The sequence below is a fragment of the Salmo salar genome, chromosome 02 (genome assembly GCF_965601325.2).
Source record: "Salmo salar chromosome 02, fSalSal1, whole genome shotgun sequence".
Classification (NCBI taxonomy): Eukaryota; Metazoa; Chordata; class Actinopteri; order Salmoniformes; family Salmonidae; genus Salmo; species Salmo salar.
Window position 1 is genome coordinate 74,660,001 of NC_138292.1, and position 267,500 is coordinate 74,927,500.

The 267,500-nt window shown below is 44.7% G+C and overlaps 16 protein-coding genes, 1 long non-coding RNA gene and 1 other non-coding gene across 29 annotated transcripts in view; 5 read left to right on the forward strand and 13 right to left on the reverse strand.

The window, feature by feature from the left end:
- LOC106592100 (mitochondrial adenyl nucleotide antiporter SLC25A23) overlaps nt 1-17,948 on the reverse strand; it is a 34,925-nt gene extending 16,977 nt beyond the window's left edge. The window contains exon 1 of the mRNA XM_045709573.2: nt 16,928-17,948. Within this exon, the coding sequence (XP_045565529.1) occupies nt 16,928-17,125 (198 nt within the window). The 5' untranslated portion in view covers nt 17,126-17,948. The remainder of the gene's footprint in view (nt 1-16,927) is intronic.
- Nucleotides 17,949-22,442: 4,494 nt separating this feature from the next.
- LOC106592003 (regulator of G-protein signaling 4) lies at nt 22,443-26,039 on the forward strand. Its single transcript, XM_014183302.3, has 5 exons — nt 22,443-22,605; nt 23,646-23,714; nt 24,059-24,111; nt 24,515-24,678; nt 24,943-26,039. The coding sequence occupies exons 1-5, from the start codon at nt 22,562-22,564 to the stop codon at nt 25,108-25,110; spliced, it is 498 nt and encodes a 165-aa protein (XP_014038777.1). The 5' UTR covers nt 22,443-22,561; the 3' UTR covers nt 25,111-26,039.
- A 237-nt stretch (nt 26,040-26,276) lies between these two features.
- c02h19orf53 (chromosome 02 C19orf53 homolog) lies at nt 26,277-29,093 on the reverse strand. Its single transcript, XM_014183303.3, has 3 exons — nt 28,963-29,093; nt 28,123-28,178; nt 26,277-27,020 (listed from the first exon to the last, which is right to left on the reverse strand). Exons 1-3 carry the CDS (start codon nt 29,042-29,044, stop codon nt 26,856-26,858), a joined length of 303 nt encoding a protein of 100 aa, XP_014038778.1. The 5' UTR covers nt 29,045-29,093; the 3' UTR covers nt 26,277-26,855.
- A 235-nt stretch (nt 29,094-29,328) lies between these two features.
- mri1 (methylthioribose-1-phosphate isomerase 1) lies at nt 29,329-47,322 on the reverse strand. The gene is made up of 6 exons (XM_045709585.2): nt 46,999-47,322; nt 43,901-44,124; nt 42,348-42,517; nt 36,270-36,446; nt 35,884-36,108; nt 29,329-34,337 (listed from the first exon to the last, which is right to left on the reverse strand). The coding sequence occupies exons 1-6, from the start codon at nt 47,128-47,130 to the stop codon at nt 34,204-34,206; spliced, it is 1,062 nt and encodes a 353-aa protein (XP_045565541.1). The 5' UTR covers nt 47,131-47,322; the 3' UTR covers nt 29,329-34,203.
- Nucleotides 47,323-48,979: 1,657 nt separating this feature from the next.
- On the reverse strand, nt 48,980-112,392 carry LOC106592420 (coiled-coil and C2 domain-containing protein 1A). 6 transcript variants are annotated; one of them, XR_014381999.1, is made up of 28 exons: nt 112,216-112,392; nt 111,682-111,771; nt 111,429-111,552; nt 111,074-111,180; nt 110,698-110,925; nt 110,097-110,415; nt 109,842-109,951; nt 101,875-101,947; nt 84,377-84,466; nt 84,057-84,184; nt 83,681-83,753; nt 82,952-83,079; nt 82,717-82,816; nt 82,293-82,465; nt 79,214-79,327; nt 76,935-76,993; nt 74,689-74,805; nt 71,629-71,702; nt 70,794-70,852; nt 70,259-70,410; nt 66,153-66,243; nt 65,803-65,958; nt 64,618-64,755; nt 64,331-64,457; nt 63,343-63,419; nt 63,179-63,226; nt 53,639-57,253; nt 48,980-53,606 (listed from the first exon to the last, which is right to left on the reverse strand). XR_014381999.1 is itself a non-coding variant. In XM_045709625.2 (27 exons), the coding sequence occupies exons 2-27, from the start codon at nt 111,736-111,738 to the stop codon at nt 57,221-57,223; spliced, it is 2,955 nt and encodes a 984-aa protein (XP_045565581.1). In that variant the 5' UTR covers nt 111,739-111,771; nt 112,216-112,392; the 3' UTR covers nt 48,980-57,220. The 6 variants fall into 6 exon arrangements, 1 of the variants encoding a protein (XP_045565581.1); XR_014382005.1 differs by having other exon boundaries at nt 48,980-52,279; nt 52,855-57,253; XR_014382003.1 differs by having other exon boundaries at nt 48,980-52,534; nt 52,783-57,253.
- An 18-nt stretch (nt 112,393-112,410) lies between these two features.
- LOC106592176 (uncharacterized) lies at nt 112,411-126,449 on the forward strand. 3 transcript variants are annotated; one of them, XR_014382009.1, is made up of 8 exons: nt 112,411-112,665; nt 112,894-112,936; nt 113,610-113,728; nt 113,829-115,820; nt 115,903-116,015; nt 121,154-121,240; nt 125,676-125,865; nt 125,903-126,449. XR_014382009.1 is itself a non-coding variant. In XM_045709627.2 (7 exons), the coding sequence occupies exons 2-7, from the start codon at nt 112,909-112,911 to the stop codon at nt 125,782-125,784; spliced, it is 2,451 nt and encodes an 816-aa protein (XP_045565583.1). In that variant the 5' UTR covers nt 112,412-112,665; nt 112,894-112,908; the 3' UTR covers nt 125,785-126,445. The 3 variants fall into 3 exon arrangements, 1 of the variants encoding a protein (XP_045565583.1); XR_014382008.1 differs by having other exon boundaries at nt 112,412-112,665; nt 113,826-115,820; nt 125,903-126,444; XM_045709627.2 differs by having other exon boundaries at nt 112,412-112,665; nt 113,826-115,820; nt 125,676-126,445.
- A 5,308-nt stretch (nt 126,450-131,757) lies between these two features.
- Nucleotides 131,758-133,001, reverse strand: LOC106592322 (nanos homolog 3-like). Its single transcript, XM_014183662.2, has one exon. The coding sequence runs from the start codon at nt 132,895-132,897 to the stop codon at nt 132,223-132,225; it is 675 nt and encodes a 224-aa protein (XP_014039137.1). The 5' UTR covers nt 132,898-133,001; the 3' UTR covers nt 131,758-132,222.
- A 3,630-nt stretch (nt 133,002-136,631) lies between these two features.
- Nucleotides 136,632-139,129, reverse strand: LOC106592331 (nanos homolog 3-like). The gene has a single exon (XM_014183670.3). It carries the CDS (start codon nt 138,873-138,875, stop codon nt 138,228-138,230), a length of 648 nt encoding a protein of 215 aa, XP_014039145.3. The 5' UTR covers nt 138,876-139,129; the 3' UTR covers nt 136,632-138,227.
- A 2,804-nt stretch (nt 139,130-141,933) lies between these two features.
- On the reverse strand, nt 141,934-143,618 carry LOC106592701 (nanos homolog 3). Its single transcript, XM_014184031.3, has one exon. The coding sequence runs from the start codon at nt 143,450-143,452 to the stop codon at nt 142,829-142,831; it is 624 nt and encodes a 207-aa protein (XP_014039506.1). The 5' UTR covers nt 143,453-143,618; the 3' UTR covers nt 141,934-142,828.
- Nucleotides 143,619-164,238: 20,620 nt separating this feature from the next.
- LOC145862557 (histone-arginine methyltransferase CARM1) lies at nt 164,239-180,495 on the reverse strand. 2 transcript variants are annotated; one of them, XM_082967016.1, is made up of 16 exons: nt 180,267-180,495; nt 179,271-179,396; nt 179,073-179,179; nt 178,876-178,980; nt 178,666-178,776; nt 177,022-177,199; nt 172,842-172,932; nt 172,466-172,547; nt 170,260-170,345; nt 169,453-169,542; nt 167,988-168,125; nt 167,658-167,747; nt 167,060-167,157; nt 166,893-166,976; nt 166,277-166,345; nt 164,239-166,049 (listed from the first exon to the last, which is right to left on the reverse strand). In XM_082967016.1, the coding sequence occupies exons 1-16, from the start codon at nt 180,406-180,408 to the stop codon at nt 165,910-165,912; spliced, it is 1,737 nt and encodes a 578-aa protein (XP_082823142.1). In that variant the 5' UTR covers nt 180,409-180,495; the 3' UTR covers nt 164,239-165,909. The 2 variants fall into 2 exon arrangements, with proteins under 2 accessions (XP_082823142.1, XP_082823143.1); XM_082967017.1 differs by lacking the exon at nt 166,277-166,345 and having other exon boundaries at nt 180,267-180,494.
- A 3,758-nt stretch (nt 180,496-184,253) lies between these two features.
- On the reverse strand, nt 184,254-192,460 carry LOC145862559 (guanine nucleotide-binding protein G(I)/G(S)/G(O) subunit gamma-5). 3 transcript variants are annotated; one of them, XR_014382012.1, is made up of 3 exons: nt 192,175-192,460; nt 187,124-187,369; nt 184,254-185,732 (listed from the first exon to the last, which is right to left on the reverse strand). XR_014382012.1 is itself a non-coding variant. In XM_082967028.1 (3 exons), the coding sequence occupies exons 1-2, from the start codon at nt 192,262-192,264 to the stop codon at nt 187,244-187,246; spliced, it is 216 nt and encodes a 71-aa protein (XP_082823154.1). In that variant the 5' UTR covers nt 192,265-192,451; the 3' UTR covers nt 184,254-185,729; nt 187,243. The 3 variants fall into 3 exon arrangements, 2 of the variants coding, with proteins under 2 accessions (XP_082823154.1, XP_082823152.1); XM_082967028.1 differs by having other exon boundaries at nt 184,254-185,729; nt 187,243-187,369; nt 192,175-192,451; XM_082967026.1 differs by having other exon boundaries at nt 187,243-187,369; nt 192,175-192,429.
- On the reverse strand, nt 190,283-190,358 carry trnae-uuc (transfer RNA glutamic acid (anticodon UUC)). The gene has a single exon. It is a non-coding gene; the product is annotated as a tRNA-Glu (tRNA).
- A 2,913-nt stretch (nt 192,461-195,373) lies between the features above and the next one.
- Nucleotides 195,374-206,787, reverse strand: LOC106564269 (NLR family CARD domain-containing protein 3). Its single transcript, XM_082967021.1, has 9 exons — nt 203,755-206,787; nt 200,645-203,059; nt 200,500-200,549; nt 200,345-200,396; nt 198,485-200,249; nt 198,023-198,364; nt 197,724-197,876; nt 197,247-197,293; nt 195,374-196,814 (listed from the first exon to the last, which is right to left on the reverse strand). Exons 2-9 carry the CDS (start codon nt 200,787-200,789, stop codon nt 196,276-196,278), a joined length of 3,093 nt encoding a protein of 1,030 aa, XP_082823147.1. The 5' UTR covers nt 200,790-203,059; nt 203,755-206,787; the 3' UTR covers nt 195,374-196,275.
- A 12,672-nt stretch (nt 206,788-219,459) lies between these two features.
- Nucleotides 219,460-220,869, reverse strand: LOC145864223 (pancreatic secretory granule membrane major glycoprotein GP2). Its single transcript, XM_082969469.1, has 4 exons — nt 220,636-220,869; nt 220,253-220,412; nt 219,629-219,704; nt 219,460-219,479 (listed from the first exon to the last, which is right to left on the reverse strand). The coding sequence occupies exons 1-4, from the start codon at nt 220,833-220,835 to the stop codon at nt 219,460-219,462; spliced, it is 456 nt and encodes a 151-aa protein (XP_082825595.1). The 5' UTR covers nt 220,836-220,869.
- A 1,683-nt stretch (nt 220,870-222,552) lies between these two features.
- On the reverse strand, nt 222,553-224,033 carry LOC145864341 (uromodulin). Its single transcript, XM_082970029.1, has 2 exons — nt 223,297-224,033; nt 222,553-222,999 (listed from the first exon to the last, which is right to left on the reverse strand). The coding sequence occupies exons 1-2, from the start codon at nt 223,553-223,555 to the stop codon at nt 222,851-222,853; spliced, it is 408 nt and encodes a 135-aa protein (XP_082826155.1). The 5' UTR covers nt 223,556-224,033; the 3' UTR covers nt 222,553-222,850.
- Nucleotides 224,034-237,475: 13,442 nt separating this feature from the next.
- LOC145864342 (uncharacterized) lies at nt 237,476-245,215 on the forward strand. Its single transcript, XR_014382908.1, has 3 exons — nt 237,476-237,799; nt 237,934-238,029; nt 245,103-245,215. It is a non-coding gene; the product is annotated as an uncharacterized LOC145864342 (long non-coding RNA).
- Nucleotides 245,216-247,657: 2,442 nt separating this feature from the next.
- LOC123737957 (uncharacterized) lies at nt 247,658-252,467 on the forward strand. Its single transcript, XM_082969470.1, has 6 exons — nt 247,658-247,915; nt 248,200-248,523; nt 249,011-249,175; nt 249,580-249,627; nt 251,582-251,733; nt 252,243-252,467. Exons 1-6 carry the CDS (start codon nt 247,876-247,878, stop codon nt 252,465-252,467), a joined length of 954 nt encoding a protein of 317 aa, XP_082825596.1. The 5' UTR covers nt 247,658-247,875.
- A 14,982-nt stretch (nt 252,468-267,449) lies between these two features.
- Nucleotides 267,450-267,500, forward strand: part of LOC106606799 (uncharacterized) — a 102,962-nt gene continuing 102,911 nt past the window's right edge. The window contains exon 1 of one of the 2 annotated variants that reach the window (XM_045709645.2): nt 267,450-267,500. This exon is cut by the window's right edge and continues 566 nt beyond it. The gene's annotated coding sequence lies outside the window, so the exon portion shown is untranslated. The other variant, XM_045709642.2, reaches the window with a different exon arrangement.

A 267,500-nucleotide genomic window follows, 5' to 3' on the forward strand; every position in this document is an offset into this window, starting at 1 on the left:
TAAAGAGAAACACCACAACATTACATAAAGAGAAACACCACAACACTACATAAAGAGAAACACCACAACACTACATAAAGAGAAACACCACAACACTACATAAAGAGAAACACCACAACACTACATAAAGAGAAACACCACAACATTACATAAAGAGAGACACCACAACATTACATAAAGAGAAACACCACAACACTACATAAAGAGAGACACCACAACATTACATAAAGAGAAACACCACAACATTACATAAAGAGAAACACCACAACATTACATAAAGAGAAACACCACAACACTACATAAAGAGAAACACCACAACATTACATAAAGAGAAACACCACAACATTACATAAAGAGAAACACCACAACACTACATAAAGAGAGATACCACAACATTACATAAAGAGAAACACCACAACATTACATAAAGAGAAACACCACAACACTACATAAAGAGAGATACCACAACACTACATAAAGAGAAACACCACAACATTACATAAAGAGAAACACCACAACATTACATAAAGAGAAACACCACAACACTACATAAAGAGAGACACCACAACATTACATAAAGAGAGACACCACAACATTACATAAAGAGAGACACCACAACATTACATAAAGAGAAACACCACAACACTACATAAAGAGAGACACCACAACACTACATAAAGAGAGACACCACTAGATAAAGAGAAACACCACAACATTACATAAAGAGAAACACCACAACACTACATAACGAGAGACACCACAACACTACATAAAGAGAGACACCACTACATAAAGAGAAACACCACAACACTACATAAAGAGAAACACCACAACATTACATAAAGAGAAACACCACAACACTACATAAAGAGAGACACCACAACACTACATAAAGAGAGACACCACTACATAAAGAGAAACACCACAACACTACATAAAGAGAAACACCACAACATTACATAAAGAGAAACACCACAACACTACATAAAGAGAGACACCACAACATTACATAAAGAGACACCACTACATAAAGAGAGACACCACAACACTACATAAAGAGAGACACCACTACATAAAGAGAAACACCACAACACTACATAAAGAGAGACACCACTACATAAAGAGAGACACCACAACACTACATAAAGAGAGACACCACTACATAAAGAGAGACACCACAACACTACATAAAGAGAGACACCACTACATAAAGAGAGACACCACAACATTACATAAAGAGAGACACCACAACATTACATAAAGAGAAACACCACAACACTACATAAAGAGATACACCATAACACTACATAAAGAGAGACACCACTACATAAAGAGAGACACCACTACATAAAGAGAGACAACACAACACTACATAAAGAGAGACACCACAACATTACATAAAGAGAAACACCACAACATTACATAAAGAGAGACACCACAACACTACATAAAGAGAAACACCACAACATTACATAAAGAGAGACACCACAACATTACATAAAGAGAAACACCACAACACTACATAAAGAGAAACACCACAACATTACATAAAGAGAAACACCACAACACCACATAAAGAGATACACCACAACATTACATAAAGAGAAACACCACAACATTACATAAAGAGAGACACCACAACATTACATAAAGAGAAACACCACAACATTACATAAAGAGAAACACCACAACATTACATAAAGAGAAACACCACAACACCACATAAAGAGATACACCACAACACAACATAAAGAGAGACACCACAACATTACATAAAGAGAAACACCACAACACTACATAAAGAGAAACACCACAACATTACATAAAGAGAAACACCACAACATTACATAAAGAGAGACACCACAACATTACATAAAGAGAAACACCACAACACTACATAAAAGAGATACACCACAACACTACATAAAGAGAGACACCACAACACTACATAAAGAGAAACACCACAACATTACATAAAGAGAAACACCACAACACTACATAAAGAGAGACACCACAACATTACATAAAGAGAGACACCACAACATTACATAAAGAGAAACACCACAACACTACATAAAGAGAGACACCACAACACTACATAAAGAGAGACACCACTAGATAAAGAGAAACACCACAACATTACATAAAGAGAAACACCACAACACTACATAAAGAGAGACACCACAACACTACATAAAGAGAGACACCACTACATAAAGAGAAACACCACAACACTACATAAAGAGATACACCACAACACTACATAAAGAGAGACACCACAACATTACATAAAGAGAGACACCACAACATTACATAAAGAGAAACACCACAACACTACATAAAGAGAGACACCACAACACTACATAAAGAGAGACACCACTAGATAAAGAGAAACACCACAACGATTACATAAAGAGAAACACCACAACACTACATAAAGAGAGACACCACAACACTACATAAAGAGAGACACCACTACATAAAGAGAAACACCACAACACTACATAAAGAGAAACACCACAACACTTACATAAAGAGAAACACCACAACACTACATAAAGGGAGACACCACTACATAAAGAGAAACACCACAACACTACATAAAGAGAGACACCACAACACTACATAAAGAGAGACACCACTAGATAAAGAGAAACACCACAACATTACATAAAGAGAAGACACCACAACACTACATAAAGAGAGACACCACAACACTACATAAAGAGAGACACCACTACATAAAGAGAAACACCACAACACTACATAAAGAGAAACACCACAACATTACATAAAGAGAAACACCACAACACTACATAAAGAGAGACACCAAACTACATAAAGAGAAACACCACAACACATACATAAAGAGAGACACCCACTACATAGAAAGAAAGACACCACAACACTACATAAAGAGAGACACCACTACATAAAGAGAGACACCACAACACTACATAAAGAGAGACACCACTACATAAAGAGAGACACCACAACATTACATAAAGAGAGACACCACAACATTACATAAAGAGAAACACCACAACACTACATAAAGAGATACACCATAACACTACATAAAGAGAGACACCACTACATAAAGAGAGACACCACTACATAAAGAGAGACAACACAACACTACATAAAGAGAGACACCACAACATTACATAAAGAGAAACACCACAACATTACATAAAGAGAGACACCACAACACTACATAAAGAGAAACACCACAACATTACATAAAGAGAGACACCACAACATTACATAAAGAGAAACACCACAACACTACATAAAGAGAAACACCACAACATTACATAAAGAGAAACACCACAACACCACATAAAGAGATACACCACAACATTACATAAAGAGAGACACCACAACATTACATAAAGAGAAACACCACAACATTACATAAAGAGAAACACCACAACATTACATAAAGAGAAACACCACAACACCACATAAAGAGATACACCACAACATTACATAAAGAGAAACACCACAACACTACATAAAGAGAGATACCACAACATTACATAAAGAGAAACACCACAACATTACATAAAGAGAAACACCACAACATTACATAAAGAGAGACACCACAACATTACATAAAGAGAGACACCTCAACACTACATAAAGAGAAACACCACAACATTACATAAAGAGAAACACCACAACATTACATAAAGAGAGACACCACAACATTACATAAAGAGAGATACCACTACATAAAGAGAAACACCACAACACTACATAAAGAGAAACACCACAACATTACATAACGAGAGACACCACAACATTACATAAAGAGAAACACCACAACATTACATAAAGAGAGACACCACAACATTACATAAAGAGAGACACCACTACATAAAGAGAAACACCACAACACTACATAAAGAGAGACACCACTACATAAAGAGAGACACCACAACATTACATAAAGAGATACACCATAACACTACATAAAGAGAGACACCACTACATAAAGAGAAACACCACTACATAAAGAGAGACACCACAACACTACATAAAGAGAAACACCACAACACTACATAAAGAGAAACACCACAACACTACATAAAGAGAGACACCACTACATAAAGAGAGACACCACAATACTACATAAAGAGAGACACCACTACATAAAGAGAAACACCACTACATAAAGAGAGACACCACAACACTACATAAAGAGAAACACCACAACACTACATAAAGAGAGACACCACAACATTACATAAAGAGAAACACCACAACACTACATAAAGAGAAACACCACAACATTACATAAAGAGAGACACCACAACATTACATAAAGAGAGACACCACAACATTACATAAAGAGAAACACCACAACACTACATAAAGAGAGACACCACAACACTACATAAAGAGAGACACCACTAGATAAAGAGAAACACCACAACATTACATAAAGAGAAACACCACAACACTACATAAAGAGAGACACCACAACACTACATAAAGAGAGACACCACTACATAAAGAGAAACACCACAACACTACATAAAGAGATACACCACAACACTACATAAAGAGAGATACCACAACACTACATAAAGAGAAACACCACAACATTACATAAAGAGAAACACCACAACACTACATAAAGAGAGACACCACAACATTACATAAAGAGAGACACCACAACATTACATAAAGAGAGACACCACAACATTACATAAAGAGAGACACCACAACATTACATAAAGAGAAACACCACAACACTACATAAAGAGAGACACCACAACATTACATAAAGAGAAACACCACAACACTACATAAAGAGAAACACCACAACATTACATAAAGAGAAACACCACAACATTACATAAAGAGAGACACCACAACACTACATAAACAGAAACACCACAACATTACATAAAGAGAAACACCACAACATTACATAAAGAGAAACACCACAACATTACATAAAGAGAAACACCACAACACTACATAAAGAGAAACACCACAACACTACATAAAGAGAAACACCACAACACTACATAAAGAGAAACACCACAACACTACATAAAGAGAAACACCACAACATTACATAAAGAGAGACACCACAACATTACATAAAGAGAAACACCACAACACTACATAAAGAGAGACACCACAACATTACATAAAGAGAAACACCACAACATTACATAAAGAGAAACACCACAACATTACATAAAGAGAAACACCACAACACTACATAAAGAGAAACACCACAACATTACATAAAGAGAAACACCACAACATTACATAAAGAGAAACACCACAACACTACATAAAGAGAGATACCACAACATTACATAAAGAGAAACACCACAACATTACATAAAGAGAAACACCACAACATTACATAAAGAGAAACACCACAACACTACATAAAGAGAAACACCACAACATTACATAAAGAGAAACACCACAACATTACATAAAGAGAAACACCACAACACTACATAAAGAGAGATACCACAACACTACATAAAGAGAAACACCACAACATTACATAAAGAGAAACACCACAACATTACATAAAGAGAAACACCACAACATTACATAAAGAGAGACACCACAACATTACATAAAGAGAAACACCACAACATTACATAAAGAGAAACACCACAACACTACATAAAGAGAAACACCACAACATTACATAAAGAGAAACACCACAACATTACATAAAGAGAGACACCACAACACTACATAAACAGAAACACCACAACATTACATAAAGAGAAACACCACAACATTACATAAAGAGAAACACCACAACATTACATAAAGAGAAACACCACAACACTACATAAAGAGAAACACCACAACACTACATAAAGAGAAACACCACAACACTACATAAAGAGAAACACCACAACACTACATAAAGAGAAACACCACAACATTACATAAAGAGAGACACCACAACATTACATAAAGAGAAACACCACAACACTACATAAAGAGAGACACCACAACATTACATAAAGAGAAACACCACAACATTACATAAAGAGAAACACCACAACATTACATAAAGAGAAACACCACAACACTACATAAAGAGAAACACCACAACATTACATAAAGAGAAACACCACAACATTACATAAAGAGAAACACCACAACACTACATAAAGAGAGATACCACAACATTACATAAAGAGAAACACCACAACATTACATAAAGAGAAACACCACAACATTACATAAAGAGAAACACCACAACACTACATAAAGAGAAACACCACAACATTACATAAAGAGAAACACCACAACATTACATAAAGAGAAACACCACAACACTACATAAAGAGAGATACCACAACACTACATAAAGAGAAACACCACAACATTACATAAAGAGAAACACCACAACATTACATAAAGAGAAACACCACAACATTACATAAAGAGAGACACCACAACATTACATAAAGAGAGACACCACAACATTACATAAAGAGAGACACCACAACATTACATAAAGAGAAACACCACAACACTACATAAAGAGAGACACCACAACACTACATAAAGAGAGACACCACTAGATAAAGAGAAACACCACAACATTACATAAAGAGAAACACCACAACACTACATAAAGAGAGACACCACAACACTACATAAAGAGAGACACCACTACATAAAGAGAAACACCACAACACTACATAAAGAGAAACACCACAACATTACATAAAGAGAAACACCACAACACTACATAAAGAGAGACACCACAACACTACATAAAGAGAGACACCACTACATAAAGAGAAACACCACAACACTACATAAAGAGAAACACCACAACATTACATAAAGAGAAACACCACAACACTACATAAAGAGAGACACCACAACATTACATAAAGAGACACCACTACATAAAGAGAGACACCACAACACTACATAAAGAGAGACACCACTACATAAAGAGAAACACCACAACACTACATAAAGAGAGACACCACTACATAAAGAGAGACACCACAACACTACATAAAGAGAGACACCACTACATAAAGAGAGACACCACAACACTACATAAAGAGAGACACCACTACATAAAGAGAGACACCACAACATTACATAAAGAGAGACACCACAACATTACATAAAGAGAAACACCACAACACTACATAAAGAGATACACCATAACACTACATAAAGAGAGACACCACTACATAAAGAGAGACACCACTACATAAAGAGAGACAACACAACACTACATAAAGAGAGACACCACAACATTACATAAAGAGAAACACCACAACATTACATAAAGAGAGACACCACAACACTACATAAAGAGAAACACCACAACATTACATAAAGAGAGACACCACAACATTACATAAAGAGAAACACCACAACACTACATAAAGAGAAACACCACAACATTACATAAAGAGAAACACCACAACACCACATAAAGAGATACACCACAACATTACATAAAGAGAAACACCACAACATTACATAAAGAGAGACACCACAACATTACATAAAGAGAAACACCACAACATTACATAAAGAGAAACACCACAACATTACATAAAGAGAAACACCACAACACCACATAAAGAGATACACCACAACACTACATAAAGAGAGACACCACAACATTACATAAAGAGAAACACCACAACACTACATAAAGAGAAACACCACAACATTACATAAAGAGAAACACCACAACATTACATAAAGAGAGACACCACAACATTACATAAAGAGAAACACCACAACACTACATAAAGAGATACACCACAACACTACATAAAGAGAGACACCACAACACTACATAAAGAGAAACACCACAACATTACATAAAGAGAAACACCACAACACTACATAAAGAGAGACACCACAACATTACATAAAGAGAGACACCACAACATTACATAAAGAGAAACACCACAACACTACATAAAGAGAGACACCACAACACTACATAAAGAGAGACACCACTAGATAAAGAGAAACACCACAACATTACATAAAGAGAAACACCACAACACTACATAAAGAGAGACACCACAACACTACATAAAGAGAGACACCACTACATAAAGAGAAACACCACAACACTACATAAAGAGATACACCACAACACTACATAAAGAGAGACACCACAACATTACATAAAGAGAGACACCACAACATTACATAAAGAGAAACACCACAACACTACATAAAGAGAGACACCACAACACTACATAAAGAGAGACACCACTAGATAAAGAGAAACACCACAACATTACATAAAGAGAAACACCACAACACTACATAAAGAGAGACACCACAACACTACATAAAGAGAGACACCACTACATAAAGAGAAACACCACAACACTACATAAAGAGAAACACCACAACATTACATAAAGAGAAACACCACAACACTACATAAAGGGAGACACCACTACATAAAGAGAAACACCACAACACTACATAAAGAGAGACACCACAACACTACATAAAGAGAGACACCACTAGATAAAGAGAAACACCACAACATTACATAAAGAGAAACACCACAACACTACATAAAGAGAGACACCACAACACTACATAAAGAGAGACACCACTACATAAAGAGAAACACCACAACACTACATAAAGAGAAACACCACAACATTACATAAAGAGAAACACCACAACACTACATAAAGAGAGACACCACTACATAAAGAGAAACACCACAACACTACATAAAGAGAGACACCACTACATAAAGAAAGACACCACAACACTACATAAAGAGAGACACCACTACATAAAGAGAGACACCACAACACTACATAAAGAGAGACACCACTACATAAAGAGAGACACCACAACATTACATAAAGAGAGACACCACAACATTACATAAAGAGAAACACCACAACACTACATAAAGAGATACACCATAACACTACATAAAGAGAGACACCACTACATAAAGAGAGACACCACTACATAAAGAGAGACAACACAACACTACATAAAGAGAGACACCACAACATTACATAAAGAGAAACACCACAACATTACATAAAGAGAGACACCACAACACTACATAAAGAGAAACACCACAACATTACATAAAGAGAGACACCACAACATTACATAAAGAGAAACACCACAACACTACATAAAGAGAAACACCACAACATTACATAAAGAGAAACACCACAACACCACATAAAGAGATACACCACAACATTACATAAAGAGAAACACCACAACATTACATAAAGAGAAACACCACAACATTACATAAAGAGAGACACCACAACATTACATAAAGAGAAACACCACAACATTACATAAAGAGAAACACCACAACATTACATAAAGAGAAACACCACAACACCACATAAAGAGATACACCACAACATTACATAAAGAGAAACACCACAACACTACATAAAGAGAGATACCACAACATTACATAAAGAGAAACACCACAACATTACATAAAGAGAAACACCACAACATTACATAAAGAGAGACACCACAACATTACATAAAGAGAGACACCTCAACACTACATAAAGAGAAACACCACAACATTACATAAAGAGAAACACCACAACATTACATAAAGAGAGACACCACAACATTACATAAAGAGAGATACCACTACATAAAGAGAAACACCACAACACTACATAAAGAGAAACACCACAACATTACATAACGAGAGACACCACAACATTACATAAAGAGAAACACCACAACATTACATAAAGAGAGACACCACAACATTACATAAAGAGAGACACCACTACATAAAGAGAAACACCACAACACTACATAAAGAGAGACACCACTACATAAAGAGAGACACCACAACATTACATAAAGAGAGACACCATAACACTACATAAAGAGAGACACCACTACATAAAGAGAAACACCACTACATAAAGAGAGACACCACAACACTACATAAAGAGAAACACCACAACACTACATAAAGAGAAACACCACAACACTACATAAAGAGAGACACCACTACATAAAGAGAGACACCACAATACTACATAAAGAGAGACACCACTACATAAAGAGAAACACCACTACATAAAGAGAGACACCACAACACTACATAAAGAGAAACACCACAACACTACATAAAGAGAGACACCACAACATTACATAAAGAGAAACACCACAACACTACATAAAGAGAAACACCACAACATTACATAAAGAGAGACACCACAACATTACATAAAGAGAGACACCACAACATTACATAAAGAGAAACACCACAACACTACATAAAGAGAGACACCACAACACTACATAAAGAGAGACACCACTAGATAAAGAGAAACACCACAACATTACATAAAGAGAAACACCACAACACTACATAAAGAGAGACACCACAACACTACATAAAGAGAGACACCACTACATAAAGAGAAACACCACAACACTACATAAAGAGATACACCACAACACTACATAAAGAGAGATACCACAACACTACATAAAGAGAAACACCACAACATTACATAAAGAGAAACACCACAACACTACATAAAGAGAGACACCACAACATTACATAAAGAGAGACACCACAACATTACATAAAGAGAAACACCACAACACTACATAAAGAGAGACACCACAACACTACATAAAGAGAGACACCACTAGATAAAGAGAAACACCACAACATTACATAAAGAGAAACACCACAACACTACATAAAGAGAGACACCACAACACTACATAAAGAGAGAGACCACTACATAAAGAGAAACACCACAACACTACATAAAGAGAAACACCACAACATTACATAAAGAGAAACACCACAACACTACATAAAGAGAGACACCACTACATAAAGAGAAACACCACAACACTACATAAAGAGAGACACCACAACACTACATAAAGAGAGACACCACTAGATAAAGAGAAACACCACAACATTACATAAAGAGAAACACCACAACACTACATAAAGAGAGACACCACAACACTACATAAAGAGAGACACCACTACATAAAGAGAAACACCACAACACTACATAAAGAGAAACACCACAACATTACATAAAGAGAAACACCACAACACTACATAAAGAGAGACACCACTACATAAAGAGAAACACCACAACACTACATAAAGAGAGACACCACTACATAAAGAAAGACACCACAACACTACATAAAGAGAGACACCACTACATAAAGAGAGACACCACAACACTACATAAAGAGAGACACCACTACATAAAGAGAGACACCACAACATTACATAAAGAGAGACACCACAACATTACATAAAGAGAAACACCACAACACTACATAAAGAGATACACCATAACACTACATAAAGAGAGACACCACTACATAAAGAGAGACACCACTACATAAAGAGAGACAACACAACACTACATAAAGAGAGACACCACAACATTACATAAAGAGAAACACCACAACATTACATAAAGAGAGACACCACAACACTACATAAAGAGAAACACCACAACATTACATAAAGAGAGACACCACAACATTACATAAAGAGAAACACCACAACACTACATAAAGAGAAACACCACAACATTACATAAAGAGAAATACCACAACACCACATAAAGAGATACACCACAACATTACATAAAGAGAAACACCACAACATTACATAAAGAGAAACACCACAACATTACATAAAGAGAAACACCACAACATTACATAAAGAGAGACACCACAACATTACATAAAGAGAAACACCACAACATTACATAAAGAGAAACACCACAACATTACATAAAGAGAAACACCACAACACCACATAAAGAGATACACCACAACACTACATAAAGAGAGACACCACAACATTACATAAAGAGAAACACCACAACACTACATAAAGAGAGATACCACAACATTACATAAAGAGAAACACCACAACATTACATAAAGAGAAACACCACAACATTACATAAAGAGAGACACCACAACATTACATAAAGAGAGACACCTCAACACTACATAAAGAGAAACACCACAACATTACATAAAGAGAAACACCACAACATTACATAAAGAGAGACACCACAACATTACATAAAGAGAGATACCACTACATAAAGAGAAACACCACAACACTACATAAAGAGAAACACCACAACATTACATAACGAGAGACACCACAACATTACATAAAGAGAAACACCACAACATTACATAAAGAGAGACACCACAACATTACATAAAGAGAGACACCACTACATAAAGAGAAACACCACAACACTACATAAAGAGAGACACCACTACATAAAGAGAGACACCACAACATTACATAAAGAGATACACCATAACACTACATAAAGAGAGACACCACTACATAAAGAGAAACACCACTACATAAAGAGAGACACCACAACACTACATAAAGAGAAACACCACAACACTACATAAAGAGAAACACCACAACACTACATAAAGAGAGACACCACTACATAAAGAGAGACACCACAATACTACATAAAGAGAGACACCACTACATAAAGAGAAACACCACTACATAAAGAGAGACACCACAACACTACATAAAGAGAAACACCACAACACTACATAAAGAGAGACACCACAACATTACATAAAGAGAAACACCCCAACACTACATAAAGAGAAACACCACAACATTACATAAAGAGAAACACCACAACATTACATAAAGAGAAACACCACAACACTACATAAAGAGAAACACCACAACACTACATAAAGAGAGACACCACTACATAAAGAGAGACACCACAACACTACATAAAGAGAGACACCACTACATAAAGAGAGACACCACAACACTACATAAAGAGAGACACCACAACATTACATAAAGAGAAACACCATAACACTACATAAAGAGAGACACCACAACACTACATAAAGAGAGACACCACTACATAAAGAGAGACAACACAACACTACATAAAGAGAGACACCACTACATAAAGAGAGACAACACAACACTACATAAAGAGAGACACCACAACACTACATATAGAGAGACACCACAACACTACATAAAGAGAGACACCACAACACTACATAAAGAGAGACAACACAACACTACATAAAGAGAGACACCACTACATAAAGAGAGACACCACTACATCTAGAGAGACACCACAACACTACATAAAGAGAGATACCACAACACCACATAAAGAGATACACCACAACACTACATAAAGAGAGACACCACAACACTACATATAGAGAGACACCACAACACTACATAAAGAGAGACACCACTACATAAAGAGAGACAACACTACATAAAGAGAGACAACACTACATAAAGATAGACACCACTACATAAAGAGAGACAACACTACATAAAGAGAGACACCACTACATAAAGAGAGACACCACTACATAAAGAGAGACACCACTACAAAAAGAGAGACACCACTACATAAAGAGAGACACCACACCAACACATAAAGAGAGACACCACTACATAAAGAGAGACACCACTACATAAAGAGAGACAACACTACAAAAAGAGAGACACCACTACATAAAGAGAAACACCACTACATAAAGAGAGACACCACTACATAAAGAGAGACACCACTACATAAAGAGAGACACCACTACATAAAGAGAGACACCACTACATAAAGAGAGACACCACTACAAAAAGAGAGACACCACTACATAAAGAGAGACACCACTACATAAAGAGAGACAACACTACATAAAGAGAAACACCACTACATAAAGAGAGACACCACTACATAAAGAGAGACACCACTACAAAAAGAGAGACACCACTACATAAAGAGAGACACCACTACATAAAGAGAGACACCACTACATAAAGAGAGACACCACTACATAAAGAGAGACAACACTACATAAAGAGAGACACCACTACATAAAGAGAGACACCACTACAAAAAGAGAGACACCACTACATAAAGAGAGACACCACTACATAAAGAGAGACACCACTACATAAAGAGAGACACCACTACATAAAGAGAGACACCACTACATAAAGAGAGACCTAAGACAACATATGCAGTACAGTAGTAGGGCAGGCCTATACTGTCTGTGTCCCAAATGGAACCCTATATTACCTATGTATAAGGAATAAGGTTCTATTTGGGACACAGTCTTTACTGTGAGCAGTGTTTAACTTGGGCAGGAGCTTACTGGAGCTGAGGACCGGCATCTCAGGCTTTTATACTGCTTGAGTTCATGCACTTCTCTTACCTATAATAGCCTATATACAAATATATTAGCTGAGAAATATAGTGGAGTTCCTGCATCTACTAAACTAACGTGGACTTTAAAAAAAAAGTCATACCAAGGATAATTTTGCTACTTGATTTCGAATTTTAAGACCCCTTGTGGTATCAAAATAATATATATTTTTTTTTGTTGTTGATGAAACATACAAACACATTGAGGAGGTTACCTATCTATCTTCATATAGCCTGCTGGTCTCAGGAGGTTACCTATCTATCTTCATATAGCCTGGTGGTCTCAGGAGGTTACCTATCTATCTTCATATAGCCTGGTGGTCCCAGGAGGTTACCTATCTATCTTCATATAGCCTGGTGGTCCCAGGAGGTTACCTATCTATCTTCATATAGCCTGGTGGTCTCAGGAGGTTACCTATTTATCTTCATATAGCCTGCTGGTCTCAGGAGGTTACCTATCTATCTTCATATAGCCTGGTGGTCTCAGGAGGTTACCTATCTATCTTCATATAGCCTGGTGGTCTCAGGAGGTTACCTATCTATCTTCATATAACCTGGTGGTCCCAGGAGGTTACCTATTTATCTTCATATAGCCTGGTGGTCTCAGGAGGTTACCTATCTATCTTCATATAGCCTGGTGGTCTCAGGAGGTTACCTATCTATCTTCATATAGGCTGGTGGTCCCAGGAGGTTACCTATCTATCTTCATATAGCCTGGTGGTCTCAGGAGGTTACCTATCTATCTTCATATAGCCTGGTGGTCTCAGGAGGTTACCTATCTATCTTCATATAGCCTGGTGGTCCCAGGAGGTTACCTATCTATCTTCATATAGCCTGGTGGTCCCAGGAGGTTACCTATCTATCTTCATATAACCTGGTGGTCCCAGGAGGTTACCTATCTATCTTCATATAGCCTGGTGGTCCCAGGAGGTTACCTATCTATCTTCATATAGCCTGGTGGTCCCAGGAGGTTACCTATCTATCTTCATATAGCCTGGTGGTCCCAGGAGGTTACCTATCTATCTTCATATAACCTGGTGGTCCCAGGAGGTTACCTATCTATCTTCATATAGCCTTGTGGTCTCAGGAGGTTACCTATCTATCTTCATATAGCCTGGTGGTCCCAGGAGGTTACCTATCTATCTTCATATAACCTGGTGGTCCCAGGAGGTTACCTATCTATCTTCATATAGCCTTGTGGTCTCAGGAGGTTACCTATCTATCTTCATATAGCCTGGTGGTCTCAGGAGGTTACCTATCTATCTTCATATAGCCTGGTGGTCCCAGGAGGTTACCTATCTATCTTCATATGGCCTGGTGGTCTCAGGAGGTTACCTATCTATCTTCTTATAGCCTGGTGGTCCCAGGAGGTTACCTATCTATCTTCATATAGCCTGGTGGTCCCAGGAGGTTACCTATCTATCTTCATATAGCCTGGTGGTCTCAGGAGGTTACCTATTTATCTTCATATAGCCTGGTGGTCCCAGGAGGTTACCTATCTATCTTCATATAGCCTGGTGGTCCCAGATGTGTTAGTGCTTTTGCCAGCTCCATTGCTGTCCTTGTCAAGACATGTTTGGCATGATAGCACAAACTGACTGGCACTCAGGCTACCTTCGTATAGCTTAAACCAGGGATGGGCAACTGCAGTCCCCGGGGCCCTGATTGGTGTCAAATGTTTGCCCCCAGCCCCAGCTAACACACCTGACTCCAATAATAATGTAATCATCAAATCAAGCTTTATTTGTCAGATGCGCCGAATACAACAAATGTAGACCTTACCGTGAAATGTTTACTTATTAACCAACAGTGCAGTTCAAGAAGAGTTACGAAAATATTTACCAAATAAACTAAAGTAAAAAAGAATAAAAAGTAACACAATAACATAACAATAACGGTACCGAGTCAGTATGCAGGGGTACGGTACCGAGTCAGTATGCAGGGGTATGGTACCGAGTCAGTATGCAGGGGTACGGTACCGAGTCAGTATGCAGGGGTACAGATCATGATCTTCAGTTTAAATTGTCATTAGTTTAACCAGATGTGTTTGCTAGGGATGGGGGAATGGTGTGACACCACTCAGCCCCAGAGGACTGGAGTTGCCCACCCCTGGTCTATACTGTGGAATTCACCACCCTGTTCTTGTCTGAACCTAATACAGTCAAATACATATCCAATCTACCCACAGCACAGACTACTGTCTGACCTGTAGAGGAGTCTAATAGAGTAGAATAGAACAGAGTAGGATAGAACAGAGTAGGATAGAACAGAGTAGGATAGAACAGAGTAGAATAGAACAGAGTAGGATAGAACAGAGTAGGATAGAACAGAGTAGAATAGAACAGAGTAGAATAGAACAGAGTAGGATAGAACAGAGTAGAATAGAACAGAGTAGGATAGAACATGTAAGAGGTGAAAAAAGTATGGGCGATGCAGATACACGGGGGAATCCTCATCAGTGACATCACACACACACACACACACACACACACACACAACATGCAACTAGTGGCTGGTGATGGCTAGGGGGAACCCCACCGTGTGAGTTTAGGCTATAGCCAAACGTTTCACGTAAAGAACGTAATTCGTGATCATCATCAAGGTATACAGAATGACAGCCGAGTTGCTGCCCGGGCTCGTTGGCTGCTTACCCGGTCCACCGCGCGGCGGGAGAGCCCACGTTTCGCCAACCCCACCCGGAGCTCGTGGATATCGATGACTCCATCACTGTTCAAGTCCAGTTCGTCGAACAGTTCCACCCATTGCTTCTCCCTCTCCGGGTCGACATCCTCCTGGCAGCGGGCCTGAGTCCTCCAGCCCCGGGGGATCCGAGCCCCCGGCTGACCCATGCGTGGTGACGGTTGGCTGCGTCGGTTAGATCCCGGTGGAATAGCCTATAGAGTCATCGACGTCCGGATGTCCAAATCAGGATAGATGTTTTGTTGTTGTAATATTCAGGCTACTCAGTCAGTCAGTAAATCTCTCGGGAGAAGGACATAAACAGATGTGCAGATTAAAAACAATCAAACGGTGGACCTCACGACGCGCTCCCATTCGCGGTCATGCTATACATCATCTCAGTTTTAACATCCGTTTTTATTCCGTAATTGGTTGTAAATAGTTATTTATTTATCCGCAAAGAAACCAGGAAGCGACGGTAACCTAACATAGTAGTAAAGACAGAAAGCCCTTCCCTTTTTCGGTGCTTTAGAACGGAGCGTGGCAAACTGCCAGAACCGAAACCTTAATCAAATTCAGTGTCAAATTCATCTCGGTAACGGATATGCCTGAGACGTTCAAAGATTAGGCCTGTACATGTCGTCCTCTTGTTTTTTTGGGACGCACCGCACACCAACCCCGGGGGTTTGTAATGCACCGTTCTGACGTTATGATCCGTCCGAATGTGACAGCAAATGCGCACTTTGCAGCGTTGCAAATAGTTGGTCTGTGTCGGGTCGCAGTCATGCGAAGAAGATATTATCTAGACCAAAGCTGCTAATGTATCCTTGCTTCACGTCAGAAACCGTCGCCGTGTCGCCGTCGCGTCAACTGAGAAAGTGAAGCGTCGAAGGAATGTGTTGTCTTGAGTCTGCGCCGTAGCCTAGCCCTCTGTAGACTACCAGGGACAAGCATTTAGTTCAGTCCCCACACACAAACACCCAAGGTGAATTGAAAAACACTGTTGAAACGGTCTCGTAGTCAATGGTGGGACTCGCTCTCATAATACAATCCTGAAATCTCGTAGTAAGAGTTCTTGTGTCTATGACAGTTGGTTGACATTGTACATTTCTATACCACATGTTGTAGAAGTATATTATGTTTTATTTCAGTACATTATGAATCACTCTGTGTTGGACTGATGCCAGGAATGGCCCTTGATAAACCATGTTTGCAACAATAACATGGTCCTGTGTTGCAGTGACACTCACAGATATGGGTGCACACACACACTCAGATAAAGTCAAGTGGCCTTCTCAAATAAATGTCCACACACACACACAACCATTTGGCTTATCAACTACTCACACCTGTTACAACTAGTCACAACTAGTCACACCTGTTACAACAACACACCTGTTACAACAACTCACACCTGTTACAACTAGTCACACCTGTTACAACTACTCACACCTATTACAACTAGTCACACCTGTTACAACTAGTCACACCTGTTACAACTACTCACACCTATTACAACTAGTCACACCTGTTACAACTACTCACACCTGTTACAACTACTCACACCTATTACAACTAGTCACACCTGTTACAACTAGTCACACCTGTTACAACTACTCACACCTGTTACAACAACTCACACCTGTTACAACTACTCACACCTGTTACAACTAGTCACACCTGTTACAACTACTCACACCTGTTACAACTAGTCACACCTGTTACAACTAGTCACACCTGTTACAACTAGTCACACCTGTTACAACTACTCACACCTGTTACAACTAGTCACACCTGTTACAACTAGTCACACCTGTTACAACTACTCACACCTGTTACAACTAGTCACACCTGTTACAACTACTCACACCTGTTACAACTAGTCACACCTGTTACAACTAGTCACACCTGTTACAACTAGTCACACCTGTTACAACTACTCACACCTGTTACAACTAGTCACACCTGTTACAACTACTCACACCTGTTACAACTACTCACACCTGTTACAACTAGTCACACCTGTTACAACTACTCACACCTGTTACAACTAGTCACACCTGTTACAACTACTCACACCTGTTACAACTAGTCACACCTGTTACAACTACTCACACCTGTTACAACTAGTCACACCTGTTACAACTACTCACACCTGTTACAACTAGTCACACCTGTTACAACTACTCACACCTGTTACAACTAGTCACACCTGTTACAACTACTCACACCTGTTACAACTACTCACACCTGTTACAACTAGTCACACCTGTTACAACTACTCACACCTGTTACAACTAGTCACACCTGTTACAACTAGTCACACCTGTTACAACTACTCACACCTGTTACAACTAGTCACACCTGTTACAACTAGTCACACCTGTTACAACTAGTCACACCTGTTACAACTAGTCACACCTGTTACAACTACTCACACCTGTTACAACTAGTCACACCTGTTACAACTACTCACACCTGTTACAACTAGTCACACCTGTTACAACTACTCACACCTGTTACAACTAGTCACACCTGTTACAACTACTCACACCTGTTACAACATCACACCTGTTACAACTATCACACCTGTTACAACTAGTCACACCTGTTACAACTACTCACACCTGTTACAACTACTCACACCTGTTACAACTAGTCACACCTGTTACAACTAGTCACACCTGTTACAACTAGTCACACCTGTTACAACTAGTCACACCTGTTACAACTACTCACACCTGTTACAACTAGTCACACCTGTTACAACTACTCACACCTGTTACAACTAGTCACACCTGTTACAACTACTCACACCTGTTACAACTAGTCACACCTGTTACAACTACTCACACCTGTTACAACTAGTCACACCTGTTACAACTACTCACACCTGTTACAACTAGTCACACCTGTTACAACACTCACACCTGTTACAACTACTCACACCTGTTACAACTAGTCACACCTGTTACAACTACTCACACCTGTTACAACTAGTCACACCTGTTACAACTACTCACACCTGTTACAACTAGTCACACCTGTTACAACTAGTCACACCTGTTACAACTACTCACACCTGTTACAACTAGTCACACCTGTTACAACTACTCACACCTGTTACAACTAGTCACACCTGTTACAACTACTCACACCTGTTACAACTAGTCACACCTGTTACAACTACTCACACCTGTTACAACTACGTCACACCTGTTACAACTACTCACACCTGTTACAACTAGTCACACCTGTTACAACTACTCACACCTGTTACAACTAGTCACACCTGTTACAACTAGTCACACCTGTTACAACTACTCACACCTGTTACAACTACTCACACCTGTTACAACTAGTCACACCTGTTACAACTACTCACACCTGTTACAACTAGTCACACCTGTTACAACTACGTCACACCTGTTACAACTACTCACACCTGTTACAACTACTCACACCTGTTACAACTAGTCACACCTGTTACAACTACTCACACCTGTTACAACTAGTCACACCTGTTACAACTACTCACACCTGTTACAACTAGTCACACCTGTTACAACTAGTCACACCTGTTACAACTAGTCACACCTGTTACAACTAGTCACACCTGTTACAACTACTCACACCTGTTACAACTAGTCACACCTGTTACAACTACTCACACCTGTTACAACTACTCACACCTGTTACAACTAGTCACACCTGTTACAACTACTCACACCTGTTACAACTAGTCACACCTGTTACAACTACTCACACCTGTTACAACTAGTCACACCTGTTACAACTACTCACACCTGTTACAACTAGTCACACCTGTTACAACTACTCACACCTGTTACAACTAGTCACACCTGTTACAACTAGTCACACCTGTTACAACTAGTCACACCTGTTACAACTACTCACACCTGTTACAACTAGTCACACCTGTTACAACTACTCACACCTGTTACAACTAGTCACACCTGTTACAACTAGTCACACCTGTTACAACTACTCACACCTGTTACAACTAGTCACACCTGTTACAACTAGTCACACCTGTTACAACTACGTCACACCTGTTACAACTACTCACACCTGTTACAACTAGTCACACCTGTTACAACTACTCACACCTGTTACAACTAGTCACACCTGTCACACCTGTTACAACTAGTCACACCTGTTACAACTACTCACACCTGTTACAACTAGTCACACCTGTTACAACTACTCACACCTGTTACAACTAGTCACACCTGTTACAACTACTCACACCTGTTACAACTAGTCACACCTGTTACAACTACTCACACCTGTTACAACTAGTCACACCTGTTACAACTAGTCACACCTGTTACAACTACTCACACCTGTTACAACTAGTCACACCTGTTACAACTACTCACACCTGTTACAACTAGTCACACCTGTTACAACTACTCACACCTGTTACAACTAGTCACACCTGTTACAACTACTCACACCTGTTACAACTACTCACACCTGTTACAACTAGTCACACCTGTTACAACTACTCACACCTGTTACAACTACTCACACCTGTTACAACTAGTCACACCTGGCATTCTCTCTCTCTCTCTCTCTCTCTCTCTTTTTCTGTCTCTTTCTTTCTCTCTCTTGTTTTCACACACATATGTTATGCTCTATCCTCATGGGGACCTGAAATGTATTTCCATTCAAAATCAAATTTTCCCTAACCCAAAACCCTAAACCTAACTCCTAACCCCTAACCCCTTACCCTAATTCTAACCCTAACCCCTAACCCAAAACCCTAAACCCTTATCCTAATCTCCCTAACCCGTAACCCAAAACCTAACCCTACCCCACTAACCCCTTACCCTAATTGTAACCCTAACCCCTAAACTTAAAATAGCCTTTGTCATCATGGGGAAATGGGAAATCTCCCCACAAACCAAGCCGCACGTACGCACACACGCCACACACACACACACACACACACACACACACACACACACACACACACACACACACACACACACACACACACACACACACACACACACACACACACACACACACACACACACACACACACACACACACACACACACTTTCCATAGTTGGAGTGGTGAGGTCAGTGTATCACCTGTTTGTCTGTCATCACCCCTCTCTCTGGTGAATGGGCTTTTCCCATCACACTGATTGGTTGGCTGAGAAGTGAGAACACACATGCTGACAGACTGGCCATTCGATCTCTGACACACACACACTGTCTCCTGATTACCTCATTGTGTGTGCTGGCCCGTCTTTCTTTTCCCGGTGCTAACGGTTCCGGTACATTAACGACCAGGTGTTGTCGGAGCACACGTACAGCTCCTCTCTTACATTACCCTCCATCTCTCCCCCATCCCTCCATCTCTCCCCCATCCATCCACCCTCCTCCTTCATTCTGTTCTCTGATGTGTGGTAGATTAACATGTGTGATAAGCAGGTATATTAAAGGGACTGATACACTGTAGGGAGTTAGTTTGTGCACAGACACAGAACAGGAAGGAGCACACATCAGAATACAACAGCTGGTTTCACATTTTTTGTTTGTTTCATTCATTTCCTTCCCACGTTCTAAAATGTGTAAAGGACTGTCCTCCCTTCCCTCGTCATGCTTGGAGAAGTGAGTATGGAAGTATGTAGTACTGTATGTAGTGTGTAGTATGGATTGTGTAGTGTGTAGTATGTATTGTGTAGTGTGTAGTATGTATGGTGTATTGTGTAGTGTGTATTGTGTAGTGTGTAGTATGTATTGTGTAGTATGTATTTTGTATTGTGTAGTGTGCATTGTGTAGTGTGTATTGTGTAGTGTGTAGTATGTAGTATGTATTGTGTAGTGTGTAGTATGGATTGTGTAGTGTATAGTATGTATTGTGTAGTATGTAGTATATATTGTGTATTGTGTAGTATGTAGTGTCTAGTGTGTAGTATGTATTGTGTAGTATGTATTGTGTATTGTGTAGTGTGTAGTATGGATTGTGTAGTATGTAGTATGTAGTATGTAAAGTGTAGCATGTAGTATTTATTGTGTAGTGTGTAGTATGTATTGTGTAGTGTGTAGTATGGATTGTGTAGTATGTATTGTGTTGTATGTAGTATGTATTGTGTAGTATGTATTGTGTAGTATGTAGTATGTATTGTGTATTGTGTAGTATGTGAGGATGCATCATAGTTTCTAAAGAGAGACCGGTGTGTTTTGTCTTAGCAGAAGGTTGATGTGATTGTCAAAGCAGAAGGTTGATGTGATTGTCTTAGCAGAAGGTTGATGTGATTGTCGAAGCAGAAGGTTGATGTGATTGTCGAAGCAGAAGGTTGATGTGATTGTCGAAGCAGAAGGTTGATGTGATTGTCGAAGCAGAAGGTTGATGTGATTGTCGAAGCAGAAGGTTGATGTGATTGTCAAATCAGAAGGTTGATGTGATTGTCGAAGCAGAAGGTTGATGTGATTGTCAAATCAGAAGGTTGATGTAATTGTCGAAGCAGAAGGTTGATGTGATTGTTGAAGCAGAAGGTTGATGTAATTGTCAAATCAGAAGGTTGATGTGATTAGACCTCTAGATATAGAGCACAAACTAAATGTGCGTGTGTGTGTGTGTGTGTGTGTGTGTGTGTGTGTGTGTGTGTGTGTGTGTGTGTGTGTGTGTGAGTGTGTGTATGTTCCAGAGCAAAGGGGATGCGGGTGAAGTTGAGTCACCTGGCTGACAAACAGGAGTGGACACATCACAAACACAGGTAACCTGTCTGTCTGTCTGTCTGTCTGTCTGTCTGTCTGTCTGTCTGTCTGTCTGTCTGTCTGTCTGTCTGTCTGTCTGTCTGTCTGTCTGTCTGTCTGTCTGTCTGTCTGTCTGTCTGTCTGTCTGTCTGTCTGTCTGTCTGTCTGTCTGTCTGTCTGTCTGTCTGTCTGTCTGTCTGTCTGTCTGTCTGTCTGTCTACCATTCTACACCAGTGAGCTACTGCAGTCTTGAGTCACGTCAGGAACTGTGGGTTGTTTAACTGACAAAAAAAGTGATACTTTTCATCAGAGCTTCTCCCTAATCTCTATCTTTCTCTCCATAACCTCATGCCTCTTCTAAAAGGGTCCATGAGGACAGGACTCTTCAGGATCTGGAGTCTCTACTCAACAGCAAGAGTAAGATCTAGTCCATCTCTTCTCTCTCTCCCTCTTCTTTGTCCCTCTCTCTCTTCTATCACTCTTCTCTTTTCCTTTCTTCTATCTCTCTTCCTTTTCTCTCCCGCTCTCATCTCTTTCTCACTATTTCTTCTCTCTTCTCTCTCCTTCTTTTCACTCCCTCTCTCTCTTCTTCTCTCTCTCTCTCTCCCTCCCTATCACTTTCTCCTTCTTCTCTCTCCCCCCCTCTCTGCCTCTTCTCGCTTTCTCTCCCTCACTCCCCACTCATCTTTCCCTCTTTTTCTTTTCTCTCTCCAGCTCTCCTTCTCTTCTCTATCCTCTCTCTCTCTAATTACACTGATACGTTTCCGTGGCAATGTATAGTTTGACTTGTTGAAATCCCCCCTCCTCCTCCTCCTCCCAGTTGGCCAGAAAGCTTTCCTCTGGTTCCTGCAGTCTGAATTCAGTGAGGAGAACCTGCAGTTCTGGTTGGCCTGTGAGGAGTACAGGGTTACCCCCCCATGGCAGCAGGGGGCCAAGGCCCAGTCTATGTACTGCCAGTACATCAACCCTGGTTCACCACAGGAGGTAGGTGGAGTGTTTTGTAGATGCTGTCTAAATGTATATACATTTTACAGACACTGTATAACTGTTGTGTGTAGGTTGTATAGACATTGCTTGAATGTTGTAGAAGTAAGCCTTGTCTGAGCCAGAACAGTCCAGAGGGGCAAGAGCCCCCCATTTCTCATATTTCTGTAGCTTAAGGAAGCTTGATGTAAAGTACACCCCCTGGACAGGATGCTAGTGAACGTTGTACAGGCGTTGTCTGAACATTGTGTGTGTTGTTGCCAGGTGAACCTGGATGCTGAGACAAGGGAGGCTCTACTGAGAGTGATGGAGGAGCCTGCAGGCGACACATTCCACGAGGCCCAACAACACGTGTACCACCTGATGGCCAAAGACTCTTATCCTCGCTTCCTGCGCTCCCCACACTGCCTGGAGTCCCTTAGGGTTCCTTAGATATTCCACAGCGCCACCTGCTGCCCCGGTGGACCACACAACATAATAACAAGCTGTGTTTTATAACTACATTAGAATTGATATCATTTATATTTATACTCAAGTCTTAGTTGACACTCATATGTGAGTTGTAAGATGTTTGTGTTTATCATAAATATGGTATAACTATGGTATATGTCCATGTAGCTCTTAATCAAGTGTTTTGACAGGAAATGAGATCATGAGTATTCTAGTCAAATCGGTCACATACACATATTTATCAGATGTTATTGGTCCATACACATATTTAGCAGATGTTATTGGTCACATACACATATTTATCAGATGTTATTGGTCCATACACATATTTAGCAGATGTTATTGGTCCATACACATATTTAGCAGATGTTATTGGTCACATATTTAGCAGATGTTATTGGTCCATACACATATTTAGCAGATGTTATTGGTCACATACACATATTTAGCAGATGTTATTGGTCACATATTTAGCAGATGTTATTGGTCCATACACATATTTAGCAGATGTTATTGGTCCATACACATATTTAGCAGATGTTATTGGTCCATACACATGTTTAGCAGATGTTATTGCGGGTGTAGAGAAAGGCTTGTGTTCCTAGCTCCAACAGTGTGGTAGTATCTAACAATTCACTGAGTAACTAGTCTTACTAGATGCTCTTATGTAGAGGGAGTTATAACCGTGTTACTATTAGCAACGTGTATGTGCCCAGGATTACGTGTATGTGCAGAGTTCATTGGATCGCATGCTGAAGTAGGTTAGGGCTGTACATTTCCACTAACTTTCCAGAAATCCTGCTGGGAAGATTCCCTGTCATTTGAATGGAGCTCCTCCGATCTTTCCTGTCTTCTCTCTACTGTTCTCCATCTGTCCAATAAAACCAGCAAAAACACAGCTGAAAAAGCAAGGCGTTACCTGAGCAGCATGTGCCTGACTGAGGTAAATACACACCTGGTGGAATTTCACACTGAGCGCAAAGCATCATGGGAGTGTAGACATAGTGTGGGAGGAGAAAGAGAGACCTGCACTAAACAGCAGCTCTGAGGTAAAGAGGAAAGTGTATGCACACAAAACACCTGACGCAGCCATACACAGGTCTGGATAGGCCTACACACACCCATACAAGACAAAAGAACTCTGTTAGTTACATAACGTCCACAGCTTTTTATTCACGCCCTTTGCATTGGAATACAGTATATGGGAGAAACGTGTGTCTCAGTTCTGAAGACAGTGCAACACATGACAAGAATCACACCAAAAAAAATACTCGATGGCCCCTTCAACATACATGACAGAGATCACAAATGTAGACCGTTGACTACCTAGGGTGCATCTCAATATTCTTCTGTGGCATCCTCACGTCCCTCGTCTCCTTTCCTTGAACCCTCGAGGCGATAGCAAGCAGCCAAGTCTACCAGTAAACTCACCAAAACGGACTACTATAGCGCCATCTATTGGAGGCTTGGATATTACACTCCTCAGCCGTCAATAGAGGTATATGACTTCATGTCAGTCCATTCAGCCTAGCAGCAGTGCCAAACACATTGTATGCGTTCCAAATGCCGCCCTACTCACTATACAGTGCACTACTTTAGACAGAGCCCTATGGGCCCCTGTTCAAAAAGTATAACACTATATAGGGAATAGGGCGCCATTTGGGAGACATAATGATCTTCTATCTAGCACAGCGAAACCAGTCAGAGCAGACAGAATAACAGAGTGTTTATTTGGAGGTGCTGGGTGCAGGGTGGTTGGGATGGTTGTTTCCTTTAGAAGGGGTTGGTTTCACCTCCGCTCCCTTCACAACACTCAGCCTCTTGTGGAGTTTAGTACTGGCTCGGTGAGTCACCTCTTCCTCTATCTTGTTCCTGATCGCCACCTCCAGGCCCTGGGGGGGAACAGCAGGGGACATGGGATTAGGGTACGGCCACACAGATACATTCATATATGACGTACATCATTGCCTAAAGAAAAGCATTCCTCACCTCGGGACATTTCAACGGGGGACTATCCAGGAAAATAAAGAAAAATAAGCACGCCACGTCTAAATAAATACATCTGCATTGATCTCCATTTTTGTCCGTCAAAGTACAACTCACATCTACTTTCTCGGATGAGTTGCACGCGCAATAAGATGGACAATTTCTGGGTTCTGTCAGGGTCCAGGTTCTCTGAGAGGATTCCCTCTGCAGACAGTGCTGACTGTAGTGCGTGTTGCCTCAGATGGTATGTCCCACAGAGACAGACAGACCGTAGTGGATTCTCCTCAGATGGTATGTCCCACAGAGACAGACAGACCGTAGTGGATTCTCCTCAGATGGTATGTCCCACAGAGACAGACAGACCGTAGTGGATTCTCCTCAGATGGTATGTCCCACAGAGACAGACAGACCGTAGTGGATTCTCCTCAGATGGTATGTCCCACAGAGACAGACAGACTGTAGTGGATTCTCCTCAGATGGTATGTCCCACAGTCAGACAGACCGGAGTGGATTCTCTAACCTTCCCCAAAGTGTTCCCATCATGGAGTTGACTTTAAAAGCATAGAGTTGGTGTAGGCAGTGGTTGGAGGGCGTTTCCACCGTCCCCCCCGAGGAGAGACGGGTGCAGATTCAGGATGTAGCCAGCTGGAACTAGTAGAAGTGCTCCTAAACCCAGGAGAGGGCTGAGACGAGAACACCATGGGAAACGGTGACCACCTCCATTTCACCCGTTTACCTTTTATGAGCTTTACACGCCAAACACACAAAAACCATATGGAAAATCTTCATTATCAAAAGGCATCTTAAATGACTGTTTTACGTGTGAATTTGATTTTATAATCTTGAAGTCCATTCACAACCAGTATGCGAGTGGATCTTGGAAGTAAGGTGAAATGAGCGGTCACTTCCCCATCGTATACAAGTGGTAGCCCCCAGCCTGAACAGATTTTAAACCCTCTCATTATTCTGTAACGGACAGTATGGGCTGTCCGATAGCTGCTGTCTTACCTTCTTCAACTGCTGTTGCTGTACCACTTTAACCTTCTTTGGTGCAATCGTCCTCCCTGTGAAACAAGTGAGGGTGAGATTTGGAGCCAACAATAAAACTTCGGTGTAGATATTTATTAACCCCTTTACAAAAACACACTGTGGTTAAAGGGGCCAGCAATAACAAAGCCAACACCCTGCCTCTGTTTTGGTAAATGGTTGAGGGATGGTTCTGATGGGTTGAACAATGCTCATCATGAGGCATTTATAAAAGTTATATTCTTCAAGAATCGATGGCTATAACCTTACTTTAAAAGTCAAACAATGTACGTAGCTATTGCAGATTGTACCCTTCAGCCAAACGGATTCGTAACAAGTACTGTAGAAGTTTTAAGCAAAGTTTCCATTGGGAACAGCCCATAAGGGAAGCAAGGAGGTTAACTAGCTGGCAAGGGAATAGAAGGCCAGGCACTGTGTAATCTTTGTGTGACTGATAATGCTATTACAAATCTCCCTATAAATAGCTATAAGCTGCCCTACAGCTCTCCTTCACAAGTTGGCAGCAGGGCAAGTAAGTAGGCCTAAACATTGACAATTTTCGAATGTGTCTTGTTATGCACATGCAACGGTATGCGATGCAATTCAAATGATTGTGCTATGATGAGTTGCATTTGAGGGGGCGCCCGCACCCTTGATAGTCTAGTTCCCACGCTGTTTTTCAATAGAAACTGTCTCCTCACTGAACCGTGTTTGAGCCAGCATGTCCGCTGCCACACGTCGCAAATACTTTTTGAGTATATATACGAAGTCCAGGCGAAATCGCTAGAATACAAGACATCAACCATATCACACTGTACGTACCTCCTTTTCTGGGCCCTTTCTTTTTTTGAGGTTTCTTGGCTCCACCGGGCTGCGCTTTGAACTTCTGTTTACCTTGCGCCATCTTGCCTCGAAGCCGTTTTCACCGTATTGTTCCAGACCGGATGCAAATGGACGTTACAACATGGCATTCTGGGATACTGGAGGACTGAGGTGCGGAAAATACGAAAATAAAGTCTCTGGAAGATATTTTGAACTGAATCAATAAAATGTTTGAATTGTGACACTTTAGATAAATGACTTATTTAACATGTACCTTGATATGAAATGAATGTATACATTAGATAGGCTATCATTGTATGTACTAAGAAAAGTCCCACGACCTAAAATATACAACACAGACAGCTGTAATGTTTTTGTTCACTCTTTATTGTACTGTCGTGAAAGAGAAATCTCTTCTTAATTCAGGTATGCAGTTTACAGCATTATATTCATATACATATAAAAAAACATCAATTTTTGAACTATTTCCACATGATACAAAACTAAACCCCAGTTATGAATATAAACAATAACATAACTACACGTAGAAAGAGGCCTTCTAATCGACTACACCCCCACCCACACTAATATCACCAGCCATGCTTCCTATTGGCTTATTCACAAACACCCTGTCATCAGGACATTCTCCCATTGGTTGAAATCTCAGAGGGAGGAGAAGGGACGATAGCATTGCATTTGGCACTTAATTTGGCATCTTCCTCTCCCAAGACAAGACTCATTAGGCCATGTCCCGAAGTATCTACCCTTGCATACTACTTAGTATGAAGCAATTCTGCCCGTGCATACTAGTTAGTATGCTAGTGTGGTTATTGGGGACAGAGAATAAGAGGGAGGACAGATGGTTTCCTACAAGTACACTGGAGATTTACTGCATCTTAAGATACTGAGGGTAAAGAGAGTAGGAGATATTTTACACTATTCAATATGGTGCCCCCCTTCTAGATCTAGTATGTGTTCAAATGTAACCTTATTCCCTATATAGTGCACTACTTCTGACCAGAACCCTATAGGGCCCAGGTTAAAAGTAGTGCACTACAAAGGAAATAGGGTGCCATTTGGGACGCATCCCTGAGCCCGCTAAATAAACAGATAACCTTTGGGTGACTAACTGGCAGCTAATTCCAATTAAACATAGTCTATCCTGACATTTTATCAGTGTGTGTGTGTGTGTGTGGATAGAGGCCTCCTCGACCACGCGCACTCAGTGTAGTCTAATTAACAACAGTTTTATCACTAAGAATCACGATAATAACAAAACAACTGATCACAGCCAAGAGTAGCCTGGGTACCAGTCTGTCCGTGCCATCATTCCACTCTTTGTTATGCCAAACAATGCCCCGGAGTACAAGGGGTGAAATGTTAACACAGAACAGCATCTGGTTTCCAGTCAACAACAAAAAATGTCTTCATGATGAGACAAACGGATTCTCGTACCCTTTTAAAAAACGTTTTCAACGTAACAATCTACGGATGGCGACAAAGTTGCTACATTGTTCTCGACCGTTTAAAACTCTCCCCTCTGATTTCTTCCAGTTCAGTTTCTCAAAATAAAAGACAAAGGAAGGAACCCAAAAACACAACAGTGGTGTTTGATCCTAGACCCTTGTGTGATTTGACAGCCAACAGCATCGTTGTGAGAGGAAGGGAGAGAGAGGGGTCAGTTTGACAGGGAGAGGTTGGGGATGGAGGGGTCTCTGTTCTACTGCGATTCTAGAATGTGGAACAGTTATGACGCCACAGATTCTAGAATTCAAAATAATGTATTCTTTTTTGACAGGAAAGTTCTAGATAAGAATGCCTGGTATGGACCAGAAACGGTCCAAGGGACGAGGAGGAGGTGTGTTTAGAGATCAGAGGTTTCTGAATGAGGGATGATGGACTAGTATAGTGGATGTGGGGGTGTGCTTCACCTTTGACCTTTCAGACTTGCCTGACAACTCAAACTACTGTACATTTTCCCCTGCTCTATGTTGGCTACATACTTCAGTCAGACTGCCATCGTTGAAGTCGTTTGGATCATCTCTAACCAATCAGAGTATCAAAGCCAATGATGAATTTTCAAAATGTCGCTTTTCTCGCTCAGGCCCAACCAATCGGTTTGTGGGACCAATCAGAATGGTTAGAATGTGTTTGCATTCTAGAAATCGTCCGGGGGGGGGTACTCAGATCCAGTCTCATTGCGGAGAAGAAACTAATGTCTGTGGGCGTGGCCTAGCGTTTCATTAGAGTAAGGAGTTTGGGTAGCCAGGCAACTTTCAGACCTCCTCTTGCATTGTTTTTTGGGGGGGGGGGGGGGGGGGGTTGAAGGGCTACGTTCCTCCCTGTTAGCCTGCTGTCCTGGGACCTGTCTCAAATAACAACCTATTATTCCCTCTATTGTGCACTACTTACGACCAAAGCTCTGGTCAAAAGCAGTGCTCCATATAGGTAATAGGATGCTATTCGGGATGCACGCCTGTCCTGTCCCATCGTGTGTGTGTGTGTGTGTGAGCGGTGGTGCTGGTGGTGTAAGGCATTGAGCAGTGCAGGCCCCTGTGACATTCAGTACATCATAGAAATACAATCTTTAGAACAAACATCACCATTCCACATTCCGTTCAATTGTTGAGGGAGATGAGGGGAAAAGGTTTTATTTTGCTTTGTTGTCCAGGCCTAATCACATGGAGATTGGTGTTGAGTCTATATATAGTGTTTCTGTGTATTCCGTGTAGTTTGATATGGTACACAGTAGGACGGTGGTTTTTAAACCTCTCCTCAGGGACCCAGGCCCACAGCTAGCTCACCTGATTCACCTTGTCAACTAATTATCAAGCCCTCCACCAGGTGAATCAGGCGACCCAGAATTGTGAAAGGTCTGAGGAGAGGTTTGCTAACCCTGGGAGTAGGGGACGATACGGTCCAGATTGGAACAGCGAGGAACAGACATTATGTGAGGTATAGGGAGGTAGCCACAAGTTATACGCATAGGCTGGCTAAAGAGGTTTCTATTGATAATGTAATATCAATTTGATTTGATTGTTTTGGTTTGAATAGTTCTAATTTCAGTTGCTTTGGTAATGGCTGTGTCTCAAATGATCCCCTATTCCCTATATAGTGTACTACTTTTGGCACAGAGCCCCCTATTCCTTATGTAGTGCTCTACTTTTGGCTAGAGCCGATGGGCTGTAGTCAAATAGGGTACTATATAGGGAATAAGGTGCTATTTGAGACTCACCCAATGTATTTTCAGCAATCAAGTGTCATCGTGGGCTATCAATTTTCTTAAACTCACATTTGTATAAAAAAACTTTTCCAGAGAAAACTACATGTTAATATATCATATTTTGACTGGGTATAACTGTTCCATTTTTCCTTCCAAACGTTGTTTGGAGAACTCTGAATTTGATTAGGGTGTAATTCAGTTCTTCTGAAGGAGAGTGGGTAGTTCTGCAGGTGTGTTCCCTACTTGTATGGTCCTACTTATTGACAAGTCACGCAGCAGCACTGACATCTCACCTTCAGCACCACAAAGTGCTCAAACAACTTCGAATAGACAAATGTGTTCACTAGTAAGAACCCTGGGAGGGAAAACACACAGGCCAATGTTCTCTTCCTGGTTGAACAGGTTTTGTTTTTCAAACAGAGGTCAGAATTTTTGTCACGCTACTCATTAACCAATCATTGTTACTGGTCTGATTTAAGGGCGGAGTCAAGCTGAGCGTTGATTGTCACTGCAGAAGCGAATTTTGTAGGGGGGAGAGAGAGAAGGAGCACAAGAGCTTCACACAGCGACAGGGATGTAGATCACTGGACAAGAGATGAACACAGGAGAGACCAGAGAGAGAGGAGAGACCAGAGAGAGGGAGGGACAGGAGATGAACACAGGAGAGACCAGAGAGAGGGAGGGACAGGAGATGAACACAGGAGAGACCAGAGAGAGAGGAGAGACCAGAGAGAGGGAGGGACAGGAGATGAACACAGGAGAGACCAGAGAGAGGGAGGGACAGGAGATGAACACAGGAGAGACCAGAGAGAGGAGGAGAGACCAGAGAGAGGAGGAGAGACCAGAGAGAGGAGGAGAGACCAGAGAGAGGAGGAGAGACCAGAGAGAAGAGGAGAGACCAGAGAGAGGAGAGAGACCAGAGAGAGGAGGAGAGACCAGAGAGAGGAGGAGAGACCAGAGAGAGGAGGAGAGACCAGAGAGAGGAGGAGAGACCAGAGAGAGGAGGAGAGACCAGAGAGAAGAGGAGAGACCAGAGAGAGGAGAGACCAGAGAGAGGAGAGACCAGAGAGAGGAGGAGAGACCAGAGAGAGGAGGAGAGACCAGAGAGAGGAGGAGAGACCAGAGAGAGGAGGAGAGACCAGAGAGAGGAGGAGAGACCAGAGAGAGGAGGAGAGACCAGAGAGAGGAGGAGAGACCAGAGAGAGGAGGAGAGACCAGAGAGAGGAGAGACCAGAGAGAGGAGAGACCAGAGAGAGGAGAGACCAGAGAGAGGAGAGACCAGAGAGAAGAGGAGAGACCAGAGAGAAGAGGAGAGACCAGAGAGAGGAGGAGAGACCAGAGAGAAGAGGAGAGACCAGAGAGAGGAGGAGAGACCAGAGAGGAGGAGAGACCAGAGAGGAGGAGAGACCAGAGAGAGGAGGAGAGACCAGAGAGAGGAGGAGAGACCAGAGAGAGGAGGAGAGACCAGAGAGAGGAGGAGAGACCAGAGAGAGGAGGAGAGACCAGAGAGAGGAGGAGAGACCAGAGAGAGGAGGAGAGACCAGAGAGAGGAGGAGAGACCAGAGAGAGGAGAGACCAGAGAGAGGAGAGACCAGAGAGAGGAGAGACCAGAGAGAGGAGAGACCAGAGAGAGGAGGAGAGACCAGAGAGAGGAGGAGAGACCAGAGAGAGGAGGAGAGACCAGAGAGAGGAGGAGAGACCAGAGAGAGGAGGAGAGACCAGAGAGAGGAGGAGAGACCAGAGAGAGGAGGAGAGACCAGAGAGAGGAGAGACCAGAGAGAGGGAGGGACGGGAGTGGGAGGGGGTTGGATGTGTGTGTCTGAGTTCCTGCATAATGTGTGTGTGAGACTGTAAAACATGTGAGTTTGTATAACACTGACTCTGTGTATGTGAATGTAACAAAACTGGACTTCCACCTGATCTGTGTGTGTGAGGACGTATAAGTCATATGAGAGAGTGAGAGCAGGAGTATTAAGGTGCAGTAGCGCACGGCGGCCAGCGGGTGGTGATAGTGCCGTCTACAGGGCAGTGAGACGGCCGGTGAGTGCTGCCTGCAGCTCCGAGGGCAGAAACACCCCCAGCTCTGTGATGATGCCCCCAGTTATCAGCTGGTGGGGGGTCACGTCAAACGCCGGGTTCCACACATCAATACCTGGAGAGGGAGAGAGGGGGGGGAGGAGGGTAGACAACGGAGGGAGAGAGGGGGGAGGAGGGTAGACAACAGAGGGAGAGAGGGGGGGAGGAGGGTAGACAACAGAGGGAGAGAGGGGGGGGAGGAGGGTAGACAACAGAGGGAGAGAGGGGGGAGGAGGGTAGACAACAGAGGGAGAGAGGGGGGAGGAGGGTAGACAAGAGGGAGAGAGAGGGGGGAGGAGGGTAGACAACAGAGGGAGAGAGGGGGGAGGAGGGTAGACAACAGAGGGAGAGAGGGGGGAGGAGGGTAGACAACAGAGGGAGAGAGGGGGGGGGAGGAGGGTAGACAACAGAGGGAGAGAGGGGGGGGAGGAGGGTAGACAACAGAGGGAGAGAGGGGGGGGAGGAGGGTAGACAACAGAGGGAGAGAGGGGGGGGAGGAGGGTAGACAACAGAGGGAGAGAGGGGGGAGGAGGGTAGACAACAGAGGGAGAGAGGGGGGAGGAGGGTAGACAAGAGGGAGAGAGAGGGGGGAGGAGGGTAGACAACAGAGGGAGAGAGGGGGGAGGAGGGTAGACAACAGAGGGAGAGAGGGGGGTATAGAGAGGTAGAGAGACGGGGGGAAGGGACAGAGAGAAAGATAAATTAGGGGGTGGGGGGTTAGGGGGCGAGAGATTTGAGAGAGTGAGACGGTAGAGAGCGACGGAGGAAGAGGGGGAGAAAGAAGGGAAGGTGAATAAGGGAGGGAAGAGGAGGAGAGGGAAGAGGAGGAGAGAGAGGGAAGAGGAGGGGAGGGAGGAGGAGGAGAGAGAGAGCAGGAAATCCCCAGGGAACAGCGTCTCAATTACAGGAGTTGATAATATAATTACTGTGATGTCACAGAGCCCCTCTTCTAGTTCTTTAATTAGAGACACGTGTCACAAGTCAATCAGCTCCGGAACATTCTCCAGAGAATACACTGTACTGTACTGTCTGTCTGTCTGTCTGTCTGTCTGTCTACCAGGGACTATACTGTTATACTGCTCTCCCCAGCTCTATCACTCTCTTTCTCCCACTCTCTGTCCATCACCACCTAGCTTCTCCACACCTCATTAACTCACGGTCTGTCGTCTGTCATCAAATACACACCCACCCAACTCCACCCCTACACACACCCAACTCCACCCCTACACACACCCCCACCCACCCACCCACCCACCCAACTCCACCCCTACACACACCCCCACCCACCCAACTCCACCCCTACACACACACACCCAACTCCACCCCTACACACACACACCCAACTCCACCCCTACACACACACACCCAACTCCACCCCTACACACACACACCCAACTCCACCCCTACACACACACACCCAACTCCACCCCTACACACACACACACCCAACTCCACCCCTACACACACACACCCAACTCCACCCCTACACACACACACACCCAACTCCACCCCTACACACACAGACCCATCTCCACCCCTACACACACACACCCAACTCCACCCCTACACACACACACACACACACACACACACACACACACCCCCCCCCCCCCCACTCGTACCCGGGGCAGCTATGGGAACTCCGTTGATGCTGGTGAGTTCCTCGGCGGGGCGCTCCTCGATGACAATGTGCCGGCCGCTCTCCAGACTCAGGTCACATGACGTGCTGGGCGCCGCCACGTAGAATGGGATCCCATGGTGCTTTGCGGCGATGGCCAGCTGGTATGTGCCGATTTTGTTGGCCGTGTCGCCGTTAGCAACCACCCTGTCCGCCCCTACGACAACAGCTGAGACAGGGAGAGAGAGATAAATAACAGTATAGTGATAAGAGATGGATAGAACGTCAAACCAGACCAGTTATTGGAGGAGGAAGAAGAGAGGAAGAAGAGAGAGGAAAGACAGGAAGAGAAGGAAACAAAAGTCAGACAGGCAGTGAGACTGGGTATACCTGTGATGCTCTTCTCTCTCATGGTGAGTGCAGCCATGCTGTCGGTGATGAGAGTAGCAGGGAACCCTTCAGCCACGGCCTCATAGGCTGTCAGTCTGGCCCCTTGGTTATAGGGTCTGGTCTCTGTACAATACATCCGCTTCAGTCTGCCTAGAGCATGGAGGGAACGCACCACACCTGGAGATACACACACACACTGGTTATAGACTAGTACTAGAGCACAGAGACACACTGGTTATAGACTAGTACTAGAGCACAGAGACACACTGGTTATAGACTAGTACTAGAGCACAGAGACACACTGGTTATAGACTAGTACTAGAGCACAGAGACACACTGGTTATAGACTAGTACTAGAGCACAGAGACACACTGGTTATAGACTAGTACTAGAGCACAGAGACACACTGGTTATAGACTAGTACTAGAGCACAGAGACACACTGGTTATAGACTAGTACTAGAGCACGGGAGACACACTGGTTATAGACTAGTACTAGAGCACAGAGACACACTGGTTATAGACTAGTACTAGAGCACAGAGACACATTGGTTATAGACTAGTACTAGAGCACAGAGACACACTGGTTATAGACTAGTACTAGAGCACAGAGACACTGGTTATAGACTAGTACTAGAGCACAGAGACACACTGGTTATAGACTAGTACTAGAGCACAGAGACACTGGTTATAGACTAGTACTAGAGCACAGAGACACAGTGGTTATAGACTAGTACTAGAGCACAGAGACACACTGGTTATAGACTAGTACTAGAGCACAGAGACACACTGGTTATAGACTAGTACTAGAGCACAGAGACACACTGGTTATAGACTAGTACTAGAGCACAGAGACACACTGGTTATAGACTAGTACTAGAGCACGGAGACACACTGGTTATAGACTAGTACTAGAGCACGGAGACACACTGGTTATAGACTAGTACTAGAGCACGGAGACACACTGGTTATAGACTAGTACTAGAGCACAGAGACACACTGGTTATAGACTAGTACTAGAGCACAGAGACACACTGGTTATAGACTAGTACTAGAGCACAGAGACACACTGGTTATAGACTAGTACTAGAGCACAGAGACACACTGGTTATAGACTAGTACTAGAGCACAGAGACACTGGTTATAGACTAGTACTAGAGCACAGAGACACAGTGGTTATAGACTAGTACTAGAGCACAGAGACACAGTGGTTATAGACTAGTACTAGAGCACAGAGACACACTGGTTATAGTCTAGTACTAGAGCACAGAGACACACTGGTTATAGACTAGTACTAGAGCACAGAGACACACTGGTTATAGACTAGTACTAGAGCACAGAGACACACTGGTTATAGACTAGTACTAGAGCACGGAGACACACTGGTTATAGACTAGTACTAGAGCACAGAGACACACTGGTTATAGACTAGTACTAGAGCACGGAGACACACTGGTTATAGACTAGTACTAGAGCACAGAGACACAGTGGTTATAGACTAGTACTAGAGCACAGAGACACAGTGGTTATAGACTAGTACTAGAGCACAGAGACACACTGGTTATAGACTAGTACTAGAGCACAGAGACACAGTGGTTATAGACTAGTACTAGAGCACAGAGACACACTGGTTATAGACTAGTACTAGAGCACAGAGACACTGGTTATAGTCTAGTACTAGAGCACAGAGACACACTGGTTATAGACTAGTACTAGAGCACAGAGACACACTGGTTATAGACTAGTACTAGAGCACAGAGACACACTGGTTATAGACTAGTACTAGAGCACAGAGACACATTGGTTATAGACTAGTACTAGAGCACAGAGACACACTGGTTATAGACTAGTACTAGAGCACAGAGACACTGGTTATAGACTAGTACTAGAGCACAGAGACACACTGGTTATAGACTAGTACTAGAGCACAGAGACACAGGTTATAGACTAGTACTAGAGCACAGAGACACAGTGGTTATAGACTAGTACTAGAGCACAGAGACACACTGGTTATAGACTAGTACTAGAGCACAGAGACACACTGGTTATAGACTAGTACTAGAGCACAGAGACACACTGGTTATAGACTAGTACTAGAGCACAGAGACACACTGGTTATAGACTAGTACTAGAGCACGGAGACACACTGGTTATAGACTAGTACTAGAGCACGGAGACACACTGGTTATAGACTAGTACTAGAGCACGGAGACACACTGGTTATAGACTAGTACTAGAGCACAGAGACACACTGGTTATAGACTAGTACTAGAGCACAGAGACACACTGGTTATAGACTAGTACTAGAGCACAGAGACACACTGGTTATAGACTAGTACTAGAGCACAGAGACACACTGGTTATAGACTAGTACTAGAGCACAGAGACACACTGGTTATAGACTAGTACTAGAGCACAGAGACACACTGGTTATAGACTAGTACTAGAGCACAGAGACACACTGGTTATAGACTAGTACTAGAGCACAGAGACACACTGGTTATAGACTAGTACTAGAGCACAGAGACACACTGGTTATAGACTAGTACTAGAGCACGGAGACACACTGGTTATAGACTAGTACTAGAGCACGGAGACACACTGGTTATAGACTAGTACTAGAGCACAGAGACACACTGGTTATAGACTAGTACTAGAGCACAGAGACACACTGGTTATAGACTAGTACTAGAGCACAGAGACACACTGGTTATAGACTAGTACTAGAGCACAGAGACACACTGGTTATAGACTAGTACTAGAGCACAGAGACACAGTGGTTATAGACTAGTACTAGAGCACAGAGACACACTGGTTATAGACTAGTACTAGAGCACAGAGACACACTGGTTATAGACTAGTACTAGAGCACAGAGACACACTGGTTATAGACTAGTACTAGAGCACAGAGACACACTGGTTATAGACTAGTACTAGAGCACAGAGACACTGGTTATAGACTAGTACTAGAGCACAGAGACACAGTGGTTATAGACTAGTACTAGAGCACAGAGACACAGTGGTTATAGACTAGTACTAGAGCACAGAGACACACTGGTTATAGACTAGTACTAGAGCACAGAGACACACTGGTTATAGTCTAGTACTAGAGCACAGAGACACACTGGTTATAGACTAGTACTAGAGCACAGAGACACACTGGTTATAGACTAGTACTAGAGCATGGAGACACACTGGTTATAGACTAGTACTAGAGCACAGAGACACACTGGTTATAGACTAGTACTAGAGCACAGAGACACTGGTTATAGACTAGTACTAGAGCACAGAGACACACTGGTTATAGACTAGTACTAGAGCACAGAGACACAGTGGTTATAGACTAGTACTAGAGCACAGAGACACTGGTTATAGACTAGTACTAGAGCACAGAGACACACTGGTTATAGACTAGTACTAGAGCACAGAGACACACTGGTTATAGACTAGTACTAGAGCACAGAGACACACTGGTTATAGACTAGTACTAGAGCACAGAGACACACTGGTTATAGACTAGTACTAGAGCACAGAGACACTGGTTATAGACTAGTACTAGAGCACAGAGACACACTGGTTATAGACTAGTACTAGAGCACAGAGACACACTGGTTATAGACTAGTACTAGAGCACAGAGACACACTGGTTATAGTCTAGTACTAGAGCACAGAGACACACTGGTTATAGACTAGTACTAGAGCACAGAGACACACTGGTTATAGACTAGTACTAGAGCACAGAGACACACTGGTTATAGACTAGTACTAGAGCACGGAGACACACTGGTTATAGACTAGTACTAGAGCACAGAGACACACTGGTTATAGACTAGTACTAGAGCACGGAGACACACTGGTTATAGACTAGTACTAGAGCACAGAGACACAGTGGTTATAGACTAGTACTAGAGCACAGAGACACAGTGGTTATAGACTAGTACTAGAGCACAGAGACACACTGGTTATAGACTAGTACTAGAGCACAGAGACACAGTGGTTATAGACTAGTACTAGAGCACAGAGACACACTGGTTATAGACTAGTACTAGAGCACAGAGACACTGGTTATAGTCTAGTACTAGAGCACAGAGACACACTGGTTATAGACTAGTACTAGAGCACAGAGACACACTGGTTATAGACTAGTACTAGAGCACAGAGACACACTGGTTATAGACTAGTACTAGAGCACAGAGACACACTGGTTATAGACTAGTACTAGAGCACAGAGACACACTGGTTATAGACTAGTACTAGAGCACAGAGACACTGGTTATAGACTAGTACTAGAGCACGGAGACACACTGGTTATAGACTAGTACTAGAGCACAGAGACACTGGTTATAGACTAGTACTAGAGCACAGAGACACTGGTTATAGACTAGTACTAGAGCACAGAGACACACTGGTTATAGACTAGTACTAGAGCACGGAGACACACTGGTTATAGACTAGTACTAGAGCACAGAGACACACTGGTTATAGACTAGTACTAGAGCACAGAGACACACTGGTTATAGACTAGTACTAGAGCACGGAGACACACTGTTATAGACTAGTACTAGAGCACAGAGACACAGTGGTAGACACACTGGTTATAGACTAGTACTAGAGCACAGAGACACACTGGTTATAGACTAGTACTAGAGCACAGAGACACACTGGTTATAGACTAGTACTAGAGCACAGAGACACACTGGTTATAGACTAGTACTAGAGCACAGAGACACAGTGGTAGACACACTGGTTATAGACTAGTACTAGAGCACAGAGACACACTGGTTATAGACTAGTACTAGAGCACGGAGACACACTGGTTATAGACTAGTACTAGAGCACAGAGACACACTGGTTATAGACTAGTACTAGAGCACGGAGACACACTGGTTATAGACTAGTACTAGAGCACAGAGACACAGTGGTTATAGACTAGTACTAGAGCACAGAGACACAGTGGTTATAGACTAGTACTAGAGCACAGAGACACACTGGTTATAGACTAGTACTAGAGCACAGAGACACAGTGGTTATAGACTAGTACTAGAGCACAGAGACACACTGGTTATAGACTAGTACTAGAGCACAGAGACACTGGTTATAGTCTAGTACTAGAGCACAGAGACACACTGGTTATAGACTAGTACTAGAGCACAGAGACACACTGGTTATAGACTAGTACTAGAGCACAGAGACACACTGGTTATAGACTAGTACTAGAGCACAGAGACACACTGGTTATAGACTAGTACTAGAGCACAGAGACACACTGGTTATAGACTAGTACTAGAGCACAGAGACACTGGTTATAGACTAGTACTAGAGCACGGAGACACACTGGTTATAGACTAGTACTAGAGCACAGAGACACTGGTTATAGACTAGTACTAGAGCACAGAGACACTGGTTATAGACTAGTACTAGAGCACAGAGACACACTGGTTATAGACTAGTACTAGAGCACGGAGACACACTGGTTATAGACTAGTACTAGAGCACAGAGACACACTGGTTATAGACTAGTACTAGAGCACAGAGACACACTGGTTATAGACTAGTACTAGAGCACGGAGACACACTGGTTATAGACTAGTACTAGAGCACAGAGACACAGTGGTAGACACACTGGTTATAGACTAGTACTAGAGCACAGAGACACACTGGTTATAGACTAGTACTAGAGCACAGAGACACACTGGTTATAGACTAGTACTAGAGCACGGAGACACACTGGTTATAGACTAGTACTAGAGCACAGAGACACAGTGGTAGACACACTGGTTATAGACTAGTACTAGAGCACGGAGACACACTGGTTATAGACTAGTACTAGAGCACAGAGACACAGTGGTAGACACACTGGTTATAGACTAGTACTAGAGCATGGAGACACACTGGTTATAGACTAGTACTAGAGCACAGAGACACACTGGTTATAGACTAGTACTAGAGCACGGAGACACACTGGTTATAGACTAGTACTAGAGCACAGAGACACAGTGGTTATAGACTAGTACTAGAGCACAGAGACACACTGGTTATAGACTAGTACTAGAGCATGGAGACTCTCTGTCTGTCTTACCCAGTGCAGTGCCGTATCCTGCCGTGGCCAGTGACCCTGTGTTGCAGTGAGTTAAGATAGTGACAGAGTCTCGGGGAACACCAGACAGGATGTGTTGAGCTCCGTAGTTACCGATCTTCTTGTTGTCATTGACATCACGCTCCAGCATCTCCTCGATCCAGCCAATCACACTGCAGGATGGGCGGGGATTAGAAGAGAGGGAGTGTGTCTGTCAAAGCAGTTTTCACTATCATCTTCCCTTTAACTTCTGATCTACTCTTTAGTTTAGTCCACTTTCATGTTCTCTCACTGTCTCTGGTCTCCCTCTCTCTCTCTCCCACTCTCTGGTCTCCTTCCCTCTCTCTCCCTCTCTGGTCTCCCTCTCTCTCTCTCTCCCTCCCGTCTCCCTTCCTCCCTCTGGTCTCCCTCCCTCCCTCTCTCTCTCTCTACACCCATCTCTCTCTCTCTCTCTCTCTCCCTACACCCATCTCTCTCTCTCTCTCTCTCCCTACACCCATCTCTCTCTCTCTCTCTCCCTACACCCATCTCTCTCTCTCCTCTCCCTACACCCATCTCTCTCTCTCTCTCCCTACACCCATCTCTCTCTCTCTCTCCCTACACCCATCTCTCTCTCTCTCTCTCTCTCCCTACACCCATCTCTCTCTCTCTCTCCCTACACCCATCTCTCTCTCTCTCTCCCTACACCCATCTCTCTCTCTCTCACCCTACACCCATCTCTCCCTCTCTCTCTCTCTCTCCCTACACCCATCTCTCTCTCTCTCTCTCCCTACACCCATCTCTCCCTCTCTCTCTCTCTCTCCCTACACCCATCTCTCTCTCTCTCCCTACATCTCTCTCTCTCTCTCTCTCCTCTCTACCCATCTCTCTCTCTCTCTCTCCCTACACCCATCTCTCTCTCCCACCCTACACCCATCTCTCTCTCTCTCTCCCTACACCCATCTCTCTCTCTCTCTCTCCCTACACCCATCTCTCTCTCTCTCTCGCTCTCCATACACCCATCCCTCCCTCTCTCTCTCTCTACACCCATCCCTCCCTCTCTCTCCCCCTACACCCATCTCTCTCTCTCTCCCTACACCCATCCCTCTCTCCCTCCCTCTCTCTCCCGACATCCATCCCTCCCTCCCTCCATCCCTCTCTCTCTCTCTCTCCCTACATCCATCCCTCCCTCTCTCTCTCTCTCTCTCTCTCTCTCCCTACATCCATCCCTCCGTCCCTCTCTCTCCCTACATCCATCCCTCCGTCCCTCTCTCTCCCTACATCCATCCCTCCTTCCCTCCCTCTCTGTCTACATCCATCCCTCCTTCCCTCCCTCTCTGTCTACATCCATCCCTCCTTCCCTCCCTCTCTGTCTACATCCATCCCTCCCTCCATCCCTCCCTCTCTGTCTACATCCATCCCTCCCTCCCTCTCTGTCTACATCCATCCCTCCCTCCATCCCTCCCTCTCTGTCTACATCCATCCCTCCCTCCCTCTCTGTCTACATCCATCCCTCCCTCCATCCCTCCCTCTCTGTCTACATCCATCCCTCCCTCCATCCCTCTCTCTCTCCATACCTCTCTGTGAGTTGTTCTGGGTTTTTCTCCATGCTCTCGTTCTCGGCAAACTCCATCAGTTCCCGGGCGGCCCGGCCCATATTGACGGCCGTGGGTCTTGCCGAAGTCAGGTGACACAGAGACTCCCGGATGAAGGTCACGGGGTCGTTGCCCCCGGCACCTGCGCGCAGCTCCACTGCCAGGCTCAGACAGCCTACGATGGCGATGGCAGGAGCCCCCCGCACCTGGAGGGATGGAGAAGGAATGGAGGGATGGAGAAGGAATGGAGGGATGGAGAAGGAATGGAGGGATGGAGAAGGAATAGAGGGGGGAAAGGAATAGAGGGGGGAAAGGAATGGAGAGGGAGAAGGAATGGAGGGGGAGAAGGAATGGAAGGATGGAGAAGGAATGGAGGGGGGAAAGGAATGGAAGGATGGAGAAGGAATGGAGAGGGAGAAGGAATGGAGGGAGAGAAGGCATGGAGGGAGAGAAGGCATGGAGGGAGAGAAGGAATGGAGGGGGAGAAGGAATGGAGGGGGAGAAGGAATGGAGGGGGAGAAGGAATGGAGGGGGAGAAGGAATGGAGGGGGAGAAGGCATGGAGGGAGAGAAGGCATGGAGGGAGAGAAGGCATGGAGGGAGAGAAGGAATGGAGGGGGAGAAGGAATGGAGGGGGAGAAGGAATGGAGGGGGAGAAGGAATGGAGGGGGAGAAGGAATGGAGGGGGAGAAGGAATGGAGGGGGAGAAGGAATGGAGGGATGGAGAAGGAATGGAGGGATGGAGAAGGAATGGAGGGATGGAGAAGGAATGGAGGGATGGAGAAGGAATGGCGGGATGGAGAAGGAATGGAGGGATGGAGAAGGAATAGAGGGGGGGAAGGAATGGAGGGGGAGAAGGAATGGAGGGGGAGAAGGAATGGAGGGGGAGAAGGAATGGAAGGATGGAGAAGGAATGGAGGGGGGAAAGGAATGGAAGGATGGAGAAGGAATGGAGAGGGAGAAGGAATGGAGGGAGAGAAGGCATGGAGGGAGAGAAGGAATGGAGGGGGAGAAGGAATGGAGGGGGAGAAGGAATGGAGGGGGAGAAGGAATGGAGGGGGAGAAGGAATGGAGGGATGGAGAAGGAATGGAGGGATGGAGAAGGAATGGAGGGATGGAGAAGGAATGGAGGGATGGAGAAGGAATGGAGGGATGGAGAAGGAATGGCGGGATGGAGAAGGAATGGAGGGATGGAGAAGGAATGGAGGGATGGAGAAGGAATGGAGGGATGGAGAAGGAATGGAGGGATGGAGAAGGAATGGAGGGATGGAGAAGGAATGGTGGGATGGAGAAGGAATGGAGGGGGGAAAGGAATAGAGGGGGGAAAGGAATGGAGAGGGAGAAGGAATGGAGGGGGAGAAGGAATGGAAGGATGGAGAAGGAATGGAGGGGGAGAAGGAATGGAGGGGGAGAAGGAATGGAGGGGGAACCAGACATCATGTTGGAATTGAGCCTTTGAACATTTCTTGTAATCCTCCAGGTAAACCAGAGGGGGAGGACCTGTGTGTCTATCAAACTCTCTCATTGGTCTTTATCATACACCTGTCTCCTCCCATCTCTCCTGGCCTGCTGGAACCCCCACACTCCTCTAGAACTCTCCTGTCCAGAAGACCTTGTCTTGCAGTTAGCTGGATGACTGAAACTATGCAGTATGCAGGCAATACCAGACAGGACCGTATGCAAGCAATACCAGACAGGACCGTATGCAGGCAATACCAGACAGGACCGTATGCAGGCAATACCAGACAGGACCGTATGCAGGCAATACCAGACAGGACCGTATGCAGGCAATACCAGACAGGACCGTACGCAGGCAATACCAGACAGGACCGTACGCAGGCAATACCAGACAGGACCGTACGCAGGCAATACCAGACAGGACCGTACGCAGGCAATACCAGACAGGACCGTACGCAGGCAATACCAGACAGGACCGTACACACACACCAACCCTCTAACGACCTGCCAACACAAAGCAGGGGATAGTCAGGACACACAGACAGCAGGACAGTGAGTGGTGGTGTATGACGTCACCAGTGTGTGAGATCAGCGGCAGCTCGGTATCATCCATCCCCAGGGACACTACTATTACTATCACCATGACGACATCATACTGTTTAAGAGGCATTCCATCACAGGTCTGAAGCTCAGATGTATTGTATCTCAGTGTGTGTGTGTGTGTGTGTGTGTGTGTGTGTGTGTGTGTGTGTGTGTGTGTGTGTGTGAGAGAGAGAGAGAGACAAAGAGGGAGATGAAGAGAGTGTCTGTATCAATGGAAGGAGGTTTATTATGAAGAATAAAAAGTAAAGAGAAGCAGTCTGTTTGACGATCAACAAAACACCTCTCCCCATCAGAACCGCTCTGATAAAAGCCGTCGCCAAACACTAATAAAGAGTCAACAAGCCGCAGAACACCGACTGCAGGCGCGAACAAAACCCCGGGAATCGGTCATTAATAATGCATAGACAATCTTTACCGTGAGAGCAAGAGAAAGGGAGCGAGGGGGGGTGGGCGTTTTCATGGTTGGGTGCGGATACCTGGCACCGTGGTTTTGTCGGTGGCACGGGTTAACGTTAAACGGTATATAAATAATTGGGACCATTGTCGCTTAGGATCACGTTAAATTGACAAACCGGGCCGGTGGCTGGTAAAAACGAACGAGTGACACACTGTGTGTGTGATCCAACCCCGACCGTCCACACCGGGGCCGCTATTCCATGCAATACGGCGCTGCGGACGGTAGTAATCGGTGGAAATAGCAGGGACCGTCAAAACACACAGGCCCTGGACATCAACAAAGAGCCTATCACAGGCCACAAGCCCTTCGCCCCATGCACAACACCGTCCAGATATGCGCTGTGACAGAACCGAGAGCAGGGTGCCCAGATCACACTAAATATACACCCTGTTTGACACAAAGACACCCGCAGCCAGCATAGCTACACACTGTGGTGGAAACACTGCTAGTTAGAAACCCACACCCACACACACACACACGGGGAGGTGACACGTAGTAAGGGTGGAATAAGGGTAAGGGTGGAAACGAAAGAGGGAGAAGACAGAGTGAGTGATATTTCTTGCCTTCATGGACTTGATCGCTTCATAGCCGTCCTGCACTGTGCGGACCTCGTCGAACACAGTCTCCTGCGGTAGGAGCAGCTGGTTAAGAATCTGCAGAGACCCGGCCCGGTAACGGATCGCCTCGAGCGTCATGACCCGCGAACGAGATGGATCGGATGGCACAACACACACACACACTCCTCCCGGTTGCCGTTTCGAATCGTCGTGGGTTGGTAGAGGATAAAAGTGCTGGAAAATGAATATTAACTGTCTGGGGAAAAAGAGAGGGGGAGCTCAGAAAACCTCTGTCTGACACACATACGGAACCACGTGCTTTCCCCGGCAGGAAACCGACCCTGCCTTTCCCAGCTCTGTCCACGCCCACCTCTCGCGCTCTTTTTCGGCGGTGACAGGCCTTCACTCTTCTCCTCCTCTTCTCCCCCTCTTCTCTCTGCCCTCCGTGTTGTTTGTAGAAATGTAGCGTTCAGATCAATTGTATTAGCGTAACTGGAGGAGTTGAGCCGGTGCTCTTTCTTACCTTACAACAATTTTTTTTTTTTTTTTTTTGTCATTTAGCAGACACTCTTATCCAGAGCGACTTACAGTAGTGAATGCATACATTTCATAATTTTTTTCCCCGTACTGGTCCCCCGTGAGAATCAAACCCACAACTCTGGCGTTGCAAACACCATGCTCTACCAACTGAGCCACACGGGGGTTTAGGAGAACGAAGGAACAAATACTGAAGCCATTGTCTATAGTCCTCTCTCTGCAGCTATAGAGCTACACGGATTATTCTGTACACACTAGACTAGCGCTATAGTGTCTGAGCTATATACAACATCATAAACCTCTCTGTATAGACTGTACTATAGTCATCTCTGGAGCTATAGACTGTACTATAGTCATCTCTGGAGCTATAGACTGTACTATAGTCCTCACTGTATAGACTGTACTATAGTCCTCTCTGTATAGACTGTACTATAGTCATCTCTGGAGCTATAGACTGTACTATAGTCATCTCTGGAGCTATAGACTGTACTATAGTCCTCACTGTATAGACTGTACTATAGTCCTCTCTTTATAGACTGTACTATAGTCCTCTGTATAGACCGTACTATACTCCTCTGTATAGATAGTCATCACTGTATAGACTGTACTATAGTCCTCTCTGTATAGACTGTACTATAATCCTCTCTGTATAGACTGTACTATAGTCCTCTTTGTATAGACTGTACTATAGTCCTCTCTGTATAGACTGTACTATAGTCCTCTCAGCAGCTATAGACTGTACTATAGACCTCTCTGCAGCTAGACTGTACTATAGTCATCTCTGTATAGACTGTACTATAGTCCTCTGTATAGACTGTACTATAGTCATCTCTGTAGACTGTACTATAATTCTCTCTGCAGCTATAGACTGTACTATAGTCCTCTGTATAGACTGTACTATAGTCCTCTCTGTATAGACTATACTATAATCCTCTCTATATAGACTGTACTATAGTCCTCTTTGTATAGACTGTACTATAGTCCTCTTTGTATAGACTGTACTATAGTCCTCACTGTATTGACTGTACTATAGTCCTCTCTGTATAGATTGTACTATACTCCTCTGTTTAGATAGTCCTCACTGTATAGACTGTACTATAGTCCTCACTGTATAGACTGTACTATAGTCCTCACTGTATAGACTGTACTATAGTCCTCCCTGGAGCGCTATACTGATTTATAGACTTTAGTCTATAGAATGTACTATAGAGACTTGACTAGCTGTATACTGAGCTATATACTATAGTCAGTCTAGAGAGATGATGTAAACAATACTGGTGTCTGGAGATGTCATCTGGAACCACCACTGGTATTTCAACTCACTCACTCACTCACTCACTCACTCACTCACTCACTCACTCACTCACTCACTCACTCACTCACTCACTCACTCACTCACTCACTCACTCACTCACTCACTCACTCAAATTAAACAAACACAATATACAGGTTTAATTCATTCTGATATTTTAATCCAACCATGATTCCCCTCCCAAGACATTTGACAACATCATTATAATGCCAGTTAATAGTTCATTATCCATCACCTTTGCACACACACACTTTCTTCGTTTAAAAATAGAGCCATAGTCAATGCTGTATATATAATATATTAACAGGTCTATACTGACTGATTGCCAACAATGGGTACATTTTTTTTAACATAAAAAAAAAAAAAAAAAAAAAACAGTGCTGATCTAGGATCAGTTTAGCCACCAGGACTGGGCCTGTATCCACAAAGCTTCTCAGAGCAGCAGTGCTGATCTAGGATCAGTTTAGCCACCAGGACTGGGCCTGTATCCACAAAGCTTCTCAGAGCAGCAGTGCTGATCTAGGATCAGTTTAGCCACCAGGACTGGGCCTGTATCCACAAAGCTTCTCAGAGCAGCAGTGCTGATCTAGGATCAGTTTAGCCCCCAGGACTGGGGGACTGGGCCTGTATCCACAAAGCTTCTCAGAGCAGCAGTGCTGATCTAGGATCAGTTTAGCCTCCAGGACTGGGGGACTGGGCCTGTATCCACAAAGCTTCTCAGAGCAGCAGTGCTGATCTAGGATCAGTTTAGCCTCCAGGACTGGGGGACTGGGCCTGTATCCACAAAGCTTCTCAGAGCAGCAGTGCTGATCTAGGATCAGTTTAGCCTCCAGGACTGGGGGACTGGGCCTGTATCCACAAAGCTTCTCAGAGTAGATCTAGTATGGAGTGATGTCATAATGTAGGATCAGTTTAGCCTTTTAGCTCATAATGAATCAGATTATATGGACAGGTTGTGACCTGATCCTGGATCAGCACTCCAACTCAGATGCTGTGGATATGGGGACAGATCCCACTACAGTAGGCTACTAAACTACTGTTGTAGTGTATAGAGAGAGAGAGACTGATAGAGGGTAGAGGAGGAGACCTCAGGGTGTCTGGGTCTATAGAGGGGTAGAGGAGGAGACCTTAGGGTGTCTGGGTTTATAGAGGGGTAGAGGAGGAGACCTCAGGGTGTCTGGGTTTATAGAGGGGTAGAGGAGGAGACCTCAGGGTGTCTGGGTTTATAGAGGGGTAGAGGAGGAGACCTTAGTGTGTCTGGGTCTATAGAGGGGTAGAGGAGGAGACCTCAGTGTATCTGGGTTTATAGAGGAGGAGACCTCAGGGTGTCTGGGTTTATAGAGGGGAAGAGGAGGAGACCTTAGTGTATCTGGGTTTATAGAGGAGGAGACCTCAGGGTGTCTGGGTTTATAGAGGGGTAGAGGAGGAGACCTCAGGGTGTCTGGATTTATAGAGGAGGAGACCTCAGGGTGTCTGGGTCTATAGAGGGGTAGAGGAGGAGACCTCAGGGTGTCTGGGTCTATAGAGGGGTAGAGGAGGAGATCTCAGGGTGTCTGGGTTTATAGAGGGGTAGAGGAGGAGACCTCAGGGTCTCTAGGTTTATAGAGGGGTAGAGGAGGAGACCTCAGGGTGTCTGGGTCTATAGAGGAGGAGACCTCAGGGTGTCTGGGTTTATAGAGGGGTAGAGGAGGAGACCTCAGGGTGTCTGGGTCTATAGAGGAGGAGACCTCAGGGTGTCTGGGTTTATAGAGGGGTAGAGGAGGAGACCTCAGGGTGTCTGGGTCTATAGAGGAGGAGACCTCAGGGTGTCTGGGTTTATAGAGGGGTAGAGGAGGAGACCTTAGTGTATCTGGGTTTATAGAGGAGGAGACCTCAGGGTGTCTGGGTTTATAGAGGGGTAGAGGAGGAGACCTTAGTGTGTCTGGGTCTATAGAGGGGTAGAGGAGGAGACCTTAGGGTGTCTGGGTTTATAGAGGGGTAGAGGAGGAGACCTCAGGGTGTCTGGGTTTATAGAGGGGTAGAGGAGGAGACCTCAGGGTGTCTGGGTCTATAGAGGGGTAGAGGAGGAGACCTTAGTGTGTCTGGGTTTATAGAGGGGTAGAGGAGGAGACCTCAGGGTGTCTGGGTTTATAGAGGAGGAGACCTCAGGGTGTCTGGGTTTATAGAGGGGTAGAGGAGGAGACCTCAGGGTGTCTGGGTTTATAGAGGGGTAGAGGAGGAGACCTCAGGGTGTCTGGGTTTATAGAGGGGTAGAGGAGGAGACCTTAGTGTGTCTGGGTCTATAGAGGGGTAGAGGAGGAGACCTCAGTGTATCTGGGTTTATAGAGGAGGAGACCTCAGGGTGTCTGGGTTTATAGAGGGGTAGAGGAGGAGACCTTAGTGTATCTGGGTTTATAGAGGAGGAGACCTCAGGGTGTCTGGGTTTATAGAGGGGTAGAGGAGGAGACCTCAGGGTGTCTGGGTTTATAGAGGAGGAGACCTCAGGGTGTCTGGGTCTATAGAGGGTAGAGGAGGAGATCTCAGGGTGTCTGGGTTTATAGAGGGGTAGAGGAGGAGACCTCAGGGTCTCTGGGTTTATAGAGGAGGAGACCTCAGGGTGTCTGGGTTTATAGAGGGGTAGAGGAGGAGACCTCAGGGTGTCTGGGTCTATAGAGGAGGAGACCTCAGGGTGTCTGGGTTTATAGAGGGGTAGAGGAGGAGACCTCAGGGTGTCTGGGTCTATAGAGGAGGAGACCTCAGGGTGTCTGGGTTTATAGAGGGGTAGAGGAGGAGACCTCAGGGTGTCTGGGTCTATAGAGGAGGAGACCTCAGGGTGTCTGGGTTTATAGAGGGGTAGAGGAGGAGACCTTAGTGTATCTGGGTTTATAGAGGAGGAGACCTCAGGGTGTCTGGGTTTATAGAGGGGTAGAGGAGGAGACCTTAGTGTGTCTGGGTCTATAGAGGGGTAGAGGAGGAGACCTTAGTGTGTCTGGGTCTATAGAGGGGTAGAGGAGGAGACCTCAGGGTGTCTGGGTCTCTAGAGGGGTAGAGGAGGAGACCTCAGGGTGTCTGGGTCTCTAGAGGGGTAGAGGAGGAGACCTCAGGGTGTCTGGGTCTCTAGAGGGGTAGAAGAGGAGACCTCAGGGTGTCTGGGTCTCTAGAGGGGTAGACGAGGAGACCTCAGGGTGTCTGGGTCTCTAGAGGGGTAGAGGAGGAGACCTCAGGGTGTCTGGGTCTATAGAGGGGTAGAGGAGGAGACCTCAGGGTGTCTGGGTTTATAGAGGGGTAGAGGAGGAGACCTCAGGGTGTCTGGGTCTCTAGAGGGGTAGAGGAGGAGACCTCAGGGTGTCTGGGTTTATAGAGGGGTAGAGGAGGAGACCTCAGGGTGTCTGGGTTTATAGAGGGGTAGAGGAGGAGACCTTAGTGTGTCTGGGTCTATAGAGGGGTAGAGGAGGAGACCTCAGTGTATCTGGGTTTATAGAGGAGGAGACCTCAGGGTGTCTGGGTTTATAGAGGGGTAGAGGAGGAGACCTTAGTGTATCTGGGTTTATAGAGGAGGAGACCTCAGGGTGTCTGGGTTTATAGAGGGGTAGAGGAGGAGACCTCAGGGTGTCTGGGTTTATAGAGGAGGAGACCTCAGGGTGTCTGGGTCTATAGAGGGTAGAGGAGGAGATCTCAGGGTGTCTGGGTTTATAGAGGGGTAGAGGAGGAGACCTCAGGGTCTCTGGGTTTATAGAGGAAGAGACCTCAGGGTGTCTGGGTTTATAGAGGGGTAGAGGAGGAGACCTCAGGGTGTCTGGGTCTATAGAGGAGGAGACCTCAGGGTGTCTGGGTTTATAGAGGGGTAGAGGAGGAGACCTCAGGGTGTCTGGGTCTATAGAGGAGGAGACCTCAGGGTGTCTGGGTTTATAGAGGGGTAGAGGAGGAGACCTCAGGGTGTCTGGGTCTATAGAGGAGGAGACCTCAGGGTGTCTGGGTTTATAGAGGGGTAGAGGAGGAGACCTTAGTGTATCTGGGTTTATAGAGGAGGAGACCTCAGGGTGTCTGGGTTTATAGAGGGGTAGAGGAGGAGACCTCAGGGTGTCTGGGTCTCTAGAGGGGTAGAGGAGGAGACCTCAGGGTGTCTGGGTTTATAGAGGGGTAGAGGAGGAGACCTTAGTGTATCTGGGTTTATAGAGGAGGAGACCTCAGGGTGTCTGGGTCTATAGAGGGGTAGAGGAGGAGACCTCAGGGTGTCTGGGTCTATAGAGGGGTAGAAGAGGAGACCTCAGGGTGTCTGGGTCTCTAGAGGGGTAGAGGAGGAGACCTCAGGGTGTCTGGGTCTCTAGAGGGGTAGAAGAGGAGACCTCAGGGTGTCTGGGTCTCTAGAGGGGTAGAGGAGGAGACCTCAGGGTGTCTGGGTCTATAGAGGGGTAGAAGAGGAGACCTCAGGGTGTCTGGGTCTCTAGAGGGGTAGAGGAGGAGACCTCAGGGTGTCTGGGTCTCTAGAGGGGTAGAGGAGGAGACCTCAGGGTGTCTGGGTCTATAGAGGGGTAGAAGAGGAGACCTCAGGGTGTCTGGGTCTCTAGAGGGGTAGAGGAGGAGACCTCAGGGTGTCTGGGTCTCTAGAGGGGTAGAGGAGGAGACCTCAGGGTGTCTGGGTCTCTAGAGGGGTAGAAGAGGAGACCTCAGGGTGTCTGGGTCTCTAGAGGGGTAGAGGAGGAGACCTCAGGGTGTCTGGGTCTATAGAGGGGTAGACGAGGAGACCTCAGGGTGTCTGGGTCTCTAGAGGGGTAGAGGAGGAGACCTCAGGGTCTCTGGGTTTATAGAGGAAGAGACCTCAGGGTGTCTGGGTCTATAGAGGGGTAGAGGAGGAGACCTCAGGGTGTCTCGGTTTATAGAGGGGTAGAGGAGGAGACCTCAGGGTGTCTGGGTCTATAGAGGGGTAGAGGAGGAGACCTCCTTTCTCTACCCAAAATCTGAGAAAAGGGGCTGACCTCAACACTATAGGCAGCTGTGGTCCCCGGCCCGCCATGACCTAACCACACTCACTAAACAAACAGTGTCCCCTCTGACAAGCTCTGTCTGTCTGCCCATCTGTCCCTCTCTCTGCCTGTCTGTCCCTCTCTCTGCCTGTCTGTCTGTCTGTCTGTCTGTCTCTCTCTCTGCCGGTCTGTGGAAGTCAGTAAGCAGTAAAGCGCACATTTCCTGCCCATCACATTCGGAATGAGGAACAGGAAGTGCACTGAAGCCTCTTCTTCTCGTTCTTAGAGGATCACTGTAGGATTTGGGGCCGACATCAGGCCAGCTTGGACACGGATTAAGTCCCATACTGTATCTGCCGCTGGGGACTGACTGGGGGGGATTACACACCAAACTAACTGCACATGGGTCGCATCCCAAATGGAACACTATAGTGCACTAGATAGGGAACAGGGTGTCATTTGGAATACAACCCATGACTTTCTGCCATCCAATCTGACCCAGAAACCACACAAAGGCCTCTCTTGAAACCACAATTAAGCCTCTGTTCTGTACCCTCTCAGCCCCCATCACCCTGACTGAAGTCTGTTCTGTACCCTCCCAGCCCCCATCACCCTGACTGAAGTCTGTTCTGTACCCTCTCAGCCCCCATCACCCTGACTGAAGTCTGTTCTGTACCCTCCCAGCCCCCATCACCCTGACTGAAGTCTGTTCTGTACCCTCCCAGCCCCCATCACCCTGACTGAAGTCTGTTCTGTACCCTCTCAGCCCCCATCACCCTGACTGAAGTCTGTTCTGTACCCTCTCAGCCCCCATCACCCTGACTGAAGTCTGTTCTGTACCCTCTCAGCCCCCATCACCCTGACTGAAGTCTGTTCTGTACCCTCTCAGCCCCCATCACCCTGACTGAAGTCTGTTCTGTACCCTCCCAGCCCCCATCACCCTGACTGAAGTCTGTTCTGTACCCTCCCAGCCCCCATCACCCTGACTGAAGTCTGTTCTGTACCCTCTCAGCCCCCATCACCCTGACTGAAGTCTGTTCTGTACCCTCCCAGCCCCCATCACCCTGACTGAAGTCTGTTCTGTACCCTCCCAGCCCCCATCACCCTGACTGAAGTCTGTTCTGTACCCTCTCAGCCCCCATCACCCTGACTGAAGTCTGTTCTGTACCCTCTCTGCCCCCATCACCCTGAATGAAGTCTGTTCTGTACCCTCCCAGCCCCCATCACCCTGAATGAAGTCTGTTCTGTACCCTCTCAGCCCCCATCACCCTGACTGAAGTCTGTTCTGTACCCTCTCTGCCCCCATCACCCTGAATGAAGTCTGTTCTGTACCCTCCCAGCCCCCATCACCCTGAATGAAGTCTGTTCTGTACCCTCCCAGCCCCCATCACCCTGACTGAAGTCTGTTCTGTACCCTCTCAGCCCCCATCACCCTGAATGAAGTCTGTTCTGTACCCTCCCAGCCCCCATCACCCTGACTGAAGTCTGTTCTGTACCCTCTCAGCCCCCATCACCCTGACTGAAGTCTGTTCTGTACCCTCTCAGCCCCCATCACCCTGACTGAAGCCTGTTCTGTACCCTCCCAGCCCCCATCACCCTGACTGAAGTCTGTTCTGTACCCTCTCAGCCCCCATCACCCTGACTGAAGTCTGTTCTGTACCCTCTCTGCCCCCATCACCCTGAATGAAGTCTGTTCTGTACCCTCCCAGCCCCCATCACCCTGACTGAAGTCTGTTCTGTACCCTCTCTGCCCCCATCACCCTGAATGAAGTCTGTTCTGTACCCTCCCAGCCCCCATCACCCTGAATGAAGTCTGTTCTGTACCCTCCCAGCCCCCATCACCCTGAATGAAGTCTGTTCTGTACCCTCTCAGCCCCCATCACCCTGACTGAAGTCTGTTCTGTACCCTCCCAGCCCCCATCACCCTGACTGAAGTCTGTTCTGTACCCTCCCAGCCCCCATCACCCTGACTGAAGTCTGTTCTGTACCCTCCCAGCCCCCATCACCCTGACTGAAGTCTGTTCTGTACCCTCCCAGCCCCCATCACCCTGACTGAAGTCTGTTCTGTACCCTCCCAGCCCCCATCACCCTGACTGAAGTCTGTTCTGTACCCTCCCAGCCCCCATCACCCTGACTGAAGTCTCTGACAGTCCCAGGCTCATTATGTCATCAATGAAGTTTGATGACATCATAATTGGATGTAGCCCTTTGTAGAACATTCCAACTGATGACATCACAACCAGATGAAGCGATCCTTTGTTAAACATTCTGGTCGCGTCTCTCTGCTCAGACGTCACATGCATCAACCACTGGTTGCACGCCACGTCATCAACTGTGCACCAGATTGCTTTAACATGTGATGTGGTTAGCTGATATGTAAAATGCCTATCCAGGCGTTGTAAGATCTGGCGTCAGCAACGTCTGGACAGAGGAACACACCCTCTAACTGATGACATCACAATGTGGTGATGACGCAATCCTTTGAACATTCTAACTGATAATGTCATAGTGACATGACGCGGGCCTAATTGATGACATCACAATAGGCTAAATATCGTCCTATAAGAAGGGTCCTTTTAAACGGGCTCCCAGACTCCGTACCATAGAATAACAATGAATAGAGAACCTATATCCCAATTCAAAGATAATCCAGTGGGTTTTACAGCTATAGGTCTGTTCTACACGAATTCTAACCCTGTCCTCTTCAATTTAACCCCTGGGGTACCTCCTCTCCGCACTTCCCTGAATGAGGCGTCTCCATGGTGACACCAGTGTTAGCTAATCCCTCATTATGGGATGTAGTTCCCGTTTCCGTGTAGTTCCCATATCACACGGCACCAAACGGGTCAGATTACAGTAATCTGGGAATAGTGGAGCAGACAGATTAGATTAAGCTCATTAACATCGCATGCACACACACACAATGTGGAGACCAGGAGTTACACACACCACTCTCTGAACAGAGAGAAAGAGAGAGAGCCCTTGTAGGACTTTAAAGAATATAGTGAAGGCGGCAGGGTTTTGGTAATAATTGGTAGTGTTTTTGTTTTCAAGTGCAAATAAGCCTTTCTCTGTCCTGCCCTGCATTCTGTCTTCATGTCACTATCAATCTCACAGGATCCCATTCTGCTGTGTATCTCAAATGGTGCCCTATTCCCTATAATGTCCCTATGGGCCCTGGTCTAAAGTAGTGTACTATATAGGGAATAGGGTGCCATTTGGGAGGCAGGCCTGTTATTATTCAAACTGGTTCTTCTTCCTAACTGATTGAATTAATGACAATAGAAAGTAAAGAACAGAGTAAAAGGGAGAGCATTAGTGGAGGAGGCAGAGAGGAACAGAGGAGTGGCATTAAGATGTTGAAGGTGATTGGTTGTGTGTGTCAGTAACATAACAGTACTCCAGCCAACTCTCTAGTCCCTCTGTCCTCTTCTTTTCAGACCAGGCGTTTCCTCTTGAGAGATTCCAACTGACGAATGGAGAGAGAGAGAGAGAGAGAGAGAGAGAGAGAGAGAGGAGGAAAAAAAATTGATGGAGAGAGAGAGGAGAAGGGGAGTGAGAAGAGACGGGAGAGAAGGAGTGGAGATGAGAGGGAGAGAGAGGGAGGGAAGGCGTGGAGGTGAGGGAGGAAAGGAAAGGAGTGGAGGTGAGGGAGGAAAGGAGTGGAGATGAGGGAGGATAGGAAAGGAGTGGAGGTGAGGGAGGATAGGAAAGGAAAGGAGTGGAGGTGAGGGAGGAAAGGAGTGGAGGTGAGGGAGGAAAGGAGTGGAGGTGAGGGAGGAAAGGAGTGGAGATGAGGGAGGATAGGAAAGGAGTGGAGGTGAGGGAGGATAGGAAAGGAGTGGAGGTGAGGGAGGATAGGAAAGGAAAGGAGTGGAGGTGAGGGAGGAAAGGAGTGGAGGTGAGGGAGGAAAGGAGTGGAGGTGAGGGAGGAAAGGAGAGGAGGAGAGGGAGGAAAGGAGAGGAGGTGAGGGAGGAAAGGAGAGGAGGTGAGGGAGGAAAGGGAGGACAGGAGAGGAGGTGAGGGAGGAAAGGAGAGGAGGTGAGGGAGGAAAGGAGAGGAGGTGAGGGAGGAAAGGAGAGGAGGTGAGGGAGGAAAGGAGTGGAAGATAGGAATGGAGGTGAGGGAGGAAAGGAGTGGAGGATAGGAATGGAGGTGAGGGAGGAAAGGAGTGGAGGATAGGAATGGAGGTGAGGGAGGAAAGGAGTGGAGGATAGGAATGGAGGTGAGGGAGGAAAGGAGTGGAGATGAGGGAAGGAGTGGAGATGGGGAGAGAGGAGGGCAAGAGGTAGGTGTCAGATACAATTCAAACTAAATGATATTACACATCACATAGTGCTCTTATACATGATGTGGTCCGATGAATACAGCCTGTTTAAAACAGGCAGTCCAGTTCTGATCTTTCGACACTAATTGGTCTTTTTTGTATTTTTATTTTGACCAGTCAGATCAGATCTTTTGCTAATAATTGGTCAAAAGATCAGAGTTGGGCTGCCTGTGTAAACTCAGACATGGAGTCATATATACACTCATATGTACAGATTATTAGGTATATCCATCTAGTACCAGGTCAGACCCCCCTTTGCCTCCAGAACAGCCTAAATTCTTTGGGGCATGGAATCGTTGCTAACGTGTGTCAGGAAAACATTCCCCACACCATTACACCACCGCCCCCAGTCTGTACCGTTGACACCAGGCAGAATGGGGCCATGGACTCATGCTGCTTACGCCAAATCCTGACGCAACAGGAATCTGGATTCGTTTTTCCACTCCTCAGTGTTGGTGATGGCCTGCCCACTGGAGTCACTTCTTCTTGTTTATAGCTGATAGGAGTGGAACCCGGTGTGGTCGTCTGCTGTAATAGCCAATCCGGGACAAGGAGGGGCGAGTTGTGTGTTCTGAGATGGCCTTCTGCACACCACTGTTGTACTGCTCCGTTATTTGCCTGTTTGTGGGCCGCCTGTTAGCTTGCGCCAGTCTTCCGTTTTCGACCCACAGGACTGCCGCTGACTGGATGCTGTTTGTTTGTCTCATCATTCTCTGTAAACCCTAGACACTGTCGTGTGTGAAAAGCCCAGGAGGGCGGCCGTTTCTGAGGTACTGGATCCGGCGTACCTGGCACCAACGATCATACCACGCTCAGAGTCTCTTAGGTCACTTGTCTTGGCCATTTTAACGTTCAATGGAACAGTAACTGAATGCCTCGATGCCTGTCTGCCTGCTTTATATAGCAAGCCCTGGACACGTGACTCACTGTCTGTAGGAGCTAACCATGTCGGTGTACGAGGTGGTGTACCTAACACTGTCTGTAGGAGCTAACCATGTCGGTGTACGAGGTGGTCTACCTAACACTGTCTGTAGGAGCTAACCATGATGGTGTACGAGGTGGTGTACCTAACACTGTCTGTAGGTGCTAACCATGTCGGTGTACGAGGTGGTGTACCTAACACTGTCTGTAGGAGCTAACCATGTCGGTGTACGAGGTGGTCTACCTAACACTGTCTGTAGGAGCTAACCATGTCGGTGTACGAGGTGGTGTACCTAACACTGTCTGTAGGAGCTAACCATGTCGGTGTACGAGGTGGTGTACCTAACACTGTCTGTAGGAGCTAACCATGTCGGTGTACGAGGTGGTCTACCTAACACTGTCTGTAGGAGCTAACCATGTCGGTGTACGAGGTGGTGTACCTAACACTGTCTGTAGGAGCTAACCATGTCGGTGTACGAGGTGGTGTACCTAACACTGTCTGTAGGAGCTAACCATGTCGGTGTACGAGGTGGTGTACCTAACACTGTCTGTAGGAGCTAACCATGTCGGTGTACGAGGTGGTGTACCTAACACTGTCTGTAGGAGCTAACCATGTCGGTGTACGAGGTGGTCTACCTAACACTGTCTGTAGGAGCTAACCATGTCGGTGTACGAGGTGGTGTACCTAACACTGTCTGTAGGAGCTAACCATGTCGGTGTACGAGGTGGTGTACCTAACACTGTCTGTAGGAGCTAACCATGTCGGTGTACGAGGTGGTGTACCTAACACTGTCTGTAGGAGCTAACCATGTCGGTGTACGAGGTGGTGTACCTAACACTGTCTGTAGGAGCTAACCATGTCGGTGTACGAGGTGGTGTACCTAACACTGTCTGTAGGAGCTAACCATGTCGGTGTACGAGGTGGTGTACCTAACACTGTCTGTAGGAGCTAACCATGTCGGTGTACGAGGTGGTGTACCTAACACTGTCTGTAGGAGCTAACCATGTCGGTGTACGAGGTGGTGTACCTAACACTGTCTGTAGGAGCTAACCATGTCGGTGTACGAGGTGGTGTACCTAACACTGTCTGTAGGAGCTAACCATGTCGGTGTACGAGGTGGTGTACCTAACACTGTCTGTAGAAGCTAACCATGTCGGTGTACGAGGTGGTCTACCTAACACTGTCTGTAGGAGCTAACCATGTCGGTGTACGAGGTGGTCTACCTAACACTGTCTGTAGGAGCTAACCATGTCGGTGTACGAGGTGGTGTACCTAACACTGTCTGTAGGAGCTAACCATGTCGGTGTACGAGGTGGTGTACCTAACACTGTCTGTAGGAGCTAACCATGTCGGTGTACGAGGTGGTGTACCTAACACTGTCTGTAGGAGCTAACCATGTCGGTGTACGAGGTGGTGTACCTAACACTGTCTGTAGGAGCTAACCATGTCGGTGTACGAGGTGGTGTACCTAACACTGTCTGTAGGAGCTAACCATGTCGGTGTACGAGGTGGTCTACCTAACACTGTCTGTAGGAGCTAACCATGTCGGTGTACGAGGTGGTCTACCTAACACTGTCTGTAGGAGCTAACCATGTCGGTGTACGAGGTGGTGTACCTAACACTGTCTGTAGGAGCTAACCATGTCGGTGTACGAGGTGGTGTACCTAACACTGTCTGTAGGAGCTAACCATGTCGGTGTACGAGGTGGTCTACCTAACACTGTCTGTAGGAGCTAACCATGTCGGTGTACGAGGTGGTGTACCTAACACTGTCTGTAGGAGCTAACCATGTCGGTGTACGAGGTGGTGTACCTAACACTGTCTGTAGGAGCTAACCATGTCGGTGTACGAGGTGGTGTACCTAACACTGTCTGTAGGAGCTAACCATGTCGGTGTACGAGGTGGTGTACCTAACACTGTCTGTAGGAGCTAACCATGTCGGTGTACGAGGTGGTGTACCTAACACTGTCTGTAGGAGCTAACCATGTCGGTGTACGAGGTGGTGTACCTAACACTGTCTGTAGGAGCTAACCATGTCGGTGTACGAGGTGGTCTACCTAACACTGTCTGTAGGAGCTAACCATGTCGGTGTACGAGGTGGTCTACCTAACACTGTCTGTAGGAGCTAACCATGTCGGTGTACGAGGTGGTGTACCTAACACTGTCTGTAGGAGCTAACCATGTCGGTGTACGAGGTGGTCTACCTAACACTGTCTGTAGGAGCTAACCATGTCGGTGTACGAGGTGGTCTACCTAACACTGTCTGTAGGAGCTAACCATGTCGGTGTACGAGGTGGTGTACCTAACACTGTCTGTAGGAGCTAACCATGTCGGTGTACGAGGTGGTGTACCTAACACTGTCTGTAGGAGCTAACCATGTCGGTGTACGAGGTGGTGTACCTAACACTGTCTGTAGGAGCTAACCATGTCGGTGTACGAGGTGGTGTACCTAACACTGTCTGTAGGAGCTAACCATGTCGGTGTACGAGGTGGTCTACCTAACACTGTCTGTAGGAGCTAACCATGTCGGTGTACGAGGTGGTCTACCTAACACTGTCTGTAGGAGCTAACCATGTCGGTGTACGAGGTGGTCTACCTAACACTGTCTGTAGGAGCTAACCATGTCGGTGTACGAGGTGGTGTACCTAACACTGTCTGTAGGAGCTAACCATGTCGGTGTACGAGGTGGTGTACCTAACACTGTCTGTAGGAGCTAACCATGTCGGTGTACGAGGTGGTGTACCTAACACTGTCTGTAGGAGCTAACCATGTCGGTGTACGAGGTGGTGTACCTAACACTGTCTGTAGGAGCTAACCATGTCGGTGTACGAGGTGGTGTACCTAACACTGTCTGTAGGAGCTAACCATGTCGGTGTACGAGGTGGTCTACCTAACACTGTCTGTAGGAGCTAACCATGTCGGTGTACGAGGTGGTCTACCTAACACTGTCTGTAGGAGCTAACCATGTCGGTGTACGAGGTGGTCTACCTAACACTGTCTGTAGGAGCTAACCATGTCGGTGTACGAGGTGGTGTACCTAACACTGTCTGTAGGAGCTAACCATGTCGGTGTACGAGGTGGTCTACCTAACACTGTCTGTAGGAGCTAACCATGTCGGTGTACGAGGTGGTGTACCTAACACTGTCTGTAGGAGCTAACCATGTCGGTGTACGAGGTGGTGTACCTAACACTGTCTGTAGGAGCTAACCATGTCGGTGTACGAGGTGGTGTACCTAACACTGTCTGTAGGAGCTAACCATGTCGGTGTACGAGGTGGTGTACCTAACACTGTCTGTAGGAGCTAACCATGTCGGTGTACGAGGTGGTGTACCTAACACTGTCTGTAGGAGCTAACCATGTCGGTGTACGAGGTGGTGTACCTAACACTGTCTGTAGGAGCTAACCATGTCGGTGTACGAGGTGGTCTACCTAACACTGTCTGTAGGAGCTAACCATGTCGGTGTACGAGGTGGTGTACCTAACACTGTCTGTAGGAGCTAACCATGTCGGTGTACGAGGTGGTGTACCTAACACTGTCTGTAGGAGCTAACCATGTCGGTGTACGAGGTGGTGTACCTAACACTGTCTGTAGGAGCTAACCATGTCGGTGTACGAGGTGGTGTACCTAACACTGTCTGTAGGAGCTAACCATGTCGGTGTACGAGGTGGTGTACCTAACACTGTCTGTAGGAGCTAACCATGTCGGTGTACGAGGTGGTGTACCTAACACTGTCTGTAGGAGCTAACCATGTCGGTGTACGAGGTGGTGTACCTAACACTGTCTGTAGGAGCTAACCATGTCGGTGTACGAGGTGGTGTACCTAACACTGTCTGTAGGAGCTAACCATGTCGGTGTACGAGGTGGTGTACCTAACACTGTCTGTAGGAGCTAACCATGTCGGTGTACGAGGTGGTGTACCTAACACTGTCTGTAGGAGCTAACCATGTCGGTGTACGAGGTGGTCTACCTAACACTGTCTGTAGGAGCTAACCATGTCGGTGTACGAGGTGGTCTACCTAACACTGTCTGTAGGAGCTAACCATGTCGGTGTACGAGGTGGTGTACCTAACACTGTCTGTAGGAGCTAACCATGTCGGTGTACGAGGTGGTGTACCTAACACTGTCTGTATATAACAGTGTTTACCTCAGTCTCCACCATCTTCAGCCGTCCTAGAGCGTCCTTAGCAGCATCCTGAATAGGCAGAGGGGCAGACACGTTACACACAAACATGCACACACACAGACAAAACATGCGATAACACAAACACACACTCTTTGGCACACAAACAACCCTGACCCTTTGCTCACCCTGTTGCCTTGGCTGGAAAACTTCTTCACTGACTCAGCAAGTCCCTGGGCGAAACGCTGCAAAATATTCTCATACTCTACAGAGAGACGAGAGAGAGAGAGAGATGGATGGAGAGAGACAGAGAGAGATGGATGGATGTGGAGAGAGAGAGAGAGAGAGAGAGAGAGAGAGAGAGAGAGAGAGAGAGAGAGAGAGAGAGAGAGAGAGAGAGAGAGAGAGAGAGAGAGAGAGAGAAATGGATGGATGGAGGGAGGGAGGGAGGGAAATATACAGATGAGTGTGTTGGTGTTCATATTTCTCTGTGTATGAATATGCTTCTGTATTGTGTCACCTGACAGTAGAGTAGCTGTCCTTTCTCCCACTGCAGCCTGTGTGTGTGTGTGTGTGTGTGTGTGTGTGTTACCTGACAGTAGTGTAGGGGAGCCTCTCTCTAGCTGGGCTTTCTGCCACTGCAGCCTGTGTGTGTGTGTGTGTGTTACCTGACAGTAGTGTAGGGGAGCCTCTCTCTAGCTGGGCTTTCTGCCACTGCAGCGTGTGTGTGTGTGTGTGTGTGTGTGTTACCTGACAGTAGTGTAGGGGAGCCTCTCTCTAGCTGGGCTTTCTGCCACTGCAGCCTATGTGTGTGTGTGTGTGTGTGTGTGTGTGTGTGTTACCTGACAGTAGTGTAGGGGAGCCTCTCTCTAGCTGGGCTTTCTGCCACTGCAGCCTGTGTGTGTGTGTGTGTGTGTGTGTGTGTGTGTGTTACCTGACAGTAGTGTAGGGGAGCCTCTCTCTAGCTGGGCTTTCTGCCACTGCAGCCTATGTGTGTGTGTGTGTGTGTGTGTGTGTGTGTGTGTGTGTGTGTGTGTGTGTGTGTGTGTGTGTGTGTGTGTTACCTGACAGTAGTGTAGGGGAGCCTCTCTCTAGCTGGGCTTTCTGCCACTGCAGCCTGTGTGTGTGTGTGTGTGTGTGTGTGTGTGTGTGTGTGTGTGTGTGTGTGTGTGTTACCTGACAGTAGTGTAGGGGAGCCTCTCTCTAGCTGGGCTTTCTGCCACTGCAGCCTGTGTGTGACCTCCTTGTGTTGCTGTACCAGGTCAGACGGAGGATCCCGCCTACTCTTCCTGTAATCACCAATCTGACGGACACACAGGGGGATTGACATCATCTTAGACCAATCACAGCATAGATTGGCTTACCTCCAATTGTCAACAGATCCAGATGAAACGTTCCCATGGAGACGAGGAGAGGAAAATGAAAGGAAGATAGATAAAGAAGTAGAGAGAATGAAAACACACCTGTCTCTCCAGTCTCTCCTTATCGTAGTGCAGTAGACTGAAACTGTGGAGTTTATACTGGGGAGGAGAGTGGCTGGACTGGTTAGACTCCTTGTTCCTCCCATTGTCACTCTTTGGTTTGGAGCGAGGAGAGGGGGCCTGGGGGGAGAGAGAGACTTCAGTTAGACTGGTATTAATATAACATGTTAACTGACAGAGACTTCAGTTAGACTGGTATTAATATAACATGTTAACTCTGACAGAGACTTCAGTTAGACTGGTATTAATATAACATGTTAACTCTGACAGAGACTTCAGTTAGACTGGTATTAATATAACATGTTAACTCTGACAGAGACTTCAGTTAGACTGGTATTAATATAACATGTTAACTCTGACAGAGACTTCAGTTAGACTGGTATTAATATAACATGTTAACTCTGACAGAGACTTCAGTTAGACTGGTATTAATATAACATGTTAACTCTGACAGAGACTTCAGTTAGACTGGTATTAATATAACATGTTAACTCTGACAGAGACTTCAGTTAGACTGGTATTAATATAACATGTTAACTGACAGAGACTTCAGTTAGACTGGTATTAATATAACATGTTAACTGACAGAGACTTCAGTTAGACTGGTATTAATATAGCATGTTAACTCTGACAGAGACTTCAGTTAGACTGGTATTAATATAACATGTTAACTCTGACAGAGACTTCAGTTAGACTGGTATTAGACTTCAGTTAGACTGGTATTAATATAACATGTTAACTCTGACAGGAGACTTCAGTTAGACTGGTATTAATATAACATGTTAACTGACAGAGACTTCAGTTAGACTGGTATTAATATAACATGTTAACTCTGACAGAGACTTCAGTTAGACTGGTATTAATATAACATGTTAACTGACAGAGACTTCAGTTAGACTGGTATTAATATAACATGTTAACTCTGACAGAGACTTCAGTTAGACTGGTATTAATATAACATGTTAACTCTGACAGAGACTTCAGTTAGACTGGTATTAATATAACATGTTAACTGACAGAGACTTCAGTTAGACTGGTATTAATATAACATGTTAACTCTGACAGAGACTTCAGTTAGACTGGTATTAATATAACATGTTAACTCTGACAGAGACTATACCCCTACTAGTCCTATACACTCCAAAAGGTAGGTCTCTCTCTCCTTACCTGTCGTTCTCTCTCTCTGTCGGGGGTGGTGATTGGTACAGGGTCTAGGACCAGCCATTTCTCTGTGGTGATCTGAAGCTGTGCTCCTCCCAGCGGCTCCCGAATCTTTACCCTCACCTCCAGCTTACCCCCCGTAGCCTTACGACCATCCAACACCTAGCACAACAACACAGTTAGAGAGAGAGAGAGAGACAGCGACAGAGGGGGGGAGAAAGAGAGAAAGAGAGAGAGATAGGCAGGCAGGCAGACAGAGAGATATATGAGCATGTCTAAGTGAAAACATGTGCGTATCTGTGTGTGTGTACAGTATCTGTGTGTGTGTGTCTGTGTGTTAAAATGTGTGTGTTTACCTCTATAATCTGTCTGATGTCACATTGGTTCTCCAGTGAGTCCAGCTTCAGCTGAGCATTCCCCAACACTCTGTCCCCCTTGAACAGACCCCTACACACACACACACACACACACACAAACATTAAAATCCCCAAAGGTCTATTGATGCACCGGTGCGTCAAACTAAGTGACATAATAATAAAATCCCCATCATAATCTGTCAGTTGAAGCTAGAGAGATCTATGTTCAATTTAATAATAAAATCCCCATCATAATCTGTCAGTTGAAGCTAGAGAGATCTATGTTCTATTTAATAATAAAATCCCCATCATAATCTGTCAGTTGAAGCTAGAGAGATCTATGTTCTATTTAATAATAAAATCCTCATGATAATCTGTCAGTTGAAGCTAGAGAGATCTATGTTCGATTTAATAATAAAATCCCCATCATAATCTGTCAGTTGAAGCTAGAGAGATCTATGTTCTATTTAATTGGATGCGTCTCAATCCACCAATGGCGGCCTTTCGAATCTGTGGTGGGCGGTGGCCGAGCTACAGTGGTGTTTGGCAGCAGGGGCGGCAGGTAGCCTAGTGGTTAACTCTGGAGCGTTGGACTAGTAACCGGAAGGTCGCAAGATCGAATCCCCGAGCTGACAATGTAAAAATCTGTCGTTCTGCCCCTGAACAAGGCAGTTAACCCACTGTTCCTAGGCCGTCATTGAAAATAAGAATTTGTTCAACTGACTTGCCTAGTTAAATAAAGGTCAAATAAATAAATAAAATTGTAAGACCATGAGACATCCCGAAAAATCAGTCTTCTCACAAAAAACGTCTGTAGCATCCAAACGGTTTGGCCTACAAACTAACATGACCCCTCTAGGGAATGATGAGACTAACGAACGCGACTGCTCTTCGACCCCCAGTGTCACACAACTCATCTGAATGTAACCCGTACCGGAAGTATGGAGGTAGTTTAGATATAACATTACACACACTACCGTTCAAAAGTTTGGGGTCATTTAGACATTTCCTTGTTTTTGAAAGAAAAGGATATATTCTGTCCATTAAAATAACATCAGAAATACAGTGTAGACATTGTTAATGTTGTAAATGACTGTTGTAGCTGGAAACGGTTGATTTTTAATGGAATATCTACATAGGCGTACAGTCTTGAGTTTATTTTATTTTTACAGGGACAGTGCACATTAATCAACGTTTCAGTAAAAGTGCCGGTTTTAGCCAGCCGGCTAATTTTCAACCGCAGTCCCTGGGCAGGTTATTAAAAACAATTACAATATAGACAATCATTGAACAGTGAGCACACGCAAAGTAACATAGGACAAGCAAGACATAGCATACAGACAGAGCAACATAGGACAAGCAAGATGTAGCATACAGACAGAGCAACATGGAACAAAAAGCAACAAGACAAAATCCATAAAAACAACAAAGTGTTTCCACACCTCACAAGCTACAGACAACAGACAACATGGAAAGTGGCAATACACAGCTAGTGATTATGTTCACAAGTCTGATTGACCTTTAGCCATGTCTTCATGCATTTTGTGAAAGTGTGATATGTGGTGCAGTTATTTTCATTTTCATATCCATTTTATAAGTCGCTCTGGATAAGAGCGTCTGCTAAATGACTTAAATGTAAATGTAAATGTTATGTGTGTCTGATGGCAGTGTATTCCAGACATGGGACGCTCTCACAGAGAAAGCGGATTTACTAAAGGTGCTTTTCCTTAAGGGAACTATACAGTCACCTCTCATGGCAGACCTTGTGGATCTGCTGCCATATGTTTGGGTTTTCTGTTTTACAAAAATACTGAGTGGAGGGGGAGCTAGGCCATTTAGGATCTTGAATACAAGACATGCGTTGGTGTATTGCACAAGATTTTCCCAACTCAGGAGCTCATGCTTTCTGAGGATGTAACAGTGATGATGGCTATTGGGCTTCCTATCGAGCACTTTGAGAGCCTGTTTGTAGACAGACTGAATAGGTTTTAATGTTGTATAGCAAGCTTGGGTCCAACTAGTCAAGCAGTATGTTAAGTGGGGGAGTATCATCGATTTGAAGTACAGTCTTGCTACCTCTGTGGTCAAACAATTTCGTATAAATCGGAAATTAGCGAGGTTGAATTTGGTTATTTGAATGACCTTTTTCACCTGCTTTTTAAAAGAGAGGTTGGAATCAAGTATGATGCCGTGGAACTTAGGTACAGAGGCCCATTATCAGCAACCATCACTCCTGTGTTCCAATGGCATGTTGTGTTAGCTAATCCAAGTTTATCATTTTAAAAGGCTAATTGATCATTAGAAAACCCTTTTGTAATTATGTTAACACAGCTGAAAACTGTTGTTCTGATTAAAGAAGCAATACAACTGGCCTTCTTTAGACTAGTTGAGTATCTGGAGCGTCAGCATTTGTGGGTTCAATTACAGGCTCAAAATGGCTAGAAACAAAGAACTTTCTTTTGAAACGCGTCAGTCTATTCTTGTTCTGAGAAATGAAGGCTATTCCATGCGACAAATTGCCAAGAAACTGAACATCTCATACAGCGCTGTGTACTACTCCCTTCACAGAACAGCGCAAACTGGCTCTAACGAGAATAGAAAGAGGAGTGGGAGGCCCCGGTGCACAACTGAGCAAGAGGACAAGTACATTAGTGTGTGTAGTTTGAGAAACAGACGCCTCACAAGTCCTCAACTGGCAGCTTCATTAAATAGTACCCACAAAACACCAGTCTCAATGTCAACAGTGTAGAGGTGATTCCGGAATAGTGGCCTTCTAGGCAGAGTTGCAAGGAAAAGGCATATCTCAGACTTGCCAATAAAAAGAAAATATTAAGATGGGCAAAAGAACACAGACACTGGACAGAGGAGTGGCCAGCACAGTCACCGGATCTCAACCCTATTGAGCTGTTGTGGGAGCAGCTTGACTGTATGATACGTAAGAAGTGCCCATCAAGCCAATCCAACTTGTGGGAGGTGCTTCAGGAAGCATCTCTTCAGATTACATCAACAAATTGACAACAAACTAGAATGCCAAAGGTCTGCAAGGCTGTAATTGCTGCAAATGGTGGATTCTTTGACGAAAGCAAAGTTTGAAGGACACAATTATTATTATTGTTTATGGCCTGTGACAGTTGGAATGTAGGAGACAGATACAGATACAGGGACAGACAGACAGAAGGGACCAGGTGGGATCCATAACCTCACCAACAGGTATGTGACAGACAGACAGACAGACAGACGGACGGGACCAGGTGGGATCCATAACCTCCTCACCAACAGGTATGTGTGGTCCAGTGTCTGTAGTGTTAAACCACTAGACCAGACTCACCCACATGATGTTTCTGTGTTAATATTCTATGTTACTTCAATCTGCATGTATTAACCAGGTCTGGTGTATTTCTGTGTTAATATTCTATGTTACTTCAATCTGCATGTATTAACCAGGTCTGGTGTATTTCTGTGTTAATATTCTATGTTACTTCAATCTGCATGTATTAACCAGGTCTGGTGTATTTCTGTGTAATATTCTATGTTACTTCAATCTGCATGTATTAACCAGGTCTGGTGTATTCTGTGTTAATATTCTATGTTACTACAATCTGCATGTATTAACCAGGTCTGGTGTATTTCTGTGTTAATATTCTATGTTACTTCAATCTGCATGTATTAACCAGGTCTGGTGTATTTCTGTGTTAATATTCTATGTTACTTCAATCTGCATGTATTAACCAGGTCTGGTGTATTTCTGTGTTAATATTCTATGTTACTTCAATCTGCATGTATTAACCAGGTCTGGTGTATTTCTGTGTTAATATTCTATGTTACTTCAATCTGCATGTATTAACCAGGTCTGGTGTATTTCTGTGTTAATATTCTATGTTACTTCAATCTGCATGTATTAACCAGGTCTGGTGTATTTCTGTGTTAATATTCTATGTTACTTCAATCTGCATGTATTAACCAGGTCTGGTGTATTTCTGTGTTCATATTCTATGTTACTACAATCTGCATGTATTAACCAGGTCTGGTGTATTTCTGTGTTAATATTCTATGTTACTACAATCTGCATGTATTAACCAGGTCTGGTGTATTTCTGTGGATCTCACCCCTTGTGGATGATGTCAAACTTGATGCCTTTGGCCTGGATGACCCTCTTGAAGCCTCTGTGTTGACGGTTGATGTTCAGGTTAAACTGCTCTTTAAACTCTGGACTGTTGCTGTTCTTCACTGTACTGGTCTTATCCCTCTGGGCCTCCTCCTGCACACACACACACACACACACACACATCAAAGACAGAGAGAGAATATTTGAGTGGATCTAAGTGGAAATGTATGTATACGTGTATGCCTGTGTGTGTGTATGCCTGTGTGTGTGTGTGTGCCTGTGTGTGCCTGTGTGTGCCTGTGTGTGCCTGTGTGTGTGTGTGTGTGTGCCTGTGTGTGCCTGTGTGTGTGTGTGTGTGTATATGTGTATGCCTGTGTGTGTCTATGTGTATGCCTGTGTGTGTGTGTGTGTGTCTATGTGTATGCCTGTGTGTGTGTGTGTGTCTATGTGTATGCCTGTGTGTGTGTGTGTGTATGCCTGTGTGTGTGTGCCTGTGTGTGCCTGTGTGTGTGCCTGTGTGTGAGAGTGAGTCTTACCGCACTAGGAAAAGGAAACTCAAAGCGCACACTGGTGTCCAGATCACTGGCAGAGACTCCTGAGAAGAGGGATGAGAAGAGAGGGGTGAGAATCAAATCAAAGTATATTTATTTATTTGTCACGTGCGCCGAATACAACAGGTGTAGACCTTAGTGAAATGCTTACTTACAGGCTCTGTAAGAGAGAGAGGGATCAGGAGAGAGAGGGATGAGGAGAGAGAGGGATGAGGAGAGAGAGGTCAGAAGAGAGGGGTGAGGAGAGAGAGGGATGAGGAGAGAGAGGGATGAGGAGAGAGGGGTCAGAAGAGGGGTGAGAAGAGAGGGGTGAGGAGAGAGAGGGATGAGGAGAGAGAGGGATGAGGAGAGAGAGGGATGAGGAGAGAGGGGTCAGAAGAGGGGTGAGAAGAGAGGGGTCAGGAGAGAGGGGTCAGAAGAAAGGAATGAGAAGAGAGGGGTCAGGAGAGAGGGGTCAGAAGAGAGGGGTGAGGAGAGAGAGGGATGAGGAGAGAGAGGGATGAGGAGAGAGGGGTCAGAAGAGAGGGGTGAGAAGAGAGGGGTCAGGAGAGAGGGGTCAGAAGAAAGGAATGAGGAGAGAGAGGGATGAGGAGAGAGAGGGATGAGGAAAGAGGGGTGAGAAGAGAGGGGTGAGAAGAGAGGGGTCAGGAGAGAGGGGTCAGAAGAAAGGAATGAGGAGAGAGGGGTCAGGAGAGAGGGGTCAGGAGAGAGGGGTCAGAAGAGAGGGGTCAAGAGAGAGGGGTCAAGAGAGAGGGGTCAAGAGAGAGGGGTCAGTAGAGAGGGGTCAGTAGAGAGGCATATAAAGTTCATAACAACACACCTGAGGGAGCAGGCAGATTAATGCCCTTCACGATGTACAGCGTCATCTCATTGGCTGTCAGGTCAGGATACATTCTACAACAGACAGAGAAGACTGATTACTTTCCTCCTGCTTTGTATATATGTGTATAAGAGATTTATTTGTCTATGAATGTTAATTGTATGGCATTGTGGTATTAATATGGTAGTAACAGTATAGTACTTGACAGTGTTGAAGGTCCTCAGTGTGATATTAATATGGTAGTAACAGTATAGTACTTGACAGTGTTGAAGGGCCTCAGTGTGATATTAATATGGTAGTAACAGTATAGTACTTGACAGTGTTGAAGGGCCTCAGTGTGATATTCAATATGCGTAGTAACAGTATAGTACTTGACAGTGTTGAAGGGCCTCAATGTGGTATTAATATGTTAGTAACAGTATAGTACTTGACAGTGTTGAAGGTCCTCAGTGTGATATTAATATGTTAGTAACAGTATAGTACTTGACAGGGTTGAAGGTCCTCAGTGTGATATTAATATGGTAGTAACAGTATAGTACTTGACAGTGTTGAAGGTCCTCAGTGTGATATTAATATGGTAGTAACAGTGTAGTACTTGACAGTGTTGAAGGTCCTCTCCTCAGTGTGGTATTAATATGTTAGTAACAGTATAGTACTTGACAGTGTTGAAGGGCCTCAGTGTGATATTAATATGTTAGTAACAGTATAGTACTTGACAGTGTTGAAGGTCCTCAGTGTGATATTAATATGGTAGTAACAGTGTAGTACTTGACAGTGTTGAAGGTCCTCTCCTCAGTGTGGTATTAATATGTTAGTAACAGTATAGTACTTGACAGGGTTGAAGGTCCTCAGTATTGATATTAATATGGTAGTAACAGTATAGTACTTGACAGTGTTGAAGGTCCTCAGTGTGATATTAATATGGTAGTAACAGTGTAGTACTTGACAGTGTTGAAGGTCCTCTCCTCAGTGTGATATTAATATGTTAGTAACAGTATAGTACTTGATTGTGTTGAAGGTCCTCAGTGTGATATTAATATGTTAGTAACAGTATAGTACTTGACAGTGTTGAAGGTCCTCTCCTCAGTGTGATATTAATATGTTAGTAACAGTATAGTACTTGATTGTGTTGAAGGTCCTCAGTGTGATATTAATATGTTAGTAACAGTATAGTACTTGATCGTGTTGAAGGTCCTCAGTGTGATATTAATATGTTAGTAACAGTATAGTACTTGACAGTGTTGAAGGTCCTCAGTGTGATATTAATATGGTAGTAACAGTATAGTACTTGACAGTGTTGAAGGGCCTCAGTGTGATATTAATATGGTAGTAACAGTATAGTACTTGACAGTGTTGAAGGGCCTCAGTGTGATATTATTATGGTAGTAACAGTATAGTACTTGACAGTGTTGAAGGGCCTCAGTGTGGTATTAATATGTTAGTAACAGTATAGTACTTGACAGTGTTGAAGGGCCTCAGTGTGGTATTAATATGTTAGTAACAGTATAGTACTTGACAGTGTTGAAGGGCCTCAGTGTGATATTAATATGTTAGTAACAGTATAGTACTTGACAGGGTTGAAGGTCCTCAGTGTGATATTAATATGGTAGTAACAGTATAGTACTTGACAGTGTTGAAGGTCCTCAGTGTGATATTAATATGGTAGTAACAGTGTAGTACTTGACAGTGTTGAAGGTCCTCTCCTCAGTGTGGTATTAATATGTTAGTAACAGTATAGTACTTGACAGTGTTGAAGGGCCTCAGTGTGATATTAATATGTTAGTAACAGTATAGTACTTGACAGTGTTGAAGGGCCTCAGTGTGATATTAATATGTTAGTAACAGTATAGTACTTGACAGTGTTGAAGGTCCTCAGTGTGATATTAATATGGTAGTAACAGTGTAGTACTTGACAGTGTTGAAGGTCCTCTCCTCAGTGTGGTATTAATATGTTAGTAACAGTATAGTACTTGACAGTGTTGAAGGGCCTCAGTGTGATATTAATATGTTAGTAACAGTATAGTACTTGACAGTGTTGAAGGGCCTCAGTGTGATATTAATATGTTAGTAACAGTATAGTACTTGACAGTGTTGAAGGTCCTCAGTGTGATATTAATATGTTAGTAACAGTATAGTACTTGACAGTGTTGAAGGTCCTCTCCTCAGTGTGGTATTAATATGGTAGTAACAGTATAGTACTTGACAGTGTTGAAGGTCCTCAGTGTGATATTAATATGGTAGTAACAGTATAGTACTTGACAGTGTTGAAGGTCCTCAGTAGGTCCTCTCCTCAGTGTGGTATTAATATGGTAGTAACAGTATAGTACTTGACAGTGTTGAAGGTCCTCAGTGTGATATTAATATGGTAGTAACAGTATAGTACTTGACAGTGTTGAAGGTCCTCAGTGTGATATTAATATGGTAGTAACCGTATAGTACTTGACAGTGTTGAAGGTCCTCTCCTCAGTGTGGTATTAATATGGTAGTAACAGTATAGTACTTGACAGTGTTGAAGGTCCTCAGTGTGATATTAATATGGTAGTAACAGTATAGTACTTGACAGTGTTGAAGGTCCTCAGTGTGGTATTAATATGGTAGTAACAGTATAGTACTTGACAGTGTTGAAGGTCCTCAGTGTGATATTAATATGGTAGTAACAGTATAGTACTTGACAGTGTTGAAGGTCCTCAGTGTGGTATTAATATGGTAGTAACAGTATAGTACTTGACAGTGTTGAAGGTCCTCAGTGTGATATTAATATGGTAGTAACAGTATAGTACTTGACAGTGTTGAAGGTCCTCAGTGTGGTATTAATATGGTAGTAACAGTATAGTACTTGACAGTGTTGAAGGTCCTCAGTGTGATATTAATATGGTAGTAACAGTATAGTACTTGACAGTGTTGAAGGTCCTCAGTGTGGTATTAATATGGTAGTAACAGTATAGTACCTGACAGTGTTGAAGGTCCTCAGTGTGATATTAATATGGTAGTAACAGTATAGTACTTGACAGTGTTGATGGTCCTCAGTGTGGTATTAATATGGTAGTAACAGTATAGTACTTGACAGTGTTGAAGGTCCTCTCCTCAGTGTGGTATTTGGGGACAGGCTGGCCCTTGGCATGGGCCATCTTCAGCACCTCAATGTTCTGCATACACTCCTCTGCCAGCTTCTCAAACCTGACAACAGCAACACACACGCACATTACACACACACGCACACACGCCAAATGGGGGTAGATGTTGTCATTGGCGGGGTTGAATGTCTGTTTGACCAGCCACGTTGGCAGTTGGTCACACAGAGTATTTGGGAACTGTTTTTTTTATCCAAAACCCACATGTAGAAGTTAGTGGAATTTACAAGGCTGCTGACATGTGACTTTGTCCTCGTGTTTCTTGGCCAGTTACATCGTTATGTTCACACGCTAGGTTGTTTTTCAATGTCTGTTTGAGTTTGCAGCAACTGTCCGCTGCTAGGAAGACGTCGCAGTCTGAGATTTTTTTTCGTCACAGACAAGCAAGTGCCCCGGTAACCATGGTAACGGCCCGTCCCTTAAAGGGCCAGCTGACCATTTTTGTCTCGCCTAATGATTGTGCTTGATTGAGCATGGATCACTCCAAAAAACTTATTCATCAGCTTTCTTGTCACTTTCTTATCATTAAAACACTCAAATAGTTTAAATTGTTGTCCTAGATTTATTTGTGTTCTTCTACATTACTACTTAGAAGCAGATCATGTACTCCTTGTAAAACACATCAGTGTAGAGCCCTGAACTACAATATTAAATAAGTCCTATGACTCAGCATTTTGTGGCAGGTTCATTTGGAGAACTGTTTATCTGTTTTTACTATAGCATCTAAATTATTTATTTTAGCATACATTGGTTAAAAGACGCAGGTTACAAAAATGGAATTAAGCAATATACCGCATTACTTCTTACTAGTGATTAATTTCTTGTTTTAGAAACATTACAAAACATGCTCATCCGTTACTATCTTTGGGGTATAATTATGGCAGAACAAATATTATGGCTGATAAAAAATCTGAGTGGCTGGTGGAACAAAAAGTTACATTTCCCACCCTGATTCACACGGTACACACACACACACAGTGAAGATGGCATTTCCTTAAATTCAATGCATCTTCACTTATATTTGTTAAATGTGTTTTACAGTAGTTGGGCCTAATTATTGTGTGTCTCTTTAAAAGAATGTTTCTGAACAGTGTGGGAGGAACGAGGTAGACCCATACATACTGTGTGGGAGGAACGAGGTAGACCTATACATACTGTGAGGGAGGAACGAGGTAGACCTATACATACTGTGTGGGAGGAACGAGGTAGACTTATACATACTGTGTGGGAGGAACGAGGTAGACCTATACATACTGTGAGGGAGGAACGAGGTAGACCTATACATACTGTGAGGGAGGAACGAGGTAGATCTATACATACTGTGAGGGAGGAACGAGGTAGATCTATACATACTGTGAGGGAGGAACGAGGTAGATCTATACATACTCTGAGGGAGGAACGAGGTTAATCTATACATACTGTGTGGGAGTAACGAGGTAGATCTATACATACTGTGAGGGAGGAACGAGGTAGTTCTATACATACTGTGAGGGAGGAACGAGGTAGATCTATACATACTGTGAGGGAGGAACGAGGTAGATCTATACATACTGTGAGGGAGGAACGAGGTAGATCTATACATACTGTGAGGGAGGAACGAGGTAGATCTATACATACTGTGAGGGAGGAACGAGGTAGATCTATACATACTGTGTGGGAGGAACGAGGTAGATCTATACATACTGTGAGGGAGGAACAAGGTAGATCTATGCATACTGTGAGGGAGGAACGAGGTAGATCTATACATACTGTGAGGGAGGAACGAGGTAGATCTATACATACTGTGAGGGAGGAACGAGGTAGATCTATAGATACTGTGTGGGAGGAACGAGGTGGATCTATACATACTGTGAGGGAGGAACGAGGTAGATCTATAGATACTGTGTGGGAGTAACGAGGTAGATAATACATACTGTGTGGGAGGAGCGAGGTAGATCTATACATACTGTGAGGGAGGAACGAGGTAGATCTATACATACTGTGAGGTGTGCAGGTCCTGGTTGTTTTAATGACCTTTCAACACGGTCTGTATTTGAACCTCTTTCTAAACACATCTGATTTATAATAAATATGTACTGAACTGACTTATCAGTCCGGTAATTCTTTGAACCTCTTGATGTACTCGGTGTACTAACGTACGCTCGTGCACACTCACACACAATTGTTGCCACTAACCTGGAGGTCTCGGGCACACTTCCCATGTGAGTGAACTGCTGGGAGTAACCCAGACATTTCTGTAGAGAGAAACAGATCATGTGTTATTAATGTACTATCAACATGTTAAGAGTCTATTATAACGTGTTGTACTGACACACACACATATATACATATATATATACACACACACACATATATACACACACACACACACACACACACACACACACACACACACACATATACATACATACACAGTACCAGTCAAAAGTTTTGGACACACCTACTCATTCCAGGTTTTTTCTTTATTTGTATTATTTTCTACATTGTAGAATAATAGTGAAGACATCAAAACTATGAAATACAACATATGGAATCATGCAGTAACCAAAAAAGTGTTAAACAAATCAAAATATATTTTTTATATGATGACAGCTTGGAATGAGTAGCTGTCCAAACTTTTGACTGGTACTGTACATGTATGTATGTATGTATGTATGTATGTATGTATGTATGTATGTATGTATGTATGCATGTATGTATGCATGTATAAGGGTTCAATGAGGCATTTATTGTTGGTGAAGTGCTATATAAATATATTGTTTTAAATATATGCCGTTTAATAACTTGTCATAAGAGTTGTAATAACCTGGTGCTGCTGTCGGAGGAGCTCCATGTTAATGAATTAAATCATGTCTTATAAATATGCAGTAAGAGTTGTCATAAGAGTTGTAATAACCTGGTGCTGCTGTCAGAGGAGCTCCATGTTAACCTGTTGGGGGTAGGGGGCAGTATTGACACGGCCGGATAAAAAACGTACCCGATTTAATCTGGTTACTACTCCTGCCCAGTAACTAGAATATGCATATAATTATTGGCTTTGGATAGAAAACACCCTAAAGTTTCTAAAACTGTTTGAATGGTGTCTGTGAGTATAACAGAACTCATATGGCAGGCAAAAACCTGAGAAGATTCCTTACAGGAAGTGGCCCTCTCTGACAAGATCTTGTTCTTCTTGTCTCTGTTTATTGAAGACTGAGGATCTTTGCTGTAACGTGACACTTCCTACGGCTCCCATAGGCTCTCAGAGCCCGGGAAAAAGCTGAATGATAACGAGGCAGCCCCAGGCTGAAACACATTTGCGCTTTTGGCAAGTGGCCGATCAGAGGACAATGGGCTTAGGCGCGTGCACGAGTCGACCCCATGCTTTATTTTCTTTCGTCTTTTTACCTAAACGCAGATTCCCGGTCGGAATATTATCGCTTTTTTACGAGAAAAATGGCATAAAAATTGATTTTAAACAGCGGTTGACATGCTTCGAAGTACGGTAATGGAATATTTAGACATTTTTTGTCACGAAATGCGTCGTGCTCGTCACCCTTCTTTACCCTTTCGGATAGTGTCTTGAACGCACGAACAAAACGCTGCTGTTTGGATATAACTATGGATTATTTGGGACCAAACCAACATTTGTTATTGAAGTAGAAGTCCTGGGAGTGCATTCTGACGAAGAACACCAAAGGTAATAACATTTTTCTTATAGTAAATCTGACTTTGGTGAGTGCTAAACTTGCTGGGTGTCTAAATAGCTAGCCCTGTGATGCCGGGCTATCTACTGAGAATATTGCAAAATGTGCTTTCACCGAAAAGCTATTTTAAAATCGGACATATCGAGTGCATAGAGGAGTTCTGTATCTATAATTCTTAAAATAATTGTTATGCTTTTTGTGAACGTTTATCGTGAGTAATTTAGTAAATTTTTTGTAAATTCACCGGAAGTTTGCGGGGGGTATGCTAGTTCTGAACGTCACATGCTAATGTAAAAAGCTGGTTTTTGATATAAATATGAACTTGATTGAACAAAACATGCATGTATTGTATAACATAATGTCCTAGGTGTGTCATCTGATGAAGATCATCAAAAGGTTAGTGCTGCATTTAGCTGTCTTCTGGGTTTTTGTGACATTATATGCTAGCTTGAAAAATGGGTGTCTGATTATTTCTGGCTGGGTACTCTGCTGACATAATCTAATGTTTTGCTTTCGTTGTGAAGCCTTTTTGAAATCGGACAGTGTGGTTAGATTAACGAGAGTCTTGTCTTTAAAATGGTGTAAAATAGTCATATGTTTGAGAAATTGAAGTAATAGCATTTCTAAGGTATTTGAATAACGCGCCACAGGATTCCACTGGCTGTTACGTAGGTGGGACGATTTCGTCCCGCCGACCCTAGAGAGGTTAATGAGTTAAATCATGTCTTATAAATATGCAGTAAGAGTTGTCATAAGAGTTGTAATAACCTGGTGCTGCTGTCGGAGGAGCTCCATGAGGCTGCTGTATTGCTCTGAGGAGCGAGGAGAGGAACGAGTCCGAGCCAGAGAGTAGTCCTCCTCACTGACTGGAGCACTGGGGACCTGTGGGAGAAAACAGAAAAAGGGGGATACCTAGTCAGTTGTACAACAGAACGCTTTCAACCAAAAATGTGCCTTCCGTATTTAACCCCTCTGAATCAGAGAGGAGATGGGGAGATGAGAGGGGAGGGGGGAGAGGAGACAGGGGAGAGGGGGAGAGAGAGACGGATGGATAAATCAATGAGAGAGACAGGAAGAGAGGATGAGGAGTGAGAGAGGAGGAGAGAGTAAGGAGGGGGAGAGAAAGAGATGGAGGAAGATGAATGTGTGTGTGTGGCGGGGGGGTAAGTGTGTGTGAAATTGTTAATGTCAAGGGATGACTTTAACACCGACACAAATAGAGAGGTAAAGAGAAAGAGAGAGGTGTGTAGTAGAGGAGAGGAAAATGAAGTGGAAATAGAGAGGTAAAGAGAAAGAGAGAGGTGTGTAGTAGAGGAGAGGAAAATGAAGTGGAAATAGAGAGGTAAAGAGAAAGAAAGAGGTGTGAAAAGTCAACAGCAGGAGATTATATATAGAGCACACACACACACACACACACACACACACACACACACACACACACACACACACACACACACACACACACACACACACACACACACACACACACGCACACGCACACACACACGCACACAGGTGTCTTGGTCTCCCCCTGTCCTCTCCATCTGTTCCTGGCTCCTCTCCTGCAGTCTCAATGTTCCTTCCCTCCCTCCCTCCCTCCCTCCCTCCCTCCCTCCTTAACCTTGAAACACACAGTCCTCCTCGTGTTGCAAAATTAAAAACTTTCCCCAAAATTCTGGTTGAAGATTTCCTGCTTTATTATTCCCTGCAGATTCCTGGATTTCTGGAAAAGCTGTGAATTTGTGAAAAGTAACCCTCCACCAGCCCAAACACACACCTTGGTGATGTCTACAGGTAACCCTCCACCAGCCCAAACACACACCTTGGTGATGTCTACAGGTAACCCTCCACCAGCCCAAACACACACCTTGGTGATGTCTACAGGTAACCCTCCACCAGCCCAAACACACACCGTGGTGATGTCTACAGGTAACCCTCCACCAGCCCAAACACACACCGTGGTGATGTCTACAGGTAACCCTCCACCAGCCCAAACACACACCTTGGTGATGTCTACAGGTAACCCTCCACCAGCCCAAACACACACCTTGGTGATGTCTACAGGTAACCCTCCACCAGCCCAAACACACACCTTGGTGATGTCTACAGGTAACCCTCCACCAGCCCAAACACACACCGTGGTGATGTCTACAGGTAACCCTCCACCAGCCCAAACACACACCTTGGTGATGTCTACAGGTAACCCTCCACCAGCCCAAACACACACCGTGGTGATGTCTACAGGTAACCCTCCACCAGCCCAAACACACACCGTGGTGATGTCTACAGGTAACCCTCCACCAGCCCAAACACACACCGTGGTGATGTCTACAGGTAACCCTCCACCAGCCCAAACACACACCGTGGTGATGTCTACAGGTAACCCTCCACCAGCCCAAACACACACCGTGGTGATGTCTACAGGTAACCCTCCACCAGCCCAAACACACACCGTGGTGATGTCTACAGGTAACCCTCCACCAGCCCAAACACACACCTTGGTGATGTCTACAGGTAACCCTCCACCAGCCCAAACACACACCGTGGTGATGTCTACAGGTAACCCTCCACCAGCCCAAACACACACCTTGGTGATGTCTACAGGTAACCCTCCACCAGCCCAAACACACACCTTGGTGATGTCTACAGGTAACCCTCCACCAGCCCAAACACACACCTTGGTGATGTCTACAGGTAACCCTCCACCAGCCCAAACACACACCTTGGTGATGTCTACAGGTAACCCTCCACCAGCCCAAACACACACCTTGGTGATGTCTACAGGTAACCCTCCACCAGCCCAAACACACACCTTGGTGATGTCTACAGGTAACCCTCCACCAGCCCAAACACACACCGTGGTGATGTCTACAGGTAACCCTCCACCAGCCCAAACACACACCTTGGTGATGTCTACAGGTAACCCTCCACCAGCCCAAACACACACCGTGGTGATGTCTACAGGTAACCCTCCACCAGCCCAAACACACACCGTGGTGATGTCTACAGGTAACCCTCCACCAGCCCAAACACACACCTTGGTGATGTCTACAGGTAACCCTCCACCAGCCCAAACACACACCTTGGTGATGTCTACAGGTAACCCTCCACCAGCCCAAACACACACCTTGGTGATGTCTACAGGTAACCCTCCACCAGCCCAAACACACACCTTGGTGATGTCTACAGGTAACCCTCCACCAGCCCAAACACACACCTTGGTGATGTCTACAGGTAACCCTCCACCAGCCCAAACACACACCGTGGTGATGTCTACAGGTAACCCTCCACCAGCCCAAACACACACCTTGGTGATGTCTACAGGTAACCCTCCACCAGCCCAAACACACACCGTGGTGATGTCTACAGGTAACCCTCCACCAGCCCAAACACACACCGTGGTGATGTCTACAGGTAACCCTCCACCAGCCCAAACACACACCTTGGTGATGTCTACAGGTAACCCTCCACCAGCCCAAACACACACCTTGGTGATGTCTACAGGTAACCCTCCACCAGCCCAAACACACACCTTGGTGATGTCTACAGGTAACCCTCCACCAGCCCAAACACACACCGTGGTGATGTCTACAGGTAACCCTCCACCAGCCCAAACACACACCTTGGTGATGTCTACAGGTAACCCTCCACCAGCCCAAACACACACCTTGGTGATGTCTACAGGTAACCCTCCACCAGCCCAAACACACACCTTGGTGATGTCTACAGGTAACCCTCCACCAGCCCAAACACACACCTTGGTGATGTCTACAGGTAACCCTCCACCAGCCCAAACACACACCTTGGTGATGTCTACAGGTAACCCTCCACCAGCCCAAACACACACCTTGGTGATGTCTACAGGCAGACCTCCCTTGGTGGCGCTGATCATCTGGTCCAGTCCTTTAGCGTGTCGGAGATGGACCGCCGCTCCCTGCATGTCCTTCATCTGTTTGGAACGCAGCGCCGCCCGGACGAAGGCCTGCCGTCGCAGCAACAGGAAGTCCAACTGCTGCTGGGCTGCACCACAGGAAGGGACGTCACAGGGGGGAGGGAGGGAGGGAGTCAGGATGTGGATGTATGTGTGAGTGTGGGGGAGGGGGAGAGGGAAATGTGTGTGTGTGTAGGGAGACATCAGAGTGGCTAATGTAGAGGTGTCAATGGGAGAATGAATTTGTTCATGTCAAGGGATGAATTTAACACGTCTATGAATATGTGCACACACACGTACCGACACACTGACATACAAACTGACACCAACATACACACACCTTTAAGCCCCAGTCTGGAGCCCTGTGTTGTGTTGCCTCCAGAACCTGGTGTGGGAGGGGTCGGGGCTTTGCCTTTCTGGACTGGAGCTCCCACTGCAGGCTGGAGGGGGGGGGGGAAGAGTTAAGTGAACGGAAGTTAAATATTGTAAACATGAACATAGTATCCATATTTTCCCACTTTCCAGAACAATCTCATGACATTACGTGTGTCAGGGTCATAGGTCATGGTGGTTACCTTGGCCAATTTCCCTGGTCCGTCCTCGTCCTCTGCGTCTGCGTCCTGATTGGCTAGTTTCATGGCCGTCTCCAGGACGCCCATGAAGTTCTGCTGGCTGCTCTCTGAGCCCTGCAGCGGAGGACAGCCTGGGCCACAACAACACAGTACATGGTAAACACAGAGAACAAAAAACACGCTACGGCGTACACGCTAAAAACACGCTACGGCGTACACGCTAAAAACACGCTACGGCATACACGCTAAAAACACGCTACGGGGTACATGCTAAAAACACGCTACGAAATACACGCTAAAAACATGCTACGAAATACATGCTAAAAACATGCTACAGAGTACATGCTAAAAACATGCTACAGAGTACATGCTAAAAACATGCTACGGAGTACATGCAAAAAAACATGCTACGGAGTACATGCAAAAAAACATGCTACGGCGTACACGCTAAAAACACGCTAATAAAACATGACGCTTGCAAGGGCCAGCCTGAGAGTAACAAAGTATATCAATTAAAAAATCTCATACAATGAATCCATCATATAAACAAACACGGTACAGACTGAACACACACTGCGCTCAAACACCTATTATAGAGGTCATGTGTGGCTCAGTGGGTAGAGCACGGCACCTGCAACGCCTGGGTTGTGGGTTGGATTCCCACGGGGAATAAGAGCATCTGCTTAATGACAGAAATGTACGTGATAAAAGCTGCAGCTAAATGCAGGTTACCTGGTGGTACAGGAAGATCAGCCAGGTTGACTGGTCGTCCAGCCTTATGAGACTTGATGGCATCCTGGTATTGCTGTTACACACACACACACACACACACACACACACACACACACACACACTAGTACGATATATCCGAGCAGGTATACATTACAGTGTGTGTGTGAGACGTTTCTGCTGTCAAAAGCATGGAACTTTTGGAGTTCTTTCTCATTCTTGTGTGTGTGTGTGTGTGTGTGTGTGCATGCGTGAACCACCAGTCATTTCTTTGATGTGTGTGTGAACCACCAGTCATTTCTTTGATGTGTGTGTGAACCACCAGTCATGTCTTTGATGTGTGTGTGAACCACCAGTCATGTCTTTGATGTGTGTGTACCTTGACGATGCGCTGGTGCATGCGTGCCTTGCGGTCGTCTCCTTTGCTCCTGGCCCCCTCTGCTGCAGCTTTGTATCTGTCCATCCTCTGTTGTAACGCTTCCCCTACACTGCCTGGGACTGGGAGGGCTGTCACACACACACACACACCACACACACACACACACACACACGTCTCCACTGAGCGACCTGGCACAAAATGGCTGCCGTGCATCAACCAGATGGGTGCTACACATTGGTGATGGAGGAGGTGATTTGGAAAGGCCCTTTATACATCCAATCCATCATTATTATTATTATTAATAATATTATGTGTTTTACCGGAGTCGGCCACCGGGGGAGCTGCAGGGGGAGCAGCAGGGGAGGGAGACTGGGAAGGAGGAGGAGCTGAACGCTCTACCACTGCATCTCCTGAGGGGAGAGAGAGAGAGAGAGGGATGAGAAGAAAGAGGAGTTAGGCCGTATGGGGGGGTTGAGATCAGATGTTTAGGGGTCAGGGCGGAATGTACAAAGCGTCTCAGAGTAGGAGTCCTGATCTAGGATCAGGTTCCCCATGTCATCTTTTTCATTGTGATCTAAAAAGGGAAAACTGATCCCAGATCAGCAGCACTCTCTCGGAGACTGAGACACTATGAATACAGACCCTGGTCTGCTAGTCTCTAGCAGGTCTTTAGGGATGAGAGACACTATGAATACAGACCCTGGTCTTCTAGTCTCTAGCAGGTCTTTAGGGATGAGAGACACTATGAATACAGACCCTGGTCTTCTAGTCTCTAGCAGGTCTTTAGGGATGAGAGACACTATGAATACAGACCCTGGTCTTCTAGTCTCTAGCAGGTCTTTAGGGATGAGAGACACTATGAATACAGACCCTGGTCTTCTAGTCTCTAGCAGGTCTTTAGGGATGAGAGACACTATGAATACAAACCCTGGTCTTCTAGTCTCTAGCAGGTCTTTAGGGATGAGAGACACTATGAATACAGACCCTGGTCTTCTAGTCTCTAGCAGGTCTTTAGGGATGAGAGACACTATGAATACAGACCCTGGTCTTCTAGTCTCTAGCAGGTCTTTAGGGATGAGAGACACTATGAATACAGACCCTGGTCTACTAGTCTCTAGCAGGTCTTTAGGGATGAGAGACACTATGAATACAGACCCTGGTGTTCTAGTCTCTAGCAGGTCTTTAGGGATGAGAGACACTATGAATACAGACCCTGGTCTACTAGTCTCTAGCAGGTCTTTAGGGATGAGAGACACTATGAATACAGACCCTGGTCTACTAGTCTCTAGCAGGTCTTTAGGGATGAGAGACACTATGAATACAGACCCTGGTCTACTAGTCTCTAGCAGGTCTTTAGGGATGAGAGACACTATGAATACAGACCCTGGTCTACTAGTCTCTAGCAGGTCTTTAGGGATGAGAGACACTATGAATACAGACCCTGGTCTTCTAGTCTCTAGCAGGTCTTTAGGGATGAGAGACACTATGAATACAGACCCTGGTCTACTAGTCTCTAGCAGGTCTTTAGGGATGAGACTGACACTATGAATACAGACCCTGGTCTTCTAGTCTCTAGCAGGTCTTTAGGGATGAGACTGACACTATGAATACAGACCCTGGTGTTCTAGTCTCTAGCAGGTCTTTAGGGATGAGAGACACTATGAATACAGACCCTGGTCTTCTAGTCTCTAGCAGGTCTTTAGGGATGAGAGACACTATGAATACAGACCCTGGTCTTCTAGTCTCTAGCAGGTCTTTAGGGATGAGAGACACTATGAATACAGACCCTGGTCTACTAGTCTCTAGCAGGTCTTTAGGGATGAGAGACACTATGAATACAGACCCTGGTCTACTAGTCTCTAGCAGGTCTTTAGGGATGAGAGACACTATGAATACAGACCCTGGTCTACTAGTCTCTAGCAGGTCTTTAGGGATGAGAGACACTATGAATACAGACCCTGGTCTACTAGTCTCTAGCAGGTCTTTAGGGATGAGAGACACTATGAATACAGACCCTGGTCTTCTAGTCTCTAGCAGGTCTTTAGGGATGAGAGACACTATGAATACAGACCCTGGTCTACTAGTCTCTAGCAGGTCTTTAGGGATGAGACTGACACTATGAATACAGACCCTGGTCTTCTAGTCTCTAGCAGGTCTTTAGGGATGAGACTGACACTATGAATACAGACCCTGGTGTTCTAGTCTCTAGCAGGTCTTTAGGGATGAGAGACACTATGAATACAGACCCTGGTCTTCTAGTCTCTAGCAGGTCTTTAGGGATGAGAGACACTATGAATACAGACCCTGGTCTTCTAGTCTCTAGCAGGTCTTTAGGGATGAGAGACACTATGAATACAGACCCTGGTCTTCTAGTCTCTAGCAGGTCTTTAGGGATGAGAGACACTATGAATACAGACCCTGGTCTTCTAGTCTCTAGCAGGTCTTTAGGGATGAGAGACACTATGAATACAGACCCTGGTCTACTAGTCTCTAGCAGGTCTTTAGGGATGAGAGACACTATGAATACAGACCCTGGTCTTCTAGTCTCTAGCAGGTCTTTAGGGATGAGAGACACTATGAATACAGACCCTGGTCTTCTAGTCTCTAGCAGGTCTTTAGGGATGAGAGACACTATGAATACAGACTCTGGTCTTCTAGTCTCTAGCAGGTCTTTAGGGATGAGAGACACTATGAATACAGACCCTGGTCTACTAGTCTCTAGCAGGTCTTTAGGGATGAGAGACACTATGAATACAGACCCTGGTCTACTAGTCTCTAGCAGGTCTTTAGGGATGAGAGACACTATGAATACAGACCCTGGTCTTCTAGTCTCTAGCAGGTCTTTAGGGATGAGAGACACTATGAATACAGACCCTGGTCTACTAGTCTCTAGCAGGTCTTTAGGGATGAGAGACACTATGAATACAGAGCCTGGTCTTCTAGTCTCTAGCAGGTCTTTAGGGATGAGAGAGACTATGAATACAGACCCTGGTCTTCTAGTCTCTAGCAGGTATTTAGGGATGAGAGACACTATGAATACAGACCCTGGTCTACTAGTCTCTAGCAGGTCTTTAGGGATGAGAGACACTATGAATACAGACCCTGGTCTTCTAGTCTCTAGCAGGTCTTTAGGGATGAGACCCTGGTCTTCTAGTCTCTAGCAGGTCTTTAGGGATGAGAGACACTATGAATACAGACCCTGGTCTTCTAGTCTCTAGCAGGTGTTTAGGGATGAGAGACACTATGAATACAGACCCTGGTCTTCTAGTCTCTAGCAGGTCTTTAGGGATGAGAGACACTATGAATACAGACCCTGGTCTTCTAGTCTCTAGCAGGTCTTTAGGGATGAGAGACACTATGAATACAGACCCTGGTCTTCTAGTCTCTAGCAGGTCTTTAGGGATGAGAGACACTATGAATACAGACCCTGGTCTTCTAGTCTCTAGCAGGTCTTTAGGGATGAGAGACACTATGAATACAGACCCTGGTCTACTAGTCTCTAGCAGGTCTTTAGGGATGAGACTGAGACACTATGAATACAGACCCTGGTCTTCTAGTCTCTAGCAGGTCTTTAGGGATGAGACTGAGACACTATGAATACAGACCCTGGTCTTCTAGTCTCTAGCAGGTCTTTAGGGATGAGAGACACTATGAATACAGACCCTGGTCTACTAGTCTCTAGCAGGTCTTTAGGGATGAGAGACACTATGAATACAGACCCTGGTCTACTAGTCTCTAGCAGGTCTTTAGGGATGAGAGACACTATGAATACAGACCCTGGTCTTCTAGTCTCTAGCAGGTCTTTAGGGATGAGAGAGACTATGAATACAGACCCTGGTCTTCTAGTCTCTAGCAGGTCTTTAGGGATGAGAGACACTATGAATACAGACCCTGGTCTTCTAGTCTCTAGCAGGTCTTTAGGGATGAGAGACACTATGAATACAGACCCTGGTCTACTAGTCTCTAGCAGGTCTTTAGGGATGAGACTGAGACACTATGAATACAGACCCTGGTCTACTAGTCTCTAGCAGGTCTTTAGGGATGAGAGACACTATGAATACAGACCCTGGTCTTCTAGTCTCTAGCAGGTCTTTAGGGATGAGAGACACTATGAATACAGACCCTGGTCTTCTAGTCTCTAGCAGGTCTTTAGGGATGAGAGACACTATGAATACAGACCCTGGTCTTCTAGTCTCTAGCAGGTCTTTAGGGATGAGAGAGACTATGAATACAGACCCTGGTCTACTAGTCTCTAGCAGGTCTTTAGGGATGAGACTGAGACACTATGAATACAGACCCTGGTCTTCTAGTCTCTAGCAGGTCTTTAGGGATGAGAGACACTATGAATACAGACCCTGGTCTTCTAGTCTCTAGCAGGTCTTTAGGGATGAGACTGAGACACTATGAATACAGACCCTGGTCTTCTAGTCTCTAGCAGGTGTTTAGGGATGAGAGACACTATGAATACAGACCCTGGTCTTCTAGTCTCTAGCAGGACTTTAGGGATGAGAGAGACTATGAATACAGACCCTGGTCTTCAAGTCTCTAGCAGGTCTTTAGGGATGAGAGACACTATGAATACAGACCCTGGTCTTCTAGTCTCTAGCAGGTCTTTAGGGATGAGAGACACTATGAATACAGACCCTGGTCTTCTAGTCTCTAGCAGGTCTTTAGGGATGAGACTGACACTATGAATACAGACCCTGGTCTACTAGTCTCTAGCAGGTCTTTAGGGATGAGAGACACTATGAATACAGACCCTGGTCTTCTAGTCTCTAGCAGGTCTTTAGGGATGAGAGACACTATGAATACAGACCCTGGTCTACTAGTCTCTAGCAGGTGTTTAGGGATGAGAGACACTATGAATACAGACCCTGGTCTTCTAGTCTCTAGCAGATCTTTAGGGATGAGAGACACTATGAATACAGACCCTGGTCTTCTAGTCTCTAGCAGGTGTTTAGGGATGAGAGACACTATGAATACAGACCCTGGTCTTCTAGTCTCTAGCAGGTGTTTAGGGATGAGAGACACTATGAATACAGACCCTGGTCTACTAGTCTCTAGCAGGTCTTTAGGGATGAGAGACACTATGAATACAGACCCTGGTCTTCTAGTCTCTAGCAGGTCTTTAGGGATGAGAGACACTATGAATACAGACCCTGGTCTTCTAGTCTCTAGCAGGTCTTTAGGGATGAGAGACACTATGAATACAGACCCTGGTCTTCTAGTCTCTAGCAGGTCTTTAGGGATGAGAGACACTATGAATACAGACCCTGGTCTTCTAGTCTCTAGCAGGTCTTTAGGGATGAGAGACACTATGAATACAGACCCTGGTCTTCTAGTCTCTAGCAGGTCTTTAGGGATGAGAGACACTATGAATACAGACCCTGGTCTTCTAGTCTCTAGCAGGTCTTTAGGGATGAGAGACACTATGAATACAGACCCTGGTCTTCTAGTCTCTAGCAGGTGTTTAGGGATGAGAGAGACTATGAATACAGACCCTGGTCTTCTAGTCTCTAGCAGGTCTTTAGGGATGAGAGAGACTATGAATACAGACCCTGGTGTTCTAGTCTCTAGCAGGTCTTTAGGGATGAGAGACACTATGAATACAGACCCTGGTCTTCTAGTCTCTAGCAGGTCTTTAGGGATGAGAGACACTATGAATACAGACCCTGGTCTTCTAGTCTCTAGCAGGTCTTTAGGGAAGAGACCCTGGTCTTCTAGTCTCTAGCAGGTCTTTAGGGATGAGAGACACTATGAATACAGACCCTGGTCTTCTAGTCTCTAGCAGGTCTTTAGGGATGAGACTGACACTATGAATACAGACCCTGGTCTACTAGTCTCTAGCAGGTCTTTAGGGATGAGAGACACTATGAATACAGACCCTGGTCTTCTAGTCTCTAGCAGGTCTTTAGGGATGAGAGACACTATGAATACAGACCCTGGTCTACTAGTCTCTAGCAGGTCTTTAGGGATGAGAGACACTATGAATACAGACCCTGGTCTTCTAGTCTCTAGCAGGTCTTTAGGGATGAGAGACACTATGAATACAGACCCTGGTCTTCTAGTCTCTAGCAGGTCTTTAGGGATGAGAGACACTATGAATACAGACCCTGGTCTTCTAGTCTCTAGCAGGTCTTTAGGGATGAGAGACACTATGAATACAGACCCTGGTCTTCTAGTCTCTAGCAGGTCTTTAGGGATGAGAGACACTATGAATACAGACCCTGGTCTTCTAGTCTCTAGCAGGTCTTTAGGGATGAGAGACACTATGAATACAGACCCTGGTCTTCTAGTCTCTAGCAGGTCTTTAGGGATGAGACTGAGACACTATGAATACAGACCCTGGTCTTCTAGTCTCTAGCAGGTCTTTAGGGGTGAGAGACACTATGAATACAGACCCTGGTCTTCTAGTCTCTAGCAGGTCTTTAGGGATGAGAGACACTATGAATACAGACCCTGGTCTTCTAGTCTCTAGCAGGTCTTTAGGGATGAGACTGAGACACTATGAATACAGACCCTGGTCTTCTAGTCTCTAGCAGGTCTTTAGGGATGAGACTGAGACACTATGAATACAGACCCTGGTCTTCTAGTCTCTAGCAGGTCTTTAGGGATGAGAGACACTATGAATACAGACCCTGGTCTACTAGTCTCTAGCAGGTCTTTAGGGATGAGAGACACTATGAATACAGACCCTGGTCTACTAGTCTCTAGCAGGTCTTTAGGGATGAGAGACACTATGAATACAGACCCTGGTCTTCTAGTCTCTAGCAGGTCTTTAGGGATGAGAGAGACTATGAATACAGACCCTGGTCTTCTAGTCTCTAGCAGGTCTTTAGGGATGAGAGACACTATGAATACAGACCCTGGTCTACTAGTCTCTAGCAGGTCTTTAGGGATGAGACTGAGACACTATGAATACAGACCCTGGTCTTCTAGTCTCTAGCAGGTCTTTAGGGATGAGACTGACACTATGAATACAGACCCTGGTGTTCTAGTCTCTAGCAGGTCTTTAGGGATGAGAGACACTATGAATACAGACCCTGGTCTTCTAGTCTCTAGCAGGTCTTTAGGGATGAGAGACACTATGAATACAGACCCTGGTCTTCTAGTCTCTAGCAGGTCTTTAGGGATGAGAGACACTATGAATACAGACCCTGGTCTACTAGTCTCTAGCAGGTCTTTAGGGATGAGAGACACTATGAATACAGACCCTGGTCTTCTAGTCTCTAGCAGGTCTTTAGGGATGAGAGAGACTATGAATACAGACCCTGGTGTTCTAGTCTCTAGCAGGTCTTTAGGGATGAGAGACACTATGAATACAGACCCTGGTCTTCTAGTCTCTAGCAGGTCTTTAGGGATGAGAGACACTATGAATACAGACCCTGGTCTTCTAGTCTCTAGCAGGTCTTTAGGGATGAGACCCTGGTCTTCTAGTCTCTAGCAGGTCTTTAGGGATGAGAGACACTATGAATACAGACCCTGGTCTTCTAGTCTCTAGCAGGTCTTTAGGGATGAGACTGACACTATGAATACAGACCCTGGTCTACTAGTCTCTAGCAGGTCTTTAGGGATGAGAGACACTATGAATACAGACCCTGGTCTTCTAGTCTCTAGCAGGTCTTTAGGGATGAGAGACACTATGAATACAGACCCTGGTCTACTAGTCTCTAGCAGGTCTTTAGGGATGAGAGACACTATGAATACAGACCCTGGTCTTCTAGTCTCTAGCAGGTCTTTAGGGATGAGAGACACTATGAATACAGACCCTGGTCTTCTAGTCTCTAGCAGGTCTTTAGGGATGAGAGACACTATGAATACAGACCCTGGTCTTCTAGTCTCTAGCAGGTCTTTAGGGATGAGAGACACTATGAATACAGACCCTGGTCTTCTAGTCTCTAGCAGGTCTTTAGGGATGAGAGACACTATGAATACAGACCCTGGTCTTCTAGTCTCTAGCAGGTCTTTAGGGATGAGAGACACTATGAATACAGACCCTGGTCTTCTAGTCTCTAGCAGGTCTTTAGGGATGAGACTGAGACACTATGAATACAGACCCTGGTCTTCTAGTCTCTAGCAGGTCTTTAGGGGTGAGAGACACTATGAATACAGACCCTGGTCTTCTAGTCTCTAGCAGGTCTTTAGGGATGAGAGACACTATGAATACAGACCCTGGTCTTCTAGTCTCTAGCAGGTCTTTAGGGATGAGACTGAGACACTATGAATACAGACCCTGGTCTTCTAGTCTCTAGCAGGTCTTTAGGGATGAGACTGAGACACTATGAATACAGACCCTGGTCTTCTAGTCTCTAGCAGGTCTTTAGGGATGAGAGACACTATGAATACAGACCCTGGTCTACTAGTCTCTAGCAGGTCTTTAGGGATGAGAGACACTATGAATACAGACCCTGGTCTACTAGTCTATAGCAGGTCTTTAGGGATGAGAGACACTATGAATACAGACCCTGGTCTTCTAGTCTCTAGCAGGTCTTTAGGGATGAGAGAGACTATGAATACAGACCCTGGTCTTCTAGTCTCTAGCAGGTCTTTAGGGATGAGAGACACTATGAATACAGACCCTGGTCTACTAGTCTCTAGCAGGTCTTTAGGGATGAGACTGAGACACTATGAATACAGACCCTGGTCTTCTAGTCTCTAGCAGGTCTTTAGGGATGAGACTGACACTATGAATACAGACCCTGGTGTTCTAGTCTCTAGCAGGTCTTTAGGGATGAGAGACACTATGAATACAGACCCTGGTCTTCTAGTCTCTAGCAGGTCTTTAGGGATGAGAGACACTATGAATACAGACCCTGGTCTTCTAGTCTCTAGCAGGTCTTTAGGGATGAGAGACACTATGAATACAGACCCTGGTCTACTAGTCTCTAGCAGGTCTTTAGGGATGAGAGACACTATGAATACAGACCCTGGTCTACTAGTCTCTAGCAGGTCTTTAGGGATGAGAGACACTATGAATACAGACCCTGGTCTACTAGTCTCTAGCAGGTCTTTAGGGATGAGAGACACTATGAATACAGACCCTGGTCTACTAGTCTCTAGCAGGTCTTTAGGGATGAGAGACACTATGAATACAGACCCTGGTCTTCTAGTCTCTAGCAGGTCTTTAGGGATGAGAGACACTATGAATACAGACCCTGGTCTACTAGTCTCTAGCAGGTCTTTAGGGATGAGACTGACACTATGAATACAGACCCTGGTCTTCTAGTCTCTAGCAGGTCTTTAGGGATGAGACTGACACTATGAATACAGACCCTGGTGTTCTAGTCTCTAGCAGGTCTTTAGGGATGAGAGACACTATGAATACAGACCCTGGTCTTCTAGTCTCTAGCAGGTCTTTAGGGATGAGAGACACTATGAATACAGACCCTGGTCTTCTAGTCTCTAGCAGGTCTTTAGGGATGAGAGACACTATGAATACAGACCCTGGTCTTCTAGTCTCTAGCAGGTCTTTAGGGATGAGAGACACTATGAATACAGACCCTGGTCTTCTAGTCTCTAGCAGGTCTTTAGGGATGAGAGACACTATGAATACAGACCCTGGTCTACAAGTCTCTAGCAGGTCTTTAGGGATGAGAGACACTATGAATACAGACCCTGGTCTTCTAGTCTCTAGCAGGTCTTTAGGGATGAGAGACACTATGAATACAGACCCTGGTCTTCTAGTCTCTAGCAGGTCTTTAGGGATGAGAGACACTATGAATACAGACTCTGGTCTTCTAGTCTCTAGCAGGTCTTTAGGGATGAGAGACACTATGAATACAGACCCTGGTCTACTAGTCTCTAGCAGGTCTTTAGGGATGAGAGACACTATGAATACAGACCCTGGTCTACTAGTCTCTAGCAGGTCTTTAGGGATGAGAGACACTATGAATACAGACCCTGGTCTTCTAGTCTCTAGCAGGTCTTTAGGGATGAGAGACACTATGAATACAGACCCTGGTCTACTAGTCTCTAGCAGGTCTTTAGGGATGAGAGACACTATGAATACAGAGCCTGGTCTTCTAGTCTCTAGCAGGTCTTTAGGGATGAGAGAGACTATGAATACAGACCCTGGTCTTCTAGTCTCTAGCAGGTATTTAGGGATGAGAGACACTATGAATACAGACCCTGGTCTACTAGTCTCTAGCAGGTCTTTAGGGATGAGAGACACTATGAATACAGACCCTGGTCTTCTAGTCTCTAGCAGGTCTTTAGGGATGAGACCCTGGTCTTCTAGTCTCTAGCAGGTCTTTAGGGATGAGAGACACTATGAATACAGACCCTGGTCTTCTAGTCTCTAGCAGGTGTTTAGGGATGAGAGACACTATGAATACAGACCCTGGTCTTCTAGTCTCTAGCAGGTCTTTAGGGATGAGAGACACTATGAATACAGACCCTGGTCTTCTAGTCTCTAGCAGGTCTTTAGGGATGAGAGACACTATGAATACAGACCCTGGTCTTCTAGTCTCTAGCAGGTCTTTAGGGATGAGACTGACACTATGAATACAGACCCTGGTCTTCTAGTCTCGAGCAGGTCTTTAGGGATGAGAGACACTATGAATACAGACCCTGGTCTTCTAGTCTCTAGCAGGTCTTTAGGGATGAGACTGACACTATGAATACAGACCCTGGTCTACTAGTCTCTAGCAGGTCTTTAGGGATGAGAGACACTATGAATACAGACCCTGGTCTTCTAGTCTCTAGCAGGTCTTTAGGGATGAGAGACACTATGAATACAGACCCTGGTCTACTAGTCTCTAGCAGGTCTTTAGGGATGAGAGACACTATGAATACAGACCCTGGTCTTCTAGTCTCTAGCAGGTCTTTAGGGATGAGAGACACTATGAATACAGACCCTGGTCTTCTAGTCTCTAGCAGGTCTTTAGGGATGAGAGACACTATGAATACAGACCCTGGTCTTCTAGTCTCTAGCAGGTCTTTAGGGATGAGAGACACTATGAATACAGACCCTGGTCTTCTAGTCTCTAGCAGGTCTTTAGGGATGAGACTGAGACACTATGAATACAGACCCTGGTCTTCTAGTCTCTAGCAGGTCTTTAGGGATGAGAGACACTATGAATACAGACCCTGGTCTTCTAGTCTCTAGCAGGTCTTTAGGGATGAGAGACACTATGAATACAGACCCTGGTCTTCTAGTCTCTAGCAGGTCTTTAGGGATGAGACTGAGACACTATGAATACAGACCCTGGTCTTCTAGTCTCTAGCAGGTCTTTAGGGATGAGACTGAGACACTATGAATACAGACCCTGGTCTTCTAGTCTCTAGCAGGTCTTTAGGGATGAGAGACACTATGAATACAGACCCTGGTCTACTAGTCTCTAGCAGGTCTTTAGGGATGAGAGACACTATGAATACAGACCCTGGTCTACTAGTCTCTAGCAGGTCTTTAGGGATGAGAGACACTATGAATACAGACCCTGGTCTTCTAGTCTCTAGCAGGTCTTTAGGGATGAGAGAGACTATGAATACAGACCCTGGTCTTCTAGTCTCTAGCAGGTCTTTAGGGATGAGAGACACTATGAATACAGACCCTGGTCTTCTAGTCTCTAGCAGGTCTTTAGGGATGAGAGACACTATGAATACAGACCCTGGTCTACTAGTCTCTAGCAGGTCTTTAGGGATGAGACTGAGACACTATGAATACAGACCCTGGTCTACTAGTCTCTAGCAGGTCTTTAGGGATGAGAGACACTATGAATACAGACCCTGGTCTTCTAGTCTCTAGCAGGTCTTTAGGGATGAGAGACACTATGAATACAGACCCTGGTCTTCTAGTCTCTAGCAGGTCTTTAGGGATGAGAGACACTATGAATACAGACCCTGGTCTTCTAGTCTCTAGCAGGTCTTTAGGGATGAGAGAGACTATGAATACAGACCCTGGTCTACTAGTCTCTAGCAGGTCTTTAGGGATGAGACTGAGACACTATGAATACAGACCCTGGTCTTCTAGTCTCTAGCAGGTCTTTAGGGATGAGAGACACTATGAATACAGACCCTGGTCTTCTAGTCTCTAGCAGGTCTTTAGGGATGAGACCCTGGTCTTCTAGTCTCTAGCAGGTCTTTAGGGATGAGAGACACTATGAATACAGACCCTGGTCTTCTAGTCTCTAGCAGGTGTTTAGGGATGAGAGACACTATGAATACAGACCCTGGTCTTCTAGTCTCTAGCAGGACTTTAGGGATGAGAGAGACTATGAATACAGACCCTGGTCTTCAAGTCTCTAGCAGGTCTTTAGGGATGAGAGACACTATGAATACAGACCCTGGTCTTCTAGTCTCTAGCAGGTCTTTAGGGATGAGAGACACTATGAATACAGACCCTGGTCTTCTAGTCTCTAGCAGGTCTTTAGGGATGAGACTGACACTATGAATACAGACCCTGGTCTACTAGTCTCTAGCAGGTCTTTAGGGATGAGAGACACTATGAATACAGACCCTGGTCTTCTAGTCTCTAGCAGGTCTTTAGGGATGAGAGACACTATGAATACAGACCCTGGTCTACTAGTCTCTAGCAGGTGTTTAGGGATGAGAGACACTATGAATACAGACCCTGGTCTTCTAGTCTCTAGCAGGTCTTTAGGGATGAGAGACACTATGAATACAGACCCTGGTCTTCTAGTCTCTAGCAGGTGTTTAGGGATGAGAGACACTATGAATACAGACCCTGGTCTTCTAGTCTCTAGCAGGTGTTTAGGGATGAGAGACACTATGAATACAGACCCTGGTCTACTAGTCTCTAGCAGGTCTTTAGGGATGAGAGACACTATGAATACAGACCCTGGTCTTCTAGTCTCTAGCAGGTCTTTAGGGATGAGAGACACTATGAATACAGACCCTGGTCTTCTAGTCTCTAGCAGGTCTTTAGGGATGAGAGACACTATGAATACAGACCCTGGTCTTCTAGTCTCTAGCAGGTCTTTAGGGATGAGAGACACTATGAATACAGACCCTGGTCTTCTAGTCTCTAGCAGGTCTTTAGGGATGAGAGACACTATGAACACAGACCCTGGTCTTCTAGTCTCTAGCAGGTCTTTAGGGATGAGAGACACTATGAATACAGACCCTGGTCTTCTAGTCTCTAGCAGGTCTTTAGGGATGAGAGACACTATGAATACAGACCCTGGTCTTCTAGTCTCTAGCAGGTGTTTAGGGATGAGAGAGACTATGAATACAGACCCTGGTCTTCTAGTCTCTAGCAGGTCTTTAGGGATGAGAGAGACTATGAATACAGACCCTGGTGTTCTAGTCTCTAGCAGGTCTTTAGGGATGAGAGACACTATGAATACAGACCCTGGTCTACTAGTCTCTAGCAGGTCTTTAGGGATGAGAGACACTATGAATACAGACCCTGGTCTTCTAGTCTCTAGCAGGTCTTTAGGGATGAGAGACACTATGAATACAGACCCTGGTCTTCTAGTCTCTAGCAGGTCTTTAGGGATGAGAGACACTATGAATACAGACCCTGGTCTTCTAGTCTCTAGCAGGTCTTTAGGGATGAGAGACACTATGAATACAGACCCTGGTCTTCTAGTCTCTAGCAGGTCTTTAGGGATGAGACCCTGGTCTTCTAGTCTCTAGCAGGTCTTTAGGGATGAGAGACACTATGAATACAGACCCTGGTCTTCTAGTCTCTAGCAGGTCTTTAGGGATGAGAGACACTATGAATACAGACCCTGGTCTTCTAGTCTCTAGCAGGTCTTTAGGGATGAGAGACACTATGAACACAGACCCTGGTCTTCTAGTCTCTAGCAGGTCTTTAGGGATGAGAGACACTATGAATACAGACCCTGGTCTTCTAGTCTCTAGCAGGTCTTTAGGGATGAGAGACACTATGAATACAGACCCTGGTCTTCTAGTCTCTAGCAGGTGTTTAGGGATGAGAGAGACTATGAATACAGACCCTGGTCTTCTAGTCTCTAGCAGGTCTTTAGGGATGAGAGAGACTATGAATACAGACCCTGGTGTTCTAGTCTCTAGCAGGTCTTTAGGGATGAGAGACACTATGAATACAGACCCTGGTCTACTAGTCTCTAGCAGGTCTTTAGGGATGAGAGACACTATGAATACAGACCCTGGTCTTCTAGTCTCTAGCAGGTCTTTAGGGATGAGAGACACTATGAATACAGACCCTGGTCTTCTAGTCTCTAGCAGGTCTTTAGGGATGAGAGACACTATGAATACAGACCCTGGTCTTCTAGTCTCTAGCAGGTCTTTAGGGATGAGAGACACTATGAATACAGACCCTGGTCTTCTAGTCTCTAGCAGGTCTTTAGGGATGAGACCCTGGTCTTCTAGTCTCTAGCAGGTCTTTAGGGATGAGAGACACTATGAATACAGACCCTGGTCTTCTAGTCTCTAGCAGGTCTTTAGGGATGAGACTGACACTATGAATACAGACCCTGGTCTACTAGTCTCTAGCAGGTCTTTAGGGATGAGAGACACTATGAATACAGACCCTGGTCTTCTAGTCTCTAGCAGGTCTTTAGGGATGAGAGACACTATGAATACAGACCCTGGTCTACTAGTCTCTAGCAGGTCTTTAGGGATGAGAGACACTATGAATACAGACCCTGGTCTTCTAGTCTCTAGCAGGTCTTTAGGGATGAGAGACACTATGAATACAGACCCTGGTCTTCTAGTCTCTAGCAGGTCTTTAGGGATGAGAGACACTATGAATACAGACCCTGGTCTTCTAGTCTCTAGCAGGTCTTTAGGGATGAGAGACACTATGAATACAGACCCTGGTCTTCTAGTCTCTAGCAGGTCTTTAGGGATGAGAGACACTATGAATACAGACCCTGGTCTTCTAGTCTCTAGCAGGTCTTTAGGGATGAGAGACACTATGAATACAGACCCTGGTCTTCTAGTCTCTAGCAGGTCTTTAGGGATGAGACTGAGACACTATGAATACAGACCCTGGTCTTCTAGTCTCTAGCAGGTCTTTAGGGGTGAGAGACACTATGAATACAGACCCTGGTCTTCTAGTCTCTAGCAGGTCTTTAGGGATGAGAGACACTATGAATACAGACCCTGGTCTTCTAGTCTCTAGCAGGTCTTTAGGGATGAGACTGAGACACTATGAATACAGACCCTGGTCTTCTAGTCTCTAGCAGGTCTTTAGGGATGAGACTGAGACACTATGAATACAGACCCTGGTCTTCTAGTCTCTAGCAGGTCTTTAGGGATGAGAGACACTATGAATACAGACCCTGGTCTACTAGTCTCTAGCAGGTCTTTAGGGATGAGAGACACTATGAATACAGACCCTGGTCTACTAGTCTCTAGCAGGTCTTTAGGGATGAGAGACACTATGAATACAGACCCTGGTCTTCTAGTCTCTAGCAGGTCTTTAGGGATGAGAGACACTATGAATACAGACCCTGGTCTTCTAGTCTCTAGCAGGTCTTTAGGGATGAGAGACACTATGAATACAGACCCTGGTCTTCTAGTCTCTAGCAGGTCTTTAGGGATGAGAGACACTATGAATACAGACCCTGGTCTACTAGTCTCTAGCAGGTCTTTAGGGATGAGAGACACTATGAATACAGACCCTGGTCTTCTAGTCTCTAGCAGGTCTTTAGGGATGAGAGACACTATGAATACAGACCCTGGTCTTCTAGTCTCTAGCAGGTGTTTAGGGATGAGAGACACTATGAATACAGACCCTGGTCTTCTAGTCTCTAGCAGGTGTTTAGGGATGAGAGACACTATGAATACAGACCCTGGTCTACTAGTCTCTAGCAGGTCTTTAGGGATGAGAGACACTATGAATACAGACCCTGGTCTTCTAGTCTCTAGCAGGTCTTTAAGGATGAGAGACACTATGAATACAGACCCTGGTCTTCTAGTCTCTAGCAGGTCTTTAGGGATGAGAGACACTATGAATACAGACCCTGGTCTTCTAGTCTCTAGCAGGTCTTTAGGGATGAGAGACACTATGAATACAGACCCTGGTCTTCTAGTCTCTAGCAGGTCTTTAGGGATGAGAGACACTATGAATACAGACCCTGGTCTTCTAGTCTCTAGCAGGTCTTTAGGGATGAGAGACACTATGAATACAGACCCTGGTCTTCTAGTCTCTAGCAGGTGTTTAGGGATGAGAGACACTATGAATACAGACCCTGGTCTTCTAGTCTCTAGCAGGTCTTTAGGGATGAGAGACACTATGAATACAGACCCTGGTCTTCTAGTCTCTAGCAGGTGTTTAGGGATGAGAGAGACTATGAATACAGACCCTGGTCTTCTAGTCTCTAGCAGGTCTTTAGGGATGAGAGAGACTATGAATACAGACCCTGGTGTTCTAGTCTCTAGCAGGTCTTTAGGGATGAGAGACACTATGAATACAGACCCTGGTCTTCTAGTCTCTAGCAGGTCTTTAGGGATGAGAGACTATGAATACAGACCCTGGTCTTCTAGTCTCTAGCAGGTCTTTAGGGATGAGAGACATTATGAATACAGACCCTGGTCTTCTAGTCTCTAGCAGGTCTTTAGGGATGAGAGACACTATGAATACAGACCCTGGTCTTCTAGTCTCTAGCAGGTCTTTAGGGATGAGACCCTGGTCTTCTAGTCTCTAGCAGGTCTTTAGGGATGAGACCCTGGTCTTCTAGTCTCTAGCAGGTCTTTAGGGATGAGAGACACTATGAATACAGACCCTGGTCTTCTAGTCTCTAGCAGGTCTTTAGGGATGAGAGACACTATGAATACAGACCCTGGTCTTCTAGTCTCTAGCAGGTCTTTAGGGATGAGAGACACTATGAATACAGACCCTGGTCTTCTAGTCTCTAGCAGGTCTTTAGGGATGAGAGACACTATGAATACAGACCCTGGTCTTCTAGTCTCTAGCAGGTCTTTAGGGATGAGAGACACTATGAATACAGACCCTGGTCTTCTAGTCTCTAGCAGGTCTTTAGGGATGAGACTGAGACACTATGAATACAGACCCTGGTCTTCTAGTCTCTAGCAGGTCTTTAGGGATGAGAGACACTATGAATACAGACCCTGGTCTACTAGTCTCTAGCAGGTCTTTAGGGATGAGACTGACACTATGAATACAGACCCTGGTCTTCTAGTCTCTAGCAGGTCTTTAGGGATGAGAGACACTATGAATACAGACCCTGGTCTTCTAGTCTCTAGCAGGTCTTTAGGGATGAGAGACACTATGAATACAGACCCTGGTCTACTAGTCTCTAGCAGGTCTTTAGGGATGAGACCCTGGTCTTCTAGTCTCTAGCAGGTCTTTAGGGATGAGTTCCAAAGGCACCCGATAGGCCCTGGTCAAAAGTAGTGCACTATATAGGGAGTCGGGTAACATTGAGACTCATATCTCCCTCACTAGCTTTAAGCACCAGCTGTCATAGCAGCTCACAGATCACTGCACATAGCCAATCTATCTGTAAATAGCCCATCCAACTACCTCATCACTATTTGTTACTTATTTTACTCCTTTGCAACCCAGTATCGCTACTTGCACACTCATCTTCTGCACATCTATCACCCCAGTGTTTAATTTGCCATACTGTAATAATTTCACCACTATGGCCTATTTATTGCTTCACCCCCCTTATCCTACCTCATTTGCACACACTGTGTATAGACTTTCTCTATTGTATTATTGATTGTATGTTTGTCTATTCCGTGTGTAACTCTGTGTTGTTTGTGTCGCACTACTTCGCTTTATCTTGGCCAGGTCGCAGTTGTAAATGAGAACTTGTTCTCAACTGGCCTACCTGGTTAAATAAAGGTGAAATATATTTTATTATTGATTTAGGACTCAGGTGTAGTAAGCCAAGCGCACCTGGAGGGGGAGGTAGAGAGCTGAGGTCCACTGGTTCTCCTCTGTCCAACGCCTCTACTACTGGGTCTAGTTTCTGTACAAGGAGAGGAGAGGAGGTGAAGAGGTGGTGAGGGAGAGGAGAGGGAGAGGAGGGTGGGTAAATAAAGGGGGAGGAGGTGAAGGGGTGGTGGAGAGGGAGAGGGAGAGGAGGGTGGGTAAATAAAGGGAGAGGAGGTGAAGGGGTGGTGGAGAGGGAGAGGAGAGGGAGAGGAGGGTGGGTAAATAAAGGGAGAGGAGGTGAAGGGGTGGTGGAGAGGGAGAGGAGAGGGAGAGGAGGGTGGGTAAATAAAGGGAGAGGAGGTGAAGGGGTGGTGGAGAGGGAGAGGAGAGGGAGAGGAGGGTGGGTAAATAAAGGGAGAGGAGGTGAAGGGGTGGTGGAGAGGGAGAGGAGAGGGAGAGGAGGGTGGGTAAATAAAGGGGGAGGAGGTGAAGGGGTGGTGGAGAGGGAGAGGAGAGGGAGAGGAGGGTGGGTAAATAAAGGGGGAGGAGGTGAAGGGGTGGTGGAGAGGGAGAGGAGAGGGAGAGGAGGGTGGGTAAATAAAGGGAGAGGAGGTGAAGAGGTGGTGAGGGAGAGGAGAGGGAGAGGAGGGTGGGTAAATAAAGGGAGAGGAGGTGAAGGGGTGGTGGAGAGGGAGAGGAGGGTGGGTAAATAAAGGGAGAGGAGGTGAAGAGGTGGTGAGGGAGAGGAGAGGGAGAGGAGGGTGGGTAAATAAAGGGGGAGGGGGTGAAGGGGTGGTGGAGAGGGAGAGGAGAGGGAGAGGAGGGTGGGTAAATAAAGGGAGAGGAGGTGAAGGGGTGGTGGAGAGGGAGAGGAGAGGGAGAGGAGGGTGGGTAAATAAAGGGAGAGGAGGTGAAGAGGTGGTGAGGGAGAGGAGAGGGAGAGGAGGGTGGGTAAATAAAGGGAGAGGAGGTGAAGGGGTGGTGGAGAGGGAGAGGAGAGGGAGAGGAGGGTGGGTAAATAAAGGGAGAGGAGGTGAAGGGGTGGTGGAGAGGGAGAGGAGAGGGAGAGGAGGGTGGGTAAATAAAGGGAGAGGAGGTGAAGGGGTGGTGGAGAGGGAGAGGAGAGGGAGAGGAGGGTGGGTAAATAAAGGGAGAGGAGGTGAAGGGGTGGTGGAGAGGGAGAGGGAGAGGAGGGTGGGTAAATAAAGGGAGAGGAGGTGAAGGGGTGGTGGAGAGGGAGAGGGAGAGGAGGGTGGGTAAATAAAGGGAGAGGAGGTGAAGGGGTGGTGGAGAGGGAGAGGGAGAGGAGGGTGGGTAAATAAAGGGAGAGGAGGTGAAGGGGTGGTGGAGAGGGAGAGGAGAGGGAGAGGAGGGTGGGTAAATAAAGGGAGAGGAGGTGAAGGGGTGGTGGAGAGGGAGAGGAGAGGGAGAGGAGGGGGGGTAAATAAAGGGAGAGGAGGTGAAGGGGTGGTGGAGAGGGAGAGGAGAGGGAGAGGAGGGTGGGTAAATAAAGGGAGAGGAGGTGAAGGGGTGGTGGAGAGGGAGAGGAGAGGGAGAGGAGGGTGGGTAAATAAAGGGAGAGGAGGTGAAGGGGTGGTGGAGAGGGAGAGGAGAGGAGGGTGGGTAAATAAAGGGAGAGGAGGTGAAGGGGTGGTGAAGAGGGAGAAGAGATAAAGAGGTGGTGAAGAGGGAGAGGTGGTGAAGAGGGAGAGGTGGTGAAGAGGGAGAGGTGGTGAAGAGGGAGAGGAGAGGGAGAGGAGGTGAAGAGGGAGAGGAGGTGAAGAGGTGTAGTCAGGTGGGTGTGTTCCTGTACATTGCTGACATGCCAGATCTCACAATGGCTGGATAGGTCACAGGAGGTTGGTGGCACCTTAATAGGGGAGGACAGGGCTCGTGGTAATGGCTGGAGCGGAACTAGTGGAATGGAATCAAACCCATCAGACACATGGTTTATAGGTGTTCGATGCCGTTCCATGAGGTCCGTTCCGGTCATTATTATGAGCCGTCCTCCCCTCACCAGCCTCCACTGGGATAGGTGTTGAACATATCAGCTAACCACATCATGTGATACAGCAACTTGATGTCAGAGTGAGCAGTCGATGACGTGGCACGCAGCTATTGGTTGATGCAATGCAAAAGCTGGCATCTAGTCAGACAGGAACACCACCTTGTTACCTTTACAACACTACATTCCTAAAGACAATAATGGACTTTTTACTCCATACATTTTCCCTGACTCCTAAAAGTACTTGTTCCACTTTGAATGCTTAGCAGGACAGGAAAATGGTCCAATTCACACACTTATCAAGAGAACATCTCATCCCTACGGCCTCTGATCTGGCAGACTCACTAAACACACATGCTTTGTTCTCTGATCTGGCGGACTCACTAAACACACATGCATCTTTTGTAAATGATGTCAGAGTGTGCCCCTGGCTACCTGTACATTTAAAAAATATGACTTTTTTTGCTAAATATAATGAATTTGAACTGATTTATACGTTTACTTTTGACAGTACTCAAGTAGTATTTTGCCGAGTGACTTGAGATATTTTCAATTAAGGTATCTTTACTTTTACTCAAGTATGACATTTGGGTACTTTTTCCACCACTGCCATTACTGTACATCAACTCCACCTGGAAAGGTGTGCATGTCCTTCTCATTTAACTTTTGGAAGTTTTGCCATACAGGACTTCACTGCTGTCTTGTCTTTCTCGGCCATTTTTGACACTGTTAATGATGATGACGTAGCGGTGGAGAGTCGACATCAAAATAATTGATTCCTCGACTCCTTGCGTGGCGACTACCGGTGTCAACTTCCACTTCTGAGTGTCACAATTCGATTTCGATAGGAATCAACTCCAAAGATTCAGTATTTTTAGACAGGAGGAGAATGATTAGTTGCCGTACACAAACACTGAAATCTTTCATAGCGAGCTAGCGAGGGACGGAGAGAGAGAGGGACGGGGCACAGTATAGGCAGGTCAGCCACCAGGCAGACAGTCAGAACCGTGCACTAGGTCTATCTATCAGTATAGGCAGGTCAGCCACCAGGCAGACAGTCAGAACCGTGCACTAGGTCTATCTATCAGTATAGGCAGGTCAGCCACAAGGCAGACAGTCAGAACCGTGCACTAGGTCTATCTATCAGTATAGGCAGGTCAGCCACCAGGCAGACAGTCAGAACCGTGCACTAGGCCTATCTATCAGTATAGGCAGGTCAGCCACAAGGCAGACAGTCATAACCGTGCACTAGGTTTATCTATCAGTATAGGCAGGTCAGCCACCAGGCAGACAGAACCGTGCACAAGGCCTATGTATCAGTATAGGCAGGTCAGCCACCAGGCAGGCAGACAGAACCGTGCACTAGGTCTATCTACCAGTATAGGCAGGTCAGCCACCAGGCAGACAGTCAGAACCGTGTACTAGGTCTATCTATCAGTATAGGCAGGTCAGCCACCAGGCAGACAGTCAGAACCGTGCACTAGGTCTATCTATCAGTATAGGCAGGTCAGCCACCAGGCAGACAGTCAGAACCGTGCACTAGGTCTATCTATCAGTATAGGCAGGTCAGCCACAAGGCAGACAGTCAGAACCGTGCACTAGGTCTATCTATCAGTATAGGCAGGTCAGCCACCAAGCAGACAGTCAGAACCGTGCACTAGGCCTATCTATCAGTATAGGCAGGTCAGCCACAAGGCAGACAGTCATAACCGTGCACTAGGTCTATCTATCAGTATAGGCAGGTCAGCCACCAGGCAGACAGAACCGTGCACAAGGCCTATGTATCAGTATAGGCAGGTCAGCCACCAGGCAGGCAGACAGAACCGTGCACTAGGTCTATCTATCAGTATAGGCAGGTCAGCCACCAGGCAGACAGTCAGAACCGTGCACTAGGTCTATCGTATCAGTATAGGCAGGTCAGCCACCAGGCAGGCAGACAGAACCGTGCACTAGGTCTATCTATCAGTATAGGCAGGTCAGCCACCAGGCAGACAGTCAGAACCGTGCACTAGGTCTATCTATCAGTATAGGCAGGTCAGCCACCAGGCAGGCAGACAGAACCGTGCACTAGGCCTATCTATCAGTATAGGCAGGTCAGCCACCAGGCAGGCAGACAGAACCGTGCACTAGGTCTATCTACCAGTATAGACAGGTCAGCCACCAGGCAGACAGTCAGAACCGTGCACTAGGTCTATCTATCAGTATAGGCAGGTCAGCCACCAGGCAGGCAGGCAGGCAGAACCGTGCACTAGGTCTATCTATCAGTATAGGCAGGTCAGCCACCAGGCAGACAGTCAGAACCGTTCACTAGGTCTATCTATCAGTATAGGCAGGTCAGCCACAACCGTGCACTAGGTCTATCTATCAGTATAGGCAGGTCAGCCACCAGGCAGGCAGACAGAACCTTGCACTAGGTCTATCTATCAGTATAGGCAGGTCAGCCACCAGGCAGACAGTCAGAACCGTTCACTAGGTCTATCTATCAGTATAGGCAGGTCAGCCACCAGGCAGACAGAACCGTGCACTTGGCCTATCTATCAGTATAGGCAGGTCAGCCACCAGGCAGGCAGTCAGAACGTACACTAGGTCTATCTATCAGTATAGGCAGGTCAGCCACCAGGCAGACAGTCAGAACCGTGCACTAGGCCTATCTATCAGTATAGGCAGGTCAGCCACCAGGCAGGCAGTCAGAACCGTGCACTAGGCCTATCTATCAGTATAGGCAGGTCAGCCACCAGGCAGACAGACAGAATCGTACACTAGGCCTATCTATCAGTATAGGCAGGTCAGCCACAAGGCAGACAGACCTAGTGCACGGTTCTGACTGTCTGCCTTGTGGCTGACCTGCCTATACTGATAGATAGTCAGAACCGTGCACTAGGCCTATCTATCAGTATAGGCAGGTCAGCCACCAGGCAGACAGTCAGAACCGTTTACTAGGTCTATCTATCAGTATAGGCAGGTCAGCCACCAGGCAGACAGTCAGAACCGTGCACTAGGTCTATCTATCAGTATAGGCAGGTCAGCCACCAGACAGACAGTCAGAACCGTGCACTAGGTCTATCTATCAGTATAGGCAGGTCAGCCACCAGACAGACAGTCAGAACCGTGCACTAGGTCTTTCTATCAGTATAGGCAGGTCAGCCACCAGGCAGGCAGTCAGAACCGTGCACTAGGTCGATCTATCAGTATAGGCAGGTCAGCCACCAGGCAGTCAGAACCGTGCACTAGGCCTATCTACCAGTATAGGCAGGTCAGCCACCAGGCAGTCAGAACCGTGCACTAGGCCTATCTATCAGTATAGGCAGGTCAGCCACCAGGCAGACAGGCAGAACCGTGCACTAGGCCTATCTATCAGTATAGGCAGGTCAGCCACAAGGTAGACAGACCTAGTGCACGGTTCTGACTATCTGCCTTGTGGCTGACCTGCCTATACTGATAGATAGGCCTAGTGCACGGTTCTGACTATCTATCAGTATAGGCAGGTCAGCCACCAGGCAGACAGTCAAAACCGTGCACTAGGCCTATCTATCAGTATAGGCAGGTCAGCCACCAGGCAGGCAGACAGAACCGTGCACTAGGTCTATCTATCAGTATAGGCAGGTCAGCCACCAGGCAGGCAGTCAGAACCGTGCACTAGGCCTACCTATCAGTATAGGCAGTTCAGCCACCAGGCAGTCAGAACCGTGCACTAGGTCTATCTATCAGTATAGGCAGGTCAGCCACCAGGCAGACAGAACCGTGCACTAGGCCTATCTATCAGTATAGGCAGGTCAGCCACCAGGCAGACAGTCAGAACCGTGCACTAGGCCTATCTATCAGTATAGGCAGGTCAGCCACCAGGCAGACAGGCAGAACCGTGCACTAGGCCCATCTATCAGTATAGGCAGGTCAGCCACCAGACAGACAGTCAGAACCGTGCACTAGGCCTATCTATCAGTGTAGGCAGGTCAGCCACCAGGCAGGCAGGTAGGCAGAACCCTGCACTAGGTCTATCTATCAGTATAGGCAGGTCAGCCACCAGGCAGACAGAACCGTGCACTAGGTCTATCTATCAGTATAGGCAGGTCAGCCACCAGGCAGGTAGGCAGAACCGTGCACTAGGTCTATCTATCAGTATAGGCAGGTCAGCCACAAGGCAGGCAGGCAGGCAGAACCGTGCACTAGGTCTATCTATCAGTATAGGCAGGTCAGCCACCAGGCAGGTAGGCAGAACCGTGCACTAGGTCTATCTATCAGTATAGGCAGGTCTGCCACTAGGCAGGCAGACAGAACCGTGCACTATGTCTATCTATCAGTATAGGCAGGTCAGCCACCAGGCAGGCAGGCAGAACCGTGCACTAGGTCTATCTATCAGTATAGGCAGGTCAGCCACCAGACAGTCAGAACCGTGCACTAGGTCTATCTATCAGTATAGGCAGGTCAGCCACCAGGCAGTCAGAACCGTGCACTAGGCCTATCTATCAGTATAGGCAGGTCAGCCACCAGGCAGACAGTCAGAACCGTGCACTAGGTCTATCTATCAGTATAGGCAGGTCAGCCACCAGGCAGTCAGAACCGTGCACTAAGGCTATCTATCAGTATAGGCAGGTCAGCCACCAGGCAGGCAGTCAGAACCGTGCACTAGGTCTATCTATCAGTATAGGCAGGTCAGCCACCAGACAGTCAGAACCGTGCACTAGGGCTATCTATCAGTATAGGCAGGTCAGCCACCAGGCAGGCAGTCAGAACCGTGCACTAGGGCTATCTATTGGCAATCAAAAGCTGTATCTCGCAACTTCTTGGCTTGCAATGTCTCACAACTTCAGTAATGCAGGGCTCTAGACTAGGATATTGACATGAGCAAGATGCAACACTTGGCTCTCACACAGTATCTGCGCATGTGCACTGGTTCGCTTCACAGCATGGTAGACAGGGCACCAAAATAGTGGAGAAGTTGAACCTCGCACTTCAACGCCCTTAGTTGTTGCGGAAATTGACCCACTATGCCATTTACTCTCTGCATCTACTTCATATCGCTGAGTCAACCTTTAAAATGACACTACTTTCCCCACGCCTTTATAGCCTATCGTCTTGTTAGGATATAAATAATATATATTTTGTGATAACTGCACTTAGACTTTAATTATGTGGGAAAAATGTTTAGGGATTTTTCTTAACGTTAAGGATCCCAATTTGAAGCGACCTCCATGGAGGTCCTTTAACCCCTAGTGGAGGTCCTTTAAGCCCTAGTGGAGGTCCTTGGAGGTCCTTTAACCCCTAGTGGAGGTCCTTTAAGCCCTAGTGGAGGTCCTTTAACCCCTAGTGGAGGTCCTTTAAGCCCTAGTGGAGGTCCTTGGAGGTCCTTTAACCCCTAGTGGAGGTCCTTTAAGCCCTAGTGGAGGTCCTTTAACCCCTAGTGGAGGTCCTTTAACCCCTAGTGGAGGTCCATGGAGGTCCTTTAACCCCTAGTGGAGGTCCTTTAACCCCTAGTGGAGGTCCATGGAGGTCCTTTAACCCCTAGTGGAGGTCCTTTAAGCCCTAGTGGAGGTCCTTGGAGGTCCTTTAACCCCTAGTGGAGGTCCTTTAACCCCTAGTGGAGGTCCATGGAGGTCCTTTAACCCCTAGTGGAGGTCCTTTAAGCCCTAGTGGAGGTCCTTGGAGGTCCTTTAACCCCTAGTGGAGGTCCTTTAACCCCTAGTGGAGGTCCTTTAACCCCTAGTGGAGGTCCATGGAGGTCCTTTAACCCCTAGTGGAGGTCCTTTAACCCCTAGTGGAGGTCCATGGAGGTCCTTTAACCCCTAGTGGAGGTCCATGGAGGTCCTTTAACCCCTAGTGGAGATCCTTTAAGCCCTAGTGGAGGTCCATGGAGGTCCTTTAACCCCTAGTGGAGGTCCTTTAACCCCTAGTGGAGGTCCATGGAGGTCCTTTAACCCCTAGTGGAGGTCCATGGAGGTCCTTTAACCCCTTATGGAGGTCCTTTAAGCCCTAGTGTGTGGGGTACCTTGGCGATGTGGTAGTGTTGTCTGGCCAGCTCTGACTCTCCTCCCTGCTTGGCGTGGAGGGCTGCCAGCTTATACTCCCTCTGTCTGTTTAGAACACACTGCTTCAACTCTACAGAGAGAGAGGGGAGGAGGGAGAGGGAGAGAGAGAATGATATAACAACCAGAATGTTCCAGTGCTTAGGGGACTGCGGTGACATTTACAGGTTGGTGTCTCTTCAAGCTGGCATCTGTCTTCAAAAATGTGTGTGATCTACCTGAGTGCCGTGCGTCTGGTTGAATGGGGGTGAGGGGGGAGATAGCAGGCGTATCTGGGGTAACGGCAGTGTGTTTCTGAGGGGGGACCAGGAGGCGGGGCTTAGGAGGCGGGGCAACAGGCGGAGCCTCCCTCAGAGGCTTCTGATTGGTGAGCGGGGAGGGTGTCAGCACTGGGGTTGGCGGCCCCCGCTCTTTGATTGGTTCAGGCTGCTGCACGGGGGCTGGGGCAGGCTTTCCACCTGTAGCGACAGGAGGCGGGATTTCCTCTTCGTTGATGGGTTTTCCTTTCTTGGCTGACGTCATCATGGACTGCAACGTCTAGGGGGAGACGACAAGCAAACAAACATACAATTCAGCTGACTGGAAAAGTAGACCTTCACATGTCCAATCACAGGTTTACATATGGCTAGATGAATCTGGGATATTTCATGTTCCTGGAGCCGTATGTATCAAGCGTCTTATGGGATTGCTGATCTAGGATCAGGTCCATCCTGTCCAGTAATCTTGTTCATTATAATCTTAAGGGAAAAACTGGTCATAGATCAGCACTCCTACTCGGAGACACATCATCATACAACCAGCCCATAGTCTCTGGCTCACCTTCAATCCGCGGTCGTATCTGCGAGCCTTGCTGGTCTCCCCCTCTGCATTAGCATTGGAGATGGCTGTCTGGTACATGTCAATGCGTTCAGCCAGGCAGGCCTCCAGCCCGGTTGTACCACTAGGAGTGCTGGGGGTGGAGCGGGGGGTGGAGTTAGAGCTGGGAGGGGTGGCAGGTTTCTGAACCTCTTCAGCATCATCGTCCTCCAAAACCTCATACAGCTCAGCCTGGGGATGGATAAAGACACATAAATGCATAAAACACACACACACACACACACTTAAGGAAAAGTGTTGCCATTGGGAATGAAACAACAGATAGGAGGAAGATAAAGGACAAGAGAAGTGTGAAGGGGAGTGTAAACATGGTGGATACCAGGAGATCATCATCATCCTCCAGATCATCATCCCCAACATCATCATCATCAAGGTCCTTCATACACAGAGCCGCCATACGCTCGATGTCAGCCATGGGAACTGGAGCTGTGGAGAGAGGCAGGCAGGCAGGCAGGCACGCGCACACACACACACACACACACACACACACACACACACACACACACACACACACACACACACACACACACACACACACACACACACACACACACACACACACACACACACACACACACACAGGTTCTAGTGGTAGGGTCTGTGGAAGTTATTTCATACAAGATTGGGAGAAGATAATGGGTGAGGATGATGATGATGAATAGGATGATCCTCACCTTTTCCTCCCCCTTTCTTCCCCTGGGACCCGCCCATCAGCGCCAGTAGCTCCGCCTCCAGCTCTTTTTCATTTCCTCCTCCATCCATCCCTCCATCCGGAGACAGATCCAGGAGCAGCCCCATCTTAGAGAGACAAAGAGAGGGAGAAAGAAAGAGAATTGAAAACACAAATGACTAGTGTTATCAATGACAACTTGACTTACAGTTATCAATGATAATTCATTATCAAATCAATGATCAAAATGACGTTACCTGTTTGGCTCGCGCTGCCCCCTGTCCCCTGGGCGGGGGGTTCCGACTGTGACTCATGGAGAGAACCTTGTCAACTGACCTGTGTCACAACTACAACAACACAGTAGAACCAAAGAGACATATTGTAACATCTGGCAAATAGTTCCAGTAGTTAGCTATATTCAGCTTTTATCGTACACGTATTGACAGACAAAAATGGACAGCTAGCTACAGGACTTTGTTGAATTTACACTGCATTTAGCTAGTTGGATATATTTCATTGATATCATGGCTGGTAATAACACATTCGTTGACGGCTCACGTTCTGTGTCAGTCTCTGACAACGCTTAGCAACAAATTAGTACAGTGACGTTAGCAGTTAGCTAGCTATCAACAGCAAATTCATAGCATCATCCATGGCAAAAAATGTTGTTTATCCTCATTCGATGTTGAGCAGCTCTGACTTGTAGTAGTTAGCTTGTTAACTAGCTAAAATTAGCTTGCTAGAAGCTGTTATGTCATTTGTAAACATTGCCACTAAAAGCTTTGTTTTACCTTGTCATATGTTATCCACGGACCATATGTTGAGCGCTTTCTTAGTTCATACGACGACTGATCATTTCGAAAGCATATGAGAGAACGCTAGTCACGTATAAATTATTTTTAGTTAGAGAGCTATTTAAACACGAAAAAGTGTGTGCATTGGCTACTTCCTACTTCCTGCATTGGGTAACCATTGGCAACGCGACCACCTTGCTTTACGGCGTTTGAAGGACACGCCCAGAAATCGCTGGAAAATATTCTAACAAGTGTCTAGCTGTGAGGTTAAATCGAAGTTATGTGCCAAAAATCTCATATTCGTCACTGAACATTAGATGTGTTTTAATCGTAGCAAGCCAGTTGTGCTTGGTATGCACTGTAGCTATATGTTTCAGTGAGAGTGCCAAAAGTTTGATAGCTAGCTAGCAAGAGAGACCACTCACAATCCTTGATCTGCACTGCCAGGTAGGCTAGTTAGCTACAGTTGTGACCAGACCAAGAGCTTGAGGAGAATCTAAAATCTACCATCAAAATTCAAAAGTATTAGCTAGATAGATGTTATTGGCTAGTTGTCTTTGTTTTGAATGAGATGTTTTGCCATTGTCATGATATCTGATATAATTGGCAAATCATTGTAGCTAACTTAGCCAACTGACACTTTGTCTCTGTTTTGGTTTTGCATGGCATTTGAAGAGCTATTTTGGGAGGATGACCAAAAGACGAAAGCAAACCACAAGTAAGGCTGAAATAGCCCCCATTAAATTCACATCAACTGTATATTGGGGCTTAAATGATCTCCAATGCTTTCATTGGTTGAAATCATTCATTCCTAAAGTGAATACCTGGACATAACTTTCATCCAACATAGTTGAATTTATTAGAGATTTTTATTTAACCAGGTAAGTCGACTGAGAACACATTCTCAGTTTCAGCAACAACCTGGGAAATAGTTACAGGGATGAATGAGCCAATTGGAAGCTAGGGATGATTAGGTGACCATGATGGTATGAGGGCCAGATGGGGAATTTACCCCAGACACCTTTGTTAACACCTCTACTCTTACAATAAGTGCCATGGGATCTTTTAGTGACCACAGAGAGTCAGGACACCCATTTAACATCCCATCCAAAAGGCAGCACCCTACACAGGGCAATGTCCCTAATCACTGCCCAATATTTTTTTAGACTAGAGGAAAGAGTGCCTCCTACTGGCCCTCCAACAGCATCTGGTCTCCCATCCAGGACCAAACCTGCTTAGCTTCAGAAGTAAGCTAGCAGTGGGATGCAGGGTGGTATGCTGCTAGCAAGATATTGAAAAACAAAGTTGAAGGTTGCCAGTCCACCTGTTTGCTAATGTATGTGTGAAAGAAAGGACATTTCCTTAGCATAACGTTGACATTTTCTCTCCAGGTTTCACACCTCCCCCGCCTAGGTCACTCAGATCAAGGAAGAGAAAGTGCTGGGATGAGTCAGAGGAGATCGCCCCCTCTGGAGAGGCAGTGGAAGCACAGCCCTCACACCTAGAACAGGTAGGCAACAGAAGTTCCATTTGCTGGTTGAGCGTTTGTCAGTTACAATTCAAATGTTGCTGTGTTCTAACTGATTCCTCCTCCTCTGCTTGTGCAGCAGGACACTGAGGGAAGAGTGTTAAACACCTCCTCTTCTCCTAAAGATCCCCACCACCCTCTGACGGCCTGTACTACCCATCCATCTGAGCAGGCTAACAAAGCGAGAGATACCACTGCACCCAAGCAAGAGGGTGATCCAGTGGAGGAAAGTGCGGTTGTGACTGGCTTCGAGGGAGAACAGGCCATTGGAGGGGCTGTGGAGAGGGAGGGCACAGAGGAATCAGTTCCAACCAATCAGGATGGTGGAGATAGTCCACAGGAAGACCATAGTGTGGAGTCCTCCGTTAAAGATGACGAGGGTAAAGAAGAAGAAGACATCAAGACACAGAGTTTCCTCAGCTTCCCCCCACACCCACTGACTGTAGCAGTGGGTGTGGGAGAACGCCCTCAGCCCTCCCTGCTTCCCTCCAAGGAGGTCAACGTTGGGGACGGGGACAGTCAAACCGACAATGAAGAGGAGCAGTGTGGAGAGAAGAACCCGAAGCCCAAAATGGAGGAGCTCGACAGTGAACAGCAGGAGGCTATAGATGACAGAGGTGTTTGTCTGGGTGGTGGGAGGGAGGGGCCTCCAGTGGAGGAGGACAGATCTGTGGAAGCACCAGTGAAGAAGAGGAGAAGGAGAATGGGGATGTGTGGTCTGGGAGAGAGAGAGAGGGAGAGGAGGAGAGGAATAGAGGAGGAGCGGCAGAAGGAAAGAAAGAGTGTGACGGAAGGAGGGAGGGAGGGAGAAGAGATGGTGCTGGTGAGGAAAGCGGAGGAGGAGAAAGTGGAGAAAGAGAGAGAGGAGGACATCGAGCAGAGTGGTGATAGTGGTGGTGGTGATGCCAACCTGGTGGCTGTAGAGGGAACTGCAGCAACATTATCCTCTGATCCGTCCCTCTTTTCATCCATCCCTCCATCCGCTCCTCTGGGGAGTACCACTGAGCAGACGAAGAAAGAGAAAGAAGAGGAGGAGAAGTTAGATGAGGAGCAGCTTCAGTCAGGGGGAGAGGCAAGCCATGCAGGCCCCAGCGAAGTGGCTTATTCTGGGCCAGAGCAGGTCACAGGAGAGGGTCTCCGGACCGGCCTGGAGGTGGACGCACTGGGCAGTGAGCAGCCTGTGGTGTTGGGGGAAGAAGAGCTAGACACAGAGGGGGTTGTGGAGAAGAACCAGGAGGGGGACAGGGGGGGCTGTGGGTCTAATGAGCCAGAGGAGAGCCCCCCTAGGGCCCCTACACCATCCTCCACCACCACCCCTACCTCTATCCCTCTGGAGGTTGGGACAGAGAGGGAGCACCACGGAGAGGTTCAGAGCTCACCTACCCAGAGAGAGAGGGGGGCTGAAGATGGGGCAGGGGCTGGGACTGTGGACAACCCCCGGGCACTCAGTCTGGCCCCGGCTGACAGAGTAGAGTCCACCATGCCTCCCCCCACAAAGCCAAGTCCTGGAAGGGAGGGGAACAACCAGGCTGCAGTGACAACTGGTGGCTCGGAGGAGAACAACCAGGCTGCAGTGACACCTGGTAGCTCGGAGGAGAACAACCAGGTTGCAGTGACACCTGGTGGCTCGGAGGAGAACAACCTGGCTGCAGTGACACCAGGTGGCTCGGAGGAGAACAACCAGGCTGCAGTGACACCTGGTGGCTCGGAGGAGAACAACCAGGTTGCAGTGACACCTGGTGGCTCGGAGGAGAACAACCAGGCTGCAGTGACACCTGGTGGCTCGGAGGAGAACAACCAGGCTGCAGTGACACCTGGTGGCTCGGAGGAGAACAACCAGGCTGCAGTGACACCTGGTGGCTCGGAGGAGAACAACCAGGCTGCAGTGACACCTGGTGGCTCGGAGGAGAACAACCAGGCTGCAGTGACACCTGGTGGCTCGGAGGAGAACAACCAGGCTGCAGTGACACCTGGTGGCTCGGAGGAGAACAACCAGGCTGCAGTGATACCTGGTGGCTCGGAGGAGAACAACCTGGCTGCAGTGACACCTGGTGGCTCGGAGGAGAACAACCATGTGAGTGTTTTTGTTGACGTCTTTGTTTGTTACTTTGTTTGTTTGTTTGTTTGTTTGAGTCCTGATTGTTTGTGTATTTCAGTCCACCACCCCAGACCTGACCAGAGCCGATGATGATGCTACTGTCGTTGACCCGTTTGGAGCGCTGGCTCTGAACTACGTGTCTGACTCTCAACTCAACACCATCACTCTGACGTGAGAGAGGGGGAGGAAGGAGGGGGGGTATAGGAGGTAGATGCAGGCATGAGGGGAGGAGAGAAGTGCTGATATGCAGATGAGGGGGCAGGTAGATAAGGAAATGAGAAAGGAAGGGTGAGAAAGAGAGGGACGAGAAGGAAGGATGGTAAAGGAAGAGTGGGAGAGAGATGAGAGTAGATGAGGGATATTTCTATCTCTCCTCCATCTTTATCTCTGGGCCTGGAGACAGAAATTAGTAGATGAAGGGATATCTCTATCTCTCCTCCATCTTTACCTCTGGGTCTGGAGACAGAGATGAGAGTAGATGAGGGATATCTCCATCTCCTCCATCTTTACCTCTGGGCCTGGAGACAGAGATGAGAGTAGATGAGGGATATCTCCATGTGGAACGACACACACGCTGCACTTTGGTCCGCTCATTCCTACGACAGCCGTGACAGAATCACCCACCACCAAAGGACCAAGCAGCGTGCCCAGGAGAAACAGGAATGAACTTGGGAGGAAATTCTGGACGGGAAAGGACCCTGGAGTCAGGCTGGGGAGTATCGCCGTCCGAAAGAAGAAATCGAGGCAACAAGAGCGGAGCGGCAATACTATGAGGCATTATACCAACCACGAGGCAAGTGCGAGAGGCAGCCCCCAAAACATTTTGGGGGGGGCACACAGGGAGATTGGCAGAGTCAGGGTGGAGACCTGAGCCAGATCCCCGTGCTTACCGTAGGGAGCGAGTGACGAAGCAAGCACCGTGTTATGCGGTGATGCGCATTGTGTCGCCAGTGCGCATTCACACCCCGGTGCGATCTGTGCCCGCGCCCTGCATTTGCCGTGCTAGGTTGAGCATTCAGCCAGGAATGGTGGTGCCAGCTCAGCACTCCTGGTCTCCAGTTCGCCTTCTCGGTCCAGGATAAACTGCGCCGGCGCTGCGCACTGTGTCGCCAGTGCATATTCACAGCCCAGTTCGTCCTGTGCCAGCTCCCCGCGTTTGCCGGGCGAAAGTAAGCATCCAGGCAGGATGGGTTGTGCCAGCTATACGCTCAAGACCTCCGTGTTATGCGGAGCTTCCATGGCCCAGTATATCCTGTGCCTGCCCCACGTACCCGGCCATCAGTGAGTCTATCCCGCCTGGTACGTCCTGTGCCTGCTCCTCGCACTTGCCCTGAGGTGCATGTCACCAGTCTGGCGCCACCTGTGCCACCCCCACGCATCAGGCCTCCAGTGCGCCTGCCCAGTCCAGGGTGTCCTGTTCCTGCTCCCCGCACTCGCCCTGAGGTGCGTGTTACTAGTCTGGCGCCACCTGTGCCAGCCCCACGCATCAGGCCTCCAGTGCGCATTCCCAGTCCGGGGCTTCCGGCGACAGTTCCCAGTCCAGAGCTTCCGGTGACAGTTCCCAGTCCGGAGCTTCCGGCGACAGTTCCCAGTCCGGAGCTTCCGGCGACAGTTCCCAGTCCGGAGCTTCCGGCGACAGTTCCCAGTCCGGAGCTTCCGGCGACAGTTTCCAGTCCGGAGCTTCCGGCGACCGGCGACAGTTCCCAGTCCGGAGCTTCCGGCGACAGTTCCCAGTCCGGAGCTTCCGGCGACAGTTTCCAGTCCGGAACCTCCTGAGACAGCCTGCAGCCCAGAACCTCCGGCGATGATCTACAGTCCAGTTCCTCCGATGACGATCCACGGTCCGGTGGTACTGAAGCAGAGGGATCAGCGGGCGGAGCGGGGGTTACGAACCGGAGCCGCCTCCTCTGTTGGAGGATCCGCTGGATGATAGGGTTCTGGGTATTGCACCAGAGCCGCCATAGACAATAGTTACCCACCCTGCCCTCCCTTTTTATTTTGTATTTTTATTTTATTTTAATTGGGGGGGTTGTTGTTGTTTTGTCTAGGTGCGGTCGGAGTCCGCACCTTTGGGGGGGGGGGGGGGGGGTACTGTCACGTCCTGACCATAGAAAGATGTTATTTTCTATGGTAGAGTAGGTCAGGGCGTGACAGTTTTTTTTTTAATGTTTTGTATTTCTATGTTTAGGTTCTAGTGTTGTGTTTCTATGTTGGGGTTTTTGTTTGGGATGATCTCCAATTACAGGCAGCTGGTCCTCGTTGTCTCTAATTGGAGATCATACTCCACATGGGTTTTGTGGGAGATTAATTTTGAGTTGTGTATGTGTTCATCTCTGCGTCACGGTTTGTTGTTTTTTCATTCAGTGTATTTATGTATTGCATAGTTTCACAGTATAAATAAAATGTGGAACGACACACACGCTGCACTTTGGTCCGCTCATTCCTACGACAACCGTGACAGATGTATTTCAAGGCTTACCTTCAAACTCAGTGCCTCTTTGCTTAAAACCTGTTAGGGCAAGGGGGCAGTATTTACACCGCCGGATAAAAAACGTACCCGATTTAATCTGGTTACCACTCCTACCCAGTAACTAGAATATGCATATACTTATTACATATGGATAGAAAACACCCTAAAGTTTCTAAAACTGTTTGAATGGTGTCTGTGAGTATAACAGAACTCATTTGGCAGGCAAAAAACTGAGAAGGTTTCATGCAGGAAGTGGCCTGTCTGACAAGGTGTCGTTCTTCTTGTCTCTGTTTATTGAAGAGTGAGGATCTTAGCTGTCCCGTGACACTTCCTACGGCTGCCATAGGGTCTCAGAAGGCGGTAAAAAGCTGAATCGTGGCTTTGCAGGCTCTGGCTGAAAAAAAGTAGCGCGTTTGGGTAGTGGCTGGTTACAGTACTGTGAGACTCAGGCTCGTGCCTGTGTCGCCCGAAAGCTTTGTTTACTTTCCTCTGTTTAGCTAAATGGACATTCCCGGTCGGAATATTATCACTTTTTTACGAGAAAAATGGCATAAAAATGGATTTTAAACAGCGGTTGACATGCTTCGAAGTACGGTAATGGAATATTTAGATTTTTTTGGTCACGAATTGCGCCATGCGCACGACCCTGATTTACCATTTCAGATAGTGTCTGGGACGCACGAACAAAACGCCGCTATTCGGATATAACGATGGATTATTTTGGACCAAACCAACATTTGTTATTGAAGTAGCAGTCCTGGGAGTGCATTCTGACGAAGACAACAAAAGGTAATCAAACTTTTATAATAGTAAACCTGATATTGGTGAGTGCTAAACTTGCCGGGTGTCTAAATAGCTAGCCCGTGATGCCTGGGCTATGTACTTAGAATATTGCAAAATGTGCTTTCACCAAAAAGCTATTTTAAAATCGGACATATCGAGTGCATAGAGGAGTTCTGTATCTATAATTCTTAAAATAATTGTTGTGCTTTTTGTGAACGTTTATCGTGAGTAATTTAGTAAATTGTTAGTGAATTCGCCGGAAGTTTGCGGGGGGTATGCTAGTTCTGAACGTCACATGCTAATGTAAAAAGCTGGTTTTTGATATAAATATGAACTTGATTGAACAAAACATGCATGTATTGTATAACATAATGTCCTAGGGTTGTCATCTGATGAAGATCATCAAAGGTTAGTGCTGCATTTAGCTGTCTTCTGGGTTTTTGTGACATTATATGCTAGCTTGAAAAATGGGTGTCTGATTATTTCTGGCTTGGTACTGCTGACATAATCTAATGTTTTGCTTTCGTTGTAAAGCCTTTTTGAAATTGGACAGTGTGGTTAGATTAACGAGAGTCTTGTCTTTAAATAGCTGTAAAATAGTCATATGTTTGAGAAATTGAAGTAATAGCATTTCAAAGGTTTTGAAAATCGCGCCACAGGATTCAACTGGCTGTTACGTAGGTGGGACGAATTCGTCCCGCCTAGCCCAGAGAGGTTAACATCATGGGAAAATCAAAGGAAATCAGCCAAGACCCCAGAAAAAGAATTGGCGACCTCCACAAGTCTGGTTCATCCTTGGGAGCAATTTCCAAAGGCCTGAAGTTACCACGTTCATCTGTACAAACAATAGTACGCAAGTATAAACACCATGGGACCACGCAGCTGTCATACCGCTCCGGAAGGAGACGTGTTCTGTCTCCTAGAGATGAATGTACTTTGGTGCGAAAAGTGCGAATCAATCCCAGAACAACAGTAAAGGACCTTGTGAAGATGCTGGAGGAAACAGGCACAAAAGTATCTATATCCACAGTAAAACGAGTCCTATATTGAAATAACCTGAAAGGCCGCTCAGCAAGGAAGAAGCCACTGCTCCAAAACCACCATAAAAAAAGCCAGACTACGGTTTGCAACTGCACATGGGGACAAAGATCGTACTTTTTGGAGAAATGTCCTCTGGTCTGATGAAGCAAAAATTGAACTGTTTGGCCATAATGACCATTATTATGTTTGGAGGAAAAAGGGCGAGGCTTGCAAGCCGAAGAACACCATCCCAAACGTGAAGCACAGGGGTGGCAGCATCATGTTGTGGGGGGGTGCTTTGCTACAGAAGGGACTGGTGCACTTCACAAAATAGATGGCATCATGAGGAAGGGAAATTATCTGGATATATTGAAGCAACATCTCAAGACATCAGTCAGGGAGTTAAAGCTTGGTCACAAATGGGTCTCCCAAATGGACAATGACCCCAAGCATACTTCCAGAACTGAAAAAGCGTGTGCAAGCAAGGAGGCCTAGAAACCTGACTCAGTTACACCAGCTCTGTCAAGAGGAATAGGCCAAAATTCACCCAATTTATTATGGGAAGCTTTTGGAAGGCTACCCGAAACGTTTGACTGAAGTTAAACAACTTAAAGACAATGCTACCAAATACTAATTGAGTGTATGTAAACTTCTGACCCACTGGGAATGTGATGAAAGAAATAAAATCTGAAATAAATCATTCTATCTACTATTATTCTGACATTTCACATTCTTAAAATAAAGTGGTGATCCTAACTGACCTAAGACAGGGAATTTTGACTAGGATTAAATGTCAGGAATTGTGAAAAACTGAGTTTAAATGTATTTGGCTGAGGTGTATATAAACATCCGACTTCAACTGTACATTTATCCATCTTCCTAGAACCAGTACACAATTTTAGAAATTTGTATTCGCTTGTTTTAAAGCCTACGATGAACCATTATTCCTCATATAGCGCACATGTGGCTCTGGTCAAATGTAGTGCATTATATAGGGAATGGTGCCATTCTCTGTCTCTCTCTTCCCCTTAACTAGTGAGAAAGAGGAAGAGGAGAAAGAGGAAGGGCACGAAGACGCTACAGAACTGGTCTGTGGCCTGATCAGAGAACTCTCCTACCTAAAGTGAGTGTTCCTCTCTTTTCCCTCCTCTCCCTCCATCCTTCTACTTCTTCACCACTTTCTCCTAGTGATGACCTTTGACCTAATGAACTTTAGAAGTCAGCCTGATCCGCCCCACAGATCTCTGAGCTCTGATTGGCTAGATGGCTGTCTGCTCAGATGGACACATAGATTAGGATCTCTCCTCCTTAGTTAACACAGGAGAGGAGGAGAACAGGGGATGAGGTTCTAAACACTGCTGTTAGCTGTACCACGTATTCCTCTCCCTCCTCCTTCACTACTGTTAGCTGTACCACGTATTCCTCTCCCTCCTCCTTCACTACTGTTAGCTGTACCACGTGTTCCTCTCCCTCCTTCACTACTGTTAGCTGTACCACGTATTCCTCTCCCCTTTCACTGCTGTTAGCTGTACCATGTGTTCCTCTCCCTCTTCCTTCACTACTGTTAGCTGTACCACGTGTTCCTCTCCCTCCTTCACTACTGTTAGCTGTACCACGTATTCCTCTCCCTCCTTCACTACTGTTAGCTGTACCACGTGTTCCTCTCCCTCTTCCTTCACTACTGTTAGCTGTACCACGTGTGCCTCTCCCTCCTTCACTACTGTTAGCTGTACCACGTATTCCTCTCCCTCCTTCACTACTGTTAGCTGTACCACGTATTCCTCTCCCTCCTCCTTCACTACTGTTAGCTGTACCACATGTCCCTCTCCCTCCTCCTTCACTGCTGTTAGCTGTACCATGTGTTCCTCTCCCTCCTCCTTCACTGCTGTTAGCTGTACCACGTGTCCCTCTCCCTCCTCCTTCACTGCTGTTAGCTGTACCACGTGTTCCTCATCCTCCTTCACTGCTGTTAGCTGTACCACGTGTTCCTCTCCCTCCTCCTTCACTGCTGTTAGCTGTACCACGTGTTCCTCTCCCTCCTCCTTCACTGCTGTTAGCTGTACCACGTGTGCCTCTCCCTCCTCCTTCACTGTTGTTAGCTGTACCACGTGTTCCTCTTCCTCCTTCACTGCTGTTAGCTGTACCACGTGTTCCTCTCCCTCCTCCTTCACTGCTGTTAGCTGTACCACGTGTTCTTCTCCCTCCTCCTTCACTACTGTTAGCTGTACCACGTGTTCCTCTCCCTCCTCCTTCACTACTGTTAGCTGTACCACGTGTTCCTCTCCCTCCTTCACTACTGTTAGCTGTACCACGTGTTCCTCTCCCTCCTTCACTACTGTTAGCTGTACCACGTATTCCTCTCCCTCCTCCTTCACTACTGTTAGCTGTACCACGTGTTCCTCTCCCTCCTTCACTACTGTTAGCTGTACCACGTATTCCTCTCCCTCCTCCTTCACTACTGTTAGCTGTACCACGTGTTCCTCTCCCTCCTCCTTCACTACTGTTAGCTGTACCACGTGTTCCTCTCCCTCCTTCTTCACTACTGTTAGCTGTACCATGTGTTCCTCTCTCTCCTCCTTCACTGCTGTTAGCTGTACCACGTGTTCATCTCCCTCCTCCTTCACTGCTGTTAGCTGTACCATGTGTTCCTCTCCTTCCTCCTTCACTACTGTTAGCTGTACCATGTGTTCCTCTCCCTCCTTCACTGCTGTTAGCTGAACCATGTGTTCCTCTCCTTCCTCCTTCACTACTGTTAGCTGTACCACGTGTTCCTCTTCCTCCTTCACTGCTGTTAGCTGTACCACGTGTTCCTCTCCCTCCTCCTTCACTGCTGTTAGCTGTACCATGTGTTCCTCTCCCTCCTCCTTCACTGCTGTTAGCTGTACCACGTGTTCCTCTCCCTCCTCCTTCACTGCTGTTAGCTGTACCACGTGTTCCTCTTCTCCTTCACTGCTGTTAGCTGTACCATGTATCCCTCTCCCTCCTCCTTCACTACTGTTAGCTGTACCACGTGTTCCTCTCCCTCCTTCACTACTGTTAGCTGTACCACGTGTTCCTCTCCCTCCTTCACTACTGTTAGCTGTACCACGTGTTCCTCTCCCTCCTCCTTCACTACTGTTAGCTGTACCACGTATTCCTCTCCCTCCTCCTTCACTACTGTTAGCTGTACCACGTGTTCCTCTCCCTCCTCCTTCACTGCTGTTAGCTGTACCACGTGTTCCTCTCCCTCCTTCTTCACTACTGTTAGCTGTACCATGTGTTCCTCTCCTTCCTCCTTCACTACTGTTAGCTGTACCATGTGTTCCTCTCCCTCCTTCACTGCTGTTAGCTGAACCATGTGTTCCTCTCCCTCCTCCTTCACTACTGTTAGCTGTACCACGTGTTCCTCTCCCTCCTTCACTACTGTTAGCTGTACCACGTGTGCCTCTCCCTCCTTCACTACTGTTAGCTGTACCACGTGTTCCTCTCCCTCCTTCACTGCTGTTAGCTGTACCATGTATTCCTCTCCCTCCTCCTTCACTGCTGTTAGCTGTACCACGTGTTCTTCTCCCTCCTCCTTCACTACTGTTAGCTGTACCACGTGTTCCTCTCCCTCCTTCACTACTGTTAGCTGTACCACGTGTTCCTCTCCCTCCTTCACTACTGTTAGCTGTACCCCGTGTGCCTCTCCCTCCTTCACTGCTGTTAGCTGTACCATGTATTCCTCTCCCTCCTCCTTCACTACTGTTAGCATGTACCACGTGTTCCTCTCCCTCCTTCACTACTGTTAGCTGTACCACGTGTTCCTCTTCCTCCTTCACTGCTGTTAGCTGTACCACGTGTTCCTCTCCCTCCTCCTTCACTGCTGTTAGCTGTACCATGTGTTCCTCTCCCTCCTCCTTCACTGCTGTTAGCTGTACCACGTGTTCCTCTCCCTCCTCCTTCACTGCTGTTAGCTGTACCACGTGTTCCTCTTCTCCTTCACTGCTGTTAGCTGTACCATGTATCCCTCTCCCTCCTCCTTCACTACTGTTAGCTGTACCACGTGTTCCTCTCCCTCCTTCACTACTGTTAGCTGTACCACGTGTTCCTCTCCCTCCTTCACTACTGTTAGCTGTACCACGTGTTCCTCTCCCTCCTCCTTCACTACTGTTAGCTGTACCACGTATTCCTCTCCCTCCTCCTTCACTACTGTTAGCTGTACCACGTGTTCCTCTCCCTCCTCCTTCACTGCTGTTAGCTGTACCACGTGTTCCTCTCCCTCCTTCTTCACTACTGTTAGCTGTACCATGTGTTCCTCTCCTTCCTCCTTCACTACTGTTAGCTGTACCATGTGTTCCTCTCCCTCCTTCACTGCTGTTAGCTGAACCATGTGTTCCTCTCCCTCCTCCTTCACTACTGTTAGCTGTACCACGTGTTCCTCTCCCTCCTTCACTACTGTTAGCTGTACCACGTGTGCCTCTCCCTCCTTCACTACTGTTAGCTGTACCACGTGTTCCTCTCCCTCCTTCACTGCTGTTAGCTGTACCATGTATTCCTCTCCCTCCTCCTTCACTGCTGTTAGCTGTACCACGTGTTCTTCTCCCTCCTCCTTCACTACTGTTAGCTGTACCACGTGTTCCTCTCCCTCCTTCACTACTGTTAGCTGTACCACGTGTTCCTCTCCCTCCTTCACTACTGTTAGCTGTACCCCGTGTGCCTCTCCCTCCTTCACTGCTGTTAGCTGTACCATGTATTCCTCTCCCTCCTCCTTCACTACTGTTAGCTGTACCACGTGTTCCTCTCCCTCCTTCACTACTGTTAGCTGTACCACGTGTTCCTCTCCCTCCTTCACTACTGTTAGCTGTACCACGTGTCCTCTCCCTCCTTCACTGCTGTTAGCTGTACCATGTATTCAACTCTCTCCTCCTTCACTACTGTTAACTGTACCACGTGTTCCTCTCCCTCCTTCACTACTGTTAGCTGTACCACGTATGCCTCTCCCTCCTTCACTACTGTTTGCTGTACAATGTGTTGCTCTCCCTCCTCTTTAAGTTCTCACCTCAGTCCGTAGAGCAGCCAGCTCGCGCAGACGTCCTTCCATCTCCACCTCCGGGTCTTGTTGGAGGAGTGTTGTTGTGCTGGTCTGTTTTGTGGGTTTGTTCTGTCTGGATTGTGTGGACTAACTCTCTGAGCTCCACCATGTCTCTCTCCAGCTCTGTGAATGTATCCCTCTCAATGATGGAGGAGCAGTGCAGTTGTGGGACCTGGGTGTGTTCAGTGCTGGGGGGGTGACTATCCTCGTCTGCAGAACAGTTTGAAGAGGTGTGTTCAGACTGACTCAGGATGGGGGAGTCGTCACGAAGAGAGATCTTGTCCTGCTCTGCTCTCTCTTTCATCTCTCTCTCAATTCAATTTGCATGACAGTGGTGATCAGATGTTTTGTAAGTAGTAGTAAAAATAGCAACTGAAAATAATATCGCTCTCTCCCAATGCATCTCTTCCTCCCTCCCCTATCCTTCTCTTTTCTCCTTTTCTCTCCCTCTTTTCTTTCCTCCCTCCATCTCTATCTCTCCCTCCTTCATCCCTTTCTCTTTCAGTCGGGCAGTGATGGCTACCCATCGGGAGCTAGAGTCTCTTCGCCGTGGCAACAAGACAGCGAGGCCTCCCCCACGCCGCGTCTTCCCCCCACGACGCTCTGAGATCTAGAGTGCCTTCCAAATAGCACCCTATTCCCTATATAGTGCCCTACTTTTGACCTGGGCCCATAGACACTATATAGGGAATAAGGCTCTGGTCAACAGTAGCACACTATATAGGGAATAAGGCTCTGGTCAACAGTAGTACACTATATAGGAAACAAGGTGCCATTTGGGACCTACAGCGAACCATCATCCAATGCCCCAAAGGCTCATGGGTAACAGTCTTCACATAGCGGAGGCTCACTTGAAAGTTGATTTGTATTTATGTTTTGACTTGAAAACTCAAGATCAGTTTGAGAACAATGATCCAAAGTATCAACCCAGATTAGAACTGAATGTTTGTCAAGTTATATGGACACAACATTATAATAATAATGCTGGTCTATAATACCATTTAAGGGTTCTTTTCTTCTCCTCTGTCTTTCCTAATGCTGAGGACATCAGTTTGGAACAGTATGTAGTTACTGTGTTTTGTAGAATGTGTTATAAAATAAATCATTACTAAGGTGAATCTTTGGTTATTGTACATCTCATGTCAGTCGTGGCTCCATGAAACATGTTGCTTTTATAACTAACCAGTCTGAAAAGATTCCCAACATAAAGATCACCTTTACCACTAAGATCTAAAGTCCACCTGTAGACAATGCCCTATATAGTGCACTACTTTAGACCACAGCCCTATATAGTGCACTACTTTAGACCACAGACCTATATAGTGCACTACTTTAGACCACAGACCTATATAGTGCACTACTTTAGACCACAGACCTATATAGTGCACTACTTTAGACCACAGCCCTATATAGTGCACTACTTTAGACCATAGCCCTATATAGTGCACTACTTTAGACCACAGCCCTATATAGTGCACTACTTTAGACCACAGCCCTATATAGTGCACTACTTTAGACCACAGACCTATATAGTGCACTACTTTAGATCACAGCCCTATATAGTGCACTACTTTAGACCACAGCCCTATATAGTGCACTACTTTAGACCACAGCCCTATATAGTGCACTACTTTAGACCACAGCCCTATATAGTGCACTACTTTAGACCACAGCCCTATATAGTGCACTACTTTAGACCACAGCCCTATATAGCACACTACTTTAGACCACAGACCTATATAGTGCACTACTTTAGACCACAGCCCTATATAGTGCACTACTTTAGACCACAGCCCTATATAGTGCACTACTTTAGACCACAGCCCTATATAGTGCACTACTTTAGACCACAGACCTATATAGTGCACTACTTTAGACCACAGCCCTATATAGTGCACTACTTTAGATCACAGCCCTATATAGTGCACAGGGGCCATAGTCCACAGGCCTATGGCCCCTGATCAAAAGTAGGGCACTATTTCGGAAATACAATGCCATTTGGGACACACACATGATGTGCAGACAGGGACCCCTTTTTAGGGTCACCTCTCTGATAATTAAGACACTCAGGAGTAGCCAATACAGATATTATTGTTATTATTATAGCAGTTGTGCTGTTGTCAATAGTGATGTTCTTATAATAGTGATATTAGGCCTGTAGATTTGCAGCTCTACAGTTAGATTAGAGCATGTCGTTTTAAAATAAGAGTCAGGAAAACACAAGTATCAAATCAAATGTTATTTGTCACATGCGCCCGAATACAACAGGTGTAGACCTTACCGTGAAATGCTTATTTACAAGCCCTTAACCAACAATGCAGTTCAAGAAATAGAGTTAAGAAAATATTTACTGAATGAAGTAAAGTAAAAAATAAAAAGTAACACAATAAAATAACAATAAGGAGGCTGTATACAGTGGGTACCAGTATCGAGTCAATGTGCGGGGGTACAGGTTAGTCGAGGTCATTTGTAGGTGAAGGTAGGGGTAAAGGGGGACAACAGTTCCATTCTTTTGTAACATTTCTCCTGGTTCATCGAATCATTCCAGTAATCATGAGTGGAGAAGGAATGTGTCAAACAATTAATCTTTATTAATCACATTGATTCTCCATAACGTCACATACTAGCGATTACAACCACATTGTTTTGTTGCATACTTCACTTATCAGGAAAGAGGATGATCACATGGGAGGATTGGATATGTTCCAAGTCGCCGTCTCTGTTGAAATCATGATGCGCATCTGAGTTGTAGATCAACATACACAGATTCTGCACAAAGAACAATATACATTCAAACTGCCTGGAAAGCCTTTATTTCCATTCATTTACTTTGATATTCTTATATGCGTTGTGCTCGACGTGGCTGGACTACAGATTGAAAACCAGCCATGTCTCGGACACCGACGTCTTGCGTCCAGACAAGCAAAACACCTTCTTCGCCCGCTTCGAGGATAACGCAGTGCCACCAACGCGGCCGCTACCAAGGACTGTGTGCTCTCCTCCGTGGCCGACTTGAGTAAGACATTTAAGCATGTTAACCCTCGCAAGGTTGCCGGGCCAGACGGCATCTCAAGCCGTGTCCTCAGAGCATGCGCAGACCAGCTGGCTGGAGTGTTTATGGACATATTCAATCTCTCCCTATCCCAGTCTGCTGTCCCCACTTGTTTCAAGTTGTCCACCATTGTTCCTGTACCCAAGAAGGCAAAGATAACTGAACTAAATGACTATCGCCCCATAGCACTCACTTCTGTCATCATGAAGTGCTTTGAGAGGCTAGTTAAGGATCATATCACCTCCACCTTACCTGACACCGTAGACCCACTTCAATTTGCTTACCACCCCAATAGATCCACAGACGATGCACTCGCCATCGCACTGCACACTGCCTTATCCCATCTGGACAAGAGGAATACCTATGTAAGAATGCTGTTCATTGACTATAGCTCAGTATTCAACACCATAGTACTCTCCAAGCTCATCATTAAGCTCGGGGCCCTGGGTCTGAACCCCGTCCTGTGCAACTGGGTCCTGGACTTCCTGACGGGCCGCCCCCAGTTGGTGGAGGTAGGAAACAACACCTCCACTTCGCTGATCCTCGTCACAGGGTTCCCACAAGGGTGCGTCTTCAGCTCCCTCCTGTACTCCCTGTTCACCCATGACTGCGTGGCCATGCACGCCTCATTGTTCCATATAACTGAAGATCTCGTACAACGCTGTGTACTACTTCACAAAACAGTGCAAACTGGCTCTAACCAGAATAGAAAAAGGAGTGGGAGGCCCCGGTGCACAACTGCTCAAGAGTCTCTAGTTTGAGAAACAGACGCCTCACAAGTCCTCAACTGGCAGCTTCATTAAATAGTACCCACAAAACACCAGTCTCAACGTCAACAGTGAAGAGGCGACTCCGGGATGCTGGCCTTCTTGGATTAGCTAACACAGCGTGCCATTGGAACACAGGAGTGATGGTTGCTGATAATGGGCCTCTGTACTCCTATGTAGATATTCCATTAAAAATCTGCCGTTTCCAGCTACAATAGTCATTTACAACATTAACAATGTCTACACTGTATTTCTGATCAATTTGATGTTATTTTAATGGACAAAAAAAATTGCTTTTCTTTCAAAAACAAGAAGATTTCTAAGTGACCCCAAACGTTTGAACGGTAGCGTATATGGGCAACATCACCAGCAAGGGTTTTGGTCGGCCAACATGTTTTCTGACTGCAATGAGCGCAACAATACCCACAAATATTAAGTGAAATCAAGCTTAGAAAATAGTATTGCCATTGATTAAAAAATAAATATATATACACATATATGTATATACATTTTCCCTGGCGGAGAGCCCAAAGAGGCCCATTACTTGGAGTAATCCCTGAACGGTTTCAAAATGCCTACCTGTTGAATATCCTCTTGTCTGCAGCCAATAAATGTATTAAAGCGCATTGGTTAAACCTGGACATTCGTACTATGGAAGAGTAGAGTGGTAGACTGAAAGAACTGTATTTAATGGAAAAGATCACCCATAAAATAAAACTGCAGACAGATGTAGACTATGTGAAAAAGATCGGAACCGCTCCTTGTAAATAATATTGTGTAGACACGACTCAGTCTCAAAGCAACCAAACATATGATAATTGTATATATATATATATTATTTTTTTTATTATTACTTTAGTTTCTTAGTTCTAAAGTTATCTTGTTTATTGTATAGCCTACTTGTTGGTATGTCAGACGACCAGAACCTTAATAATAATCACCATACTTACGTCACAGACAATAATTCTACTAGTTGACTGCACGGACACATAGCAGGATACTGACACTCAGTCCGCAGTGGTCGGGAATGCGTTTTGGGGCTGGACACAACGCGAACCAGCCCCTACTGTTGTCGAGCGCACATACTAATGCCATGTTCATATACCATCGGAGTTATCGGAAATTCTAGTTCCGACTGGGAAGTTTCACTTGAATGACCCTCAAAATTGGAATTACAAGTGGGAAACGGAGAAAATATTGTTGCCAATCTATTGTCTTAAGAATTGTTCCGACTTGAAAAGAACTTGAACACAATCATGTCGGAGTTACGACTTCCCATTTTCCAGTGTCCCAGGAGAATATGAAGCCAGCATAATACGGCATTCACGTGCTAGTCGTTACTAGGAAACTGACATTTCTGACTCGCTGACATGATTGACACCGTAAAAATCATCATAAAACGGCCTTGGAAGAGCCATAAGTGTAAACCAACATAATTTATTATTTTTACATTAACCTGTTTAACTTGTATTAAATGCATTATGAAGAAAATTGTGTGATTTAGGCTCCACGAAATATGAAATGCCTTATGAAGAATATCGTGTACTGTTGCCTTCACGAAAAAAAAGGCCTTTCTGACTACAAGTGCACCAGTATCCCAAAGTATTAGTATTAAGCGAAATCAAGCATAGAAAACAGCGTTGGCATTAATAAAAATGTTTTTCCCACGGATTAAGTCGCACATAAATGTGTCTTTTCTCACAAATTCTGTTCAGAAAGTCTGCTCAGAAAAATCAAAAACATTATATATAGCAATACAAACACCATTTATAATACGGGATGAATAAATACAACATTAGGTATATTCATAACGTTCAACAATTAAGAAAAAATTGGCTATCGTGTTTAAATTATTGTATTTTCTCACGAATTAAACCACAAAAAAACGCACGAAATCTGCTGAAATACATTATGTACATGCACGAATTGATTGTGAGATTGTGTTGTCAAATTGGCCTGAACCGGTTTTGAGTGACCATTTACAGTTTATTTACATGAAATTTACAGAATAATAGAAACCACTCAAGTCAATTGGGCACACATCAATTCATGGGAGACTGCCAGGGTTGGGTCACTAACCTTGATTTACAGAAAAGTGATGATTAACGGCCCATCGACTCATATGGTGATTGGGGCCTAGACAACAATGGTTTGATGACTGTCTATCTGTGGAGCATTCTAGAAGGACTGGGCTGATCCAGAAAGCTGGTTGTGTGTCTTGTACCTCCCTACTTAGTTTGTTCATTTGGGAGTAAAAGATTGCCTATTGACAAGATTGAAACGTGTCTGTTTCCTTCCACAGTGTTTCCCAACTCCAGCCCCCCAACAGTACATATTGTTGTTGTAGCCCCGGAAAAACTCACCTGCTACAACTCAATGAGGGCTTGATGATTAGTTGACAAGTAGAATCAGGTGTACTAAGTATTTTATAAAACACAATGGAAACGACAAAGGAAAAACACAACTGAAACAGAAAGTATTATAAAACATACAATAGAAACTATATAAACAGCCATCCTACTGAAATGACCAGTCCAGGCGAATACCAGGGGCGGCGAACTGGAGCCTCTCTGCCAGCACATACTTGAGTAAAAGTAGATTCCTTAATAGAAAATGACTCAAGTATAAGTGAAAGTCACCCGGTAAAATACTACTTGAGTAAAAGTCTAAAAGTAAATGGTTTAAAATATACTTCAGTATCTAAAGTAAATGTAATTGCTAAAATATACTTAGGTATGAAAAGTAAAAAAGTAAAGCAAACCAGATGGCACCTTTTTGTTGTTCTTTATTAATTCACAGATAACCAGGGACACACTCCAACATCATTTATAAACGAAGCATGTGTTTAGTGAGTCGGCCAAATCAGATACAGTAGGGATGTTCTCTTGATAAGTGTGTGAATTAAACTATTGTCGTGTCCTGGTAAGAATTCAAAATGTAAACAATAGTTTTGGGTATCAGGGAAAATGTACGGAGTAAAAAGTACATCATTTTCTTTAGGAATGTAGTGAAGTAAAAGTAAAAACCTTCATTTAATTAGGCATGTCAATTAAGAACAAATTGGTTTTTACATTGACCGCCAAACCCGGACAACGCTGGGCCAATTGTGCGCCGCCCTATGGGACTCCCAATCACGGCCGGTTCTGATACAGCCTGGATTCGAACCACGGTGTCTGTAGTGACGCCTCAAGCACTCGGAAGCCCAAGTAAAGTACAGATCCTCTAAAAACGACTTAAGTGGTACTTTCAAATGTTTCACTAAAGTACTTTACACCACTGGACGTGACATAGACAGAGCTGTAGGTGGTTTCGACCAGGGGACAATGGTGCTTGGTGGCGGCTTGGGCCCCGGTGGCCCCGCAGAGAGGGCAGACATACAGCCGCAGGTACGGGCACATCATGTCCCCATCCTGGTCCTTGAGGCTGTGGGACACAAACACAGACTCAGACTCCCCGTTGTGTTTGCAGAAGCTGCAGAACTTTCGCTCAGGTGATGGCACCTCCTCCGGCGTGTTTCTCCCACTCTGGCCCCGGGTGCCCGCGGGGGATCTGGACGCTGCTGTAGGGGGCTCGGGACCCTCGGTGCTGCTCGGACATAAAGGAGCGTCTTCATGCAAGAGGACGATTTCGGAATCCGGGGGTTCCATTTCGTGCCATAGTGGTGGTGTCGCCGCAGGTGTTATCGGTGACAGCAAGGCTCGTGGCGGAAACTCTTCAAATTCCACCATGGTCGAGCATATCCCGGAGTCATGACCCTCAACGGTTAACGGTTTTGGGGTGAACTTGCCTAACTGCATCTCCCGCACTAGGTCAGCTAGCTTCATGTAGTCACGCCACGGTTGGAAACTCTTGTTTTCGGACTCCATGTAAGGCGGTTTGTCTTGGAGTTGACTAATCATAGCGTTCATACTATCACTTGTATTTTTTATATCCCAACAGACTAGTGTCTGATAACGATCAGAATGTACCACAATAAAGAACGCTGGGTCTAAACTGACAACTCAACTGAAGGCAAATTTGACAACATTCACGTTTTAACCTGTCAGTGTTTTGTTAAACAGCCAATCAGATGGCGTTGTGCGGAGTCCGTGGCACGTGACAACAGCCAATCAAATGGTTTCAAACTGACAACTGCTAAATTAGCAATTTTAGAAGATCAACTATTTGGGATAAAATTTTACACCTCAACAACATTAAAAACTTAAAATATAACAGTTTAATCTATTCTAGGATCTAAATTGATAGGACTTAGATTATAATTCTTAGTTATATGAAGCTGTTTGATAATAGCCAATTGTAATAAGAAAATATCAGTAAAACAACTGTTAAACTTCAAAAATGCTTTTTTATTTTTTAAATATTTATTTATTTTCACCTTTATTTAACCAGGTAGGCCAGTTGAGAACAAGTTCACATTTACAACTGCGAACTGGCCAAGATAAAGCAAAGCAGTGCGACACAAACAACAACACAGAGGTACACATGGAATAATGAAACGTACAGTCAATAACACAATAGAATAAAAGTCTATATACAGTGAACTTCCTTGCTGTTCACTATGCTTCGACGTCCTTGCTGTTCACTACTACCAAAACGATTTTATAACACAATGGAAATGACAAAGGAACAACAACTGAAACAGACAATATTATAAAACATACAATGGAAACGACATAAACAGGCATCCTACTGAAATGACCAGTCCAGGCAGGGACGGGAGTTGGGGTAATCGGGGTTTGGAGAGAGGGATGGGGGACGGAGGGGAATACCGGGATTAGAGGAATGGGGAGATGGAGGAATTTAGTTACAGTCAAATAAATACACACGCAACAATCTATACAAAGTCCTTCTGTTATCATATAAGATCAATGATTACCTCAATCACCAATAATGATTTTCCCTTTGGGGGGGATCAATAAAGTTACGTTGAAATCCATCGAATTGAAGAAAGATGGCAAAGAAGGAAGGATTTAAACAGTTTAGTAACTAAATGACACCCCATTCCCTTCCAAAGTATCAACCCAGATTTGATCTGAAAGTGCGTGAAGTTATATGGGCCCAACGTTATAATAATAATGCACGTCTATAAATCACATTTTATTGTGTCACATAAACATATTTAGCAGATGTTATTGTGGGTGTAGAGAAATGCTTGTGTTCCTAGCTCCAACAGTGCAGTAGTATCTAACTATTCACAACAATATACACAGATATAAAAGTAAAAGAATGGAATTAAGAAATATAGAAATATTAGGACGAGCAATGTCAGAGTGGCAATGACTTAAATACAGTAGAATATAATATAGTTTAAAAAATAACCATATTTAGGTAGGCAAGTCAGTTAAGAACAAATTCTTATTTTCAATGACGGCCTAGGAACAGTGGGTTAACTGCCTTGTTCAGAGGCAGAACGACAGATTTGTACATTGTCAGATCGGGGATTCGATCTTGCAGACGTTCGGTTACTAGTCCAACGCTCTAACCACTATGCTACGCTATATAGTTTATACATACGAGATGAGTAATGCAGCATATAAACATTATTAAAGTGATTAATGTTCCATTATTAAAGTGGCCAGTGATTCCATGTCTGTGTATATTGTGCAGCAGCCTCTAACTAGCAGGGTTGAATTGGCATAAAAAGCTAGCACCTGGTTTAAGGGTATACCATTTAAGGGTTCTTTTCTTCTCCTCTGTCTTTCCTAATGCTGAGGACATCAGTTTGGAACAGTATGTAGTTACTGTGTTTTGTAGAATGTGTTATAAAATAAATCATTACTAAGGTGAATCTTTGGTTATTGTACATCTCATGTCAGTCGTGGCTCCATGAAACATGTTGCTTTTATAACTAACCAGTCTGAAAAGATTCCCAACATAAAGATCACCTTTACCACTAAGATCTAAAGTCCACCTGTAGACAATGCCCTATATAGTGCACTACTTTAGACCACAGCCCTATATAGTGCACTACTTTAGACCACAGCCCTATATAGTGCACTACTTTAGACCACAGCCCTATATAGTGCACTACTTTAGACCACAGCCCTATATAGTGCACTACTTTAGACCACAGCCCTATATAGTGCACTACTTTAGACCACAGACCTATATAGTGCACTACTTTAGACCACAGCCCCTATATAGTGCACTACTTTAGACCACAGCCCTATATAGCACACTACTTTAGAGCACACCCTATATAGTGCACTACTTTAGACCACAGCCCTATATAGTGCACTACTTTAGACCACAGACCTATATAGTGCACTACTTTAGACCACAGCCCTATATAGTGCATTACTTTAGACCACAGCCCTATATAGTGCACTACTTTAGACCACAGACCTATATAGTGCACTGCTTTAGACCACAGCCCTATATAGTGCACTACTTTAGATCACAGCCCTATATAGTGCACTACTTTAGACCACAGCCCTAGATAGCACACTACTTTAGAGCACACACTATATAGTGCACTACTTTAGACCACAGCCCTATATAGTGCAGTACTGTTGACCACAGCCCCATGGCCCCTGATCAAAAGTAGGGCACTATTTCGGAAATACAATGCCATTTGGGACATACACATGATGTGCAGACAGGGACCCCTTTTTAGGGACACCTTGCTGATAATTAAGACACTCAGGAGTAGCCAATACAGATATTATTGTTATTATTATAGAAGACATGCATAATAATAAACAAACATACTATTTAAACAAAAGGTTCTTTAAAGTGAGATTAGATTTAACATTAAAGTCCTGTACAGCCAATGAAATGTCATCACATTTTATTCTTCACATGCGCCAAATACAACAGGTGTAGGTAGATCTTACCGTGAATTAATTACTTACAAGCCCTTAACCAACTAGGTAGTTTAAGAAATATAGTTAAGAAAATATTTACTAAATAAAGTAAACAATAAAATAAAAAGTAACAGAATAAAATAACAATAAACGAGGCTATATACAGGGAGTACCGGTACCGAGTCAATGTGCAGGGGTACAGGTTAGTCAAGGTAATTTGTACATTAAGGTTGGGGTAAAGTGTCTATGCATTGATACACAGCGAGTAGCAGAAGTGTAAAAACAAGGGGATGGGGGTTGGGGTTAATGTAAATAGTCCGGGTGGCCACGTGATTAATTGTTCAGCAGTCTTATGACTCGAGGGTCGAAGCTGTTAGGGAACCTATTGGACCTAGACTCGGCTCTCTGGTATCGCTTGCCGTGCAGTGACAGAGAGAACAGTCTATGATTTAGATGACTGGAGTCGTCAACCATTTGTTGGGCCTTCCTCTCCAATCTAAGTAGCATACACGTTGGAAAGTCCAAAAAAGAAAAGAAACCACACTTCTAGATCTATTAAAATACAAGTATAACACTAAAATAGTAGCTAGCATGGTAAATTACAATTACACAAAAGTAGCTCTGCACACCAAGTGATAAAACGGCAGTTGTGTTGTTGTCAACAGTGATTTTCTTACAATTGGACTGTAGACTTGCAGATGTACAGTTAGATTTGAGCATATAGTTTTAAAATAATAGTCAGGAAAACAAGCCTCAAAACAAGACAACACTTCCGTTTTTTCCTCCCCTAAGTAGCAGGGAGAAACGTGGATAAACGTCTAATTCTGCAGTGAGAGTTTGTTGATAATGGCCGTTTATTAGTCGACACAGTATTAGAGGTTGGGAGGTTTTACAAAATCTCACAGCAACATGTAAAGACCAGTTAGTTTGGTCACAGACAGACAGAGACATTTACACTTTAAAGTAAAAACAGAAAACTCAAACCCAAAATGTGTTGTAAAGAACAAGTGAACGGGCATGCAAATAATCAAAAACTACACGTCATAAATAAATAGAAATAAGTGAAAAAAAAGTTGAAAACACACGAGAAAAAGTAAAGGCAGTAAATTAAACAAATCACACGACTAACAGGCTATTACACAGTCTACAAACTAGTCAGTCTATTCCAAACGACTTCTAAGCTAAATATCCACACCTAAATCCTCTTACAATTGTCCGCATACAGTGCGCATGAGATGCTAAAGGAAGTCGCCAACACAACAGCCTGAACAGTCTCTTCGGCGCTTCTCTAGCTCTGGTCCCACCCATCTCGCAACAACAAGTTGCCTCTGTTAGTAGGTTTAGAGGGTAGCGCAGTAACGGCCTGGACCAGAGTTAGCGCTTCTATCACTTGACATAGACAGAGCTGTAGGTGGTTTCGACCCGGGGACAGAAGCGCTTGGTGTGGGCTTGAGCCCCAGCTGCCCCGCAGAGAGAACAGTCTATGATTTAGATGACTGGAGTCTTTGACCATTTGTTGGGCCTTCCTCTCCAATCTAAGTAGCATACACGTTGGAAAGTTAAAAAAAAGAAGAAAAGAAACCACACTTCTAGATCTATTAAAATACAAGTATAACACTAAAATAGTAGCTAGCATGGTAAATTACAATTACACAAAAGTAGCTCTGCACACCAAGTCATAAAACAGCAGGTGTGTTGTTGTCAATAGTGATGTTCTTATAATAGTGAAATTGGCCTGTAGTCTTGCAGATGTACAGTAAAATTTGAGCATATAGTTTTAAAATAATAGTCAGGAAAACAAGTCTCAAAACAAGACAACACTTCCGTTTTTTCCTCCCCTAAGTAGCAGGGAGAAACGTGGATAAACGTCTAATTCTGCAGTGAGAGTTTGTTGATAATGGCCGTTTATTAGTCGACACAGTATTAGAGGTTGGGAGGTTTTACAAAATCTCACAGCAACATGTAAAGACCAGTTAGTTTGGTCACAGACAGACAGAGACATTTACACTTTAAAGTAAAAACAGAAAACTCAAACCCAAAATGTGTTGTAAAGAACAAGTGAACGGGCATGCAAATAATCAAAAACCACATGTCATAAATAAATAGAAATAAGTGAAAAAAGTTGAAAACACATGAGAAAAAGTAAAGGCAGTAAATTAAACAAATCACACGACTAACAGGCTATTACACAGTCTACAAACTAGTCAGTCTATTCCAAACGACTTCTAAGCTAAATATCCACACCTAAATCCTCTTACAATTGTCCGCATACAGTGCGCATGAGACGCTAAAGGAAGTCGCCAACACAACAGCCTGAACAGTCTCTTCGGCGCTTCTCTAGCTCTGGTCCCACCCATCTCGCAACAACAAGTTGCCTCTGTTAGTAGGTTTAGAGGGTAGCGCAGTAACGGCCTGGACCAGAATTAGCGCTTCTACCGCTTGACATAGACAGAGTTGTAGGTGGTTTCGACCCGGGGACAGAAGCGCTTGGTGTGGGCTTGAGCCCCGGTGGCCCCGCAGAGAGGGCAGATATAATGCCGCAGGTACGGGCACACCACGCCCCCATCCTGGTCCTTTAGATTGTGGGACCCAAACACAGACTCTGACTCCCCGTTGTGTTTACAGAAGCTGCAGAACTGAAGCTCGGGTGATGGCACCTCCTCCGGCGTCTTGGAGCGGGTCGCCTTCTTTCTCTCCCTCTGTCCCCGGGTGCCCGCGGAGGGTCTGGACGCTGCCGTAGGGGGCTCGGGACCCTCGCTGCTGTTCGGATGTAAAGCAGCGTCTTTACGCACAGGGACAATTTTGGAATCCAGGGGTTCCTTTTCGTGCCGTAGGGGTGGTGTCGCCGCCGGTGCTATCGGTGACAGCAATGCTCGCGGCGGGAACTGTTCAAGTTCCACCATGGTCGAGCATATCCCGGAGTGATGACCGTCAACGGTTAACGGTTCTGATGTGAAGTTCCCTAACTTCATCTCCCGCACTGCGTCCGCTAGCTTCATGTAGTCGCGCCACAGTTGGAAACTCTTGTTTTCGGACTCCATTTCCGGTAGGTGTTGGAGTTGAGAACTAAACGATGCCATTGTTCAATGAATTGAGAACTAAACTGAAGGCAAGTTGGACAACACGCAGGTTTGGACCTGTCCGTGTTTTGGAAAGCAGCCAATCAAATGGTGATGTACGGACGCCGTGGCAAGTGACAACAGCCAATCAAATGGTTTCAAACGGACAACTGCTAAATTGGTCATTTTAGAAAATCAACTATTTGGAATACAATTTTACACCTCAACAATATTAAAACATTTCACAGATAATTGTTTAATCTATTCTAGGGTGTAAATTGATAGGACTTAGATTATAATTCTTAGTTATAGGAAGCTGTTTGATAATAGCCTATTGTAATAACAAAATATCACTGAGCGGGTCGCCTTGTTTCTCTGTTAAAATTCAAAACTGCTTCGGCTTCCTTGCTGTTCACTACTACCACCATTAAGTTATTGTAACATTTCTCCTGGCTCATCGAATCAATTCAGTAATCATTAGTATTGGTACTGCGGAGTTGGAGGATGGAGAGTTGGTGCGGCTGGTTTCCGGGTAAGGGAGCAGTGTGTCAGGAAGCAGTGCGGCTTGGCAGGGTAATGTTTCGAAGGACGCATGGCTCTCGAACCTCGCCTCTCCCGAGTCCGTACTGGAGTTGCAGCGATGGGGTAAGACTGTAACTACCAATTGGATATCACGAAATTGCGGAGGAAAAGGGGTAAACAGTAAAACAAAATAAAGAATGGCATTACTGAAGAGCTCAGTAACCTCAATTGTTATTATTTTTGGAAGATTGTTGTTTTATATCCCCCCCAAATTGCGGACCACCTGCAGTACCCAAGATAAGCACTGATCTAGATATTTCATCTTGTTTCAGTAACATTACTGGTCAGATACATTTATCCATCTTCCTAGAACCTGTACACTATTTTAGAAGTTTGTATTCGCTTGTTTTAAAGCCTACGATGAACCATTATTCCCCATATAGCGCACATGTGGCTCTGGTCAAATGTAGTGCATTATATAGGGAATGGTGCCATTCTCTTTCTCTCTCTTCCCCTTAACTAGTGAGAAAGAGGAAGACAAGAAAGATGAAGGGCATGAAGACGCTACAGAACTGGTCTGTGGCCTGATCAGAGAACTCTCCTACCTAAAGTGAGTCTTCCTCTCTTTTCCCTCCTCTCCCTCCATCCTTCTACTTCTTCACCACTTTCTCCTAGTGATGACCTTTGACCTAATGAACTTTAGAAGTCAGCCTGATCCGCCCCACAGATCTCTGAGCTCTGATTGGCTAGATGGCTGTCTGCTCAGATGGACACATAGATAAGAAACTCTCCTCGGAAAACACAGGAGAGGAGAAGTTGTAAACTCTCCAAGCCCTCCATCTCTTCTCTCTCTCAATTCAAGGTTTCAAGTTAAATAAAAAATGAACAGTAAACATTACACAACGTTTCAAAAGAACAAATACATTTAAAATGTAATTATGTATATATACACAGTGTTCTAATGATGTGCAAATAGTTCAACTACAAAAGGGAAATTAAATTGGGGAAACACACCGAACCATCATCCCAACGCCCCCAAAGGCTCATGGGTAACAGTCTTCACATAGCGGAGGCTCACTTGAAAGTTGATTTGTATTTATGTTTTGACTTGAAAACTCAAGATCAGTTTGAGAACAATGATCCAAAGTATCAACCCAGATTAGAACTGAATGTTTGTCAAGTTATATGAACACAACATTATAATAATAATGCTGGTCTATAATACCATTTAAGGGTTCTTTTCTTCTCCTCTGTCTTTCCTAATGCTGAGGACATCAGTTTGGAACAGTATGTAGTTACTGTGTTTTGTAGAATGTGTTATAAAATAAATCATTACTAAGGTGAATCTTTGGTTATTGTACATCTCATGTCAGTCGTGGCTCCATGAAACATGTTGCTTTTATAACTAACCAGTCTGAAAAGATTCCCAACATAAAGATCACCTTTACCACTAAGATCTAAAGTCCACCTGTAGACAATGCCCTATATAGTGCACTACTTTAGACCACAGCCCTATATAGTGCACTACTTTAGACCACAGCCCTATATAGTGCACTACTTTAGACCACAGACCTATATAGTGCACTACTTTAGACCACAGCCCTATATAGTGCACTACTTTAGACCACAGCCCTATATAGTGCACTACTTTAGACCACAGCCCTATATAGCACACTACTTTAGAGCACACCCTATATAGTGCACTACTTTAGACCACAGCCCTATATAGTGCACTACTTTAGACCACAGACCTATATAGTGCACTACTTTAGACCACAGCCCTATATAGCACACTACTTTAGAGCACACCCTATATAGTGCACTACTTTAGACCACAGACCTATATAGTGCACTACTTTAGACCACAGCCCTATATAGTGCACTACTTTAGACCACAGACCTATATAGTGCACTGCTTTAGACCACAGCCCTATATAGTGCACTACTTTAGATCACAGCCCTATATAGTGCACTACTTTAGACCACAGCCCTATATAGTGCACTGCTTTAGACCACAGCCCTATATAGTGCACTACTTTAGATCACAGCCCTATATAGTGCACTACTTTAGACCACAGCCCTATATAGTGCACTACATTAGACCACAGCCCTATATAGTGCACTACATTAGACCACAGCCCTATATAGTGCACTACTTTAGACCACAGCCCTATATAGTGCACTACTTTAGACCACAGCCCTATATAGTGCACTACTTTAGACCACAGCCCTATATAGTGCACTACTTTAGACCACAGCCCTATATAGTGCACTACTTTAGACCACAGCCCTATATAGTGCGCTACTTTTGACCACAGCCCTACGGCCCCTGATCAAATGTAGGGCACTATTTCGGAAATACAATGCCATTTGGGACATACACATGATGTGCAGACAGGGACACCTTTTTAGGGACACCTTGCTGATAATTAAGACACACAGGAGTAGCCAATACAGATATTATTGTTATTATTATAGAAGACATGCATAATAATAAACAAACATACTATTTAAACAAAAGGTTCTTTAAAGTGAGATTAGATTTAACATTAAAGTCCTGTACAGCCAATGTAAGGTGCATCGAGGTTGAAAAGTCAAATTTAAAATAAAAAAAAATAACACTTCTAGATCTATTAAAGTAATTAAAATACAAGTATAACAGTTTAAAATTGTAGCTAGCACGGTAAATGAGAAATACAAAGTAGCTCTGCACACCACGTCATAAACTAGCAGTTGTGTTGTTGTCAATAGTGATGTTCTTATAATAGTGATATTAGGCCTGTAGATTTGCAGATGTAGTTAGATTAGAGCATGTCGTTTTAAAGTCAGGAAAGCAAGTTTCAAAACAAGACAACACTTCCGTTTTTTCCTCCCCAAAGTAGCAGGGAGAAACGTGGATAAACGTCTAATTCTGCAGTGAGAGTTTGTTGATAATGGCGGTTCAGTTAGCGACACAGTAAGAGGTTGAGGTTTTACAAAATCTCATACCAACATGTAAAGAAGCAGTTAGTTTGGTCACAGACAGACATTTACACTTTAAAGTAAAAACAGAAAACTCAAACCCAAAATGTGTTGTGAAGAACACGTGCACGCAAATAATCAAAAACAACACGTCATAAATACATAGAAATAAGCTACAATAGTTGAAAACACACGAAAAAAAGTAAAGGCAGTAAATTAAACAAATCACACGACTAACAGTCTATTACACAGTCTACAAACTAGTCAGTCTATTCCAAACTGCGTCTAAGCTAAATATCCACACCTAAATCCTCTTACAATTGTCCGCATACAGTGCGCATGAGACGCTAAAGGAAGTCGCAAACACAACAGCCTGAACAGTCTCTTCCGCGCTTCTCTAGCTCTGGTCCCACCCATCTCGCAACAACAAGTTGCCTCAGTTAGTCTAGAGGGTAGCGCAGTAACTGCCTGGACCAGAGTTAGCGCTTCTATCACTTGACATAGACAGAGCTGTAGGTGGTTTCGACCCGGGGACAGAAGCGCTTGGTGTGGGCTTGGGCCTTAGTGGCCCCGCAGAGAGGGCAGATATAATGCCGCAGGTACGGGCACACCACGCCCCCATCCTGGTCCTTTAGATTGTGGGACCCAAACACAGACTCTGACTCCCCGTTGTGTTTACAGAAGCTGCAGATCTTGCGCTCAGGTGATGACACCTCCTCCGGCGCCTTCTTTCTCTCCCTCTGGCCCCGGGTACCCGCCGAGGATCTAGACGCCGCTGTAGGGGGCTCGGGACCCTCGGTGCTGCTCGGACGTAAAGCAGCGTCTTTACGCACGGGGACGATTTCGGAATCCAGGGGTTCCATTTCGTGCCATAGTGGTGGTGTCGCCGCAGGTGTTATCGGTGACAGCAAGGCTCGCGGCGGGAACTCTTCAAATTCCACCATGGTCGAGCATATCCCGGAGTCATGACCCTCAACGGTTAACGGTTCTGGGGTGAACTTGCCTAACTGCATCTCCCGCACTAGGTCAGCTAGCTTCATGTAGTCACGCCACGGTTGGAAACTCTTGTTTTCGGACTCCATGTAAGGCGGTTTGTCTTGGAGTTGACTAAACATAGTATGAACGCTATCACTTGTATTTGTTATATCCCAACAGACTAGTGTCTGATAACGATCAGAATGTACCACAATAAAGAACGCTGGGTCTAAACTTCTGAACAATGCGATGGGTTCAATTCATTGAGAACACAACTGAAGGCAAGCTTGACAACATGCATCTTTGGGCTTGTCGGTGTTTTGGAAAGCAGCCAATCAGATGGTGTCGTGCGCCAGCAGTGCGCAGTCCGTGGCACGCGACAACAGCCAATCAAATGGTTTCACAATAACTGCTAAATTGGTCATTTTAGAAGAACAACTATTTGGGATACAATTTTACACCTCAACAACATTAAAACACTTCAAATATAACTGTTTAATCTATTCTAGGGTCTAAATTGATAGGACTTCTAATTCTTAGTTATATGAAGCTGTTTGATAATAGCCTATTTTAAGATCAAAATGTCACTGAGCGGGTCGCCTTCTTTCTCTGTTAAAATTCAAAACGGCTCCGACTAACTTGCTGTTCACTACTACCACCATTAAGTTATTGTAACATTTCTCCTGGTTCATCGAATCATTCCAGTAATCATGAGTAGAGAAGGAACGTGTCAAACAATTAATCTTTATTAATCACATTGAAAAACGATTTCATCAAACACAATAGAAACAAAGGAACAACTGAAACAGACAATATTATACAAACATACAATGGAAACGACAGAAACAGCCATCCTACTGAAATGACCAGTCCAGGCGAGTACCAGTGGCGGCGAACTGGAGCCTCTCTGCCAGCACATCCCAGCACTCTGACTGAGCATCACTCTCACTGGACCTGCGGAGTTGGAGGGAATGGAGGTTGACGGGAGGGGGCGGGGTAATGGCGGAATTTAGATAGATTGGTGTGTGTTTGTGTGATCGACAACAAAAATCCATCTGTAATCATATACTATCTGTGATTACCTCAATCACTAATAATGATTTTCCCTTTGGGGATGATTAATAAAAGATGTTTAAAATCAATCTTATTGAAGAAAGAGTACAAAGACTGGATGGATTGAACAGTTTAGTAACTAGGTCCACATCTTAAATGACACCCCATTCCATATATAGTGGCCTACTTCTGACCAGGCCCTGGTCAATAACAGAGCACCAAATAGGGAATAGGGGGCCATTTGGAACAGAGCAAGGACATGTCTGGGCCTGACCTGCAGTTGGAGGGCAGAGTAGAGCTCTGGGGTGCAAACTTTGACCCTGCCATGAACCTGCAGAGACCCCGATGACCCTAACCAGGGCATGATCCCAGAGGAGGGCGTGGCCTGGCGGCAGCCGGACAGGATCATGTGATCAGAATCTGAGAGATCTGCGAGCGTACACACACGAATCCCCTGAAGTGACTAAAAGACGATGCTATAGACAAACCTGTTAGTAAAGCAATAACTATAGCTGAACCCAAACTAGTAAAGCTTTTGCAAATATCTAGCAGTATGTAGTGGTCATTGTTGATTATAAACGGGGTAGTTGGAGCCTAAATACTGATTGGCTGAAAGCCATGGTATATCAGACCATATACCACGGGTATGACAAAAAATAAGTACAATTTACTGCTCTAATTACGTTGGTAACCAGTTTATAATAGCAATAAGGCACCTCAGGGGTTTGTGCTATATGGCCTACATTTTAAATTTAACTAGGCAAGTCAGATAAGAACAAATTCTTATTTACAATGACGGCCTACCCCAGCCAAACTCAGACGACGCTGGGCCAATTGTGCGTCGTCCTATGGGACTCCCAATCATGGCTAGTTGTGATACAGCCTGGAATCAAACCAGGGTGTCTGTAGCGACGCATCAAGCACTGAGATGCAGTGCCTTAGATCGCTGCGCCACTCGGGAATCCCCAATATACACTACATGACAAAAGTATGTGGACACCCCTTCAAATTAGTGGCTTCGGTTTTTTCAGACATGTCCGTTGCTGACAGGTGTATAAAAATCGAGCACACAGCCATGCAATCTTCATAGACAAACATTGGCAGTAGAATGGCCTAACTGACTTTCAACATGGCATAGTCATAGGATGCCACCTTTCCAACAAGTCAGTTCATCAAATTTCTGCCCTGCTAGAGCTGCTCCTGTCAACTGTAAGTGCCGTTATTGTGAAGTGGAAACATCTAGGAGCAACAACGGCTCAGCCGCAAAGTGGTAGGCCACACAAGCTCACAGAACCGGACCACCTAGTGCTGAGGCACGTAGCGAGTAAAAATAGTCTGTCCTCGGTGGCAACACTCACTAACGAGTTCCAAACTGCCTCTAGAAGCAACATCAGCACAATAACTGTTCGTCGGGAGCTTCATGAAATGGATTTCCATGGCTGAGCAGCAACACACAAGCTTAGGATCACCATATACAATGCCAAGCATCGGCTGGAGTGGTGTAAAGCTCACTGCCATTAGACTCTGGAGCAGTGGAAACGCGTTCTCTAGAGTGATGAATCACGCTTCACCATCTGGCAGTCCGACGGACGAATCTGGGTTTGGAGGATGCCAGGAGAACGCTACCAGCCCCAATGTATAGGGCCAACTGTAGAGTTTAGTGGTGGAGGAATAATGTTCTGGGGCTGTTTTTCATGGTTCGGGCTAGGCACCTTAGTTCCAGTGAAGAGAAATCTTAACGCTACAGCATACAATGACATTCTAGACGATTCTGTGCTTCCAACTTTGTGGCAACAGTTTGGGGAAGGCTCTTTCCTGTTTCAGCATGACAATTTCCCTGTGCACAAAGCAAGGTCCATACAGAAATGGTTTGCCGAGATCGGCGTGGAAGAACTTGACTGTCCTGCACAGAGCCCTGACCTCAACCCCATCGAACACCTTTCGGAAGAATAGTAACGCAGACTGTGAGCCAGGCCTAATTGCCCAACAGAGTCCAAACTCACTAATGCTCTTGTGGCTGAATGGAAGCAAGTCCCTGCAGCAATGTTCCAACGCCTAGTGGAAAGCCTTCCCAGAAGAGTGGAGGCTGTTACAGCAGTAAAAGGGGGACCAACTCCATATTAATCACCATTATTTTGGAAGGAGATGTTCGACCAACAGGTGTCCACATACTTTTGGTCATGTATGTATATACAGTAGATGTATAGAGCAAGATTTTTGCTGACTCACTGAGGATGGTGCTCTCTCTCCTGTTGTGACGCTGCAACGTTTTCCCCAAACGGAGAGTCAAACAGATACTGCTGCTTCACCACACAGGCCCTCTGCTGCTCAAACTCACGCCTCTACACACACGCAGGCAGACACTTTGCAGTATTTATTGTATGTATTACAAGCATTTCGCTTCACTCGCAATAACATCCAACATCTGCTAACCATGTGTATGTGACCAATAAAACTTTGAATTGATTTGAGACACTAAGTACATAATAAAATAACCACAGTCAAACACTAAGAGGGGTTGGGTTAAATGCAGAAGACACATTTTAAGTGACTGCATTCAGTTGTACAACTGACTTTGTATCCCCCATCCCTCTAATCTTTCTTTCAATCCAAGGAGACCGTTTCCACTCCCTCCCTGTCTCTCCCGCCCCTCACCTCGTGGCCCAATCGGATGGCGGCATCGGTGAAGGCCCGTCTCTCCCTATGGAAGCTCCGCTTCTGGTGTTCTAGCTCCGCCCAGATGCTCTGAAGCCGCTCTGAAGCCGCTCCCACTCTTCCAGGAAGTAGCAGTCTGTCAGAGCGGCTGGGAGGGGGAGATGGTGAGGGAAGGTAGGTAGAGATGGAGGAGAGGAGAAGGAGGAGAGGAGAAAGAGAGGCATGGGGAGAGATGTGGATGACATGGAGAAGGGGGATGACATGGAGAACCAGAGAGAAAGATGACTAAGTAACTTTGTCTGAAATTTCAAAGCTTGCATTATCTGCCATATTAGTGACTAGACTAGCTCAGCGGATTAACATTCCTCCGTTTCATGGGTTTGAACCCAGCTGGTCACATATCTGTGTGTTTCTATGAACCCCAGTGTGTGTCGGGTCAGTTTCTTTAGTAACGAGCCGTAGCGTCTCGGTTTCTTTAGTAACGAGCCGTAGCGTCTCGGTTTCTTTAGTAACGAGCCGTAGCGTCTCGGTTTCTTTAGTAACGAGCCGTAGCGTCTCGGTTTCTTTAGTAACGAGCCGTAGCGTCTCGGTTTCTTTAGTAACGAGGCGTAGCGTCTCGGTTTCTTTAGTAACGAGGCGTAGCGTCTCGGTTTCTTTAGTAACGAGGCGTAGCGTCTCGGTTTCTTTAGTAACGAGGCGTAGCGTCTCGGTTTCTTTAGTAACGAGCGTAGCGTGTCGATTTCTTTAGTAACGAGGCGTAGCGTCTCGGTTTCTTTAGTAACGAGCGTAGCGTGTCGATTTCTTTAGTCTTTAGTAACTAGCCGTAACATTGTAGCGCGTGTCGGTTTCTTTAGTAACTAGCCGTAACATTGTAGCGCGTGTCGGTTTCTTTAGTAACTAGCCGTAACATTGTAGCGCGTGTCGGTTTCTTTAGTAACTAGCCGTAACATTGTAGCGCGTGTCGGTTTCTTTAGTAACGAGCCGTAACATTGTAGCGCGTGTCGGTTTCTTTAGTCTTTAGTAACTAGCCGTAACATTGTAGCGTGTCGGTTTCTTTAGTAACTAGCCGTAACATTGTAGCGCGTGTCGGTTTCTTTAGTAACTAGCCGTAACATTGTAGCGCGTGTCGGTTTCTTTAGTAACTAGCCGTAACATTGTAGCGCGTGTCGGTTTCTTTAGTAACTAGCCGTAACATTGTAGCGCGTGTCGGTTTCTTTAGTAACTAGCCGTAACATTGTAGCGCGTGTCGGTTTCTTTAGTAACTAGCCGTAACATTGTAGCGTGTCGGTTTCTTTAGTAACGAGCCATAACATTGTAGCGTGTCGGTTTCTTTAGTCTTTAGTAACTAGCCGTAACATTGTAGCGTGTCGGTTTCTTTAGTAACTAGCCGTAACATTGTAGCGCGTGTCGGTTTCTTTAGTAACTAGCCGTAACATTGTAGCGTGTCGGTTTCTTTAGTAACGAGCCGTAACATTGTAGCGCGTGTCGGTTTCTTTAGTAACTAGCCGTAACATTGTAGCGCGTGTCGGTTTCTTTAGTAACGAGCCGTAACACTGTAGCGCGTGTCGGTTTCTTTAGTAACTAGCCGTAACACTGTAGCGCGTGTCGGTTTCTTTAGTAACTAGCCGTAACACTGTAGCGCGTGTCGGTTTCTTTAGTAACTAGCCGTAACATTGTAGCGCGTGTCGGTTTCTTTAGTAACTAGCCGTAACATTGTAGCGCGTGTCGGTTTCTTTAGTAACTAGCCGTAACATTGTAGCGCGTGTCGGTTTCTTTAGTAACTAGCCGTAACATTGTAGCGCGTGTCGGTTTCTTTAGTAACTAGCCGTAACATTGTAGCGCGTGTCGGTTTCTTTAGTAACTAGCCGTAACATTGTAGCGCGTGTCGGTTTCTTTAGTAACTAGCCGTAACATTGTAGCGCGTGTCGGTTTCTTTAGTAACTAGCCGTAACACTGTAGCATGTCAGTTTTTTTGTAACTAGCTGCAACATTGTAGCGGGTGTAGTCCACCTGTAGTAGATGCGGCTGCAGTTTGACCAGCTGTTGACTCTGATCCAACTCTGTCTCTAGCTGGGCCAAGAGCTTATCCTGGTCAGTCCCCACAGCCACGTGACCTATACACACAAAAACCACTGAATATTTCTTTAGTCATAAACAAATTCATGTTTATCTCCTACAAGTCGCTATGTGCGTCTGAAATGGCCCTATGTTCATAAGTGGTGCACTACATAGGGAATACGGTGCCATTTCGTGCTTCATCCTCTCTCACCCTGACTCAGGAGGTCCCCTAGTCTCCTCTGCACACTCTTCCATCCCTGGACCACACCCCCTGTCACATGGTCGCCCAGGGACTCCTCTGACTGGACCAGCATCTTGGCGTTGTCTCTGTCCTCTTCCTGGTCACCCACAGTGTCCAATAGGGTCTGTGGGAAAAGTAAAAGTAGTAGCTTTCGACCGATCAGCTCAATCCTCTCACCATACCCAGGGTTGGGTTCAGTTGCCAAATGTTGCTGAATATTGCAGATAGAAATGCCATGAATAGAGCTGACATGATTCCTTATTCTATGTATCGAGAGGCATGTTAGTTCTACGTAACATGTTTATAGCTGAACGTTCCAAAATGTTGTTTCCTGCTGACCGTGCCCAAGTTCCAGTTCCCATCCGTAGCCCCTTCCTCCCGCCCCAAGACCCTGCCCCATCCGTAGCCCCTTCCTCCCGCCCCAAGACCCTGCCCCATCCGTAGCCCCTTCCTCCCGCCCCAAGACCCTGCCCCATCCGTAGCCCCTTCCTCCCGCCCCAAGACCCTGCCCCATCCGTAGCCCCTTCCTCCCGCCCCAAGACCCTGCCCCATCCGTAGCCCCTTCCTCCCGCCCCAAGACCCTGCCCCATCCGTAGCCCCTTCCTCCCGCCCCAAGACCCTGCCCCATCCGTAGCCCCTTCCTCCCGCCCCAAGACCCTGCCCCATCCGTAGCCCCTTCCTCCCGCCCCAAGACCCTGCCCCATCCGTAGCCCCTTCCTCCCGCCCCAAGACACTGCCCCATCCGTAGCCCCTTCCTCCCGCCCCAAGACCCTGCCCCATCCGTAGCCCCTTCCTCCCGCCCCAAGACCCTGCCCCATCCGTAGCCCCTTCCTCCCGCCCCAAGACCCTGCCCCATCCGTAGCCCCTTCCTCCCGCCCCAAGACCCTGCCCCATCCGTAGCCCCTTCCTCCCGCCCCAAGACCCTGCCCCATCCGTAGCCCCTTCCTCCCGCCCCAAGACCCTGCCCCATCCGTAGCCCCTTCCTCCCGCCCCAAGACCCTGCCCCATCCGTAGCCCCTTCCTCCCGCCCCAAGACCCTGCCCCATCCGTAGCCCCTTCCTCCCGCCCCAAGACCCTGCCCCATCCGTAGCCCCTTCCTCCCGCCCCAAGACCCTGCCCCATCCGTAGCCCCTTCCTCCCGCCCCAAGACCCTGCCCCCATCCGTAGCCCCTTCCTCCCGCCCCAAGACCCTGCCCCATCCGTAGCCCCTTCCTCCCGCCCCAAGACCCTGCCCCATCTGTAGCCCCTTCCTCCCGCCCCAAGACCCTGCCCCATCTGTAGCCCCTTCCTCCCACCCCAAGACCCTGCCCCATCTGTAGCCCCTTCCTCCCGCCCCAAAACCCTGCCCCATCTGTGGCCCCTTCCTTCCTCCCACCCCAAGACCCTGCCCCATCTGTAGCCCCTTCCTCCCACCCCAAGACCCTGCCCCTTCCTCCCGCACCATCTGAAGGGACTTGATAGGAGGGTTATTAAGTTGTTGCTGTACTGCTTCCACACATCTAGTCCTCTCAGATCTGGGCACTATGAAGGATTGTAGGGGCTACAGCAGTGCTTCCAGTGGTGTAAAGTACTTAAGTAAAACGTTTTGGGGTATCTTTACTATTTATATTTTTGACTACTTTTAATCCACTACATTCCTAAAGAAAATGATGGACGTTTTACTCCTTACATCAGTAGTAGAGAATATTTTTCTAATTCACACACTATCAAGAGAATATCCCCGGTCATCCCTACTGCCTCTGATCTGGAGGACTCACTAAACACACATGCTTCCTTTGTAAATTATGTTTGAATGTTATACTGTGACCCTGGCTATCCGGAATTTAAAAAAACAAATTATTTATACTTAGAGTTTTCGTACTTAAGTAAATTTATAACCAAATACTTTCACTCAAGTTGTATTTTACTGGGTGACTTACCTTTTTTTTTTTTTAAGAAATTACTCAACTATCTACTTTTACTCAAGTATGAAAATTGGGTACATTTTCCACCACTGAGTGTTCCCCAATCCTGGTCCTGGGAACCAGGATGTGTTAGAGCTGAGGCAAAAATAAAAAGTGCACCCCTTTGGTGGAGCCCTCTCCCCAGGACCAGGAAACACACCTGGAGGGGTTTCCCCTAGGTCCAGATCTAGGACCAGGAAACGCCCCGGGAGGGGTTTCCCCTAGGTCCAGATCTAGGACCAGGAAACGCCCCGGGAGGGGTTTCCCCTAGGTCCAGATCTAGGACCAGGAAACGCCCCGGGAGGGGTTTCCCCTAGGTCCAGATCTAGGACCAGGAAACGCCCCGGGAGGGGTTTCCCCTAGGTCCAGATCTAGGACCAGGAAACTCCCCGGGAGGGGTTTCCCCTAGGTCCAGATCTAGGACCAGGAAACTCCCCGGGAGGGGTTTCCCCTAGGTCCAGATCTAGGACCAGGAAACACACCGGGAGGGGTTTCCCCTAGGTCCAGATCTAGGACCAGGAAACGCCCCGGGAGGGGTTTCCCCTAGGTCCAGATCTAGGACCAGGAAACACACCGGGAGGGGTTTCCCCTAGGTACAGATCTAGGACCAGCATCCCCTCCCCCAATCATAACCTTAATCATTAGTGGAGGAAATGCAAAACAGTGTCCAGGGCCACCTTCACCCTGCTCTGAGCTATAGGAGCCGTCTAACCCGGTCCATGTCTGCTCTGAGCTATAGGAGCCCTCTAACCCGGTCCATGTCTGCTCTGAGCTATAGGAGTCGTCTAACCCGGTCCATGTCTGCTCTGAGCTATAGGAGCCTTCTAACCCGGTCCGTGTCTGCTCTGAGCTATAGGAGCCTTCTAACCCGGTCCATGTCTGCTCTGAGCTATAGGAGCCTTCTAACCCGGTCCATGTCTGCTCTGAGCTATAGGAGCCCTCTAACCCGGTCCGTGTCTGCTCTGAGCTATAGGAGCCCTCTAACCCGGTCCGTGTCTGCTCTGAGCTATAGGAGCCCTCTAACCCGGTCCGTGTCTGCTCTGAGCTATAGGAGCCTTCTAACCCGGTCCATGTCTGCTCTGAGCTATAGGAGCCCTCTAACCCGGTCCGTGTCTGCTCTGAGCTATAGGAGCCTTCTAACCCGGTCCGTGTCTGCTCTGAGCTATAGGAGCCCTCTAACCCGGTCCGTGTCTGCTCTGAGCTATAGGAGCCGTCTAACCCGGTCCGTGTCTGCTCTGAGCTATAGGAGCCGTCTAACCCGGTCCATGTCTGCTCTGAGCTATAGGAGCCGTCTAACCCGGTCCATGTCTGCTCTGAGCTATAGGAGTCGTCTAACCCGGTCCGTGTCTGCTCTGAGCTATAGGAGCCCTCTAACCCGGTCCGTGTCTGCTCTGAGCTATAGGAGCCGTCTAACCCGGTCCGTGTCTGCTCTGAGCTATAGGAGCCGTCTAACCCGTTCCATGTCTGCTCTGAGCGCGTGCAGTAGCGTGGTGAGATTGTGTCGGAGCTTCATGGCCTCACCTAACTCCGCCTCTCGCCGCTCCAGCATCACACGTAGCGCTGCCTCCTCCTTCCTTGGGGGGGGGGGGGGGGGGGGGGGGGGGTTGGTTAAATCAGGTGCATTAGTGCTGGGCTGGAACAAAAGCCTGTGTCTCAATTTCCTGGATCAGAAGAGGTGACCTCTGGGGTCCCAACCTGAGTCTACAGCCCCAGTAGTCAACAGTAGTGCACTATAAAGGGAATAGGGTGCCATTTTGGACTCAGCCTCTTACCTTCCGTTGGTCTTGGCTGGTCTGTCCCTCTTCACCTGACCTCTGGGCAACGGGTTCAACAGCTCCATGGCTACAAAGAGCGGGAGAGAGACAGGGATGCAGTTAAGCCCCGCCTTCTTCAACATATTCATCAAAGATGTGGCGAGGGCACTAGAACAGTCTGCAGCACCCGGCCTCACCCTACTAGAATCCAAAGTCAAACGTCAACTGTTTCCTGATGACCTGGTGCATTTTTCACCAACCAAGGAGGGCCTACAGCAGCACCATGATCTTCTGCACAGATTCTGCCAGACCTGGGCCCTGACAGTAAATACCAGTAAGACAAAAATAATGGCGTTCCAAAAGGTCCAGTTGCCAGGCCCACAAATATAAATTCCATCTAGACACCGTTGCCCTAGAGCACACAAAAAACTATACATACCCTTGGCCTAAACATCAGCGCCACAGGTAACTACCACTAAGCTATGAACGATCTGAGAGACAAGGCAAGAAGGGCCTTCTATGCCATCAAAAGGAACATACCAATTAGGATCTGGCTAAAAATACTTGAATCAGTTATAGAACCCATTCCCCTTATGGTTGTGAGGTCTGGGGCCTGCTCATCAACCAAGAATTCACAAAATGGGACAAACACAAAATTGAGATTCTGCATGCAGAATTCTGCAAAAATATCCTCTGTGTACAAAGTAGAACACCAAATACATGCAGAATTAGGTTGATACCTGCTAATGATCAAAATCCAGAAAAGAGACGTTAAATTCTACAACCACCTAAAAGGAAGTGATTCCCAAACCTTCCACAACAAAGCCATCACCTTCAGAGAGATGAACCTGGAGAAGAATCCGCTAAGCAAGCTGGTCCTGGGGCTCTGTTCACAAACACAAACAGACCCCACAGAGCCCCAGGACAGCAACACAATTACACCCAACCAAAGTAATTAGTAATTAGACCAAAGTCAAGTAATTAACAAAAAACTAAGCAAACTAGAATGCTATTTGGCCCTAAACAGAGAGTACACAGTGGCAGAATACCTGACCACTGTGACTGACCCAATATTAAGGAAAGCTTTCACTATGTACAGACTCAGTGAGCATAGCCTTGCTATTGAGAAAGGCCGCCGTAGGCAGACCTGGCTCTCAAGAGAAGACAGGCTATGTGCACACTGCCCACAAAATGAGGCGGAAACTGAGCAGCACATCCTAACCTCCTGCCCAATGAATGACCATATTAGAGACACATATTTCCCTCAGATTACACAGATCCACAAAGAATTCTAAAACAAACCCAATATTGATAAACTCCCACATCTATTGGGTGAAATACCAGTGTGCCATCACAGCAGCAAGATTTGTGACCTGAAATGTCTTCTTTAGTAACTTGAGTGTAATGTTCACTGTACATTTTTGTATTGTTAATTTCACTTTTGTTTAATTATCTGTTTCACATGTGAACATGTTTCCCATGCTAATAAAGCCCCTTAACCTGTTGGGGCTAGGGGTCAGTATTTGCACGGCCGGAAAAAAAACATACCCGATTTAAACTGGTTACTACTCTTGCCCAGAAATGAGAATATGCATATAGATAGATAGTAGATAGTAGATTTGGATAGAAAACACTAACGTTTCTAAAACTGTTTGAATGGTGTCTGTGAGTATAACAGAACTCATATGGCAGGCCAAAACCTGAGAAGATTCCATACAGGAGGTGCCCTGTCTGACAATTTGTTCTCCTTCTGTAGCATCTCTATCAAAAATACAGCATCTCTGCTGTAACGTGACATTTTTTAAGGCTTCCATTGGCTCTCAGAAGGCGCCAGAAAGTGGAATGACGTCTCTGCAGTCTCTGGGCGAAGAACAGCAGGAGTTTTTGTGAGTGGTCAGGCAGGGAACAATGACACTGGAGATGCGCGTCCACGAGACGACTCCATGTTTTTCTTTCAGTCTTTGAATGAATACAATGTCGCCTGGTTGGAATATTATCGCTATTTTACGAGAAAAAAAAGCATAAAAATTGATTTTAAACAGCGCTTGACATGCTTCGAAGTACGGTAATGGAATATTTTGAAATGTTTTGTCACGAAATGCGCTTGCTCGTCACCCTTTGGATACTGACCTGAACGCATGAACAAAACGCCGCTATTTGATTATAACTATGGATTATTTGGAACCAAAACAACATTTGTTGTTGAAGTAGAAGTCCTGGGAGTGCATTCTGACGAAGAACAGCAAAGGTAATCCAATTTTTCTTATAGTAAATCTCAGTTTGGTGAGGGCCAAACTTGGTGGGTGTCAAATTAGCTAGCCGTGATGGCCGGGCTATCTACTCAGAATATTGCAAAATGTGCTTTCGCCGAAAAGCTATTTTAAAATCTGACACCGCGATTGCATAAAGGAGTTCTGTATCTATAATTCTTAAAATAATTGTTATGTTTTTTGTGAACGTTAATCATGAGTAATTTAGTAAATTCACCGGAAGTTTGCGGTGGGTATGCTAGTTCTGAACATCACATGCTAATTTAAAAAGCTGTTTTTTTTATATAAATATGAACTTGATTGAACAAAACATGCATGTATTGTATAACATAATGTCCTAGGAGTGTCATCTGATGAAGATCATCAAAGGTTAGTGCTGCATTTAGCTGTGGTTTTGGTGACATATATGCTTGCTTTGAAAATGGCTGTGTGATTATTTTTGGCAGGAGAGTACCCTGACATAATCTAATGTTTTGCTTTCGCTGTAAAGCCTTTTTGAAATCGGACAATGTGGTTAGATTAACGAGAGTCTTGTCTTTAAAATGGTGTAAAATAGTCATATGTTTGAGAAATTGAAGTTATAGCATTTGAGGTATTTGTATTTCGCGCCACGCGATTCCACTGGCTGCAAGCGTCCCACCTTGCCCAGGGAGGTTAAATTGAAATTGAATTATGAGAGAGCTAATCATGTTTAGTCTATAGTTACTTTTAAAACCTCTACAGGATTGGTGGGTCCCCCGCAGGACAGTTGAGCTAACATAGGCTAATCGCATTAGCCTGAGGATGTAAGTAATAAGAACGTTTCCAAGGACACAGACATATCTGATATTGGCTGAAAGCTTAAATTCTTGTTAATCTAACTGCACTGTCCAAATTACAGTAGCTATTACAGTGAAAGAATACCATGCCATTGTATGAGGAGAGTGCACAGTGTTGAACTGGAAAAGTTGTTAAACAATTTAGGCACATTTGGGCAGTCTTGATATGACATTTTGAACAGAAATTCAATGATTCATTGGATAAGTCAAACTTTGCACATATACTGCTGCCATCTAGTGGCCAAAAACTAAATTGCACCTGGGCTGGAATAATACATTATGGCCTTCCTCTTGCATTTCAAAGATGGTACAAAAAAAGCTTTACCAGATCTAACGTGTTATATTCTCCTACATTCATTTCACATTTCCACAAACTGTTTCCTTTCAGATGGTATCAGGCATATGTGTATCCTTGCTTCAGTTCCTGAGCTACAGGCAGTTAGATTTGGGTCATTTTAGGCAAAAATTGAAAAAAGGGGCAGATCCTTAAAGCCAATAAGAAAAAGTAAAATATACTGCAGGCTGATCCAACTTTGATGTAATGTCCTTAAAACAAGTCAAAATGTGGCTCAGTAGTGTGTGTGGCCTCCACGTGCCAAAATGACCTCCCTACAACGCCTGGGCATGCTCCTGATGAGGTGGCAGATGGTCTCCTGAGGGATCTCCTCCCAGACCTGGACTAAAGCATCCGCCAACTCCTGGACAGTCTGTGGTGCAACGTGGCGTTGGTGGATGGAGCGAGACATGATGTCCCAGATGTGCTAAATTGGATTCAGGTCTGGGCCAGTCCATAGCATCAATGCCTTCCTCTTGCAGGAACTGCTGACACACTCCAGCCACATGAGGTCTAACATTGTCTTGCATTAGGAGGAACCAAGGGCCAACCGCACCAGCATATGGTCTCACAAGGGGTCTGAGGATCTCATCTCGGTACCTAATGGCAGTCAGGCTACCTCTGGCGAGCACATGGAGGGCTGTGCGGCCCCCCAAAGAAATGCCACCCCACACCATGACTGACCCACCGCCAAACCAGTCATGCTGGAGGATGTTGCAGGCAGCAAAACGTTCTCCACGGCGTCTCCAGACTCTGTCGTCTGTCACGTGCTCAGTGTGAATCTGCTTTCATCTGCGAAGAGCACAGGGCGCCAGTGGTGAATTTGCCAATCTTGGTGTTCTCTGGCAAATGCCAAACGTCCTGCACGGTGTTGGGCTGTAAGCACAACCCCCACCTGTGGACGTCGGGCCCTCATACCACCCTCATGGAGTCTGTTTCTGACCGTTTGAGCAGACACATGCACATTTGTGGCCTGCTGGAGGTCATTTTGCAGGGCTCTGGCAGTGCTTCTCCTGCTCCTCCTTGCACAAAGGCGGAGGTAGCGGTCCTGCTACTGGGTTGTTGCCCTCCTACGGCCTCCTCCACGTCTCCTGATGTACTGGCCTGTCTCCTGGTAGCGCCTCCATGCTCTGGACACTACGCTGACAGACACAGCAAACCTTCCTGCCACAGCTCGCATTGATGTGCCATCCTGGATTAGCTGCACTACCTGAGCCACTTGTGTGGGTTGTAGACTCCGTCTCATGCTACCACTAGAGTGAAAGCACCGGCAGCATTCAAAAGTGACCAAAACATCAGCCAGGAAGCATAGGAACTGAGAAGTGGTCTGTGGTCCCCACCTGCAGAACCACTCCTTTATTGGGGGTGTCTTGCTTATTGCCTATAATTTCCACCTGTTGTCTATTCCATTTGCACAACAGCATGTGAAATGTATTGTCAATCAGTGTTGCTTCCTAAGTGGACAGTTTGATTTCACAGAAGTGTGATTGACTTGGAGTTACATTGTGTTGTTTAAGTGTTCCCTTTATTTTTTTGAGCAGTGTATATTACTGTAATTTATTTATAAGGACTGATTGCTAAGGTTACCTTGGTTGCTAGCAACTTCAATTAGCACTGAGGTGTGAAGTGAGGTGTCAAAGCCCATGAGCCCAACAATGGCAGGAGAGTTTCACAGCCTCCCCCACCCAAATGCAGAGGCCTTTGAAGCCCCCTCCCTCAGTGCAGAGGTCATTACAATGGGTAGGTAGAAGGAGAGTGATAGAATGGTGTGTGAGAGACTGGGAGAAATTTAGAGAGAAAGATAGAGTGGTATAGAATATGAGCGAGCACATTAAGTGTGAGAGATGGTTAGACAGATCCTTACAGGCTCCTCTCTCTCTGTGTCTCTCTGCAAGTTGGGTTAGTCTCTCCTTCAGTCTGGCGCTGTGCTGCTCTCGACGCCTCAACTCTGACCCCTGCTGTTTACACCGAGACTGCAGGCTGGAACCCTTCAGTGTGTGTGTGTGTGAAAGAGAAAAGGGGGAAAAGGTTATTCGTCAACATGGTTGATATTTTCCATCAAACTCATGATACATGAGACACACCTTCTCTCGCTCGCGTCTCAGTGAATCCTGTAGTCTGGCAACGTGCTGATTTCTCTCAACCAGTTGCTCCTGTGAACAAAATACTTTCTTCTTTATCAACCCATATTTTACCAGGTAAGTTAACGGAGATCACATTCAGCCCAGTCAAAACTGTTCGCTGCTCTGGCACCCCGATGGTGGAACAAGCTCCCTCACGACGCCAGGACAGCGGAGTCAATCACCACCTTCCGGAGACACCTGAAACCCCACCTCTTTAAGGAATACCTGGGATAGGATAAAGTAATCCTTCTAACCCCCCCTTAAAAGATTTAGATGCACTATTGTAAGTGGTTGTTCCACTGGATATTATAAGGTGAATGCACCAATTTGTAAGTCGCTCTGGATAAGAGCGTCTGCTAAATGACTTAAATGTAAATGTAAATTAGGGGTCCATGATGGTATGAGGGCCAGATTGGGTATTTAGCCAGGAAACCAGGGTGCACACCCCCTACTCTTACGATAAGTCCCACGGGATCTTCTTGCCTTGTCTCTCAGATCGTTCACAGCTTTGTGGAAGTTACCTGTGGCGCTGATGTTTAGGCCGAGGTACATACGTCCCATCTGAAAGACAGCACAGGGCAATGTCCTCAATCACTGCCCTGGGGCATTGGGATATTTTTTAGACCAGAGGAAAGAGTGGGTGCTATTGGTCCTCCAACACCACTTCAGCAGCATCTGGTCTCCCATCCAGGGACCAACCAGGACCAACCCTGCTTAGCTTCAGAAGGAAGCCAGCAGTGGGATGCAGGGTGCCATGGAAGCCAGCAGTGGGATGCAGGGTGCCATGGAAGCCAGCAGTGGGATGCAGGGTGCCATGGAAGCCAGCAGTGGGATGCAGGGTGCTATGGAAGCCAGCAGTGGGATGCAGGGTGCTATGGAAGTCAGCAGTGGGATGCAGGGTGCTATGGAAGTCAGCAGTGGGATGCAGGGTGCTATGGAAGCCAGCAGTGGGATGCAGGGTGCTATGGAAGCCAGCAGTGGGATGCAGGGTGCTATGGAAGTCAGCAGTGGGATGCAGGGTGCTATGGAAGCCAGCAGTGGGATGCAGGGTGCTATGGAAGTCAGCAGTGGGATGCAGGGTGCTATGGAAGCCAGCAGTGGGATGCAGGGTGCTATGGAAGCCAGCAGTGGGATGCAGGGTGCTATGCTGCTGGCATAAGTTGTTAACACAGAAAAACACTATTCTATCACTCACATTCTCACCTGACTGACTCTCAAATCCACAATGTTTATTTGTTAAGTACACACCACACGCACAAGCTTACCCAAGGGAGGGCCCAGTCTCTCTGTGCTCGTCCCTGCCGGACCACCAGGAGGCATGGAGAGACAGGTTACTGAGAGGAGGGCTAGGCTCCCCATGGAGTAGGTATGTGTCCTGGAGGTCTGGAGACAGAGAGAGAGGAGAGGGAGGGGATTGGATGGTGGTATGAGTGGAGAGAGGGAGGGGCAAAGGAGGTAAGAGATTATTTTTTTATTAAACTAGGCAAGTCAGTTAAGAACAAACAATTATTTACAATGACGGCCTACACCTGCCAAACCTAGACGACGTTGGGCCAATTGAGCACCGCCCTATGGGACTCCCAATCACAGCCGGTGAGATGAGGGAAAGAGGTACATACAGTGCTTGACTTGGACTGAAATAGGTTCCGGTACTCATTTTGGGTGACAGTACTGTTTATATTTAGGTGCAGCAGCTCCACAATACTTGTGAGCTAATATTTTATAAGAGGAACAGGAGCTCAAGCAGTAGAACATTTGAGGTGCCGGTACTCAGCTCCCGTGAGCTCCTGCCCAAGTCAAGTACTGGGTAGATAGATGCAGAAGTGAGAGAAGGGGGCCACGTTCAGTAGATTTTCCTCCCACGTCAAGGTGTGTGTTAATATAAAAACTTTACCTGAGCACTCCTGTCGTCTTCTCTGGGGCTGGGATCCTGCTGCCTGTCCCTGCCCACATCTAGAAGCCATCTGTGTTAACGTTTACTATCACGAACACTAAATAGCTTAACAGGTATTCAGGTGTGTGTGTGTACTGTAGGTGTTGTGTTGGCCGTTCTACCTGAGCAGAGAGGCCTGCTACTTCATTGGCAGCCATCTTCAATTGTCACCTGGAAAGTGCAACCAGGTGCTAGCATTTCAGCTAATCAATAACCTCCTTGATTGACATGCTCACAGCATTCTTTTTTCATACTGTTTGGTCGTGTTCCTCTGCTCAGTTATTGGTATTGCTGACGCATAACAGACCTTACAATGCCTGGATAGGTATTTTACGTACACTATATATACAAAAGTATGTGGACACCACAATTAGTGGATTTGGCTATTTCAGCCACACCTGTTGCTGACAGGCGTATACAATTGAGCACACAGCCATGCAGTCTCCATAGAGAAACATTGGCAGTAGAATGGCTTTACTGAAGAGCTCAGTGATTTTCCACGTGGCACAATCATAGAATGCCTCCTTTCCAACAAGTCAGTAAGTCAAATTTCTGCCCTGCTAAAGCTGACCTGGTCAACTGTAAGTGTTGTTGTTATTGTGAAGTGGAAACGTCTAGGAGCAACAACGGCTCATCCGTGAAGTGGTAGGCCACACAAGCTCACAGAACGAGACCCCTGAGTGTTGAAGTGCGTCAAAAGGCTCTGTCCTCGGTTGCAACGCTAAGTAACGAGTTCCAAGCTGCCCCTGGAAGCAACGGCAGCACAATAACGGTTTGACGGGAGCTTCATGAAATGGGTTCCCATGGCCAAGTACACAATGCCATACACAATGCCAAGCGTCGGCTGGAGTGGTGTAAAGTTCTCCGCCATTGGACTCTGGAGCGGTGGAAACACTTTCTCTGGAGTGATGAATCACACTTCACCATCTGGAAGTCCGACGGGCAAATCTGGGTTTGCCAGATGCCAGGAGAACGCTACCTGCCTGAATGCATAGTGACAACTGGAAAGTTTGGTGGAGGAATAATGGTCTGGGGCTGTTTTTCATGGTTCGAGCTAGGCCCCTTAGTTGCAGTGAAGGGAATTCTTAACGCTACAGAATACAATGTGTATCAGCTAACCACGTTATAGCAATCTGGTACCTGACAGCACAGTAGATGACATAGCACGCAACCATTGGTTGATGCGTTCAACATCTGAGCAGAGGAACACGACCTATGTGTGTAAAAGGATTGGAGAAATGTAAGCCATTTTGATTACTGACAATCCATTTAAAATGGCTTGGAATAAAATGATGTAGGCCTATAATAGTGTGTAATGTAAATGTTGATTATCTATATCAAGGGTGTCAAACTCAATTCCTGGAGGGCAGTAAAGTACAAGGGAGGAGTGAAAAGCAGCAGAGACTCAGCCCTCCAGGAATTGAGTTAGGCACCCCTGCTTTATATTCTAGGGCAGACGTTTTCAACTCTTACCCTACGAGGAGCCTGCTGGTTTTCTGTTCTACCTAATAATGAATTGCGCCCACATGGTGTCCCAGGGCTAACTCAGTCCCTGATTAGAGGGGAACAACGCAGTGGAACTGACTTCCAGGTCCAGAGTGGAGTCTGAGGGTTCTAGGGCCTACAGTACAGGCTGCTGCCAACATACTGACTCATTTCTAGCCACTTTAATAATGAAAAACTGATGTAATAAATGTATCACTAGTCACTTTAAACAATGCCACTTTATATAATGTTTACATACCCTACATTACTCATCTCATATGTATATACTGTACTCTATACCATCTCGCCTATGCCGTTCGACCATCGCTCATTCATATATTCTTTATGTACATATTCTTATTCATTCCTTTACACTTGTGTGTGTATAAGGTAGTTGTGAAATTGTAAGGTTAGATTACTTGATAGATATTTCTGCATGGTCGGAACTAGAAGCACAAGCATTTCGCTACACTCGCATTAACATCTGCAAACCATGTGTATGTGACAAATAAAATATGATTTGAAAGTATCAACATACATCACCTTCTCCCTATAAAATGGACGGACCTCATTAAATACTTAATATTGCCATGAGACAGTCCACATACATTAGAAATCTGAGAATGCACACAACTATATATTAGGAAGAATCCATACAATATATATCAATTAGAAAGCTGACTAGTTCTCCAGCAATGTTTAATTTGCCTCTTTGGAGGGCATTTCTGTTTTATCTTTTTATTTTTTGGGAAAAGGAAGAAAACAAAGAGATGAAAACAAAACAAAACCATGAACATTTTAGACCATTTGACCAAACAGAAGATGTAAGTGGGGACTGAGTCTTTATCTCAGGGATGGGTAACTCCCAAACAGAAGATGTAAGGGGGGACTGAGTCTTTAGCTCAGGGATGGGTAACTCCCAAACAGAAGATGTAAGGGGGGACTGAGTCTTTAGCTCAGGGATGGGTAACTCCCAAACAGAAGATGTAAGGGGGGACTGAGTCTTTAGCTCAGGGATGGGTAACTCCCAAACAGAAGATGTAAGGGGGGACTGAGTCTTTAGCTCAGGGATGGGTAACTCCCAAACAGAAGATGTAAGGGGGGACTGAGTCTTTAGCTCAGGGATGGGTAACTCCCAAACAGAAGATGTAAGGGGGGACTGAGTCTTTAGCTCAGGGATGGGTAACTCCCAAACAGAAGATGTAAGGGGGGACTGAGTCTTTAGCTCAGGGATGGGTAACTCCCAAACAGAAGATGTAAGGGGGGACTGAGTCTTTAGCTCAGGGATGGGTAACTCCCAAACAGAAGATGTAAGGGGGGACTGAGTCTTTAGCTCAGGGATGGGTAACTCCCAAACAGAAGATGTAAGGGGGGACTGAGTCTTTAGCTCAGGGATGGGTAACTCCCAAACAGAAGATGTAAGGGGGGACTGAGTCTTTAGCTCAGGGATGGGTAACTCCCAAACAGAAGATGTAAGGGGGGACTGAGTCTTTAGCTCAGGGATGGGTAACTCCAGTCTTCTGGGGCCTGATTAGTGTCACACTTTCCTCCAGCCCGTTACTACACCTGACTCCATCAATCAACCAATCCTGATCTTAAGGTTGGAATGCAATTATTTAAATAAATCATGACACAATTTCAAAGATTTTCCTGAGTTACAGTTCATAGAAGAAAATCAGTTAATTTAAATGAATGAATTAGGCCCTAATTTAGGGATTTCACATGACTAGGCACTGGGTGGGTATGGGAGGCAGGCCAAGCAAATCAGAATGAGTTTCGCCCCACAAAAGGGCTTTATTACAAACAGAAATACTCCTCAGCACCACCCCTCCTCCTCAGACGATCCCGCAGGTGAAGAAAGCGGATGTGGATGTCCTGGGCTGGTTACACGTGGTCTGCGTTTGCGAGGCCGGTTGGACGTACTGCCAAATTCTATAAAATGACGTTGGATGTGGCTTATGGTAGAGAAATTAACATTCAATTATCTACTTTGGTGGACATTCCTGCAGTCAGCATGTCAATTGCACGCTCCATCAACTTGAGACATCTGTGGCATTGTGTTGTGTGAAAAAAAACGGCATATTTTTGAGCGGCCTTTTATTGTCCCCAGCACAAGGTGCACCTGTGTAATGATCATGCTGTTTAATCAGCTTCTTGATATTCCTTAACTGTCAGGTAGATTAGCAAATGAGAAATGCTCACTGAAACAGATGTAAACAAATTTGTGCCCCAAAATTTGAAATAATTTTTGTGCGTACGGAAAATTGCTGGGATCTTTTATTTCAGCTCATGAAACTTTACATGTGTCTGCAAAGAGACTGTCAGTGTCCCAAATGGCACCCTATTATAGCATACAACTGTAGACCAGAGCCCCAAGGGACCTTAATCAAATGAGTACACTGGGCTATATGGAGCCATTTGGGATATCCTAGGAGGCTGCATGACGTCTCTCACATGTCCCGATAAACACTTGTTAAACAGCTAAAACATTATACCCTAAACAACCATATTCAGTAAGGTCACATGACTCCTGTTTTAACATGACACATAATAAGTGTAGCATTTCTATCTGCAGCGATGCACCCTACAGACCCCTGGCTAGTCTACAGCTGCTACAGACCCCTGGCTAGTGTACAGCTGCTACAGACCCCTGGCTAGTCTACAGCTGCTACAGACCCCTGGCTAATCTACAGCTGCTACAGACCCCTGGCTAGTCTACAGCGGCTACAGACCCCACCCTACAAAACAGAACCCCTGGCTAGTCTACAGCCGCTACAGACCCCACCCTACAAAACAGAACCCCTGGCTAGTCTACAGCTGCTACAGACCCCTGGCTAGTCTACAGCTGCTACAGACCCCACCCTACAGAACAGAACCCCTGGCTAGTCTACAGCGGCTACAGACCCCACCCTACAGAACAGAACTCCTGGCTAGTCTACAGCGGCTACAGACTCCACCCTACAGAACAGAACCCCTGGCTAGTCTACAGCGGCTACAGACCCCACCCTACAAAACAGAACCCCTGGCTAGTCTACAGCGGCTACAGACCCCACCCTACAGAACAGAACCCCTGGCTAGTCTACAGCGGCTACAGACCCCACCCTACAGAACAGAACCCCTGGCTAGTCTACAGCGGCTACAGACCCCACCCTACAGAACAGAACCTCTGGCTAGTCTACAGCGGCTACATACCCCACCCTACAGAGACAATCTCCTGTCCCAATTGGCTAAAACCTGGATCACCTTCTCTCCCTCGCAGCTGCCGGTTTGGTTAGACACTCAGACTGTTTGCTTTGATTGGTCGGTTGAATAAGGTAACCTAGGGTGAAAGGTTAGGATTCAAGAATTTATTGATCGGGACGTTGGGTTAAAAGCGACATGGGCTGGGGAAGAGGGGAGTGATTGGTAAAACTTCACAGAAGCTCAAAGTCCTTTCTGTCCTGCAGGAGGCTGTGTGTGTGTGTATAATACAACGGTGTGTGTACGTTTCTAAACCCCTATAGCCACAGTAAGTACATAAGATCCTTCTGGATGTTTCTATGTGGGCTGTGGATACATAAAACATAATGCTTACAAGCACACACACCTTTCAGTCTGCCTCAGAATGTGTTGAGACAAAAGGATATGTTTAGGCAACATTACTTAAACCTATCAACGGTTGCAATCCAGACGGAATAAGTAGGAAATCAGAAACCCTCCAACCAGAATTCCTGGAAAAACTGGACATTTGACAACCCTAAACCTATCCAATCCTTTCAGTGTCTAGTTGATTCTGGACTGGGCCTGAGAGATCAGAGAACGGAGGGATGAAGGGAGGAGAGGGACATCCATATTATCAGTCCAGTTTGGTTTCCTTCCAGCTGTTGGAAGTCCAGAGAAGGAGAGGAAGGAGGGGGGAGAAGAGGGGGAGCTACGGACGGTTGGCAGGTCTTAGCTCCCATAGTGCATAGTGTTGCTAGGCATCGCCATGGGAGACGACATGGAGATGGAAGGCCCGCCCATGGTGAACTGGCTGTTGTTGATTGGGTATTGAGGACTGTTGCCGGGCCCCGATTGGCCAGTTGCCACTCCTGAGGAAGAGAGAAACAGGAAGTGAATTGGGGTCTTCAAAGAACAGCTAGGGGCAGTTTCCCAGACCCAGACTAAACCTAGTCCTGGACTAAGAAGCACTTTATATGTAAAATAAAACAAACAATAAAAATGTCAGACCATACACTAACGGAACTGTGGACAAGACTACGACATTAGCAACAGTAAACAGCTGTAGCTCTGTAACCATGGCGACACACTCACTCACCCTGGCCCACGCCTGTACTCATGATAGACCCAACTCTAGAAGATGTATGGTTCACTACCCCTGTGTTCACTGCCCACACACACGTGCAAGTGCGCACACACACACACACGCACACACGAGAGAGGAGATAATTCACAAATTGGCAAATTTTATTTGGAGCAACAAAACACAGCAAAACTGGTATACAAAAGGTGAGTTACAGATATAGCTGGAGTCCAACATAGAGATACAAACCTGCCATTACACACAGCACAGTTAGGGTTGCAACATTCCAGTAACTTTCCCAACCTTTCCAGAAATCCTGGTAGGATGATTAACGGACTTCCTGGAATAATCTAACTGGGATTTCTGGAAAGCTTGGGGGACATTTCCAGTATTTTGTAACCCTATACAGCAGAGGTATTCAAATGTAACACTGTAGTCTAGACTACTGCTGGCTTTCTACCTGATTATTCATGACACCCACCTGGCCCCCCAGGTGGAAATCAGTCCCTGATTAGAAGGGATGAACTCTTAAAAAGCAGTGGCACTGGCTTAGAGATTCAGATGTGAATGGAAGGGCTATAGAGAACGGTAAGGAGGGTAGGGATTGGTCAGTCACACACACACAGCATACCAAGAGGGATGAGATTGTTGTGAGACACAGTGGAGCCACCGCCACCAATCACTGTACTGACGTCGTACACAGCAGGCATCCCTCCTGTCAGACAGAGAGACAAATTAACTACAGGAAAGAAACTATTCTGTATCCCCCGTCGTGTGTGTGTGTGTGTGTGTACGTACCCTGGTTCATGTTGTAGACTCCTCCATTGCTCCACATGTTCTCTGAGGGGGAGGAGTAGTGAGAGCCTGGGGGCGGGGCTGACGTGCTGCCTGTGTACCTGCGGAACACACAATCAACCAATCAGATGGAGGCGAGCTCAGGGACAGTCAATCATATTCAGAGGACTTAAACGTGTCTAGCAGGGAAAGAGGAGGTTTTAGACCCCGATGAAGAAGAGGAGGAGGATAGATGGCAGATAAATAACAGCTTTAGGAACAACAGAAGGATAGAAAGTGGAAGATGAGTGAGAGAGGGAGTGAGAGAGTAAGAGAGGGGGAGTAAGTAGAATTGTAAAAGGAAAGAGATGGAGAAAAATAAAATGGTAGAATGTCCATGCTGTGCTGACCAGAAGAAATTACAGAAAGAGAAAAGGTATAGTGTTGTCCACTTGAAGGAGAGAGAGAAGAGAAGGTTGTGTTGACTTGAAAGAGAAAAGAAAGGAAAGAAAAGGAACAGAGTGGGAAAGAGAAGAGAGTGGGAAAGAGAAGGAACAGAGAGAGAGAGGAAAGAGAAGGAACAGACGAGAGAATGAGAAGAGAGGTAGAGAGTGCTTCTGACCTGAAGAAGGGGTTCTTGAGATCCAGCAGGTTGCTAGACTTGCTTCCTGTCTGGTCCACCTGGGCCACCATACTGATGTCATAGCTCTGTCTGGGTGCACAGGTCAGATGAATCCTTTAAGGAGGTACCTTGGCAGGTGTGTGTGTGTGTGTGTGTGTGTTCAGTGTGGTAGTTACCGGTTTAGGTGTGTAGGTGGGTGTGCATGGGAGTTACCGGTTTAGGTGTGTGTGCATGGGAGCTACCTGTTTAGGTGTGTAGGTGGGTGTGCATGGGAGTTACCTGTTTAGGTGTGTGTGGTAAAGTTACCCCGGGGGTGTGTGTGTGTCTCACCTCTTGTTGGCGATGAGCGTTGCAGTGCCGGAAAGGGTGTCTCCTGCCTTGGTGAAGAGAGGGGACTGGAGCAGACAGCGGACCTGGTACCAGTGGGTCAGAGGCTCCGTAGGGGAGGTGGAGAGCCACACTGTTACCCTGGACACACAGTTAGATGGACACGCATACACACACAGTTAGATGGACACACATACACACATACAGTTAGATGGACACACACACACACATACAGTTAGATGGACACACACACACAGTTAGATGGACACACACACACACAGTTAGATGGACACACACACACACACAGTTAGATGGACACACACACACACACACAGTTAGATGGACACACACACACACACACAGTTAGATGGACACACACACACACACACACACACACACACACAGTTAGATGGACACACACACACACACACACAGTTAGATGGACACACACACACACACACACACAGTTAGATGGACACACACACACACACACACAGTTAGATGGACACACACACACACACACACAGTTAGATGGACACACACACACACACACAGTTAGATGGACACACACACACAGTTAGATGGACACACACACACACACAGTTAGATGGACACACACACACACACAGTTAGATGGACACACACACACACACACAGTTAGATGGACACACACACACACACACACACACACACACACACACAGTTAGATGGACACACACACACACACACACAGTTAGATGGACACACACACACACACACACACAGTTAGATGGACACACACACACACACACACAGTTAGATGGACACACACACACACACACACAGTTAGATGGACACACACACACACACACAGTTAGATGGACACACACACACAGTTAGATGGACACACACACACAGTTAGATGGACACACACACACAGTTAGATGGACACACACACACAGTTAGATGGACACACACACACAGTTAGATGGACACACACACACAGTTAGATGGACACACACACACAGTTAGATGGACACACACACACACAGTTAGATGGACACACACACACACAGTTAGATGGACACACACACACACAGTTAGATGGACACACACACACACAGTTAGATGGACACACACACACACAGTTAGATGGACACACACACACACAGTTAGATGGACACACACACACACACACAGTTAGATGGACACACACACACACACACACACAGTTAGATGGACACACACACACACACACACACAGTTAGATGGACACACACACACACAGTTAGATGCGACACACACACACACAGTTAGATGGACACACACACACACACACAGTTAGATGGACACACACACACACAGTTAGATGGACACACACACACACACAGTTAGATGGACACACACACAAAAAGATGACGGAAAGCAGGTCAATCAAGACTGACAGAGTTTACATAACAACACACACAAACACACACAGGGGACTCACGCTGAGCCGATGAAAGCCACATCAAACCAGAAGGCCAGACCATGGACCAGACCTGACGTCATCATGTGGAACTTAAAGGGAATCTCCATCCTGAGAGAGAGGGAGAGGGGAGAGGGGAGAGAGAGAGAAGAGGGGAGAGGAGAAGTTTAAGGATGAGTAAACCCTCAACAGTAACCTCAGTCACCACAACCCTCAGACTAAACACATCAGGCCCCCCTGTCCATTCATTATCAACTACAAATAGGCTAAATTGATCCTGGATCAGCATTCCTACTCCAAGTCTCTTTCTGAAGAGAGAGGAGAGCTCTCTAAATACAGGCCCCCCTGAAGGAGAGCTCTCTAAATCACAGGCCCCCCCCCGAAGGAGAGCTCTCTAAACACAGGCCCCCCCCAAAGGAGAGCTCTCTAAACACAGGCCCCCCCCGAAGGAGAGCTCTCTAAACACAGGCCCCCCCCCGAAGGAGAGCTCTCTAAATACAGGCCCCCCCCCGAAGGAGAGCTCTCTAAATACAGGCCCCCCCCGAAGGAGAGCTCTCTAAATACAGGCCCCCCCCCGAAGGAGAGCTCTCTAAATACAGGCCCCCCCCCCGAAGGAGAGCTCTCTAAATACAGGCCCCCCCCGAAGGAGAGCTCTCTAAATACAGGCCCCCCCCGAAGGAGAGCTCTCTAAATACAGGCCCCCCCCGAAGGAGAGCTCTCTAAATACAGGCCCCCCCGAAGGAGAGCTCTCTAAATACAGGCCCCAGAAGGAGAGAGGAGAGCTCTCTAAATACAGGGCCCAAAGGAAAGAGGAGGCGATGGACTCACCTGTGCAGATCCCCCTCTTTCGCGTCCAGGAAGTTGACGGTGTATTTGACAGACTTGGACATGAGGATACGGATATCAAAGGTGTCCTGAGAGAGAGAGATCATTACATTTCTGTATTGGATAGATATATACAGTTGAAGTTGGAAGTTTACATACAGTTAGGTTGGAGTCATTTAAACTAGTTTTTCAACCACTCCACAAATATCTTGTTAACAAACTATAGTTTTGGCAAGTCGGTTAGGACATATACTTTGTGCATGACACAAGTAATTTTTCCAACAATTGTTAACAGACAGATTATTTCACTGTATCACAATTCCAGTGGGTCAGAAGTTAACAAAGACTAAGTTGACTGTGCCTTTAAACAGCTTGGAAAATTCCAGAAAATGATGTCATGGCTTTAGAAGCTTCTGATAGGCTAATTGACATCATTTGAGTCAATTGGAGGTGTACCTGTGGATGTATTTCAAGGCCTACCTTCAAACTCAGTGCCTCTTTGCTTGACATCATGGGAAAATCAAAAGAAATCAGCCAAGACCTCAGAAAACAAATTGTAGCCCTCCACAAGTCTGGTTCATCCTTGGGAGCAATTTCCAAACGTTCATCTGTACAAACAATAGTATGCAAGTATAAACACCATGGGACCACGCAGCCGTCATACCACTCAGGAAGGAGAAGTGTTCTGTCTCCTAGAGATGAACGCACATTGGTGCGAAAAGTGCAAATCAATCCCAGAACAACAGCAAAGAACCTTGTGAAGATGCTGGAGGAAACTGGTACAAAAGTATCTATATCCACAGTAAAACGACTCCTATATCGACATAACCTGAAAGACCGCTCAGCAAGGAAGAAGCCACTGCTCCAAAACTGCCATAAAAAAATCCAGACTACGTTTTGCAACTGCACATGGGGACAAAGATCGTACTTTTTGGAGAAATGTCCTCTGGTCTGATGAAGCAAAAAAATGGCCATAATGTCCATCGTTACGTTTTGAGGAAAAAGGAGGAGGCTTGCAAGCCGAAGAACACCATCCCGACCGTGAAGCACGGGGGTGGCAGCATCATGTTGTGGGGGTGCTTTGCTGCAGGAGGGACTGGTGTACTTCACAAAATAGATGGCATCATGAGGAAGGGAAATTACGTGGATATATTGAAGCAACATCTCAAGAAATCAGTCAGGAAGTTAAAGCTTGGTCGCAAATGGGTCTTCCAAATGCACAACGACCCCAAGCATACTTCCAAAGTTGTGGCAAAATGGCTTAAGGAAAACAAAGTCAAGGTATTGGAGTGGCCATCACAAAGCCCTGATTTCAATCCTATAGAACATTTGTGGGCAGAACTGAAAAAGCGTGTGCGAGCCAGGAGGCCTACAAACCTGACTCAGTTACACCAGCTCTGTCAGGAGGAATGGGCCAAAGTTCACCCAACTTATTGTGGGAAGCTTGTGGAAGGCTAACCAAAACGTTTGACCGAGAAGTTAACCAATTTAAAGGCAATGCTACCAAATACTAATTGATTGTATGTAAACTTCTGACCCACTGGGAATGTGATGAAAGAAATAAAATCTGAAATAAACTCTCTCTCTACTATTAATCTGACATTTCACATTGTTAAAATAAGTGGTGATCCTAACTGACCTAAGGCAGGGAATTTTTACTAGGATTACATGTCAGGAGTTGTGAAACTGAGTTTAAATGTATTTGGCTAAGGTGTATGTAAACGTACGACTTCAACTGTATGTACATATAGGTATTTTATATTATAGCTACTATTCTTATTGTTGTTTATTGTTCTGAGTCACTTGGCTTCAGCAACACTCACCTTGTCAATCATGCCATTAAAGCATACTGAATTAGAGAGAGAGAACTGAGGATGAGAACCAGATAGAAGAGAGGGGAGAGAGAGGAGAGAGAGGACTGAGGATGAGAACCAGATAGAATAGAGAGAGGACTGAGGATGAGAACCAGATAGAATAGAGAGAGGACTGAGGATGAGAACCGGGGGGGCGAGGATGAGCCAGATAGAGAGGAGGACGGGTGGCCAGGATGGAGAGGACGGGGGCAGATAGAATAGAGAGAGGACTGAGGATGAGAACCAGATAGAATAGAGAGAGGACTGAGGATGAGAACCGGGGGGGCGAGGATGAGCCAGATAGAGAGAGGGACTGAGGATGAGAACCAGATAGAGGGGGAGAGAGAGAGTCTCACCACAATGGGTTGTCTGAAATACTCGTCTACTGCAGCTTCTCTCAGTGATGACAGATCAACACCATGGAACGATGGCTGATACCTGACACACAGAGAGACAGAGAGACAGAGAGACAGAGAGACAGAGAGACAGAGAGACAGAGAGAGACCGTGGGAAGTGGCTTTAGTTAGTTGACAGTGACAATTAAATATTTTTGTATAGTTGTAACAAAATCGTGGTGAATTCCCTCTCCTCCCCCCAACACTTTCCAGGTAAAAATGAAGCTTTAATAATATAGTAAATAAAGTTAACGGTTATTCACCAGAAGTTGCATAATTAAGAGTTAAACTGTAGCTTGTTAAATGAAGGTAAAAAATGAAGTGAAAGGTTATTCACCAGAAGTTGGCCTTGGTGAATTGTTCCATGTATAACTGTTCGTCTGTGAAGGGAGCCAGGTGGACGTCACCTAAAGTGGGGAACATGTTACCTAGAAGAGGAGAGAGGGTTAGGGCTGTTACCTAGAAGAGGAGAGAGGGTTAGGGCTGTTACCTAGGAGAGGAGAGAGGGTTAGGGCTGTTACCTAGGAGAGGAGAGAGGGTTAGGGCTGTTACCTAGGAGAGGAGAGAGGGTTAGGGCTGTTACCTAGGAGAGGAGAGAGGGTTAGGGCTGTTACCTAGGAGAGGAGAGAGGGTTAGGGCTGTTACCTAGGAGAGGAGAGAGGGTTAGGGCTGTTACCTAGGAGAGGAGAGAGGGTTAGGGCTGTTACCTAGGAGAGGAGAGAGGGTTAGGGCTGTTACCTAGGAGAGGAGAGAGGGTTAGGGCTGTTACCTAGGAGAGGAGAGAGGGTTAGGGCTGTTACCTAGGAGAGGAGAGAGGGTTAGGGCTGTTACCTAGGAGAGGAGAGAGGGTTAGGGCTGTTACCTAGGAGAGGAGAGAGGGTTAGGGCTGTTACCTAGGAGAGGAGAGAGGGTTAGGGCTGTTACCTAGGAGAGGAGAGAGGGTTAGGGCTGTTACCTAGGAGAGGAGAGAGGGTTAGGGCTGTTACCTAGGAGAGGAGAGAGGGTTAGAGCTGTTACCTAGGAGAGGAGAGAGGGTTAGGGCTGTTACCTAGGAGAGGAGAAAGGGTTAGGGCTGTTACCAAGGAGAGGAGAGAGGGTTAGGGCTGTTACCAAGGAGAGGAGAGAGGGTTAGGGCTGTCGGCAACACCTGTATACACCTTTTTACTAATTCCATTTCCTCATCCCCCTCTTTCTTTCCTTCCATACAGTGGGGGGAAAAAAGTATTTGATCCCCTGCTGATTTTGTACGTTTGCCCACTGATAAAGAAAGGATCAGTCTATAATTTTAATGGTAGGTTTATTTGAACAGTGAGAGACAGAATAACAACAAAAATATCCAGAAAAACGCATGTCAAAAATGTTATAAATTGATTTGCATTTTAATGAGGGAAATAAGTATTTGACCCCCTCTCAATCAGAAAGATTTCTGGCTCCCAGGTGTCTTTTATACAGGTAACGAGCTGAGATTAGGAGCACACTCTTAAAGGGAGTGCTCCTAACCGCAGCTTGTTACCTGTAAAAAAGACACCTGTCCACAGAAGCAATCAATCAGATTCCAAACTCTCCACCATGGCCAAGACCAAAGAGCTCTCCAAGGATGTCAGGGACAAGATTGTAGACCTACACAAGGCTGGAATGGGCTACAAGACCATCGCCAAGCAGCTTGGTGAGAAGGTGACAACAGTTGGTGCGATTATTCGCAAATGGAAGAAACACAAAAGAACTGTCAATATCCCTCGGCCTGGGACTCCATGCAAGATCTCACCTCGCGGGGTTGCAAGGATCATGAGAACGGTGAGGAATCAGCCCAGAACTACACGGGAGGATTTTGTCAATGATCTCAAGGCAGCTGGGACCATTGTCACCAAGAAAACAATTGGTAACACACTACGCCGTGAAGGACTGAAATCCTGCAGCGCCCGCAAGGTCCCCCTGCTCAAGAATACATATACATGCCCGTCTGAAGTTTGCCAATGAACATCTGAATGATTCAGAGGACAACTGGGTGAAAGTGTTGTGGTCAGATGAGACCAAAATGGAGCTCTTTGGCATCAACTCAACTCGTCGTGTTTGGAGGAGGAGGAATGCTGCCTATGACCCCAAGAACACCATCCCCACCGTCAAACATGGAGTTGGAAACATTATGCTTTGGGGTGTTTTTCTGCTAAGGGGCCAGGACAACTTCACCGCATCAAAGGGACGATGGACAGGGCCATGTACCGTCAAATCTTGGGTGAGAACCTCCTTCCCTCAGCCAGGGCATTGAAAATGGGTCGTGGATGGGTATTCCAGCATGACAATGACCCAAAACACACGGCCAAGGCAACAAAGGAGTGGCTCAAGAAGAAGCACATTAAGGTCCTGGAGTGGCCTAGCCAGTCTCCAGACCTTAATCCCATAGAAAATCTGTGGAGGGAGCTGAAGGTTCGAGTTGCCAAACGTCAGCCTCGAAACCTTAATGACTTGGAGAAGATCTGCAAAGAGGAGTGGGACAAAATCCCTCCTGAGATGTGTGCAAACTACAAGAAACGTCTGACCTCTGTGATTGCCAACAAGGGTTTTGCCACCAAGTACTAAGTCATGTTTTGCAGAGGGGTCAAATACTTATTTCCCTCATTAGAATGCAAATCAATTTATAACATTTTTGACATGCGTTTTTCTGGATTTTTTTGTTGTTATTCTGTCTCTCACTGTTCAAATAAACCTACCATTAAAATTATAGACGGATCATTTCTTTGTAAGTGGGCAAACGTACAAAATCAGCAGGGGATCAAATACTTTTCCCCCCCACTGTATCTCCATCTCCATCCTTCCCTCCATCTTACCCTTGGGCTGTATGCATCCCTCCCTCTCTCATCCATCACCTCCTCTATCTATCCCTCATCCATCCATCCCTCCCTCTCTCATCCATCACCTCCTCCATCCCACCCCCCCTCCCTCCCTCCCTCATCCATCCATCACCTCCTCCATCCCTCATCCATCCCTCCCTCCCTCCCTCCCTCCCTCATCCATCACCTCTATCCCTCCCTCCCCCCTCCATCACTTCCTCCATCCCTCCCTCCCTCCCTCTGTAATCCACCACTTCCTCTATCCCTCCCTCTCTCATCCATCACCTCCTCTATCCCCCTCATCCATCACCTCCTCTATCCCTCCCTCTCTCATCCATCACCTCCTCTATCCCTACTTCTCTCATCCATCACCTCCTCTATCCCCCTCATCCATCACCTCCTCTATCCCCCTCTCCTTCATCCATCACCTCCTCCTACCCTCCCTCTCTCTCTCATCCATCACCTCTATCCCTCCCTCATCCTCTATCCCTCCCTCCCTCCCTCCCTCATCCATCACCTCCTCTATCCCTCCCTCATCCACCACTTCATCCATCCCTCCCTCCCTCATCCCCCCTCCCATCCATCACCTCCTCTATGCCCCCCTCTCTCATCCATCACCTCCTCTATCCCTCATCCATCACATCCTCCTACCCGCCCTCTCTCTCTCATCCATCACCTCCTCTATCCCTCCCTCATCCTCTATCCCTCCCTCCCTCCCTCCCTCATCCATCACCTCCTCTATCCCTCCCTCATCCACCACTTCATCCATCCCTCCCTCATCCCCCCTCCCATCCATCACCTCCTCTATGCCCCCCTCTCTCATCCATCACCTCCTCTATCCCTCATCCATCACATCCTCCTACCCACCCTCTCTCTCATCCATCACCTCCTCTATCCCTCCCTCCCTCATCCTCTATCCCTCCCTCCCTCATCCATCACCTCCTCTATCCCTCCCTCCCTCATCCACCACTTCATCCATCCCTCCCTCCCATCCATCCCCTCCTCTATGCCCCCCTCTCTCATCCATCACCTCTATCCCTCCCTCTCTCATCCATCACCTCCTCTATCCCTCCCTCTCTCATCCATCACCTCTATCCCTCCCTCCCTCTCTCATCCATCACCATCCCTCCCTCATCCCACATCCATCACTTCCTCTATCCCTCCCTCATCCATCACCATCCCTCCCTCTCATCCATCACCATCCCTCCCTCTCTCATCCAGCACCATCCATCACCTCCTCTATCCCTCCCTCTCTCTCATCCATCACCATCCCTCCCTCATCCATCCATCACTTCCTCTATCCATCCCACCCTCATCCATCACCATCCCCCTCTATCATCCATCACCATCCCCCTCTATCATCCATCACCCCCTCTCTCATCCATCACCACCCCTCCCTCTCTCATCCATCACCTCCTCTATCCCTCCCTCTCTCTCATCCATCACCATCCCTCCCTCATCCATCACTTCCTCTATCCCTCCCTCCCTCCCTCCCTCACCATTGGGCTTGAGGAACTTCTTGGCGTGCAGGTAGCTCTCCAGCATTCTCTAACTTCCTCCCTCCTTCCTTCCCTCCCTCCCTCCCTCCCTCCCCATTGGGCTTGAGGAACTTCTTGGCGTGCAGGTAGCTCTCCAGCATTCTCTAACTTCCTCCCTCCTCCATCCCTCCCTCCTCCTTCCCTCCCTCACCATTGGGCTTGAGGAACTTCTTGGCGTGCAGGTAGCTCTCCAGCATCCTCTCGTTGAAGAGCATGTATCCCATGGGCTCAGAGATGATGATGTCCACCTGCTCTGGTAGAGAGATCTCCTCCACCTTCCCTGCTATCACCACCACACGATCCCCCATTCCGTTGGAGTTTACCAGCACCTACACACAAACACGGGGTTAGGGTGTGTGTGTGAGGTAGGGTGTGTGTGTGATAGTGCGCGTGATTGAGGAGGCCTCTCAGTGTAGTCTAATTAACAACAGCTTTATCACCAAGAATCACCATAATAAAAAATCACAGCAAAAGAAACAAACTGACACTCGTACAGTCAGCGTGCTGGTGGTCAGCGTGGTGGTGGTCAGCGTGGTGGTGGTCAGCGTGGTGGTGGTCAGTGTGGTGGTGGTCAGTGTGGTGGTGGTCAGCGTGGTGGTGGTCAGCGTGGTGGTGGTCAGCGTGGTGGTGGTCAGCGTGGTGGTGGTCAGTGTGGTGGTGGTCAGTGTGCTGGTGGTCAGCGTGGTGGTGGTCAGCGTGCTGGTGGTCAGCGTGCTGGTGGTCAGCGTGCTGGTGGTCAGCGTGGTGGTGGTCAGTGTGCTGGTCAGCGTGGTGGTGGTCAGCGTGGTGGTGGTCAGTGTGGTGGTGTTCAGTGTGGTGGTGGTCAGCGTGGTGGTGGTCAGCGTGGTGGTGGTCAGCGTGGTGGTGGTCAGCGTGGTGGTGGTCAGCGTGGTGGTGGTCAGCGTGGTGGTGGTCAGCGTGGTGGTGGTCAGTGTGGTGGTGGTCAGCGTGGTGGTGGTCAGCGTGGTGGTGGTCAGCGTGGTGGTGGTCAGCGTGGTGGTGGTCAGTGTGGTGGTGGTCAGCGTGGTGGTGGTCAGCGTGGTGGTGTTCAGCGTGGTGGTGGTCAGCGTGGTGGTGGTCAGCGTGGTGGTGGTCAGTGTGGTGGTGTTCAGTGTGGTGGTGGTCAGCGTGGTGGTGGTCAGCGTGGTGGTGGTCAGCGTGGTGGTGGTCAGCGTGCTGGTGGTCAGTGTGGTGGTGGTCAGTGTGCTGGTGGTCAGTGTGGTGGTGGTCAGTGTGGTGGTGGTCAGCGTGGTGGTGGTCAGTGTGGTGGTGGTCAGTGTGGTGGTGGTCAGCGTGGTGCTGGTCAGCGTGGTGGTGGTCAGTGTGCTGGTCAGCGTGGTGGTGGTCAGTGTGGTGGTGGTCAGCGTGGTGCTGGTCAGCGTGGTGGTGGTCAGCGTGGTGGTGGTCAGTGTGCTGGTCAGCGTGGTGGTGGTCAGTGTGGTGGTGGTCAGCGTGGTGGTGGTCAGCGTGGTGGTGGTCAGCGTGGTGGTGGTCAGTGTGGTGGTGGTCAGCGTGGTGGTGGTCAGCGTGGTGGTGGTCAGCGTGGTGGTGGTCAGTGTGGTGGTGGTCAGCGTGGTGGTGGTCAGCGTGGTGGTGGTCAGCGTGGTGGTGGTCAGCGTGGTGGTGGTCAGCGTGGTGGTGGTCAGCGTGGTGGTGGTCAGTGTGGTGGTGGTCAGTGTGGTGGTGGTCAGTGTGGTGGTGGTCAGTGTGGTGGTGGTCAGCGTGGTGGTGGTCAGCGTGGTGGTGGTCAGCGTGCTGGTGGTCAGCGTGGTGGTGGTCAGTGTTTGTGTGTTACCTCTGCATGCTGGGCCATGGTGCTAGCCTCCACAGCGTAGACCTTCCTGGCTCCGGCCTGCGCCGCAAAGAACGACAGAATACCTGAACCACAGCCCACATCTAACACCACCTAGAGAGAGGGGGAGGAGGAAGAGGGAGAGATCACAGATCATTGGATTGGCAGCCCACATAAAGTCAGTCACCGTGTGTCTGTGCCTGTGTGTGGTACCTTGTCCTTAAAGTCAACATGGTTCTGAAGGATGGCACGTTGGTAGGTTCCGGTCCGAACGTAGTCCTGCATCATGTTCTGCTGCTGAGAGAGATAGCCATAGAACTAGAGGGAGACAAGGTCAAAAGAGAGAAGGCAAAGGTCATTCAGAGGCCAATCAGTCAAAATTCAGATGTGTGTGTGTGTGTGTGTCCCACCTGAAAGTATTGTACAGCAGAGGACTCTTCTGTCCGGTCACTGAAGACGGAGTGTTCTGCATTGTGGCCCCGGCAACTCTTCAGAATGTTATAGAAGGAAGTAAACTCTACACACACACACACACACACAAACAGACTGAACATCACCACCGATGAGGCAATCACTGCACAACTTTTGTAAACATCCACACAGCCTACCTGCAGGTGTGGAGAACTGTAGTAGGACACTGTTGCAGCCCAGTGTGATGATGAATGACTGTTTACCCACACGACTGCATTCCGTTTCCCTGGACAACGAACACTTGAAGACTGAGGTCTCATCGCCTGTTGACAAACCATCAGAGACAGGTAAGACAAAGCCACACACACACACAATATTTCCAAAGTAGAATTAAACCAACTTTTCAAAGCACTGGTAGAGAGTTAAAATGTCAGTATCAGTGCTTCAACTGAAGCATCTGCAGAAGCATGTAAACAGGTGCAAGAGCTTGGCAAGCACGCATGCTTCTATTTTCATCTTGTGCACATGCTTCATGCGAGAGACATTTTAACACCCTAGTACTTTGAAAAGTGTATTTAATTATACTTTTTTTGTATTGTTAATGGACCAACCGCACGGTTAAAAGTAAGTTAAAAATATTTTTATTCAACATTCTGGCTTGCAGAGGTCGAGGGAGTTAACTTTCCTGATCACAACGATTCAATTATGCCCAACATCAAATTCAATGAAATCCAACGTCGGGTTTCCAGGCTAACTGACCTGCTAACGTTACTCTACAATGAAGACTTGTAGTTACAGGACAAAGCCACCTAGATGTATAGGCATAGCCAGCCTCAAACTTAGCTAGTTCACTAGCATGCTCTCTCATAACGTTAATAAAATGATATTGTATATGTACTGTATCGATATTCTGGTAATAACCACCCAATTTCTACAACAGCAACATTAGTTCGATTTGAAAAACACATTTTGGGTAAACTTGTGCTATGCCAACGCACCGGCTCATCACAGTGAAATGCTACCTGGTTAGCTACCTAGCAAGATGCTAAAGTTGGTTAGCCGCCGCTTTACTGAATCCTATTCATTCTTCATAGCATCGTGAAGGGTTCTCGGGCTACCTACCACAAGGCAGGAAGCGCTAGCTAACTAGCGGATAATCAATTCGCCGGGAGCTGGTTTTAGCAGCTACTTACTATTGGAGAGATTAAGGAGAGCCGTGTCTGGGGTGCTTTTAACCTCCAACCTCAGGGGCTGTTGCTCGGAGTGTCGCTGGATCTCTCCGTTCGCGTCCCCGATGGACCGCAACCGCACACAGGGAAACACCGATACCGCCATCTTCGCTACTTGACTTTGCTTCGTCGGGTCAGACTTCCCGATCAAGCAAACTACCGTGCTGCTCGCTACTGCCACCCACAGTAGTAGCTGCATCTTGTGAAATACCAAGGCTATCTGTCCTTGTTTCTCACTATATATATATATATATATATAAGTTTCAAAAGTTTGCGGTCACTTAGAAATGTCCTTGTTTTTGAAAGAAATGCTATTTTTTTTGCCCATTAAAATAACATCAAATTGATCAGAAATACAGTGTAGACATTAATGTTGTAAATGACTATTGCAGCTGGAAACGGCAGATTTTTTATGGAATATCTACATAGGCGTACAGAGGCCCATTATCAGCAACCATCACTCCTGTGTTCCAATGGCACGTTGTGTTAGCTAATCCAAGTTTATCATTTATGAAAGGCTAATTGATCATTAGAAAACCCTTTTGCAATTATGTTAGCACAGCTGAAAACGGTTGTTCTGATTAAAGAAGCAATAAAACTGGCCTTATTTCGTCAGTCTATTCTTGTTCTGAGAAATTAACGCTATTCCATGCGAGAAATTGCCAAGAAACTGAAGGTCTCGTACAACGCTGTGTACTTCTCCCTTCACAGAACAGCGCAAACTGGCTCTAACCAGAATAGAAAGAGTGGGAGGCCCCGGTGCACAACTGAGCAAGAGGGAAAGTACATTAGACTGTCTAGTTTGAGAAACAGACGCCTCACAAGTCCTCAACTGGCAGCTTCATTAAATAGTACCTGCCAAACACCAGTCTCAACGTCAGCAGTGATGAATTCATGAACTTCTTTTAGGAAAAGATCATGATCATTAGAAAGCAAATTACGGACTCCTCTTTAAATCTGCGTATTCCTCCAAAGCTCCGTTGTCCTGAGTCTGCACAACCCTGCCAGGACCTAGGATCAAGGGAGACACTAAAGTGATTTAGTACTATATCTCTTGACACAATTATGAAAATAATCATGGCCTCTAAACCTTCAAGCTGCATACTGGACCCTATTCCAACTAAACCACTGAAAGAGCTGCTTCCTGTGCTTGGCCCTCCTATGTTGAACATAATAGATGGCTCTCTATCCACCGGATGTGTACCAAACTCACTAAAAGTGGCAGTAACAAAGCCTCTCTTGAAAAAGCCAAATCTTGACCCAGAAATTATAAAAAACTATCGGCCTATATCGAATCTTCCATTCCTCTCAAAAATTTTTGAAAAAGCTGTTGCGCAGCAACTCACTGCCTTCCTGAAGACAAACAATGTACACGAAACGCTTCAGTCTGGTTTTAGACCCCATCATAGCACTGAGACTGCACTTGTGAAGGTGGTAAATGACCTTTTAATGACGTCAGACCGAGGTTCTGCGTCTGTCCTCGTGCTCCTAGATCTTAGTGCTGCTTTTGATACCATCGATCACCACATTCTTTTGGAGAGATTGGAAACCCAAATTGGTCTACATGGACAAGTTCTGGCCTGGTTTAGGTCTTATCTGTCGGAAAGATATCAGTTTGTCTCTGTGAATGGTTTGTCCTCTGACGAATCAACTGTAAATTTCGGTGTTCCTCAAGGTTCCGTTTTAGGACCACTATTGTTTTCACTATATATTTTACCTCTTGGGGATGTCATTCGAAAACATAATGTTAAATTTCACTGCTATGCGGATGACACACAGCTGTACATTTCAATGAAACATGGTGAAGCCCCAAAATTGCACTCACTAGAAGCCTGTGTCTCAGACATAAGGAAGTGGATGGCTGCAAACGTTCTACTCTTAAACTCGGACAAAACAGAGATGCTTGTTCTAGGTCCCAAGAAACAAAGAGATCTTCTGTTGAATCTGACAATTAATCTGGATGGTTGTACAGTCGTCTCAAATAAAACTGTGAAGGACCTCGGCGTTACTCTGGACCCTGATCTCTCTTTTGAAGAACATATCAAGACTGTTTCAAGGACAGCTTTTTTCCATCTACGTAACATTGCAAAAATCAGAAACTTTCTGTCCAAAAATGACGCAGAAAAATGAATCCATGCCTTTGTTACTTCTAGGTTGGACTACTGCAATGCTCTACTTTCCGGCTACCCGGATAAAGCACTAAATAAACTTCAGTTAGTGCTAAATACGGCTGCTAGAATCCTGACTAGAACCAAAGAATTTGATCATATTACTCCAGTGCTAGCCTCCCTACACTGGCTTCCTGTTAAGGCAAGGGCTGATTTCAAGGTTTTACAGCTAACATACAAAGCATTACATGGGCTTACTCCTACCTATCTTTCCGATTTGGTCCTGCCGTACATACCTACACGTACGCTACGGTCACAAGACGCAGGCCTCCTAATTGTTCCTAGAATTTCTAAGCAAACAGCTGGAGGCAGGGCTTTCTCCTATAGAGCTCAATTTTTATGGAATAGTCTGCCTACCCATGTGAGAGACGCAGACTCAGTCTCAACCTTTAAGTCTTTACTGAAGACACATCTCTTCAGTAGGTCCTATGATTGAGTGTAGTCTGGCCCAGGAGTGTGAAGGTGAACGGAAAGGCTGGAGCAACGAACCGCCCTTGCTGTCTCTGCCTGGCCGGTTTCCCCTCTTTCCACTGGGATTCTCTGCCTCTACCCCTATTACGGGGGCTGAGTCACTGGCTTACTGGTGTTCTTCCATGCCGTCCCTGGGAGGGGTGCGTCACTTGAGTGGGTTGAGTCACTGACGTGGTCTTCCTGTCTGGGTTGGCGCCCCCCCTTGGGCTGTGCCGTGGCGGAGATCTTTGTGGGCTATACTCGGCCTTGTCCCGGGATGGTATGTTGGTGGTTGGAGATATCCCTCCAGTGGTGTGGAGGCTGTGCTTTGGCAAAGTGGGTGGGGTTATATCCTACCTGTTTGGCCCTGTCCGGGGGTTTCATTGGATGGGGCCACAGTGTCTCCTGACCCCTCCTGTCTCAGCCTCCAGTATTTATGCTGTAGTAGTTTATGTGTCGGGGGCTAGGGTCACTCTGTCACATCTGGTGTATTTCTCTTGTCTTTTCCGGTGTCCTGTGTGAATTTAAATATGCTCTCTCTAATTCTCTCAGAGGACCTGAGCCCTAGGACCATGCCTCAGGACTACCTGGCTTGATGACTCCTTGCTGTCCCCAGTTCACCTGGCTGTGCTGCTGCTCCAGTTCCAACTGTTCTGCCTGCAGCTATGGAACCCTGACCTGTTCACCGGACGTGCTACCTGTCCCAGACCTGTTGTCCCAGACCTGCTGGAACCCTGACCTATTCACCGGACGTGCTACCTGTCCCAGACCTGCTGTTTTCAACTCTCTAGAGACAGCAGGAGCGGTAGAGATACTCTCAAAGATCGGCTATGAAAAAGCCAACTGACACTTACTCTTGTGTTACTGACTTGTTGCACCCTCGACAACTACTATGATTATTATTTGACAATGCTGGTCATTTATGAACATTTGAACATCTAGGCCATGTGCTGTTATAATCCCAGCACAGCCAGAAGAGGACTGGCCACCCCTCATAGCCTGGTTCCTCTCTAGGTTTCTTCCTAGGTTTTGGCCTTTCTAGGGAGTTTTTCCTAGCCACCGTGCTTCTACACCTGCATTGCTTGCTGTTTGGGGTTTTAGGCTGGGTTTCTGTACAGCACTTTGTGATATCAGCTGATGTAAGAAGGGGTATATAAATAAATTTGATTTGAAATTTGATTTGAACAGTGACTCTGGAATGCTGGCCTGCTGCCAAGAAACTGAAGTTTGTTTTGTGGGAACATTGGAAGTATGCCTTTCAAAAATGTTTAGGCATCAACAATCTATCCAAAGAACCACCCACATACATACATAAAGTAGACACACACACACATAGTGGTAAATGTGATTTACTAGGTTGGAAACACAGTTACAAAGTTAGTTAAGGCACAGAGGATCGACAGTATATCAGGTATCAAATTAAAACTCATCATTCAAGGCAGGTAGCTAGGCTAGACAGTTCAACGATAAAAAGAAACTTTGATATAGGCTGATGGAATCATAAAAATGGCAGTGATGGTGATGTGGCTAATCAGTAACCTGAAACAAGCTGAAGCACCAGCTGTGGCATATGGAAATGAGTGTTGTTTGTCTTAGGTAAACGCGTTCCCATTTGCTATAGTGTTATATCGGTGACTGAATGCAGGCTAGTGGAAAAACGTGAGAAGGACATGAGCATTTCCAGGGAGAAAGGCCAGGACAGGAGTGTCTTCCTAAAAAAAGGTACAGGAGGGCACAACAATGTAACATTTAAGATCACATCAGTATCATCATAACCAAATGAACGAACCCTTCGATAAAAAGGCTGATTATTTCATAAAATCTTAAATAAAATAGACGAAAGTTTAAAAGAAACATGTAACTGCCAGTCTCTTGTATAGAGTACAACTGGGGATATGTGGTTAGTGTTCTGCATGAATTCTATATTCTAATTCTATGGTTCTGTATCCCTGGGTTGAGAATGTCAACCTGTACCATGTGGTAGTTTGTACCAGGAAGTATACTGCATGTGGAACACAAGCAATAGAGGGTGACAAGACAGCATGTAGGCCAATAGGCTAGAACTGTAGGCTAAATATCAATACATACCCTGGTTAAAACATTCCACTGTTGGTCACTTCCTTATTGTGCTGTACATGTCGTCGGACACATAAGTTGCATCCCAAATAACACCCTATTCTCTATGTACTGCACTATAGGGCTCTGGTCAAAAGTAGTGCACTATATAGGGAATAGGGTGCTATTTGGGAGACACAAAGAGACAACCTCAAAGGCACATTCACTGGCTGCCTGCCTGTCAGAGGCTGATATCATACTGGTGGAAAGTACAGTGCATAGATACTGTAGTTCTGCAACCCTACATTGTAACTTTCCAAAACTTGCCAGATTTTCCAGAAATTCCAGTAGAAGATTCCTGGATTTTCTGCTTATTCCCTCCTGATTCCAGGAATCTTCCAACAGAAATTTCTGGAAAACTGGGGAATTTTCAGGAAGTTACAACCCTAATACAATGTCATCATCATCATCATAACAAATAGGATATCACATCAACATCCTGAACATACATGTATAATGGCACTACTAGACTTTATCTTAATACATGGACTGTCTATCCTGGTCCCAGATCTGTTTGTGCAGTCTTGCCAACTTCTATATGGTCATTGTCGTGCCTTGGCATGCCAGATCTGGGATCAGGCTAGAGGTTAACATTGGGATAGCTGCAGCACACAAATGGACCAGCAGTAGAGAGAGAAGAGGAAGGGTCCTTCATAGGACATACAGCAACAACTCCTCCTCCATACACTGACTGCTGCTGCAGAGAGAGACAGAGGGGGTGGGGAGAGACACACAGACAGAGAGAGAGACAGACACAGAGAGAGACACACAGAAGGGGTGGGGGAGAGATAGAGAGAGAGGGAGAGAGAGAGAGAGAGAGAGGGTAAATAAACAAAACACTATCAACCACACATAATTATTATAATTAGAAGCATCTGACATATTGCCAATTCACCAGCATCTATCTCATCCAAAACCCAGACAGGAGAAGGAGACTGGAACAGGTGAGAGAGTGGAGAAGGAGACTGGAACAGGTGAGAGAGTGGAGAAGGAGACTGGAACAGGTGAGAGAGTGGAGAAGGAGACTGGAACAGGTGAGAGAGTGGAGAAGGAGACTGGAACAGGTGAGAGAGTGGAGAAGGAGACTGGAACAGGTGAGAGAGTGGAGAAGGAGACTGGAACAGGTGAGAGAGTGGAGAAGGAGACTGGAACAGGTGAGAGTGGAGAAGGAGACTGGAACAGGTGAGAGTGGAGAAGGAGACTGGAACAGGTGAGAGTGGAGAAGGAGACTGGAACAGGTGAGAGTGGAGAAGAGAGAGGAGGAGACTGGAACAGGTGAGAGAGTGGAGAAGAGAGAGGAGGAGACTGGAACAGGTGAGAGAGTGGAGAAGGAGACTGGAACAGGTGAGAGTGGAGAAGAGAGAGGAGGAGACTGGAACAGGTGAGAGTGGAGAAGAGAGAGGAGGAGACTGGAACAGGTGAGAGTGGAGAAGAGAGAGGAGGAGACTGGAACAGGTGAGAGTGGAGAAGAGAGAGGAACAGGTGAGAGTGGAGAAGAGAGAGGAGGAGACTGGAACAGGTGAGAGTGGAGAAGAGAGAGGAGGAGACTGGAACAGGTGAGAGAGTGGAGAAGCGAGAGGAGGAGACGAAGGTGTACATCCTCAGAACAGGCTGCAGGATTCTGGAGAGAGAAGGAGAAGAGTGGGAGAAGAGAGGAGGAGACGAACAGGTGAGAGTGGAGAAGAGAGAGGAGACGAACAATGACGGTGTCCTAGACTACCTCAGAACAGGCTGCAGGAGTCTGGAGAGAGAAGGAGAAAAGGAGGAGAGTGGATGATGGTGTCCTAGACTACCTCAGAACAGGCTGCAGGAATTAGGGGGTGAGAAAAGAAGAGGAGGAAAGCAGATTGTGTACTAGATTACCTCAGACCAGGCTGCAGGACTTGGCAGAAAGAGAGGTAATAATAATAATAATAATTTTTTGGGGGGGCCTATATTTGTCCTGTTACACAAGTGTGTAATGTAAATGTGTTTCTTGCATATCCCAACTCCGCCTGTGGGGTCACGACCAGGGTCACCATTGTACAGCGCCCCTGGAGTAATTCGGGTTAAGTGCCTTGCTGAAGGGTACAGCGACAGATTTTTCACCTTGTCGGCTCCGGTGTCCGAACCAGAGACCTTTTGGTTACTGGTCCAATGCTCTAACCTCGAGGCGACCTGCCGAGAAGAGGAGGAGGAAGAGAGTGGACGAAGGTGTTCTAGGCTACCTCAGAACAGGCTGCAGGACTTGGGGGGTCTGAAGGGGTTGTCACTGGAGGGTACCCCCATCAGGAGAGGGTCCTGGTGAGCGTTCTGCAGACAGTAGTTCTTCAGGTCCACCGCAGCTTGAGACACCTGGGGGTTCATTATAATAATTATTCATTACAGAATACAACAAGATATATGACTGGGACTGATGCATTATGGGGTGGCTTCCCAGACACAGATTAAACCAAGTCCTGAACTAGACAGTGATCTCAATGGAGAATATCTATTAAAAGCTGCTGTTAGTCCAGGACCAGGCTTCATCTGTGTCCGGGAAACTGCCCCTAGATACCAGGGATCTCCAACCCCGTTCCTGGAGAAATACCCCTCCTGTAGCTTCACTCCAACCCCGTTGCTGGAGAGATACCCTCCTGTAGCTTCACTCCAACCCCCCGCTTCCTGGAGAGATAGCCTCCTGTAGCTTCCACTCCAACACTAATCTAGCACACCTGATTCTAATAATTAGCTGGTTGATGCGTTGAACCAGGTTATTTACAACTGGAGTTGGAGTGAAAACCTACAGGAGCTATATACACTATGGACCGGTTTCCCGGACACATATCAAGCCTAGTTCTGGATTAAAATGAGCTTTAAATAGAGAATCTCAATGGAGCATGCTTTTAGTCCAGGACTAGGTTTAATCTGGGAACCCGGGCCTGTATGCTACTAACACATGACAGGTGTAGACACAGTGGAGAGCGGACATGGAGGAAACAAGGGCTCCGTACTGCATATTGACTGCCTGCATCACTGCTTGGTATGGCAATAGCACCGCCCTGGATCGCATGGCGCTACAGAAGGTTGTGTGGACAGCCCAGTACATCACTGGATCCGAGGTCCCTGCCATCCAGGACCTCTATATCAGGCGGTGGGAAAAGAAGGCCCGGGAAAATCGTCCAAGACTCCAACCACCCAAGCCATAGACTATTTTCCACACAGCAACAGGTACCGGTGCATCAAGTCTGACACCAACAGGCTCTTTGAACAGCTTCTATCCCAGAGCAATACGACTGATAAATAGATAAGAGTTTACCTTGGATCTTTATTGACCTTTTATTTCAATCTTTGCACTGGGTCTATGCACACTCACAGGGCCCTACACACTGTCACTCCCACACACACACACACACACACACACACACCACACACACACCACACACACACACACACACACACACACACACACACACACACACACACACACACACACACACACACACACACACACACACAGTAGCAGCAGTGTGTGTCTTATGCTGTTGCCCTGTCCCCTATACATATCTACCTCCATCCCTCCAGTATCCCCTTACCATATCTACCTCCATCCCTCCAGTATCCCTGTCCCCTTACCCCTATACATATCTACCTCCATCCCTCCAGTATCCCTGTCTCCTTACCCCTATACATATCTACCTCCATCCCTCCAGTATCCCTGTCTCCTTACCCCTATACATATCTACCTCCATCCCTCCAGTATCCCTGTCTCCTTACCCCTATACATATCTACCTCCATCCCTCCAGTATCCTTACCCCTATACATGACTACCTCCATCACTACAGTATCCCTGTCCCCTTACCCCTATACATATCAACCTCCATCCCTCCAGTATCCCCTTACCATATCTACCTCCATCCCTCCAGTATCCCTGTCCCCTTACCCCTATACATATCTACCTCCATCCCTCCAGTATCCCTGTCTCCTTACCCCTATACATATCTACCTCCATCCCTCCAGTATCCCTGTCTCCTTACCCCTATACATATCTACCTCCATCCCTCCAGTATCCCTGTCTCCTTACCCCTATACATATCTACCTCCATCCCTCCAGTATCCTTACCCCTATACATGACTACCTCCATCACTACAGTATCCCTGTCCCCTTACCCCTATACATATCTACCTCCATCCCTCCAGTATCCCCTTACCATATCTACCTCCATCCCTCCAGTATCCCTGTCCCCTTACCCCTATACATATCTACCTCCATCCCTCCAGTATCCCTGTCTCCTTACCCCTATACATATCTACCTCCATCCCTCCAGTATTTCCTTACCATATCTACCTCCATCCCTCCAGTATCCCTGTCCCCTTACCCCTATACATATCTACCTCCATCCCTCCAGTATCCCTGTCCCCTTACCCCTATACATATCTACCTCCATCCCTCCAGTATCCTTACCCCTATACATAACTACCTCCATCACTACAGTATCCCTGTCCCCTTACCCCTATACATATCTACCTCCATCACTACAGTATCCCTGTCTCCTTACCCCTATACATATCTACCTCCATCCCTCCAGTATCCCTGCACATGTAAATATGTTATTGGAACTGACTTTTAAAATACTTTCTGTATATAGAATGCTGACCTACTTACTGTATCATGTACTTCATATTTCACATTTTTCTTTCTAGTAATACATTGTTATTGATTATTGCATTGTCAGGTTTTGAGTTGACAAAAAAGGCATGTGACATTAAAACTTATATTGCTCTGTATCGCACTGGTGTTACTACACAGCCTCATTTCCATAGTAAACAGATTAACACAGGAGTTTTGAATACATTTTCTGGTGACTAAACTAGTTAGGCTACAGCTGGATTTCCAATGCAAAGAAGAGAGTACTTCATGCCCTGTACAGGAAGTAGCCTACCCCATTCATAGATGCTAACTACTTTAGTGCTTATTGACGATAAGTGTCTTCTGACCAGGGGATGTTTGTTAGGAGCCCTGATGCTTGCTATAAACATGAAAACACATCGCTCCTGGTACTGTTTTGGAAACATAAGGAACGCATCAAGAGGCGTCACTACAGCCCCTGGTTCTATTCCAGGCTGTATCACATTTGGCCGTCATTGTGAGTCCCACAGGGCGGCGCACAATTGGCCCAGCATCGTCCGGGTTTGGCCGGGGTACATTTTACATTTTAGTCATTTAGCAGACGCTCTTATCCAGAGCGACTTACAGTAGTGAATTCATACATTTTTTTTCCTGTGCTGGCCCCCCGTGGGAATCGAACCCACAACCCTGGCGTTGAAAACACCATGCTCTACCAACTGAGCTACAGGGAAGGCCAGGGTAGGCCGGCATTGTAAATAAGAATTTGTTCTTAACTGACTTGCCTAGTTAAATAAATATATCTCTTTCATGTCTGAGAAATTAATTAAAAAAAAAAAAAACATGTAAATGATTACACGCCATAATATAGTTACGGTTAGTGTTCCCACACGGCCACATGTCCATGTTACAGCGCTTGTCTGCGGAAGACATAGCTAATTAACACAGGTGGCGGCCTATCTAGCTGCTCCAAACACCCGTGCGTAACGCGTGCCACACTTTGTAACAATGCGAAGGGCTCCGCATAGCTCCACATTTACATGATTGGTTGACGGGGTGAGGCGAAAAATTGGTTTGAACTCCTGGAAAGAGATCGGGGAGGTAATGGGGATAGATGCGGTAAAGAGGTCATTGGAATGCAGACAGTGGGGGATAGGATGCTGGATTGGTGCACAGCCAACACATTTGAAATAAAGTGGATATTTGTCAAATCCGTCATGATTGATGTATTGAGGCCCACACTGTGGTTACTAAAATCTGATTTAGATATATTTGGCTGTTTTCACTGCATAACATTTAGAAGTTGTTTCTTTTCAGGTTTAGAAGAAGTGACTGCTAAATGCTAACTACCATTCGTATAAACTGGTAGCATAACTAGCTTACAGAAATCATTGGTGGTAGTCAGTCGTTAAACTAATGCAGTTGATTGATGACGTGAACAAGTATTGGGGTTTAACGTCAACATAGTGTGAAATGCACATAGCCAAGGGGAGTGGTCTTGAGGGTGCTGCAGCACCCCCTGACAAATCAGTTAAAAGATCATTCATATTTCCCCCCCATCAAATCAAAATTAGTGCACTAGGCCTTTAAGGCTACTCGTGTATGGGCCGAGCAGAGAGAAATGCCGCCCCCTATGGTTACAATAAGATACACACGTCAATGATCATCGATTTCCCGAAACGGTTTTCGCAACCTATACTCCTTATCTTTAATGTCAGCTAGAAATAATCTTTCAAATAAAAAATATACACCTACTGTAGACATAGCCCCTCCCCACCCACCCAACCAGCGTCTATGGCTACAGTAACTTTTTTATTTAAAAGATTCGGAGAAAAGACAAGGGGCATATCAACATAGGTTCAGAAAGCGATGATTATTGACGTTAAAACACAGCTTCAGAATTGTAGTTTACACACACAGAGCCAAATGTGGGCGAATGTAATGGCTTAAAACCATACATGCGGAAAAGGCTTTTCGGGAGCTAGAAGTAACCTAGCTACACTATACAGAGGCACTTATATAACAAGTTTACTTAGAGAAAGAAAAAATGGCTTCGGAATATTACTAACCCGTGGGAATGTCAGTGTACTGACTCATCCAAGATAGGCCTACACTCTGACCCGACTTTCAATCTATTTCACTAGGCCACCGATGCAGGACCGTGGTCCAAGGACTGTCTCGATAGCAGGCAAAAGTTGATTGAATTATGAATTACTTTCCTATTTGATCGCCTTTATTATTTTGGCTATGTCAACAATACTAGCCTACTGACGGGAGGCGACGATGTAGACTAGCCTACTGTTCAATAGACATTTGTAACATGACAACCTTGATACAAGGTAGCAACAGTTACAACATGTACAACTCTATTATACCTAACATGACAACTTCATAGAGCAACCTTTGCATCATTGTAACTTCGTGTTTGCTACTTTGTTTCACGTCAGTAGCCTAGCATACTCAAAGCGGCTACGCTGTCCCAGCGACAGGAGTGTCGTTAACAGCTCTTCCGTGTTTGTTCGGTGTTAGTGTTGCTGCTGCTATCCCGTTTACCTTGATCCTCCGGACACTGGCCTCCAACCGCAGCTGTTTCACTACTCTCTGAGCGACGACCAGGTTGCTGCTGGCGTTGTTGTTTGACATGTCGAGGGTCAGAAGTGTGAAAACAGGTTCTCCTACTAGGGCGACTGTGAGAGAAAGTGGCAGTTTGTGAAGCGGTCTGTCTGTCGTTCTCTCCCCGCCCACTCCGCACAACGTTTCCTCAACAACGACATTCTAATTGGTTGTCGGTCAATCGATCACTTAGTACGTTTACATTCACACTCATTATTTCATATTAAACTGACTGTGGGTGAAGGCCGATTATGGCAATAGTCATGTAAACACCTTGCTCTTCTTATCTTAATCGGCGTAAGGTCATGGTCGAAGTAAGCATACGTTGATTAAAACACCTGGGTTTCTGAGCAATTTTTTAAAAATGATTAGGACACGTCAACAGCATAATCGGTGTAGCAAGCTTCGCTCTTCGGCGCGAATGATTAGAGTTCGGAAAAACTTAAAGTATGCATCCTAGAAACAATTTTCACATACAAACTTTGTCTTTATATGTCTTAACTCCGAATCAAATAGTCTTCGCAAAGATAACATGGTCACTGTGGTAGAACGTTTATTTTGATTTGCGATTTTCTGCATTTATCAAAAGGCCCATCAGTAGCCTGATTTCAGATGTGGCCATATAAACTGGCTTATTAGGGAACTCGTTATTCTTGCAAAACATGTAAACGTTTTAAAACGAACTATCATATTAATCTGACTATCCACAACAATCGTCTTATTGTGTACATGTAACCACTTTGTAGTCTACGCAGTCTCTAATATGGTGTAATTGCAGAACGCAATTCGGGTTGTATCTTGATGTGATCGTTTCTTGACATCAGGAAACGCCCATTGGTGCTTGTCTTTGGTCAGTTCCGATGATAATGAGACTGGCCGTTTCTCGACACAAATTATTTGTTTATATAGCAGGTTAGGATAACTAACGTGGCGGGTTAGGCTTCACTACAGTGAGTAGGTTCGATTAATCGCGCCCGTTTTACACCAGCTGAAAGTTGATCGCAATAGATTTGGAACCTGGCTGCCTCCATGGCGAAGTCGGGTGAAAACAGATGTGACTTAACCTGGATTGATGAGTACTATTCAGTGTGTTCCAATGCAAAAGTGATTGCTTTTTGATAAGTGCTTTATCTGTATTTGGTACATGGGGAATTTAACAGCAAAATGTATTTAATGTGCACTACGTCATCACGCACAGCCTTTTATCTGCAACAAGTCAAGTTGATGAAAAAACTTGTCTGTTGAGAAAATGCGCATATTGTTTTTATGCGGATTTGAGAATATTCGAATGAAAATCTGTCATCAATTGGATGGAAACCTAGCTATTGCTAGTCGTCAACAGCTGTTGTCCCCAATGCGAAAGAAACGGCCACGGATCAATGGGTGTAATTTAACTCAAGAAATGGCTATATCAGAAAACGCCTGTAATTGCGGTCTGTATTACACCCGTCTCAGTGGCAGATTTACAATTAGGCATAACAGTCAACCGAGACGGAAGAGGAAGCTAGACACACCACTCACTTTTTTTCTGGTTCAATTAAAGTTAATGAACCATAGTAGACCAAACCCAGCTACTATTCCATTGGTGTCTATGGCAGTCACCCAGTCCGGAACTGACAATGTTTTTCAATGATAAAAGGCCTGAGTAAACGATCTTCATTCATCCACCATCTTTATTTTGAAATATGTATTTAAAAAAATATATAGAATTATGGTAACAAAATAAAACAGGGCCTACATAATTGCCTTAATGTTCATGCTTGAGGCTTTACCGGGCTGGGTCTCAAATTCTGAGAATTGATGTGGGCTGGGAGGGTTTCGGACTCTGTATCAAGAAAAAGACTGCATGAGTACATTTTACTACTTCTGTCTCTCAGCTGTAGCCACTGGCGGAGCAATGGTTCCAATGTTCGATGGGCCTGGGATAGAGAAATGTGTGGCCATGATTTTAAAATGATTGAAATGTTTCAAACTGCGATACGAATAGGCTAGAGAGCACTCAGAAGAATGATGTTCCACCAGACCAGGACAGGCAGTGTATCTCAGAATCAGGAGAAGCCCATAACTCTAATTGTATCTGTTAATACCAATATACAGTATATCCTAGTAACAATATCACTGTCCTACTAATGTGCATCACTATACTTGGTAAACTATCAAAAGGAGACCCATAGGCCTAACTGATCCAAATATTTTCCTCAGACATAGGCTTGTTAGTTTGTAATGCAATTTTAAATGTGTCTGGCAGAAAATCTATGTATGTATTTGCTTAATTAGACAAGGCACAGACCTTATTTTTGCCATTTATCCAAAAAAAGCCATTCATTTTCCCATTTTCCCAATGAGCCATTGCAGAGTTACGCTGCTTTCAAGTGCTAGTTGTAACTAGAAAAAACCTCACATTTCCAACTTGCTAACTGGTAGTAGTTATATCGTGTTGTTGTATGTGTCGAACTGCTTTGCTTTATCTTGGCCAGGTCGCAGTTGTAAATGAGAACTTGTTCTCAACTTGCCTACCTGGTTAAATAAAGGTGAAATAAATAAATAAAAAATATATGTGCAGTGTTCAACGAATCAGCAAGTAGGACATTTCTCAGTTTCCTAGTTCCGAATAGCTTTGGTGCCTACACAAATACACCATTTATATTGCTCTCTATAGACATGGGCCTCCAAATCCTAAATCCACCCTGAGTCTGTCACATCTACTGCAGCGTAGCCCCCCCCCCAGGTAACCATGATTAACATTCATGATTTGCCAAGAAAAAACGAATTCCTGTACATGTTTCTTATGTTCTGTTCAGAGACAGTCATTAGAAACTAGGCTAAGAAAGCAACAAAGAGTTATAAAACACCTGTGGGATGTACTTCAAGGTATTTTTGTAAAAGCCTATGCTACGCTTTGTAGTCTACACTTTCATCTGTTTTGTATTGTAGATGTGATTTGTGCAATAAAAAAACATGGCCTAGACAAGGGGCATGTTCAGCAGGACACAACGTTCTGGAACCTTCAGATAGAAATAATGTTATGTAGAACAAACATGTCTCTATGACATGTAAAACAATGAATCATGTCGGCTCTATTCCTGGCATTTCTATCTGGAGACTGAACGTGGCCCATGCAATGACTGTGCAGCAACACTGATGTTTTTTTCTTTAATGCATAAAACAATTGCATTACAGTATGGATGTGGTACAGACACCTTATAGTTAACCAAGCTTGGTTGAGAGCTTTTAAGGCCAAACTGTCACCAGATAGTCACCTATCTAACTTCCATCCAAGGTAGCTTATGGTATCTTTGGCATTAACCATTGTGTCCCCTACCATGACATTAAAGCCGAGGGACCTGCTCCGTTTGATACAAGAGAATACAGTCTTAACCCAGGGGTAGAAAAAGTACCCAATTGTCATACTTGAGTAAAAGTAGACACCTTAATAGAAAATGACTTAAGTATAAATGAAAGTCAAACCGGTAAAATACTACTTGAGTAAAAGTCTAAAAGTATTTGGTTTAAAATATACTTAAGTATTTAAAGTAAATGTAATTGCTAAAATATACTTAAGTATCAAAAGTTAAAGTTAAAGTATACATCTTGTCAAATTCCTTATAAAGTAAACCAGGCTGCACCATTTTCTATTTTTTTTAAACTTACGCATAGCCAGGGGCATGCTCAGACATAATTTACAAACCAAGCATGCACTTTGTGAGTCCACCAGATCAGAGGCAGTGGGGATGTTCTCTTGATAAGTGTGTGAATTGGACCATTTTCCTGTCCTGCTAAGCATTCAAAGTGTAATGACTACTTTTGGGTATTAGGGAAAATGTATGGAGTAAAAAGTACAATATTTTCTTTAGGAATGTAGTGAAGTAAAAGTAGTCCAAGTCAAAACTATAAATAGTAAAGTACAGATACCCCCAAAAAACAACTTTAGTACTTTCAAGTATTTTTACTTAAGTACTTTACACCACTGTCTAAACCCCTCTCCCACTCCACCATGTGACACAGCAAAACATGTCTGTAAGACTGTGTCGTAGGCTGTGACTATAAGAGATGAATGGCTGCGGTCGGAGAGTTCAGTCCAAACCCAAGATAGAGAGGCTCAGTGAATGTGGTGTGGAATGTATACAGATGGGTCAGTGTGCCCAATTGGTTGACCATGTAAAAGGACAAAGTGCCGGCCGGCCAATCCAGAAACACTCCTACCCTGTAGGGCACATGTGCTTTGATTTTGGGGAGCTGTAACCTGTGTAGAATTTCTTTGTGCTGTGCATGGCCCTGATACTTCGAGGTGTACAAAGTCCAAGAATTGGCATTGCATCCTAGTGTTACGCTTTCACCGGTTCCTTTTCTCTCTATTCCCTTGTAGGCCATGCCTATTTGAACGTTGTGTAGACACTCCACCTCCAGGTAATGCCGCTTGTCGAGGCCCTCCTTGCAAAGCACCTGGTTGCATTTATCAAACCTGTTTTGGGTGATGGGATACTGCTGATCCTTCCTCTGGCGCGTCACCTTCTTGTCCCCCTCAGACAGAACGAGGAAACCGTTCGCTGTGCTGGGGTCTAGTGTGAGTTCATATGCATCTGAAATGTGTTCAGATTAGAATTAGGTTTCAGTTGCCTGTGTCTATTAAAAATCTTCCCAGCATGAAATAGTTCCCAATCGATCTGATCGTGACGTCATGCTGTACAATTTATCACAGCGTGCAATTATTGAACTGGGAACATTTTCACGCTGGGATAAATTTTACGACATGTATTCTTTTTTATTTCACCTTTATTTAACCAGGTAGGCAAGTTGAGAACAAGTTCAAGTTCTCAATAACAACACAATCAGAACGATTGGGAACTCTTCTCACACTGGGAAGAATTTTACATGACAACCTGCAACACAAGCTTTGCTGTCACACGACACGTATCGGTACATCGGTACACCGCTAGATGTCAAAGATTCCAGAGGCCACTGTGAATTACTGTGTTCGCAAAGGTGATAATGATAGATGGATATTTACTCACATTTCTGCAGACCTGGTTTATTCCTGTTCTCTCCTCTATGCTCCAGGCTGAAAGACACAAAATAAAGAGGGAGGAATGAAAACCTGGAAATGCTCACACTACTCAGGCGATGCAGTATATTTTCTATTTATTTAACTAGGCAAGTCAGATAAGAACAAATTCTTATTTACAATGACTGCCTAGGAACAGTGGATTTCCCACTACAATGAACTACCTTGTTCAGCGGCAGAATGACAGATTTTTACCTTGTCAGCTCAGGGATTCGATCTAGCTACCTTTTCGTTACTGGCCCAACGCTCTAACCACTAGGCTACCTGCCGTCCCAAATTATATTGACACTAGGATGCAACAAGGGTCATAGCTAAAGGTAATTCACTAACAGATCATTGTTGTTGTTCTAATCTGTCAACGTTTATATCTACTTGTGAATATTTGATTTAGAAGCACATTAGCATTCTTTTACACAATCTAACTCACTTCAGCTTCAGTTGAAAAGGGAAATCCAATTCAATGTCTCCGAGGGGATTGTAGCTCAGATCCAGCTCTTTCATCTGGAAGGGGTCGGACCTCAAAGCTATGACCAGTACAGAGGACACGTTCTCAGGCAATGTGATCAAACAACCAGAGAGTCTGTAAATGAATAGGGAAAATAATTATGAAATAAACATTTGTTTCACCTTTAAAACTAGGAACATTGAAGAACCATCTATAGCCACAAGTCAGCAGAGTTCAGTGATTAAGGCAAACCCTTAATGTGTACATACTGCTGTACATACCTCAGTGCCTGCAGCGTGCAACGCTCGTAGAGGGCAAAAGCAAGGGACTCCAACCCCAAGTCCCCAAGGTCATTGCAGCTGAGGTCCAAGGTCAGAAGCTTCGAGGTGGGACGAATTAGCACTTTGCAGAGTTCCTTGACACCTTGCTCTCCAACATTGTTGTGGCTGAGGTTCAGAGTTTTCACCTTGCAGTTGGCGTTCCACAGCCCATCACAAAGGCGTTTCACCCCTCCATCGCCCAGGTTGTTGTGGCCCAGATCCAGGACTGTAATACAGGAATTCTGAGATCGGAGAACTGAGGCCACAGTTGCACATAGTGGTGTCATATGACAACAGTTGAGCCTGTGAAAGAGTTCAAAGTTGCTGTTTTAATCTTTTCAATTTGAACATCACAATGCAAACTTAAAACATGTTTGATAAACGCACTTAATGTTATGATACACATTTCACAGTGATACTTACAGTGCTGTAGTGCAAGACCGCAAAGCAGGAGCCAGTCTGTAGAAACCCTCCTCCGAAGTTTGTTTATTCCTGAAGTCAAACTCTTCAGGCTTCTCTGACATGAACATAAAAGCCAAGAGAGAGCACTGAAAGGGAGTTAGCGGTGTGTCTGAAGACGATACTTGGTTGTCATTCTGTAGTATAGTGTGGTCCTTCAGCTCAAGCAGACAGTGGATCAGGTTGATGCATCTCTCTGGGGAGAGGGACTTTCTTTTCAACACCTTGATGTATCCAATTAACTTCTTGTTGTGTTCTGAACTGCTGAGTGTCTCTCCCAGAAGTCCTTGAAGGAGGTCCCGGCTGGAGTCGTGAGAGATCCCGATAAGGAAGCGTGTGAAAAGGTCCAGGTGTCCATTTTTACTATCTAATGCACTGTCCAGAGCACCTTTGAGAAAATATAAAAAATCAATCGGAGTGCTTCCATTCTTCTTTTTGATTAAGGCTTTCACCGAGTCAATCCTGCGGTTTTCAAATTCATGAAATGCGTACAGAGCTGCGAAGAACTCCTGAACACTCAGGTGTATGAAACAGTACAGTTTCTTGGGATACAGTCCATGCTCTATTTGTACAACTTCAGTACACAGGCCAGGGCATTTAGCAGCATCCATTACACTAATACCACAGTCCTTCAAGTCCTGTTCTGTGAACTGCACATTTTGAATTAACAGGTTCTGATACGCTAGCTGTCCCAATTTGAAAATGACATCTTTGTTTTGCTTCAAAATATTTTCTTTACCATCTTCATGAGTTGAACCGTACTTCTTAAAACTGACAATTGTTTGGTTCACTAGATAATGGATGTACAATTCAGTAAGGGTTGTAGGTAAAGATCTAGACTTTGGGCCGACTTTACCCAGGATATCCTGAAAAACAGTTGCTGCTATCCAGCAGAACAACGGTACATGGCACATGATGTAGAGGCTCCGGGTTAATTTAAGGCCTGAGATGATTCGACTGGCTATCAATGGATCACTGATTTTCCTTGTGAAGTACACATCCTTTTGTGAATCATTGAACCCTCTGATCTCTGTCACTCGATCACGACTCTCTGGAGGGATCCGATTGGCAGCTACTGGACGAGAGGTTATCCAGAGGAGAGCATTAGGGAGAAGATGGCCAGTGATGAGGTTTGTAAGTATAACATCCAGTGTAGCAGACTCTAACACATCAGATATAGGAATGTTTTTTTGAAACTCCAGTGGCAGATGGATCTCATCCAGGCCATCAATAATGAACAAAATCTTATGGTCATAATATAGCTTTATGTCTATGTCCTTAAGTTCAGGGTATAACACCTGAAGAAGTCCATGCAGGCTGCATTGCCTATGTTTAAACAAATTTAGATCCCGTAAAGAAAGAAGAATTAAAAGGTCTAGATGTTGATTCTCTTTCCCATCTGCCCAGTCCAGGATGAATTTCTGGACCGCCACAGTTTTCCCAATGCCAGCTACTCCCTTTGTCACCACACATCTGATGGGTTCTTCTTCATCATGCTTGATGATATCTTGACATTTTATGACAGAGGCCTCCGAGGTGTTTTGGAGGTGTGCGGTTTCAGCTTGCCACACCTCATGTTCTTTATTGACGGTGGCAGAATCACAAGTGACCATATAAGTCTCTGTGTAGACCTTGTTAAGGGCTGATTTACTTTGTGTCACACCCTCTAGTATGGTCCCGTACCTCTTCTTAAGGGCTAATTTGATCTTGCCTTTGAGGCGAATGGTGTCTGCAAAGAAAAACAAATATATATATTACTTTGGGTGAAATTAATGGATTGTCTTGTTTTTTCTTCATCTGAGGTACCAGCTGAATTTGACTTACTTTCTTCCTTCTTGCTCTGGTCATTCAGTGGCACCAGTCTTGGTTGAGTCATCTACAGGAAGTAAAGACAGAGCAGTAGATACATTTCCAAAACATGTAGAGCAATCTTATGAAGATTGTGTATAATAAATTATATCACAAAACCTATCCATTACCTGGTCAACCATCTCCGGTCCAGGGTCCACACCTGTCTGCCTGGCATGGCCTAGAGAGAGGGAACATTTTATAAAACACCATCAAGTGAAAACGGTAAATCAATCAAATCAAACTATCTTCTGTCCGGAGATGAGCTTCTCTCACCGTAATAAACATTCAGGTCCCCTTTAACTGAATTCCGAGTTGTTATTGGTGCAAAAATATTGCTTCTATTAGTTGCTGTGATGGAAGTATGTTCAGCGAGTGCTCCTCCAGCCTGGTTGGCCTCAGACAGCGGTGTTACATCCATCGCCGTTGGTGTAGGAAAAGAAACAATAACAGCTTAGCCTCGTCATCACGTACACATCTAGAGGGGATATTCATCTCTCACTGGAATTAATTGACAATGTATTTACAGTACCAGTCAAAAGTTTGGACACCTACTCATTCAAAGGTTCTCTATATTTGTACTATTTTCTACATTGTAGAATAGTAAAGACATCAACTATGAAATAACATATGGAATCATGTAGTAACCAAAAAAAAGTGTTAAACAAATCAAAATATATTTTATATGAGATTCTTAAAAGTAGCCACCCGTTGCCTTGACAGCTTTGCACACTTGGCATTCTCTCAACCAGCTTCACCTGAAATGCTTTTCCAACAGTCTTGAAGGAGTTCCCACATATGCGGAGAACTTGTTGGCTGCTTTTCCTTCACTCTGCGGTCTAACTGTTCCCAAACCATCTCAATTGGGATGAGGTCGGGTGATTGTGGAGGCCAGGTCATCTGATGCAACACTCCATCACTCTCCTTCTTGGTCAAATAGCCCTTACACAGCCTGGAGGTGTGATGGGTCATAGTCGCACTAAGCGCAAACTAGATGGGATGGCGTATCGCTGCAGAATGCTGTGGTAGCCATGTTGGTTAAGTGTGTCTTGAATTCTAAATAAATCACAGTGTCACCAGCAAAGTAGCATCACACCTCCTCCTCCATGCTTCACGGTGGGAACCACACATGCAGAGATCATCCGTTCACCTACTGCATCTCACAAAGACACGGCGGTTGGACTCATCAGACCAAAGGACAGATTTCCCTTTGGTCTAATGTCCATTGCTCGTGAATCTTGGCACAAGCAAGTCTTCTTCTTATTGGTGTCATTTAGTAGTGGTTTCGTTGCAGCAATTCGACTATGAAGGCCTGATTCAAGCAGTCTTCTCTGAACAGTTGACGTGTCTGTTACTTGAACTCTGAAGCATTTATTTGGGCTGCAGTTAACTCTAATGAACTTATCCTCTGCAGCAGAGGTAACTCTGGGTCTTCCTTTCCTGTGGTGGCCCTCATGAGAGCCAGTTTCATCATAGCGCTTCATAGTTTTTGCAACTGCACTTGAACAAAGTTCTTGACATTTTCCGGATTGACTGACTTTCATGTCTTAAAGTAATGATGGACTGTCATTTCTCTTTGCTTATTTGAGCTGTTCTTGCCATAATATGGACTTTGTCTTTTACCAAATAGGGCTATCTTCTGTATAACACCCCTACCTTGTCACAACACAACTGACTGGCTCAAACGCATTAAGAAGGAAAGAAATCCCCTAAATTAACTTAACAAGGCACACCTGTTAATTGAAATGCATTCCAGATGAGCACAAACCCACCGTCGCTGGACCAGACAGGAATGGCAAAGAGTGCTCTTCACTGACGAGTCGCGGTTTTGTCTCACCAGGGGTGATGGTCGGATTCGCGTTTATCGTCGAAGGAATGAGCGTTACACCGAGGCCTGTTCTCTGGAGCGGGATCGATTTGGAGGTGGAGGGTCCGTCATGGTCTGGGACGGTGTGTCATAGCATCATCGGACTGAGTTTGTTGTCATTGCAGGCAATCTCAATGCTGTGCGTTACAGGGAAGACATCCTCCTCCCTCATGTGGTACCCTTCCTGCAGGCTCATCCTGACATGACCCTCCAGCATGACAATGCCACCAGCCATACTGCTCGTTCTGTGCGTGATTTCCTGCAAGACAGGAATGTCAGTGTTCTGCCATGGCCAGCGAAGAGCCCGGATCTCAATCCCATTGAGCACGTCTGGGACCTGTTGGATTGGAGGGTGAGGGCTAGGGCCATTCCCCCCAGAAATGTTTGGGAACTTGCAGGTGCCTTGGTTGAAGTGTGGGGTAACATCTCACAGCAAGAACTGGCAAATCTGGTGCAGTCCATGAGGAGATGCACTGCATTACTTAATGCAGCTGCTGGCCACACCAGATACTGACTTACTTTTGACCCCTCCTTTGTTCAGGGACAGATTCCACTTCTGTTAGTCACATGTCTGTGGAACTTGTTCAGTTTATGTCTCAGTTGTTGAATCTTATATTCATACAAATATTTACACATGTTAAGTTTTCTGAAAATAAACGCAGTTGACAGTGAGAGGACGCTTCTTTTTTTGCTGAGATATATATATACACACATACATACACACACATACACACACATTTTTTTAAAGCCCATTATGCCTACCTGTTGGTCATCCACCTCCTCGTTAATGGCAGTTGAGGTCAGATTTCCATCGTTCTCATTGCCTATGGACGAAAGGCGTTTCTTTATCTGAACTTGGTGAAAAACCTGCCAATAATTTACCACCCTTTTTAGTTAAAGGTCGACTTTGGGCACGAAAAACTGTCCAACTCCTCTTCCTCAACCTTCAAACAGAAATGGGGTGTGCCTTTGCTGGTTCATTGATGTGTAATTTTTGTCATGCGCGCTGCGTTTGATGTAGCTAGTTTGCTAGCTAAACTAGCCACTGTAGCTAGCCAGTAACTCCTCCAGTATGTGTTGACATCATTTCACAGGGTTTGTTTTGGACGGAAGCTGTTGTGATCGTTAAATGAAACTTTTGTAGCCAAATATCTTATTATTGTTTTCTTATTTTGTTTATAAAGTTTAAAGCTGTTATTTTTGCGGTTTTGCCCAAAGTCAACCTTTAAAGGAGTAGGTTCAATCTGGGTCCAGGAAACCGGCCCATAAAACACAGAATAACCCTGCATAGGTTTAACAGTTGTAAAATAATCACACACACATTTTTTAATCTGAGGGGAGTTTAACCTACCTGATATGTTCATATACTGTTGTACCAATTATGAAATCATTTGACTAGTAGAAAAACATAAATGCTACTGAGTAAATACTGTAAACCAGGTCAAATAAAATGCATCTAAGAATTCCTCCTGCAACAAAACATTGAGTATTAATATTGAGTATTAATGCCTATACTCACCCTGCCGTCTATGTCTCCGTTTACGCCGACCTTTGATGCGTTTTAGAATTGAGGACACAACGTCACTAGCACCTCCTCTATACGTGTCTGTAATAACTGACACAATGGCTTTCACGTCCATCCTCCTCACACTGACGTCATACATCTTCCTCAGACGGCGTTTAAATCGTTTTAACTTCCTTGAACTCAAACGCATCAATTTGGATTCCATGCTCCTCATCTTAAAATAAACACAAATAAATAAAAAGGTATTTAAAGTGGAACTGACATGAAATCCTATTACCATCTGTTCATATACACCCCCAGGAAGGACACCTTTTAAAATATTTTCTGACAAGCGAGCAATTAGATATATTCATTTTCACAAATTCATAGAATGTTTGGGAATGACGTATAGTAAGGCATTTGTGAAAATTCTAAAGCGATAGTGAGAAAGCAAAATCAAATAAAATGTTATTGGTTAGATTACTTGTTAGATATTACTGCATGGTCGGAACTAGAAGCACAAGCATTTCGCTACACTCACATTAACATCTGCTAACCATGTGTATGTGACAAATAAAATTTGATATTTGTCCAGCCTTAGCTGCTATGCTTACAGATGTGCATAATATGATGCAACCCAAATCAAAAAGTATTTAATAACAAAAACGTACCAATAGTTTTTTTGCACTACATGGATCACCAGTGTGGTTGAATGCAGCATAGCTGTATGGTGCACTCAAAATGTATTGTAGTTGAGTAGCCAGCCTAGGCTCCAGCTCTAATGTTGCTGTAATAGTTCTACATGTTTCTCCTTTGTGTGGTGTTTTGTTGCAGGTTTAGGTTTTTTTGTTATTCATTGTCAAGCTTTTAAAACCGAAGACTGACTACAATATTTTAGCAGCCTTGCTAGGACTGTGGCATGTGTGTGTTCACTTTCCCTTCGCTGTGCGCTGTAAACGGGACACACGAAAGCAGCGCAATTGAAGTTGAATTCACTGATGCATCAGGTTGTAATTTCATAAAGTAGATGACTCAACTGTTGACTCATTTATGTAGACCCACTTGTGTGCCCTATTCGGCCCGCGGGCCTTGTTTGGCACGCTGCCACCAGCCTATTAGCTGGGTTATGACTGACTTGTGATCATTTCCCTTTCTAGTTGGATTGTATTGACATGCCCAGCCTTACAGTTTTTGTTGAAAATATTGAGTAATTGAAACAAACAGTTTTAATGTTTGTACTTTTCTCTTAACTAATGTCTGTGTTCTATTCATGTGCTGTTCTAATAACCAATTTCTGTGTTCATGCAAGTGGCTGACTGTACAAATCCTCACTTATCAGTAGCTGCCATTTGGCAGTATGCCCAGACGTTGTTTTGAGAAGATCTCAGTTTCAAGGTCTCAGCTTAGAGAGAAAGACTCCTCGTGAGGTGTTGGTATGTCACATGTTATGAACCAGTATTGGTTGGTCACATGAATGAAACAAAACGCTAATGATGAATGAATCATGCTAAATCATGCAAATATAACTTGTCTGTGTATAGCCGTATATAAGACACCTGCTGGGACTGCCCCAGCAGAGCTCCTGATTGACATGTGTACTGTTGTGCATTGAGTTGGTCTCCAGCACGCTGACAATAAACAATGATTCAGTTAAGATTGACTTTGAGTGTCCCTGTGTAAGAATTTCCACGACACAGTGCATCCCCATTGGGTGGAGGCAGCAAACAATGTACCAGGCCAGCTGTGATTTACCTCATAGCAACATTTTTATGGACTACCAATAAATGTGATGGTGAATTATACTAATCATGCATTGAACTGCATCCATCTTTTCTGCCAACAATACCTTACTGTACTTCATGAATTTTTACTCAAATATAACCTATTTTTAAAACCTCTTCTATAAAGTTGGTTTTGAGGCATAAACTAGGAATTTGATCTTTTTGACTGGTATTAGGATTGTCTGTTTCATATCTGCAAAGTAGTTAAAATGCTGTCAGTTCCACTTTAAAGTACATACAGTCTGGTTATTGTTACTCTCTATTTCACAATGTGAGTAGCCATGTGAAGTTTAGGCCTGTACCTTCAATCCCTTATCCCTCCCTGCCCTGGTTTATTATTTGGTTTAATGTGAGAAATTCATGCAGGTCATTTACCTGGGATGATAATAACTAGTACACATCGTAGCAAACAGCTGCAAAACATTCAGCAATGAAAATTAGAGTTTATATTGGACAAATTCAGGTAAGTCCCTCCCCGTGTACTTCCTAGTTAAAACACCCCCAGAACAGGTAGACTTTAATTATCCCTGTCTTAGTTCACCTTCTTAAACACGTAAATAATGAGTCATGTAATCTTTGTTGCTCATGTATCAGCAAGTACTTTCAATGCTGTGTGTGGCCTACATTTCCAGAACCACACTCACCACTAAAAAGGACAAGCCGGCAAGAGCCAATAATCGAGAACCTATGCTCTCTTGAAATGGCGCGCAAAAACTAAATCCTACATTTGAGCTACTGTGCAATATGGTTCAAGCCCTACAGCCATGATGAATTGACTAAAGTAACTTTATGAATTATTTAAATGAACGACTTAATACTAAACTTCTTGGTTTCCTACTGTATTGGCTGCACAAAAACAAGCACATTTCCTTGTTGGCCTCAACACAGACGCAAACATGGGCATGGAAGGACAATGAAGCTTTCAGATAAAGTGCATTATTCAACGAATAACGTTAAGTGAAATTCAATCAGACAGTAAGTTATAATGAAAGACAAACAGTTGTTTCACTCACATCTAGACTACTTTAAAAAGTGTTACCTGCCTTCAGATTTGGTGATTTCCCTGCTCAGCTCCAGGAAAGTAGCCTATTAGCCTAACATAAATTAAATTCTGCCAATAAAGCTTGTCTTTCTGACTGTGTTGTAAGCACTTTTTTTTAAGCTCAACTTCTCGACGAATGTATCAAACGCCGTTGGCTAAAATAACTCATATGGATATAACAGGTGTGAGGGGGGAAAAATGGCGATAGGTGCATTTCTAAGAGCCTGGCTGACACGCAAACAATGTGTCACCCAGAATATCAGAGCCTGCCTCCTCAGCGTGGGAGGCGGGTGGAATTCAACTTGGGGCATTCAAATGGATCGCCGTTTGGGTCATAAAGCACGTGGTCAAAACGTGATATTTTTAATGCTACGCGTGTAAAGTAAGCGGGTGCAGGCGCTAAATGCACGCGTTGAGTTAACGCCTACACGGTCAAATAAGCGCGTGCAAATGTGCTAAATAAACGGCTGCAAGCGGTCCTGCACACTTCTAATTAACACCTACAGCTGCTAAATATACACGCTAACTTTTGTCTTTGAAAATTGTTGTTACTGAATCATACAGTTTATCAGCTAGTTTACAGTGGAAGGATCTGTTTCTCATCACTGGCTATAAAATTCAGCTAACATTAATCTAGCACCAGGATCAGCAGTGCTTAGCATAAACTAAGTCAGATACTGGCTAGCTAATTTAGCTAACATCGGTTGCCTCGAACCCCAGCCATGTTATATCATATAGTTAGCATCACACTCTGACTGGCCATACTGCTAGCCGCAGTGAACATCGCAGTCTTGTGTTTTATTAAGAAAAAACATGCTGAAAAAACATGTCAACCGTAACAGCCACGGAAACACATTGGACTATGTCAATACTATCGAGGTAAATTACATACTAGCAAGATTGTTGCTTGAATGCAGGGCCAGGCATACATAGATTAGACAACGGAGATACTCCAAAAACATAATGTTCAAAATCCTGCTAGTTTTCGATTTTTGGACTGTTTTGGACAATACCTAAATGTGACTAATAGGCTAGTACTGAAGCAGGACATGTTTTTTGTTGTTGTATTTAATTAAGCTAAACAACAGCTGAAGGTAGGCAACTTCTTCAGCCTGACTGGCTGTCATTTCAATGCTAGCGTTAGCCGTGCTACCTCTCGATTAGCATGAACACACTGAAAAGCTCACAAAGCAAATTTGGCCAGTGACAACCTTGTAAAACCTTTGCTAACATCTACAACATATCAACTTTCGAACAGAATATTCTTTAATGTGCACGTTCACTTCGTTTTCAGAATATTTACATCCCATTGAAGCCTATTAGGGTAAAATAACACCTTCCGGCATATACCCAGTACGATATAGTACTGCTTCAAAGGAATAAGGTTTCTATTCCTTCGGCTTTATTTTCACACAATTGTGTCTTGCAGAAGGGAACCATAAAGAGGAGCTTGGAGTGGGCAAGGGGTAGGCTGATAAAGCAGCAGAGAAGTCCTGATTCATCAAGTATCACGCTTAATTCTGGTGATTCTCATCTGGTTGGCATGCACAACACTGCAAGGTATGCACCATTAAACCCAATCAAATATCCAATGTTATTAAAACATGTATCCCAATCTACAGTCAAGCAACGTTTAATGTCAGTTGTGCGTAAATGTTATGAACTACAAACAGTCTATGGTTCTTGGAGTCAATGAATCAATTGAAAGTGACAACAATTAAACATTATTTTAAAACCACTGTGCCAGTAAAGATGACAAAGGAATCTGCTCTTATGTTTCTGTTAGAATTTTTCCATACACTTCAATCTGACACTCTTGTTAATGTTTGACGTCAGGCAAAACGTCTTCACCTACCGTAGGATGGAGAGCCACTGGTTGGCAGTTTTGACTGCAGTGTCTGTGTGGGTGTACCAGGAAAGAACGTTAGAAGTTAGGTCCCCATGATATCGCAGCGTCTTACCATCTCCACTGCAGCCCAGTTGATATCGATTTTAAAAACTGGAACAATAGATATCGTGTAGCACATGGTAGCAAAAATTCACTGGACCAACTTCAGTTTGCTTATTGTCCCAACAAATTTGTCAATTATGGATTTTACATACGTCAGAGTGCGTTTTCTTTTATAGCTCTGCTTTCAACACCATCCTGACCCACAAACTGGTTAGCTGACTCAGGCCTCTGGGTGTAAACCCTGTAATAACAAATTCGATTTTTTACATTATCACAAGAATGTGTATCCCCAGAATGGACGCAACACCTAAACATGCTGACAACCCTACCATGGTACACCTGATCACCAGTACATGAAGGAGCTGTGGGACCTGACATAAGGGTGATAGGACAACAGCCTCAGCGTAAGCAAAACGGTGAGACTTAATGACCATTCTCCCATCTACTGTACATTACCATGGAGATGATCAGCAGCTTCAAGTTCCTGGGCACCCTGATATCCTTTTCTGCCCTCAGTCACTTCACTCATAAAGTCCCACCAGTGCTTCTCCACCACCCTCATCAACTTGCTGCACCACCTCCAATGTACCAACTACAGTGTCTGTTGCTATGGCCATAACACATGTAAATGAAATGTCCATATTTACTGTAATATTTATTTATGCTAACATTGCACATATTGTAACATTATAGTCCCCTTGACATACACTAGGGGCGGCAGGTAGCCTAGTGGTTAGAGCATTGGACTAGTGACCCAAAGGTTGCAAGATTGAATCCCCGAGCTGACAAGGTAAAAATCTGTTGTTCTGCCCCGAACAAGGCAGTTAACCTACTGTTCCTAGACCGTCATTGAAAATAAGAATTTGTTCTTAACTGACTTGCCTAGTTAAATAAAGGTAAATAAAAAAAATACACGACTTAACTACTTTGCATAATGCTCAGTTTACCCACTAAGAAATCATACATTTATTAAAGCTGCATTATGTATTACTGTGTCCAACTTTTTTTGCTGATGGCCGATCCTGTTGGAAACTTTCATAATATCAACCGTTTTGGGACACATCACCAATTAAGATTGGCTGCAGTATTTTTACTACATAGTCATGCAATAAACATTTTGGATAATTCCCCTTAAATGAATTCCCTTTAAATCAAATACAATTTTATTTCTCATATGCTCCGAATACAACCGGTGTAGACCTTACAGTGAAATGCTTACTTCCAAGCCTTTAACCAACAATGCAGTTAAGAAAAATACATACAAAATAATAAATTAAAGTAACAAATAATTAAAGAGCAGCAGTAAAATAACAATTGCGAGGCTATATACAGGGGCTACCGGTACAGAGCCAATGTGTGGGGGCACCGGTTAGTCGAGGTAATATATACATGTAGGTAGCGTTATTAAAACCTGTTGGGGCTAGGGGGCAGTATTTGCACGGCCAGATAAAAAACGTACCCGATTTAAACTGGTTACTACTCTTGCCCAGAAACGAGAATATGCATATACACATTTGGATAGAAAACACTCTAAAGTTTCTAAAACTGTTTGAATGGTGTCTGTGAGTATAACAGAACTCGTATGGCAGGCCAAAACCTGAGAAGATTCCATACAGGAAGTGCCCTGTCTGACAATTTGTTATCCTTCTGTTGCATCTCTATCGAAAATACAGCATCTCTGCTGTAACGTGACATTTTCTAAGGCTTCCATTGGCTCTCAGAAGGAGCCAGAAAGTGGAATGATGTGTCTCCTGTCTCTGGGTCGAAAAACAGCAGGAGATTTTGTGAGTGGTCAGGCTGGGAACAGTGACACTGGAGATGCGCGTTCATGAGAATTCTCCATTTCTTTCTTTCAGCCTTTGAATGAATACAACTTCGCTCGGTTGGAATATTATCGCTATTTTACGAGAAAAATTGCATAAAAATGTATTTTAAACAGCGTTTGACATGCTTCGAAGTACAGTAATGGAATATTTAAAAAAAAATTGTCACGAAATGCGCTCGCGCGTCACCCTTCGGATAGTGACTTGAACGCACGAACAAAATGGAGCTATTTGGATATATCTATGGATTATTTGGAACCAAAACAACATTTGTTGTTGAAGTAGAAGTCCTGGGAGTGCATTCTGACGAAGAACAGCAATGGTAATCCAATTTTTCTTATAGTAAATCTGAGTTTGGTGAGGGCTAAACTTGGTGGGTGTCAAATTAGCTAGCCGTGATGGCCGGGCTATGTACTCAGAATATTGCAAAATGTGCTTTCGCCGAAAAGCTATTTTAAAATCTGACACCGCGATTGCATAAAGGAGTTCTGTATCTATAATTCTTAAAATAATTGTTATGTATTTTGTGAACGTTAATCATGAGTAATTTAGTAAATTCACCGGAAGTTTGCGGTGGGTATGCTAGTTCTGAACATCACATGCTAATGTAAAAAGCTGGTTTTTGATATAAATATGAACTTGATTGAACAAAACATGCATGTATTGTATAACATAATGTCCTAGGAGTGTCATCTGATGAAGATCAAAGGTTAGTGTTGCATTTAGCTGTGGTTTTGGTTTTTGTGACATATATGCTTGATTTGAAAATGGCTGTGTGATTATTTTTGGCAGGGTACTCTCCTGACATAATCTAATGTTTTGCTTTCACTGTAAAGCCTTTTTGAAATCGGACAATGTGGTTAGATTAACGAGAGTCTTGTCTTTAAAATTGTGTAAAATAGTCATATGTTTGAGAAATTTTTGAGGTATTTGTATTTCGCGCCAAGCGATTCCACTGGCTGTTGACTAGGTGGGACGCAAGTCACTGATTCCAGGCTGTATCACAACCGGCCGTGATTGGGAGTCTCATAGGGCGGAGCACAATTGTCCTAGGTCGTCCGGGTTTGGCCGGAGTAGGCTGTCATTGTAAATAAGAATTTGTTCTTAACTGACTTGCCTAGTTAAATAGAAAAATAAATAAAAAATAAATAAAACATGTATGTGTGTGTTTGTGTGTGTGTGTGTGTGTGTGAATATGTATGAATTGAAATAATAAAAATGTATGTGAATTTTTTAAATCCAAAATTGTTGCAGATGGCCCCTTTATAGCCTACATGAAGAAATAACTAAATAAGTAGGCTACAGTTTGAAGTCAAATGTTGTGTTTGTTTATTGAAGTGACAGGAAACTCACATGGTGTCCATTTGACACGGCTAGTCTATTTATTAGCCTACATTAACCCCTGCTGGCGTAAACTGTTTACTGCAGGGTAAATAGACAATCATTAGACAATGAGCATCATCATACAGAGTTATTTATTGACATCATCAAATCACAGCATACACACACAGCAACTCAGGTTTGGGGAAATTATCAGTCCTAAAACAATAAAAGTCTATGTGTATACAACATACACAGTACAATGAAATCACACTGTAGTGCATAAATTCTTTACAATATTCAATTAAAGTAATTCTGTACCCTTGACAGTTATTTGGTTGTGCTGGGCTGTACGTCGGGATGGAGATCAGGGGAGTAGTGGAGGAAGGAGCTCATCCTTCAGATGACGTTCCCAAGGCTCACTCCAGACTCTGGGCCCCTGGGGGGGGGGAAATCAGACAGTTAGAGAGGAAACCCACCAGAACGACGGCCGAGTGCTTCTGACCAGAATATTATAGTGGGAGAGATGATGATCTTCATGGACTCTGTGACTGGCTGAAGTGGGAACACAGCGTGTGGTCAAACACAATGTATGGCATTACTTAGAGAAATAACCATGCTTTACAGTTCAAAGAGCACGGGACATCCTGAGCTCAACCTCCTTCCCGCCATATACAGGAGATTCCATTTGTCCCCAGCCGCCCTCAAGGCTGACAGTGATAAAACTGGACCTGACGTTGTGAATGTAATTGTGTGAATTAAATTGTCGTGTTTAATTTGTTTTGAAATCTTATCAAGAGCTGCATATTTTTATGTGCCTTATTGTATCGTATGCATTCCGGTGTTCAGTGTCTTCAGACAGTATTCACACCCCTTTACTTTTTCTACATTTTGTTGTGTTACAGCTTGAATTTAAAATGTATTAAATTTTGATTTTGTGTCATTGGCCTACACACAATACCTTAAAATATCGAAGTGGAATTAAACGTTGTTTCTTTAAATTGTACAAATTAATTGTTTTGAGTCAATAAGTAATCAAGCCCTTTGTTATGGCAAGCCTAAAAAAGTTTAACAAATCTGATTATAAATTGCATATACCCACACTGTGTGAAATAATGTTTAACATGATTTTTGAATGACTACCTCACCTCTGTACCCCACACATACAAGTATCTGGAAGGTCCCTCAGTCAAGCAGTGAATTTACGACACAGATTCAACCATAAAGCCCAGGGAGGAAGATGGGCACCTATTGGTAGATGGGTAAAACAAAACAAAAAGCAGACATTGAATATCCCTTTCAACATGGTGAAGTTATTAATTACACTTTGGATGGTGTGTCGATACACCCAGTCACTACAAAGATACAGGCGTCCTTCTTAACTCAGTTGCCGGAGAGGAAGGAAACTTCTCAGGGATTTCACCATGAGGCCAATGGTGACTTTAAAACAGTTACAGAGTTGAATGGCTGTGATAGGAGAAAAGTGAGAATGGACCAACAACATTATAGCTACTCCACAATGCTAATCTACACTGAGTATACCAAACATTAGGAACCCCCCCCCCACCCTCCCCTTTTCCCCTCAAAACAGCATGGACTCTACAAGGTGTCGAATGCGTGATCCTGGCCCATGTTGACTCTAATGCTTCCCAGAGTTGTGTCAAGTTGTCTGGATGTCCTTTGGGCCGTTCTTGATACACACGGGAAATTGTTGAGCGTGAAAAAAACAGTAACGTTGCAGTTCTTGACACAAACCGGTGCACCTGGCACCTACTACCATACCCTGTTCAAAGACACTTACATTTTCTGTCTTGCTCATTCACCCTCTGAATAGAACACATACACAATCCATGTCTCAATTGTCTCAAGGCTTAAAAATCCTTCTTTAGCCCCCTTGAGTCGATTGACGTGCTTCAATCTAAGTAACATAATAAAAAATCACCATCAATATTTGTCAGTTTAAGCTAGAGATATGTTTTTTTTGCATTGGTTGCTTCTCAATCCACCACATCCTCCAGTGTCGCACGTCCGCATCTATGGTGAAAGGTCCCGAAAATCGGTCTTCTCATGGAAACGTCTGTAGCATCCGAACCGTTTGGCCTACCACTCTACTGAAAGGGGAGACTCTCACGAACACGATGGTGGTCTCCATTTTGCTCTATGACCCCCACAAGTGTCATGGGACTCGTCTGAAGGTAACCGCTAACACTAAAAATAATGAATGGAAGTATGGAGGGAGTTTTGTACCTATCCAAAAAAATGGGGTTAAATACAAAAAAACACATATTTGCTGAGCGTTCTTATTTCTCCTAGATAAAGGACAGACAATTCAAAATTGTTTTCATTATGATTTTTTTTATACTGTCTTTTTTTGCTATTTATTAATGTGTTATTCGATGCGTTTCTATGGGCTATAGTAGTAAAGGCCAAATTAAATATTTTATGAAATATTTTTTATTCTTTTTTTGGGAAACCTAAAGGGGTCCTAAAATTCCAAATCAAATAGCTAAATGATCTATGGTATGAACATCTTTAAAACCATTCCATATGTCAGCTCAGAACCCCCCAACGGCTTAGACTCTTAGGAATTAACCTGTCTACTCCCCTTCACCTACACTGATTTGAAGTGGATTTAACAAGTGACATCAATAAGGGATCATAGCTTTCACCTGGATTCAGCTGGTCAGTCTGTCTTGGAAAGAGCAGGTGTTCTTAATGGTTTGTATACTCAGTGTAAGTGACAGAGTGAAAAGAAGGAAGCCTGTATAGAATAAAATATACATTCCTGAGGCACTGAAGTAAAGGCACTAAAGTAAAACTGCAAATAATGTTAACAAAGAAATTAACTTTATGTCCTGAATACAAAGCTTTATCTTTTGGGAAAATCCAACACATCTCTGAGTACCACTCTTCATATTTTCAAGCATGGCGGTATGCTTGTCATTGGCAAGAATGAAGGAGTTTCTTTTAAGGATAAGAAGAAACAGAATAGAACTATAAGCACAGGCAAAAACCTAGAGGATAACCTGGTTCAATCTGCTTTCCAACAGACACTACACTGGGAGACAAATTCACCTTCAGCAGGACAATAACCTAAAACACAAGGCCAAATCTACACCTAAGTTGCATACCAAGACGACATTGGATGTTCTTGAGGGGCCTAGTTACAGTTTTGACTTAAATTGTCTTGAAAATCTATGGCAACACTTGAAAATAGCTGTCTAGAAATGATCAACAACCAACTTGACAGAGCTTGAAGACTGTTTAAATAATAATATGCAAATATTGTACAATCCAAGTGTGCAAAGCTCTTCGAGACTTACCCAGAAAGGTTCACAGCTGTAATCGCTACCAAAGGTGATTCTAACACGTGTTGGCTTAGGTGGTTGAATACTTACAGTGCATTCGGTAAGTATTCAGACCCCTTCCATTTTTCCACATTTTGATACATTACAGCCTTATTCTAAAATTGATTAAATGAATTGTTTTCGTCATCAATCTACACACAATACCACATAACGACAAAGTGAAAACACGTTTTTAGAAATCTTTGCAAATGTTTTAAAAAATTACAACTGAAATACCTTATTTACAAAATAGACGCTGTGCCACTCGGGAGAATATCATTAGATTTGAGATTCAACACATGAAGAAAGAATATTAAAAGAACAATTACTCCACTGTTCAACCTCATATTCATTATCTCCAGCACGATGTCATTATCAATGTACAGTGTGGAACGAGATTATTGACACCCTGTAACGCCCTGGCCATAGAGAGGGGTTTTTGTTCTTTATTTTGGTCAGGCCAGGGTGTTACATTGGGTGGGTGTTCTATGTGCATTTTTCTATGTTGGTTTGTTTCGTTGATTTTGGCCGTGTGGCTTCCAATCAGGCACAGCTGTAGAGTGATGTTGTTGATTGGGAGTCACACATAAGTGCCTGTTTTTCCGTTGGGGTTTTGTGGGTAATTGTTTCTGTTAGATTATTTCCTAACAGGACTGTTTTGCTGTCGTGTTTTTGTTCAGTTTTGTATAGTGTTCTTACGTTAATTAAAATCATGATGAACACTAACTCCGCTGCGCCTTGGTCAACTCTCTCTCCCGACAGCCGTTACAGAATTACCCACCAAAAACGGACCAAGCAGCGGAGGAAGGAGAGGCACCAGGAGAAGGAAAGTAATATGGACTCATGGACTTTGGAGAAGATGGAGAGGAACGTTCAGGATTTTTGGAGATGGGAAGAATTCATGGACGGAAAGGGACCATGGGCTCAAGCTGGGGACTATCGCCGCCCGAAGTGGGAGATCGAGGTAGCGATAGCTGAGAGGCGCTGGCATGAGGAAAGGGAGCGCAACAGGCACGAGAGGCAGCCCCAAAAATGTTTTTTTGGGGGGGGCACACGGGGAGTGTGGCGGAACCAGGAAGGAATTCTGGGCCAACTCCCCGTGCTTACGGCAGGCAGCGTGGTACTGGTAAGGCACCGTGTTATGCTGTGAAGCGCACGGTGTCTCCAGTGCGCGTGCATAGCCCGGTGCGCTATAGGCCAGCCCCCCGCAAGTGCCATGCGAGTGCAGGCATTGAGCCAGGGCGGATGGTGCCAGCTCAGCGCATCTGGTCTCCAGTGCGCCTCCTCGGTCCAGGTTATCCTGCGCCGGCGCTGCGCACTGTGTCTCCGGAGCGCTGGGAGGGCCCAATTCGCCCAATGCCTGCGCTCCGCCCGTGCCGGGCCAAAGTGGACATTCAGCCTGGAGTGTGGGTAAGGAGCCTACGTACCAGAACTCCAGTGCTCCCCCACAGCCCGGTTTATCCTGTGCCTCCTCCTAGGACCAGGCCACCAGTGAGTCTCCCCATTCTGGTCTCTCCTGTGCCGCCTCCACGGACCAGGCCTCCAGTGGGTCTCGCCAGTCCGGAGCCGCCAGAGCCGCCCGCCAGTCCGGAGCCGCCAGAGCCGCCCGCCAGTCCGGAGCCGTCAGAGCCGCCCGCCAGTCCGGAGCCATCAGAGCCGCCAGCCGGAGCCGTCAGAGCCGCCCGCCAGTCCGGAGCCGTCAGAGCCGCCCGCCAGTCCGGAGCCGCCAGAGCCGCCCGCTTGTCCGGAGCTGCCAGAGCCGCCCACCTCACCGGAGCCGCCAGAGCCGCCCGCCTGTCCGGAGCCGCCAGAGCCGCCCGCCTGTCCGGAGCCTCCAGAGCCGCCCGCCTGTCCAGAGCCGCCCGCCTGTCCGGAGCCGCCAGAGCCGCCCGCCTGTCCGGAGCCTCCAGAGCCGCCCACCTGTCCAGAGCCGCCCGCCTGTCCGGAGCCACCCGCCTGTCCAACGCAGCCATCGCTGCCCGCCAGCCGGGCGCAGCCATCGATGCCCGCCAGCCGGGCACAGCCAGGGTCGCCCGCCAGCCGGGCGCAGCCAAGGTCGCCCACCAGTCCTCCGGCGCGGCCAGGGGCGCTACCTAAGTGGGCGACGCCGAGGGTGGAGCGGAGGCCACGTCCCGCACCTGAGCCGCCGCCGTAAGAAGGCCCACCCGGACCCTCCCCTTCAGAGTCAGGTTTTGCGGCCGGAGTCCGCACCTTGGGGGGGGGGGGGGGGGGGGGGTACTGTAACGCCCTGGCCATAGAGGGGTTTTTGTTCTTTATTTTGGTCAGGCCAGGGTGTTACATTGGGTGGGTGTTCTATGTGCATTTTTCTATGTTGGTTTGTTTCGTTGATTTTGGCCGTGTGGCTTCCAATCAGGCACAGCTGTAGAGTGATGTTGCTGATTGGGAGTCACACATAAGTGCCTGTTTTTCCGTTGGGGTTTTGTGGGTAATTGTTTCTGTTAGATTATTTCCTAACAGGACTGTTTTGCTGTCGTGTTTTTGTTCAGTTTTGTATAGTGTTCTTACGTTAATTAAAATCATGATGAACACTAACTCCGCTGTGCCTTGGTCAACTCTCTCTCCCGACAGCCGTTACACACCCTTAATAAAAGATGATCAATTATGATCAATTAAATCATTCAAATACTGTGCTATATTGTATGCTATATTTGGGGGGAAATTATGTAAGGGATTAACACAGACGTTCTGTATATTACCTCGGAAATAATGGATGACGCAGCGGGACGAGGTGGAGCCGAGTTTGATTACAAGGTGTCCCGATATCTTATTTTTTTTGTCTTTTTTTTGTTTTAATGTCCTTTCTAGAATGCCCTTTTAGCCAATCATGAACTAATATTCAACAATGCTGTTGTATAAACTATTTTATACTAATACAATTGATCAGATACAAATATATATATAGTAATACTTTTAATCTCAAAAAGGTAATTAGTTGCACCCTTAAAGAATTCTTATCAATAAAGTAGTCAAAAGTTTAGTATTTGGTCCCATATTCCTAGTACCCAATGACTACATCAAGGTTGTGATTCTACAAACTTGTTGGATGCATTTGCAGTACGTTTTGGTTGTGTTTCAGATTATTTTGTGCCCAATAGAAATTAATGGTAAATAATGTGTTGTCATTTTGGAGTCACTTTTATTGTAAATAAGAATATAATATGTTTCTAAACACTTCTACATTTAATGTGGATACTACCATGGTTACGGATAATCCTATATGAATCGTGAATAATGATGAGTGAGAAAGTTACAGAGGGTCAAAGATCATACCCCCAAGACATGCTAACCTCTCACCATGACCAATAACAGGGGAGTTGAACATGTCATTGGGAGTATGGGACAAAATACTAAACTTTTGACTACATTTTTTATAAGAATCTTTAGGGGTGTCAATAATTTTAATCCCTACCATTTTGAGAGAAAAAATATTACTTGTTAACCAAATTTCTTTCTCTGAGCAATTGTATTAGTATAAAAAAAATATAATTTCCCTTTTTTTTAGCATTAAATATAGCTCAGTATTTGAATGATTTATTTTAAACAGTTATTATTGCTAATCTTTATCAAGGATGTCAATCATTTCGGACCTGGCTGTATGTGAAAATTGCGTGTTTCTATGATCGGTGGTTAAAAAGAGAAGAAGAAGAAAGGTCCTTTAAAAATGGTAGAATCTAAAATTAAAAAAAAAAAAACAGTGATTTTTCGAGCCAGAGGGAGGGTATTTTCATAATCTCATAGTATTTGAAAATCAATATTTTTTAAATGTTAAACTTTATATATTATTTCTACAAAACGTCGAAATTTGCAGTTTTCACATATGTAGACAATGGTATTGTGCTGGAGATAATGAAAATGAGGTCGAAAATTGGTGGAATTGCCCGTTAATTATTTAATTAATAAAAAAGTATTTGTAAGTCTGCTGCTGTTGTGTTGTGATGATGCAGACTTCTACCAGTGTTTCTGTGGTAATACTGACACCTACTGGTTCATCATTGTCTTGACTGATCCCAAAGAGAAAGAACTAAGCTATAGCAGTAGTACACTACATGCCCAGTGCATTATTCATACATTAATACATTTATACATATATTTATCATTTATATTTTATTAACACTATTAAATTACTGCACATACAAAGCATTTTGGAGCAATAGGATTAAATAATATTCTAGCAGCAGTTTAAACTACAAAAGGGAGATGTTTGTGTTGGTTCAAAAATAAATGTTTTGCCAATTATTCTAGCTGTAAGAAAAATATAAAAATATCCTTAAAAAATCATTATTTATAACTGGATGTATGTAAGATGTTAAATATGAAATGGCTTGGTTTAGGACATAAATTATGTATAGGTGAGATAGGTTTATGAACTTCACATAAATAATTTAGATAACTGTATTCATTGTTTATTTAGGATACAGGAATACAGGAAGCAAGTTCAATCTTCATTCTGGGACCCTGAAAGTCAAAAACAAATACACTGTTAGTTATTTAGTTTGTTAGTTACTTAGTTACATGAGTGTCATTCACTGACATCAAAATAATTTGTTTGATTGACATCTATTCACCTATTGGTTTTGATTGATAACTTATGAGGTTGTACTCACAGGTGATTGGTCCGATGGTGAGGGGTTTGAGGGGAACGGAGGGGGTAACAGAGCGGTATTTCCTTTTGGCGCACACCTGAGGAGAGAGACGAGAAGGAGTCAGAGAGACCAGACACAGACAGAGAGACGAGAAGGAGTCAGAGAGAACAGACACTGAGACAGAGAGACGAGAAGGAGTCAGAGAGACCAGACACTGAGACAGAGAGACGAGAGAGAGTCAGAGAGACCAGACACTGAGACAGAGAGACGAGAAGGAGTCAGAGAGAACAGACACTGAGACAGAGAGACGAGAAGGAGTCAGAGAGACCAGACACTGAGACAGAGAGACGAGAAGGAGTCAGAGAGACCAGACACTGAGACAGAGAGACGAGAAGGAGTCAGAGAGACCAGACACTGAGACAGAGAGATGAGAAGGAGTCAGAGAGACCAGACACTGAGACAGAGAGACGAGAAGGAGTCAGAGAGACCAGATACTGAGACAGAGAGACTCAGGAGAGTCAGAGAGACCAGACACTGAGACAGAGAGACTCAGGAGAGTCAGAAACCACCACACACAAAATGAGGGAGACCAGAGAGAGACCACAAACAGAGTGGATGAGTCAGCGGGAAAGATGCAGGACTCACTGGAGTGCAGGAGGAGCTCCTCTGGTCACACAGGCTGAGTCTGCAGTGCAGGAATACGTCCCGGTAGTCCCCCTGGTACAGGAACAGCAGAGCAGAGAAGCGAGCCCTGAGGGACGAGCCGCTCTCCTCCACCCTCACCTGACGGAATTCAGTCGGACATCTAGGAAACAGGGAGGGCCAGGGTTTAGGTTAGATAACGCAACCAAAATACACAAATATTAGGGTTCGGTTTCCCAGACACAGATTAAGCCTGGTCCTGGAGTAAAAAGCATTCTCAATGGAGAAGCTCCATTTAAAGTGTTGTTAGTCCAGGACCAGACATAATCTGTGTCTGGGAAAACCTCCTCCATACGTTCCTTGAGTATGAACAAAGACACACATACTTGTTCTGAATGATGTAGTATCGCATGATGTCCTCAGGGTCGGGGGATTGCGTGGCATAGCAGTTCTCCAGAACGACCACAAAACGCTCCGTCTCGGACTCCTCTACGGACACACCCACGTGCAGCACGGAACCCACCGGCAAGGTGACTCCGCCCGCTGGGTAAGCCTTTGTGAAGTTGTCGCTGTGGTACAGAGTCATGTTGGAGCCCACTTTGGAGCCCTTACCGACTTGGACATCCTTCAGCCTGTCAAATGGGCGAATATGAGATTTGGTTAATAAGAGATGCAGTGTGAGAAATGCACTTTACAGGCTAAATAAAATGAATCGTTATTATCATTATTTAGAATAATAATAATAATAAATACACATTATTTTTGAAGCACTTTTCAAGACACCCAAAGTCACTTTAGATCGGTAAGATAATAAATTATTATTATTCTTATTATTGTTATTATAGTTTTAACACTATTACACAGCCAGCTTCAGCTACGTATCTTGGTGGAACAACCAGAACAACCAGTACTGTGATGAGTGGACAGAGGAGGTGCAAAACTCTTAACTAGTTATCTAAAGGATCATCAAGAACCACAGGTTTAGAGTAATAACTGTCTATACATTAACAGAATACTGACAGTCCGACACGTGTTAGCCTGCATTGTGTTACATTGTGTTACAGGGGCGCAACTTTGTTTTTAGAAGTGGGGGGGACATAATTATTATCATTTTTAAATCCAGTCGGTAAACACTCTAAACAGCCTACCAAACCACTCGGAGGCGTCCGCATGGTCCTAAAGTACACCGTTGCCTCGAATTGTATCACATTCCAATGATAAAACTCGGGAGGGACAAAAATGCAATTTCAGAATGTGGGGGGAGGGGGACATGTCCCAACTGAAAGTTGCGCCCCTGTTGTGTTACATTGTCCATGTTTTACATTGTTTACTGTAACGTAACGTCTCCACTTACGACAGGTAGGGTTTGATGGCCACATCCAGGCTGGTCTCTGATTCCAGAGGGTAGGCACAGGAGAAAGGTACGCTCACGGGTCGGCTGAAGGACACGTCGTCAATGTGGTAGATGAATAAACTGTTGGAAAAGATGGCGTCAGTTCCGTTTGTCTGGTGAAAGGGGAAAAGGGGGAAAAGGGAAGAAGATTAGAAGCTAGGAGAGGACCTCTCACCAGAATAATACAATTCTTGGACTATTGTATTTCAGTTTATCTGTTCATAATTTTCTGTTGATGGCAACATGTCTCACATCAAGAGTTCTGTATTGAAAGTTCCGGTGAGGAATGGGGTAAACGGGTCGGCGTCTGTTCTCACCTCCAGAGTGTTTCCGCAGGCGCCCTCTGTGCGCTCCACCTGGTACCATACTATGCCGCCACGCTCTTCGTGAGCGTTACACTGGGGGTCGGCCAGGTTAGCGGTGGTGGCGTCCAGACCAGCGGCCTCCAGGTTAGTCCTGTTGAGACCCACCTGTACCAGGCTCCGCCCACATACCAGCTCAGGTCGCAGCAAAACAGGCTGATCTGTAAGAGAGAGAGCGAGAGAGGGATGAGAAAAGAAAGAAAACGGGAGAGTGTTATTCAAGAACCCCAAATGAAAAGAAGGAATTACAAATTCTCATATGCACTCTTAAAAAAAAATATTCCAAAAGGGTTCTTCGGCTGTTTCCATAGGAGAACCCTTTTGGTTCCAGGTAGAACTGTTTTTCGTTCCAGGTCGAACCCTCTAGGGAAGGGGTTCTACTTGGAACCCAATAGGGTTCTACCTGGAACCAAAAAAGGGTTCTTCAAAGGGTTCTCCTATGGGAGCAGCCGAAGAACCCTTTTAGGTTCTAGATAGCACCTTTCTTTCTAATAGTGTACATAGGTCCTCAAGCAGGTGTTTTCTGAGAACTCACCTGGCCTCTCACACCGCCAAGTGACCCCATTGGTGCTCACGCAGGTCTCCCCCGCTCTGCATGTACCACACATTGCTTTTGGCGTAGTTGTGGCAACCTGTGACTGTGTTGTTGTTGTGGTGCGATTGTTGTCTACTGGTGTTTTTGTTGAGGTGACAACATCTACTGGTGATTTTGTCATAGTGGTGATATTTATGGATGTTTGTGTTGTCGTGGTGATCTTAATAGGTGTTTGTGTTGTCGTGGTGACCTTAACAGGTGTCTGCATTATCGTGGTGATCTTAACAGGTGTTTGCGGTGTTGTGGTGATCTTAGCAGGTGTTTGTGTTGTCGTGGGTATCGTAACAGGTGTTTGTGTTGTCGTGGTGATTATTACAGGTGCTTTTGTTGTGGGTGGTTGTTGTTGTTGTTGTGGTTGTTGTTGTGACTGGTTTTGGTGTTGTGGTGAGAGCTGACACATCTGGAACAAGGAGTTAAACAGGAGACACAGTTATGAGGGAACATTCATCGCTCATGTTTTGAAAGAACTAGCATGCTGGTATCACCAGAATCATACAATACGCCTATATGAATGGATGAATATGCTGAGTACTGTTGATATCTAGGGCCATAAGAAGAACATCATGGTTTATATAACCAGCTGGTGAATGACTAAGCAGTAAACAGTTAAAAAAAGAAATACCATAACTTCAATTCAAAAGATGGAACAACAACAAGCCCCACTCAGAACTTGGCAGAGCAGGGGGCGAAACCTTACATGCACAATAGGCGAAGTAGCACCCGGGAGGCATGACGAACTTGTACACAAAGTAGTTCCCAGGGCATGCCTTGACGTGGATGGGCTGAGACTGCACCCAGCAGCAGTCCCCTCTGAAGCTGGCGCAGACTGCACTCTGGACAATCTCATCCACCTGTTGGGGGGGAGGAAACGCCAGCCACAAGGGAGCCTGGGTGCCGCACATTAACGAATCTACACACTTGTCCGGCATGGACACGCTCTGGTTGCCGATGAACATGCGGTAATAGCCGTCCCAGTGGACGTTGCGGTCACAGTGTTTCTCGCCCTCATTGTTGTTGGTGGAACGCCACAGGTCGTTCAGGACCGTGTAGCTCTTGCAGGGGTTGGCGCACTGCTGGATGCCATCGACCGTGATGCAGTCCTCCCCATCAGCGCACTCATAAAAGCCGCAGCTGAACCGGACATGGGCAAGGTTGGTGTTGGAGGTGGGGTAGGAGCGGCGGACACGGCGAGGGGCATGGTGGTCGTCGGTGGCGGTGTGGCCGGGTAAGCAGATGAGGCCGTCTCCGGAGAAGCCCTTCTTACAGGTGCATGTGATGTCACCTGCCGTGGGCGAGGTGCTGCAGACGGCTTGTTCGTGACACGCCTCGCAGCTGGTGACAATCGTTCCTGTGGGAATTTGGGAATATATGGGTTCATCGTCTTTTTAGGTTGAGGTATCATGATACACCTGCATTGTTTTGATGCCTCCATTTTTAGGTTCTGAGACTAGAGAGCAGAGAAAATACAGAAGTCAGTTGTGTGGTGGGTTATTTAAGCAATAAGGCATGAATATATGTATATGGCCAATATACCACAGCTAAGGGCTGTTCTTAGGCACGATGCATACCACAAACCCGAGTTACCTTATTGCTATTATAAACTGGTTACCAATGTAATTAGAGGAGTAAAAATAAATGTTTTGTCATACCCCTGGAATACGGTCTGATATTGTAACGCCCTGGCCATAGAGAGGGGTTTTTGTTCTTTATTTTGGTTAGGCCAGGGTGTTACATTGGGTGGGCGTTCTATGTTCCTTTTTCTATGTTTTTTTATTTCTTTGTTTTGGGCCGTGTGTGGCTCCCAATCAGGCACAGCTGAAGCTCGTTGTTGCTGATTGGGAGTCACACAGAAGGAGCATGTTTTTCCTTTGGGTTTTGTGGGTAATTGTTTCTGTTAGTGTTTGCACCTGACAGGACTGTTTGGCTGTCAGTTTTCTTGTTTTGTTTGTATAGTGTTCTTTCTGTGATTAAATATTCAATGATGAACACTAACTCCGCTGCACCTTGGTCTACTCTCTCTCACGACAGCCCTTACAGATATACCACGGCTGCCAGCCAATCAGCGTTAAGGGCTCGAACCACCCAGTTTATAAATACTATTATACTCTATAAAAGTACTTAGTAAATACAATACTTAATCCATAATACATGTATCCCTATACTGTCTAACCAAATATATTTGATCTCTTAATATGGCAGACACTCAATGAGAAAATCTATTTTACAAATGATATATATTGTCTGTCATATATAATATTCATTACGTTATATATATATATATATATTACATAATGAATACTATATATATATATTGGACACACCTACTCATTCAAGGGTCTATCTTCTGAATACCACCCTTATCTTGTCACAACACAACTGTTTGGCTCAAATGCATTGAGAAGGAAAGAAATTCCACAAATTAACTTTTAACAAGGTACACCTGTTAATTGAAATGCATTCCAGGTGACTACCTAATGAAACTGGTTGAGAGAATGCCAAGAGTGTGCAAAGCTGTCATCAAGGCAAAGAGTTGCTACTTTGAAGAATCCAAAATATAAAATGTGTGATTTCATAGTTTTGATGTCTTCACTATTATCCTACAATGTAGAAAATAGTAAAAATAAAGAAAAATCCTTGAATGAGTAGGTATGTCCAAACTATTGACTGGTACTGTAAATATTTTGATGTATTAAATATATAGTATAATTGTGCGTACCTGAGGTATGTCCAGCGCTGGACAGAACCAGTAGAGGAACCAGCAGAGCTACCAGGATCATCCTCATCAACACTAGTTACTTATACAGGGGCAGAAACCGGGAACACAACCTGAAGGAAAATACACTTATTATATTCATCCACACTTTATCCACAATTTACATCTACTGGAAAGTCAGTCACTTTTAATGCACTGTAAATAAAAGTTTGATTTAATTTTATATACAGGTTCTCATTGTGATTAAAAAACATATATTTTTTAACTGCAATAAACCACGTTAAAAAAACAAATGTTACGAAACATCAAATATATATATTTTTGGACATTAAGCATAAACATACAAATTCTCTGGAGGGTATTATAACATTTCAAACTTAATCTGTTCAGATATATTAATTTCACCAAACCAAAAATAACTTTGTTTAACCATACAGTATGAATAGTGATCTGAGAGGAGTACTGACTTACCAAATGTTGATGCTGACTGCTGGAACCCACCTGTAAGCTAGGCATTTATACACTGGTTATCAGGGAGTGGGGGAAACGGGACACATTGTGTAATATTCCCAGGGACAATACCTTAGCCTGGGTCCCCGTATGTTCAGCTCTCATTCCACTCCTTGCCACTCCTTGTCATGATAAACAGTTTGGCAATGACCCTGAGTAAAGGAGTGAAATGTCATTAGAAACTGACTGGACTTCAGGCTAACAATGGGTCTGGAAGAGGTTGAATCACAACTATCAACATTCATACGTAAGGAATGCAACAATGGCCTGATAACCATGGTAACCTGGGGTGTGGTTAAGGTAAAGTCTATATGCTCTGTTGGGTGGCATGTCGAATAAATTGGATGTTTTCAAACGAATTAAGCGAACTTAAAATAAATCTCCAAAACCTTAAATCAACAGGACAGGTGTGGTGGCTGATGGGTGGTATTAGGTGAACACCATATGATTTATGAGGTGATTAATGTCTCACGATAACCCAGAGAACAATTTAACATGGCTGACTTCTTACCCCCAAGACATCCTCTCACCATTACAACAACAGGGGAGGTTAGCATTTCTTTTGGGGGGGTATGACATTTAAATGTCTTACTCATTATTAACAATTCATTCAGGATTATCTGTAACCATGGTAGCATCCACATTAATGTAGGAGTGTTTAGAATCATATTATATTCTTATTTACAATAAAAGTGATTCCAAAATAACACAATACATTATTTACCATACATTTCTATTGGGCACAAAATAATCTGAAACACAAACAAGAACAAATAGCAAATGCATCCAACTAATTTATGTAGTCATTGTGTGCTATGAATATGGGACTAAATACTTAACTTTTTACTACTTTAATACCCATATAAGGGAATTTGTCCCAATACTTTTGGTCTCCTCGACCGTATACAAAAGGTGCTGTAATTTCTAAACAGTTCACCCGATATGGATGAAAATACCCTCAAATTAAAGCTGACAGTCTGCACGTTAACCTCAACGACAGCAAATCATTTCAAATCCAAAGTGCTGGAGTATAGAGCCAAAACAACTAATTATGTGTCACTGTCCCAATACTTTTGGAGCTCACTGTCCAGTGTTCTTGTCATTGTTCCCTTTATCTTTAAGTTTTTTGTCTTCTGTTTGTACTATAGATATGCCTGTTTCAACTGTGTTGCGCTCACGTAATACATCTCCAATTAGTCAGTGGATTAATAACAAGAAAAGATCTGACCCAATCCCTTTGTCTTATTCCAAACCCTTTTCTCTTTGCTCTAGATGACCAACAATAGCCAGTTGTCACCATGATGACATTATATAAACTATTCACGCTGAGGGAAAGGTGAACTGTTCCCTCTAAACACAGACTCAAATGGCACCCTATTCCCTGTATAGTGCACTACTTTTGTTTACTAAGATGGTCAAAAGTAGTGCACTAAATAGGGAATAGGGTACCATTTGAAACGGAGCCATAGTGATCCACAGGCATTATCCCTCTCTCAATGGCTTATAGACGATACAGCAAGTTTTGTTATTTTGTTTTAGTGTTCAGTCAGTTGTACATGCTTGAACAATTTGAGAGCTAGGTATTTCATGTTTAGAGTCCCTGAAACTCATGTATGAAGTTAGCACATACTTTAAAAAAAAATGGTTGCTGTCACGCTTATCGACGGTGAAGGAGGACCAAAACGCAGCAGGCATGCGGTTGTTCATTTTGAACATTTATTCACTCCAAAATGAACACAAAATAACAAAAGAGAACGAATGATAAACTGACAGTCCTGTAATGTAGACATACACTAAACACGGAACAATCTCCCACAAATGACAAACACACCCTAATATTGACTGTATGTTTGTTTTACTCCATGTGTAACTCTGTTGTTGTATGTGTCAAACTGCTTGCTTTATCTTGGCCAGGTCGCAATTGTAAATGAGAACTTGTTCTCAACTTGCCTACCTGGTTAAATAAAGGTGAAATAAAATAAAATAAATAAATATGTCTGATGTTCTGAACATATTGCTCACTACATGTCTGATGTTCTGAACATATTGCTCACTATTTTTCAGCTGCAGAGAGACAAGAGATCATGAGAAAATTTGTTTTGATAGTCATGGAAATAAAAGTGTTGAAAACATGTTGACTCACTATTTAAAAACAAGATGGAGAGCAAGATATAGGATGAAAAATGTTGGAGTTTTGGTGCAGTATCAATCTAAGTCAGATTTGGCTCAGTTGATAGAGCATGGCATTAGCAACGTCAAGGATCACGGGTTCAATTTGAATGTAAATGAAAACCAGGAAAAATGTAATTTGGCAAACACAGTGTGTAAACATATGATATTTCACCCAGGTAGGTCTGACGGCTACATCCAGGCTGCTCTCCAGGGAATAGATACAGGAGAAAGGAAGGCTCCCTGGTCCAGTGAAGGAGTCAGCAGCTTCTTAAAGTAATAGGCTGTTGGAGTAGACAGCATGGGTGGTGCTGGTCTGGAGAAAAGACAAAAGGCAGTAAGGTAGATGTTTTATTTACATAGTCAATTACTCCTCCAGTGTTGCATAATCATTTGGCACAAATTGAGGAAATTTGTTCTCACCTCCAGAGTGTTCCAACCTGGAACCACACCTTGCCGTTAGCCTCCTTGGGGTCAGCCAGGTAAGAAGAGGAAGCGTTCAGACCAGCAGCCTCCAGGTTAGCCCTGTTGAGCCTCAGCTGTACCAGGCTCCGTCCACACACTAGCTCTGGGGCCGTGATAGGTTGCCCTTTAACGTGGACAGAAGGGGAGTGGAGAGAAAAGTTGAAAGAGGGAAAGATAAAAAGATGGAGCGAAGGTTACTATCAGCCAGTGTTACTATCAGCCAAGGTGAGCATGCCTACAGTCAAAAACACATATAGGAAGTTGCGCTTCCACACCAGCTCTGGAGCTCAGTGATAAAGTCAGCAGGTTAAAAAACATCAACAGAAAAAAAAAGTTAAATAAAATATACAAAAATGACATCAGCAACTTAAAGTGAAACTGAGAGCATTTGAACTACTTAGCAGATATGAAACAAACAGACAATCATAATATCAGTGAAAAATATGAAATTCACAGTTTATGCTACAAATACAACTTCATAACAGGTTTTTAAAATAGGTTATATTTGACTCCAAATTCCATGATGTTGTCAGAATAGATGGATGCAGTTCAATGCATAGTTAATATAATTCACCAATAAATGTATTGGTATGACCCCTCTATGGAAAGATGAGATTCACCAACACCATGGTGTTCTCTGTTTTTCTTTTGCATCCGAACAGTTTGGACTACACACTAATAACCCCTCTGTGGAAAGGTGAGTCTCTCATGAACATGTACAAGTCGGTTGTTTTGCTCTAGGACACCCACAAGAATAACAAGACTCGTATGAAGGCCCTGGTACCAGTTTTAAAAAAATTATTGAAGTATATACGGAGCTAGTTTAGTGCGAAAGACAAGGGGTCAAATATATATATACACATATATATATATAAAAAATACAATAAAACATTTCCTGATCTCTCAGATATGGGACAGACACTTCAGAACAAACTTCCTTTAGATTTTTTGGGGGACTATCTGTGAATCTGTTAGTCAATGCGTTTGTATGGGCTAATAGCATTAAGGCCAAATTCAAACATTTTTGTATATACACTACTGGTCAAAAGTTTTAGAACACCTATTCATTCAAGAGATTTTCTTTATTTTTTACAACTATTTTCTACATTGTAGAATGATAGTGAAGACATACAAACTATGAAAGAACACATGGAATCATGTAGTAAACAAAAAAGTGTTAAACAAATGAAAATATATTTTATATTTGAGATTCTTCAAATAGCCCCCCTTTGCATTTTATGACAGCTTTGCACACTCTTGGCATTCTCTTAACCAGCTTCACCTGGAATGCTTTTCCAACAGTCTTGAAGGAGTTCCCACATATGCTGAGCACTTGTTGGCTGCTTTTCCTTCACTCTGCGGTCCGACTCATCCCAAACCATCTCAATTTGGTTGAAGTCGGGTTATTGTGGAGGCCAGGTCATCTGATGCAGCACTCCGTCACTTTCCTTCTTGGTAAAATAGCCCTTAAACAGCCTGGAGGTGTGTTGGGTTATTGTCCTGTTGAAAAACAAAAGATAGCCCAAACCAGATGGGATGGCGTATCGCTGCAGAAGGCTGTGGTAGTCATGCTGGTTAAGTGTGCCTTGAATTCTAAATAAATCACAGAGAGTGTCACCAGCAAAGCACCCCCACACCATTTTATATTTTTTATATTTTTTTATTTCACCTTTATTTAAGCAGGCTAGCAGGTAGGCTAGTTGAGAACAAGTTCTCATTTGCAACTGCGACCTGGCCAAGATAAAGCACAGCAATTCGACACATACAACAACACAGAGTTACACATGGAATAAACAAAACATAGTCAATAATACAGTAGAACAAAATAAAACAAAAAGTCTATATACAGTGAGTGCAAATGAGGTAAGATAAGGGAGTTAAGGCAATAAATAGGCCATGGTGGTGAAGTAATTACAATATAGCAATTAAACACTGGAATGGTAGATGTGCACAAGATGAATGTGCAAGTAGAGATACTGGGGTGCAAAGGAGCAAGATAAATAAATAAATACAGTATGGGGATGAGGTAGGTAGATAGATGGGCTGTTTACAGATAGGCTATGTACAGGTGCAGTGATCTGTGAGCTGCTCTGACAGCTGGTGCTTAAAACTAGTGAGGGAGATATGAGTCTCCAGCTTCAGAGATTTTTGCAGTTCGTTCCAGTCATTGGCAACAGAGAACTGGAAGGAAAGACGACCAAAGGAGGAATTGGCTTTGGGGGTGACCAGTGAGATATACCTGCTGGAGTGCGTGCTACAAGTGGGTGCTGTTATGGTGACCAGTGAGCTGAGATAAGGCGGGGCTTTACCTAGCAGAGACTTGTAGATGACCTGTAGCCAGTGGGTTTGGCGACGAGTATGAAGCGAGGGCCAACCAATGAGAGCATACAGGTTGCAATGGGGGGTAGTGTATGGGGCTTTGGTGACAAAGCGGATGGCACTGTGATAGACTGCATCCAGTTTGTTGAGTAGAGTGTTGGAGGCTATTTTATAGATGACATCACCGAAGTCGAGGATCGGTAGGATGGTCAGTTTTACGAGGGTACGTTTGGCAGCATGAGTGAAGGATGCTTTTTGCGATATAGGAAGCCCATAATAGATTTAATTTTGGATTGGAGATGCTTAATGTGAGTCTGGAAGGAGAGTTTACAGTCTAACCAGACACCTAGGTATTTGTAGTTGTCCACATATTCTAAGTCAGAGCCGTCCAGAGTAGTAATGCTGTACGGGCGAGCAGGTGCGGGCAGTGATCGATTGAATAGCATGCATTTAGTTTTACTTGCGTTTAAGAGCAGTTGGAGGCCACAGAAGGAGAGTTGTATGGCATTGAAGCTCGTCTGGAGGTTAGTTAACAGTGTCCAAAGAGGGGCCAGAAGTATACAGAAGGGTGTCGTCTGCGTAGAGGTGGATCATCGAATCACCAGCAGCAAGAGCAACATCACCTCCTCCTCCATGCGTCACAGTGGGAAATACACATGTGGAGATCATCCGTTCACAAAGACACGGCGGTTGGAACCAAAAATCTCCAATTTGGACTCCAGGCCCAAATTTCCACCGGTCTAATGTCCATTGCTTGTGTTTCTTGGCCCAAGCAAGTCTTTTCTTCTTATTCGTGTCCTTTAGTAGGGTTTCTTTGCAGCAATTCGACCATGAAGGCCTGATTCACACAGTCTCCTCTGAACAGTTGATGTTGAGATGTGTCTGTTACTTGAACTCTGTGAAGCATTTATTTGGGCTGCAATTTCTGAGGCTGGTAACTCTAAAGAACTTATCCTCTGCAGCAGAGGTAACTCTGGGTCTTCCATTCCTATGGCTGTCCTCATGAGAGCCAGTTTCATCATAGCGCTTGATGGTTTTTGCGACTGCACTTGTAGAAACTTTCAAAGTTCTTGAAATGTTTCTTATTGACTGACCTTCATGTCTTAAAGTAATGATGGACCGTCATTTCTCTTTGCTCATTTGATCTATTCTTGCCATAATATGGACTTACTATTTTACCAATAGGGCTATCTTCTGTATACCCCTCCCCTACCTTGTCATAACACAACTTATTGGCTCAAATGTATTAAGGAGGAAATAAATTCCACAAATTAACTTTTAAGAAGGCACACCTGTTAATTGAAATTTATTCCAGGTGACTACCTCATGAAGTTGGTTGAGAGAATGCCAAGAGTGTGCAAAGCTATCACCAAGGCAAAGGGTGGCTATTTGAAGAATCTCAAATATAACATATATTTAGATTTGTTAAAAAAAGTGGTTACTACATGATTCCATATGTGTTATTTCATAGTTTTGATATCTTCACTATTATTCTACAATGTAGAAAATAGTAAAATAAAGAAAAACCCTTGAATGAGTAGGTGTTCTAAAACTGTGTATGTATTGTTATACTACAAGTGTATATATTCTTATACTACAAGGGGTTTGACATGTAGTGAATCTGTAAGTCAATGCGTTTATGGGCTAACAGAATGAAGGCCAAATTCAAATAATTTATGTATATATATATATTTTTATACATCAATGGGTGTCATATTCGTGTATGTAGGTGGCAGGGAAGTCAGGCGCAGGAGAAACCAAGTTGGTTAATATGGAGTATTTAATGAAAAAACAAACTCCAAAACCAAAGTACAAAATAAAATGGGTAAAGGATACCCGTCGCACACCGATACACAAACCCACGTAACATAACACACAATCACCAACAAGGACATGAGGGGAAACAGAGGGTTAAATACACAAGTAATTAATGGGATTGGAAACAGGTGTGATGGAAGACAAGACAAAACCAATGGAAAATGAAAAACTGATCAATGATGGCTAGAAGACCGGTGATGTCGACCGCCGAGCACCACCCGAGCAAGGAGGGGCATCGACTTCAGCAGAAGTTGTGACAATGGGTTTTAAAATTCCAAATCAAATAACTAAATGATCCTCGGTATGACCCCCCCCCCCCTCCCAACCCCTGCGGTTTAGACAGGGTTTAGATTATGGAGGGTTAAAACATCCGTGTGAAACAGCGCCCCTCTGTCTCCGTATGTGTAGACCATGTATCTGATGCTGTCTGGACAAACAGAGCATGTCATACTATTTCTGTCCAGACAGCATCAGATACATGGGCTACATATAGAGGGGCGCTGTTTCGCTCACTCGGATGCTTACTCTGGTGACATCATTTCAGCAGAGAGGAAGAGGCGAAGAGAGAGGGCTCACTCTTGCCAAAATCTGTCCAGAATAAGCCCAAATTGCCCAATTGCGTTTCTATAGGCATAATTTGCACAAATTATATAATTACTTCTGTCTGGGTCTATGTTTTTGGTTGGATAGGTTTCTCAATTTCTTTCTTAGGGTTTTGCTGTCTTCATACTGTTTAGGCTTTCTACTGCCAAGTTACACCTTCACTTTCTTCTTAATATTGTGCAGTTGCTTTGGCTTTGATGCCTCATGATTGAGTATTGCTCTGTTCAGGTAGACTGTGATTTTGCTGTGATCTGATAGGGGTGTTAGTGGGCTGACTGTGAACGCTCTGAGAGACTCTGGGTTGAGGTCAGTGATACAGTAATCTACAGTACTACTGCCAAGTGATGAGCTGTAGATGTATCTACCATAGGAGTCTCTTCAAAGCCTAACGTTGACTATGTACAGACACAGCGTGCAACAGAGCTGCAGGAGTTACGACCCATTTGTGTTGGTTGTTTTATCCTAGTTGGGTCTAGGGGGGCATATTTGGGAGGGAATATTGTCACCTCCAGGTAGCTGTTTGTCGACCTGTGTGCTGACAGTGTCAGGGTCTTGTCCAGTTCTGGGATTTAGGTCCCCACAGACTGGTAGAATACATGTACCTGGGCCTGGAAATGGTTAATCTCTCCCTCTAGGATGGAGAAGCTGTCATCGTTAAGGTATGGGGATTCTATTGGGGGGATTTAGGTAGTACACATGAGGACATTTTTCTCTGTTGAGATCATTTCCTTGTTAATTTCTAGCCAGATGTAAAATGTTGACTAATTTAATAGAGTGGGTTAGGTCTGCTCTATAGCAAATTAGCATACCCCCTGAGTCTCTTCCCTGTTTCACACCTGGTAGTTTGATGGATGGGACTACCAGCTCTCTGTAACCTAGTGGGCAACCAGTGGGTCCACCTCCTCTGTACCATATTTCTTGTAGGATGACAATGTCTGTATTTCCAATTTCTTTGATAAAGTCTGGGTTCCTGCTCTTCAGGCCAAAGGCAGATGACCTCAGAGCTTGTATATTCCAGGATGAGATAGTAAAAGCTTTGTGTTCCATAGTGTCTAGTGTTGCCTCTCTCGCTTTTACTTTTTTCCCCCACCACCATCCCCCCCACCCTCCTCTGTAGACTCTCCATCATTGGACTCTCCTGCAAGACAGAGTGCGAGTGCTGTTAAGTTTAATGTCTAGTGATGTAGCGATGTCCATGTTGTCCTGCTGATGATGTAGAGGCCAACAGGAAGCCATGCACTGTTGCTAGGGTTACTATGATAAACAAAAAACATTCTTGGAAATGGTACATAAGGCTTAAATGGGAAATGTAGTCACATATTTAGAAATACATCATTTCTTTATGTCAGTGTATTTATAATTGTGAAATACATCATGTTGATGATGAGGAGGATGAAGAAAGTAGAACTTCTACCCAGAATGCAGTGGACTCTCAGCCCGTGTCCACGCTGACGCAGAATGCATTGCTCATGACCCCACCCTCTACCAATCAGCCTATCAGGCGCTGGACCAAAAAGCATTGGCTGTCTACCAGAGCCTCGACGATGTCACAGCTACTGACTCTGAATTGACTCTGTAGAACTAATTAAAGTCTATTATGTAATTAAGTTCTAATATGTAATTCTATGGTCTGTAGTCTGAAGAGAAGAGGTTGTCTGATCGTCTGGTTGTGACACAGTGTTCTTGTTACCAGAGCTGGGGTCCAATTCCATTAAATTGAATACCATTTCAATACAGACAATGAATCGCAATTAAATGTATCATTGATGACCATCATTTTCCATGTGGAATTCTCAATCCATGAACGGAATGCCACTTAACTTCCTGAACTGACTGAGTTGAAACATATAGTTCATTAGAATAACTGTAACCTCGTCCCCAGGCTCAATAGAGAGAGAGAGATGACTGGTGGTGGAGATTATAGTAGATTTATTAATCAGTACTGATAACATTCTGTAGGGGGCGATGTGGAGGTCGTTCTATTGGTTTACTGAGATCTCAGTAGCTTGTCTGTTATGTGATGACATCATTCATTAAGGGGAGTTGGGTTGTAGAGGAGGGATGTTTCTTCTGTTCAGAAACTCATCTGTTGAGTTGATCATTTACAAAGACTGTATTTGGATCAATTAAATGTCAGAAAAAAGTAATAAAATATATTGATGTTTACTTTAACTATATTGTCATCATGTCAACAATGTGTTCCTTCTCTGCTGAAACAAACATGGTAACCTTAGAACAGAGCAGTCAATTAACAGTTTTAACACTTAGTCACCACAGCTAGCTGAGTTGTCTTGTGGTTTAGAAGTCTAACCTCCGGCTGGTTTGAACCAGTTTCATTCTGCAGCACATATAGACCTAGAGACACTGAGGTCACTACATAGAAATCAACAGGATGTGTAGGATAATGCCCACCCATTCCACCACCACCATCACTATACTCATCTCCTTGACATGCAGAGAGAAAGAGAGAGAGAGAGACTGTTCATTTTGATAGTTTATTTCACTTTTGTTTATTATCTACTTCACTTGCTTAGGCAATATGTTTCCCATGCCAATAAAGCCCTTAAATTGAAATTGAGCGAGAGCGAGACAGAGACAGACAGACACTCTGCTTTGGCAATGTAAGCATGTTTCCCATGCCAATAAAGCCCTTTGAATTTAATTTAATTTAAAGACAGAGATAGACAAAAAGACAGAGACAAAAACACAGAGAAAGAGAGAAAGAGAAAGAGAGAGAGAGAGAGACAGAGGAGAGGGTGGGGGTGTCAGATGAGGGAGGAGCTTTCAATTAAGAAACACCCTGCTATCAAACTAGTTGCTGACAGAGAAGCTGTTGTGGACCTGTGCTAGCTGGTAGTATAGTAAAGTAACTTAAACAATATAGTTACTGTGGAAGTAAAGTAACTTTAACAGTATAGTAACTGAGGTAGTAAAGTAGCTTAACAGTATAGTAACTGTGATAGTAAAGTAACTTTAACAGTATAGTAACTGTGATAGTAAAGTAACTTCAACAGTACAGTTAATGTGTTAGTAAAGTAACTTTAACAGTATAGTAACTGTGGTAGTAAAGTAACTTTAACAGTATAGTAACTTTGATAGTAATGTAACTTTAACAGTATAGTAACTGTGATAGTAAAGTAACTTTAACAGTATAGTAACTGAGGATTAACTGTCCAGAATGAAGATACTCCATGTGGTCTCCTGCTGTCTCCTCTCAGGTGAGTTCTGTCTGTCTGTCTGTCTGTCTGTCTGTCTGTCTGTCTGTCTGTCTGTCTGTCTGTCTGTCTGTCTGTCTGTCTGTCTGTCTGTCTGTCTGTCTGTCTGTCTGTCTGTCTGTCTGTCTGTCTGTCTGTCTGTCTGTCTGTCTGTCTGTCTGTCTGTCTGTCTGTCTGTATCAGTTTCTATAGTACTAGACTGTATACTGTCTGTAGTCTGTATCAGTTTCTATGGTACTAGACTGTATAGTGTCTGTAGTCTGTATCAGTTTCTATAGTACTAGACTGGATACTGTCTGGATGATATAATATACTAAGATAATGATTTGTCTATAAGGAGCCAGAATGTGATACACTAGAGATATGATCAGATGATATATCTGCATATTCATGGTAGAATGTACTTAACTTATCTCATGTCTCTGTTGATGGGTACAGTAGGACTATGATGGTGTTGAGGACAAAGAGGTCCAGTTCCTCTTTAGTGACCGTATGTTTCTGTTTTACAGCTCTCTGTTGATGGGTACAGTAGGACTATGATGGTGTTGAGGACAGAGGTCCAGTTCCTCTTTAGTGACCGTATGTTTCTGTTTTACAGCTCTCTGTTGATGGGTACAGTAGGACTATGATGGTGTTGAGGACAAAGAGGTCCAGTTCCTCTTTAGTGACCGTATGTTTCTGTTTTACAGCTCTCTGTTGATGGGTACAGTAGGACAATGATGGTGTTGAGGACAAAGAGGTCCAGTTCCTCTTTAGTGACCGTATGTTTCTGTTTTACAGCTCTCTGTTGATGGGTACAGTAGGACTATGATGGTGTTGAGGACAAAGAGGTCCAGTTCCTCTTTAGTGACCGTATGTTTCTGTTTTACAGCTCTCTGTTGATGGGTACAGTAGGACTATGATGGTGTTGAGGACAAAGAAGACAGTTCCTCTTTAGTGACCGTATGTTTCTGTTTTACAGCTCTCTGTTGATGGGTACAGTAGGACTATGATGGTGTTGAGGACAAAGAGGTCCAGTTCCTCTTTAGTGACCGTATGTTTCTGTTTTACAGCTCTCTGTGTTGTGGAGTCAGTCATCACTAAGGCGACTGGAGTTGTTGGAGGACAGGTCACAATTCAGTGCTCATATGCAGATAAATGGTTTGTAAAAAGCAATGACAAGTACTTCTGTAGGAAGAAATGTGACAGTTACAATGACATTCTGGTTCAAACTCAGAAGAACAAGAACTATATTGAGAAAGGAAGATACACCATTATTGACAAAAGAAATGGAGACTTCACTGTTACCATCAAGAATCTGATGAAGTCAGACTCTGGGACCTACTGGTGTGGAGTCGACAGATCTATAAAAGATTCATACCAAGAGGTGCGTCTCACAGTTACAGATGGTGAGTGAACCTTTAAGTACATTTGTCTTGACAAATTCAGATGTTAATGTTTGTTACAGGCTTCATGACTTCATTAGAGAAAAGTAAAATGTTGACAGTATTTGTGGCTGCCTGTTCTTTTGTTTTACACACAGCTCCTCCTAAACCATCAACTGTCACCTCCAAACCTCATGTCACCACAACATTCATTCCATCAGGAGACATCAGTGTTGGTCCTTCACAGACAGCAGGTATGATGGACTTGTCCCTTGCAATCAATCTTTCACCAACAGACAACTTTAATGTGCTGCTATAGACAGAAACAACAATATCTGGTCAAGCATTAGACAAATCTCACTCCATCTTTCTTTTCTCTCTATTTCTCCCCTTTCTCTCTCTATTTCTCTCTCTCTCTTTTTTTCTCTCTCTCTCTTTTTCTCTCTCTCTCTCCTGCAATTCAAGTGGTTTTATTGGCATAGGAAACAAATGTTTACATTGCCAAAGCAAGTGAAATGGATGAACAAAGTGAAATAAACAAAAAGTGAACAGCAAATATTACACTTACACAAGTTCCAAAAGAATAAAGACATTTGAAATGTCATGTGTCTATATACAGTGATGTAAAATAGTTAAAGTAGAAAAGGGTTAGACCCAGATGCAGACCACGTCAGATAAACTATAGTTTAATAATCCAACAGGGGCAGGCAATAGACAGGTCAAGGCAGGCAGGGGTCAGAAACCAGGTGGGGCAACGGTTGGGTCTAATTGTGTTGCAGTCCTGGGGCTCGGTGGGGTCTGTTTGTGAACAGAGCCTCAGGACCAGCATGCTTAGGATAGTCTTTTCCAGGTTCATCTCTCTGTAGGTGATGGCTTTGGAATGGAAGGTTTGGGAATTGCTTCCTTTTAGGTGGGTGTGAATTTTATTAGCTCTTTTCTGGATTTTGATACTTAGCTCTACTTGTTCTCCCCACTGTATTTTGGTGTTTTACAGAGGATCTTTTTTGCAGATTTCTGCATGCGGACTCTGAATTTGGTGTTTGTCCCATTTTGTGAATTCTTAGTTGGTGAGCGGACCCCAGACCTCACAACAGTAAAAGGGCAATGGGTTCTATGAATTATTCAAGAATTTTTAGCCAACTCTTAATTGGTATGTCCAATTTTATCTTCCTTTCCATGGCATAAAAGTCCCTTGCCTTGTCTCTAAGAATGTTCACAGTTGTGGAAGTTACCTGTGGCGCTGATGTTTAGGTCGAGGTATGTGTAGTTTTGTGTGCAAAAGAGCAACGGTGTCTAGATGGAATTTATATTTGTTGTCCTGACACCTGGACCTTTTTTGAAACATCATAATTTTTGTCCTATTGAGCTTTACTGTCAGGGCCCAGGTCTGACAGAATCTGTGCAGAAGATCTAGGTGCTGCTGTATGCCCACCTTGGTTGGGGACAGAAGCACCAGATCAGCAAACAGTAGACATTTGACTTCAGATTCTAGTAGGGTGGGGCCGGGTGCGGCAGACTGTACTAGTGCCCTCGTCAATGTGTTGATATGTGACCTGATTCAGGAAACTAGGCCTGTCTCAAGTCACGACTTCACAGGAGAGTCGTATGAACGTAAATTTTTTTTTAATCAAAATGCGTTTTTTGGCAGAAATGCCTTCTCGAATACGTGAACATTCATGTGCCTTAATAACAAACTTGTATGCCATCTGTAAATACGAATAAAATGGTTTCATTACAAGCCTTGTAGGTTAAGCCACAGAAAGACGGCAACCTTCCAACTATCCATGATTGGCTTATCAGGATTCAAGCTAAGACCCAAGTGCACACTGTGAAGTAACAATGTTTATTGTAACCACAGGGGCAGGCAAACGACAGGTCAAGGCAGGCAGGGGTCGATAATCCAGAGCAGAGGTCAAGGTACAGGACGGCAGGCAGGCTCAGGTCATGCAGAGGTTGGTAATCCAGAGGAGGAGCAAAGGTACAGGACGGCAGGCAGGCTCAGGGTTAGAGACAGGCAGTGGTCTGGTGGGCGGGCACAGGGTCAGGACAGGCAAAGGTCAAAGTACCAATTTATTGCGTAATTAATAGCTGATTCTAAGATTTGTAATTGATAACGTATGTTTTTGCTGTTTGTTCTTTGTTATAGAGACAAAAAGATTGGAGAAATGGCTTCTCCACACATCTCCATTTTGGAAAGATAACTCTTTGTGTTGTTGTTTGTTTAGTGTGTTGTTTAGATTCTATGGATTCTGCAATTACACTGAGGCAATTTCTGACATGCTGTTCCTTCTTTTTCCTTTGTGTATTTCAGTATTTTTTAAAGTGGTTCACCATAGTGAAGACGTAGACTTAGGTTTTCTGGGTGTATGTTTTTGATTGGATAGGTTTCTCAATTTCTTTCTTAGGTTTTTGCATTCTTCATCAAATATACTGTTTAGACTTTCTACTGCCAAGTTTACACCTTCACTATTACAGTGAAATGTTTTGTCCAGGAAGTTGTCTAAAAGGGATTGAATTTGTTGTTGCCTAATTGTTTTTTGGTAGGTTTCTACACTACTTTCCTTCAATCTACAGCATTTCTTAATATTGTGCAGTTCCTTTGGCTTTGATGCCTCATGATTGAGTATTTCTCTGTTCAGGTAGACTGTGATTTTGCTGTGATCTGATAGGGGTGTTAGTGGGCTGACTGTGAACACTCTGAGAGACTCTGGGTTGAGGTCAGTGTTAAAGTAATCTACAGTACTACAGCCAAGTGATGAGCTGTAGGTGTACCTACCATAGGAGTCTCTTCGAAGCCAATGACTATGTACATACCCAGCATCTGACAGATCTGCAGGAGTTGTGACCCATTTGTGTTGGTTATTAAAATGTTGACTAATTTAATAGAGTGGATTAGGTCTGCTCTATAGCAAATTAGCATACCCCTGAGTCTCTTCCCTGTTTCACACCTGGTAGTTTGGTGGATGGGACTACCAGCTCTCTGTAACCTAGTGGGCAACCAGTGGGTCCGTCTCCTCTGTACCATGTTTCTTGTAGGATGACAATGTCTGTATTTCCAATTTCTTTGATAAAGTCTGGGTTCCTGCTCTTCAGGCCAAAGGCAGATGACCTCAGACCTTGTATATTCCAGGATGAGATAGTAAAAGCTTTGTGTTCCATAGTGTCGAGTGTTGCCTCCTTCACTTTCACTTTTTTCAACCGCCACCATTCCCCCCCTTTCTCCTCTGTAGACTCTCCATCCTTGGACTCTCCTGCAAGACAGAGTGAGAGTGCTGTTAAGTTCAACCTCTGTAGGGTAGGTGGGATGCAATCGTCCCACACTATTCAACAGCCAGTGAAAAATCAGAGCGCCAAATTTAAAACCACAAAATGTCATAATTCAAAGTTCTCAAACATAGGACTATTTTACACCATTTTATAGATACACTTCTCCTGAATCGAACCACGTTGTCCGATTTCCAAAAGGCTTTATAGCGAAAGCAAAACATTCGATTATTTTAGGAGAGTACATAGACACAAATAACCACACAGCCATTTCCAAGCAACTATCATGCATCACAAATACCCAAAACACAGCTAAATGAAGCACTAACCTTTGACGATCTTCATCAGATGACACTCCTAGGACATCATGTTACACAATACATGCATTTTTTGTTCAATCAAGTTCATATTTATATCTAAAAACAGCATTTTACATCGGCGCGTGACGTTCAGAAAATATTTTGCCTCCAATACTGCCGGTGAATCAGCGCTACAATTTACAAAAATACTCGTCATAAACGTTGATAAAATATTAACCTCTTACATCTAGACGTTCCGCTAGCGGAACACCTGAAAGCACATTTTGCAATATTCTGAGTAGATAGCCTGGCCATCATGGCTAGCTATTTTGACACCCACCAAGTTTAGCCCTCACCAAACTCAGATTTACTATAAGAAAAATTGGATTACCTTTGCTGTTCTTCGTCAGAATGCACTCCCAGGACTTCTACTTCATCACCCAATGTTGTTTTGGTTCCAAATAATCCATAGTTATATCCAAATAGCGCTGTTTTGTTGTGCGTTCAAGACACTATCCAAGGGTAACGAAGGGTGACGCGCCCGGCGCATATCGTGACAAAAAAATTCGAAATATTCCATTACCGTACTTCGAAGCATGTCAAACGCTGTTTAAAATACATTTTTATGCTATTTTTCTCGTAAAATAGCGATAATATTCCGACCGGGAGTCGTTGTTTTCGTTCAAAGACTGAAAATAAAAACATGGAGTCATCTCGTGCACGCGCGCCCCAGTCTCATTGTTTTCAGAACGACCACTATCCAAATGCGCTACTGTTTTTCAGCCATGGCCTGCAAAGACATCATTCACCGTTTTGCCGCCTTCTGAGAGCCTATGGGAGCCGTAGAAATTGTCACGTTACAGCAGAGATCCTCAGTTTTGGATAGAGATGGCAAAGAAGGCCAAGAAATGGTTAGACAGGGTACTTCCTGTACAGAATCTTCTCAGGTTTTGGCCTGCCATTTGAGTTCTGTTATACTCACAGACACCATTCAAACAGTTTTAAAAACTTTGGAGTGTTTTCTATCCAAAGCTAATAATTATATGCATATTCTAGTTTCTGGGCAGGAGTAATAACCAGATTAAATCGGGTACGTTTTTTATCCGGATGTGAAAATACTGCCACCTAGCCATAACAGGTTATACTGTCATTCAAAGAATTATAGATGAACATCACCTTTATCCTGTTGGGGCTAGGGGGCAGTATTTTCACGGCCGGATGAAAAACGTACCCAATTTAAACAGGTTACTACTTTGGCCCAGAAAATAGAATATGCATATTATTAGTAGATTTGGATAGAAAACACTCTGAAGTTTCTAAAACAGTTTGAATGGTGTCTGTGAGTATAACAGAACTCATATGGCAGGCAAAAAAACGGAGAAAAATTGAATCAGGAAGTGGGGGAAATTAGAAATGTAGTTTTTCTTTTGAATCCCTTGAAAAACTACAGTGACGTAGGATTTACGTTGCACCTCCTAACTCTTCCATTGGCTGTCAACAATCTTTAGGAACTGTTTTTTTCCGTCACCTGTTACCGGGCAGAAAATTATGGCTCAGTCAATCACTGGCCAGTCTGAGGACAGGTGTCTTATGTTGCGCGTGCACATGACTTCGTTGTTTTTTTATTTTTCTTCTGGGATGAATACCTATTGCCCGGTTGTAAAATTATCGCAATTTTACGTAAAAAAATACCCTAAAGGATTGATTGTAAACATCGTTTGATGTGTTTCTACAAACGGTAATGGAACTTTGAACATTTTGTCTATGGATTTGCGTCCACCCCACATGGCATTGTAAAGTGTTCTGGATGGGTCAACAAAAAGGACGTATTTGGACATAAATGATGGACTTTGCAGAACAAATGAACATTTCTTGTGGAAGTGGGTGCCCATCTGAGTGCGTTCCGCCGAAGATCAGCAAAGGTAAGTAAATATTTCGAACATATTTTTAGAGATTTGTCGACGCTGTGGTTGTAGGCTAAGTTCTGTACTCAGAATATTGAACAATGTGCTTTTTCCGTAAAGTTATTTTGAAATCTGACAAAGTGGTTGCATAAAGGAGTAGATTATCTCTAATTCTTTAAATAATTGTTATCAATTTTTTCAACGTTTATGAGTTCTTCTGTAAATTCAATGTGCCTATTCACCGGAGGTTATGGGGAGAAAACATTTTCTGAACGTCACGCGCCAATGTAAAAATTGGTTTTTGGATATAAATATAAACTTGATCGAACAAAAAATGCATGTATTGTCTAACATGATGTCCTAGGAGTGTCATCTGATGAAGGTGGTCAAAGGTTAGTGCTTAATTTTAGCTGTATATCTGGTTTTGTGATGGCTATCCGTGCTTGGAAAATGGCTATTTTTTTTTGCTAAGGTGCTATGCTAAAATAATCTAACGTTTTGCTTTCACCGTAAAGCCTTTTTGAAATCGGACAATGTGATTGGATTAACGAGTAGAGTATCTTTAAAATGCCGTGTAATGCTTGAATTTTAATTTTGAGATTATTTTGTTTAGAATTTCGCACCGTGCTATCTCACTGGTTGTTGTCCAACCAATCCCTTTAGTGGGATTGTATCCTCTAGAGGTTATGCTAACGCTGTGAAAGATTTCAAAATAACTTTACTGGGAAAGCACACTTTGCAATAATCTGAGTACTGCGCTCAGAAAAATACACATAGCCGCCATTTTGGAGTCATCTAAATGCATAAATAACATTAGAAATATTCACTTACCTTTAATAATCTTCATCAGAAGGCACTTCCAGAGATCCCAGGTCCACAACAAATGTTGTTTTGTTCGATAAACTCTAAATAGCTCCTTGTTGTTCGCGTGTTCAGTTCAAAAAATCTATTTACGTTCGTTCAAACATGTCAAACGTTGTAAAGCATCAATCTTTAGGGCCTTTAGAACGTGAAACTTCAGTAATATTCCAACCGGACGGTTCCTGTGTCTTGAAAAACGTTTTGGAACAGAGGTTCCTCCCTCATGAACGCACGCCAATGAAGTGATGTCATTCCCTGGGTTACCAACTTCCCAGCCTTCTTGTTCGGTCTCTGTTCATCATAGACGCCTCAAACAACTTTCTAAAGACTGTTGACATCTAGAGGAAGCCTTAGGAAGTGCAAAATGAATCCTTAGTCACTGTGTGTTCCATTGGCAATGACTTGAAAATAGTACAGCCACAAGATTTTCATTTCCTGCTTGTATTTTTCTCAGGGTTTTGCCTGCCATATGAGTTCTGTTATACTCACAGACATCATTCAAACAGTTTTAGAAACTTCAGAGTGTTTTCTATCCAAATCTACTAATAATTTGCATATTCCAGTTCCTGGGCCCGAGTAGTAGGCCGTTTAATTTGTGTACGTTTTTCATCCGGCCGTGAAAATACTGCCCCCTACCCTAGAGAGGTTAATGTCTAGTGATGTAGTGATGGCCATGTTGTCCTACTGATGATGTAGAGGCCAACAGGAAGTCATGCACTGTTGCTAGGGTTACTATGATAAACAAAAAAATGTATTGGAAATGGTACGTAAGGCTCAAATGGGAAATGTAGTCACATATTTAGAAATACATTATTTATTTGTCAGTGTATTTATCATAGTGCAATACATAAATACACTGACATGAAGAAATTATCATTTAACATCACACATTCACACGTTTAAGTCACGTTTACGTAAAACTATATATAATAAAATACATCAAACATTCAACGGTTAATTTTTGTCATTTATCACCCCTCATACCTCCCTGTATTCCAGGTACCTCAGTGGTGATCATTGTGTGTGTTAGTCTGGCTGTGTTGGTGTTTGCTGTCACCCCCCTCATATTCTACAGGTGCTGGCACAGCAACAAGGCTCTAGGTGAGATACCATCAAACACACACACACGTCCACTCACGCACACACACTCACATCTTGTTGACACACACACATGCTAGCTCACACACACAAACACAATCTTGCGCACACACAAACACACAGAGTTATAATATATGTTGTGTTTCCACAGGGTCAGTCTCTAACAGGCCTGATGCAGGAAGCACTGGAGAGGTGAGAGAGAGTGAGAGTGAGAGTGATAGTGAGAGAGTGAGAGAGTGAGTGAGAGAGTGAGTGAGTGAGTGAGTGAGTGAGTGAGTGAGAGAGAGAGAGAGAGCATGCATTTGTGTGTGTCTGTACGTGAGTGAGCACATGTGTTTGTGTGTCTTTCTTCACCTAATGATTTTCCTCACTGTTTAACATGTTGATGATGAGGAGGATGATGAGGATGAAGAAAGTAGAACTTCTACCCAGAATGCAGTGGATCCTCGGCCCGTGTCCAAAGCTAACCCAGAATGCATTGCTCATGACCCTGCCCTCGACCAATCAGCCTATCAGGCGCTGGAACACAAAGCATTGGCTGTCTACCAGAGCCTCGACGATGTCACAGCTACTGACTCTGAATAGACTCTGTAGAACTAATTAAAGTCTATTATGTAATTAAGTTCTAATATGTAATTCTATGGTCTGTAGTCTGAAGAGAAGAGGTTGTCTGATCGTCTGGTTGTGACACAGCGTTGTTGTTACCAGAGCTGGGGTCCAATTCCATTGAATTGAATACCATTTCAATACAGACAATAAATCACAATTCATCATTGATTTACCATCATTTTCCATGTGGACTTTTCAATCAATGAATGGAATTTCACTTCACTTCCTGAATTGACGGAGTTGAAACATATAGTTCATTATAATAAGTTGTTGGGTTCTAACTTGTGTGATTATAGATTCGAGACCATAAGCCTTGGAGGTGCAAATATACGATCAACTGTGTTAATCATGTTTGTTTTCTAAGTCATTTCCAAGTTGATATAATTTAGTATGGAGTTACTGTTAAAAATGAGGGACTGTTGGGTTTCTTGAAATAACGTGAAATATCCTTATTATTGTTTATTAGAACTGGGAGAATAGAAATACTGAGAGAGAAAGGGGAGTGCAGAAAGATTACATTCAGTCACAACATGTTACTGTTAAATCTCATGTATCCTGTTGAGAAGAGAAGGGCAACAGTCAGGTTCCAGTCACTGATAAGGTAGGACAGCCATAAGTTATGGAGGAGTGAGGAATTTGGGCAGAGGTCAGGTCAGATGGAGTGGAAAAGAACAGTCACCACTAAAATCCTGCCTAGCAACAGAGATGTATTGGCTGTCCAGATGTTCAAGGAGAAGCCTCCGCCTAGAAAGTGGATACAACTACCTGTGCTAATGTAAAAGTGTTTTTGTCTTTTCATCTGTTTGAACCAGTGGGTGAATAAACTTGGTTTGAGTTTTTAACTCTGTCTGTCAGAACCTAACCAACTGTAACCTCGTCCCCAGGCTCAATAGAGAGAGAGAGAGAGAGACGACTGGTGGTGGAGATTATAGTAGATGTATTAATCAGTACTGATAACATTCTGTAGGGGGCGATGTGGAGGTCATTCTATTGGTTTACTGAGATCTCAGTAGCTTGTCTGTTATGTGATGACATCATTCATTAAGGGGAGTTGGGTTGTAGAGGAGGGATGTTTCTTCTGTTCACAAACTCATCTGTTGAGTTGATCATTTACAAAGACTGTATTTGGATCAATTAAATGTCAGAAAAAAGTTATAAAATATATTGATGTTTACTTTAACTATATTGTCATCATCTCAACAATGTGTTCCTCCTCTGCTGAAACAAACATGGTAACTTTAGAACAGAGAAGTTGACTGTTTTAACACTTAGTCACCACAGCTAGCTGAGTTCTCTTGTGGGTTAGAAGTCTAACCTCCGGCCGGTTTGAACCAGTTTCACTCTGCAGCAGATATAGACCTGCAGACACTGAGGTCACTACAGAGAAATCATCAAGATGTATAGGATAATGCCCAGCCCTTCACTACCACCATCACTATCTCAATCTCTCTGACATGCTTTGACAATGTAAACATATGTTTCCTATGCCAATAAAGCCCTTTGAATTTAATTTAATTGAGAGAGAGAGAGATAGACAGAGAGAGAGAGAGAGAGAGAAAGAAAGAAAGAAAGGGAGACAGAGAGACACAGAGACAGAGAGAGAGAGAAAGAAAGAGACACAGACAGAGAGAGAAAGAAAGAAAGGGAGGCAGAGAGAGACAGAGAGAGAGAGAGAAAGAAAGAAAGGGAGACAGAGAGACAGACAGAGAGAGAGAGAGAGAGAGAGAGAGAGAGAGAGCGAGAGAAAGAGAGAGAAAGAGAGAGGAGTGGGGTGTCAGAAGGAGGATCTTCATTTAAGGCAGACAGAGCACTTCAGAAACACCCTGCTGTCAAATGAGTAGCTGACAGACAAGCTGATGTGGACCTGTGCTAGCTGATAGTATAGCAAAGTAACTTCAACAGTATAGTAACTTTAATAGTAAAGTAACTTTAACTGTATAGTAACTCTGGTATTATAGTAACTTTAACAGTATAGTAACTGAGGAGTAAAGTAACTTTAACAGAATAGTAACTGTGGTAGTAAAGTAACTTTAACAGTATAGTAACTGAGGAGTAACTGTCCAGAATGAAGATACTCCATGTTGTCTCATGCTGTCTCCTCTTAGGTGAGTCTTCAACCTGGGTTTGTGCAGGATTAAGTAAGATTTGAGCAGGGTTAAAGTAAGATTTGAGCAGGGTGAAAGTTAGATTTGAGCAGGGTTAAAGTTAGATTTGAGCAGGGTTAAAGTTAGATTTGAGCAGGGTTAAAGTTAGATTTGAGCAGGGTTTAAGTTAGATTTGAGCAGGGTTTAAGTTAGATTTTAGCAGGGTTAAAGTTAGATTTGAGCAGGGTCAAAGTATATCTCACAGGTCATCAGTTGTGACTGTACTGTGTGTTTCTGTTTGACAGCTCTGTGTGTTGTGGAGACAGCTGTCATTAATGTGAAGGAGGTGGTGGGAGGACAAGTCAAAATCAAATGCTCTCACACATGGGCAGGTGACAATGAAAAATATTTCTGCAAAAGAGAATGTTACCATAGAGATCGTCTTGTTCAAACTAAGGGCAACAAGCATTATATTGAGAAAGAGAGATACACCATAGAAGACTTAAGGAATGGAGTCTTCTATGTGACCATCAAAGACCTTAGGAAGTCAGACTCAGGGACCTACTGGTGTGGAGTGGGGAGATATGGCCCAGACACATACCAAGAGGTGCATCTCACAGTTACAGATGGTAAGTTAACACTCAATCACATTTGTCTTGACAAATTTAGAGGTTAATAATGTTTGTTACATGCTTCATGACTTCATTAGAGAAGGCAAAATGTTGACAATTGTCACGCCCTGACCAGGTGAACTCTTCTATTTTGGTCAGGGTGTGGCATTTCTATAGTTTATTTTCTATGTTTTTGGTATAGCCTTGCTTTGGGGCGTATTTCTATATTGGGTTCTGTCGATTCCCAATCAGAGACAGCTGTCACTAGTTGCCTCTGATTGGGGAATCATATTTAAGTTCCTTTTCCCCCCACGATGTTTGTGGGTTGTTGTCTCTTTTTGTTGGAGCAGTAGCGATACGTTTATTCTGTTTTGACCGTGTTATTTCAGTCTGTAATAAATAACATGAGTTCGCTCCCAGCTGCGCCTTGGTCCACTTCTTCCTTCCTGCACGACGATCGTTACAACAATATTTGTGGCTGCCTGTTCTTTTGTTTTACATACAGCTCCTCCTAAACCATCAACTGTCACCTCCAGACCTCATTTCTCCACAAACCTCCCAGCAACATTATCTAACATCTATACAACCCTTCCAAACCTCTCTGCAACATTATCTAACATCTCTACAATGCTTCTGGCATCTGTCAATGGTCCTCCTTCATCTAGAGCAGGTATGATGAATCTCTCATCTCAGACATTACTAATAATATGTTGTGATATGATAAATCTCTCATCTCAGACATTACTACTAATATGTTGTGATATGATGAATCTCTCATCTCAGACATTACAACTAATATGTTGTGATATGATGAATCTCTCATCTCAGACATTACAACTAATATGTTGTGATATGATGAATCTCTCATCTCAGACATTACTAATAATATGTTGTGATATGATAAATCTCTCATCTCAGACATTACTACTAATATGTTGTGATATGATGAATCTCTCATCTCAGACATTACATCTAATATGTTGTGATATTAAATGCTGTAATACCTGGGGAAATCAATTGCAACTATTCATGCTTTGGACAAATCTCTCTCTCTCTCTCTCTCTCTCTCTCTAGATGCACCTCCCTCAGACTACTCTCCAGTAGGACAGAGTCGGAGTGCTGGTAAGTTTCATGTGTACTGATTTGAGTGGTGGCAGAAGTCTCAGTAGCATCAGATTTACACCTCTTTAAGGAATACCTAGGATAGGATATAGTAATCCTTCTAACCCCCCCGCCCCCCTAAAAGATATAGATGTACTATTGTAAAGTGGTTGTTCCACTGGATATCATAAGGTGAATGCACCAATTTGTAAGTCGCTCTGGATAAGAGCGTCTGCTAAATGACTTAAATGTAAATGTAAATTTAGCTAACAGCTAATTTACATCTGTCCCAGGGAAGATTTGAGGCCATGTAGATGTCTCTCAGAGGCCAACAGGAAGTGATGCAACATTTGAGGTTTTGTAGAGAGCAGCTGCTGACACCAGGTCCTCTGTTGCTATGGTTACTCTGATCAGTTACTCATAGTATCTTCCTTTACCACACCTTGATTATGTATCTTGTCTGTCTGTCTGTCTGTCTGTCTGTCTGTCTGTCTGTCTGTCTGTCTGTGTGTCTGTTACCTTATTGACTGACCTATCCTCCAATCTACCTTACTTTACCTTATTGACTGACCTATCCACCAATCTACCTTACTTTACCTTATTGACTGACCTATCCACCAATCTACCTTACTTTACCTTATTGACTGACCTATCCTCCAGTCTACCTTACTTTACCTTATTGACTGACCTATCCACCAGTCTACCAACCAACCCACCAGAGGACCCTGGTAACGATCCATCAGTATGGTATCTATAGACTGTAAAGCATTGGGTTGAGTTATTCTGGTCATTGCTGGAAGATTGGGGAAAGTTACTGAAATGTTTCAACCCTCATAAAGTATCTCCTCCTGTCTGTGGTCAGGTCTGATGGTATCTATGATATATACAGTACTCTGTAAAGTCTCTCCTGTCTGTGGTCAGGTCTGATGGTATCTATGATATATACAGTACTCTGTAAAGTCTCTCCTCCTATCTGTGGTCAGGTCTGATGGTATCTATGATATATACAGTACTCTGTAAAGTCTCTCCTCCTGTCTGTGGTCAGGTCTGATGGTATCTATGATATATACAGTACTCTGTAAAGTCTCTCCTCCTGTCTGTGGTCAGGTCTGATGGTATCTATGATATATACAGTACTCTGTAAAGTCTCTCCTCCTGTCTGTGGTCAGGTCTGATGGTATCTATGATATATACAGTACTCTGTAAAGTCTCTCCTCCTGTCTGTGGTCAGGTCTGATGGTATCTATGATATATACAGTACTCTGTAAAGTCTCTCCTCCTGTCTGTGGTCAGGTCTGATGGTATCTATGATATATACAGTACTCTGTAAAGTCTCTCCTCCTGTCTGTGGTCAGGTCTGATGGTATCTATGATATATACAGTACTCTGTAAAGTCTCTCCTCCTGTCTGTGGTCAGGTCTGATGGTATCTATGATATATACAGTACTCTGTAAAGTCTCTCCTCCTGTCTGTGGTCAGGTCTGATGGTATCTATGATATATACAGTACTCTGTAAAGTCTCTCCTCCTGTCTGTGGTCAGGTCTGATGGTATCTATGATATATACAGTACTCTGTAAAGTCTCTCCTCCTGTCTGTGGTCAGGTCTGATGGTATCTATGATATATACAGTACTCTGTAAAGTCTCTCCTCCTGTCTGTGGTCAGGTCTGATGGTATCTATGATATATACAGTACTCTGTAAAGTCTCTCCTCCTGTCTGTGGTCAGGTCTGATGGTATCTATGATATATACAGTACTCTGTAAAGTCTCTCCTCCTGTCTGTGGTCAGGTCTGATGGTATCTATGATATATACAGTACTCTGTAAAGTCTCTCCTCCTGTCTGTGGTCAGGTCTGATGGTATCTATGATATATACAGTACTCTGTAAAGTCTCTCCTCCTGTCTGTGGTCAGGTCTGATGGTATCTATGATATATACAGTACTCTGTAAAGTCTCTCCTCCTGTCTGTGGTCAGGTCTGATGGTGTGGACCAGTGTTGGTCTGGTAGTCATGGTGACAGTGTTAGGACTGGTCCTGCTCCTGTTCTACAGACAGAGGAGAGGAACCAGGAGAACACCACCTCCACCACCAGTCTTCTCCAACACACAACCTGACCCTACTGGAGAGGTGAGACATACCAGGGTGTGTGTGTGTGTGTGTGTGTGTGTGTGTGTGTGTGTGTGTGTGTGTGTGTATCCATAATAACTTATAGTGTAGAGGTGATAGACAGGGAGGTGGTAAACTAAACATCTAAGGGTTGAGTGTGTGAGTCTACAGAGTCCTCTAGTGGGTTTCTACTGTAGTCTGTTATCATTCCTCAATCTGTCTACAGGAAGAACGTCCTACAAACAACACTTGTTCATTAGACAGCTCAGTTTCAACAGATAATGGATTCTCAGACTCATAGGCTGCGTTAACACAGCCAGTCCAAATCTGATCTTAATGATTGGTCTTTTGACCAATCAGATCAGATATTTAGCCAATTAAAGGGCTGCCTGTGTAAATGCAGCCATATTAACAATGTGGTTCTTTGTTTACATTTTTTGGTTTGAACCTTGGCTCACATTGGCTGAGGGCCCTCCACTCTTTTCCATATTGACCATCTATGTAGTAATTGTCATTGGTTCTTTATGCAGGTTGACTGTGTGTATAAGGAGATCAGAGAGGCAGACAGACAGACAGACACACTCCCTGTGGTCATCTCTTCAGTCTACTCTACTGTCAAATCACCAAACTACCCTGCTGGTCAAGCCTCTGTAACCTACCCTGCTGGCCAAGCCTCTACAACGTATCCTGCTAGTCAAGCCTCTGCAACCTACCCTGCTGGCTCTGCCACAGGTATTCCACAGATTCATGTGTAACTGCATACGTGGAGTGTTTGAATGTGGGCGTTGACAAATAAGTGGGAGGAGCAACATAAATGGGTCTATGGAAACCTAACAACTAATTGGGCAGTTTGGTTGCCACTCAAGATTGATTTGTATCGCTGCTTGTTGCTTCCTTGTAGCATTTTAGCTAACCCTAACCCTAATCCTTTTCCTAACCTTAACCTGATTCTCCTAACCTGCTAGGTTAGTTCTCCTAACCTACCATGTTAGTTATAATAACCAGCAACATTAATTCTGCTAACCTGCTATTTTATTTCTACTAACCGGCCAAGTTAATTATCCTAACCTGCCACATTAATTCTCCTAACCTGCCACATGAATTCTCCTAACCTGTCACGTTAATTCTCCTAACCTGTCACGTTAATTCTCCTAACCTGTCACGTTAATTCTCCTAACCTGCCACGTTAATTCTCCTAACCTGCCACGTTAATTCTCCTAACCTGCCACGTTAATTCTCCTAACCTGCCACGTTAATTCTCCTAACCTGCCACGTTAATTCTCCTAACCTGCCACGTTAATTCTCCTAACCTGCCACGTTAATTCTCCTAACCTGCCACGTTAATTCTCCTAACCGGCCACGTTAATTCTCCTAACCGGCCACGTTAATTATCCTAACCTGTCACGTTAATTCTCCTGACCTGTCACGTTAATTGTCCTGACCTGCCACGTTAATTCTCCTAACCTGTCACGTTAATTCTCCTAACCTGCCACGTTAATTCTCCTAACCTGCCACGTTAATTCTCCTAACCTGCCACGTTAATTCTCCTAACCTGCCACGTTAATTCTCCTAACCTGCCACGTTAATTCTCCTAACCTGCACGTTAATTATCCTAACCTGCCACGTTAATTATCCTAACCTGCCACGTTAATTCTCCTAACCTGCCACGTTAATTGTCCTAACCTGCCACGTTAATTGTCCTATCCTGCCACGTTAATTGTCCTAACCTGCCACGTTAATTCTCCTAACCTGCCACGTTAAGTATCCTAACATGCCATTTTAATTATCCTAACCTGCCTAACTGGCTTAGCTAAAATGTTACAAGGAAAACAGCAAGCAGCCACGCAAAACGGTCTTGATTGGCAACCAATCTGCCTTATTAGCTGTTATGTTTCCATACACACACTTATGTTGATCCTCCCGCTTATATTGCAATGCCAACTTTCAGACACACTCCACATATGCAATAACCCATACTTGAATCCACACTGTGACATCTATGCTAATGCTAGCTTCCACAAAGATAACATAAATCCAAGCTGTTCTACTGTAACTTCCCAAAGATAATATAAATCCTAGCTATTCTACTGCAGATCACCCAGCTTCTCTCATCTTCTGCAATGTGGATCTACTCAAAGATTCGAGTCTCTTCAAGTCCTCCAACAGCCAGTGGAGCCCAGGATGATTCCATCTATTCTACAGCCCAGCTACCCAAAGATACTGTAGAATCTACAAGATACCCTGCTGTACACCTCTCTAATGACACTCCAGAAGATGCCCTCTACTCTACAGCCCAGCTACCCAAAATAATGTAGTACTATATAATCTATACAAGAGATGCATCCCAAATGGCACCCTATTATCTATCCCCCATATAGACCCTGGTCAAATGCAGTGCTCTATAGCGAACAAGGTGACATCTGGGATGAAGGGAAGCTCCCTGTAGAGAGATGAAGGGTTGTCACCCCAGAGCCGCCATCTTGGAATGACATGAAAAAAAACTATCCCATTCATGTTTCAAATCCTCCTTGACATATTGTACTAAAACAGCTCATGTGGTTTTACTGTATATAATGTATGTAAAATATGAACATCTGGGTTTAAAATCACTGTTATCTCCAGATTTTGTGAAAGTCAACCAACATTAGTGTAGATATGTGTAAATATGAACTATGTGTTTTGTCATATAATCTTGGCTTCATTTTGTCTGTTATAATAATGAAGACAGTAATGCCATAATAGTCAGTTGTACCTTTGAGATTTACATATATGTTTAAATCAGTGTACATGTGGAGTGTTTGTGTGTGTTTGTTCATGTGCGTGTGTGTGCTTCTAGTGTGTGTTTGTCAGTGTGTGTGTGTAGTTTGTGTTTGTCAGTGTGTGTGTGTGTGTGTTTGTCAGTGTGTGTGTAGTGTGTTTTTCAGTGTGTGTACTGTGTGTTTGTCTGTGTGTGTGTGTATTGTGTGTTTGTCAGTGTGTGTGTGTAGTTTGTGTTTGTCAGTGTGTGTGTGTAATGTGTGTTTGTCAGGTGTGTGTGTGTGTGTGTTTGTCAGTGTGTGTGTGTTTGTCAGTGTGTGTGCAGGGGCGAAAATCTGATATCAACTTTGGAGGGGACAATTACATAAAATTTTCTCAAGAGCAATTCCTGAGGGGGACACCAAAAGTAGTGCTGTAACACATAGCCTACATTGTAATATGGTAAATGTATATTGAGGAACCAAAGAAATAAGGTGTTTGCCGTACTCCTAACTACCGGTACCCAAAACTACACAACAGCAATACCATTACCTTTAACAAATCTTAGTTCAGTCACCAGTTTAAGTTGAGAGTGGGGGTATCCATGGCATTTTCCAATTATGTTCCTATTTTACAAGTAAAAACAATTGAGAACCTTTCATAATGTTGCCAAACAAAGACTCAACAAACTTACCTGAGACTCCCTGTCTCTGCCAGTCTGTCCCTGCATATCTGTCCCCAACTCTGCTGTCTGTGTGCCATCTGTTGCCTGCTCTGCCTAATGACATCATTGTGAAACATTTCCATTAGAATTTAATTTCTTTCTTATGAACATTTTATCAACTAGTCTTTGAGATATTAGGCTACTAGGGTTCTTACTTTGCGTTTTGGTGTACTGAAAAATACTCTGATGTCCGTCTTTTATTTTTCTGCCATTTTTCTACCTGGCTGGCTGGCTGGCTACACACACACACAGTGTGTAGGTTATTTACAGTAGGAGATGGGCTTCTATCATCTTATCTTTTATCATTCTATTTGGGCTTCGATCTAAAAGGTAGCTAGCAAATGTGAAACGGATTAAAATGACAAGAGTTGACAGCTGTATGAGTTCACCATTTACACAACATATGCTGCAACCTTTTGTAATTTTAATAGTTTGTTTCATATTGGCTGGCTTCCAACAATAGCTGAATTTGCAAAGCTAGCGAGCACCAATTCCGTTTCAGTGGTGTTTGCTATAATCTTTGCTACCCGGGTTAAATAAAGGTGAAATAAAATAAATAAATAAAAGTTCCCTTGCGACAATTTAGCTTTTGCAACGAGACCATTAAATATATTTAAGACAATGGTAGAAGAGAGTGTAGTTCTGTTCAGTTTGGACTTCAGTTTATCGCTAACCTTATCGCAGGGACTTTGAAGCACTAACTTACATCATCTGCATGCTGATCTTGGAATAAATTGACGATAGCAAAGATTCCATCTTTGACGAGGCCACATAAATGGAATAGGTACTAGCTAGCTTAATAGTTAATATTTGCGCGCTAGCTCTGCATATTCAGCTAGTGTGTGTGCGCGATTGACTGGATTAACCTCACTTCAGTTACATTCATTGAGTGCCTTTCAGACAGTAGATACGACCCCTCTGTTACCTTGCCAACTAAGGAACTGGCAGTGGATCAAAACATTGTGAGGCAAAGGGTGGGGGGGTCGCAATCTTTTGAAACTTAAAAACGCGCTATTAAGTGTCTATAATCAGCACAATTGCTTTCATTGCATATTATTAATATTATTTAACCTGTTAGGGCTAGGGGGCAGTATTTACACGGCCGGATAAAAAACGTACCCGATTTAATCTGGTTACTACTCCTGCCCAGTAACTAGAATATGCATATAATTATTGGCTTTGGATAGAAAACACCCTAAAGTTTCTAAAACTGTTTGAATGGTGTCTGTGAGTATAACAGAACTCATATGGCAGGCAAAAACCTGAGAAGATTTCATGCAGGAAGTGGCCTGTCTGACAAGGTGTTGTTCTTCTTGCCTCTGTTTATTTAAGACTGAGGATCTTTGCTATAACGTGACACTTCCTACGGCTCCCATAGGCTCTCAGAGCCCGGGAAAAAGCTGAACGATATCGAGGCAGCCTCTGGCTGAAACACATTATCGCCTTTGACAAGTGGCCGATCAGAGGACAAAGGGCTTAGGCGCGTGCCCGAGTCGACCCTGTGCTTTATTTTCTTTCGTCTGTTTACCTAATTGCAGATTCCCGGTCGGAATATTATCGCTTTTTTACGAGAAAAATGGCATAAAAATTGATTTTAAACAGCGGTTGACATGCTTCGAAGTACAGTAATGAAATATTTAGAAATCTTTTGTCACGAAATGCGCCATGCGCATGACCCTTATTTACCATTCGGATAGTGTCTTGAACGCACGAACAAAACGCCGCTGTTGGAACATAACTATGGATTATTTGGGACCAAACCAACATTTGTTATTGAAGTAGAAGTCCTGGGAGTGCATTCTGACGAAGAACACCAAAGGTAATCAAACTTGTCTAATAGTAAATCGGAGTTTGGTGAAGGCTAAACTTGCTGGGTGTCTAAATAGCTAGCCCTGTGATGCCGGGCTATCTACTTAGAATATTGCAAAATGTGCTTTCACCGAAAAGCTATTTTAAAATTGGACATATCGAGTGCATAGAGGAGTTCTGTATCTATAATTCTTAAAATAATTGTTATGCTTTTTGTGAACGTTTATCATGAGTAATTTAGTAAATTGTTAGTAAATTCGCCGGAAGTTTGCGGGGGGTATGCTAGTTCTGAACGTCACATGCTAATGTAAAAAGCTGTTTTTTGATATAAATATGAACTTGATTGAACAAAACATGCATGTATTGTATAACATAATGTCCTAGGGTTGTCATCTGATGAAGATCATCAAAGGTTAGTGCTGCATTTAGCTGTCTTCTGGGTTTATGTGACATTATATGCTGGCTTGAAAAATGGGTGTCTGATTATTTCTGGCTTGGTACTCTGCTGACATAATCTAATGTTTTGCTTTCGTTGTAAAGCCTTTTTGAAATCGGACAGTGTGGTTAGATTACACCACTTTTTAATTTAAGAATGTGAAATGTCAGAATGATAGTAAAGAGAATATCTATTTCAGCTTTTATTTCTTTCATCACATTCCCAGTGGGTCAGGAGTTTTCATACACTCAGTTAATAAATTGGTAGCATTGTCTTTACATTTTTTTACTTTGGTAAAATGTTTCGGGTAGCCTTTCACAAGCTTCCCACAATAAGTTGGGTGAATTTTGGCCCATTCCTCCTGACAGAGCTGGTGTAACTGGGTCAGGTTTGTAGGCCTCCTTGCTCACACACACTTTTTCAGTTCTGCCCACAAATGTTCTATGGGATTGAGGTCAGGGCTTTGTGATGGCCACTCCAATACCTTGACTTTGTTGTCCTTAAGCCATTTTGCCACAACTTTGGAAGTATGCTTGGCGTCATTGTCCATTTGGAAGACCCAGTTACGACCAAGCTTTAACTTCCTGATGTCTTGAGATGTTGCTTCAATATATCCACATAATTTCCCTGCCTCATGATGCCATCGATTTTGTGAAGTGCACCAGTCCCTCCTGCAGCAAAGCACCCCGACAACATGATGCTGCCACCCCCATGCTTCACGGTTGGGATGGTGTTCTTCGGCTTGCAAGTTCCCCCCTTGTTCCTCCAAACATAATGATGGTCATTATGGCCAAACAGTTCTATTTTTGTTTCATCAGACCAGAGGACATTTCTCCAAAAAGTATGATCTTTGTCCCCATGTGCAGTTGCAAACCGTAATCTGGCTTTTTCATGGCGGTTTTGGAGCAGTGGCTTCTTCCTTGCTGAGCGGCCTTTCAGGTTATGTCGATATAGGACTTGTTTTACTGTGGATATAGATCATTTTGTACCTGTTTCCTCCAGCGTCTTGACAAGGTTCTTTGCTGTTGTTCTGGGATTGATTTGCACTTTTTGCACCAATGTGCGTTCATCTCTAGGAGACAGAATGCGTCTTCTTCCTGAGCGGCATGACGGCTACGTGGTCCCATGGTGTTTATACTTGCGTACAATTGTTTTGTACAGATGAACGTGGTACCTTCAGGCATTTAGAAATTGCTCCCAAGGATGAACCAGACTTGTGGAGGTCTACAATTTTTTTCTGAGGTCTTGGCTGATTTCTTTTGATTTTCCCATGATGTCAAGCAAAGAGGCACTGAGATTGAAGGTAGGCCTTGAAATACATCCACAGGTACACCTCCAATTGACTCAAATGATGTCAATTAGCCTATCAGAAGCTTCTAAAGCCATGACATAATTTATTGGAATTTTCCAAGCTGTTTAAAGGTACAGTAAATTTAGTAAACTTCTGACCCACTGGAATTCTGATACAGTGAATTATAAGTTAAATAATCTGTCTGTAAAAAATTGTTGGAAAAATGACTTGTGTTTTGCACAAAGTAGATGTCCTAACCGACTTGCCAAAACTATAGTTTGTTAACAAGAAATTTGTGGAGTTGTTGAAAAACAGGTTTTAATGACTCCAACCTAAGTGTATGTAAACTTCCCACTTCAACTGTATATTTACGCCCAGTGTGTTATCGTGATCGTCCGTCCTTCTGTTGGAGAGTCAGTTCATCATTGTCTCTCTTTCTGCCTCCCTGAAGATCGAAAGTCTTTCGTGGTTAGAATAGATACTTCAGAGTACCATTCAGAAATGTTCTCATAGAATAGATGTCCTGGCGGTTGTCGGTCTTCGCATTCCAGGTTGACATAATTTCTAGCTGCAGACTAGTAATTCATATCTAAGATTTGCCCTTATTCTGTCGGGATCGATAGTTTCAGAGTTTAACCTCTCTAGGCTAGGCGGGACGAATTCGTCCCACCTACGTAACAGCCACTTGCAGCCTGTGGCGCGATTTTCAAAATCTTCAAAATCCTATTACTTCAATTTCTCAAACATATGACTATTTTACAGCCATTTAAAGATAAGACTCTCGTTAATCTAACCACACTGTCCGATTTCAAAAAGGCTTTACAACGAAAGCAAAACATTAGATTATGTCAGCAGAGTACCAAGCCAGAAATAATCAGACACCCATTTTTCAAGCCAGCATATAATGTCACCAAAACCCAGAAGACAGCTAAATGCAGCACTCACCTTTGATGATCTTCATCAGATGACAACCCTAGGACATTATGTTATACAATACATGCATGTTTTGTTCAATCAAGTTCATATTTATATCAAAAACCAGCTTTTTACATTAGCATGTGACGTTCAGAACTAGCATACCCCCCGCAAACTTCCGGGGAATTCGCTAACATTTTACTAAATTACTCACGATAAACGTTCACAAAAAGCATAACAATTATTTTAAGAATTATAGATACAGACCTCTATGCACTCGATATGTCCGATTTTAAAATAGCTTTTTGGTGAAAGCACATTTTGCAATATTCTAAGTACATAGCCCAGGCATCACGGGCTCGCTATTTAGACACCCGGCAAGTTTAGCACTCACCATAATCATATTTACTATTATAAAAATGTCATTACCTTTTGTTGTCTTCGTCAGAATGCACACCCAGGACAGCTACTTCAATAACAAATGTTGGTTTGGTCCAAAATAATCCATCGTTATATCCGAATAGCGGCGTTTTGTTCGTGCGTTCCAGACACTATCCGAAATAGTAAAGAAGTGTCACGCGCTTGGCGCAATTCCTGACAATAAAATTCAAAGTATTCCATTGCCGTACGTCGAAGCATGTCAACCGCTGTTTAAAATCAATTTTTACGTCATTTTTCTCGTAGAAAAGCGATAATATTCCGACAGGGAATCTCCTTTTCGGCAAACAGAGGAAAAAATCCCAAAGGCGGGGGCGGTCGGGGTCACGCGCATAAGCTAGTGTCTCTTGATGGGCCACTTGAGAAAGGCGATAATGTGTTTCAGCCTGGGGCTGGAATGACGACATTCTGTTTTTTTCCCGGGCTCTGAGAGCCTATGGAAGACGTGGGAAGTGTCACGTTAGAGCAGAGATCCTTAGTAAATGATAGAGATGGCAAAGAAGTTCCAGAAATGGTCAGACAGGCCACTTCCTGTAAAGGAATCTCTCAGGTTTTGACCTGCCATTTGAGTTCTGTTATACTCACAGACACCATTCAAACAGTTTTAGAAAATTTAGGGTGTTTTCTATCCATATGTAATAAGTATATGCATATTCTAGTTACTGAGTAGGAGTGGTAACCAGATTAAATCGGGTATGCTTTTTATCCAGCCGTGTCAATGCTGCCCCCTAGCCCTAACAGGTTAACCATTTCCACCAGTTTAGCCAATGCTCCACGTGATATGGTTAGGAATTCAACAACCATTACAACCTTAGCGTATACTGAGGTTTTTGTGGTCTAAACTCAACCTGTGCCCCCTCGCTGACCGAGGTGCGTGTGGTCTGAAGAGGATTTCTTCAGAAGGGGGTTCTATGCGTAACAGTAGATAAGGACTGTTCCATGACGCCAGATCATATCTGTGCTCACGGGGGCGGGCCAATGACTTGGTTCACTTTAAAGGGAATACAATTCTCTTTCATTAAAGGTTTAACATCACCTTACGTCATTTCACAAATAGTTTCATCTTTACTCATTCATTTTATACAAGAATTAGATGTAAACCTCATTACTGAGGCACCTGTAAACAGAGTTATGGTAATGTGGCTTTATTGTCTTTAATGAGATCACAAACATGAAACAAAATGGACCGGGTCGTAGCTGGCTTCTCCACTGACTGTTTACACATTCTCCAAAACATGGATATTGTTCAGTTCTCAACTTCTATGATGTAGAAGAATTTCCTTTGTTCTCTCTATGTGTCTCTTTCTACATGGCCAGGGGGAAAGAGTCTCCTCGAGCAATTTATGACCTGAGATAACAGAACCTGGGTGTAGTAGAGAGAGAGGGGGATGCCATGATCTATACCCAGAAAGGGCCACATCATGACAACAGTCACTTATTAATCATTACCTCATATCAGTCTCATTCTGAACAGTCGCAACCTTCTTGGATCTGCAAGAACCCCAACCTTGATCATTATTCAGTACTACAGAAATTTGTTTAATCATTTATTTACTAACTAAATAAATAATAACAGAATACACACACACACACTTACATGAGACAAAAGTCCCTAGTGGACTATGTCGTGTCTTTGGGGTACCATTAAACTGAAGACATGTTTATCAATTAACTCCCTGTAATTATTATCACGCGATTAAACTGATTAATCGTTTAATTGTAATTAACTAGGAGATCAGGGCACCAAGGAAAATATTCAGATTACAAAGTTATAATTTTCCTAATATAACGTTCCTATATTATATTATAACATTATATATTATATTCTATTATAGTATAGGCCGATTATCTTCTGGTTTAAATGGTGTATTTTACCTCGCGTCCAGGCTCATTCCAAACGTCGTAAATTGTTGTATCTGCACGAACCCAGCCTTTACTAAGAGTCATCCATACATCAATTGTCTTAAAATCATTTATTTACTAAACTAAGTAATTCACAGAAAGCATACAAACAGTAATTATCATCACAAAGAATTGGTAGAGTAATGTGCCCTAGTGGGCTAAAACAGGCATGGCTGGTGTCTTGTAGAACAATGGGTCATAAAAGGTCAGCTGAGGATGCACACAGAGTTCATTAATATTAACAATTGATATGCCAATCCTTTGCACATGAACGCTCACTCATTCGGGAACAATTGCAATCAATATATATTTACGCTCAGTGTGTCGTCGGGATCCTTGTTGGAGCGTCGTTCTGTTGGAGAGTTCTCTCTCTCTCTCTCTCTCGGTTAGAATGGATCTTTCAAAGCGACATTCATTAATGTCGTCATAGAATGGATGTTTCGTTGGTGTTCGCGTTCAATGATATAATTTCTAGCTGCAGACTATTAATTAATATCAAAGACTTGTTCTTATTCTGTCGGTATCGATAGTCTAAAAGTTAACCACGTGGTATAGTTCACTTTCAGTAGAGGAATTGGATGGTAAAACCTATTGGCCAACTCGCAATGGAGTGGAGGCCTGGTCTGAAGAAAGTAAATCAGGGTGGGGTTTTATAGTGAACATAGAACAGGCTTGTCACATGACGCCTGGTCCTGTCTGTGTCCCTGGGGGCGTGCCGATGACTGATTTAATCTTTGATCATAAATACATTCTATCACATTAACATCAGTACACAGCATCTCAATGTATCACAAATAGCTTTATCCTTATTAATACATTCTATACAACCATGTGGATGCAAGTCTCATAGCTGAGGCTATTATATAAACCGTTTTATGGTAATATGGCTATATTGTCTCTTCTGAGTATCACAAAATTGTACCAAGCGGACCAGTTCATAGCTGGATTCTTCACCAATCTTCCATACCTTCTCCAGAACACAAATGTCACTCGGTTCCCCAATTCTGTGAGTTGGAAGAATTTCCTGTGTCTCTCTATGGGCCATGTGGCAGGAGATTCTCCTCTTAGAGTTTTACAACCCCTTCACACAGGGCCTGGGTGGGGGGAGGTAGGTTGGGGGATGGTGCAAGGGGGAGGGGGTCAACTGTCCTCCCTGTACTCAAAGAGGGCAACGTCATGACAACTAACATGATATGACGGCTTGAAAAGGAAACTTATCATGGTCACATTCTATAACTATTCTCCCATCAACCACATACTGTCACACGAACCACCGCCCGTTTGGTAAAAGAAATAATGAATGTATTTACGTGTTGAATGCTGTTCTTCGTTTATCTCGGTCAGAAACAAGCCTTTTCGGAAAGTTGTTGACCTTCCAGCTGTTTGGCTCTGATTGTCCGAAAGGGGTTTCCCCTTTCCCATCTTCTACTGTTGTTCACCCTGGAAGATAACCAGCCATGTCAACAGTTCCCATTGGTGATGAGCGTAGTAAGATAGTCGTTTAGATTAGTTTTTCTCGATATCTACCTTAAGACAGCTAATCAGCTGTACCAGTGATTGACTGAGGTGAGCTTCATGCCTCTTCCTCCTCGTGTTGGCATTCAGGATTCAGATCACGATGGATATTAGCTGCAGCGTCTCTCTGGTCTTAAGGAAGGTTAGTTTATCTTCTTCACCTCGTGTTGAGGTTAAGTTCTAACCGTTTCAATGTGTGGACCACGGTCTCACATCTTTCTGGTCTAAAGGTTGATTATTCAGGGATCAGCCCCCGACCACTTTACACGCCAGCAGCAACCTGGAAATGTTCTGGTCTGATATGTTAATTCTTAGCACATCCTTTATACACTCTGGTAAAAATGTTACCGTCATGCTGACACGCTCTCAGGGCTCCCTCGGGCATGGCTACTTACTGGGCAAAGTATCATCAAAACAATGATCTCTTTAGAAAATTGTAATAAAATTCTTAACAAAAATATTCTCTTCAGTTTACATAGCGTCTATTGGATTGAAACTTGACTTATACATTCCACATTCTACATTCTACATTCTACATTCTACATTCGGATGTTAGAAATATTGTTCCAAAGTTAGAGTTCCAATCCCAATACTAAAGGGAAGAGAGACAAAGTTTCCCCCTCCAGAGATTTACAGCAGGGTGTGAAGGTGATGAATCAACAGCTCCCCCTCTCCTCTCTGTTAGAGAGAGAGAGGCCTGGTTACTTTCAACCCCCCATCAGTCTGATCCTCACAGGACAGTCATGACAACTGGGAAATGAGACTATGTGTATTCATCAATAAAGCACCAATATATTTCTATGTGTTTGATATGTTCCATTCTAGCCATTACTATAAGTAGTCCTCCCCTCACCAGCCTCCGCTGGTGCTGTCAGTAAACTCAGTTTGAGTTTGAGTTTATTTTATTTTTACAGGGACAGTGCACATTAATCAACGTTTCAGTAAAAGTGCCGGTTTCAGCCAGCCGGCTAATTTTCAACCGCAGTCCCTGGGCAGGTTATTAAAAACAATTACAATATAGACAATCATTGAACAGTGAGCACACGCAAAGTAACATAGGACAAGCAAGACATAGCATACAGACAGAGCAACATAGGACAAGCAAGATGTAGCATACAGACAGAGTAACATAGAACAAAAAGCAACAAGACAAAATCCATAAAAACAACAAAGTGTTTCCACACCTCACAAGCTACAGACAACAGACAACATGGAAAGTGGCAATACACAGCTAGTGATTATGTTCACAAATCTGATTGACCTTTAGCCATGTCTTCATGTATTTTGTGAAAGTGTGATATGTGGTGAAGTTATGTGTGTCTGATGGCAGTGTATTCCAGACATGGGACGCTCTCACAGAGAAAGCGGATTTACTAAAGGTGCTTTTCCTTAAGGGAACTATACAGTCACCTCTCATGGCAGACCTTGTGGATCTGCTGCCATATGTTTGGGTTTTCTGTTTAACAAAAATACTGAGTGGAGGGGGAGCCAGGCCATTTAGGATCTTGAATACAAGACATCGGTGTATTGCACAAGATTTTCCCAACTCAGGAGCACATGCTTTCTGAGGATGTAACAGTGATGATGGCTATTGGGCTTCCTATCGAGCACTTTGAGAGCCTGTTTGTAGACAGACTGAATAGGTTTTAATGTTGTATAGCAAGCTTGGGCCCAACTAGTCAAGCAGTATGTTAAGTGGGGGAGTATCATCGATTTGAAGTACAGTCTTGCTACCTCTGTGGTCAAACAATTTCGTATAAATCGGAAATTAGCGAGGTTGAATTTGGTTATTTGAATTACCTTTTTCACATGCTTTTTAAAAGAGAGGTTGGAATCAAGTATGATGCCAAGGTACTTAAAATCAGATACCACCTGGAGCTTCTCCCCTGACACATAGACATCTGGCTCAGTAGCATCAGTTGCCCTCTTTGTGAAGAACATGCAAACAGTTTTTTTCACATTGAGATGCAAACACAAGTCACTGAGCCACTTTGTAACCTGGACCATTACAGTAGTGAGTTCTTGTGCAGCTTGTTGTTTGCTCTTTGCATGCATATATATCACTGTATCATCTGCATACATTTGAACTTCAGACCCAGTGCAGACAGAAGGCAGATAATTAATGTACAGGCTGAACAGGAGGGGCCCCAGTATTGACCCTTGGGGCACGCCCACATCATAGCTAAGAGTGGGCGACAGCTCATTTCTCACTCTGACACACTGAGTTCTGCCTTCAAGGTATGATTTCATCCATCTCAAGGCATCGGGGGAAAAGTTGAACTTGGACAATTTTGTGATGAGAATCTCATGGTTAACAGTATTGAAAGCCTTCCTTAGGTCCAGAAACACAGCCCCAACAACGCCCCCTTTGTCCATCTTGGACTTCATATTTTCCAGAAGAAAGCAGTTGGCCATTTCTGTGGAGTGTTTCGCTCTGAAGCCAAACTGTGGAGTGTAATGTGAAGGGGCTGTTGTTGAGGTGGGAAATCAGTTGTTCTGCTACACACTTTTCAACAACCTTCGACACTACAGGTAGTATACTAATGGGCCTGTAGTTACTCACATCAGTATGGTCGCCCGATTTAAAGATGGCCGTTATTATGGCTGACTTCCATACCCTTGGAAACACCCCCAGACCAATAGATGTGTTGGTGACCTTAGTAATGGGGCCAATGAGTGACTCTTTGTAGTTTTTAAGAAAGGTAGAGTCCAGCCCAAACACATCTTTGGATTTAGAGTTCTTTAGTGAGCTAATCACCTTGTTCACCTTTGACTCAGAAACCTCCCTTATGATGAAGACAGGTTGAGCGTCATTTACTAGCACTGAGCCCAAGAAACCAGTGGAGGGGTTCTGTGTCAGTACCCTGACAGAGTCAATAAAGTAGGAATTGAAGGCTATTGCTATTTCGACTGCATCCTGTGTTAGATTGTTATTCACCATGATTTCTAGTCTTTTTGCGGTGTTACTATGGTCTTTCCCTGTTAACTTTTTTCGATTCTCCCAGATCAATTTAGAATTTCCTGTCTCAAGTACCTGTCTCATCAGCATGTACCACTGTCATAAGACACACAGAGCTGATATTGAGGGATAGATGGAGGAAGTGCGCCCTCCAGTGGTAGAATAACTCTGTTTCTCTCCTCTGTAGACAGCCTCCAGTGACAGAATAACTCTGTTTCTCTCCTCTGTAGACAGCCTGCAGTGACAGAATAACTCTGTTTCTCTCCTCTGTAGACAGCCTCCAGTGACAGAATAACTCTGGTTCTCTCCTCTATAGACAGCCTCCAGTGACAGAATAACTCTGTTTCTCTCCTCTATAGACAGCCTCCAGTGACAGAATAACTCTGGTTCTCTCCTCTATAGACAGCCTCCAGTGGCAGAATAACTCTGGTTCTCTCCTCTATAGACAGCCTCCAGTGACAGAATAACTCTGTTTCTCTCCTCTATAGACAGCCTCCAGTGACAGAATAACTCTGGTTCTCTCCTCTATAGACAGCCTCCAGTGAGAGAATAACTCTGGTTCTCTCCTCTATAGACAGCCTCCAGTGGTAGAATAACTCTGGTTCTCTCCTCTGTAGACAGCCTCCAGTGACAGAATAACTCTGGTTCTCTCCTCTGTAGACAGCCTCCAGTCTGAATGAAAGTGTATAGATGTGTTTCTGATGCGTTGATCCATAGATGCCTCTCTCTCCGTCTTTTCTCTCACCTCTCTGTCCCTCTTTCTTTCTTTCTTTCTTTCTTTCTTTCTTTCTTTCCTTTCTTTCTTTCTTTCTTTCTTTCTTTCTTTCTTTCTTTCTTTCTTTCTTTCTTTCTTTCTTTCTTTCTTTCTTTCTTTCTTTCTTTCTTTCTTTCTCTCTACTGTGGAACAAGGATGTGATTGGTTATGGAGGAAGAGGGAGGGGCTGTCAGAAAAAACATGGTAGGAGGGTTTGAACTGGTAGAGAGAGAGAGAGAGAGAGAGAGAGAGAGAGAGAGTGAGAGTGAGAGGGAGGGGCAGAGAGAGAGAAAGTACATAAAGTACATT

Excerpts from the sequence above, each read along its gene's own strand:
- LOC106592003 (XM_014183302.3), top strand. The coding sequence starts at position 22,562 with ATGTGTAAAGGACTGTCCTCCCTTCCCTCGTCATGCTTGGAGAA. Across the intron at positions 24,112-24,514 it reads GTCTCTACTCAACAGCAAGA|TTGGCCAGAAAGCTTTCCTC; the intron begins GTAAGATCTAGT and ends TCCTCCTCCCAG. Across the intron at positions 24,679-24,942 it reads ACCCTGGTTCACCACAGGAG|GTGAACCTGGATGCTGAGAC; the intron begins GTAGGTGGAGTG and ends TGTTGTTGCCAG.
- c02h19orf53 (XM_014183303.3), bottom strand. The coding sequence starts at position 29,044 with ATGGCGCAAGGTAAACAGAAGTTCAAAGCGCAGCCCGGTGGAGCCAAG. Across the intron at positions 28,179-28,962 it reads GAAAGGGCCCAGAAAAGGAG|GGAGGACGATTGCACCAAAG; the intron begins GTACGTACAGTG and ends CTTGTTTCACAG. Across the intron at positions 27,021-28,122 it reads AGCAACAGCAGTTGAAGAAG|GGCCTGGAGGTGGCGATCAG; the intron begins GTAAGACAGCAG and ends GTTCCCCCCCAG.
- mri1 (XM_045709585.2), bottom strand. The coding sequence starts at position 47,130 with ATGACGCTCGAGGCGATCCGTTACCGGGCCGGGTCTCTGCAGATTCTT. Across the intron at positions 36,109-36,269 it reads GAGAGAGAAGAGCATCACAG|CTGTTGTCGTAGGGGCGGAC; the intron begins GTATACCCAGTC and ends TCCCTGTCTCAG. Across the intron at positions 34,338-35,883 it reads AGTTCCCATAGCTGCCCCGG|GTATTGATGTGTGGAACCCG; the intron begins GTACGAGTGGGG and ends CTCCCTCTCCAG.
- LOC106592420 (XM_045709625.2), bottom strand. The coding sequence starts at position 111,738 with ATGAGTCACAGTCGGAACCCCCCGCCCAGGGGACAGGGGGCAGCGCGA. Across the intron at positions 110,926-111,073 it reads AGGATGATGATGATCTCCTG|GCTGAGCTGTATGAGGTTTT; the intron begins GTATCCACCATG and ends ATCCATCCCCAG. Across the intron at positions 76,994-79,213 it reads TCCTCCGACAGCAGCACCAG|AAATGTCTGGGTTACTCCCA; the intron begins GTTATTACAACT and ends TTCTCTCTACAG.
- LOC106592176 (XM_045709627.2), top strand. The coding sequence starts at position 112,909 with ATGACCAAAAGACGAAAGCAAACCACAA. Across the intron at positions 115,821-115,902 it reads GCTCGGAGGAGAACAACCAT|TCCACCACCCCAGACCTGAC; the intron begins GTGAGTGTTTTT and ends TGTGTATTTCAG. Across the intron at positions 121,241-125,675 it reads AGAGAACTCTCCTACCTAAA|TCGGGCAGTGATGGCTACCC; the intron begins GTGAGTGTTCCT and ends TTTCTCTTTCAG.
- LOC106592322 (XM_014183662.2), bottom strand. The coding sequence starts at position 132,897 with ATGAACGCTATGATTAGTCAACTCCAAGACAAACCGCCTTACATGGAG.
- LOC106592331 (XM_014183670.3), bottom strand. The coding sequence starts at position 138,875 with ATGGCATCGTTTAGTTCTCAACTCCAACACCTACCGGAAATGGAGTCC.
- LOC106592701 (XM_014184031.3), bottom strand. The coding sequence starts at position 143,452 with ATGTTTAGTCAACTCCAAGACAAACCGCCTTACATGGAGTCCGAAAAC.
- LOC145862557 (XM_082967016.1), bottom strand. The coding sequence starts at position 180,408 with ATGGCGGTATCGGTGTTTCCCTGTGTGCGGTTGCGGTCCATCGGGGAC. Across the intron at positions 179,180-179,270 it reads ACAGTTCTCCACACCTGCAG|AGTTTACTTCCTTCTATAAC; the intron begins GTAGGCTGTGTG and ends GTGTGTGTGTAG. Across the intron at positions 166,050-166,276 it reads GAGTACAGGCGTGGGCCAGG|GAGTGGCAACTGGCCAATCG; the intron begins GTGAGTGAGTGT and ends TCTCTTCCTCAG.
- LOC145862559 (XM_082967028.1), bottom strand. The coding sequence starts at position 192,264 with ATGTCAAACAACAACGCCAGCAGCAACCTGGTCGTCGCTCAGAGAGTA. Across the intron at positions 187,370-192,174 it reads CCAGTGTCCGGAGGATCAAG|GTGTCTCAAGCTGCGGTGGA; the intron begins GTAAACGGGATA and ends ATGAACCCCCAG.
- LOC106564269 (XM_082967021.1), bottom strand. The coding sequence starts at position 200,789 with ATGGATGTAACACCGCTGTCTGAGGCCAACCAGGCTGGAGGAGCACTC. Across the intron at positions 200,250-200,344 it reads CCAGAGCAAGAAGGAAGAAA|ACACCATTCGCCTCAAAGGC; the intron begins GTAAGTCAAATT and ends TTTTCTTTGCAG. Across the intron at positions 198,365-198,484 it reads CGGTCTTGCACTACAGCACT|GCTCAACTGTTGTCATATGA; the intron begins GTAAGTATCACT and ends ACTCTTTCACAG.
- LOC145864223 (XM_082969469.1), bottom strand. The coding sequence starts at position 220,835 with ATGACTCTGTACCACAGCGACAACTTCACAAAGGCTTACCCAGCGGGC. Across the intron at positions 219,705-220,252 it reads GGAGCTCCTCCTGCACTCCA|GTGTGCGCCAAAAGGAAATA; the intron begins GTGAGTCCTGCA and ends CTCTCTCCTCAG. Across the intron at positions 219,480-219,628 it reads CACCATCGGACCAATCACCT|GGTCCCAGAATGAAGATTGA; the intron begins GTGAGTACAACC and ends TTTGACTTTCAG.
- LOC145864341 (XM_082970029.1), bottom strand. The coding sequence starts at position 223,555 with ATGTTCATCGGCAACCAGAGCGTGTCCATGCCGGACAAGTGTGTAGAT. Across the intron at positions 223,000-223,296 it reads CTACTTCGCCTATTGTGCAT|ATGTGTCAGCTCTCACCACA; the intron begins GTAAGGTTTCGC and ends TCCTTGTTCCAG.
- LOC123737957 (XM_082969470.1), top strand. The coding sequence starts at position 247,876 with ATGAAGATACTCCATGTTGTCTCATGCTGTCTCCTCTTAG. Across the intron at positions 247,916-248,199 it reads CTCATGCTGTCTCCTCTTAG|CTCTGTGTGTTGTGGAGACA; the intron begins GTGAGTCTTCAA and ends TCTGTTTGACAG. Across the intron at positions 251,734-252,242 it reads AACCTGACCCTACTGGAGAG|GTTGACTGTGTGTATAAGGA; the intron begins GTGAGACATACC and ends TTCTTTATGCAG.